Consider the following 241,347-nt stretch of genomic DNA (forward strand, 5'->3'; position numbering starts at 1 on the left):
CTGTCCCTCTCCCAGCTCTGGTTACAGAACGCTGGGCGTGACTAGGTCCAGGTGTGTACACGTAGTTGTGAAGGGTAGACAGATGCCTCCCCTACAGGACTTTGAGCGCAGGCGGAGCGTCGGGTAAGTGTCTTAACTCAAATTTGTTGCGTGAATGAATGAATCCAGAGATGTCGGTCTGCGCCTGCGCCCGGCGGGGGCGTGGCCCGGGAAGGGGCGTGGCCCTGGGCCGGAGGGGAGGAAGCGGGAGCCGATCGCGTCGCGCTCAGGCGTTACTGGTCGGTCCGGGTCACGTGAGCGCGCAGGCGCAGCGCCGCGCAGCCCGCTCCCTCACACAAAGCCCAGACGCGGAGAAAATGGCGGCAGGGGTCGAAGCGGCGGCAGAGGTGGCGGCGACGGAGCCCAAAATGGAGGAGGAGAGTGGCGCGCCCGGCGTGCCGAGCGGCAACGGGGCTCCGGGCCCGAAGGGGTAAGTATTTCCTGGGTCCTTGTCCCGGGGCGGGCTCCCTCCGGGTGGCCGGCAGCGGCTCCGTTAGGTCTGTTGGCGGCCTTTCCTCGGCGGGGCCTCGTCCCCGGTCTTCCCCTGCCGAGGGCGGGGGTGGCTTAGGCTACGGGGAGGGGAGCCGGGTGGCCCTAGGAGCACGCAAGGATCACCCCCTACCGCCAGGCGTCGCGGCTCAACTCCTGCAGTTCCCCCTGGCCGGGTCAGACGTCGCCAGCAAGGCCTCAGGCCCGGCCGCTGCGCGCGGGGGTGATGGCGCGGGCCCCGGAGCCGGAGAACCGCGGAGTCCGAGGCCCGCTGGTACGCCCGCCTGTTGGTGACCTTGGACGCGTGGTTTCTACCCCCGCCGCCCCACCCGGGGTCTCAGTTTCCCACCCGTGAAGTGGGGGAGGGGAGGGAGTGCGCGCGCTGGGCCTCGCGCGGTCATTCCCGGTAAACGGTAGCGGAGCGGGGGAGGTGTAGCCGAGGGCCGCGAGGCCCGGGCCAGGCTCCTGCCCGCCCCTGGCGGGCGGCGTCCCTCGGAACCGGCTCTGGCCCCGGCTCAAGTTTGCCACCGGACCGCGCGCCTTCTCCCCAGGTGCGCAGTAGGTTTTAGTGGAGAGACTGGACCTATTGCTCCTTATTCAGCCGTGGAAACAAACAAAATGCGGGGAGAAAAACCTCTTTATTTTAGTTTCAGGGGAAAAATATTCCAGACTGCATCTGCTTTTCGAGTCCTAGTTGGGGGTTTGTTTAGAATTCTTGATTTTTAAAGTTTCTTAAAAGTATAGCGTCAACCTGTGCCCGGATGAAACGCACTCATTCAGATTACGATCAGTTGACAAACGTGGAGGATGGGGAAGGCTAGGCACACATTGATTGGATTTCCACTTCCGCCATTTATAAGATTTGCTGTTTTCTCCAGTTTCAGGTGTGCAGTTTAGTGGAGTTGAGTACATTCGTGATGTTGTGAAACTCGCCACTGAATCCAGAACTTTCTCACCATCCCAAATATAAATGTATCCAGTAAACAATAATACAGTGTCCCCCATCTCCCCTTCCACACCTCCTCTGCCCTTGATAATGCCTAATACATTCTGTTTCTCTATAAATTTGCCTTTCCTCCACATTTTAACCTGTGAAACTTAATGAGTTTACGAGGATCTAAAGTGAATATAGGGATTGGGGTTGTGACTCAGTGGTCAAGAGCACTTGCATGACATGTGCCAGACACTTGGTTCAATTCTCAGCACTACATATAAATTAATAAAATAAAGGTCCATAGACAACTGCAATAAATTAAAAAAAAGAGAAAGTGAATGTAGCTAAGCACTTAATATACAAATCTGGGGAAAAAAAATCCATGTTCTTTCTCTTTTTGGTGAGAAAGAATGATGGGCAGAAACGAAACGAATATACTGTGGTTAACTGGTCCTATAGAAATCCAGAGAAAAACTTCCTCTATTCCCAGCACCACTTTACTTTGGAAACTGGGTAGGGATGTGTTCCTTTCTTTCAGGCCCCCCCCCCCCCCCCCCCAAATTAAACCCGGGGAACTTTACCACTGAGCCACATCCCCAGCCCTTTTTATTTTTTATTTTGAGACAGGGTTCTAAGTTGCTGAGTTTGGCCTCAAATTTATCATCCTTCTGCTTTAGCCTCCAGTCTCTGGGATTACAGGCATGCACCCACATCTGGCATGATAAAAGTTGTTGAAGTTAAACTCTTTAGAAGCCCATACCCAAGATGAGTTACATGGATTGGCATTTTTGTAGTAATTAGGCTGTTAGAAGATGGTTGGTGAGGAGCATGAAGAAGCCCTCCCCCACTTTGGGAACTGGATGTCCTCCCCCAGGAAGAGAAATGATGATTGAAGAGAGGCAGAGAAGACATTGAGCAAAGACCAGGGATTTGGCTGTGGTCTTCTCCTCCCCTCCAGGGTAGAGGATAGAACTCAGGGCCTTGAGTATGCCAGGCAAGTGCTCTGCCACTGAGCTAAATCCCCAGCCCCTATCGGCTTTATTTTTAAGAAGACTTTTTTTATGGTGTTAGGGGTTGAATTCAGAGCCTCATGCTTCCTTAGTGGGCACCTATACACTGCCAGCCCTATGCTTTATGCTCTATTTTTAAAAAACTGGAGTTACAGCAGAAGGTTGGAGCACTGAGGGCCAGCTGGTGGGCACCAAATTGCAAGCTAAGGAATTGGGATTTGTATTTTGAAAGTCTTTGAGAAATAGGAAGAAAGTAGAAGTCTGCTCTTCTGACTTACATCTCTACTGTTATAGGGATATGCTATAGACCAGAAAGGCAGCCAGCAAGCATGATGGAGGACCCTGCCTGGTTGGGTAGCATGCTTTGTAGTTATTTCTATGCTGGATGTGAGAGGAGTGGTTTCATTTTGATTAGATGTGTCCTATTTATTTTTATTTTTATTTATTTATTTATTTTGATACCAGGGATTGAACCCAGTGTGCTTAATCAGTGAGCCACATCCCCAGCCCTTTTTAATATTTTATTTAGAGACTGGATCTCATGAGTTGCTTTAGGACCTTGTGAAGTTGCTGAGGGTGGCTTTGAACTTGGGATCCTCAGACTCCAGTGCTGCTTGGATTAAAGGAGTGTTGTCACTGTACCTGACCAGATGTGTCCTATTTAAAGTTAAGATTTAGAATTAGTCTATTAGTCTATTTAGGGGGAAATACTTATTTTGGAGAAATATGATTTAGTTTTTGTTTTTTTTTTTTAAATACAGTATTTAAAGTTAGTGACTTGACGTACTCCCTGATTGGAGTAGTTTTTATTTTTTATTTGTTCTAGCTATACATGACAATAGAATGCATTTTGACACATGGTATGTAAAGGAAGTATAACTTCTCATTCTTCTGATTGTACACAATATACAGTTATACCCGTGGTGTAATCATGTATGCACATAGGATGATTTCCGATTCATTCTATTATTCCTACCCCCATACCTCCTCCCCTCCCTTTATTCCCCTTTTGTCTAATCCATAGTACCTCTTTTCTTCTCTAGTGCCCCCCTTATTGTGTGGAGTAGTTGTTTTAAAAATTTAATATTTAGCATAGATTTCTGAGGAGGTACTGTTGGTGTTAACTCTATTTTACACTGAGAAAGCTTTTGTTTTTGTGGTGCTAGGGATGAACCCAAGGCCTTGAGTTTGGAGGCAAGCACTTTGTCCCCAGTGGGAAGACTTTTTTTTTTTAATCTTTTTAGATGTTGATAGACCTTTATTTTATTCATTTATTTTTATGTGTTGCTGAGGATCAAACCTAGTGCCTCACACGTGGTAGGCGAGCTCTGTCTACCACTGAGCCACAACCCCAGCCCAAGGGAAAACTTTTTTAAACAAGAAAACAAGTTGACCAAAGACTCTAGGGGGGACATTTTGGCATCAAGGCCTTTGCTGCTTCCATAACACTAACATATTTTAATTGTTTTATTTAACCCAGATTCTCAATGCTTTGTATTGTTGACTACTTTAAAAAGTGATTGTTAGGGATGGGGTTGTAGCTCAGTGGTAGAGCACTTGCCTAGCTCGCTTGAGGCACTAGATTAGGTTCTTAGCACCACATAAAAATAAATAAAACAAAGGTATCATGTCCACCTACAACTTAAAAATAATTTTTAAAAAAGTGATTGTATGCTTGGTAAAAAGGATTTTTTGTTTTGTTTGTTGGCACTGGGGATTGAACCCAGGGGCTTTCTACTACCGAGCTTGATTCCCAATCCTTTTTAATTTTTGAGACGGGGTTTTGCTAAATTACCCAGGTAGGCCTTGAAGTTGTGATTCTCCTCACCATTCCAGAGTTACCGAGATTATGGGTGTGGCCGGGTTGGGACAAGTAATTTTCTTTTTTTTGTACTGGGAATCAAACCCAGTGACACTTAGCCACTGAGCAGCATCCCCAGCCCTTCATTATATTTTATTTAGCAACTTCATTATATTTAAGACCTCTCTAAGAATACCGAGGCAGGCTATGAACTCTTGATCCTCTGCCTCAGCTTCCGGAGCCACAATGCTTGGCTGGGACAAGGAATTTTGAAGCACATCAAAATGGTTTAGATTGGGAGTTTGGGTTATTTGAATGCATATTGCCGGAGTTTCACTTTGTCTTTTGTTTTTTTTTCATGGTTGGGGAAAGAAATACTAGCCTGCAAAGATTAGCTTGCTGTGTTTGGTTTTTTGAGGGGTTCTCAAATGGACTCTCAAATTATAATGAATTAAAAGCAGAGTTGTCCCTTTGGTAGTTTGCAGTGTGTTCAATATCTAGGTTTCATCAGCCAAGATTCTATTTGGTAGTTTTAAAATCTAATCAGTAGATACCACATTAGAATCCACTCCCTTCCTTTTTTTTTTTTTTTTTTTTTTTTTTTCCTTTTTCTTTTTGAATAACGTTTTATTACGGTATAGCATATATATGGAAATGTGCACCAATTATAAAAGAACATCTCAATGCATTTTCACAAATGGCACACACTCAGGAGCTCTATTAATCTTTTTGTTACAGTAACAAAATTTCCTAAGTCTTCTGTTCCCTTCCTTAACCCACAAGAAAATTATTGGTAGAAAACTTTGTCATTGCAACAGTTACTGTGTGCCAAGTCTCTGCTTTAAACTTGTAAAGGAGTAACCTTCATTTATGGATGAGAGAATTGAGGCCAAGTATAAGACACGGTTACATTGGGGTATAGACCTTGGTGTATGACCCTAGCTCTAGTCACCTGCAGTACTGCTCTTTAGGTATTTTAAACATTTACCAATCTGCCTTTTGTTAGGCTGTTCTTTATTGATTCTCACAGCACTTTTGTGAGCTACCATGGATACAGCTTATGCTGGTTTTCCTGATATGGAACTAGATAGGAAAAGAGTTGAGTCACATGTGTAGTTAAATGGTGGACCTGGATCTAGAAGTGCTTGGCACATCTTATATGCATTATAAGATCTCAGGGATTAAAGAATTTCTGGGAAGAATCACTTAACATAAGGAGTGGTTCTCAAGGGGGAAGGGGAGAAATCTTGCCCTTCAGAAGATGTGATTAGAATTTCAGGGTATTGAGATGGTCTTTCAAACTGTACTCTTTCCTTGATAAACTACAAGTAATGAGAGTACATATTATACATGGTAATGGCATGAAGACATAAGGGTAGGGAATCACTGTTTTAATGCAGTGAATATAGCAGTCCTTTGTGGAGTAGGCACTCAAAACTTTATTGTGACTTAATGTGTAGTACAATTTTAGTATGTTGGAGCAGTGACTAGATAAATGATCAGTTTTCAAGGAAATCAGCCAATGAAACTATTCCAAAGCCATACTATAATTAATCTTACTTTAATGGCTCTGAACTTACTTAACACACATTTTAGACCAGTATTTATCAGCGTACTATGAAATAGCAAGTTGCTAGATTTGTCAGAAAGGGATTTTATTTGACTGTGTCTATTTAGAACTTTGGGTTGACAATTGGGTGCCAGAATCTAGTTTTCATTGGCAGTTTGGAGTTGAGAGCTTCAGTTGGCAAATACAATATTGGTAAAAACTTAGCTGGTTTAGATAGATCTGCCTATTGAAAGATTACAAATGTGTTTATGTTAAAAGTGACCAAGTCAGGTTACTGGGATTAGGTTTGAAATGTAGCAAACATGAGCAGGAAGTATAAGTCTGTTTTATAATTGATGCAGTGAACTACACGTACTTAAAATTTGCAGTTTGAATCCCTCACTGAAATCTAGATCATGATTGTATCCATATTCTGCACAAGTATCCTCTTGCATGTTTGTAATCCAATCCTTCCAACAACTCTTCCCTGCCCCCTACTCCCCTAGCTCCAGGCAACCCTTTATCAACTTTCCATCAGTGTTCTCCAGGGGTGAACACCCTCCCCTGCCTCTGGGAAGTTCGGATATGTCTTAGAGACATTTTTGATCTTCACCTTCATGACTAGGGTACTGAGTAGAGGCTGTGGATGCTGTTAAACATCCTGCAATGCTCTAAACGGTGCTCCACAACAAAAGATTATCTGGTTCATAATGTTAGTAGTGCTGAGGTTAAAAAACACTCCTACAGATTAGTTTGCTAGGTATGATTTTCTTGTGTATGTGGAATCACCGTAGTGTTCTTTTCTGGGGGGTCTGGTTTCGTCGAAGATAATTACTTCAGAGATTCATCCATGTAATTGCATGTAGTTCATTACTTTTTGTTGTATAGATACACTTTATTCATTTACCTGTTAGACATTTGAGTTTCCAACTTGGGGATATTACAGATAATGCTGCTGTGAATAGTTGAGTATAAATTTTGGTGTGGCTGTATGCTTTGTCTTGGGTAAGTAGTTAATTGTGGATGGTTGGGTCCTAGTTGAGTGTGCAATTATTTTTTAAGGTAGTACCAAACTTTGCCAAAGTGGTTATGCTACTTTACATTCTTACCAGTTCCTCCATATCCTTGTTATAGTATGACTTTATTTTTTGGTGCAGGGGGCTTAACCTAGGGTCGCTTAACCATTGAGCTATTTCCCCACTCCTTTTTGATTTTTACTTTGAGATAGGTCCTTGCAAAGTTGCTGAGACTGACCTCCCAATTTGTAGTCCTCCTGCCTCAGCTTCCTGAGTTGCTGGGATTACAGGCGTGTACCACTATGCTTGACTTGGCCATTCTTTTTAATGTTAGCTTTTTTGATAGATGTGTAGTGGTATCTGGGTTTTATTTTGCTTTTCCCTAGTGATTGGTGATGTTGAATTTCTCTACATGTTTATTTGCCATCCATATATCTTTGGTGAACTGTCTTTAGATCTTTTGCCCATGTTATAAAAATTGTGTTATTACTGAGTTTTGAGGTGTCCTTTACATATTTTGGATATGACACCTTTGTCCAAATACAGACTTTGCAAGTATTTCCTTACAGTCTGGCACAACTTCTCATACTCAACTGTTTTTTGAAGATCAGAGTTTTTTAACTTAATTTTTACTTTTAGTTTTTTTTTGTAGTTGATGGATCTTTATTATTTATATGTGGTGCTGAGAATCGAACCCAGTGCCTCATATATGCTAGGCAAGCGCTTTACTACTGAGCCACAACCCTGATATTTTTAATTTTAAATGATGATTTGTCACTGTTTTAGATTTATCCATTTTGTTTTCGTATGTGGTGCTGAGGAACAGAGTGTGGGTAAAACTATTTTTTGCAGCGCTGGGGATCAAATCCAGGGCTGTAGATTCCTCACAAACCTCTTTTTTTTTTTTTTTTTTTTTTTTTTTTTTGTGGAGTTACTGGGCTTTGAACTCCACTGAGCCACATCCCCAGCCTTATTTTGTATTTTATTTAGAGACAGGGTCTCACTGATTTGCTTAGCTCTTCACTTTTGCTGAGACTGACTTTGAACTCAGTCTTTCTGCCTCAGCCTTCTGAGCTGCTGGTATTACAGGCATGTGCTACCATACCAGGCACAAACCTCTTTTTTTTTTTTTTTTTTTTTTTTTTTTTTTTTTTGCGGTGCTGGGGATTGAACTCAGGGCCTTAGTGCTTGCGAACGGAAGCACTCTACCAACTGAGCTATCTCCCCAGCCCCACAAACCTCATTTTTGTTTTTGGGTAGTACTGAGGAGTGAACCCAGGGCCTTGTGCATGCTAGGCAGCACTTAATCAGCAGAGCTATATTCCCAGCCCCCACAAACCTCATTTTTAATGTCTATGATACTCAAGATATTTTAAGGATAAAGCAGTTTGTTTTTATCAATGTTGTAAAATTATAGTCTTTCTATAAAAATGTCATTCTAAAAGGCCTTCAGAATTAAATGTTATATGTATTTTAGGGTTAGAAAGGAATATTTTTCTCCTTGTGAAGGGAGAAATAGGATTGGACATTTAAAAGTGAACTTTCCAGGATATCACTATCAACATCATGAACGTGTGTCTTGACTGAAATTTCTTGAGGGTCCTTCTCTACAGTTCTGTAAAGAATGTATTTGGTGTGGTGATCGTTAGATATTCAGTATGGTTAATTTTTTAAAAGGTGGAAGTGACGAGAAAGTTCTTATGAGAAAACTTCATGGACAGAGGAAATGGTTAGCCAGAGCAGGATTTGTTTACAATGAGCTGCTTTCTCAAGTTGAGCCATGTGATATGGATTAACCCCAAACCAAATACCCAGCTTCTATGGTGAGATTGGGCAGTTTATTCTTAGCCATTGGTGGATCAGCAGAATGTGGGCTAGGCATTTTGTTCAGTATTATGACTGTATTTATTTGTACAGGTTGTAACTAACAGGTGAGGAATCTGAAAACAGAATAAAATTATAACTTTGTCAAAATATTTTTTAAATGTAAATCTAAGTATTTAAAAGGAAAATAGTTTTATTAAAACATTTTCATCCGTAGACCCTCTGGTGAACTGTGGCATGTTGATTGGTCTATAGTTTATGAATTTTAACTTATCTGTCAGGAAAGAGGAAAAAACATTTGGGCAGATGTATTCTGTTTGGCACACTGGTGCAGGACCTTACAGAATAGACAGGTGGGCCTTTGTGACAGTTGTAGTTTCTGTTAGTGATGTTCATGTACCCTAAGCAGATCTGTTGTGAACTGGGGTAGATTGAGTGAGGAGTTCTGTGAATCTGGAGATTAGATGGTTATAACATCCCCTATCTGCTAGCCTGTGAAGGGTAGCCTGCAGTTGCTGTGCCTGGTATAGCTCAGATCACCAAGGAAGATGCTTTCCCTAGGCTGTTTTTTTTTGGGGGGGGGGGGGTGATGCTGGGGATTGAACCCATGGCCTTGTGTATGCCAGGCAGGTGCTCTACCACTGAACCACGTTCCTAACCCTGCTTTCCTTTTATCAAGTGTGGTATAAGTTCCAGTAGTAGCGTACCTTCACTACTATACCACTTGTCACCCTTGTGTTTGGATATGGAGAACCAATAAAGATGATTTGGGGGACTACAAAAAATTAACTTAGAACTTTTTAAGTACATTAAAAGAAAGTCCTTCAGCTATCATCTAGTGTTTGAACAGTGTTGTTCTCCTGCACGAGGAAGCCATATCCCAGAGTAAAGATTGGCCCTTTAATTAAATAAAGGTAGTTTTACAAATCATCAATACCATAGTCTTGGCTTTTTTGTTTTCTGTTTTTGTTATGGATTACAAACTCTGCAACAGCCTGCGGTTTGGAAGTCACTGGGCTCAGATAGCAAAAAGTGCAAGACTTAGTGCCTTGAGGAACTCTCCAAAGCTACTGCTCCCCACTTGTCGGTCCCCATATAGTCAGAGGGGGCTGCATTTGAGCAAGCAGCTGAGAGAACAGCTCACTTAGCTATGCATGGGCCTAGCCCTGACTGTATATACAATGGCTTCCAGATTGGTCCCTGCTGGGCTTTGGAAATGCATGTTTCTTTGAAACCTGTTCATGTCCCACTCTAAACCAAAATTATTATTGGTAGAGTTTAGAGGTGAAATGTTAAAGTATGAAAGATATATATGCTTTGGTTCCAGGACTGAAACAGGAAAAGAGAAGGGAAGATTAACAAAGTTAAAGAGTTTTACAGTGAAGTCTAAGCCAAAAAAGCATCCACCCTTCTTTGTGGAAGGTAGAATTGTTTGTACTCTGTCTTCTGCTTGCCAGAGTTGCTCAGCTTGAGTTACCTAACTTAAAAGTAGTAGGGTTGAGTAGAGAATGGTTTCTTTCTCCTCGCCTGCTTATTTTGGCACTGAGCTATACCTGCTTTGATTTTTGCATAAAATACACCATTTTAACCACTGTTAAGTAAATAGCTAAGTACATTGTAGTATAGCTATCAAGACTCTACTCTCAGAACTTTAATCATCCCAAATTCTACACCTTAAATGGTAGCTCCCCATTCTACCAACCACCAGTCCTTGGTAACCTGTTTTACTTTCTGTCTCTATGAATTTGCTTATTCTAGGTATCTCATATAAGTAAATCATACAGTGCTTGTCCTTTTTTGGTCTGACTTACTTCACTTAGCATCATGTCTTGAGATTCATTCATGTTGTAGCATCTTTCAGAACTTAGTTCCTTTTGATGCCTGAAAAATTTCACTGCATGAATATGCTACATTTTGTTCATTTCATTCACCTTTGGTGAACACTTTGGTTGTGTAAAGCCTCTATGTATAATGCTGCTGTGAATATTGGTGTACAAATATCTGAGTTCCTACTTTTAAATTTTGGGAGATGTGTACCTAGGAGTAGAATCACTGGGTTTTATGGCCATTCTGTTTAATTTTGAATAATCACCAAATTGGTTTTCCCTAGTGACTGCAGCATTGTATATACCCCCACCCCAATATTGAAAGACTTTTATGAAGTGAAAATTGATTGGAACTTTTTGCACCATCTTGTGTTTCCATTCCATGAAATTTTATTAATCTTCCCTTTTCTTGTTTCTGTCTTAGAATTAACGCACCTTGGGCAGGTAGTTGGCTTTACTTCCCTGTTACAGCTATAGGAGCATTCACAAGTCTAGGAAAGTACATTTTTCTTGGGAATGGTTTGTTAATAGGTGGTTTTTTTTTTTTTTTTTTTTTGGTGGTGCTAGGGATTGAACCCAGGGCACTCTACCAACTGAGCTATATCCCCAGCCCAATAGGTGGGTTTTAAGGAATATATTACTGCAACTATCCACTTCAGGTTTCAGAGTCTCAAATCAAAACCAGTATTCATTTTGTTACATGTATGTAACTTTGTGTGGAGTTGTAAGCCTGTCAGATCAAATATTGGCTCTCTTTTGTGCTAACATATGAACTGTTTTCTTTTTTTCCTCTTTTGAATTCAGTGAAGGAGAACGACCTACTCAGAATGAAAAGAGAAAGGAGAAAAACATAAAAAGAGGAGGCAATCGTTTTGAGCCATATGCCAATCCAACTAAAAGATACAGAGCCTTCATCACAAACATACCTTTTGATGTGAAATGGCAGTCACTTAAAGACCTGGTTAAAGAAAAAGGTAATGGTACTGGTGGTTGAGTAGGGTAAGAAGGTTGGTGTGTCATCTTCTCTGTGGCTAATTCCTTGGTTAATTTTTGTCAGTGGAAGCTGCTCTGGGAAGAGTGTGTGTTCTGTCCAAGCTTAGAGTTAACCCCACCCCATTTTTTATTGTGATCATGCCTGTGTGTCAAGCAGGGTGGCTTGTATGGTCCTTTGGCCCATAAATGATTTTAGTGGCTTGATAACGGTTAATAGGGCTTTGATTAGGCTCAAGGGTGGCCTTTTTGTTTTAAGGTAATTCATCCAATTCCTCACATTATTTGGGAGAGATTTTTATCTTTTTAGTTTTTTTTTTTTTTTTTTTAATCCTTTTTAAGTCTGGCAGGAAGGTGGTTTGTTTAAATTTTGTGGATGTTCCCCTGGGATAAAAATTTGGTAGCTGAAATGTATGCTGTTTAGATTCCAAACTATAAAATGCTAGCTTCTATTTAAACTGTTAGACTTCCTGCTTTGGGAAAAATAGAATAGATTGGCAATTAGAGAGCTCAAAATAAGATATTTACTTGGTAATTTGCCTCAAAAGATGTACATTATCCGAGCTCAGGTATCCAAATTTAGCCTGGGGAGGGGAAGCAATCAAGTTCTGCCACCAGGAGTTCCTAGGAGGCTGCCCCAAGGTCCTCTGTCTTACCCCCATACACACTACATGTGTCCTCCTCCTTCACTCCTGTTCTGCTATTGTCTTCCTTTCTTTCCTCATTCTTGGCCCAGCTGGTGGCACTCAGTACTAAGGAGATCGCTTTGCCCTGGTTTAGACAAAACTGTTGGTAGAGAACAATTTGTGTGCCTTGAGCTCCCATCTCCCCCAAGGGAACCCTAGAATCAAATCACCCTTAATGGAGTCTTTTTGAAGGACTGAAAGGTATCGGTTTTCTGGAGCATTCATCATGAAGAGAGATGTGAGCTTGATTTGTCAAATGATGAACATCTCAGTGACAAAGATGACACTTGGATAGGCCATTTTGGTATGTGTACTGGTGCTCCCTGCATTGGGTTTTGAAACTCTGAATGGCCACTGCCATCATTATCCCATCACTTATTTTGACCATGACATGCAAGAAGCACTAGGCACCGTGAACATCTCTGTATAGTCATGTGTGCTACTCCCATGTGGTATTTCTCCAGATAATACAGATGATGGAAAAATGTTTGGTGTGAGATTTGTTTTCCTGCCTTGATCAGCCAAATCATTCCTGCCAATACTCCTAGGGCAAGAGTGAAGTTTCTTTTGTCTGAAGGACGTGTCATGTGGCATCCCAGATGCAGTGTTCTTGGTTTTTGGGACTGCTGCTTCAATAGAATTTCTGTACAGTACAGTTGGGTCTTACTCGAATTAGTTTTTGGAACAACCCCCAAATTTGTGTTCTCGTGATTTGGTTGAACCGCTGAATTGCTATTTCCATTGATATTATAAGGTATAGTAGTTCCAAGAACCAGGAATGTGGCTTTGAAAATGCAATTGTTAGAATTTTGTAAGAGATTGCAGGCCAAATTATTTTTTCATTTTTAGGAGTGTGTGAACCAGTTTTGGGACATGATGGATAAAGTAGGTGACATTTTTACTGCTTTACCATTCAGTAATTCAGTTTTGGAAGCCTTAAAGCTGGTAGCAGCAGCAGCAGCAGCCATGACGTTTCTGGATGTAGAAGCAGTTCACCTCAATTTATTATTTTGCACTGTATTAAGTGTGGAGCCAGCCTGGTAGTTTATTTGGATACTTCCAAACTGGTTCTCATATTCTCCTGGCATACTGCTATGAATGCCTGGGCTCAGCCCTTTTCAGTGTATTTTTGGTGGTGTAATTTAGAATTACAGGTGTGCAGTAAATCTGTTATTTTTAATGAACCTTAAAATGTTCTTGTTTAGAGCTCCCCTGTATTGGTTAATTACTTAGCCATTTAATCAAATTATTAGCAGTATTGGATTGTGGGTAAAGTGATTCATAAGAGAAAGGAATCTTTATTGTAATGCTTATTTTCAGTATATGAAGTCTAAAGAAATTGTGTTTACATACATATGACTCCTTAAAAAATGTCCTTATTCTTTCCATTATGAGGTTTTAAAAATACATTTTTATTCATATCTTGGTATGCCAAAACTAAGTCTCAAGGGTTATTTTATTATTTTTTTTATTATTATTATTTTTGCAGTACAGGGGATTGAACCCAGGGCCTTGTGCTTGCAAGGCAAGCACTCTACCAACTGAGCCCTATCCCCAGCCCTCAGTGGTTATTTTAAATCTAAGATGTCTACTTGAAATCTGTTGCCAATAAGTCGTTAGACTTATCTCAGGGAAAATGGCAAATAGAGGCACTTACATCCTAAAAGTTCCAAAATAATCCCAAGTAGACAGATCAGAGATTTGGATGGATGTAATCAAACCACTCTTGATCAGTCTGTTTTAAGAGTTCATTCCTAATGAAATCTTGGTCCTGTTTTTTTGAGAAACTAGTGAAATAGGAGCTAGAATTTTCAACTTGAATTTTCTGTCAAGGCAGCAGTGTCTAATTGCAGGTCTCAGAACTAAAGTAGCTTTGGCAAGAGGGGAGCTTTTCTCAGTAATTGTGCATGAGGTTATCTCTCGTGTACCTTTCCCTGGTTCCTGATCTTCCCTTTTTTGGTTTCCTTTGTTACTTCTGCAATCCCACAGTGCTGGGGAATTGAACTCTGGCCCTGAGCATGCAAGGCAGGCACTCTACCAGATGGGCTATATGGCCTGCTGATCTTCCCCTTTTTTTTTTTTTGAAACCAGGTGTATATTCTCTGTGCTTAATTTTAGCCTTTAGATGCATTCTAGGGGTTCCTGGTAGTAATCTATTATGTGAACTGTCTCTTAAACATTTCTCTCTAAATAATCACAAAGCTCTTTTGTGGCTCTGTCATGAAAATCAGCATTGCCTATTTTTTTATTTTTATTTTTATTTTTATTTTTTTTGGGGTACCGGGGATTGAACTCAGGGGCACTTTACCACTGAACCACATCCCCCAGCCCTGTTTTGTATTTTATTTAGAGACAGGTTCTCACTGAGATGCTTGATGAGATGCTTCTCATCATTGCTGAGGCTGGCTTTGAACTCACAATCCTCCTGTCTCAGCCTCCTTATAGGAGTGCGCCACCGCGCATGGCTAGCATTGCCAATTTTAAAGAGAAAATGTCTCCGAGCTTTTTTGTTTTGAGCCAGGATGCTGTTTTGCTCAAACCCCCTTTTGTCCTACCAGTCAGGGTTTAAGTTAGACATTGTTTTTGCAGTTGCTCTTGCTCTAAGCACCTGATCCCTGCCTTCCCCTTTCTGCTCTAGGTGTCCTGATGAAACAAAGGGAAGATTTCTATTGTCTTTCCTTTAGACCATGCTTATTTTTAATGGAGGTATTATGTGGAACAAACGACTGCTGTGATCACTGGAGTTGCTGAATTGAAAAAGAAAATTGAGAACCAGTGTTATATGATACTTGAATTGGAGATTGCCAGACCATCTTTGAAAGTGACTTTAAGTCCACAGCTACTCAGTTACATCATGACAGCTCATTAATGGAATACGTGACTTAAAGCATTTAACCATAAGGACTGGGCAGAAAAAAATAAAAGATTTCTGAGAGGAAAAAATGATCTTGGGCATTTTAAACTTAGTGTTGTGTTACAATAATTTGAGACCATGGGATCCTCTGTGAATAAAGAAAGCCCAGTACCTGGCTGTTGTGTCCTAACCAGAGAACCTCTAGGTGAGGTGACTGCATCCCAAGCAGTGCTGAACTGCACTAACCCTGAGTAAATACAGAGCCCAGTTTGAGGAAGAAAGGAAGGTCAATGATGTAGTTTACTCACAGTTCAATCCCAGGTTTAGCAGCAGTCAGTTTAACTTATGTAAGCAAAGATTTCTTTAAGCACTTAATCCTTTTGTTATTACTTAATGCATCACTTTAAGTAAATTTCAGATTCTTGCTGACAATAAAACTGAGGCCCAGAGGGCAAATGTAGTCCAATAGAAAGCCTCCACTGGCTCTTAGAGGTAATCTGCTTTGTAGGTTATAGGCATTTTCAGTTTAAATAAAATCCTTACCCAGTCTGTTTGCTTCTTCATATTTTCCTTTGTTGGAAATTCAGCCTGCATTCAGAAAGGCCTATTATGCTAAAGCATTCATTTGTATGAATACTGAAGTTGATCCCCAGTAGTACAGTCTGTGTTACTTACTCTGATCTTTGGCCTAGTTAGAGATCATACTCTTCTGTTATCCATGAATTGGGAACAAGTATGGATTTTGTCATCTTCTAACTTGTTCATTAGGCAAGAGGTTATTGTGTAGAATAATTCCTTTGCTGTTTCAAGTTGTCTTTATGTTACATCAAAGAAAAGCTTTCCAAAATAAAATGTGAATTTATTCTCACTTAGTGTGACTACCTAAGAATTGTCCACTATTAAGTAAAGAAAGATTGACAAAATGACTTTGCCTTGGAGATCAGGGTGCAACTTAGTGATAGAGTGGGTGCTTAGTATGTGTGAGGCTCTGGGTTTCATCCCAGCACCAAGCAAACAAAATAAAAAGATGAAGAAGGGTTTACCACATACATGAATTCTCTTCAGTGAAGTTTTGGCATCTGTATTTCTTCTATTGTTTGTCTTTCAGATTTGAGCAGTAAATGGTAGCACAAAAACAAATGCTCATTGTGATAAAAATTTGTACAAGAGAGAATCACAGTAGCTCCAAGCTGCCTGAGTGCATTTTAGGTTGCTCATCTAATTAACAATATGTTTCATTTTGGAGGCATTACTTTTGTGATCCACTTAAATGTTGGTTAAAATGATTTCTTGGGGCATTTTTTAATGGAAGGTAGAAGTTGACATATTTGGCATTAAAATTTTTGGTCTTAGTTTTTTCATTTAGATGCTTTGATGTTTGAAGCTGCAATTGAATTTGTCTTAGCAGCGTACTTGGAATTTCATGGATTCCAACAATGTTCAGGAGGCGAGAGATGCTGCAAATTCCTCTTTTATAACTTCAAGTTCCACTTCTGTGAGATTGGTGCTGCTACCTGTGTTTGTGATCTGCTCTGGATGATTCACTCTTTTAAACTTCATTTCATGCAATGGATCAGGCTATGCCTTCAAATTCTTGTTGATTTCTGTTATACGAGTCTTTCCATGTTGCAGAACTAAAAGACAAGTGATCTTTCAAAGACTTCATAATTATCTTCCTATAGGGGGAGTATGAATTAGAAACAATTACAGATCCCAGAAGGCTGAACTGATGAAGTCTCTCAGATTAGGGATTGGAATGTTATGAATTTCAAACATGGTTACTTCTGATGATGTTCAAGGACAGTACAACTCATGCTGGAGACATAGCTATACCATTTGGAGGAAAAAAGGGGAAAGTTTTTAAAGTAAATTTTTAGTGTAAAGGATTAAAAGTTAGGTGTGTGCCATCACTACAATGTTAAGTGGGAAAAGTTGTAATTTCGTAACCTGGTATTTTGTTAAAATGGTTATGACTGCGGAAAAAAGTTTGGTTTGGAATTGTTTGTTTTCTAGGTTGCGATAACAATTTTTTGATAAAAGTGTCTTTATGGACACAGGCTAGAAACTTCAAATGCAGCAGAATTGAATTCTGATAACATGGTTACAGCTGTCTTGAATTAGATATTGTGAATTTTTTTTTTTAAGGTTATTAGATGGTAGTATTAGCTGGTAGGAAATAAACCTGGGTGTCTCTTTACTGTTTTGACATTACTTGGCATTTTCATCAAAGTGGAAGCAAGCGCTGCTGGTTCTTGAATGGCTGCTGCTGTTGAAATAGATGGCTAACATGGCCTCAGGTATGGCCACAACATTTTTGGAACTGTTTTACTTTGTAAGTTTAAAATAAAGCCAGTAATATGACTATCCTTTGATGGTGACCATTTTTTAATTACTCATTAGAGTACATACTTCAGAAGTTAACTCTACTGGTCCCATCTATTTCTTCATTTCTTTGCACTGATTCTCCTTTCTTTTCTGTGCAAAGTGCCAGTTTTATAATATTTCAGGAAAGTACAAGGAAGGTGAGGCTGTAGACTTAAACTTCGAACACTGCCGCCTGCCTTAAACCACATTGCAAATCCATAAATATATATGCCCATCAACATGTTAATTTTATTTGTGAAATAATTTTGTTTTTCAATAAAAATATTTCCTTGATATAGTAACGTGAAAATCTTCATAATTTTAATGTTCTTTGAACAAAGGAGTTGGAATAGTCAGGACCTGTCAAGGCCATTGAGTGGGTTAATTTTACCCTTGTACTGCTAAATGAACTGAAGTGAATTGGAGAATGCTTCAACATCAGAAATCCTTAGAAAAAGATTTCTGAGAACAAAAGCCCTTTCTTAACTTTGAAGAGCCTGCTTAGACATTGTTTCTCTAAATTTAAAGCTTTAGGTTTGTTTCTTTGTGCCATTTTCAAGTTCAGCAGCCATTTTGGTGGTTGTCTTGATGGATTCTAATATCTGTTATGGTGGTCATGAATTGGCAATCCAAACCTTGAGGAAAATCTGCGGAAACTTTTGAAATGCTTTGTTCTTTTACCTTTGTGTAGCTTAGAATCATGAATCTGTTTAGTTGCCAACTGAGCCCTAAATTTGAATTTGTGTCCTTTCATTGGGAGGTTTAGAAAGCAGCAAGACTAAAGCCTGACTTAATTCACTGAAGAGAATCCAGATGCTGCTCTTTTTTATGATTGCATATTCAAACATTCTACCTCTAAATTGTGGAGGCCTAGTGTTGTGTATAGAACCAGACAGAATCGGTGGGGCCTGATGCAAAATGAAAATGAGGGGCCTCTTGTTAACAAATTAAGTATTTCAAGATGGCGCTGAAAACATTAAAACAAGCGCAGTTCTCTGTCATTACACAGGTTGCACACTCATGAATCTGACCCTGGGGCTGTGTGTGTGTGTCTTTGAGCGTCTTCATATGCACATCCTTGTATTTATAGCATTTGAGCTCAGTTCAGTGGCATTGCAACCTGTGGATTGTTTATCTGCTTTCACTAGTAAAGAATGTATGTGTAAAACTTCCTCTCTCTCTCTCCAAAAAGTTAATCATGCAGACTTCTTTCCTATAGATTTGGATTGCCTCTAGTCATGAATGAGTATTCCAGGAAGGGAAATTTGGTAATTGAAATCTGTGGAAGTAGCTTGTTTGTGGTGGGAGGAAAATCAAGGACATATTGTTAATGAGTTTTCACCTACTTTTACTGCACACCTGTAATGCCTAGTTTGGTGGCTTAGAGAATATGGAGTGTTTCTGGGCTTTCTTATAAGGCAGAGGCTCCATACAAGGTTGCTGATGATTGTTCTAAATTCCCATTGTTTTCTTGGCTTTTCTCCCTTGGTTTATGTGTCGTCTGGAAACTGATTTGTAGTTGGTGAGGTAACATACGTGGAGCTCTTAATGGACGCTGAAGGAAAGTCAAGGGTAAGTGTCTGAGAGAATTTCTTCTGTGGATTTACTACATGACAAATGTAATTGTATGGTGGCGTGGACTCGAATGAAATCAGGAAGGCAGTGAGTGCTCATGTTACAGTAGCTATGTTTGATTTTGCCAACACTCCAGTGGGATGGGAGGGGGTTTGCAAATGGGAGTCCTGTCCCGCTTTTCCAAATGGCTGGCCAAAAGAGCTTTTTGGTATTCTGTTTGGATGCCCAATTTGGATAACTGGGGACCAATAGCAGCATTGTCTCTTTGTTAACAGAGGAATTGGCTGTGTGTGAATTATGCATGGAATTTTAGCGGTGGTATAATTAATGTAAAACGTGTGTTCTTGTCTAGAAAATGTTATTCTTGGTTGTTTGCTGAATTTGAAAGTTGTGTGAACCAAAGATTCCGAAAAGTTGCCTTTGTGCCAGTAAATTGTAAACCAAATATTATAAACCTGAACGTTCCAAATTGGCCTAGTTTAATGAGAACTAAACTATTTTCTGTCGTGCAATAGAATGGCTTAGAATAATCAAAAGGACGGGCTTAATTTATGGAAGGGACGGATTTAGTAGGAGTACGATAAGGAATTGATTGAGTATAGAGGGAAGCAGATCTAAAGTTTTGTGTGATTTCTTGGAGAACCTGAATTTAGGTCTGCTCATTATAACTTCAGCAACTATAGTGCAATGCTGGTAATGTGCAGGAAAAGGAAATATTAAGGAGCTTTTTTAATAAGGAAGGCATAGGCAAGGCACTTCTGTCAGTTTCCCCTTAGACAGGTTAATTTAAAAAACTAACTTTGTTACATAAATCATATTTAAATTTGTTTATAACTGTCATTGATATTTACTTTTTTTTTTTTTTTTTTTTCGCCTTTCCTTGCTCTTCTGACTGATCTGTGGCTTCATCCAAAGGGATGTGCGTAAGTATTGTCTAGTTACTTATTGGCATTAGACCCTTACAAGTTGTAGGACTGGTTTCACTTACTTCCTTTTGACTCTTTGTAGCGTTGTTGAATTCAAGATGGAAGAGAGTATGAAAAAAGCTGCTGAAGTTCTAAACAAGCATAGTCTGAGTGGAAGACCACTGAAAGTCAAAGAAGTAAGCTCTTTCTTTCTCCTTTCTTTCTTTGTGCTGGGGATGGAACCCAGGGCCTAGTGCTTGCTGGGCAAGTGCGCTACCACTTGTGCTACACCTCCAGCCAAAAGTAAGCTCTTGATAAACACTATGGATACCATGTATAATTTTTTGAGTGTCCTGTTCAGAGTGAGAAGATAAGAGTGGTCCTTGACTGCATGTTATAGTGCAGACCAACCTGTTGTTTTAATAAAGAGAGTTAATCATAGGCTTCAGTCATCACTTCTGTAAGAATTTTGAAATAGCAGCCAAGCAGATCTCAAGTGGCCTAAACTGACTGCTTTCCTTTGGTGAAGTTGTCTTGGGAACACTTAGTGAGTCTCTTTTATTGGTCTGAACGCTTTTATTCAGCATTCTTCTGCTTCTTTTCTTCTCTTCCATGTATGGCATCAGAGATGGAATCCAAGGCCTTGTGCATTCTAGACAGGTGCACCAGCACTAAGCAGTACCCCTAAACTCTTTGTTTTGTTTCTGTTTTTCTTTCTTTTTCCCTCTTGATTTTCTTTTTTCTTTGTTTCTCACTGGAGATTGAACCCAGGGGTGCTTTACTACTGAACTACATCCTAGTTTTTCCCTTTTTTTTTTTTTTTTTTTTGAGATAAGACTCACTGTGAGTTGCTGAGGCTGGCCTTCATCTTGAAATCCTCCTGCCTCAGCCTCCCTTACAGCTGAGATTACAGGTGTGTACCACCACACCTAGCCTCCCCTTTTTTTCTTCTTATTTTTCCCTTTCCCTTTTTTCCTTTTTAAAGTGAGCTCATCATTATTCAAATCATCTTTCGTGTCTTATCCTACTGAATATCTTTAATTTTTTCCTCTGGGAAGAGATATTTTATTGGTGATTAAATCACTCCTTGGTTTCTTTTTGCCTCTTCTTGGGAAGGAGGATCAGTATATTAAGAACTTAGGAAGGAAAGCACGGTTGGAATTTTAAGTTCTTTTGTGTATTGATGGTGGAACATAACAGGACAGAGAATTAAAAAATTGGTCCATACCAGTGCTTCACAAACCTGTTCAGGTGCTGCTAATGTGGTTAAAACTTTACGTACCTAAGTTTGTCATCTAAAGCATTTGAGAGATGGGGCACCTGGGGATATAGAACTGTACCTTTCAAACTTAAAAAAAAAAAATCATTGATAGGTTTTACAGAAATTACACAAACCCCAAGGAATTAATTAGTAAGAGTCAATCATACTAAGACCATGAAGATCTTCCTACAGTCCGGCAGTTCTGTATCAGGTCAGCTAATCATGTCATTTCTGTGCCTTTTGTTTTTTATTTAGTTCATTTGAAGGCAGTATTTTCAGTACCAAATTTTGTGCCTTTTCTTCCTCTCTTGTTTCCTTAGCTGGAACTCTTCCTAGGTTGGTGGTTTAGTTCATTTTAATTTCTTGCTTGTAGATTTGAGAAATGATTTCCAGCAGCTTTTTAATCTCTGAAGTTTTGGCAGCGTCAGTTACGGTGCAAGTATGGTTCTAATCGTCACTGGGTTGGCTCAGTATAACACTTTTGTGCTTGTTTCAGGATCCTGATGGTGAACATGCCAGGAGAGCAATGCAAAAGGTGATGGCTACGACTGGTGGGATGGGTATGGGACCAGGTGGCCCAGGAATGATTAATATCCCACCCAGTATCCTAAATAATCCTAACATCCCAAATGAGATTATCCATGCATTACAGGCTGGAAGACTTGGAAGCACAGTATTTGTAGCAAATGTAAGTAAATGGATACATTGTCTAAAGTAGAAAATGTGCAGAACTTTATGAACTCAGTCTTATCAGTCATATAAAAGTAACTGATATTTGAGAGGAAACAATTAAAGGTCATCTTCTTGATTTATTTAAAAACCAGTATTGGGATTGGACTTTGTCCCTTAGTGACCATTGTGTTCTTAAGTCACTGACCATGGTCCTATTGGGGCTGAACTGACAGAGGTTTGCAGGTGTTTACAAAAGTGACATCTGGGTCTGCATTCTTTTTGGGTTAACTTTGTAGAAAAAGTGATCAGAGACAGTATACTAACACCTGTCTCTTTGTGTCCTGTCCCGGGGTGAGCAGTAATACCTTCCTCATCTGTAAGAGGAAGTATTTTTAGAAGAAAGTGGGTTGTGGGTGGTGGGCTATGGTCAGCCTTTCTGGGGGGGAGGATTAATGTTCAGAAAGTGTAAGTTTGAAAAGTATGAGGAGACTTAGACTCTGTTCTTCCAAGAAAAGAGACAGTAAATAGCTAGTTAAGGCCAGACTTTGTAATTCTGTTTGAAAAATGGGCACTGCAGTGATTAGGTTTTTGTGATATTGCCTGATGCTTGTTTTCAACTAAAGCATTTCTCATTCATGTAGTTAGTGAAAATGTTGCCTTTCTTAAGATGTTTATATTGAGATTTTAACCAACCTCCCTTCTCTTAATTAGCTGGATTATAAAGTTGGCTGGAAGAAACTGAAGGAAGTTTTTAGTATGGCTGGTGTGGTGGTCCGAGCAGACATTCTGGAGGATAAAGATGGGAAAAGTCGTGGAATAGGCACTGTGACTTTTGAACAGTCCATTGAAGCTGTGCAAGCTATATGTATCCTTCTGCAGGAATTTAACTCATGGTGAACAGGGTGGCCACAGCACTGTTAGGTAGTAATTATAAGTTTGTGTAAGGAAGAGATAACTGTGTTCATATTTTCTATGTGACTGGAGGGAATGCATTACTATGGAACTTAAAAGGTTTTGGGCGAAATTGATTCCATAGTGTGTGGATAGAAGAGGTGGTTAGAACATAAACTCCTGTCTGTGAATGTTTTTTTTCTAATGTTTACTTCTTAGAGGAATCTGGGTTTTAATGGAGATGTCCAGAAAAATAACATCATTGGAGAGAAATGGGTTTGATGTTTATACATAATGTCCTTGTCTCTTCAAGTGGATCGACATCATTTTGGAAGAGAAACTTCTTCCTAACTCTGGACTTACCTTACTTAGAGTTGCATTTTTTAAAATCACAGTGGAAGGTGCCACGCATGATTGCAGTCATTAAACTCAGGCAAGACTGTCACTGAGTATCTCACCCAGAAAACATGGTACTTCAGAAAGGTAGTTCACCTGGCCTATTGAATTCATACAGAAAACCATGATGCAACTGTTTATGAGGATCTTTGGTAAAAAGTATAAGGTTTTGAATTGAAATTGCTTATAATTCACCAGTTAGAGGGGTTGGTAGCAGTGTAGTATTTTTCTTTTGTATTTGTTTTGCTGTGCATAGTTTAACATTTGTAAGAAATAGCCTTAATTGTAACATCAGCTATGTTTAACGGCCAATTGCTATTTGATAGACCAATGCACGTCAAAATGGTAAGTTAATAAAATCTTTCTTTATCATACACTCAAGTTTAGCAAAATTGTGGCATTGAGTGTACATATAATCCCTATACTAAACAACAGATTAGTCTAAATTTAATAGGGTATAGTATGTTGAACACATTTATGATATAACTTTTGCTCATGCAGCTCGTTTCTAGATTTTTCTTCTTTACAAAGTTGGCTATTATTGGCATGTTCAGGAAGTCAGTTGAGTATCCTGAATGATCAAGTGATCAATTTAAAAGAATGGTTATATATGTGGGTTCCTAGTTTTCAAAGTATAATATGTTTGATTAGCATTATATCTGTGAATGTAATTAAGACTTTGATTCAAAGACAGCTTTTAAAGGTCTTTTGGAGTATTTCAGTCCTAACAAACATTGACTCTTCTGTGGCAGTGCCAAAGATAATAGTTTGTACAGACATGACCAGAACATGCTGTGGGCAATCTAGGACTCAACAGGAAGAAGATAAGGAACTATAAAGCAAATTTTTAGTTTCCTTAAATATTTACTTTAGTTTTTTGAATAGATAATGGATTCACATGACTCAAAAGTCAAAAGGCATGAAAAGAGTATGAGAGTTTCACTGGTATTTCTTGCTCAGGAACCTGGTCATTTCGTCCCCACCTTCAATAATGCACTTGTGTTTTTTTTTTACCCTTTGCCTTGACAACAAGGTGATAAGTGTGCTCATATGTGCCTTATCACTGTTGCATAGCGTTCCGTGGCATAAATAAATGTAACATAATTTATTTAACCAGTTCCATAACAACACACGTTGTTCCTCTTTGACTGTTGTAAACAGTACTTCAGTGTATGCTGAGATATATTCATTTTTCTTTCAGGATGAGAGGGCCTTACCAAAGGGAGACTTTTTCCCTCCTGAACGTCCACAGCAACTTCCCCGTAAGTATTTCAGTTATACTAATCAGTAAACTATGCTACAGTTACACTTGAACTTGTCAGGTTATCCTGAAGCTCTCTTGACCAGTTCTTTTCAGTAGATTTTTCAGAGTGAGAAATGAGCAGAGAAATTCACAACCTAAGAAGGGTTGTTAGGAGGATTTTGTGGTAAGGCAGACTGCCAAGATGTAGAGGATGGATGTTGTTAGGCATTTTTGAAAGTGTCCTGGGGAAGGAAGAACAAGAATCTGCAAAGGGAATTAAAGCCAGGTTGTACTGAGAGTCAAAATACATTGGTGGTTACCATATGGCCCAGCAGTTACCTCCAGGTATGATCCAAGAGAATTAAAATTGTACATCATAGCAGCATTGATCATGAGAGCCAAAAAGTCATGATGTGACCTGTTAGATGATAAATAGGTAAATGAAATGTAGCAAATTCATGTGACGAACCATTTGCCATAAAAGGAAGGAAATACTAATAAATGTATAGGCAAATTTTGATTGCATCTTTAGGAAATGCCCAGAATAGCAAATTCCATGAAGGCAGGAAGTAGATTAGTGGTGCTGGTGCTGGGGAGGATTAAGTGAGGTGTAACTGCTAGTGGAATGGAGTTTCTTTTGGGATGATGAAAATGTTTTGAAATTAATTGACAGCCATAGCTGCATAGCTCTGAATATGTCCCTGAATTCTGTCGATGTAAAGAGATAACCATGTACTTCCCCCCCCCCCCCCAACCGTGGACTTTCTATGAGGAGTAAAAAAAGGAAATAACTGTTTGCAACATCTAGGTGAAAATCTGTCTTGTGACAGGGAAAGCAAGTTGGGTGTGGTTGAGTGGTGCTAATCAGCATGGCGTTCTAGCAGGTGGGAGTCTGAGAACTGACTGTAGTGGTAGTGAGGTAGAGGTAGTATAGTGGTAGAGGTAGTGAGGGCCTGTGGCAGCATGCAGTCTTGGGGAGTTGGTGGTATAGGCAGGGATAGCCTATGGCACGAAGGCTGGTGGTGAGTATGAGATCTGTGTTCTGTGTGAGGGAGGACAACAGCCTTACAGGTGGGCAGGGGACTGGCTGGTTGGAAGGAGGGCCCGTGAGTAGCAGCTTTGGTCTGCAGCAGGGCTAGCTCCAGCCAGTCCTTTATGATAGAGATTGAATAGGAGCCTAAACTAAAGCACCAAGTGTGTGAGGTTGGGGCTTACTGGGAATTTCTACCATTGAGCCCCAGCCCTTTTATTTTGAGACAGTGTCTCACTAAGTTGATACTGTAGGCGTTGAACTTGGCAGTCCTGCTGCCTCAGCCCCTGAGTTGTTGGGCCACTACACCTGGCTAGAGGTAAATCTTTTCTTTTCTCTTTTTTCGTGCATGTTGGGGATTGAACCCAGGGCCTTGTGTTTGTGAAGCAAGCACTCTAACAACTGAGCTATATCCCCAGCCTAGAATAGGAAATTAGTGGGCTGTGGTTTTAGCTCAGTGGAAGAGCACTTGCGTAGCATGCGTGAGGCATTGAATTCGATTCTCAGCACTGCATATAACTAAATACAAGTCTATGGACAACTAAAACAAAACAAAACAAAACAAAAAATACCCAGGAGATTAGAACTGGGGATGTAGCTCTCTGGCACTTGCCTAGGAGGCTCTGGATTTAATCCCCGCTACCACACACACATGCATAAGATTACCAGTAAAGAACAGGAAATTAGGGTTGGGGATGTAGCTCAGTGGTATAGAGTGCCATGCTTGTGTGAGGCCCGGGGTTTTGTCCCCAGTACCAAGAGTACCAAAAGCAAATAGGATATTGGCTTAATATGTTGAAAGGTACCATTATTTAGAGAGGGACCACATTTTCTTATCTTAACACACCCACTTCCAAGTAAATGATCACTTTCCCTGGCTCCTGTTTACTCTTGTGCCTGAAGAAGTAGGAGGAATAGGTGCATTGGGCCACGGGGAGCCCATTACTCCTGACTCTTGGTCTCTCAGCACAGTTCAGATGGTCAGCTTCAAAGTCTAATTGCTTTGGGAATAAGTCAATTTGGTTATTTCTTGCTACTGTTGCTATGCAATTAAAAACAGGGATGTTAATCAGATAAATACCTGGGAACTTGTGAAAGTTCTTTTTGTTGTTGTTGTTGTTTTTCATCTCATTTTGTTTAGGCCTCAGACCAGGGTTATGCAAAGCATTATAGGTATCAGGTCTTTTTTTGACTGTTTCCATAGACCAGTTTATCTGTATTCTTTGTGTCCCTGTTTGTGCTTGTGGGGCATGGAGCGGAGGGTAAGTTGCAATTTGAGTTAGGAAGCTTAGGAGGCAGGGAGATAGGTTTTTTGAATATTAGATTCATTTTTATTAAAGTACCCAGTTTTATAGTGGGCACAGTGTATAAATTGGTTTTCTCGAGATTTCTTTGGGCTCCCAGGAGGTCAGGAGGGTGAGTGTTGGTACCCGTGTTTGTGCTGCTTGCCACCTGATGTCTGAGTTACTTTTTTTTTTTTTTTTTTTTTTTTTTTTTTTTTTTGGTTCTGAGAATTGAACTCTGGGTCTCATGCAGGCTCTATTGATGAGCTACATTTCTAACCTTTTAATTTTATTTTGAGACAGCATCTTGCTAAGTTGCCTGGGCTGTTCTCAAACTTGTGATCCTTCTTCTTCTCTTCCCAGGTAATTGGGATTACAGGTATACCTCGCGCATCCAGCTATGAGTCACTTTTTTTTTTTTTTTTTTTTTTTGATTAAACATTTCTCAATTTATGGCGTAGGCATACAAATAGGTGCTCAAGATTCTTAGCTCAAGATTTGTTAGTTCTTCCTGGCAGCTTTGAAGTGAATTGATTTTTTTTTTTTTTTTTTTTTTTTTTTAACTGCTTTTGTTGTGTAGTACACATCATAAACTCCAACCTGTGATCACATGTAAATAGCTATACCTTAATAACGGGCAGTACTTGCCAGTTGTGGTGGTGTCGTATACCTGTAATCCCAGCAACTCATGAGGCTGAGGTAGGAGGAGCACACGTTCTAGGCCAGCCTGGACAACTTAGCAAGGCCCTATCTAAAAAAAAAAAAAAAAAAAAAAAAAACAGATAAAAAAGGCTGGGTTGGGGGATGTAGCTCAGTGGTGGAACACCCCTAGGTTCATTTTCCAGTACTGCAAAATAAAAGGGAGTGTATAAGTGTTGAAATCTGAATCAAGTATTGAGTTTGCATGGGCTCAGCAAGTGAGTGAGACAGCTATAACTCAAGACTCTTGCCGCAGGTTGAGGGTCAAGTGCTACTAAGAAGGCTGCTAAGACTCTCTTTTTTTCCTTCCAGATGGACTTGGTGGTATTGGCATGGGGTTAGGACCAGGAGGGCAGCCTATTGATGCCAATCACCTGAACAAAGGCATTGGAATGGGAAACATAGGGCCTGCAGGTGAGAATTACAGTGTACCTTTATTGGGGTTATTTTGGGAAGTTAAAATTATTGAAGTTAATTATTGGGATAAGTATTTCAAATGGAATAAAGATTTAATCAGGACAGGATTCTCTCCTTGTTTATCTCGGCCTTGTTTTGATAAATAGTATTGATAAGCAGTATTTTTTTTTTTTTTTAACTGAGTTAAATCCTTTTTTTAAAAAGCCATTTTATTTTCATACCCTTTCATTTTATCCTCATAATGACTTTCCAAGCTGAGATAGTTACACCATTTGATGAAAGGAGGCTAGCCAGAGAGTTAGTTGGTCTTGCCCAAGGTCACACTATCGATGACAGACTGCATTTTTCCTGACAATGGAACCATAGCAGTGCTGTGATACCCTGTCAAGTTTGATACCTAGACCACCTTGGGCTCTCGCCTGTTGTTGTCATGACTTCTTTTAGAAGTAGAAACATTGACAGATGCAAGAAGGTATGGAGGGCTTCACTGCATAACATAGCTATCACAAGGAAAAATGATGAACATACATCTTTACCTTTAACAGGGATTTTATGAAAAGTTCACTTCTGTTCCATAAAATAAAATTCTAAAAATTGAGTGTTTCATAATCTGTGTCTGATAATTATAGTCCATATTTAATACTATTCAATTTGGTTATTTAATAAAAATGTAGACCCTACAGAATTTTAACCCCCATAATGATTATTCAGATAAAAAACTTAGAATAATTTGCTTGGGATGTCATCTTTGGCAGCTGAAGTGGTAGGGGCCTCCCCCCCACACCTTTGACAAAATATATTCATCATCAGAAATATTTTTTTTGTTTATTGATTTGGAATTTTGTGCTTTTTAAGTTTAAACACTACTGCTTTGACATAATTTTAGTTTGCATTGACTTTTTCTTTTTAAGGAATGGGAATGGAAGGCATAGGATTTGGAATAAATAAAATGGGAGGTAAGAAATTTAAAATGAAGTACAAATATAATTACTTTTAGGTATGGTTTTCCTTTTTTCCCCCTCTTTTCTTTCCTGTCTCTTAAACCCTGCATGAAATTCTCACTTTGGTTTCTAAAAGGTTTGGTCTACAAATTACTTTTCTTACCTGCCCATTGTTCCAGTGGGTGTTGGCTTTTGGTTCTGGCTTTCTCCCTAGTTAGCTCTGTGACCTTGGGCAACTCACTCCATCTCTCTGGACCTCTTTTTGCTTGTGTATTCATTGAGGGGGTTGGATCAGATTAGCTTTTGAGGATGGTGGTTTTTAAACAAGGGAACCAGTATTTTTTGTTTTTCAAAAGCCCTTTAACTTGGTAAGTTCTTGGCAGAGAATGCCTAAGGTGAAACATGTGAAAACCTCCCCCTTACTCTAATCATTCTCTTCAGCCTCCTTGGGATGGCACTACAATGCAGATCTCTCTTGCAGGCATGGAGGGACCCTTTGGTGGTGGTATGGAAAACATGGGGCGATTTGGATCTGGGATGAACATGGGCCGAATAAATGGTAAGATTAATATTTCCTCCTCCTTAACACCTGTCCTTTGCTGACTGGGGCTCTCAGGTGACCTTTAGCCTGCAGGCCCACTGTGAATGACGTCCCCTCTTGCTTCGCTACTGAATCTTTGGATTGCCTTAAATATTTCAATAGCTAGACTTAATTGGACTTAATAGAAGGCTTACTTTTAGTCACTAAACTCTTAAGTTGCCCCATGTTCTGTGTCTTCCCAGTAATTATTTACTAAAGATTTAAAGCTCTTCATATTGCCTTCAGCACTCAAGCATGTAGACTTCTGTGGTTATGTTTTACACACCCTAAAAATGGTCTCTGAGTAGAAGGGATTCTTTGAAATTTTTTATCAAGTTTGTCTCAGGAGTGCTGGGATGGGTAGTTCTTGATAATCTGCCCTGATGATTCCATGTTGTGGAGAGAGACACATAAAAACCATAGACTCCTTTAATTTGGCATTTACATAGCACAACTTCTGTTATGCTGTTATTCAAATCTTAAAGCCCTCCCGACCTCTTAACAGAGTGTAATGACGATGATTATAATATGTTCCAATAGTTCTTGCAAGAACCACATGACATGTAGGTACTGTTTTCCCCATTCATCAAAAACTGGGGCACAGAGAGTGACTTGCCTAGGGTCATGTGGCTAGTAAATGGTAGTGCCTGGATGTCAACCCAGGCTGGCTCCAGAGCCTGGCTTTTCATCATGCCTCAATCCTGCCTTTTGGAACTGCCTCCAGCACAGCGTTATCCCTAGGGCTGAGAAACCAGAAGTCGTTCTTTTGAAATCGTCTGTATGCTGGTTGATTCTTTGACCCTCGTTTGCTGGAAAACTGATGCTTTATACATAAAACTTACTGGAAGGGAAAGTAATTGAGAATTTAGGTTTAAATGTTTGCTGGTCTGTAGTAATGTGAAAACAATATAGAGCAAGTGTCTTACCAGAGTAGATGGTCAAACTGTCCTGATGAACAGACCAGACTGCGCTTCTTCCAGAGCATAGGAAACTAAGTGGAAAGGGTTTTTGTTGCTTTCTTGGGTGCCTTGTTTTAGAAGGTAGTGGAAAGATGGTAGGAAGATGATCACCGTTGAGTAATGCAAGGACAGAGGTCCATGTTTCCTGTGTGCTTTAAGGTTTGCCTGTTGTTTGTGTGTGTGTATTTTAATAAAAAGTGAGTTTGGGAAGTCTGGTTTGATAAAATGTTGACTAAGAACAGATCAGTTATTAGAAGAAAAATTGGTTGTTGCTCTGGGGAGTGGAGTTGTACGACTTTGAAATAGATGAAAACCAGGAATGGGACAGCCCTGGGACCTCTGCCGAGTTTGTGAATTGAGTCTTCTGTAAGCTAAGGTAGCAGGTGTAATCCATCAGTTAAGAATTCTGAGCCTGGTCATAAAAGAAACAAAAATGGAGCCTGTGTTCTTAGACTTTGTTCTTAGATGTAGAAACTTGGTTTCCTCCCTCTCTGTCCTCTGCAGTAGAGAACAGGGACTTCCTTATACTGGATTTGGGTTTTGAGATTTGGGTGAAACTCTGGAGCCCTTGGGTATTGCATCAAAGGAAAATTAAAATCACACTGTGAAAAATTGATAGATGTTTTGAATTTAAATTTAGTTGATGATCATATTGCATCAATTGTGGTCCCAGGTGCTTGATGTTAGACTGGATTATAAGTGAACCTTTTTCAGGGCCAATAAATCAGTTAGTATACTTCTAATTTTGATAGGATGGCAATGAAAATTTAAATGATTGTTAGATATCGAATATAGATGTTTAATGCAATATTTGATAGTGAAATTCTCTTCTTTTTGGGGGGGGCTGGGGGAGTGAATTCAAGTTCACATAGGATTCCCTGCCCTGTTGGCAGTTGGGAAGATGGTTTCCAAGGTCTTTACCCATGCATTAAGACATGCATATTGTAAGGAAAAATGCAGCTCAGCTCGGGACCTGCGGCAGTTCCAGCTCCGACAGAACTGGCGCTCCGGATGCCTGGTCTCAGTTGCGTCTCGACAATAGCTCCCAGAAAAATCCACGGCAGACACAGGGCCTCACATAAGAGACTTTATTATGCGGACCACTAGAGTGTCCGCTCTGGGGAGAAAAGAAAGGAAAAGAGAAAGATGGCGTGGACTCTTCTCCCAGATATTGGAATCTTCCGGGCTGGAAGGAACCAGTAGCAGAGGAGAATACTTGCAAGCTAGTTGATGAACCAATAGCTAGCTAGCATGTTAGGACTTAACGTGGGAAGCAGGAAATGGCTGTAGCATAGGCTGGAAAAATCTGTAACGTGAGAGGCGGGCGGAGCACAGATTGACAAGTGGTTGGGAGGCGGGGAGAAATGGCTGCACCTGAAAGGGCGGAGTATCGGTTTTGTATTACACACGACTTTTCCTTATCCGAGGAGGGTGGTTACAGTCTTCACAGGCTGATCAGAGGGGTTAAAGGAGAGCAACAGCTCCCTGATGATTAGGCCATTTGTGATTTCTTTTTGGTTAAATCATGACCTCTACCCATCACCCTCAGACTTGTACAAGTGAGATACATTTTGAGTAGATAGCACCCCACTAACCTATGGGGTTCACTTTGGGTTTGTTTCAAACTGTGCTTAAGTCAACCATTGCCAGAGCCTTTATTTTATAATGCTAGCCTGAGCCTGCTTTCACATCTCTTTTTAAATTGCTATTCCTTGAAAGGGTAGGGATACAAGTTACATGTAAATATTTTTTTGTAGTTGTATCATAAAATGTGTCCTGCTTATGTGGTACTTGTAAGGAGTGAGATTGATAATACTGGATTATTGAAGGACCTCTGAGTATGGGAGGGAGATGTGGTGTGATATATTTGAATCTTGGATGAGAAGGCTGTACATGAAAGAAGTAGCTAACAATAGGAGTCATGAAAGGCTTACTCAAGTGGATGTCAGTTGTGGTGGGCCATTTTCCCACAGAAGGTCAGAACTTTGTTTTTAAAAGACATTTTTTAAAAAGGGCTGGAGATATAGTTCAGTTGATAGAGTGCTTGCCTCACATGCGCAAGGCCCTGGGTTCAATCCCTAGCACCACAAAAAACAAAACAAAACAAAACAAAAACAGAAGCCAGGTAGAGCTCTTGCCCAGCATGTGTGAGGCACTGGGTTCGGTCCTCAGTACCACATAAAAAAAATAAATAAAGCAAAGGTATTGTGTCCATTTACAACTAAAAATATTTAAAAACAAAAAACAGAAGCCAGGTGTGCTGGCATACATCTATAATCCCAGCAGCTCTGGTGGCTCAGGCAGGATGATTGCAAATTCAAGACTAGCCTCAGCAACTTAGGGAGATCCCGTCTGAAAACAAAAAGTACTGGAAATGTAGCTCAGTGAAAAAGCACCCTTGAGTTCAACCCCCTAAACAACCCCCGGACACACACACACACAAAGAAAAAAAAGAGGGAGGGGGAAAGAAGTTGTCCAAATCCCATTTTGTAGATGGGACCAATGCAGTAGTCAGCGGAGAAGTCTTATATGCATACATATTTCTTTGTTCTGTTTGGGTGTGCTTTTGTGTTAGAGCAACCTTCCCTTTACCCTCACTAGTCAGGTAACACAAGGGCCAAAGGTGGTGGTGAGGATTATTCAGTACAATAACAATAGTTCTATGCAGGGAATGTCTTAAGTACCCAGTAGATGTTACTTGTTAACTTTACATTGACAGGGTCTTCTGCAGCTTACTTTTGACTCTGTATGCACTGCAGGTGACGTACTAAGTACTGTGGTAGTAAGTGCATGGTATACCTGTTGTGCAGTTGTAGTAGACATTGTAGATATGTCCTTTTCAGGAATTTGTGACTTTCACTTTTTAAGAAATGAAGGTCTAATGATGGTTTTCTACAGAAGAGTTACATAGGCCGACTTGGTAGTGGCTGTTGTGTATGTAGTTCTTGTTTTGTTTTTAATGTCTGAAATATAATGCTTATTCCTGGAAAGGTCTAGGGTAATAGTTTTTGCCCACGGAGTTGGAGGATGGCTTGGGTGGAGGATTTGAAAGAGACTTTCCAGAAACAAGATGGGAATATCTTGAAGCTTTGGAGAGCTCGTGGCAGGGGAATGGGTAAGATGGCCTCATGGATCCCCATGTGGGGGTGAGCTCACCTCCTGGACTGACAGGCCACTGAGGCTCAGCCTGATGTTGGGACTTCTTTCTCAGGCAAAATCTGCTCTTTTTCCTTGGTCTTTTAAAATAGTTGTATGCTTATCAAGAGGGTTAAAGGAGAGTGAGGGCTCCGTGATGATGCCACTCTCTTGCTATTAGTAGTACCATTTTTCTTCTGGTCTTTCAAATGGCTTATTTTTTAAAATTGGCACAAGGTTTTTGTGTGTTTTGGGAATTAGAACTGCTTCGTGCACATAACCCTGTTGGTGCTCTTGCCCTGGTAGTTTTTGAAGGCCCTGCTAAGTGGGAATGGTTTTCCTCCTTTAGGGCTTTGTGGCAGATACCCCATTTTAGCAGAATGTAGTCTTGTGCTTACTGATGCCTTTGGAGGGGACCTAGATTGACCAGGGAAGCTTCCTAACATTGGAAGATCTTGAGTATTGGGGTCTGAGTTTCCTTTTGGGTTAGTTGGCAAAGCAGTTTCTTTACCTTTTCATGGATGTGTTCTTTTGCTATTTAAGCCCTGATGTTTCTTGGAATCTGTCAGCTGAATTTTCCTTCTGTTGGTGGGGAGGAAGGAGATCAGCTGTTCTCAGGTTCTGCAGTTGTTTTTCTCAAAAGCAGTTTAGAGCATGGGAACCTCCTGCCTGCTTCTGTCTCCATGGAGAACCTGCTGGTGAGGGATTAAGGTTCTGAAGTTTTCATGTCTAACTGAATGTTAGCTGTTTTCTTAGAATTTAAGAAGGCCCTAGGAAGATTATCTTCAGATTCATCCTCAGCCCAGCATCTCAACTCTTCAGGTTGTCATTAGGTCCTCCATGTTTTTTCTTAAGTTGAACTGTTGGAACTGTTTGCCACAGAGTGACCTGTTGTTTGGTGGATCCTTGGGTTTAAAGCTTCAGAATTTGGAGGGTGAGTTCATATTTGTATGTGACTAGGTTAGGTATCCTGTTGCCATTACTGCCTCATTTTCATGTCCTGAAATAGTAGGTTTTTTAAAAAAATATTTTAAGACTTAGCCTAATTTGGCTTCACCTACCAATTTGGGGATGCCTATGGCAAGAACAACAAGATGACATATGACTTTACACCTGTAGTCACTTTTTCTTATTCCTAGTCTTTAATCATTGCCAATCCGTGACTGACACACCTCTGTGATGAGGCTATTGACCTCATTCCCTTGAATGGAAATATCATCTGCAGGGTTTGCTATCCTGCTGTTTTGGCACCTTCCTTCAGTTTGGGACTATGTAGTCTGTCATGGAATTCCCTGGTGTTACTTCTTATAAGACCCAAGGGAGTAAAATAGTCTTTGTACTAAATAATTAATCATTTAAGTTGGGTCTTCAGAGTATTTGCTGGATTTTTGTTGTTGTTGTTGTTTAAATTGTTGGTGTCCTTTTTTTTGTAGCACTCCCCTGCTCCCTGTCCTTTCTCATATCACATTTGTAGATCTTTGCACTACAAACAGCTCTACTTGGTGCTTCAATGGTATGGATAGGTCTGTGGTCCTTGACCGCGAAAGGACACGTTGCAGCCGATGAGATGATACTCAACAGTGGCCCCAGACATTACCAACTGTCAATACTTGGAAGAGAGAGGCCTAGTGAGGAAGTGCATGAGGTCCTCAGGCAGTCATGTAAACAGCCTGTGAGATATATTAGAACTTAAAAGGCAGCTCTCTGAGTAGCTGCTGGACATGCTGTGTTCAGAACAGCAGCATAGGAAGATAGTGCAGGAGGTGCAGCTGATGCTGGAGAACTGAGGGTTTGGGTGAGTTTGGCGTAGGTGGTATACTGGCAAACGGCGAGGTCAGATGGTGTCAGGTGCAAAGTCTTGGAGGTGAGGGTCTAGTGGGCAAGAAGGACTTTAGAGAGAACCTCTTTGGATAGGAGTCAGTATAGGGAAACCTGTGAATACCCATGGGAAGAATTTGGCTTTTCAGATACATAATCTACCAGCTTGGTGTTCTTGCAGGGAATGGTTTGATCTAAGGGCTGTCATGAGAAAGCAAAGTGAACCTTGGCCTGGCAAGCTGACCAGGATCCTCTGGTGTCATGGAAGAATAAGCCTCGTGTTTGCTGGCAGGCAGGAAGTTCATTATTTCTTTGTGTACTTTCCTGCCTCCTTTCTCTAGTAGTTAGTTGGAGTACAAGTTGGAGGTAGTTGGGGTAGGTTTTAACTGTTTTGTGGAGTTTTTTTGGTGTGGGATTGGGTGGGAGGCTACTGGGAATTGAACCCAAGGGCACTTAACCACTGAGCCACACCCTAACCCTTTCCTTTCATTATTTCTTTCCCTCTCTCTCCTTTTTTTTTTTTTTGGTACTGGGGATTGAACTCAGGGGCACTTGACCACTGAGCCAAATCCCCAGCCCTGTTTTATATTTTATTTAGAGACAGGGTCTCACTTAGTTGTTTGGCACCTCGCCACTCGCCATTGCTGAGGCTGGCTTTTGAACTTCCCATCCTCCTGTCTCAGCCTCTTGAGCTGCTGGGATTACAGGTGTATGGCATGGCACCTAGTTTCATTTTAAAATTTTGAGACAGGGTGTAAGTTGATTGGGGCCTTGCTAAAGGTTGACCTCAAACTTGAGATCCTCCTGCCTCAGGAGGGTGTGTAAGTTGCTGGGCTTACACATGCACACCATTTCCATCCTTCTTTGTGGTTTTGATGATAATAAGAGCTGTGTTTTGAGGCTGTTGTCCAAGTTGCTGGTATAGTTTGGGACCAGAGAAGTTGGGTACATTTATTCCGACATACAGAAGACTGAAGAGACACTAATGACAATTAAAAGGTGACACTAATGACAGCATTAGGCTAAATTGAAGGGGGTTTGGATGAGTCCTTGGTCAGCAAGCAGCAGTGCTTTTGTTTGGGACAATTGGTGTGTGTGTGTGTGTGTGTGTGTGTGTGTGTGTGTGTGTGTGTTTTCCTAAAGTTTTGTCTGTTGCTGAGTCACCTTTGCATCCAACTCAAGCTCACTTGAGGTGAGGCTAGCATGGTCAGGTTGCTACAGATTTCCCAGCATGAAATATGTATATGCCTAGGACTGAATACATGTGTTTCTGGTTTTCACCTTTTAGGTTGTAAGTTTAGCTATGGCTTCTATTCGGTTTGTGATAATGAGAGGTATTGAGTGGATGAATGCAATCTATAATCTTTTGAGCAGGAGTTCCAAAGAGTCCTTAGTTTCCGGTTCAGATGAAATGGGGAAGCCTGATTGCTGAGGGTACCGACCAGCTTTAGAAAACTATTGAGCAAGGGCCAAGGGCCCTCTTCTTGCTTTGACTTTCTGAGTTCAGCTCCCATATGTATATGGTTCCTCGCTCTGCTGGACGCATGTGCAGGTTACCCTGTAAACTGGGCCTCAGACTCTGGAGCTACATGGGATCCTAGCATTGTGACCCATCAAGAATTCTTCAGTTTCCTATAAAATGATCATGTCTGTTGTGTGTATTTCTCAAACCCCTTAACCTTTTTCCTCTTTCTTTTTAAAATTTTTTACTAGTAGTATTTATTTCTACTCTGGAATCTGTTATGAGCAAGTTTCTATTACCATAGAGAAATTTGGCTAATTATTTTTTCTTCCTGATTTCCTTAGAAATCCTAAGTAATGCACTGAAGAGAGGAGAGATCATTGCAAAGCAGGGAGGAGGTAGGAAATGCTTAGTTTGATCTTTTGATTTTTAGAGCAGGTTGTTATCATGGGGGACAGCAGAACAGTGTGACAATCATGGGCTCTGACACAGACTGCCCAGGGTGGGGTCCAGCTCTGCCTCTTCCTAGCTATGTGACATGTGGCAAGTTACTGAACCTCTCTGTTTTCGTATTACCTGTAAAATGGGGATGCAGTAGTACCTACCTCAGAGGGTTATTGTGAAGAGAAAGCAAGCTACTGCATATAAAAAAGTACTTAAATGAGTGCAATGTATGTTAGCCATTGTTGTTACTACAAAACTGATATTTGGGTACTTTATCTGATTGTAAAACTAAAAGTACATCACCTAATATTACAACAAATGTGTGCATGCACTCATAAAAATCCAGAAAATGCCAAAGAAAGTAATTATTATCTGCAGGCCCACCACCTAGTGGTGAGTGCTTGTAAGCATTTTGGTATATATGCTTCCATAGAAGCATATGGGCACTTAGAACTAAATGTACTTTTTTTAACCTGATTTTTCCTCAAGGCTCTTGGGGGGGTTAGCCATTGCTTTGACATCCCCACTTGTTGGGTATTTCTGTGGGGGGCTCCACCTGGTGCCGTTTCTTCCTAGTTGGCATTGGGTGCCAGCCTCATTTCTGCTGCTTTTTGGGCAAGCACCCTTTTCTCTTACAATGTTAGGAAATTAGATAGTTGCTAACCCATTTCTGCTCTGAAAGTCTTAATATTCTTAAGAGTTGTGCTTATTTTTTTGCCATTTGGTGTGCTGCTATTCTGCTAAGGAAACGGGCACGGAGAGGTAGAGTGACTTGTGCCAGGTCACATTCTTGTCAGTTATAGAATCAGTTAAAGAAACTGCTGAATTTCCTTTTCCTTAGTTTGCATCTTGAATTGGGCTGCTTGAGTCAGTAGCTGGACTGGCTAGGGATTAGACAACCTGTGTCCTGAGGAGCTTGAGAGGAGCCTGGAGTTCTCTACAAAGTGCTGAATGGTGGCTTTGGTGCTGGAGCCAGTCTTCCCTGTCCAGAATTACAAGCACAATGGACAAGGGTTGCTGTGTACTGACTCTGGACCTCTTTTAGAGCTTACCCTGCAGTACTGTCAATGTCTTCCTTCCAAAGCCAGCAGAGTTATAGGTAAATTGGTTGGTGATTTCCCAGATGGAGTAAGGTTCCCCCAGGAAATGGCCAGTTGTGTGCATTTGTACACAGAGGATCTCTGGGTGTTTTTGTTGATTTTCTTTATCTCTGCTTGGTTACATGGCTATAAAATTGCTTTTCTGTGCCCTGGAAGTGCTAAGGGAATGCAGCCAGATTGGCCACCAGCAGGCATGTTAGAGGGACAGGTTGGGAGAGTATAGGAGTTGTGGCTTTGAATTGCTTTCACATAATTTCTGTTTGAGTGATTGAGTGTGGGGTTTCCATGCCTCCCTCTTGTCTGGTGATGGAGAAACCTCAGAGGTCTCAGAATTGACATGTGGCTCACAAAGCTTGTCACAGACACTAGCACCTCAGAAACAACTGTGTGATGTGGGTAAATTTTATTGTGGAAATTTCAAATGTCACAGAGCAGGAAGAATGATTGTAAGGACCCTACATACTCATTACTTTAGTAACTATAAACATTTGAGGGGTGTTTTAATATTAAATCACTGTGGGGCTAAATCGCTAATATGTGGTTGAGCTCATGAACTGAAGTGCCCAGGTGTGGCATGGTGTACACACAAATACCTGACATCTCCTGTGTTTTATGTCCCTGTTTAAGGTGGAGGTGGAGGCAGCGTCCCTGGGATCGAAAGGATGGGCCCTGGCATTGACCGCATTGGGGGTGCTGGCATGGAGCGCATGGGCGCAGGCCTGGGCCATGGCATGGATCGAGTGGGCTCCGAGATCGAGCGCATGGGCCTGGTCATGGACCGCATGGGCTCCGTCGAGCGCATGGGCTCCGGCATCGAGCGTATGGGCCCTCTGGGCCTCGACCACATGGCCTCCAGCATCGAGCGCATGGGCCAGACCATGGAGCGCATTGGCTCTGGTGTTGAGCGCATGGGTGCCGGCATGGGTTTCGGCCTGGAGCGCATGGCCGCGCCCATCGACCGTGTGGGCCAAACAATAGAGCGCATGGGCTCTGGTGTAGAGCGGATGGGCCCTGCCATCGAGCGCATGGGCCTGAGCATGGAGCGCATGGTGCCCGCAGGTATGGGGGCCGGCCTGGAGCGCATGGGCCCTGTGATGGATCGCATGGCCACCGGCCTGGAGCGAATGGGCGCCAACAACCTGGAGCGTATGGGCCTGGAGCGCATGGGAGCCAACAGTCTGGAGCGCATGGGCCTGGAGAGAATGGGCGCCAACAGCCTGGAGCGCATGGGCCCAGCCATGGGCCCAGCCCTGGGCGCTGGCATTGAGCGCATGGGCCTGGCCATGGGTGGTGGCGGTGGTGCCAGCTTCGACCGCGCCATTGAGATGGAACGTGGCAACTTTGGAGGAAGCTTCGCAGGTTCCTTTGGTGGAGCTGGAGGCCATGCTCCTGGGGTGGCCAGAAAGGCCTGCCAGATATTTGTGAGAAATGTAAGTGGCTCTTCAGGAATTGTTTGGTGTTCTTATACATAAGGGATTATGTTAGTGGATTGATGACTAATGGGCTGAGGGCAGAGGGTACTCCTCTGAAGGGGAGTTGGACAGCATGGAGAGCATACCTTGCTCTTGTCCCTAGAGTCTGGTGCTAGAGTAATGTGAAGGGGATTACAACAGAACAGTGGTTCTGCAATTGCCTGGGCTTCCTGACGTGTCAGTTGACCAAGCAGTCTACCAGATGAAAGCCCCTAGTTTCTGATCTTGGCTTGAGGAGCACCAATGTTTTGGCATAGTGATTCAGAGAAAGGTGGCTATATTTTGAAATATTTGTAACTACTGGACCACCTTTTAGCCACTGTTGAGTTCTGTAATCTGCTGACACTAGGCCCTGTGTGTTCTGCTCCCTGCATGATGTTCCCAGACACTAGAGATAAGGCCACAGTAGCTGGCTGTGCTACTTCAGTACTTTGTTCTAGATAGATTTGTTTGTTCCCTGCTGATCAATGTCAGTGTGGAGTTTGGCCAGCTTCTCTATGTATACGAGCCTCCTTCACCCCAGTGGTGCTGGGGATTGATCCCAGGGCTTCCACCTGCTAGGCAAGTGCTTTACCACTGAGCCACATCCTCAGTACCAGGAACCCTCATAGACCATTGTGATATTTGGGCATTAGGATTTGGTTGAGTCACACATTAGTCTACCTTTTTTTTCCCCTCAGCTCCCATTTGATTTTACATGGAAGATGCTAAAGGACAAATTCAACGAATGTGGTAAGTGTCTGAGAAAGGCTCTCTAGGTGCTTTCCTATACCATGGCTCATTGGTGATGCTTGTTGAATCAGCAGCATAGCTTCCTTTTAGTCTGCACAGCCACTGCTCATCAGCTCTAGAAGACTGATGGACCTTGCCATTGTTCTGCCTCTGCAGATACTCAAGCAGGTATTGAGTGTCCTGGTATGTGTCAGATACTTTGTCCCTCTGTTCTCCTTTTATCTTTAGCTTTTTTTTTTTTTCTTTTTTCCTAACATGTAGAGTATTTCAAAGGTAGCATTGTCTCCTTTTACAGATGAGTCAGGCAAAGCCGCCTTCTAAGGTGGCATGACTTGTGAGAGACAAATAAAATACATCTAAGACAAGGTTGCTTTCCCCCCCCAAGCATAGCTGATTTGGTGCATCAGTGAGCACTTGTGTGCCCAGCAGGTGCCATGGGCCAGGCTTGCAGGGTCTAGGCACATAGCATTTTGTGTGGCAGTGAGTCTCTAGTGGAAATTTCCTGGCATATGAGGCAATCCTTCTAGAACGCCCCCTTTGTGACTGAAAAGAAGTCGTCTTCATTCTTTGCTCTTTGGGGGTGAGCCCCAACTTCCATCCCACTACCCACCCCTGTCCTTTAAACTAGGTCAACCCTAAACCACAAGTTTGATGTCTGCTGGATCAGGGCCTATTTTGTTTTCTCATCTTTTATTTCAGCAGTGGGTTGAAACTCACCATTATTGCTGCTTCTCGCTGGTTCTGGGGTAAGCTGTTGAGTCAGAGCCTGTTTTCTTGCCTGTTTTCCCCTGTCCCTGCTCTGCATTTTCCATGTTGTATCTCGATACTCCAAGAAATCAGATTAGATCATGCCACTTGCCTCACCTCTGAAAAAGTAAATAGACTTATGACCCCCTTCAGACTTGATCCCAGCACCTACCTTCATCTCTCTGCTGTTCTGAACCTGAGCCTTACAAATACTCTGCCTCCTGAAATGCTCTGGTGTGAGCTGTTAGAGGCCAGAATCTTTGTTCTGGTAAATTTTCACTTAAAATCTTTTTTAGAACTTTACAGTGAGAAGCTCCCTGGGATGTTTTCCCTCCCCCAGGCACAATTGGTGGCTCTAGAATCGTGGGCCTCAGCACCAACTGCAGTGTCTTATCTATTCCTGACTGGAGTGGAACCTTGATCTCTGGGCTCTTAATCTGTGCCTCCATTTCCTTGGAGTTTGACACATACCTGGGCGCTTAATAGGTGTTTGAACGAATATGTGTAATCTGCTTGCTAATTATTACATGGCTTACATTTGGACAGTATAGAAGTATCTATTGATGATGGCTTTGTGACTGATAGTGGTGATACATTGAAAACAGCCTCTAAAATTCCCCTCAAGTTGGCTTCACGGGGCTCCTCCTCTTTTGAACTTCCTGCGCATAAAGGCAAACACGTTAAGCCCCGAGGAAGACTTTTCATGGTGCAGGATCAAATTGTCCTGGTAGCAGAACAATGGCAACATGGCCAAAGGACTTTTGTCACTGGCTCTGGCCATGGTGTTCTAAGTATTCATGCTCCACGCATGTGGACCTCTTTCCTTTTTGACTCTTGTCACTGAAATACAGCAGGTGATCTGGACTGAGTGGAGCCCAGATTGAGGCTGAGCTCTGGGTTTGCCTGATGTGTGTGGTCTCTTCTTCCCTCCCTGTGCCAGGCCACGTGCTGTACGCCGACATCAAGATGGAGAACGGGAAGTCCAAGGGGTGCGGTGTGGTTAAGTTTGAGTCGCCAGAGGTGGCTGAGAGAGCCTGCCGGATGATGAATGGCATGAAGCTGAGTGGCCGAGAGATTGATGTTCGAATCGATAGAAATGCTTAAGCAGTTGCCTTTTTTAAACATCAATACCAGACCTCTGAATTTGTATTTTTTCTTGTTAACCATTTTAATTTGTTGGCTGGATGTATAAAGATGTTTAAAAAATTCAGTTGCTTTTTGGGGTAATTTGAATTACTTTTTTAATGACTGGGGTTCCATTTGACTGTTTGCATTGAGATTGCAATGTGCGCAATTTTTTTTGTAGTTGTGGCATCTTGTTGACATCGAATATGACTTTGATAATAAATACCAGTTCCTGAAAGTGGCGTGCTTTTGCGTGTGTGTTGTGGGGGCAGCCGTCTGAAACATGGGGGCCTGGAGCTACTTATGCTTCCTTCTTCCCTTTGACCCATGACCACCAGGAATCTCACCTCTGCTGTGTGTCTTTTCCTTGGGTGGGACGGGCCCTGGCAACAGTTTTTTCTCACAAAAAACTCTTCTGTGGAAAGTGCATTTTGAGAGGGATCTTTTGTTCACCAGGGCTGATAATAAGTGTTTGACTGTTCAGAGCAATTCTGAAGGCTGTTCTGTCTCTTGTGAGACACAGATGGTGTCAGGCTCATTTCTAGTTTGACTTTTCTTTAATAAAACAGGAAGGAGAAATTGCCAGTGTTCAGGCATGTATGCTCCCTCCAGAGGTTTGGGCGGAAGTTCATACCTAGGTTCTTTAAGAGTCGGGGCCCCTCCAATGAAGTGCTTTCATAAACCTGCTTGGTGAGACATTTGCAGCTTGTGAGGGTCTGTAGCTGCTGCTTGTCCTGTTTGGGTGTGGAGGGGCATTGAGTGCAGTGTGCACCCTGCTCCCCGGCTCCTTCCCCACTCTGGTGGCTGAGAAGTGAGATCAGGATTTGGGGGCATGACCTCCCACAGAGAAAGGCTTCAGTGGGGAGACACACACACAGACACATACACATACGTTGCTTGAAGAGTGCCAGTCAGGATGAAAAGAAAATACAAAAAGCAGGGAATGTTTTGAAGAGGCTTTATGTGGTCACACATGCCACCTGGACAGCTCTGTCAAACTGGGATCCAAGGCTCCTGGGTTAGTGGGTAGCTGGGCTGGCAGGCTGTTCTGTGCCCCACCTGAGGGCTCTACTGTCCTCGGAGAAATGGTTGACTCTCCAAAGGGTCTGCAAGGAGGGGTGACTTGCAGTGACCCCTCTCCCCAGAGGCAAGGAACAGGTCGTCCCCTGGATGTCATTCTGGTCCCTTCCAACCATTCCAGCCCACCCCACAGCATCTACATACCCCAGAAGCTGACATCGTCATACACCTCTGTTTCCCTGGCAAGAGCACAGTGAGGTCAGCAGGGAGTACCTGGGCCATCCCCATCCCTTCCCAGACCCCATCAGGGGCAGCACTTACAGTGGCAGGAGAGCTGTTCTGGGCACATAGCCATCTGTGAAGAGAGTAGGCCTGGTGGGTCCTCAGCCTGAGGTGGCCTTCCCCCCCCAAAGTTTTGGGACCAGGTTCACTCACATTTGCCCTTGGGATCCCGGCAGAGCATCTCCTCCTTGCTGGTGAATTCAATAACCTCCAGAATTTCTCCACGCCGGATTCCCAGGTGTTTGCCACCTCCGCGACGGGTCTTGGCGTTGGGATCGATCATCATCCTTGTATGAATCACAATCTCCCCTTCAAACTGGGGGGCACGAGATATTAGAGCTCTTGCTCACGCTCTCACCCCACGCTCTGTCCACCTTCTTGAGGATGGGACTCTGGGGACCTGGTTCCAGCCCTCCCAGGACTCGTTTCACTTGGCGTCCCCACCTTGAACTTCTTCCGGAACTCCCGCTCAGCTTTCTCCGCTTTCCTGATCTGCTTCAGCAGCTTTGGATCCATAGGTGGCAACTGCTGTGGCTGGGGGACCTTCTCTTTCCTCATCCCCCCCAAGAATTGGGGTGCTCATGAGCAAGATGTGTTCCTTTCAGGGTTCCACCTTCACGCTTCTGTGAACTCAACCTCACCCTATCCCACCCCTTTGCCCTGGGGTACCTGAGCTCTGGGTCCTGTGACTGCCTCCTGGTGGCTTGTTGAGTAGACAGCACTTCATCTGTGGGCAGTCAACACCAAGTCAGGTCATGGATCCCCAGCTCAACCTACTCTAGTGACTCTATCTTGGGTGAGACTACTGTGTGTTGGTTCTCATAACCTCCCAGAATCTGCCAGGTGCTCTCTCACCCTGTCACCTTCTTCCAGGCCTTTCTCAAGGTTTCTTTGATTTGAGTGGATTGTCTTAATTCCCTCATGTTAACATGGCAGAAACTGCTTTCCCACATTGTCACCAACCCCACAGCCACCTTATTCGTGCTGTTAGGTTATACTGTCATTTCTAACTCGCTGGCGAGAAAGGCTCAGAGCAGCTAAGCAGTCTGTCTGGGTTACCAGGTAGTAAGTGGTTAAAGGAAGGATCTATCTGTAGACTTGTAGGGTGACTTTGCTTCTGCTGCCTAGAACAGGTTGGTAATTGTAATGAGATTTGGGTCAAAAAGTAAACAAAGACGGGCTGGGGAGATAGCTCAGTCGGTAGAGCGCTTACCTTACAAGCACAAAGTCCTGGGTTCGATCCCCAGCACCGCAAAAAAAAAAAAAAGGTAAACAAAGGCAAGCATTCCCTAGAGGCAAGGAAATACCACCTCTGAGAAGGGGATTCTAAGGGGAGTTTTTTGTACTGGCCTTGCTGCTGATGAGGCTGGATGGAGGGATCTCCCCAGAGGAGGTCTGACTTATGCCACTTGGCAGCAGTGGTTTACCAGGCTTTGGGGTATAACTCCTGATGGTCAAGGGTCCTTCTTATGATGGGAGCCTCCAGCTCAGGTGAGTGAAGGGCCTGAACCTGAGGCCCCAGCTTGTCCTCTATGAATGACCTGCTGTGTCATTGGGTATTTCAGGTCAGCAGTGCCTGCTGGTACCCTGCTCCACACCCCTACTTCAAGCAGCCTTCCAAGTGGCATCAGTATTGTACCCACCCACCCTGCCTGCTGCTCTGAGATTGACCTTTCCAAGACCACAGTGTCAGCCAGGGTTCAACCCAGCAGCCACAGATCCTCCCAGGAGCGGAAATAGGAGGGGCCCTGCCAGGAAGCTGTGTGCTAAAGAGGTGTCGAAAGCGGATCCTGGAGATCACCCAGGGGAAGCAGAGGAGCCCAGGAAGGAGCAGCGATCAGGGACACTGGAGGCAGCCAGTCACATTCTGTACCAGAACCTTGGGCTAGTGGGAGAGCAGTAGCACCCTAAAGACCAGACTCCCCATTTGTCTGCAGAAAGCTCCTCCCACAGATGGTGAGGTGGAACAGCCTGTTACAGGAGTGTTTGACTGAAGCTCCCACAGATCAGGACTGACTGTTGGCTTGGGCAAGTTTCAGATCCTCAAACTTCCATATCAGTGAAATGGGGGTGGGGTGTGATACGCCTTGGTGAGGGATGGGAGCGTGGGCTGTAGATTCAGCTTGAGTGCTTGCACGAAAGTCCTTACTGCTGTTGCCAGGGAAGGGCCTTGTTGGGTTTGGGGGCTGTTCTTAGATTGGGCTATGGAAAGGGAGTCTGGTCAAAGCTGCTGCCACTTCACTTTGAGCAGCCCTGCAGGCTTGCTCCACCTCTTCTCAAACTTAAACTCTTGTGGCCTGGAGGCTTAGGCCTACTAGGACTTGACCCTTCCCTTTAGGAGCCTTCAGAATCCCAGTGTAGAGTGGCTTCCCATTCCACTACTGTTATACCTGTCTCTGGCCCATGCCTGTCTCCTGAGTGTAGGCCTACAAGGGATGCTAAACATTCTTTGGTACCTCAGACACAGGTCTAATGTAGAACATAGGTAGCATCTTTTCCCCAACCCTGAGTTGGCTGCACTATGTACCTGAAGATTAGGCTTCAAAGTTGGTACCTGTCCACGCATTGCATGGTTAAGTCCTGTTTGCAGCTTTGATCTCTGGATTTTTCCATTGTTGTATGTGCCTTCTGCTACCACCCTGGACCACACTACTGCCTACAACAGACTTGTCCTTGACTGTGGGCTTCTGGGGTCCCTTGCTCATGGTTCTGCCTAGCAGGAGCCTGCATGACCTGAATTGTTGCTTGGCCTTATACCAGAGAACCTGGCAGAAAATGCCCCTGCAGCAAATGCTTTATAGGACCTTGGGCAGGTCACCAACAAACCTCTGCCTCTGGAGCTAGGGCCTGAGTCCTCTGTGGGCTCTGCGTCGTCATACGGCTCATAGATCTCATCCGGATCCCTGCAGGGGTACCTGAGATGAGGGCCTCCTTCAGCCCACAAAGTGTGCCTGACCCCCCTTTCTTCCCCACACTCACTGTGAGTTGTCTTTAGGCTGTTGGGCCAGGAAGTGAGTCCCAGCAGACCAGCAACTCCTCTGTAAAGCTGTAGGGTGGGTGGGGAGAGGATGGGAGGGAGATGGCACTGCCTAGGAGCCCCCTCCGTTCTGTTTGTGCATCCCATCCTGACTCACCTGTGGCTGCTGAGAGTCTCCGAAAGCTCTGGATATCCATGGGGCCTGGGGGATGTGGGGGTTTGGCTGGAGGTGGTCCCAGGCTGCTGGCTGGGGGCAGTGGCTTCCGCTGGGGTGGGTTGTAAGCTTTGAAGTCTTCTGACCTCCAGCGGGGTGTCCCAGCAGCTCCAAATCCAGGGCTGAGCAGGTGGGGCCTGGAGCCCAAGGTGGCAGAGGGCAGTGAGCTCTCAGAAACTGAGCCCAGGATTGGGGGCTTTCTAGAAAAATCCCTGAAGAACTTGGACTGCAGGTGCTTCTTGGGCCTATCATTGGGCTCAGGCTGGGAGAACTTGCGAGGTGGCCCTTGGTACTCAGGCTGCTGAAACTTCCTGGGCAATGAGCTGAACTCTGGTTCTGAGGAGGTCCTGGGGAGACTGCCCGGCTCTGCCTTAGGGGTCTTCTTGGAAAGTCCTTTGAGTTCAGGCTGCTTTGGCCTCTTGGGAAGCACACAGACTTCAGGTTCTGAGGAAGTCCTGGTAAGGTCACTGAACTCAGGCTTCAGGGGCTTCTTGGGGAGTTTACTTGGCTGAAGATGTGGGGGCTTCTTGGGAAATGCACTGAGGCCTGGCTGCAGGTAGTGGGGTTGGCTTTCACTGGACTCATACTCCTTCAAGGGGGTCTTTTGAGGGACCTCTCTGAACTCAGGCTGTGTCAGGGACTTATGGAGGTCACCAGCCTGTAGTTGTGGGGGCTTCTTGGGCAAGGTACCGAGGTCAGGCTTTGGGGAGTAGAGTTGGGGCTCACTGGACCCAGACTTCGAGGGGAGCAACTGAGGGACCTCAGTGAATTCAGGCTCTTGTGGTAGGGACTTCCTTGGGAGGCTACCAGCCTGAGGCTGTGGGGGCTTCCTGGGATGCGCATTGAACTTGAACTCAGGCTGTGAGGGCTTCTTGGGAAATGTACTGAACTCAGTCTGTAAAGGCCTGATGGATTCCTCATTGGACTCAGGCTGCCAGAACTTCTTGGAGAATGTGCTGAGTTTGGGTTCTGTAGGGGGCTTGGCAGGGTTGCTGTGCTCTGCTTGTGGGGGCTTCTGGACAAGCGTGCTGGGCTCAGACTGCCAGACATTCCGAGGAGCCTCACTTACCTCGGGTTGTAAGGGCTTCCTGGGAAATGGAGTGGCCTCAAGTTGTGGAAACTTCTTGGGGAGATCGGTGAACTCAGGTTTGGAGGGTTTATTGGGGAGATCAGTAAAAGCTCGTTGCTGGGGCTTCTTGGGGAGATCAGTGAACTCAGGCTGCTGGGGCTTCTTGGGGAGATCAGTGAACTTGGGCTGCTGGGACCTCTGGGGGAGATCGGTGAACTCAGGTTGCTGGGGCTTCCTGGGGAGGTTAGTGAACTCAGGCTTCAAGGGCTTCTTGGGGAGATCAGCAAACTGGGACTGTGGAGACCTTAAGGACCCTGCACTGATCTTCTGAGGGGCCTCAGTGACCTCAGGCTGCAAGATCTTCTTGGGCTGCTCGCTTAGCTCAGGATTTGGAAATTTGTTCAGCAATTTGTTGAACTCTGGCTGCGGGGATTTTTTGGGGAGTTCATTAGGCTCTGATTGAGAGGCCTGGAACTTGGCTTGGAGGCTCCGGAAGTCCTGATGGCTCCCCTAGGGGACATGGAGTGTCAGGCAGGGACTCTTACACACAGAAGCATAATGGAGAGAGAGACCTGGGTACCCATGGACATGGCTGGGAACATGGTCAGTTGCAGACAAACCCATCATCACCATCCCCTTCCCTCAAGTCTCCTGTCCTGCCTCCGTCTTTCTTGACTTCAGCCCTTGGGCCACTTCTCTTGACCAAGAACTGTCCTCCTGACCCCAGTCTCCTGAAAACTGCACCCTCCTTACTTGTCCACTTAGACATCTAATCTCAGCAGGACTGGAGCTGCTACTGATGCCTCTTCCACAGTCAGTGACCCCAACAGCCTCTCAGTTGGAGGTGCCTTCCCAGCATCCTCCACTCCCTCCACCTCCCCTCCCCATGTCCTCTCAGGTCTTTCTGTTCTCGTTTCAAAATACATCCGGAATCCAACCACTTCTCACTGCCTCTGCCACAGTAACCCTAGTGGAGGAACCTTCCCCCGCCTGCCCAGACTACTGTACAGACTCCTCGCTGGTCTGCAGCCTCCAGCCTTATTCAGCTCTCCAACAGTAGCTGGAGGAAGGTTGCTAAAAAACTGCCCATGATAACTCATCACCCCAGGAAGCACAAGTGGTCTGAAGGCCCAGAACGAACCAGCCTTGTCCCTCTCCCTTCCACCTCGGGAGCTCTGCCCTGCTCCTCATCTGGGACACATCCCTCTATCATGTTGGGGTCTCCTTTCTTTTCTCCAGGTCTCTATCCAATATCTTCTTTAAATTAGAGACGACTTCCCTTTTAATGCTCCCCATCGTCCCCAGCCCACATGGCTGTTCATATCTGCCACCACATATCAAACGATTTTACTACATAAGTTTTTAAAAACATGTCTTGGTCAGGTGCAGTGGCGCACACCTGTAATCCCAGTGGCTGGGGAGGCTAAGGCAGGAGGATCATGAGTTCAAAGCCAGCCTCAGCAAAAGTGAGGCGCCAAGCAACTCGGTAAGACCCTGTCTCTAAATAAAACACAAAATAGGGCTGGGGATGTGGCTCAGTGGTTGAGTTCCCCTGAGTTCAATCCCTGGTACCCACCCCCCCAAAAAAAAAAGCTTGACTGTTGTTTCTTGGTTTGTTGTTGTTTGGTGTTGGGGACTGAACCCAGGGTCTGGCAAGTACCCTGCCACTGAGCTCTATGCCTCAAGCACCATTGACTGAGTTTTTTTAATTAGTTTTTTGTTTTTCCAAATGCACACACACACTTAATTGCTCTCGCTCCTATAGTCTGTTCATTGCCGACCTCCCAGTGCCTGGCATATAGTAAATGTTCAGTAAATATTTGCAGACAAAGAATACACAGAGTCACAAAGACAGGCATATACTCAGTGTGACCATCACTGACAGATCACGAAGCAGATGTAGGAACTTAGCTCCCAGTCTCTGCCACCTGGACTGATGGTCAGGGAGGTTCTGAGTAGACAGCCTCCACGAGGACGAGCAGGTAGGCTACCACCCACAGGCACCTGTTAGGCACATGTACCAATGGTCCCAGGTGCCCTTGAAGCTGATCCTGAACCATGGGCCACAGACAACTTCCACAGATGGATAAGAAGGCCAAGCCTCCTCTGAGGGGACACTACCTTGGACCCCCAAACCTGTCTTCACCTGGGACCAAGGAGTTTGGGGGAGGGAAAGAGCAGAAGCATGTGACCCCTGCCTTCCTACGTGCCTCTCTTTCCTCATCTAGAGATCCAGGGAATTGGGAGTTCTCCTGGGAAAGATGGTAGTTTCTGCCTGGGCCCTGAAGTGCCTCCTTTGAAGCTCCCAGCCTGGGTGGGTTGAGGCAAAGGGTCCTGGGTAAACCCAGGGATAGCTAAGTCAGGGTTAGCAGGTCACAACTTGAGTGACTGGTAATGGCAGGGGGCACAGAGTTTGTGACCCACTTAGTCACCCCACAGGAAGCTCTGTCTTCATCCTGGCTGCATGTTCCCAGCTTGCTGCTGATGTTGATTGCGGGAGAGGGCAGTCATCCCAGGCAGTCCCACCCATTCCCTGTGCAGTTGCAACTTTAGCCTGGACCGCAGGAGCCTGAACTGTGTCCTAGAGTTGTGCCATGGCTGCTTCCTACCTCAACGCCTTGGTGTAGACGTTCCCATTTCCCAGCCCCTCTCTACCTCTCCGCTTCCCTTGGGCATGCCCTCCACAATTTCTACCTGCTGTGCCCCTTGCTTCCAGGCCATTATGGGCCTCTCCTGGGACTTGGGGACTCACCATGGTTGCAGGCTTGTGATGGGCCACAGGGCGGTGGGCTCTGAGCTGAGGTGGTTGCCTTCAGGAAGTATCTGTGGCTTCTGTTCTACAGGCCAGCACACAAAGAAGGTGGGGGCTGCTGTGAGGGTGGAGAGGACAGGAGGAAGGAAAGTGGGCGGGGACGGTCCTGGCCTCTCCCCAGATCCTTTGGGGCATTTATGTCTCCCCTTGAGTTAGTTCCTATCCTGCCTGCTGCTGTCCTTGAGATTAGTGCATTGGGCAGCAGCATATCCCCAACACAGTCAATAGTTGTCACTATTTTCTTGTTGCTCTGCTGTCCCTAGTAACTCATACCACTTTCGTGTCCTGACTTCAGGACTTGAGTGCCAGGCCCTGGTGACCTGTCTCCAAAGAAACAGGCCAAGCATATTCAACCAGGACTGGAGAGCCACAGGAGGGGGACATCTCAACATGGAGGAGTGTGTACGATTGGCTCTGGGACTTAGGAGGTCACTGGGGAAGTGGGGAGACCCAAGACATGGGAGCAATGTGGGGTGGTGAGGCCACATCTGCCTCTTCTTGTTGCCTCACCCGCCTTCCTCATTTCCACACTTTTCCTGCCACTCTCAGCAGGACTTCCCTGTTAGCATGACAGATGTACCACAGGCCAGGGCAGAGGGCTCAAGGAAGATGGAAATTTGGGAGTGGAGGGTGAGTGGTGTCAAAGATCTTGCCCCCAAAGAAGAAGGGGGTCTGAAGACACAGGTTCCCTGTGACTGAAGGTAGTGGACAGAGTAGGAACTGTAAGACTGGATACAAGGGAAACTGAAGGCAGCATGGCCCTGTGGAGTCCTGAGCAAAGGGGACAAAGGCAGGTAGTGGGTAGAGGCCTGCCCAGAACAGGGCGAGTCCCATCTGCAGGGCTTCATCCACTAAAAATCTGTGACCCTGGTCGCGTACATGAAGGGAGAAAACACCCACCAGAAGAGTGCAGAGCCCTGCACTTAGTTTGGCCACATGTTGGAACTGCCTGAGCAGTTTTCAAACAACCTCCTGGACATTCTGACGTAGCAGATCTGAGGTGAGGCCTGAGCAAGGGTTTTTATTTCAGACTCTGGCAGGTGATTCCAATGCATGGCTAAATGAAATGTGCTGGTCCTCCCAGAATCATCTGGAGTGCAGGTTCTGACCCAGGTGGTGGTGCCCAGGCTGCTGGTGCATACTTGAATGAACAGGGTGAGTTTTCCTGAGCTTATTTAAACCAGAGGGACCCTACAGAGACTAAAGGGAGACTCCTCTTGCCTCATTCTCAGCAGGAGCTTTTTGTAGGTCATAGTGGGAAAGGACTCAGATTGGTTACTTTTTAAATCTTCAAGAGCACTTGGTCAGGATTTGGAGGCCTCTGTGCCAGTACTTCCTGGATTCTGGCATCACAGTTCCCAGACAGGGGCCCTCATTTAAACAGGAGTCCCAGGAGGGCAAGGATGACCAGGTGTGGTTCCTCTCTGGGTCTCCAGGACATGATGATTGTGGGGGAAAACTGGTAAAACATACGAGTATTGGCCAAGAACATACAGTAGGTGCACAATCAAGGCAAACCAAAACACTGAATGATAGCTGGGGATTCCCTGGGCTCAGGGTTGGTCACTCAGTATGGACATCTCGAGCCAGGAACTTGCAATTTGGTGTCTGGGCAAGCCCCTTGCACTATTTACTGAGGTGCCAGTGGGTAAGGCGCACAGGCTCCCACCATGGCCACCAGAGGGCATGCCCCCAACTTCCCTTTGTGTGTTTGACTCCTGCATTGTCATTCCTGAAGTGAGTGTGGGCCAGGGTCGGCCTGGAGGAGTGGGGTTTCTTTGGGGTGCAGCTGTGGAACTGTGCAGGGAGGAAGAGGAATGGAATGGGGATGTTCAGGACCACAGACACACTCCACCTACCCCCAGGAGACCTTACCTTTTCTCTCAGCTCTAACTGAGGATAACCCACCCAATCAGCCATCTGCAGGTGGCAGAGCTGTTGCCAGACAATGTCTGGGCGGTGGAGGCATCTGGCTGGTCTCAGTGCAGTTAAGCTTCCTGGATCTGCTCAGCATGTTCAGGGTGAGCCTGTTGTCTCTGGTCAAGCTGGCACTGCTGGGCAGCTGTGCAGCCAGGTGCCTATCAGATCGGGACTAAGCTCAGAGCCAGCATTAATTCTCTCTGGAGTCATACTCCAGAGTATCAGCCAATCCCAGACTGACACTCCCAGTCACCTCCTGTTGGTAGAAGAGGACTCAAGCTTTCTGTGTCCCCAAGTTGAGCAGGCAGGCAGGGGATAACCTGTATGTCCTCAACTTGGCCAAAAGAGGTGTGAAAGCTGTGGAAACCTAGAAGGGGCTCTAGGGACTGTAAGACTTTCCAGGAGAGAAGACAATGGTTGCACTTGTATTGGGAGGGTGGCAGTAGGGGTTGCAGGTGGTGTTGGAGTGGATGAAGTGGACAGTGGACGCTCCCTAGGCCTCAGGGCAGTTTCAGTGCTCCAAAAGGAGGTGTAGGCCACGTGAAACAGTGGTACCCATGGAGAGTCTCTTCCTCTCTGTGGCTTTGGGTCTCTGCTGGCAGGGAAGTAGCATGGGATGGAGCAGAAGACTTTTTCTCTGGTACCCTGGAGACTGGTTGGGAGCCTGGGGGAGAGGAGACATGGCTCTGTCCCTGGAGATGGAGGATGACCTGGGACTAGAGCCAGATCTTGGAGGGCATCTGGGACCTTGGGAATGCAGGAACAGGAACTAAGGAGGGTGTCCTGTGGGCATACAGCCAGGGTGGTCCTGTCTGTGGTACCTACGGCCAGCCTCCAGAGCAGTGGAGAATCAGTGACTTGTCTGGAGGCGGGCTACAGCCACCTGCAACTCCTAGCCTCTCCTCATCTTGTACAATGGGTTCCTTGACCCAGGCTCACCATCCTTCCAGTTGACAGGATCCCCGGCAACGATGGAACTGGTGGCCCTAGGGATGTGGATCATTCAGCAGGCATTTCCCAAGCCTCTTCTCCACCTCAGCCCCCTTTAGTACAAGTCTTCAAAGCCTGAGCATCATGACAACCATTTTAAAGACTAGGAAAGTGAGGTCGAGTCTCCCCAGGATAATACAGTCATGGTTCCAAGGCTTCTGACTGAGAAAGGGGAAGTTCGGGGGATCTTAGAGCTCCAGTATCCCCTGGTGGCCTTTCGTGACCCACATCTGATACCATCGTGGCAGGGTCCTTGAGGTGCTGGCATGGTTGATATGCAGCCTATGCTACCTGGCAGGCAGGCAGACAAGCACCTGGATCTAGGTGGCTTGGTAATAAAAGGTACCTTGATCTCCTGCCTGCCCCTTACAGAAGCTGAAGGGCTTGTGAACCTGGACTGTCCAACTCTAATGTGACATGGCAGCAGATAACTAGGTGCAGGTGTTTGAGTAGCTGCCCCAACTCATCTACCTGGGCTTCCACTCAGCTTGAGGTGGATGCACTGGGGGTCATGGGTTCCAATGAGGGTGAGGATGGGGACTGAGGAATAAGTAGATGGTAAGGCTGTGAGGGCAGGGCAGGGCTTGGGAAACCCCACCCAGTGGGTGAATGATGTCTTGGCTGCAGATATCAGGATGAAGAGAACAATACCCATATGGATTCAGGGGATAAGTGGGAGGGAGTAAGAAAGTGGGACAAAATGGGGTGGGGTGAGGTGGGGGAGGTCCTTGGGTTCTTCCTCTTAGGATGTCTCTGTTTGCAGAAGGATGAGGAAATAACCAAGTGTGGGCCTGGTAAGGGGAGAGGTTCAAGATGGGGGCTTGTGGGCTATTGGAAGAGAAGGATCTTTGTTCAGAAGGTTATGGGGAGCTGTTGAAGGGTACTGGGCAGGGGAGGGGCATCCAGGGAAGAGACTGTTTGCAGAACAGGTCCCCAGGTAACAAGGGATTGGTCACCTATTGCCTGAGGAGTGGGAGCGTTATGGCCTGGGTTAGAGGCTGGAGAGAAGGGAGAGGAAGGGATCAAGATGCAGAAGGTAAAATCAACCTCCAGGACTTCCCTACCCAGGAGGCTTGGCTGGTCAGCTTCTGGGCTGGAGCAGCACTGTGACCCTGGTCTGGGTTTTCCTGATGGGGCAGAGAACAGAGATGGGGCAGGAGTGAAGAAGGAACGCAGGCTTCCCAGGGCTGGCCTTGACCCATCCATCTCCTCAGAGCTGGGACAGGACAGAAGCAGCAGCAGAGGGTCCTGCAGACAGCAAAGGTGACAAGGCCTGGGCCCCCATCCTGCCCCACCTTGGGAGCTCTAGCACAGCCTAACTTTAAAGCTTCTTCCCTCCTGAGTCAGTACTGGCCTCAAGATCAGGGGACTCCAGGAACTCTCAGGACTAGTATCTGAGCCTGTCTTTCCAACTCCCAGGATACCTTAATACATAAAAACCTAGAAAATTCCATCCCATCTGATTTCTGGAAGTGGTGGGACGTGAAGTGGTGGGTACAGGCTGCCCTGCCTACCTCTGGATGGGGTGGCATGGAGATGGAGACCTCGGCCCCACTGTTGAGGTAAAGGGGTAGTTGACAACTGGGATTGTGAAAAGAAGGGTCTTATATTTTGTGGAGCCACCCCCGAGGTGTCCTTCAAAAGGTCTGAGAGCCCCAGGTCTGCTAGGTGCAGCTCAGCGCATCAGAGGGGCAAGGGACCCAGACACAGCACAGGCTGGCTCATCGCGCCTCCTTTATTGTTCCCCACTTAAAATTACAAAAATCTCCATAACCCACCACCCACTCCCAAAGCAGCGGGATTCAAAGAGGTGAGAAAACCGGAAGTTCCCCCTCTGACAGCAGCGGTGACACCTTAGATGCAAGCGGGGTCGGGTCTGGTTGGGGCAGAGGAGGGGGAGCCTGAGCCTCGGCCTCGCCCCTAGCCTCTGGTTCCCCGCCCTCTCCACTCTCACATTCCTCCGCCTTACCCGCCGGGGCGTCGGGGCGTGGCAGCCCAGGCGCGGGGGCTGCGGGGCCGCTGGTGCGGTGATCCTGCAGATGCAGTGTCATGGCGGGCCGCGAGGCCGTGGAGAAGGTGCACTGCATGCACGAGTAGCGGCCGCGCGTGTGCTCCCACACGATGCGGCTCGGGGCAGCATGCCCTGCGGGCAGGCAGGCGGGACCCGATCAGTCCCGAGCCCCAACCCAGAGGACCAGTCCTGTAATGGTGGACGCGGGCGAGGGAAGGCTGCACCTGCTCCCAGCTCCCGGATGCCCAAGGTCGGGCGTGGTTGGTTCGGTTTTTCCTGGGCCTGTTTGCCCGTCTTTGAGGGCGCTAAACCTGTCTCACTCCCATCCTCAAACCCCCGCGGGGGATGAGGGGCGGGGCGGGGCGGGGCGGGGAGGACCGCTCACAGGTGAACCGGGCGCGAGTTTTACACAAAAACGCCGGCGCAGATTAAGGCGCAGGTGCCAGTAATTTTAACGGCAAAATCATATATTTTAAGGGGTGACACTTCCAGCCACCTGGGAAGGGGACGGGTACTGCTGCCTCCCAGCATCCACAGGGCCCGTCAGGGCGCAAGAAAGCCCCTCCACCCGGCCCTGGTGGTCACCTGCACGCACCTGAGGGCGCGTCGGAGCCGCCCTGCGGTCTTCGGGGGCTGCCTCCAGCACCTACAGGAAAGAGGTGGGTCAAGTTCAGAGGGTGAGTTCAGCCAAGCTTTTCAGGAGGCCCTGCCCGCTCCTACACTCACCTTGGCTCTTTTTCCAGACAGCTGTGCTGGAAGCTGGTGGCCCTGGAGCAGCAGCCAGGAAGGGGCGCAGGCGCGGAGGACTTAGGCCAAAAGGTGCAGGGTTCAAGTAGGGTAGAAAGGGTCCAGTGGAGGCAGAGGCTGGGGTCGTGAAGGGCTCTAGCAGTGGAAACTGCAAGCCCGGCGCCGACGCAGGGTCAGACTCTGGGGGACGCTCTGGCGCAGGTGGCTCTTTGTCCAGGGCAGGGGGTGGTGGCGGGGCTGGGCTTTGAGCATGCTCTGCGCAAACATGCAGATGCTTGAAGAGGGAGCGGTGGGTGCGGAAGCGCAGGAGGCAGTTCTCACACCTGGGGGCAGGCACAGGGCTGGGCTGTCTTCTGAACAATAAGGAGGAGCCTATCCATTGCTATCGAACGTGGAAAGCAGCCAGGTCCCAAACCGAGGATGGTACTCAACCTGTGGAGAGGGAGCTTGCCCCAAGCACCCTCCCCTATGGGGACTGTGACCATTCTAGACCCTTCCCAGTTTGAAGTTCCGGGAAAATGCAGAAGGAAGTCTCAATTTTAACTCAAGTTAAACTTTAACTCAAGGTTTTCCACTTGGGAAGTGAAAAGGAACCGGGCAGAGCTACATCCACTTAAGTCTGGGCACAGGGTGCTGGTCACTCTTCTGGATAGATAGGGTAGGCCTTGCTGGAGATCACGCCCATCTCCAGACACCTCCCCCAACCCCCCCACCACAGCTCCCCCAAGAGAAAAAGATCTGGACCCCACACATAGGGTGGGGTAGGGCAGGCTGGTCAGGGGCTCACTTGAAGTAGCGATTAGGCTTGTAATGCAGCTTGCCATGGGCCACCAGCTCCTGCATGCTGGGGAAGCTCTCGGTGCAGCTGAGGGCTGAGCAGAGGAAGAGCTTGCCTGGCAGGGACAAAGGGCAGAGGAGTGGGGTGGCCAAGGCTGGTCCTTGGGGGCTCTGCTTGCCTCCCATCCTAACCTGCTTCCCCACCATCTGCCTTAGTCCTACCTTCTAGGGACTGTGTGGGCGGGCAGTGGGTTCGAAGATGCTGTGCCAGGTCTCGAACACTGGGGAAACTGAGACAGCAGCCAGGGCTAGAGCAGGGTATTTGTTTCCCTGCAGGATACACAGTGAGGGTCACAGATTCCTTCCTCATGAGTGCTGCCTGCTCCCACTCCCAGTTCCCCACCCGGATTGAGTCACCAGAGGGTACTGGGCTGGATTGGTCCAGTTTCTTACTGAAGCTAAACTCTGGCATACACTTGGTGCTCAGTAAATGACGACAGAAATACCTGTAGATGGCCCCCAGTTTGGCTATACATTGCTCTCCCCATTTCCTGTTGTGGGACCTGTGACTCCCCAGTAGGCCCCATCACAGGTCACCTGGTGGTGGGCGTCGCCTGGGAGGTCGCTGGTCCTCACTGGTCCCGGAGACTGTGCTGATCGGGCCAGGGCTGGGCCCAGGGCCTGGCTGGCAGCTGTCTGGGGCTGGGGAGGCACCCTGCTGTGTCCCTCCATGCCCTCCAAGGTCCCACACTGCGGGGGTGGCTTCCCGATCAGGGCCTGGCTCCTCTTCCATGGAGGAAGTGTTTGCAGTAGCCACAACTGGGGACACCACCTCCTGATCGGTCTCACTGGAGTTGGGCTCTGCGGTTGCCAGCAAGTCTGGGCTGGGCTCGGGCGGTTCCTCCTCCTGGCGGAAGAGAACCAGTCTGGACCCCGAAAGGACTTAACATTCCTGAATCCCCGAGCCCCGCGCCCCAAACCATCCACCCTTCCCCATTCTAGGAAATCATCAGCAAGAGAGGGTAAGGAGGTAAGAGTGGCCTGAGCTGTGGCCTCTGTCAGGAGCTACGCTTGAGAGAAGCATCTCCACGTCTCCAGCTCCGACAGGTGGGAGGCGCCCTACAGGGTAGATGGGAGGATTAGAGGGAATGGGCGGAGTCAAATCTATGAAGATGTTGGAGCGGCCAGAAATGAACTGTGCGTGACGGGGATGTACTGGCCAGGCCAGAGCTGTGTAGGTGAACTTGGAGGTGCAGGTGGCTCTGCTGTGTGAGGTTCAGGGAGGGAACCCGAGCCTGATGGGCGTGTCCCATCGGAGGCCAGGCCCGGAAGTAGGGGCAGGGGCTAGCCGAACGACTGCAAGCGGGCGGGTGCCCGGATGTGGGGGCGGGGTCGGCCGGAGGGTGTGTATGCGACAGGACTGCTCCCTGCCAATCCTTGCTGCTGTACCGCGCCCGCTCCCCCAGCGCAGCGCTCACCATCCTCGCCTCTGCTCGGCGTCTGGTTCCAGCGGTTCCGGCGGCTCCAACTCGGGAGGCGGTGACTTTCTCGGGCGATGCGGGTTCGCACTCACGTCGGCGCCATTTTCCGCCTCTCAGCTCTCGCGAGAGAAGGGGCGGGGCCCGCTCTTGCGGTCCGCAAGTGGGCGGGCCTGATGCTCGAGTCCTATACCGCCGCGTGGATGCTGGTGCTCGCGGACTTGTGAACATAGGGCTGTGGCGAGGTATAGAGATTCCGCGTGAAGCATCTCTCCGATCATTTGCAAAGTGAGCAACTTCATGCTCTTTTGACCCGTCCCATCGTCAGCCCTCCGAAGGCGATAAACAGCAGGTTTTCTTCTTTTAATTGGTCCTTTTTGAACAAAATTGGCAACAGTCAGTCGTCAAGTTTTTCAGTGCTTTTAGTTCTATAATTGAAATGAATCTTTTGTAATAGCACGGGTAGGAAACAAGATAATTTTAGGTCTTTCGGCTTAAACAGGCCACCTCCGGGTGGCCAAATGTGGTTCCTGGAGTATGGATGCAGAGCCCTGTGTGTACTGGTGTGGAATGGGTCTTCTGTCCATCTTACTTTGTGCTAAGTACTCATCTAGGCTTTAGGGACCCAGGTGTGAATGGGACAGACAGGAATCTCTGCTCCGAAACTTAACTGCTCACATCTTAAAATGAGGAAATAGTCAAAAATGGAGAAACTGATCTTGGATTCTATCCAGTGCAATGAAGAAAACAAACAAAACAGAAGGTTGTCATAGTGATGGGTCAAGGAAGCATCTCTGAGGAGGTAACTTCTGAGTTGTCACCTTGCTCATCAAGGAGTGAATGGAAGATCAAGGAAGTACCATGCCCTGGGAACCTGGTACAAATGTCCTGTGGTGGGGATGGACAAACTTGTCTATCAAGAAATGGGAACCCTTTGCACTGCTGGAGCAGAAAGAGGGTAGCATGTGGAGGTCAGAAAGTGAACATGGTGCAGGATGGGTCTTGCGGGGGCTTCAATAACAGTTTCTAGTAAAATCACTGATGAATTTTTAGCAGAAGGAGATACAGCATCTGATCTCTGGTGGTCATTTGGAGGATGAATTTTTGGGCCAGATGGTAAAATAGATCCTTAATTGCAGATCTCTAGAAGACATTATTTGATCATTCAAGAAGTGTTGAGTTTTAGGCAGGTGTGGATTTTACATGCAGTGTATTTCTATTTATGTAAAACAAGATGTGCCTATTGCTTATATGCAGGGAGAATAGAAGGAGGCATTTGAAAATGGGAGGAGACAGGTGTGACACAGGTCCATATCTCAACCACTTGGGAGAGGACCAGAGATATTCAAAGAATTGTTAAATGCTTTTGTAACCAAGTTCAAGGCCAGCCTGAGCCTTATTTTTAAAATAAAAAATAAGGAGGACTGGGAATGTAGTTCAGTGGCAGAGCACCCCTGGGTTCAATCCATAGTACCTGACACCGAACCAACCAAATAAAGAAGAAAAAAAGGGGAGGGGCGTGTGCTTAGTGTGCTCCAGGCACTGGCTCAATCCATCAAAAGTAGCAAACGGGGCTGGGGCTGGGGGTGTTGCTCAGTGACAGAGTACTTGTTTAGCATGCTCAAGGCCTTGGGTTTGATCCTCAGCCCTGAAAACAACAACAAAACCCAAAACAATATCAGAGGCGGGGAGTAGGAATTTTTAAGAGACTGACTTTTCATACTTTGGTGCTGTGTGAATTAAAATTTTTATTTTAATTACCATTCAGTTAAAAATTCATTAAGTTTTTTAAAAAGTCATTTTGATGCAAAGTGGAGAGGGGTGAGTGAGTGTGCACGTGCCCGCGCAAGTGTGCTGGGGAGGCTAGTATAATCTGAGGAAGAATGGGGGAGGCCTCAGAAAGGACGGGGCCGGATTTAAGAAATTTTGTGAGTCTACAGGATGTGGCATTGAGCAGCAGGTGCAGCCAAGGTGATTGAGGTTTGCAGCCTGAAGATGCCTGTAACCTACATATGAGATGCTGTCTGTTAAAATATACCACACTCATGCCCTTCTCCATCGCTACTGTCCTGCTCAGCTCTCATCCATCCATTCTGCCCAGAAGGCCTTACTTCCTGCAAGTGGGTACCCTCTATAGCAGTGAGTCCACAGGGCTGCACCTCAAAGTTTGATGGCAGAGAAGGGAGCTGAACCCCTTATTCTTCTGCACGCAGGAAATGCCCAGCCCATGACATTGACACAGTTCCCCTCCAGCCTTCCTCACACCCAGGTCTTGCAGACAGACAAGCACACTGTGGTGGTTGTGCTGGAGTAAAGGATCTCAGAGAGGGAGAGGACCAGAGACATTCAAGGGATTATTAAGTGCTTTTACAGAATGACTGGCCAATAATAGGGCTGTTGAGACCCATTTACAACCTTGTGATCTTTTTTCCAGCCCAGCGTGGCTTCCCAAGGTAAATGCAGAGGGGAGAAGGTGGGAATCTTCTTGTTGGATGTTCTTTCTTATGCCTCTTCCTTTATTCTCCAGTGGGACAGGTGTCCACTGCCTGGAATGTCCCCATCATAGTTGCTTGTCATCAAGATCTGAGACCAACCCTCTTCAGCCTTCCTGGCTCCTCCAGCAATGCCATCTGTATCTTCTCTGTCCTGACTCCATTAGTCTGACCCTGTTCCTCCCAGACTGGCTGCTCTTTTAGGGGCTGAAGACAGAGGGGGTGTCCAGAACAGAAAGCTTGGATCTTTAGGCTCACACCTTAGCGGGTCTCCCTGCTGGTTCCAGCTGCCCCAACAGGGAGCCCTGGAATGCTCAGAGTCTGGCAGCAATTCAGCACCCTCAAATGTCAGAACTGGTCTTGACCCCAGGTAGGTAAAGACTAAGAGGGAACATATATAGGATGGTGGGGCAGGGGCCAGGGGTGACCCAGGGTGGCTTGCAGGGAACCATGTGGAACCTGCTTCCTAAGTGTCTACTGAGGTCCCAGATGAGTTTGAGGGCTGCAGATTTAGAGGCTGACAACATCTGCTGGATCGTTTGGGATGCAGTTTCTGGAAAGGAAAGTGGGACAAATTGAAGCTTCAGTGAGGGGGGCGCTGTGGAGTCTTGGATAAGTGGCTGAACATCTCTGAATCTGCCCACCTATAAAGTGTGGGCATTCACTGCTCCCCCCTCATAGGGTTGTGAGAACCCAGTCCTTATTGTGGACATTCAAAAATTTTAATTCACTTTTTCACCTGGCACATATTTATTGCCTCTGATGAGGGAAGAGGACATCCCACTTGTCAAGGCCCCTTCACCCTGGACTACGCCCAGCACTTTGCCAACAGCCTAGGACATGCGTTTCATACACACAAGGCAGCTGGGAGGTAGGTTCTGCTGTTAGCCCTGTTTGATACAAGAAGGAATAGACTTGGGCAGCAGGTGTGACAGGAGGGTGGCCAGGGTCTGGGAGGGTTGTTGCAGCAGTGATCTCCCCAGACCCACAGTCTGGGTTGGGCTGGAGGCTATGGGATTGGACTTTCTGGCCAATGCAGCCAAAGTAATCAAGATTCCCGCTGGCCCAGCCTGGCTCCCTGACAGGCAGGTGAGCAAGTGGGAGGACACAATCCCAGACTCCCAGCTCAGATCTTCTCCACGTAGTTTCCTGGGAAGAGACCCTCCTGGCCATGAAGGCGGCCCTTCCACCAGCCTGAGGAATCTGTGGGAGAGAAAAGAGCTTGAGGTGATGGCCAGCTGCACTGGAGAAAGCCCCCAAGCCCGTTCTGTGCCTGTCTTACTCCTCTCTGCATCCTTGATTTGGCACAAGAGAGAGTTGTTGACAATGGAGAGAAAGGAGGGAGGGAGGAATGATCTTTCCTAATCACTGCCTCACATAGTCGTTTTTGCTTTCTTTCTTCCCTTTTTCTTTTGTTGTGGTGATAGGGATGGAACCCAGGGCCTTGCTAATGGTAGTCAGTGCCCTACCACCGAGCCACACCCCAGCCTTGTCATTTTTTAGACCGTTTCTTGTGCTCATCTCCTTCTACAGACTCCCCCCCACAACCCCCAGAGTGAATCCAGGAATGAACAGGTCTCTGAGACTCCCAGGAGGCCCCCACATCTGTCTGTGGAGTGTGTCCCAGGCCCCACCGGAGGTAGCCCAAGGAGTTAAGGTAGCAAGTGGCCTGGGCCTTCCAGATGCAGCTTCTTTCCTACTTGCAAGGGACCTGCAAAGTAGGTTCTGCTACTAGAAATGTGTGACAAGTGAGAAAAATGAGGCTCAGGGATCAGGTGTGATGCACTGAGGCCAGAGCCCCTAGGTGGCTTAGGAAGTGACCTTCAGACCCAGGGCTGTCCAGCCTGTGCAGCCATGCCACTGGCAGGGAAGGTGCTTCTCAGAGCTGTGAGCTAGTGTCTTCTGCTCCCTTATGGATGGGAAGCATGTGCGACATTGGGGGGCTGCCTGGAGGTGTCAGGGGTCTGATCATGCCATACCCCAACCTCTGCCCTGGTGCACACACCTTCCATGAGAATCTCGATGACTTCATTCACATTGAAGCTCAGCTCATCCACATCTTGGCCTATGTATTGGTACAGGGCCCGGCACCTCGGGCCATGTATCCGTGGTTGGGGCTTGGGTCGGCCCACACCAGGCACAGGTCTTTGTCCCACACTGCGCTTCCTCTGCATGCTGTGGAGACAGGGGGTGCTCATCACAGCACCAGACACTCCCTTATCCCTGCCCACCTCTTGGGGCTGCTCTCCCACCCCACCTACCCTGCCACACCCTGGTCAGGCACATTGAGGAATTCTGTGTTGTGCTCTGAGGGTGGCCGTGCCCGGGGACGTCTGCTGGACCCGAGGGTCGAGGATGGAGGACCCCGGGGAGGCCGCTGGGATACCCCTCCAGATGTAATTTCCAGGGGCAGGGAGCCCCCTCTGGTAGAGGGGGGCACCCCGTTGCGGTCCAGGCCTGTGGTGGAAGCAAGGATTAGGATATCTGTCAGGGAGGAACTGGCAGTGTCGTAATAGCCACTCAACCCAGTATGGGAGGAATCCGGGGGACAAGAAGGTCTAGAGGGAGGCGTTGCAGAGGAACATCTGACCCCCACAGGAGGGCTTTTGTGGGTGGGTCTTGGGGATAAATAAGAACTCGTCAAGCATGGGGATTTGGAAGACAAGGCAGAGTAAATAAGCCAAGTGAAGGCCTAGAGGTAAGGATAAATTTGGTGAGTTGGCAAAATAAAATGTAGTCTGTGTTAAAAAAAAAATGTATTTTGCACAGCAGGGGTGTGGGAGGGGCGAAGAGGTCATTGACTAGCTGGGATGGAATCTTGAATGGCTTTGCATACCAAACTAAATTTAGCCTGTATTCTGTGGGAGATGGGGAGCTATGGAAAGTTCTGGACCAAAGAGAATGAGCTACAGTGCTTGTTAGATTCCATTGACTGTAGGCCTGGGTTAGGCCCTGGGGTCCACAAGAGGCAAAAGAAGACACGAAGTGAGAGGTATGTCCTCACCTCTTGGGGGGCCAGGGGCCGCCCGGGTAGGGGCCGGGGCTGACCTTCGGGGTCTTCCCTGGGCTTTTCCCTTCCGGGTAGGCTCTGAAAGAAGAAAGGATGCAGGCATTTGTGTGGTGGCTCGCCTGGTCCTGATTCTAGGCCCCGCCCATAAGTTCCTTCCACTCTGGCTCCGCCTTCAGGCACCGCCCATCGACCCTTTGCTTTCTGCTCAGCACTGGCATACTAGCTCCACCAGTAATTGGCCACGCCCCTGGGCTCCACCCCTCATTGGCCCTTTTCCTGGGGCCCGCCTGCTCCAGGACACGCCCCCACCTGCCAGTTGTAGGGTTGCCCCTCTGGCCACGCCCTCCCACGTTTCTCTCCCTCTTATTGGTCTCTAAAGTAGGGTCCTCCGGGGTCTGTAGGCCAGCCCTCCGTGGCTCTCGCTATTCCCGACCAGCCCCCTAGCCTTGATGGGCTGCCCCCGTTGGCTCCGCCTTCCACAGGGCCCGCCTCTCGCGTCACCCCCTCTTTGGCTCCGCCCCTGGTTCCGTGCAGACTCACTGGAGCTCTTGGGCAGCCCATCACCCACGCTGACCGTGAGGGTTCGGCCGCTAGCCTTGAGTACTGCCGTGTCTCCGGAGCCGCGGGAGAAGGTGACGCTGCGGGTGCTGCCTCCGCCCCAGCCCTCCTTCTTCACCCGGAACTGTAGTCTGTGGGAAGAGGAGGAAACTTGGGAGCTAGCTGGGGTCCTTTTCCCTGTCCCCACCTCGCCCGGCCGCGGAGGGTCGGTGCAAGGTGCCAGGCGATCGGGTCCCTGGGGCGGAAGAGTGGGTCGCTGCGCCAAGCCAGCCCGAGAATGATGCTGGGGTGGGGGCGTACGTGTCGCTGAAGGTGAGGGTCAGGGGCCTGTGTGCCGCCTCCTCGAAGCGCTTGCACAGAAGACTAACGAACTCGGTCTTGAAAATGCTCTCCAGGAAGCTATCGGCGGCATCCTCTTGGAGGATGAAGAAGTCGTCTTGTCGCGTGCTGGGGAAAGGTGGGAGGAAGGGCAGGCGGAGCGACAGGTGAGAATGACAGAAGAACTCACTTGCGAGATGCAACAAGGGACGGTCAGGTAAGGGTCAAGTGAGGGGGTGACACAGGTGAGGGAAAGGGGTCGCTGGGAAAAGTGGTAATAGAGAAGGGCCAGGTGAGGTCTACCAAGGGCACCGTGCGGTGCAAGGACAGAAGCTATGGACGCACACGGATCATGAATGTAGGAGCAAGTGAATAAGGCAGGTAGGGCCGGAGAGGGGGCTACGGTACAGCAGCAGGTAGGACGCTCAGGGTAACAGGTGGGGCAACATGTATGAGAGCAGGGGCAGCTGGCCTCACCTGAGGGAGACTCCCCGGAGGGCCTGAATCTCTAGCTTCTTCTTCAAGACCTCATGCACTTGGCCCTTCTCTGGTCCTTTCTTCACCTTCTCTCGTCCAATCACATACACACACTTGGGGGTCAGGATCAAGTCCCGCTTGATGGGCTGTGGGAATGCAGAACCAGAGTCTGGTGGCTGGAGCCTGGGGCATGAGCAGCGTGGGCCCTGGCATGGGGGTGGTGCTACAGGGGTCAGGTGAGGGAGGTCCCTCCAGGTAAAGGTGTATCAGTTAAAAGTTATGTAAGAAATACGAAAAAGCTGATTGAGGGTGTCTTAGTTCAAAAGGGGTGACTTGGCCAGCAAACAGGTACAGGGTAGGTGAAACACCTGCTGGATCTTGGCGCCCTGGCTGGATGACAGCTCTTAGACCAGGTGACAGTGATTGGGCCTTGTGACTATAGCAGCTTTTTTTTAAGTGCTGAGGATGAAACCCAGAATCTTGCGCATGCTACGCATGTGCTCCACCACTGAGCTAGCCCCAGTTCATGTAAAGTCATGGTAAAGATGTCACAAGTGTGAGGTTGTGAAGGTCAGGTAAGGATGTGTCTGCCACAAAACCTGTCCAAGGCAGGTGAGGTGTCCAGGCCGGCCCTGTGAGAATGTTCATTCAGGTAAATGTAGACAGGTTATCTCAGGGTGCACCTACCACCTGTGGCTCTGGGCAAGTTTCTGGGCTAGGTGGCAGCATATAGGACGTGGGATGTGTCCCTGGTAGATAGGAATGCCCAGCCCAAGTGGGGGTCTGCAGGTGAGGTCTGGGTGCAGCTGTGGGCAGGGGTATCCAGCCTAGGCAGTTAAACACCTGTGTTTAAGGCTGGACCAGGAGAGTATGCCTCTGTGATAGAGGTGAGAGGGTACAGATCAGGTAGGACATATCTGAGGAAGAAGCATCTGGACCAACTTCTGAGTACACATACAGTCAGTGCTCTGTGGTGTATGACTGCGCTGGGCTGCCTGGGCCTGGGCACAGTGTACCTGTGGATGGGTGTATCTGGGCCAAGTGAAGGTACACGCAGTTGACAGCTGTATCTAGCCTGGGTAAAGGTGTACCTGATGAGTAGGTGTGTCCAGGATAGGCGAGCATGGTCCTGTGGTGTGGGTTTTTCCCCCAACACAAGGGACGGAACCTAGGACAAGTTCTCTGCCACCTCCCCAACCCTGGAGTGGGCCTCTGGGTGAGATGTGTCTGGCCAGGTAAGGGCATATCTGATGGTCAGGTGTGCCTGGGCTACATGAGAGCATACTTGATGGACACCTACATCTACGACAGTGGAGTTAGTCCCCGTGGGCAGCTGTGTCTGGGCCAGATTAAGGTGTATCTGTGATAGGCACATGTACACAGGCACAGCCTAGGTGAATATATACCTGTGACCAGGTGTGTCCAGGACAGGTGGGGGTGCCTCTGGTTCATGTGCCAGGCAGGGATAGGGTCTTGGATGTGTTCACCTGCTGGTGCCTCACCTTGAAGCGCCGGTCATACTTGGTGACCGAGTCGGCGAAGTCCACACGCTCCCTCTTGCCCAGGAACTGACGCAGCTCGGGCCGTTCCTCCAGCCCCAGGTAGTCCCCAACGAAGTTCCGGTTGATGCTGTTCCGCCTCCGTTCCTTCTTATTGAGCAGGATGTTGGAAGCTGTCAGCACGGGTCAGGGCAGAGATCAGGCTCTGGCTCTTCCACATCCATCTGTGCCCACCGAGTCTCCTGCCCCAAGCCACTCACCTTCCTCCCGCATCTCCTCGTACTTCCGTACCGCCACGTGGCGCCTCCAGGCCTTCTGAATGGTGCGGGCAAAGCCATCGAACTTGCGCTCTCGCATCTCCTCCAGGAGGAAAAGCTGGGCAAGAGGGAGCCTAAGTGGGTGGGTCCTGCCCTCTCCCCAGGGGCTGCGGCCTCTGTTTTCCCTGGGTCCACCCCACATGGGTCCAAGTGCACACACACATGCCCATGCCCTGTGGTCACAAATGTTTCCTTCCTCCAGATGACCTGACCTGGTGGTCCCTCCCAGGATTTTTTTCTGCATTAAACTACAGGTGTGGGTGTGTCTCTCTGGCTTCAGATCCCTGCCACCTGCTGCGAGGTCTTGTCCATACCGTGTGACATCACAGTTCCTAACACTGCTCATTAAGAGAGGGCACACCAAGGGCGCCACGGTTTCAGGGATGGTAGAAATAGAAGCCAGTGTGCATCTTAGAAACCATTGTACGCCAGGCATGGTGGCGCATGCCTGTAATCCCAGCTGCTTGGGAGGCTGAGGCAGGAGGATCACAAGTTCTAGGCCAACCTCAGCAACTTAGTGAGACCCTGACTCACAATAAAAAAATACACAAAAGGGTTTGGGATGTAACTCAGTAATAAATCCCCAGTTTAAAAAAAATACGATAAAAGAAATATGAAAATCTGATGTGCAGGATTCTGATATGATGGCAACTGTGTCATTGTGCAGTGCATAACCTGAACAACTATACTTGGCAGCCCTGGAAAGAAAATTTTTGCAGAAAGCAGTGAAAAGACTTTTGAGTTGTAAGAGTCTAGACCCAGAGAGAACTTAAGAAATAAACTGTAATGCAGTAAGTCAGAGTAGAAATACTGTGAGAATTGACCGTTCGTTTGGAATGATGATAGGGGCTCATAGCAAGGAGGAGAACTGGCTGGATATTAAAATATTACAACTGGGTGTGGTGGCATGGGCCTGTAGTTCTAGCTACTTGGGAGGCTGAGGCAAGAGGAGTGTGAGTTTGAGGCTATTCAGGGCAACATAGACCCCATCTCAAAAAAAAAAAAAAAGAAAAAAAGTACTGATTGTAGAAAAATAAATTTGAGTAAGACAGATGCCTGAGGAACATCCAAGTTCAGATCCAACTTTAGTGATAAAAGGGATAGCATTGTCAGTAGGTGAAGATGGGAAACATTATTGAAAATGAAATGGGGTTTTATGTTAAAAAACAATTAGCACTTCACCCAGAGGGAATTCTGAAACACACACATGCCATTTCACTGTTCAGAACCCTGCTGCCAAGAGCTGCGTCTGATTTTGCTGTGTGGGTCTGTGGGCAAGGCCGGGTGAGTGCGTCTGAGGTTTGTTGAGGGAGACCGGCCATGCAGATCTGGTGGCGGGCAGCAGCCAGGAGCCCCCTCCATGGCCTTTAGCTGTCCTGGGCAGGTATGACAAGCACCTCTAGACCTTTTGATCTCTGCTCAGTGAAGACGATTCATTTTCAATTTGGGAAATGAATATTCCTGTCTAAAGCACTGGAAATGTTAAGAGGCAAGAGACCTGAATCTGAGTTCATCCAGGTGCAGTGGGTTGGACCGTGTTCCCCCCAGTCCATGCCCCGTCAGAGCCCACATATGTGACCTTATTTGGAAACAGGGTCTTTGCAGATGTGATGAAGTTTCGATGAGGTCATCCTGGAGTAGCATGGGGCCTGCCTCCAACTGGACTGGTGCCCTTATAAGAGGACGGGGATGTGGACACAGACATCAGGGAAAGAGGCCATGTGAAGATGGAGGCTGAGGAGTACCAAAGATTGCTGGCCTCCGCCCAAGAGGGAGAGGCCAAGAAAGTCTTCCTGAGAGCCAGCTTGTTCTCAGACTTCTGGCTTCCAAGCCAGAATTTGGTGATCAAATGTTATAGAAACAGAAAAAAAATAAATAAATAAATAAAAAGACTTTATATGGGGGGGGGGGGAATCCAAGCCGAGTGAGTGGTGCACACGCCTGTAATCCCACTGACTCGGGAGGCTGAGGCAGGAGGACCACAAGTTGGAGGCCAGCCTTGACAACATAGCGAGGTCCTGTCTCAAAATCAAAAATAAAAACGACTGGGAAGTGGCTCAGTGGTAAGAGTGCTTCTGGGTTTAATCCCCAGTACCAAAAATAAAAAATCAATCACCTAACGTCTTCCATTGTCTCATTATTTCTACCCAGTTCAACTTGCCCAAATCAAAGTCTGCAGACTGAAATTTTTGTCAGTGTTATCTCAAATAGTCTTTGCTAGTGGTGGTTTTATCTTACCTCTTTTTTTTTTTTTTTTTCCTGTTCTGTATCAGTTTTTTGTCTGTTTCTTCCAGACAGATTTAGCAATCTCCAGGTAACTAATCAGCAGGGATTTTCTTTCTCTTCTCTTCCCCTCCTGGTCTCTCCTTTTCCCTTCTCTCCCTCTCTCCTCTTTTTCTTGCCTGTTGCTAAGCAGACCATCCCACATGCAGCTTTGGCCTGCGACATGGGTTTCCACTGTAGTAACAGCGGCTGTAGTAACAGTGTCACACCCCCAGCCTGAGAAGAGCTGCTTTTAAGTCACAGAAACCAAAGGGACCATCTCAGCAATCTGTGGGCCTCACGAAGTCCCCGTGATGTGCCTGGAGCGGGGGCCCTGGTCACGCATGCGACAGGCACTGGGTTGGCCCTGACCCTGGCCCCAGTGCCACGCTCTTTTCCTGCTGTGTTAGCTCGTCCCCAGCTGGGAGTCCAGTGTGGTAGCACCAGGCAGCCAGGTAGGCCCTCAGGCAGCCCTGTCCTCGGGTTTTATTCTTGTCACTGTCACTTTGTGGATGGCATGGCTCCGCCCTTGGGGAAGAGGCTAGGAGGCAACCAAAGCGCTGCCGAGGGATCGTCTCCGTGCCTGCTGAGGACGTGAACTAGGGCCTTTGATGCACCCGGGCTCAAGGAAGGTCTTGGAATAAGAAAGTCCCCACGTGGACCTACGGTTCAGGCCCAGGAACTTCACGTGCTCATGGATGAAGGAATGAAGGAGCGGGTGGTGGTGGGCACCTGTGGAGGCTGAGGTGGGAGGATGGAGGCCAGCCTGGGGGACGTAGTGAGACAGTGGCTCAAAAGGAATCAGTGTAGGTGCTGACCATATAGCCCATCTTGTAGCTGCTTGACTAGTATGCACAAGGGCCGGGGTTCGATCCCCAGCACCTCCAAGGGGGAAAAAAAAAACAGGAAAGGAGAAGGAAACGGAGGGAGAGAAAGGGGGAGAGGAGAAGGAAACGGAGGGAGAGAAAAGGAAGAAAGAAGGAAAGAGAAGCTGTATGTAGAGAATCATGAACATGAAAGAAAAACAGTCGGGTCAGCTCAGGGGAGGAGCACAGGCCAGACCCTGGGCTCCATCTCCAGCACCCCCACCAACAAATAAAACTTGCAATTAAAAATTTTAGACTGCGGGTGTAGCTGGGTGGTGGAGCACATGCCTAGTGTGGATGAGGGGCTGGGTTCACCCTCAGTAACAAAACAACAGAAAAAGAGAAATTAAAGAAAAAAAAGACTGAAAGGAGAAAAGCAATGGAGGAAGGATGAGGGGACAGAGACCTTTGTGGATAGGCGGTGACCTCCCCTGCTTTCCTGGCCACGGAGAACCGTGCAGCAAATGCTTTTTCTGAGCTCCTATGTGCCAGGCACTGTGCAGTGTTTGTTTGCTTTGCATCCTAGGGACTGAATCCAGGGTGCTCTGCCACTGAGCTACATCCCCAGCCCTTAATTGTTTTATTTTGAGACAGGGTTGAGATTGGCTGAGGCTGGCCTCCAACTTGAGATCCTCCTGCCTCAGCCTCCTGAGTCACTGGGATTATAGGTGTGCGCCACCAAGCCCAGCACACCTTCCTGTTTTGTCTAATCCCAGTTCTGCGGAGGTGGGGGGGACTGTTACTCTCTCCACTTTCCAAATGGGGAAACCGAGGATTGGAGAGGCAAGGAAGCCTGCCCCAGGTCGCAGTGGCCTGAAGGCCCCGAGGCCCCGCCACAGGCTGGTCTCTTTCCTTTCTCCCCGTCCTCCCTCTTGCTCACACGCACCGACTCTGGGTTCTTGACAAAGACCTTGGTGCTCCCCATCTGGTACTGGTCCGACTCCATGTTGACTGCCTGAAGCAGGTGCTGGACCCCCTGACGTTCGTCCCCACGCCACCGTGGCCAGGTCTCGGGGGTCAGAATGGCGTACCTGGAAACAGAGGGGATGTGGGGCACCTGGGGCAGGGCTGGCTGGTCCTTGTGCTGGAGGGCAGTCGGCCTGGGTGCTCACCTCTGCAGGAACTTGGAGAACTGGCGGCGGTAGGCGAAGCCGGCCCTGCGCACGCGGATGTTCTCCCGCAGGCCCAGGTACTCTACCTGGTGCTTGACCCTGTGGGGAGGGCGGCTGAGACCCTGGGGCTGGGCTGCTGGGGTGGGGATGGCAGACCGGATTTGTGTTGGGGGCTGTTTGGGGTGAGCGCTGAGGAGTGGGGCCTGTGGACAGGGCTCTGTGCTCATCCTGGTGGTTAGTTCTGGGGTCACTTTTGGACTTCGACCCTGGGAAGCTGGGGTGGCAGGTCGTGCTTGTCCCTGGGCCAGCCTATAGTCAGTCCGGGGTCACCCCAGGGGCCGGGGAGTGTCAGTCAGTTCCAGGTGCAACCCAGGAGCCCCGAGTGGTTTCGTGCTGGTTCCACGGGCTGGTCAGGGTTAGTTCTGGGATGGGTCTTGGAGCTGGGGGTCAGTCTGTGGCTCAAGTGGCATGCAAGGGTCCAACCAGAGACCAGGTCTGGTCGGGGGATGTCACCTGCTCTCCTCCCAGTCTCGGGGCCTCTTGGTCTCGTTGGGTTTGATGCAGCGGATGTAGTGGGGGGTGCACCTCTTCAGTGTGGCCACCAGGTCGTTGGCTTGTTTCTGAGACGGAGGAGAAGGCCGGGATGAGGGGCAGCACAGATGGCCCCCTTTCTTCTCCCCACCCAAGAAACAGACACACCCATGACGGTGGGCTCTGCACCTGGTGAGCCGCAGGGGTGCCTACCAAGAGGGGTTGGTATTGTGTGTCTGCCCTGCCCTCCGTGGGGGGCTCTTGCACCTGCCAGGCCCCCATGTTTAGCTCGGCACATAGTAAGTGCACAGGAAATGATTGCAGACTGGGCAGCTGACCATTCAGGGAAAGATGTTGCCCAGAACTTTCTACCTGTCCTTCAGGGAGACAGGGGTTTTGGAAATGAAGAATCACGTGTACGTGTTTGAGAGGCCGGCCTTGGCTGGTGTATTTTAGTCACCCCAGGGAGAGAGGGTGGACAGAAAGCAGTTTTGTTCCAGGTGGGAGGGAATGACCCAGGTCCTGCTATGCGGCCTTGGCAAGTGACCGACCCTCTCTGAACCTTGGGGGTGGGACTGAGCTAATGTCTCCTGCGTATTAGTGTCCTGGGCTAGCTGCCAGTACTCAGGAAGCACTCAGAGGAAAGGCTGTTCTCAGCACGGGACCCGGTGTCCACGGCACCGTTGTTCACAATAGACCAAAGACGGGAGCAGCCCAAGTGTCCAACAGATGGCTAGGTGCAGCGCGGTCTGCCCAGACGCTGGGTGCCATCCAGCCATCAGAAGGAAGGGCATGCTGACGCATGCTGTAACACGCGTGCAGGATCTGGACACCGTGCGCAATGAGATCAGCCAGCCGGCAAAGGACACGCGGGCACGACCCCACCCGCAGGAGGTCCCTGGACTCATCAGATCACAGAGGCGGGGAACAGGAGGGGGGTGCCCAAGGCTGGCGGGGCACCTGACGGGTCAGTGTTTAACAGGAACAGAACTTCAGTGTGGGAAGATGAGAACGTTCTGGAGACTGATGGTGGGATGGCTGCGCATGACCTGAACGTACTTCACTCCTCGGAACTGCCCACTTAAAAATGGGTAGGATGGTCAATTCCCTGATAGGTGTTTTCCACGCTTCCTAAAAGGAGGGCTGGGAGTTTAGCCCAGTGGTAGAGTCCATGCTTAGCCTGTGCTAAGCCCCACTCTCCCGGGTCTGCCCCAGGCGCACCTTGATCTTAGAGCCGGCAGTGCTGGGACGGCCCTTCTTATCTACGTCTAGCTTCTCAGGAAAGAGCATCCGCAGGAAGGCCCTGGGCAGGGAGAGGAAAGGTAGGAGGTGCAGCTGGCCCCGGGCCAGATGGGGCTGCCCCCGAACCACCACGCAAAACCGGGAGGGGGAGCTGTGGTGCACGAGGCGGAGAGTTGGCGCTGTCCTTGGCGTTCCTTGATTTATCTGCACCGGTTTCACTCTAGGATCATGCATGACTTGGGGGGCAAGTAAAATAGATCAAAGTTAAGTAGAAAAATATAATGATTGGTGAGGCATCTCGGGAATCTCCAGAGGGCTTGTTAACTCACACTTCCAGGGCCCACCTGTTTCTCACTGACAGGTCTGGGCTGGAACCCAATCTTTCTTCCTTCCCTCCTGTCTTCCCTCCTTCCCTCCCTCCTTCCCTCTTCTTCTCTCATTCTCTTTTTCTTTTTTTGGTCCTGGGGATTGAACCCAGGGGCGCTTTGTCACTGAGCTATATCGACAGACCTTATTTTTTACTTTGAGACACAGTCTCACTAAGTCGCTGAGGCTGGCTTTGAGCTTCTGTTCTTCCTGCCTCGGCCTCTCAAGTCACAGGATTACAGGTGTGTGCCACCACACCAGGCTGACCAATAATTTCTAATGAGCTCACAGGTGATGCAGGTGCTGTGAGTCCAGGGACCCCACCTGGAGAATCATGGTTCTAGTTCCGTGATTTCCAATATGGTGGCCACTGGTCACATCTGACTATTGAGGTCCTTGAAAATGTGGCCTATTCATAATTGAGACATGCTGCAAATAGTAAAGTACATACTGTAACCCAAAGAACAAGAAATTTAAAGAACAAGAAAATGTGAACTATTTTTTTTACATTGGTTGTATGTTATTGGTTATATGTTAAAAGAATGATATTTTGTAGTGGTGCATGACTGAGTAGCTGGACTCAGGAGCCTGAGGCAGGAAGATTACAATTCAAGGCCAGGCTGGGCCACTTGGTGAGACTCTGTCTCAAAAAAGGGCTCGAGGTGTAGCTCAGTGGCAAAGCACTTGCTAGTGTGTGTGAGGTCCTGATTCCAATATAGATATATAGATTTTTTGGGGGGGGGATATTGAGTTAATAGAACGTATTTAATTTTACGTTTCATGTGTCCACCTTTTCATTTTTTAAGTGTGCTTACTAGAAAATTTAGAACTCTACCAGTAGTGGAAGTGGGAATTAACTGCAGATTGGCATGAGGAATCTTTTGGGGGTGAAACAAACATTCCAAAGTTGAATTGTGGTGAAGGCTGCACTGTTCTGTCAATTTACTACAAATCATCAAACTCTACATTTCATAAATGGGCAAACTTAATGGTATGGAAATCACACCTCAGTAAGGCTGTTAAAAATAATGACTTGCATGATGTTGGATATGATTATATTGGACAACCCTGATCTAAACTAATGGCTCTCATACTCTAATGTGCTGGTGGATCCCCTGGAGGCATGGGAGGGTCTTGTTAAAAAGCAGACTCTGATTCAGTTGGTCTAGGGTGGAGTCTGAGATTCTGTAGATATTCATGCTACTGGTCCAGGACCTGCATTTCCAACCCTTTAAAGATCGATTTCTTCCTTCCTCCCTCCCTCCCTCCCTCCCTCTCTCCCTCCCTTCTCTCTCTTTCTCTCTCTGTACTGGGGTTTGAACACAGGGGCACTCTGCCTCTACCACTGAGCTATATCCCAGTCCTTCTTGATTTTATTTTGAGACAGTGACTTGCTGAATGGCAGAGGCTGGCCTTGCACCTGCAATCCTCCAACCTCAGTCTCCCGAGTCACTGGGATTACAGGTGTGCACCACCACACTGGACCAGTGTCCTCTTATTTATGCAGATGCATTATGAAAGTTGATGCTACCAAGATGAAGTCTATCCTGTCAGACCCTGACAAAATCGAAGGTGGGAAGTTATGAAGGGAGAGAGCGCGTGCCTGCTGTCGGGACAAGTACTTCCCAGGCTCGGGAGGGATTTTCCTTGTTCTACACCCTGTGCTATATGCATGCCTCCTACGTGTGCATAGGTCTGTGTAGCAAAGTTGATCTTCACGTTGAGATTGCAGTAATTCAGACAAGATGGCCTGGAAGGAACATTGGTGCAGTAACAGCATCTCCTGCCCTGAACTGATGCCAATTTCTGCCCGGAGCTTCCAGGTCCAGTGAACGCCATGTCCAGGGAGCTTATGTGTGCTTCTCCCTTCTTGTCTTGGAAAGCTTCCCCTCGCCCCGCTTCTTTGAGCATGCTCATAGTTTACTATGGCACATGTATTCCCACCGTGATGCACGGCTCTTCCCAGATAATTCCACCTTTGAGCATCTCTGTTATTTAGGTTGACATTATGTTTTCTTTGTTTTCTAGTTCAAGTTCAGACTCCCCACTGGGCTGGCCCTCTGGTGAGAGCAGCTGTGTTTCCTGACTCCTCCCTGCAGAGTGTAAATGGTACCCAGGCTTGCATAACTTCTTGAGGTATAAAAAGTTAAATGAAGGTGGCACATGCCTATAATCCCAGCTTCTTAGGAGGCTGAGGCAGGAGGATCACAAATTGGAGGCCAGTTTGGGCAATTTAGCAAGACCCTATCTCAAAATAAAAAAACAAAAAGAACAGTGGTAGGACTGGGGTTGTGGCTCAGTGGCAGAGCGCTTGCCTAGCATGTGTGAGGCACTGTTTGATTCTTGGCACCACATAAAATGAATGAATAAAATAAAGGCCTGTGAACATCTAAAAAATATTTTTTAAAAGTGCAGTGGTAAAGCACCCTGGGTTCAATCCCTTGCTAAGTTAATAAATACACAGTTTCCGATGACAGAAGCTCATAGGCAGCTGCGGCTAGGAGGGCGGAGTCGTACATGTTCACGCAGAGACAGCGTTCGTTGTGTCTGAAGGGCAGCAGTCCACAGTGGACGCTGGGGCTCCAGAGGGAGATGTGAGGAACCCATCTCAGGTGTCCCTGCTGGGGACCCTGAGTACCTGGAGCTACTCCCCCGACCCCGTGCTGTGGATGGAACCCAGAGCCACAAGCATGCCAGACGAACGCTCCTCCGCTGAGCTACGTGGAGGTACCCGGGCCACACAGCCACCCCCACACAGTCAGCGCCACAACGGGCACTCTCGGGGGATGGAGTGGTCCCCAGTCCTCCCTCCGTCCCCACAGGGGTTCTGCCTGCAGGCCCCAACACCCGGGGCCACTCACTGCTCACTGGTCTGCATCAGCTCTATGAGGTCAGAGAAGAGAACATCCCGGTTCCTCTCGCAGAAGCCGCTGACGTCGTAGGAGACCTGGAGGGAGGGGTGTTGGGGGGAGTGAGGGCCAGAGGCTGGGTGCGCAGGGGTGGGGTGATTACAGCCAGGTGGTCAGGGGTCCCCTGGGGCCCGCTCTGTGGTGAGAAGATGGGGGTTAGCTACAGCTCTAGTTTGGGGGGATCTATTGTTCATAATAGAGGGTTGGGGGCTACCACTGGTGCCAGGCCTCCCTGGTGGTCTGAAGTTCAAGTTCAAGTTGGAGTGTGTGACTGCAAGTCACAGGTGAAGGGAGGGGGTATTGAAATTCATATTAGTGGGGAAGGGGCTGCCCTTTGGATCAGAGGCGGGGGGGGGGGGTGGGAGTTGTGGTTCAGATTGGAAGGCGGGGAGCTGCAGCCCAGGCAGGGGTCCCCAGGGGTCTGCTGCTTAATATTAACTCAGAAGGTTGGATTACCTCATCCTGGTCACTTGGGGGCTGGAGGTGCTGTGTTTAGGGGGGTTTCCAGTTCTGGCTGTAGATGGGGAGCAGTGTGGGGGTGGCCAGGTTGTGAGCTGGGTTTGCTTTCTAAACTGGGGGCTCTCTACAGACCTGCTTTTGCAGCCCTGGCTGAGGACAGGGGATGTGGGAGGCAGTATGAGCAGGGGCCTCAGGGAATGTCAGGAGCATGAGGAGACAGGGGCAGAGGCCAGGGACCCTTCCAGTAGCCTTGGGTAGGGGTCTGTGGGGAGCTTGCAGCACGGGCTTGGGGGCCTGGGAGATTTGCTTTCCAACCTGGGATCAGAAGGCAGGGGTCCAGAGTCAGGGGGTGCCGTTCTATTGAGGTTTGGGGGTTCTCTGGGCATAGGGGAGGGCACAGTGGTCTGCTGCCCAAGTTGTTCTGCCTTGTCTACTGCGGGAGCTGTCCTTTTGGTTGAGCAGGCTGCGGCCATGATCGGGGACCAGTGAATTTCCACGGCCCTGGCTAGGGGAACATGGCAATTTTGGGGAAGGGTTGCCGGGTTCGGTCGTGGGTGCGGTCCATGGCTCATCATTCTGGTCAGTAGGGAGAGGGCTGGAGGAGGATGTCAGTGGAACCCTGCAGCGCTGGCTGGGGGTCCTGCAGGATCCTTCCTGTCTGGGTGCAATCTGGAGCCCTTGGGGTCCATGAGGAGCCCCCCGGGGACCTCCGCGGCTTGGGCAGGGGTAGGGGCGGGGCACGCACTTTGCCGGCGTAGTGGTGGATGACGAAGCCTGCGCTCCAGCTGTTGAAGTGCTCGTGGGTGCCCACGGCCAGCCTGCAGCTTCTTGCAGCAGCGTCTGGTCGGCGCCTCCGCCTGTGGCGTGCATGGTGGCGCACACGTCGTCCAGCACGCTCATGATGCCGGGGGGGGCTCTGCCAGGGCGAGCAGAGGGCAGCTTAGCCTGCCCCACCGGCTTGCCAGCCCCGAGAGGGAGCCAAGAGGTGAACAAGGGCAGAGGGCTGGGGCGGGCGGGGAGCGGGTGTCCCACAGGAGCGCCAAAGGCGGCAAAGCACCTGCGTAACAGGAGACCCTGGGCTCCTTTCCAAGGGTTGAGAGAAGGGCTGGTGGGTGGCAGGGGACCTAGGTGTGTGTGTGTCGGGGGTGGGGTGGGGGGGCCTGCTGTGGGAGCTCTGTGGGGAGCTGGAGGGACTGGGACCCACAAGGAATTCATGACTGACCCCCCTGAGCCCAGGGGAATGTCCAGTGAGGAAATGACAGCTGAGCAGAGGGGAGGAGGCAAGGCATCGGTGGCTGAGGGGATAGTTCAGTTGTGCTCTATCTTCTGGAGACGTGGCCCAGGCTAGAGGGGCCCTGGGGGACCATAATCCTCCCAGGCCCAGCTCCAGGGCCCAGTGAGACCTCTGGGAGTCGGTCAGTCCTCACCAGCTTGTTTTCAATGAGGTCACACACGACTTTGTTGTTGAAGTACTCGATGGGAGTCCAGCGGATGCCCTCCTGTACGTACTCCTCCTGGGGGGAAGGGGGCCGGGAGGGGAGTGCACGCAAGAGTTGTGCCCATGCGCTACCTCTGCACCCAGGCCTGTCTCTGGCCCTGTGTGGGGCAGGCAGGAAGTGCCAGGGAACCATGTCCCTGCCTCTGTCCTCGCTGACTGACACCCAGCAGGAGCTGGTGGATAAACGACCCAGCTTCCCAGACAGAGGGAGATACAGTGGGGTCCCTGCAGGGGCTACAGTTTGGATGTTGAATGTCCCCAAAAGGCCCGTGTGTGGATGGCTTGGTCCACAGAGTGGTGCTCTTGGAAGGAGGTGGCACCATTGGGAGGCGGGGCCCAGTGTGAGTCTTTGAGGGGGTGCCCTTGAGGGGGATTATGGGACCCCACCCCCTTCCTTTCTCTCTTGCTTCCTGGCCACAAGGTGAGCAGTTCTGAGCAGTTTGTTCTGACGTGTGCTTTGCCATCTGGCACCCCCACCAGAGGCCCAAAGCTAGGAGTCCATCAGTCTCAGACTGGAATCTCCAAAGCTGTGAGGCAAAACACACCTCTCTCTCTCTAAGTTGATGATGTTGGTATTCCGTGGCCATGATGGAAAGCTGACTGGCAAAGGGCCAGCAGAGAGGTGGGAACCAGGGGCTGGGTGTCCCCTGGTGGCTCAGTGACTCTCGAGGTCCTACCCCACCTCAGTACCCATCCCTGGCCACTTGGCTGCCTTGCCCACCTGCTCAGCCTTCAGGGTGAGCTCGATAAAGATTTGTTGCAGCTTTTCATTGACGAAGTTGATGCAGAACTGCTCGAAACCGTTTTTCTGCAAGGGAGGAGTAGGGTTCCTCCATCAGTGAGCTGACGCTAGGTGGCCACGGGCTACCCCGAGGTCGCAGGGAGAACAGAGGTGGGCTGGGGTTGGCGGTACAATGGCCAAACCTGGAAAATCTCGAAGCCGTAGATGTCAAGGACACCGATGCTGTACTCCTCCTGGGGCTTCTGCATGGCGCGGTTGATGGCCTGCAACATGGGCAGGGACAGCCGTCAGTGGGCCTCGGGCCAGCACTCTCCTGATGTGCTCTTGGCGTGCTCTTGGCCCGCTTGTGGCCCGTGTCCCCTCTCTCCAGTTTCTCTCTAGCACCATGTCCAGTCCTCCCACCTTGTGATCAGTCACCCTTATGAGAGATCAAGTGCTTGAGTATCGGGGTTCCCGACCTGGGAGCCACCTCTGCCACTAAACCTCTCCGTGTCTGTTCCTCATCTCTAGAGTGAATTAATAAGCCAGGCATGATGTCACACCTGTAGCACCAGAACTCAGGAAGCTGTGGCAGGAGGATCCCTTGAGACCAGGAGTTGGAGACCAGCCTGGGCAGCATAGTGAGACCCGTCTCAAAAAATAAACTAATTAAAAGAATGGATTACTGGGCTGGAGTTGTGGCTCAGTGGTACAGTGCTTGCCTGGCATGTGTGAGGCCCTGGGTTTGATACTCAGCACCACATATAAATAAATAAAATAAAAGATCCATTGATGACTAAAAAAATATAAAAAAAAATGGATTACATATAGTGACTAGTGGGTTGGGGGTACAGCTCTGTGGTGGACCACTTGCCTAGCGTATGTGAGGCCTTGGGTTCCGCAAAAACTAATTAAAAGCAACTATAGCTGGGCACAGTGGTACACGCCTGTCATCCCAGCAGCTCGAGAGGCTGATGCAGGGGGATCACAGGTTGGAGGCCAGCCTCAGCAACTCAGTGAGACCCTGTCTCAACATGAAGAGAAAAGGACTGGAGATATAGCTCAGTAATAAAGTGCCCCTGAGGTCAATCCCCAGCACTAAAACCAACCAAAAAAAACACCAGGTATAGGTTGGTAGGAATGCTTGGGACCAGAAGTGTTTCCAAGTTTTGATTTTGGAATATTTGCAGGTATATAGTGAGATGTTTGGGGGATGGGACCCAAGCCCAAACACAAAACTCATTTCTTCTATATGCACTTTCTACACATAGCCTGAAGGTCATTTATACAATATCTTTAGTGTAACTGCATTTTTTTTTTTTTTTTTTTTTTTGGTACTGGGGATTGAACCCAGGGGCAATTCACCACTGAACTATATCTCCAGCCATTTTTATTTTTTATTTTGAGACAGGGACTTCCCAAGTTGCTTAGGGACTCACTATGTTGCTGAGGCTGGCTTCCAACTTGTGATCCTCCTGCCTCAGCCTCCTGAGTCACTGGGATTAAAGGTTTGTACTGCCGTGCCTGGCCATACCTGCATTTTGACAGTCTGTGAGGTCAAGGGCAGTTTTCCACTTGTGGTATGTTTCGGTGCTTTGGATTTTGAAGCATTTTGGATTTGGGATTTTCGGATTAGGGATGCACAATCTGTGCCTTATGGGTCTTTTTCTGAAGATTAATGAAGGTGATGCACAGCTCAGGACCACGCCCACGATGTGCGGCATGGGATGTTTGTTACTCTCATGATTGTTATTGGCCCTAACACGTCCTGTTCCATTCTGCCCCCGTCTGTCCATCACTTGTCCCCTTGACATCCCTCCTCCTGGCTCTCACATGCACCCACCCCTCTCCATCCCCATTGCCTGGCCCCAGTTCAGCCCCTTCCTTCTGGGGCTCCATGCCACAGCCAGCGGGAGCTTTCATCCATCCTCTGCTGCCCGTGCTGAAGGTCGCCTCCTTTCCCAGCCAGGAATCGGTGAGATGACGACAGTCAAGTCCACCTCTTCCACTTGGTGGGCATGGGGTACCCACCTGACCCACAGCCCAGGTCCTGGAGCCCAGGTTCCACTCACCTCCACCAGGAAGTCAAAGAGGCGGGCATAGAGTCCCTTGGCCAGGGCATCGCGGGTGTAGGCTGCCTGCTCCACGTTGAGGGTCACGTTGATGGACTCACTGCGCCCGCCCCAGCGGCTGTCCATCTTGCGGCTGGTCAGCTTCTCCTGCAGCCGCCCGCTGTCAATGCCCAGCAGGTAGGCAGGAAAGGCCAGAACTGCCAGGCCAGGGCAAAAGGGGACAGCGGTCAGCCCAGTGACAATGACATTGTCCTTGTGGGTTCTGAACCAGGAGGAAGCATCCGCACACGCAGTCCTGCCTCCCTCCCTCCCCAGTACCCGCACTCACGGTCTGTACTCTCCACCCGGGCATAATTCCCCTCTTCACAGAAGCTGATGTTCCCCAGGTGCAAGATCCCTGCCACCAGCTGCAAAACCAGCTGCTGGACGCTGGGTGGGATCCCAATGACTTGCATGGCACTCTGTGGGTACAACAGGGAAAACCAACCTTGGTCTCCACCCTGCCCCTGGGGTCAGCCACCTGGGGCCACAGCCTAGATTCAAGGAATCAGGACATTCGTCACTTTGCTGTGTGACCTTGGACAAGTCTCTGTACCTCTCTGGGCTTCAGTTACATTATTTATAATGTGAGAGGGTATTCCTGGGCTTAGGGGGACTGGCTGAGGCTGCAGTGGTGTCTGGTGCTCACCAGGGTCTCGCTGAAGTCGCTCCTGTCATCGGTGCCATCCACCTTGTAGGTGTCTGACCTGTTGAGGTAGTAATAGTAGTCAGGCGTCATGAGCCCAGGTTCTGCCGCTGCTCCTGCGAGGCCCATCCAGCAGCTGGAGGGTGGTGCAGTACTCATGTTTCTGGAGCTGGCCCAGCGAGCCCTTGAACTCCCCAGTCCTCCTCTCATGGGCTTCCTGGAAATCCGACCTTCCCATCATCTCCCTCCCCGACCCCTGCCGTCCCAGTAGGGTTCCCTTCAGCCCAGCCCCACGGGCCCCCTTCCCCGCACCTGGTAGTAGATGTGAAAGTTCCTCTCATTTTCATTCTGCATGACCACGCGGGACTTCTCCAGCAGGAAGTTGGAGATCCTGCCCCCATCGGGCTCCCCACCACGGCTAAACTGGATCTCAAAGTACTTGCCCTGCGGACATCAAGGATCCCAATGATAGATGCTGGCCGGGTTGGGGGCCGACAGGAACATTTATACCCTGGTGGTGGGGTTGTGAACCGGTGCGACCGCTATGGAAGTCAGTGTGGACCTTCCTCAGGACTAGAGTGGAACCCCACGTGACCCGCTCTTCCACTCTGCCCGACGGATCCAGAAGAAACTAGAGCGTTCTCCTAGGGTGAGCTGTGCACGCCCACGTTATGGCAGCGCAGTTCACAATAGCCAAACCGCGGAACCAGCCCAGCTGCCCTCCGACGGGCGAGTGGAGGGAGGAAACGTGACCTGTGTACACGACCACAGGCGCTTTCCTTCCTACCACCTCCCATCCGATGACAACACAAATTCCATGAAGAAGAACGAAACTATGTCATTTGCAGGAAAAATGAATAGAACTCGAGAGCATTGTGCTCAGCAAAATAAGCCAGACTCAGGAAATCAAGGGTCATTTGGTACAGGTGGAATTGAGAGGAAAAAAGGAGAAAAAAAATGTGGGGTGGATCTCATGAAAACAGACGGGAGAACAGCCAGGCAGAGTAAGGGCGTGGAGGGGTGGGAAGGGGGGTCCCGGGGAAGGAAGCTGACCCAAACGATGTGACGTGCATGGCACAAATGCCTAACGGCGAACCACTTTTGGTCTAATTATAACGCACCCATAAATGATAACGTCCTGAATCCCAAAGAACCACATTAGTCCCCAGGGTCAGGAGGGCAGGTGGGGCAGACTAGGGAGGGGTTCATGGACCTGGCTTCTCTTGCCCTCTTCCTCATTGGCCTTTCTTCCTACACCCATTGTAAACTGCTTGTTCTTTCCACCAGCTGCTTCCCTGGGCCTTTGCTCAGATGCTCCAGGCCCGTGATCATCAAGTCCCTCCACCATAAACCCAGAGGCCTCCAGATCTCTGCGGGATGCTGTGGATCTCCTGTTTGCTCTCCCTGAACTCAGAACCAGGTCCCCCAAAATCCCTTTTTTGGTCACCATCTGGGTTCTGCCCCCAGCCAGAGGTTAGAGGACTGAAAGTCCTCTTCTTTCTATCACCTCCATCCAGTATACAAATGAACATCATCATCTTACACAACACCTGTAGCACGTAACAACTATTTTATTCTACTGTACTCTAGAATTGTAAGGTAAATGCACATATGTTTGGATGATCATCCGGTTTTTTTGCGTATTAGTTTGAAAACAACATATGGATTCCATTAAGAGGACACTTTCTAGGGCAGGTGGAACTAATATATGGCAAACAATAAATCAGAAGAGTGGTTGCTTTTAGGGGGGTTTGCAGTAGAGGTTGACAAAGGGGCCAAGAGGGAACTGTGTCGGAGTCATGGCGATGGTCTGTATGCTGAGAAGCGCTGTACAGGCGTATGTATTTGTCCAGACTCTTTGGAGAGTGGTCCACTTTGGATATATGTATTTTGCAGTGAAGCAAAGATTAAAGACAGGCAGTCAGGGGCTGGGATTGTAGCTCAGTGGTAGATCACTTTCCTAGCATGTGTGAGGCACTGGGTTCGAGCACCACATAAAAGTAACAAATAAAATAAAGGTATTGTGTCCATCTACAACTAAAAAAATATTTTAAAAAAGACAGGCAGTTCGTGTAGATAGGTAATTGGGTCTGATCGTGAAGATGGAGGCTGGTTTGGGTCTGGGAAGCTGAAGGCCGCCTCTGGGGGATTGAAATGTTAATGCCTCCAGAGCCCTTCCTCCACCCCTTACCAAGAAGACCTGCCCCTGCTCCAATCTGTTGGTAATGTAAACCTGTCCTAGAAGGAAGTTGTAAACGTTAGTTAAAGCCCTCTGGGCTGCTGCCCTGCCTGGATCACTCCATTTGGCCCTTCCCCCTGCCCATCTGCTTCTCACATTTTGACCATCCCACCAGCATCTCCTGGGCCTAGTCCAGGAAGGAGAGAGAGGGGGGAAGAGAGCAGGAGAACAAATAAAACCTAACGTATAAAGGGGCAGGACCCCTCCCACTTCTGGGGGTACCAGGGACACCAGCTATGGCCCACTTCTCCCTCCCAGCCTCTTCACTAATGTTCAGACTTCAACATGGGAGGAAGAAGAACTCGTCACTGATATCAGGTGGTATCAGCAGTATGCAGTTAAAAGTAATAAAAGCTGTAAATTTATACTCAACAGTGACCGCGATCTCCATGCTGAAGTGTTTGGGTAGGGAGAGGTGTGGGCTCTGCTTACTTCGCAGTGCCAACATCATTCCATTTTATGGATGAGCAGGCAGAAGCCTCAGGATATTACATCTTTTTTTTTTTTTTTTTCAATTGGGCCACATGGTTAAACAGTGACAGAATGAGACCATAAATCCAGATCTGTTTACCCAGCCAGTGACACACATACAAAGAAGCTCAAGGACTCTTTATTCAAAGAAGAAATGGGGAATCAATTGGACCAGATTTCATGGCTGCAACCAGGGGAGTGTTTAAGCCTGTTACACCGAGGTGTCATGGCCTCCATGGTCCCTGTCAGTGGGGGACTCTTTTTCAATGGACCATAAGTAGGAAGTGAGTCTCCCATCCAGAAGTAGACATTTCCTGCTAAAGTTTCACAGGGCTGTAGTCTTGGCTGTGTGTGTGTGTGTGTGTGTGTGTGTGAGATAGAGAGAGGAGAGAGGAGGAGAGAGAAGGTTGGCACAGAGGGAGGCAGCTGCTCCAGGTGGGGTTGAGAGACTTACAAAACGGCTGGAATTGTTGTTGCGCACGGTTTTTTGGCATTGCCAAAGGCCTCCAGCAGGGGGTTGGACTGCAGGATGATGTCTTTGACATGCTGGGGACAGAGGCAGGTGGAAAGAGGTCACTCTGGGTCAGGTGGGGGTGGAGATGCAGCTGGGGGAGACCCAGCCCGTCCTGTTGCGCCTCACCTGGACCTTCTCTCCCCCCACCAGACACCTTGGAGATGTAGCCCATGATGTATTTTGCAGCCACCGTCTTCCCAGCTCCGCTCTCTCCACTGGGGTAGAGGAGGAAAAGCCGTCAGGGGGTGGGGGTGGTGAAAAGTTCCTGACCTGTCACTCATTCATTGATTGAGCACCTGTGGTGTGCCAGGCACTATTCCAGGTACTGGGAAGACAGTAGTGAATGAGACAGATGAAAATCCCTGTGCTCACGGACTTGACATTTAGAAGGAACAGATGGCCAGTGGCAGAATGAATAAATAAAATGTATCGGGAGTGAGATGGTGAAGGGAAGCAAACCTGGGTGGAGGGGAGGGCAGAGAGGGACGGCATGGCTATTTGGATTGGGAGCTCCAGGCAAGCTATGCTGGGGGTAGTGATGTCTGGCGGGTGCCTGGGCGGGAGGGTGCAGAACCCCACCCCGTACCTGATGATGACACACTGGTTCTCGCAGTCGATGAGCATGTTGCGGTACATGTTGTCCGTCAGGGCATAGATGTGCGGGGGGTTCTCGTACTGGGCCTGGTGGGGCAGGTCAGGGCTCAGCCCAGGGCCAGGGGCTGGGGGCCTTGGGGTCGCTCCTCCCGCCCGGCCCCAGCCTCACCGCGCCCTGGTAGAGATCAATCTCACGGTCGGTGAAGTAGGGCATCTGCTTGAAGGGATTTACGGAGATGAGCACTGAGCCGATGTAGGTCTGGGAGATGGTTAAGGGCCACGCAGTGTCCTGGTGGGCTTTGTCCCTTGAGGACCCCTAGGCCTCATTCTGCTCCCCTGAGGATTCCCAGAGCCCCATTACTCAGAGGGGGACACAGGATGTCTCTTAGGAAAAAATGGCTGTGTCCAGAAAAGTGGGGCTGTGCTGAGCTGCCACGGGGCAGGGAGAGCGACAGGTACAGCCACCCACAGTACAGCCCCACTGTCCCTATCTGTTCACTGTGTCCAGCTCAGGGCCACAACACCCATCCCAGTCATGGCCCAGGCCCTCCGTGTCCTTCCTGAGCTGCATTGTCCCTGAATGTCACTACCGGCCAGGACATCCCTCTCTATGCCCATTCGTCCCCCTGTCCCCCGCATCCCATCCCTGCCGGCCCCCTGCCCACAGCCCAGGGTACGAAGATGTAGTCGTCCATGAAGCGCTTGCGCAGGTTGCCCACGATGGCGTCCTCGGTGATCTGGGGCAGCAGCACCATGTCGTCCACGCCGCTTTGCTTCACGTTGTGGCTTTGCCAGTGGAAGCGCTCCTTGCTGCCCTGGGTGTGGACAGTGGGGCAGCTTCTGAGTGGGCTTCACCTTAGCCACCGCGGTTCCTCCCCCACCTCAGGGGCTGCAGGGTCCTACCCAGGCTTCCCACCGAACCAGAAGGACGGCTCAGGTCCACCCCTCAGACCTCTTTTTTGGTCCTTCTATCCATCCATCCCTCCGTTAGGACCTCCTGGCCATGGAGGAGACAGACACCAGCCCCAGTGGGGCCCTGACAGGCTGCGGAGAGGAGGAGGGAGGCGGAGGCTTGCTGGGGCCCCCCACCCCGGTTCTCACTTCCTTCCCCCTCCTTCCCGCCTGGCCCGGCTGCTCTCTGACATTTGACCTGCAGTGCCACCCTTCCCCCTTGAGGAGGCCTCCTCCCTCCCTCCCTCCGCCCACGCGATCATGCCATCCTGCCTCCCAGCCTGTGACTGCGACCTCTGTCCTGTGGCCTGCTGTCACACTCTTCCTCGTCTCTGCCCATGGCACCTGGCCCAGCCTCCCTGCCGCCTCTGCCATTCTTCTCTTCTCTTTCTTCCAAATGCTTTCGCCTTGTTCCTCACCAGCTCCAGCACCTTCCTACGCCCCCATTTTCCCTTTCCCCCCTTCTTTGGCCTTTCCAGCTTCTTGTGGCCCCGTGGAGGACACTCAGGTGCTGCCAAAACCTCTCCCCTGGGAAGCCTGCCTGGGATGCTTGCTCCTCTTAGCCCAGGGGAATTCGTCCAGTGCTCAGGCTCAGGGGCTGTCTCAGCCACGTCCACATTCGGGACACCCCTGCCGGGCAGGGGTTGGCATCCTGAAGTCCCCTGTCTGGTAACTCAGGCGCTGAGGTGTCCCTCCTTCAGGAGGTTCCCCATCCCAGGCCAGGGGCTTCTGGAGGCTGGGGTGGGGCGGAGTCCTTTCCTAGCCCCAACGGGAGGATGTGCTGAATGAACCAGGTCAGAGGAAAACCCCAGCACAAAGGAAGCTGGGAACCAAGGTCAAATCTCCAAGAGGACCCATGTTTTCAGCAGATGTCAGGGTGTGGAGGCGGCGTTTGGGCAAAGAGGATACAGGCGGGATCAAGCAGGAGGGTGGTGTGTGTAACTCAGGACAGAGGGCGACACGTCAGGCCCGGAGTGGGGAGGGTCCTGCTGAAGAAGCCCATTTCTCCGGGGGCCCCAGGGATGCTCGAGTGGAGGAGGGGCACAGTCAGATTCCGGGCAGGACAGGCCATAGCCCAGGAGGCGGGCGGTTGAGGATGCCCTGGGCGTGGAGTAAGCCCAGCCCTTTGTGTGGGCTGGGCCTGGGCCCGAATCCTGGCAAGGCGGCCGACCGTGCTGTGGGCCCCCCATTTGTAAAGTGGGGAGGGCGGCCCTGCTCCCCAAGGCTGAGGATGGAATGCTCTGGGCAACCAGGTGGGAGCGGGTACTCCTGCCCAGCTCGGGGGGTGTGAAGATTGAAGGGCTGATGGGCGTCTGACAGAATGAACGCTCACCAAGCAACCGTGATGTGCTGAGTCTGGGGGACCAACACTACAGCCGTCCTCACAGGGTCCTGGTGTGACACAGGCTAGGAGGGACACTGAGGCTCCAGGCGCGGCTTGGCTGAGGACATTCGCCTAAGGACATGGCGAGGTGTCTGGGGTGGAGGACTCGAGGCCCAGTCTCTCTGACAGTGAAGAGCAGACTTCTGCTAGGAAGGGTGTGGCCCCACAGGGCAGGGGCCTGCGGGGCAGCCAACCACCTGGGACTGGCGGGGGCAGGAGTCAGCGCCTGGACGCCTCCACGTGTGGGCGAGTTGTCGGTGTGCATCTTCACATGGTGACCCTGATCCAGCCTGCCCGTGGCTGGGAGCTGTTCTGGCTCCCGGCCGCCCTCCCACTCATTCAGTCCACGGGAGCTGGGGTGGCTGCCAGATCTGCCAACTAGAATCGCTCCTGCGAGGACTCTTCCGGCCGCGCGCTGTGACCTCCCAGGCTGGGCAGAGGTCCATCCTTTGTGACATGGCTCAGGGGACATCCCCACTGCCTCCTGAGTGTCCCTCAGCATCCCCCTGCTGGACCGGGGCACCCCAGCTCATCTGAGTCCCTAAGGGCAGGGGGCTGCGGCTGAAGGAGGTGTCAGGCTGAGTCTCGAGGAAGGAAAAGTGGGAGCGGGTGAGTGGGTGGGGGTGATGTCCTCCAGGGCCAGCTCCCGAGGCGCCTCGGTGTCAGGCCTGAGCTTGGAGCTGGCAGCCTGGCTGGCGCTTTGGACAGCTCCCTGGGGAGGCCTCGGAGAGAAGGAGGGGCAGTTATGGACTGGGGAGCCCAGAAGGGGTGCCACCTCAGTCCTTCATTTGGATGAGGGTGGAGAGGGAAGGGTGGGTGGGAGGGGGACTGAAATGAGGACATGTTTGGGCTTAAAGGTGAAGGACAAAGGGACAGTCAGATGGTGACCTAGCAAGAGAGGCTGGTGACCAACTCAGGGAGGGATGCTTTGAGTCTGGGGTCCTGGGGGACGGTCAGGGGTTGCTCAGGAGACCAGAAAGCTGCACTTGAGCAGGTGAGTGGGGTCGTACTGGGAGAGTTCCCAGGCGTGTTTGGAACCCTGGGAGCATTTTTGGTTGTCCCAGAGACGAGGATATGACTGTCATTTAGTGGGTGGGGGCTCCGAGTGAGTGCTAAATCTGCACACAATTAGTGGTCCTGCCTGCAGCCCCTTCCCCACCCAGGCAGGTGCTCATATAAGTGACAAGCCTGTTCTGAATCACTGGAGCTCAGAACCAAGCTGCGTTATGCATAAACTGGAAACCTGTACTGGCTAATGATCCTAATCAAAATGCTTGGGACCAGAAGCGTTTCAGAGTCTTTTTAAAAAAAAAAAATTGGGCGTCTTTGCTTATTCATAAAGGGATGTCTTGGGGATGGACCCAAGTCTCAGTGTGACCCTCATTCCTTTCCCGTGTGTCCACACCTGCTCGACACTATTTTTAGTGCATCTGTGTCTTGACTGCCACCTGTTGCGTGAGGTCAGGGCTGAGATTTTCCACTCGTGGCATCTCATCAGCACTCAAACCTTGCAGATTTTGGAGCATTTTGGACTTGCGAGTTCTGGATCGGGTCAGCTCAGCCTGCACATGTTCAGCCTGATTGACACCGGCTGCCTTTTCCAGCCACACGGCCACCAAGTGCAAAGGGGGATTTTAGTTTTTCCAGATTTGACTGAGTTCAACGTCTGGGAAGCTGACGTCTCCCAAGGTCACACTGCTAGTGCTGTCGAAGTGGCCACTGTACCATGCACTCAGTACTGGCCTGCAGGTGGGCCCAAGTGCTCACTGACACACCTGTTTACAGGTGGCCCACCTGGAGGCAGTCTTGCTGCACTGGCCTCAGGGTGTCTCCTCTGCAGTACTGGGGGCCACGTGAGTTCTTCTGGGGAGTCTGCTTGTTCCCTGGTCTGGACTGCAACACCTGGTGGGGCAGGGGCCGAGCTGGGGCTGCCAGGGTTGGAGCCACGACCAAGGGAGAGGGGTGGGGAGGGAGGGGGACTCCCCAACCCCAGCTGGACGCTCCAGGGCCCTGGGGAAGGTGCCAGGGACCCAGGGTCAGAAATCAGCTTGGGAGAGGAGGAGGTGAGAGGTGTGAGCAGGTGTCAGACTCTGGTTGGGAAGAGGAAGAGGCTGGGAGCCCAGGAGAGGTGGGGTCAGTGTGTTTCCTGTTTTCGAGACGGCAGAGCAGAGCGTGTTGGTGAGGAGAGGAGGGAGATCAGGAAGTGGTGTCCCTCATCATTAGTGGGCTCGGGGTCTGCTCCTTGTCTGAGCCGATGGCTGGGGGACAGGATGTGGATTCTGTCTCTGAGGGGCTGGAGTGGCAAGGTTGGAAGACAGTAAGGCAGTCGTAAGTCCCCGCAGGCCTTTTCTGAGCCAGGCTCGGTCTCAGCTTTATTTTTCCTTGTGCTGGGGTTCGAACCAGGGACCCCATGCATGCTAGGCAAGTACTCTGCCACCAAGCCATCCCTGGCCTAAGCTTTTTTTGTTTTTTAAATATATTTTTTAAGATTTGATAGACCTTTATTTTATTCACTTATTTATATATGGTACTGAGAATCAAACCCAGGGCCTCACACATGCTAGGCAAGTGCTCTAACACTGAGCCACAACCCCAGCCCCTGTCCAAAACTTTTTAAAGCAAATTATTCCATTCTTTCAACATACACTGAGTTTGGTACTATTATGAAGTCCATTTTGCAGAAGAGGAAACTACAGAGAGCACAGAGAGGTTAGGTAACCTCCTGGAGATCACACAGCAGGGCATGGCAGTGTAGGAAGAGAACACACCACGCTGTCTGACTCAGCGCAGTCTGGGTCAGAGCTGGCTGGGGTTGGTGCTTCAAGTCAGATGAGGACAGATGGGGTGAGAACAAGACTGGCCAATCCAGGACTTCTCCTTTCTGGCTGGTCCTGTCTTCATGCCGCTAGGCCCCTCGGGCTGAGCTGAGACCCAAGGCCACTTCCTCTTGTTGGAATCGGAGGCCTGCGGCCAGGTGCGGCTGGCTGGGTGCACTGGATGTCTGGCTTTTGTGGCCTTTGGCGCTTGGTTCCTCTTCCTGTCCCTCCTTTCTTCCCTCAAGTAGCCTCTGTGTCCTGCGGCCCCAGACACTCTTAGCTGCAGCCAATCATAAAGGCACAGACTGGGTGCCCAGAAGGGAGAGGAGGCTTTGTCTGTGGGAATTTAGGGGGCAGTCAAGAATTTTGGCACATGATGGGTTGTCTTCAAGGCCTAGATTGACAGTTGCCCACCTCTGTGACTCTGGGAAGACCACTTTTCTCCCGAAGCCTGTTTCCCCATCTGTCAAATGGATTCCATTGTGACCTTCTAGAGAGCTAGGATATAGGAGCTGGTCAATGCAAACTTGCTGAATGAGTGAATGAAGCACCATGAAATGACTTCTCCCTGCCCTGTTTACCAAGTATCCCTTCTCTGTGCTCTCCAAGTCACCATGGGTCAAGATGAAACTGTTGACTCACCAGTCCCTTACTTGGGGTGGGGTGTAATGAAGATGTGGTCGCAGTTGACCACAAGCTGAGTATGACTCAACCTGCTGGGGCTCTTGTGAAAGACAGGGGCTGGAGGTGGCTAGGGCGGGAAGGGGGAGGTAGCTTCTTCCTTGGCTCTTCAGGGAGTCTTCCCACCCCAAGGTGAGGGGCAGTCGGGGGCAGCCTTTCCCGGTGTGAAGGGGAGGAGTTGTTTGTGGTCAAGATGGTGGCTGCTGGGAGGCTGAGCACACTTCCTGAGCCTTTCTGTGCACAGAGGGAGGCTGAGACCAGGCAGTAGATGACCCCCTCCTTGGAGGAGGTGGAGAGAGTGGCCTAAGCGGGGCTGGGTAGGGGAGGGAAGCAGGAGCCCAACTTCCTGTAGGAGGCAGGTCTTGGGGAGTATGGGCGGACGCCAGGATTCTAGCTTCTTAGGAACAGGGCGTCCAGTTCAATGTGGGCAGAGATCCTGAGGGAGAATGGGCAGCCCAGGGCATGTGGGGTCAGTGCCCAACCCCAGCCTGGCTGCCCGCCTCCTGGCAGGAAGGGGAGGCTGTGCCAACATGGCTATCCACAGTCATGGTGGTCTCGGGAGTGACTGAGGCGAAGTCCGCCCTTCCTTTGGGTTGTACGGCAGCTCTTCTGACCACCAGCTGCCTCCATTTCCTTATCTGAAAACGGGAGTGTGGAGGGCACAGATCTCCCGGGGCTGCCGCGGAGATTCGGCAAGGCGCACATCCATGCCCACTGGCCATGGCCATCTGCGGCAGCCTCAAGGCCCAAGGCTGGGAGGAAGGGCGCTTTTGCAACGCACCCCAAATGTTCCAGGCTTTCTGCTCTTGCATGGGGATGAGTAAGAACCCGCCTGGAGAGAGCAGCAAATCAGCCACTTCCTTCCTCACGGCTACCACGGGCGGCGGCTGCTGGGACCAGCACCCGTGGTCCCCAGGGGTTGCCCCCAGAGCCTGAGGCCTCCCTCCCCAGCTCAGCGGGCTCTGGGGCCACACTCTGCACCCCCACACTGTGCAAATGACACGCTCACCCCCAAGGGCTCCCAGGTTTCCCTCCCGATTGGGGACGTGGTGGGCGTGTTTCCCTTTTGGTCCAGCTGGGGGCCATTATCCAACAGGTGGGGTCCCTATCTTCTGGAGCTGGGCTGTCTGTCTAGTTGCTGGAGACAGTCCAGGGTCAGTGATTACCTCCTTGACACCCCACACACAGGCTGGAGCGGGGTGCCCTGGTTTTATCCTCCTGCTCACTGGAGAGGAGCCTTTGGGAATGGGGCCCCAGGTGGACAGCTGCCTGTCCCTGGCTCATGCCACCCGCCCCTCTCTAGCTGGGCTCAGGTCTTTGTGGGTCTTTCCTCTGCATCCCTCTCAACTCCAGCCTTTTCTGTCCATCAGCACAGCCAATGGCCCCAGACCTAGCTGCCACATTGCTGGTCTCTGCGCCTTGTGTCTGTGCCTTGAAAACAACCACTATTATCTTCCTGTCACCCATCGTCACCAGCCAGTTCTGACTGTTGACTGTCACCCCACAGTCAAAGAGAAACTGCTTATCAGGCCAGTGCCAGCACCAGCCAAGGTCAAGCAGAAACAGCGACCCACCCCGTCCTCCTCCTCCACAGCTGTCCCACCCTCAGCTCCCCACCACCCCAACAACCAACCAGCACCACCAACACTGACCGGTGACGGCCATGCACAACCGACCACCCTCAGCAATGCCAAGAAGCAGCACTGACCAACTAGGTCCCATTCAAAACCGACCACCGTTAAGAGCACTGTCGCAGAAGCCAGCAGCAGCGGGCTGGGGACGTCACTCCATGGGACAGCGCTCACCTCGCTGTGCAAGGTGCTGGGTTCAAACCCCCGCACTGACGAAAACAAAATACCCCCAAACCCAGCAACGAACTACAAACGGCAAAGGAACACTCCCGGGGTCACCCGCCTCCCAGGCAGCCTTTCCTGGAGACTGCCATTGTTCCACCGGTCACCAGGGATCGCCAAGCTTTCCACGGGGAAACAACCAGCCTTAAACACCCATGTCATCACATGGAAGGCAGGAGCCACCCTGAACAGCAGCAGCAACAGCCGCCACCGCCCCGAGGGCAACGCCACGCCCACAACGCTCCTCCACAGTAACCGAGGGCCACCAGTGGCCACCATGTCTGGGGCGTGCGGTGCGCTCCCTAACGCGCTTTACGAACAGGGCTTGTTGCACCTTCCGCAGGTCCTGGTGCCCCGCAGCCCTCCCGGAAGCTCAGCACCCAGAGGTGGCGTTCCTACGGGTGGCCTCCTCCTCCTCCTTCCTCCGGTGCCTTCCTCCCCTCCCACGCCCTGTCTGCCAAGGAGACTCTTGACTAAGCATTTCAGGTGGCCGCGTCCTTTCTCTCAAGTGGAGCACGCTTCCTGTGATCCTCTGTCAAGGCGCCGTCAGAGCTTCTTGCTCCTGGCTCTGCCGTCTTGGGAGTTTCCATTCCAAGGCCTGGTTGTGAATTGTGGACGGGTCCTTGGCCAGCGATGCCTGATGCGCCACTGGCTTTCCAAAGAGGGCCTCAGGCTAACACCATGTCTGCCTCTCGCTCCACCTCCTTGACTCACCCTGGTCAGCTGCTTTCTACAGCCACCAAGAACCCGGCAACTGTCCCTGTCCCAGCCACACACCCTCAAGCTCATTGACAGAATGACAAAAACTGAAAGCTGAAGTGGCCTGCAGAAGCCTGGAGCTGGGGGATAGGGGGTCCCTCCTGCTGCGGTCGCGATGCTGCTGGGGCTGGGTAGGGAGCTGCCCCTTCACCAGGTCTCAGCCGCAACACACAGCCACCGTCTGTGGGGTCTCCGCAGCCATCCTCCTGCAGTGGCCCCGAACGGTGGCTCCGACACTACAGCCACCTCCCCACCTCTTCCTCCAGACACTGTCCCCAACCACCCATCACCCACACAGCCACACTGTCACCCCATGGCCCGAGAGACACAGCTGCTCCTCCCATTGGTGGACTCAGGACAGCCAAACCCACAGACCCTCTGAGCATCACAACTGAAATGCTCCTCAAGAACCACTTTCATGTCCAGACCGACTTCCAAGGATGACATCTGTGTGAACCCAGGTCAGGAGAGAGGAAGTGACTTGTCCAAGGCCACACAGGGAATCCAAGGTGAGAACTGGTCCATCCCCGCACCTGTGATTCCCTTGGGCCACCTTCTCTCCCAGTTGCCATCCATTGGTCCCCAGAGCCAATCTGGCATTCTTGCATGGTAGCCTGTGCCTGGCAAGGGACATAGGCCACTTGACCTGCACCGAGGGAGCCCAAAGGGCCTGCCATTGTCTTACTCATTCCTCCACCTCCACCTGGCCGTTGTTCTACTTCCAGAGCCCACCCTCGAAGGACTTACCATGTTGGGGTTGGCGTCAGGCTCCCGGGGGACACCAGAGGGGCCGTGGCAGGGGGTGCAGGCTCAGGGGGCTCCTGGGGGCGGCTTGGGCATGGCCCTGCTCCCACTCCTACCGACTCCTGGCCCTTAGTTCCTCTTACAACAGCCCCTCTCACTTCCTTTGACGGGAGGGGCCGTGGCCATGGGGGAGGGAAGCTGGCCCCGAGGGCGGGGAGAACTCAGCTCTAGCTGGGGCTGGGAGCGGCTGCTGAGCCTCTGCACCTCCAAGCTTGCTGGCAGCCACTGCCAGACCCCAGAGAGCCCCCTCTCCATCTCAAGGACAGGGGCCACATTCAGGTCAGCTGGCTGTGGGACTGACCACTCTTTGCAGGGTGATCCTGGGAAGCATTTGGATCATTCATCTCTTTTCAAAACTAGGGAAAGGGCCACCTTAGATGTGTCTGCTTGGATAAGCTCTCTTCCACAGCGGCCTCTGCTGGTCTTCTCCGTGTACAGCCCTGGGGGCCCGAGCCGGCTAGTCAGGGAGGGGTAGAGGGAGTGGACAGTGAGCGGCCAGGTGCTGACTTTGGGTGTGCTCTCTGGATCTACAGCCCCCAGCGGCGCCACTTCCTGGACTTGGTCTCCCATCTTCGTGTCGTAAAAAGGGGCATCTTCTCACGGCACACGCGGACTCAGGCTTTTATCTCTGGAAAACCAGCAGCCCACACCCTTTTCTCTTGTTACTAGAGAAAATAATAATTCCAAGGGGTTATCCCCACGTCATCCAGCGAGGTGACCGAGGGGGCAGCGACCCGTGTTCAGACCCACCTCTGGTCCAGGATGCCTTTGAGCATCCTTGGTAGGTGTCCAGAGGTGGCGCCCCCTAGTGTCCGCATTTTGGAAGGACGCCGTCTCCCTGAATCTCCTGAGCAAGTCGTGGAATTGGGTCAACTTGAGCAATGTGAATCCACAGGCAGGAGGACCCCGCTTTATTGGGGGTGTCAGGGAGTGTGACTTTTTGAACCTCCACAAGAAGCTGTACTTCTGTTCTAAACTCTCTGGGCTTTTGTTCGTGTTGGTAAAAGTCCCCTAAGTTCACTGGGGATGACCCTGAAGGGCTGGGATCTGTTCTGGTGCTGGGCAGGGGCTGGACGGGACTCAGGCACAGCGACACACATCTACCTACGCGTGGAAATGTACACAAGACAGAACTTTATTATGTGGGGCTTCCTGGCGAGTGTGTGGGCCCCAGGGCAGGGCTTGTAGCACCATGATGGGGATGGCCTGGATGTTAGGGTCCCCATGGGGCAGGCAGAGCAGAAGCTGGGGTGGATCTTCCCCCTGGCCCATTCAGGGGGAGGGTATCAGGGAGATGGTGCTAAACTCCTCCCCCATAGTAGACACAGATTCCCCCCAGCTCAGAATGGACAGGAAGGCCAGTGCGGGGTGGGGCAGGGCACACACAGACCCCCTCCCCACCTCCACTCTTCACAGTACATATTCCGATCAAAGGGTGGGAGAGTGTTGGGAACGCCATGAGGGTGGGTGCAAAGGGACTGGGGTGAACTGTTTATCCCCTTCCCAGACCCACCCTGGAGGGGGGTCTCAGTATGAACTAGGTGAGGGGCTGAAGAGGAAGCCTGGGAGTAGCCAGCCCCTCTCCATCTCCCAGCCAGGGGCCCCGCAGGGGTTCCCAATAAATAACTTCCAGCGCCATCTCACCCTTCACACCCAGCCTCCATCCCCTGCGGCCCTCTCTGGCCCAGACCCCCTCAGCCTGCACTCAGGTGTAGCTTCAGGTGCCGCACACCCCCTAGCGGCCCTGGCAGGTTTTGCAGCACATCTGGCGGAAGTAGGCTCGGCTGCAGAACTGAAATTTGAGCACCAGGGGGCAGTAGGCGACCTTGTTCACATCCTTGCACTCTGCGGGCGGGTTGAGGGGAGAGAAAAGGGGGAATCAGGTCTTGTGCCCCTCCCAGCAGGGTGCACCCACTGCCTGGGTTGTGCATTCTAGCCACTGACTTTGCCTCTCTGTCTCAGTTTCTGCAGTTGTCAAAAGGGGCTTACAATGGTACCTATGTCATTAGGCTGTTTGGACGATTTACAGTGTGCAGGGATTGGGGCTGACTTGGATACACTGTTAACCAGAAGAGTATTTCCTAGTCACTTGATTCTTTCGATGCTACCCACAAGAGAATATCTGTATGCAATGCTCACTCCTTTCCCTGGTTAATAAACTGAGCCTTGGGACACAGCTCCAGGCATTTGTGTATTTTATGTTCACGGTATTTAACAGTCTCCCTTCATGGCGTGGCAGTGGACAGCAGCCAGTGAAGTACAGCAAGGTTCTGTCCTAACAAAGGGCTTCACAGGGATCATTTTGTTCCATCTCCCTAATGAGGCACCCCGCCCAAGTGAAGAGTTATTCACTGCCCTTGATTGATAGGGCAGTGGAGGCACAGTGTGTGAGATGAACCTAAGCAGTTTGACTTCAGTGCCTGGAATGAGGACTCTACTGCTCTCTATCAAAAGTAAGTTTGTAAACTGGTATGGTGACATACTCCTGTAATCCCAGCAGGTTGGGAGGCTGAGGCAGGAGGGTCACAAGTTCGAGGCCAGCTTAGGCAACTTACTGAGACGCTGTCTCAAAATTTAAAAAGGGCTGGGAGTATGGCTCAGTATACCTAGCATGCTCAAGGCCCCGGGTTCAACTTCTAGTACTGCAAAGCCAAACAAGCAAACAAAAACGAAACAAATACAATTTACATCTCGATGCAGTGGCACCTGCCTGTAGTTCCAGCTACTCAGGAGGCTGAGGCAGGACACTTGAGCCCAGGAGTTCAAGACCAACCTGGGTAACATAGTGGAGACCCCTGACACGTCAGCAGTGCCTGAGATCAAGACTCCGATTAAAAAAAAAAAAAAAAAAAGAGGGAGGTGAATGAAGCCAAGGTGGAAATGGAACAGGGTGAAGATCATGCGCTGTTGGGATTCGCCAGGTCCTGAGCACTCAGTAGGGTCAGTGCCCCAAATGCTCAGCTAGTGACACCTAATAAGTGTTTTGCAGGGTGTGTGTGGTGATGGGTGGCCTGGCAGAGACAGAGGAAAGCATTCAGTGGTTCCTGATTAGGACCCCTTGCCCTCTCCAGGTGTCCCTCTGGCTGGGGCCTCAGGTGTGCTCTGGTCTGTCACCCACATACCTTCTGGGCCATCCCCAGCCGGTGTACTGTCACACTTGGTCTCACACTGCTGTGTGGCCGGGGGCCGCAAGGCCTCGGTGCACTCGCGGGAGGGCTGGCCAGTGTGGCTGGTACAGTGCACAGCGCGCTGCTGCTGGCCAAGGCCACACTGTGCGGAACACTGGGGAGAGGTGCTGTGAGCCGCTGCCCGCGCTGCCCCCGCTGCCTCCCGAGTCCCCAGGGCAATGCCCACCTACCTCGCTTCCACTCACTCGCCACCCATCGGGCTGGGGGACAGCGGCGCAGGTTGCAGCGCATGGTGGCCGGTGGCTTAGCTGCGGGCGGGGCAGTGTGTGGGGGGCAGCGTGGCACGGTGGTCAGCGCTCTTGCATAGGACCACACGGTGACGAAGTCCGGGCCCACAGCTGGGGTGCACTGTAGTTGGAGAAGTTTCATGCTCAGAGGATGCGCAGGGTGCTGGCCCAGTGGGAGGTGTGGAGTGGACAGGGAACTGGACTGGTCGCAGGTGGCCCCAAGGGTACCGGGCCTGCGGAGCAGCGCCCTCAACAAGCACCTCAACATGGGCATCCCAGGACCCTTCCACTCTGCCTGGGAATAGACTGGGTGGGTGCGGGCAGGAAGGGGCAGCTGACCTCTGACCAGTCCAGGGCTGCCCACTCAGGGGGGCAGGCCGGGCCGTGGCAGGCCTCCAGCACGGGTGGGCGGGGCTGCGGGCATGCGCTGTCGTCCAGCGCCTTCTCCTCTGCAGCTGACACGCGGCGCTGGCACACGACTGAGCGGCTGCGCACTCCCGCGTCACAGCTGCGGCTGCAGCGCGACCAGTTTCCTACAACCCAGCTGTGGGGATGGAGGAGGGTTCTGAGCAGCTATGCAGGGCAGGGAGCCCCAACCCTGGAGCTGGTGCACCGGCGATGCGAATCCTGCCAGCGAGCGTCTTACGGAATTGGGCGGGGCAGGGGCATCCTCCGGCCAAAGCGCCAGCTGCACTCGGAGCATCACTACCCCGCACCCCGACGGCAGGGAAGCACATCATTCTGGTTCCCTGGACTAGGAACCTGACTACCCAGCGTGACCATCCTGACCCCGGAACAATCCGGCTTTAGCCCTCCCCGCCCCTCCCCCCCCAGAGCGTCATGACCATGACCTTGACCTTGCGAGTCCTGTAGCAGGTCACCTCACTGCTGCACGGAGCTGCTCCCCCGTCTTGGGAGCACTCTCACCCCACCCCACCACCGCCTCCCGGTGGCCACTCACTCTGGTGGGCAAGGCTCTGTGTTGCAGGCACGCTGCCTCTTGGGCAGTTTGCTGTGGGCGCTGCAGTGGTGAGGGGCTACGGCCGAGCTGTCCAGCTGGTTGCGGCACTCCACCACCTGCACCTGGCTGCCTGGGGGCGGGGAGAATCCCGCTCAGCCCCGTGGGAGGACGGCAGGCTGGGTACCCAGCTCAACCTGGCCCGCCCTGGCCTCACCGCCTGCACACTGGGCTGAGCATTTGGTCCAGGGTGTGTAGTGCCAGGAGTAGGGGGGCAGTGCGTCCCGGGTGATGGGTGCGTTGAAGCGGTAGCGGAGGGCAGGCAGGTCTGTTCGGGCCAGCACCTGGGGGCACAGGGAGCAGCGATGAGGGATTCCACGGAGCCTCCATCCCCCCAAAGACACTAATGTCCTCCTGCACCTCGCCCCCAGCCCCAATGTTACCATGACAATGAGAGATGCATTAATGGGTCCCAGGGCTTCTAGACTCTGGGCCTGGTCTGGCCCCTGTCGCAGGTGAAAGGTGGTCCCAGCCAGGGGCAGGCGGTGAGGCTGGGGGGTTCCAGGCAGGCCCTCTAGCAGCAGGGACTCCTGGTCCCCCTTCAGGGCTGGGGGACAGCACAGGGCTCAGAACTCTGGTCTGGGCACCCACTGTGGACCCGCAATCCCTGTCCCCCACCCCCACATACCCAGATGACTGAGGGACAGGTTCAGGTCCTGGATGAAAATGTGGACAGAGCCTTTGGGGATCCAGACGACATCCTCGTACCCTGGACAGCAGAGGTCAGATGTCACCCACCTACCTCCCCATCCTTGGCCCTGATGCCAATCACTAACCATCGCCATGCCGAGGGCTTGCGTGGCCTCCTGTGAGGTACACACATCACACTTATTTTACAGGTGACAAAACTGAAGCTCAGAGAAACGAAGCAACCTGCCTGTTTTTTTTTTTTTTTTTTTGATATATATATATATTTTAGTTATGGGTGACATAACTTTATTTTTTAAGTGTGGTGCTGAGGACTGAACCCAGTGCTCAACCCTGAGCCACAAACTCAGCCCTGTCTTGCTTGAGTTTTACAGCTAGGCAGTAACTATGCTGGGAATTTTTTTTTTCCCCCCAAAATTAGGGATGGACAGGAAAGGAACCCAGTACATGCTAGGTACTCTACCACTGTGCCACACCCTCCTTGGGGTGGATTTGAACCCAAATCTTCCTGCCCTTCTAACCACCAAAGTGCTCTGATCCAACCCTCTGGGTCCCTTCTAAACAGCAAGGCGGGGCTGGGCCAGGGGTACCACTGAGGCCCTGCCAATCAGGGTGACCTGCTGGAATCTTAGCACTCAGAACTGGGTTTGCAGCAGGTTTCACCATGGACTACCTGGACCCCTATGAGCCCTCTACCTTTGCCCACCTGTACCCCTTTGAAGTCCTGGCTCCTCTGGCTAGACCCCCACACTGTCCGCTGCGTGTTGGGCCCTGTAAGCTCTACCTCCCCTTTCTTCCAGGTTTTAACATCCCTGACTCAACCTCCTCCCCAGGATAGGAGTTAGATGGCTCTGTGGAGCCCCGGGAGTTGGGACCAGGTCTTCGGGCCCTAAGGACCCTCAGTCTCCATGTCTTCAACTTGTCCCACAGATGTCACTTACAATGTCCCTCGGGCTTCTCAATCTCTCTGTGTCCCAACTTAATACCTTTCCTGTTCCCCTTGAAGGTTCCCATCTTGGGGACAGGCTATTGCCTACTAGGGGTCACTTGAATGTCCCCTTGGACATCAAAAATCCTCCCCTGACGCACATCCTGAATCCGTGATCGGCCATGTCCTATCGCCCTGACTTCCAGATTTATCTTACTCTGTCTCTTCTTCCCATCTCCCCTGCCCTTCCTGGCTGGTCCACCACATAATCTCATTCTTGACGCTAAGCTGCCATAAAAATCCCCACTGGAAACCTGCCCAGGGGAAGACACTCACATTGGGCAACGTGTTCCGCTGGTATGTTATGACACCAGCCCCATCATCCACCACACTCCCCGCGGCTGCCCCCAGCTTCCCGACTTCCTCACGCTCCTGACTCCCCCTCCCTAGGAGCAGGGAAGGGTGGTCTCGTCCCCCTCCCCCAGGAAGGCCTTCCCGCCAGCACAGAGAGCTCCCCAGCTCCTCTGGCGCCCGGGATGGAGAATGAGCCCTCCTCCCACCAGACCTGGCCTGACAGCCCCAGGATGGCACAGGGAAGACTCCTTGCCAGGTCTAGGCGCCAGAGCCCGAGGCAGTAGCTAGGGCCCTTCCTCATCCTGATCTGGGGCATTCTGTGCCCTCAGGACTACTTGGGGCTCCTGGAGTCTAAGAAGTCACGGATCTTGGCTACTGTGGTGAGGTCAGCCCGTTCCTGGCCACTGAGCCCAAGTGGGGAGTCCGAGAGCCTCACCTGCCCCGGGCAAGGCTGGGCTGAAGACCCCCTCGATGGTCTCACAGGCACTGCCATCACCCCCACACACGCGGCACTTGTCCTCCCGCAGGTCGGAGCCCAGCACCCGGTCACAGCCCACGTGCTGCACGGAGAGGGCAGCCAGGGTGGGCGTCGTAGAGATGCCCTCCCCGCCCACCCACACCCGACCCGCGCCTTCTCCCCAGGAGACCCCTGCACCTTGCACTCGCCACTGACGCAGATGTCCACTGTGTCTGGGCGGCAGGGCGTCCCATCCACCACAGCCGCCGCCCTCTCGGTGTAGAAGTTGAAGCCTTCGGCTAGGCATGTGAGAGAGCAGGCCTTCACGCCCCCTGGGGGGCACGGCCCCGTCAGACCCATACCCGACTCATGGGCAGGGGTGAAGAAGGAGTGGGAGGCCAGCCTCTACCCAATCACCTGCCAGGCACTCTGGTTCCATGGGCAGCGGGAGGGATCCAGGCAGACCCCACGATGCCTTCAACATCCATTATCCACCCGCTGCTGGATGCTCCACTGCCCCATGGTCCCTGGGGCTCCCCACTCACCTCCTCGGTACGTCTTCCACGTGTAGAATTTCCCACGGAAGGGGACACTGTCAAATTCAGAGCACTGCATTTCCCTGAAGTCCTGGGAGCCAGGGGGACAATCCTGAAGGGAGGAAATTAGGGTAGAGAGGCATTTGTTGAAAGATTGAGGCTGGAGGCAGAGAGGCCAGGGAGGAGGCCGTGAAGGTCCAGATGAGGCCTGCACTAAACATCTAAGTACATCTAAATGAGACATCAGAGGGTAGGGGCAAGCTGGGGATGATGCTTGGGTTCTGATTTCTGACCAGGGGCCTTCTTCAGAGAGGAAGCATAGAATGGAGCAGGGTTTGGAGCATGGGCCAAGTTCCTCATGAACGTGAGGGGTGTGTGGAATCTGTGGACATGAGAGTCCCCAGGTGGGTGTCTGGGAAGGTCACTGCTCACCAGAAGTGCTTCCTGCCCTCTGAGCATCACCTTCGGTAGTAAGCCTCTGGCTTGCTGGGTGTGTACCCCTAAAACTCATCCACACACAGGACCCCAGGCATGGGCAACCCCGCCATTTAAGGAATAAGCTGCAGAGAAACTCTGGAGAAAAGCTCCTCAAGGATGCAGTCATGGTAGGGGCACAGGTCTCTGGTCAGACCAAGGCAAAGCAGGAGACAAGATGGCCCTCGATTTGGTGAGAGGAAGACAGAGGGCAGGGGAAGCTGGGCTGAGAAAGAGGGGGCACACTGAACTGTACCCAAGGAGATGGCAGGCACTGGGCAGAGGCACTTGGACAACTTCCCTGTTCCCCCATGGTCGAGGGCTTGGAGTCCCAGGGCACTCACCTCGGTGTTGCAGGAGCGGTGCCGCCGCCTCTCGCCCAGACAGTACTTGCCCCCGATGGTTGGCCTGGAAGGGGCAGGGGAGACAGGAGAGGGATGGGGCAGGGGGCGACTGGGGGCAGGGGTCCCCCCTTTTCCTGGGGCAAAGCCTGAGGGCTGACCTGGGGCTGTCGCAGTGGCGGCTGGAAGAGGACACACCACCGCCGCACGTCCTGCTGCAGTCACCCCACGGGGTCCACGGGCCCCAGGCCCCGTCCACGCCCTCTGGCCGCGACCCGAAGGGGACACACACCCGCTTGTAGCACCACTGGGCAGGGGTTTTATTGGTGGTGGTTGAGGGGAGATGGAAAGCGCAGACGCTCTGGGCTCAGGACCCAGTCCCCCCATGACCCAGGCGCAGGTCTCGGTCCCTCCAGGAGGGGGCGGAAGGGGAATGGACAGCAGCGGGTCCGGAGAAGCGGCCAGGCAGGTAGCACGGGGTTACGGAAGAGGCCAGAGGCGTGGCCAGGGAGCCGGACAGTGCTCAAGCAAGAGGCGTGGCCTAAGCACAGGACCCGCTAGGGCGAAGCTAATACTAAGACGAAAGCGCGAGGGGGCGTGGACTGGGCCGGGCGGTTGCACAGGGGCGTGACCGGGGGGGGGCCAGGAAGAAGGCGGGGCGGGGCCTACGCAGGAAATGGCTCGAGGGGCGGGGCTCCAGCCTGTCCCGCGCTCACCCCCTTGTCGATGGTGTGCGTCTGGCACACCGTGCCCTCGGCGGCAGGGATGCTGTTGGTGATGCACCGGTTGCTCTTGCTCAGACACCACAGCTCACTGCAGACCTCCTGCGGGCCGAGGCGCCGGCTCAGGCTCGACACCTTCCCTCCCGCAGCCCGCCTGACCCGGGAGGACCCAGGCGTCCTGCTCACTGCAGGCCGGGAGCCGGGCCCCAGAGCTTTCCCGAGTCTCAACTGAGTCCCTTTTTGGGGCATGGCTTGGGACTTCTGTCAGTAAACTGTGCTTATGGAACACCTGTGAATGCCATACACTCCTCTGGGCATTATTATCCCCATTTTAGCGCAAGAAAATCAGGGTTCAGACAGGCAAGGTCCCTGCACTGCTAAGAGGCAGCCTGGAAACTAACCCAGAACTTTGAGGCTGGATGTTCTTCACTCACTCTGCAGTTCAGCCCTTGGCACCTTCTGAGTTTCCAGAAGGAGACTTGGGACCTGCTGGGGAAGGGATAGGAGGGATTCTCTCTTCTTTTATGGGAAGTGCAGAGCAGCTCAGGGGAGAGTTGTGAGAAACCGGGCCTGGGTGCTGGCTCTGGGCAAGAGTTTCATCTTTAGTTTTTTCCAATTGGTGGTTCTCTTGTCCCCTCCGTCTGGACTGGAGAAGCCCCTGGTGCTTTTAAACTGTGGAGGGTGAAGGTTCGAGGGGATGGCACAGGGATGTTTTTCTGTTTCCCGGGTGAAAAATCAGTACCACCTTCTTCCATCTGAATCCTGCTTGGGCTGGCCCAGGCACTGACAGCAGGTCCTGACCATGGCAGGAAGCTGGACGGGTCCCAGGGAGACACTTTAACCCTTTCAGTCTAGGCTATTATTCCCGGAGAAGCCCCACTGGGCCCAGGTGTTGCCAAATCTCACACCCTCCAGCATACTTTGTAGTCCTTTACTTGAACTAAATCCTTCCGAGCTGTGAAGATTTGGGATCGGACTGGATGATGTATGATGGTGCCCTTTTAGGGCCAGTTCTTGAGAGATGAGTTGTTCTCAGGCCCCCTCAAACCTTCTCCAGAGTCCCTGCCTCCTGCCCCCACAAAGAGGACACTCCTCCGCTAAAATCTCAGCCTGTTTTTTCTGGGGCTTCACTTACTTGGCTTATGTCCTCCTGGCCATTGCTAAAAATACTGCACCAGTTCAGCCCCAATCCCACTTCTGACACCCCTTAGAGAGAACGCTCCATCCCAGCCTTGCTTTTGGTCTTCTCTCCACAAGGTGCTGTGGTATATATAAGTGAGTTCCAGGCCACTCAGGGGAACAATTCTGCCACTGACTTGTAATGCAGTTTCCCTCTCTGGGCCTCAGTTTCCTCATCTACAAGATGGATAGCTTTGCATAAATGCCTTGCTATTGGGTAATAATGAACATACTATCCCTGGACCAGGCATTAGGCTGAGCTCGTTATATATCTTAGCCATTTAACGTTCAGTAAGTAAATCCTGTCTTTGACAGGAGGGCCAGAAAGATTTCTTTGGGAAAAAGGAGAGGAAGGTTCAATTCAACATATATCCAGTGCCAGCCCAAGCTTGATATTCTGACAGTTCTTCTCCCTTCCCTCTTCCCTTTGTAAAATTTGGAGTTAGACCTTGGTTCAAATCCCAGCTCTGCTGAATTATGGCCTAGTATAAGTCGCTCTCCTTAGGCCCACCCAGACTCTTTACCTGTAACTTGGAGATAATAGGATTGTGAGGGGTTTAAAATGAGATGATATATAATCATGTGCTTAGCTTATATAGTTGCCCAGGAAATATCAACTATTATCATTGTTAGGATTTTAGGACACAGCAGATATTCAGGCATAGCCTCAGAATTTCTTAGGAATTCATTAGAGGCTGTTACCAGTCAAGTGAGGATTGGGGAGCAAGAGTAGAATGTCAAGTAAATGTGCATTGTTCCTGGATCTGTCTCTGTCTTGCAATGAGAGGAAGTGAGGACATTTGACAGCTGCTGGCCCCCTGCTTTGCCCTAGCATGGCATTACTTTGGATATGGCCATGCAAACTCAGATCCTTCATCTTGAGCATCAGGCGGGTTGGGGCTGGGCCTGGGATCACTAGGGCTGAGCCTGAGGGGATGGATCCAGGGAGTGTGCTCAAGGGATTGAGGAAGGTGAGCAGCAGAGGAGCTGACCCTGGCTGAGCTCTGGTGGCCAAAGAAGGAAGCCAGCAAGTCTCTGGCTTTCTGGGGGAGCTGGGCGTGGGATCCCCTCAACCATTCCTTGGTCCCAGTTCCTTTTTTCCAATTTTTTCTTTTGGTACTGGGGATGGAACCCAGGGTGTTTTACCACTGAGCTAAATTCCCAGACCTTTTAATTCTGAGACAGGGTTTCACTAAATTGCTAAGGCTGGCCTTGAACTTGTGAGTGGCTGGGATTATAGGCGTGCACCCCTGAGCCCCGCCCTCGCGTACTTCCTGATGCGTGGGGCTTTGAGAGGCTGAGCCTCAGCAGAGAGTGGGGCGGGTCAGGAAGCTCGGAGCCTGGCTAGCCAAGGAGGGAGCCTTATGTGTGGAACAGAAGGTGGTCCCTCCAGCCCAGCCCTCCAGTCGGATCCAGGGAAGCTGGCATCGCGTTCTCATCCCCACTGCTGGCTGCCTGGGACATCGTCCACCCCACGCACCTCCGTCCTCCCGGCTCCCGGGTCTCCCCCGCCCCTCCCTGGTTCCCCGCCCAGTTCCCCGGGTGGGTGCCGGGTGGTGGAAGGAAAGCAGGAAGGCTCTCTCTACCCCGTATTTACACTGACGCGATTTGACTCCGTGCTGGAAGCGGCACTGCTCGTCTGCATCATAGGCCTGGCCAGGTGCCACCGTTGGGTACACGAAGTCCTGTCTGGGGGGCCGGTTGTTCAGGCAGAGCCCCAGGCCGGAGCTGCCGGAAGAAAAACAGCTGTCATGCCAGGGGGGCCGCAGGCCAAGGGCCCAGGGAGCACCTGGCTGGGATGGGGCCCGTGGGGCAGCCCTGACTTCCAGAGCTGCCCTGATGTGACGGTGACCCGCTGGGTCCTCACTCCAGAAAGCTGGTGATGTAGTCTCGGCTGCAGGAGGACCACACGAACGGGTTAGTCTTCATGGTGATGTGCGCGGCCATGAGCTTCGCGGGGTCCTGGCCGCGGGCCCCACAGCTGTTCCCCACGCCATCGTGGTTCATGCCGAATCTGGGGAGGGGGTGTTGGCTCTGCAGAGTGCCAAAGACCCGCCCGGCTCCTCCCGTCCTCCCACTCCTGTGTGCCCGGCCTCACGTGTGCCCGATCTCGTGGGCGATGGTGAAGGCCGTGGCCAGCCCGATGTCCTCGTTGATGCTGCAGCTTCGCTCTCGCTCACACATGCCGCCCACCGGGGCCAGGCCTGGGAAACAGGCACGTGGGCTAGGGCTGGCCCGGGACAGTGCTGGCTGCCCCAGTCACCCTGCCAGTCCCACCCAGGGTCAGGGCCACCCTCACAGGTGCCTGGGACCTACAGGACTCCAGTACCTAGTGTGCCGCAGGGTTTGTTCTTGTAGATGCAGATGTCATAGCTGTGGAAGGACAGCGAGCAGTGAGGGGACCAGGCTGCCTCCCTGAGCTGCCAGTGCCACCGTGTCCAGCTCTGGGGGCTGAGTCGTGCCTGGGAGGCTCTGTCTGCCTCTCACCCAGTGCTTCATGCTGGGCACAGCTGAAGCGATCAGCTGGCCTTGGGGGTGCTGGGTACCCTGAGGGGACTCGCGACTGACAGGGTGCAAGAGTGCATGCGTGTGTCGGGGCCCCAGTGGCCCAACAGCCCCCTCCCCGCATTCTCAGGCTCCGGGCAGCCGCTCCATCCCCTCCATCCCACGGAAGATGTGACCCTGAGGGTCCCTCGGTCCACTTGTTCCCTCGGCCCAAGTCCTGGAGTCCTCCCCGCCCCTCACCGCGTGATGAGCACCGCTGTGTCATGGTTGGCCACACCGTTCTCCGGAATGGCGTTGCCATGGCCGCTGCGGCTCACGATGGATTTCTGCCACTTACAGAAGCTGTCCAGGGACTTCCCGGCGTGGTGGGTGATCTCCAGGGTGGGCTGGGGACAGAGAGAGCGAGGGGCGTGGGTGCCTGCCACCTTGAGCTGCCTTGGAGGGAAGGGGTCACCTCCCGCCCCCACACCTGGTCCTCCGTGAGCAGGATGAGGCGAGTTACCAGGATATTAACGATGTTTCCCAGACTTGAGTCCTGGAAAAGTTTGGCAACCTGACCTCCAAGAAACAAGAGAGACGGAGTCTTAAGAGGAGCCCAGGACAGAAAACGCCCTGCAGGAGCAGTGCCAGCGGCCTGCTTTCATGCAGCTCCTGCTGTGGCCGGGCCCTGGGTCAGCCTGATGCATGTGGCCTTTCCTGACGGGGAGTGACTTCCATCCTGACTTTAAGATGAGGAAACCAGGCCACAGAGGGTGCACGACACCCAGCGGGCAGTACCTTCAGTGGAATTCCTGTCTGGGTTGCTTACTGTCTTTGTGACTGCCCTGTCTGAGCTCATCTGTCTGCTTGTCCTTCAAACCCTGCTCACCCCCTGGCTGCCTTAAGTGTTTTGGCCCAGAGGGAGCCCACAGAATATGCACATCTGGCCGCCTTCCATAGCACTCTGAGGGTACCAATTTAAGCATCAACACAGGAAGATGGAACTGTGGGGGCAGGAGACTCTGGAGACAGTGGTCAGGGGAGGAGGAAGTGGCCCAGGGGCAAATGGGCAAATGGGCAAAGATGGAAGACAGGCTGCACAGGGATTGTGGAGCTGTGGCCTATCACTGTCCCATCTGGAAACCCCCAGGAATCCAGGCAGGTTTTGGGAAACTCAGAAAGCCCGAGGGAGGGAGGGGAGGCCAGCGGGGGACAGGACACAGTGGTATCAGAGAGGATGTTATATCAACATTTTGGGCCATTCATCTATCTGTCTGCTAAACTTTGTCTTATCTTTTGCTTTAGTGTGAAACAAGAACCACATTCATCAAGCCCTACTACATACCAAGCACTCTAGACAGTTTCCCTCCCGTTAACCCTTCCCTGCGGCAGCGGATGCCATGATATCCCCATTTTACACCCGCAGAGACTGAGGCTCAGAGAGGTCAAGAGCCTACTGAGATCTAGCACAGGACTGAGAGCAGCGTGGGCCCTCTGGGAGTGTGTTCTGCATCCATGCATCCAACTAACCATGGGTAGAAAATATTAGATAAAAAAACTACATCTGTACTGAACACATACCAACTATTCTCCTTGGGACGATTACCTAAACAGAGTAGGGCAACAACTCTTTACCTTCACTCTTTACACTTTGTATAGAGGACTGTAAGTCATCTAGAGATGACTTATAATCTCTGGGAGGATGTGCATAGGTTCTATGCAAACCTGACATTTACATAAGGCACCTGAACACCAGGATTTTGGTATCTGTGGGGTGTGGGGTGCCTCGGAATCAATTACCTATGGATACCCAGGGATGACTGTATCTGAGCGTGGGTCAGGGAAGTCATCCCGTATGAACTGATGGGTAGGTGTTTGTGCAAGAACTCTACATGTATACAGATGAGTGCCTGCAGGTGTCCTGCCAACCTTCCCAAGGACCTGAAAGCTGCACGCTTATAATTATACAAAGCACACACTTATCTAGTGCCTGCCATGTGCCCTGCTCTGTTTTAAGTGCACTATCAATTCTCCGAATCCACCTTGGCCTTATGCAGTGGGCGCACTGTTAACCCATTTTACAGATGGGGAACTAAGGCAGAGAGGTGCAGTAACTTACTCAAGGGCACACAGCTGAGGAGGGTTGAATCCAGGATGCAGAAGCCACACACTCAGAGGGCCTACTGCCCTCAGTTCCCGTGTGAGCGCTCCATCAGAGCTCCTGACCTCTCTGAGCCTTAGTCTCCACTGCTGTAAGTCCCATGGAGCTGGGATTCAGGTCCATACAGCTGCCTCTGCTCCAGGGCGTCTGCTCCTACCCTGTCCCCATCATGGCAGCCCTGGCTTTGCACCCTGTCCCTCTCCATCCTATTGCTCTGGTCGCACAGCAGGGATTAGGCGGGGGATAGGAGAGCCACTTTCCTGACACCTGGAGCAGCCCCAGGTCCCCAGGGCCCATGTCAGGAAGGGGAAGGCACTTACAATGTTCATGATGGCCAGCACGTACTGCTCCACGTCTCGGCGCCCGTGGTAGGCCACCATCATCTTGTCAGCCACCACCAGGGTCTCCACGTAGCGCTCTCGGCTGACCGAGCGCTTCAGGCCTGGCTGGCCTCGCTCTGTTTCGTTCCCCAGGGGCCTGGCAGGTGGTGGCTTCAGGGTGCGCAGCCACCACGGCCGACCTTTCCATGGTTTCTCATCTGGGGGACGCAGTGGAGTAATCAGTCCCCATTACTGATGGGGCACTCGGCTGCTGACCACTGTCTTGCAAAGACCCACCGGGTTATGCCTCCACCCAACAGTCAGGGTGGACAATTCCTGGTCATTTTGCTCCCTGTTCCCTGTGTGATGGTCCATCTGCTCGACAGGCTGCTAAACACCCCGGTTCTATCTGGTTCTGAAGTACCCCGCTCCTTGGATGTCTGGGTCAACACTGCTGTTGTCTGTTCCTCTGTCAAACCGCTGTGCTGAGTAACAGCTTGGCTGCTCCACGATCTGGTGGTACAGCAGCCCAGCTGCCCTACTGCCCGATCGCCCCGCTCTTCAGCAACCAGACCGTCCAATGCCCAAGCTTCTGCCTGAACACTTGGACAGCTGTGCCACTACCAAGCTGGCTGGCTGAGTAACTGTCCAGTGTCCCGTAACAACCAGCATGACCGTACAGCTCCCCGACATTCCCACTGCTTGAGTGCCTTGGCAGGGAGCAGGCTGCCGGGCTGTCTGAACTGTGCTTGCCTAACTACCCGGCCTTCCGACGGAGCCGCTTTCCAACCGCTGCCCCGGCCAGCAGGAGGCTAGGCTGGCTCTTGGACAGCCTGACTATGCTATAGCTAGACTGTCTCATTGACCAAATTGTGACACCACCCAACCTTCTGCTGTACCTCTGACTGTGGTTTCATGTCTGCCACAGTACCATGCAGACCACTGGATCATGCAGCTCATTCAGCATGTCACTCCTGGGCCTCTCCACTGAGCATGGATCTGTTTTCTAACTGTATGATTCGCCGTGCTGGCCAATACTCAGGTACTATACAGTCTTCCTACTCTCCCATTCTCTAACTGCCTGGTGGCATAATTGTTCTTCTGCTCGTCTGGTTGTAAATCTTTCTTTTTCATTATTGGGGATGGAACCCAGGGCCTCGCCCATGCTAGGCAAGTGCTCTACCCCTGAGTCACATCTCTAGTTCTCTTTGAGTCGGGGCCCTGCTAAGTTGCCCAGGCTGGCTTCAAACTTGGTATCCTCCCCAGGTGGCTGGGATGACCATGCCTGGCAAATCTGACCTTCTGAGCAGTGCACGAGGCCTCCTGCTGGCATTGTGACTGAACTCCTCTGGGTCTGATACAGCCACGCTACTTCCCGACCATCTGCTCAGACACTAATCCTAGAGATGGGGCTTTACGCCCTACCTGTGGCTGGCTGCCTCACTGCTGGGCCCGCAGAGGACGGCAGTGGTGGATGCCCGTCTGTGGCCCACTACCTGGCTGGCCCATGCTTCCGTCCCACTCCCTGTCCGGATGCAGCTCTGGAATTCTCTCCCCATCTCTCCTTCTCAGCACTTTCACCTTTCCCCTCGCGTCGCTGCTTGCTGACCTTCTGGTGGGAATGCACTGCTGCTGACCTCTGCCTCAAGGGAAGGATGTCGTGCAGAACGTCGCCCATTCTCAGGGAGACAGGTGTACCTCTCACTCCACAGGCTGTGTCCAGGTGGGGGTGACGCAGAGAGGATCGCTTGTACACCACATGAGGGCCACTTTCCTCTGGGCCCCGGGCACCCTTGGGCCCGCCTTGCAGGGGTTCGATCAGGTACTCTTCCTCATCTGCCACAATGAGGCCGTGCTGGGGTCGGGGAGGGGGAGAGAGAGCTTGGATCAGGTTCTGGTCCCTCAGGTCCCTGGGGCCCATCTCTGTCTTTATCGTTTCATCCCATCTAGCTTCTTGGGTTTATTTTACTACTACTTTTCTAATTTCTTGAGACGGATGTTGAAATCATTTATCTTCAACCTTACCCCAAGCTACTTATTTTCCTCTAAGTACTGCCTTAGCTACAGCCCCAAAGTACTGATTACCAGTAGCTCTACTTTAAAGAAAGGTCCCACTAGGATTCCTTGGCTGGTCAACATTTAGAAGGGTTTTTTTTGTAACTTCCAAAAAAGCGTGGGCATTTCCCTCTGCTTCCCAGAATCCTCAGCTCACCAGGCCCCCACAGGTGCTGATGGCCACATGAGAGCTGCCGGCCTGGCCCTGCAGGTGGCCGGCGTAGAGGCAGTGAGGCCGGGCGGCCCTCTGCCAGGCCAGGCCCTCTCGTGTCCAGTACTCCACGGAGACGTGCCCTGCCAGTAGCCGGGGGCTGCGGGTCAGGTTCAGCAGGAAGTGGGTGCTGGGTGCGGCCACCTTGTAGAAGAGGCGGGACTCGGCTGTGGCCCCTGTGCCCCGGCGCTGCCTCCGGAGGGCAGGTGGTGAGAAGGCCAGCAGTGCCCCGTTGTGGTCCACGCGGGTAGGGAAGGCGATCTCATAGCTCTCCAGACTGGACAGGAACTCATCTGCGGGTGAGGGTCAGAGGCTCTGGTTGACCCGTGATCCAGCTCCTAAAGCAGGTGACACCGGCCTCGCCAACTCCCAAATCCAGATCCCTGATTGCAAAGCTAAGCCTAAATGACCCCCGGTCCTTCCACCCAGGACCCCCTACCTGCCCACCGACCCCTCTTTTCCTGAGATCCAGCCGGCCACCTTAACTTCCTGCTCCCGCCCCATGGCCACCTTTGGATCACTCCTACCTTGAGATCGGAAGGCATGTGTGACCTTGAACGTGAGGCCCAGCCCCAGGGCGAGGGCCCAGCGGAGGATCTGGCAGGCGGAAGCCATAGGAGCTACGTGTCCACATGTCTCTCCCAGCCCCGGCTGCTGGCAGCCCCCAGCGTGCTGCCTCCCCTGTTCACAGCCTGGGCAGCATCACTGGGCTCCTGGAAAGGGCAGCGGGGTCAGGAGCAGGACCTGGCCTCATTGCCCAGCACAGCCAATGCCAAGGCCCCTTGGCAGTGACAGGGGCACCTGCAGCCACACACTCCCGCACCTGAGGATGGCAAGGCACTTCCCCTTCTGAAGGTCCCAACGGTCCTTTCTCACCGAGTGGCCGCCCCACTCCCCACCCTCCCTACACTCGGAGCACACACCGTGCCAGCGTGGCTCAAGGACTTTCACACCACTGCATTTCATTCCCAGAATAACTAAGACGTCCCTGTTCCTCACGCTCCTTTTGTAAATGAGGGGTGACAGAGATTGCCCAGGGTCACATGGCCATTCCTTTATTGGGTAATGACACTGCTGGGCTGGGGAAGGGGGGCTGGGGACAGAGCTGCACATCATATGGACACTGTGCTCACCCCTCCTGGGGCTCCATCTCCTGGAAATGACAGACAAGTCAATGGAGAGACACAAGTTCAGATTGTGACATGCTTTCTAAAGAAATCAAAGGGACACAGAAGCAGAGGTCTAAAGGATGCAAAGAAACCAACTGTGGGAAGAGACAAGACAGGGTGCACCAGGCAGGGGAAGGGCAAGGGCAGAGGCCCTGGAGGGAGCAGGGAGGAAGCTGGACCTAGGACCTAGGAGGGCGCCAGAGCAGAACAACAGGGGAGGCTGGCAGGGGTCATTCTCCAAGGCTGGGGTGCTGGTCAGTGTGAATTTCCAATGCAGATTAAAGCCAAGGCGAACACTGAGGTCCTCCGGCTCCAGGCTCCCCCCACCTCCCCTTGCCACCCTCTGCCACCGGTAGCATGTCACCTCAGCAGCAGGGCTGGAACCCTAACATTGGTCCGAGGCCTCTCCTCCACCCGCATTTCCAGCCTGGCTCCTTGTCCTGCTTCTGGTTTCACACTCAGGCCTGCCCGGCAGGTCTCAGCGTCTCAGGCCTCTGCCCCAGGCCAGCCCGCTGCAGACACCACTCTGGGCCACCACCCTGTGCCAAGCCCTCCTCCCCCGCGCCTGGCGTCTCCGCCCTCCTCCTCCGTGCAAAATCCCCCCAATCACACACTGTCTTGTTTTCTTTGCAGTCCGGCCAAGTCTGAGAGTCGATCCCCAAACAGGGCAGTTTGGCCGCCAGGGAGCGGAGCCGGGCTTCCTCCGAGATGCCGAAGGGGAAGCCCACGTTCCCCCCTTCTGCTTGGACCCCTCCAGGGATGGGGTGCTCACTCAGACTCTCTGCTGTGCTCTGTGCTTGTTTCTGTCTATTCGCGTTACCTTTCAGGGCTCCGTTAGAGGCGCGGGCGGAACCCTGTGTGTGGATCCTTCCCTCAGCTGCTCACTCTACATGGGCCTCTCTGGGTTCCAGCTGCTTTTTTCTGCAAAGCCCAGACAGGGAGGGGGACAAAGAAGAGGAACCAGGCTGGCCTTCGGCGCTGTGCTGGGAGGAAGGTTCAGGATGGCTGAGGGTTCTCTGAGCCCTCCTCGGCCCTAGTGAGCCTCCCCTTGGACCTTGTCGGGATGCACCAACTCCAAAGGTCCTTCTTCCTGTATCTTCTCCCCTGTGCCTTCCTTGGAGGACTCAATCAAGATCCTGCCTGCTGGGCTCCTCTGACCTCCCCTCCTGCCTTAACCCCCCCGCCCACCCAAGGTGGGGGCACTGCAAGTGAGGCTGGACCTCCCCATCCTCCCACCTGCCCTGCCTCTCCCTTCCTGTACCACACGGGCCTGGCACCACAGCTCCTTCCTCAGCACCTCTCGCGGGTCCTCTCCCCCTGCTCAGGTCACCCCTCAGTCCTCGCCACTGTCTTCTGAAGCTGGCACCACCTCCCCACCTCCCAGCCTGTCCCCACTTGGGTGGGGAGTGAGAGATGGTGGAAGGACTCAGCATGGGCAGGGGGAGGAGTGGGGTCTGGAGAGGGCATGACAGGGGCAGGGGCAGCTGGAAGGTGTGACAGTTCAGGGCATTGTGGGTCTGGGGGAGAAGGTGAGGCTCCAAGGGTGGTGGTAGGAGGTTCCAGTCAGGAGGGGTCTCGAGCCTGGTGGGTACCAGGGTATCAGCAAGGGCTCTACAGTGGGTGTGCATGATTGTGTATGTGCGCTACTGTATGCAAGTGACCCTGTAAGTGCATGGTGTGACCTTGTGTCTGTGTGTGTGTGTGTACACCCAGGCTTGGCCATTTTCCCCTGAGCCCTTTACTCCAAAAGGCAGGAGGGAGACTGTCAGCCAGGGGGCCAGCACTGGAGGAGGAAATGCCTTGTAGATAGAGCCCAGAAACTGAGGCTCCATCCCCTCCCAGGGATCCTGGAGGGACCTGAAGCTCCACACTTAGATCTCCCATGCCAGGCTGGGGGAAATGCACCACTGGGCCTCCACGTGGAGGCTGTGGAGGCAGAGGTCATGTCTGGCCAGGCAGAGGCCCCCGTGGGCCTGGGGCCGGCAAGCCTCCTTTGAGCCCTGCACATCTGGCAGGGCAGACTGGAGGCAGCCCCTGCACCGAAGGCAGACAAAGGCCTACTGCGGCCTGCGGAGGAGGGGGTGGTGCTGGGACCCCACAACCAGCCGCTAATTAAAGGCCCTCAGTCTTGAGCCGACCCCTGGAGACACCCTGAGACAGACTTGGTGACCAACTCAGGGGAAGTGGGCGGCACCACTCCCACACCCAGACACAAACACACACTGGCAGCGACACACACATACCCTAAGGCAACCACACCTGCACAGCCAGCACAGCTCGGCACACCACAGACCCACAATGGTCCCCCTCAGTCCCACACATACACACACATGCGCTGACACTCAGTACACACACAAAAACAGACACACAACAACACACTTCCAGACCTATGTATACAGACACCTACACACTCATTTACACACAGACACACATGTATAAACACCCGGGGCCTACACATGCAGACACACTCTCATTTACATACATACACACAGATGACTCAGAGACACACTGGCCCACAAACAGACACGTACACACATTCACACACACACACCAACTGGAGGCAAACTCGCTCGTCCCACCAACCTAGACTCCCCAACCACACACACGCACACAGGCTTTTTTATACATCACACTCAAGGAAACACCGATGTTGGAGGCACTGCGTACACTCACCTCGACACACACACACACACACACGGGGTAGACACTTAACCCTGTGTGTACACACTGGCTGACACACTCGGGCAAACACAGGCGCCCAGATAACCACACAAAGACACCGTCGCCCCGCGCACACACGCGGACGCACAACCACTCGCACCTACGTGGATGCGGACACCGCGCCCCACGCCGCCGGCCCGGACGGCGCTCCGCGAGCCCCGCTCCACGCGTCCCGTGGCGCACACCGGGGGCATCGCGCTCCGCCGCGACCGGCGCGGGGGACCGGGCGGCCAGCCGCGGCCCCCGGCCGCACCGCCGGCCCGACACGCTCCGCGCGGAGCCCCGCCGCCCGCCGCCCGCCGCCCCGAGGGCGCGATCGCCGCTACCTGCGCCGCGGGGCCTCCGCTCCGCCGTGGCCGCCGCCGTCTCGCCGCCCCGCGCGCAGGAAGGGAGGGAGCGAGCGCGCGCGGCGGCGTGGCCGGGGGAGGGGGCGCGGGGACGGCACTTCCTGAGCCGCCCGCCAGGGTTATAAAAAACCCCCGGCCGCGCGGCCAGCGGCCCCGCCCGCCCACGCCCGGCCTGGCCCGCGGGCTGGAGCCCCGCCAGGGACCCGGGGGCTCGGGCCGCGCCGCCGGGACCCGCGCGCCGCCGAGTGGGGGTGCCGGGGAGGCGCCGGCGTGAGGATGCGGCGGGCGGGGGACCGCGACGGACGGTGGGGGAGGGGAGGCGGGCTCCAGCCGGGGGAAGGAGGCCGAGCTGGGTGGGCGGGCTGAGGGCGGGGGTGGGGGGACTTCAAATGGGACGCGGCAAACTCGGGTGGGGAGCCCGGGAAGCGGCCGTGGAGGGGGGACGGGGGGAGGGGCGCGCCCACTCCCTCGCCAGCACCAGCAGCATCAACAACAGCTGTTATTTATTGAGGGCTGTTCCTTGCTCAAACAAGCATTTATTGGGCGCCTCCCGTGTGCCAGGCTGTGTGCCTGGGGCTGGTGAGTAAATGCCAGTTGGCCCCGCCCTCCTGGAGCTCGCTCTGAGGGCTTGACCTGCCCCGGGCCTGCCCTTGGGCTTAGTGTTTTTAACTCCTTCACATGAAGGGGACCTGGTGGGTCCCATTTCACAGATGGGAAAACCGAGGCCAGAGGGGGCGGCTTTGGGTTTTGATTATTCCTCTGTCCCCAGACCATGAGGCGTTGGTGTATGAATGAGGGTGACCTGGACGGAGGGGCGGGACTGGGATTCCATCCCAAGGTGGCCAGTTTTCTCCTGAGCCTCTTGGTGCCTGGCTTAGGAGGGAGGGGACAAGCAGAGGTACTCCCCCGCACCCCTGCACCTCATAATTCCAGGTACTTCCCAGGCAGACCCCCAGAGAGCCTTGTAGAGAGCCCTGTAGGGCCGGGTGGGGAGGAGGGGTTTCCCTTTGCAGCACATTCCTTAGGTGCCAGGACCCGGGAAGCCCTCTCTCTGCCTTAACTTCCTCTTGAACTTGAAATAACAGCCAGAGCTCATGCATACAGCAGGTACTCTATATAAATACCAGACTCCTGGAGCTCCCACCCACCCTGTCCTGACTCCAGCCCCAGACCGGAGAGGCCCTTGCGCCCACTGTGTCGTGCGGAGGCCTCTTGAGCTCCGTCTGAGGATCCAGTCTGCTGTCTCTGGCCTCTGCTGGCCGTACTTCCGTTACCTGTGAGCCTCCTGGGATCAGCCCTGGGCTACCTTCCAGACCCCTATTCCTCCATCAAAAGGTGGCTGCCTTCGCCTTCTGGGTTGCCCTTAATGCTAAAGGCCTTCACTGTTAGCCCAGTGGCTGGTCCAGCCACCTGTCCCTCCTGTGGTGATGGGTGGCCTCCAGACCACAGTGGGAATTTCAGGGCTGCTGTGAACAGGACCACTTTGAGCCAGGCGCTCCCAGGCTGTGCCACTTCCCAGCTATGAAACCCCTTATGATCCACCTGCAGAACTTTGATTTGGGGCACAGTGGCACAAGCCTGTAATCCCAGCGACCCTGGAGGCAGAGTCAAGAGAATCGAAAGTTCAAAGCCAGCCTGGGCGACTTGGCAAGACCCTGTCTCACAATAAAAAAGAAGAAGGGCTGAGGGTGCAGCTCAGTGGTAGAGTGCTCTGGGTTCAATTCTCAGTACTGCAAAAAAAAAAAAAAAAGTGTATGTGTGTGTATTAAGACAGGGCTTGTCATGGTAGGTGCTCAGTGTAGGTTGCCATTGTCAAGAGAAGGGTAAGGAGAACAACTGTGTGTCCCCGTTTCACCCCCACTCTGGTTTCTAAATTACCTCCTTGAGTAACTTCATGCCCAGCCCCACGCAGACTCCCAGGTGGCACGATCATCTTTCCCGTCTGAGTTCTAATCAGCGTAAGGAAGCAAGGAGATCTGGGCTGTTCAGGATGGTCTGGCTGTAGACAGCAAGGTCATTCCTGACACCGGAATAGAGACATCTCTGCTTATCCGTGGCTAAGGAGAAGTTCTGCAAGTACCTATGTGGGTACTTGGTGCTCACTGAGGAAGGCCCCCAAGCCGGCACCCCAGAGTGCAGGCATGGAGATAGAAATGAGTATTTCCCCCCTTTCTTTCTTCTTTTCCCTTGTGTGTGTGTGTGTGTGTGTGTGTGTATGTTTGTACCGGGGCTCCTTCCCGGGGCCTCACAGCATGCTAGGCGGGCATTCTGCCACCCAGGTACATCTGCAGCCCTTTTACGTTTCTATTTTGAGACAGGGTCTCACTAAGTTGCTGAAGCCAGCCTGGAGCTTGCAGTCCTTCTGCCTCAGCCTCTGAGATACCTGGGACTGCAGAGGTGCTGCACCATGCCCAGCAGAACTGGATGTTTTAAAATACACCCTGGCTTCTCTTCTGAGCCTCCCCTTTCAGCCACAGAATCTGAAACCCAGCCTGGGAGCTCCTTGCCAAGGCACCTGCCAAGGAACCCAGGCAGCAGAGGCTGGAGGAGGACCTTGCTCAGGTAATGAGCTCTGGCTCCTTCAGGGACATGGCCCGGCACTCTGGGCCTGGGCAGAAAGGCTAATCAATGCCCTGATGTGTGGCCCAGCCCAGGATCTGTGTGTGTGTGTGTGTGTGTGTGTGTGTGTGTGTGTGCGCACGCGCGTGGGCATGGAGACTTCACCCCGGGGATCAGCTCAGAGCTGTCCTCCCAACACTCCATGCTGGCAAGAGGGTCAGTGAGACCTGGTTCAAATCTTACAAGCTCTTCAACCCTGAGTGCCAATCAACCTCTCTGAACTTTGTTTTCTTTAGCTGAGGAATGGGAATAACTGTTCACATTTGCCTTAGACTGTTTTTGTGATGTTTTTTAATCTGTAAAGAGTACATATTTATTCCTCGAGATTCTGCAGGTTGGACTGTTGCCGGTCAAGGCCTGGGCACCAGTGGGCTTGGTTTCTGCTTTCAGATTGGGCCTTGTCTGGCGCATCCTCACCTGGGGAGTGGGGAGGGGAGGAGCACACACCTGCCCCTCCAGACCTTTCTGTGGTCACAGTAATCCACTGGCAGGGGCTCTGTCCTCATGAATTAAACACCCCTGGTAGGCTGGCCCTCCCAACACAGTTGCACTGGGGACTAAGTTTCTAACCAGTGAATTTTGGGGAGCATGCAAACCAAATCACCATTTAGTGGTATTTTGAGGGTAACTCAGATAAAAGGGGTAACTCATAAAAGGTTTAGCCTGGCACTGAGCACAGAAGCCATTGCTACAGTTATTCTTGTCCATTTGACAGCCGTCCTGCGAGGAAGCAGGGATCACAGCAGGAAACCAGGCAGCTCTATGGCCCTGCCCCAAGAGCTCAGCTTGGTGGGAGACAGGGTCCGTGGTCCCTGCACTCATATGCCTGTTGGGACCCTGGGAACCCAGGGAAGACCCTTGGTCCCAGGGAAGGCTTCCTAGGGGAGGGGAAGGGTGATCTGTGGCTTCAGACTAGGGGCCAGAAGAGAGGGTGCTGTCGTGCAAAACTCACCAGGCGATGCCTCGGGCCTCCCTGGAGCCCCTCAGCATTAGGAAACCTCTAGGTGCACAAGGCACAGGTTCTCGGGGGGCCCAGAGGCAACCTGACCCATCCCAGTGGGCTTCGATACCTTCCCAGGCACTCAGCGGGGCTTCTACAAACCAGCCCAGGACCTGCCCTGATCCTCGGTGGCCACCAGCCCAGCCACCACGGACTATATTATTTTATATGGATTTTCTTATTACTTCATGGATTGATTAAAACATTTATTGGAGCTGGGTACAGTGAGTGATGCATGCCTGTAATCCCAGGGACTTGGAAGGCCGAGGCAGGAAGGTCGTAAGTTAGAAGTCAGACACAAGACACAGCATCCTAGGAGACCTCAGCCAAGTAGTGAGAATTTGTCTCAGAACAAAACACACACACACACACACAAAATATATATATATATATATATATATATATATATATAAAACAGGACATAGCTTAGCGGTAAGATGCCCCTGGGTTCAATCCTCAATACCAAAAAGCAAAACAAAACATTTACTGAGCACTTACTGTATGCCTGGCTTGGGTAGGAAGCAGAATAGAACAACATCCTCACACTCATAGCAAGAGAAGAAGACAAGAGATCATGAGCTAATCCACATACCGTCAGTTCTCATCATTCACGGCAGTTCTGTCCTAAAGCCACAGCAAACAGTGAATCAGTGAATACTGAACCCTGCTCCTAGGGGAAACATAGGGTTAGGTTCCTTCAGGTCGCTGCCCACAACAGTTTTCTCAGCCCATCAACTAGCACTGTGTTTCATGTTTCTGTTGTAAGACAACTTAGTTAACGTATAGTTGGCTCCCTGTATTTGTGGGTTCTGAACCCGTGGGTTCAACCAGCATTGCATCAAAAATACTCAGAAAAAACATTGTAGTCTGTATGGAAAACATAAAACCTTTTTTTTCCCTTCTTGCCATTATTCTCCCAGTAATACAGTGTAGCAGCTATTTATGTAGCATCTGTGCAGTACTGGGTATCATGTCCCTTAGGGAGAGCCCAAGAGCACCGAGGATGTTGCTAGGCCTGGGGCACACTCCAGAACCCTCCAGAAGGACACTTGTTTACAGGAGGAGGTGAAGCCAGGCCAGAGCATCTCCTCGGTTGACCTCAGCTGGGAGCTGCGCGCTGGGCCACTCCAATGTTTTGCTGCTCTCTGCACATCCACAGAGGAGCGGAAACGCCCCGTCAGTATTGATTTGGGGTTGCAAATGAATTTCAGTGAGTAGGCAAATTTGCCATGATGGAGTCCACAAATAACAAGGATCAACCGTATCATATTTTGGTGGCAATGTGTGTTATGGAGAAAAAAATAAATAAAAGCTGGGTGGGGATGGAGAAGGGAAAGGATGTGTATTAGTTTCCTGGGGCTGCTGTAACAAAATACCACAAGCCAGTGCCTTAAAAACAGAAATTTAAGCTGGGTGCGGTGGTGCAGGCCTGTAATCCCAGTGACCCAGAAGGCTGAGGCAGGAGGATGATGAGTTCCAGGCCAGTCTGGGCCATTAAGTGAGACCCTGTGTCAAAGTAAATAAAAATAAAAAGGGCCAGGGCATAGCTTGTGCAAAGGGAGGAGCAAGTCCTGGGACTCCACCGGAGCATGGAAAACAAAAACAAAGCTAATAAGACACAACGGACAAAGGAAGCCCCCAGAAATCTGTTGTCTCAGTTCAGAAGGTCAGAAGTTCAAAATCGAGGTGCTGGCAGGAGACGTGCCCTCTGAGGCCCGCAGAACCCTTCCTGCGCCTCCTGGCTCCCGGTGGCGGCCGTCAGTCCTTGGCTTGTAGTTGTGTTGCTCCTGTCTCTGCCCCCCGGTCACAGAATGTTTCCCTGTGGGTTTTCGCCTCTGTGTCAAACTTCCCTTTTCTTCTCAAGACACCAGTCGTGTCAGATTAGGGTCTGCCGTAATCCAGAACTAGCTCCTTTTAATTTGATTACCTCTGCAAAGATTGTATTTCCAAATAAGGTCCCATTCATAGATTCCAGGTGGGCCTGAAGTTTGGGGAAGGGACACTTCAGCCAGTCCAGAAGATCTCTTTGAGAAGATTTCTTGAAGGGTGACATTTGACCTGATTCAAGCTGAGTTAAAAGCATTCAGGGGGATGGTGTGTGCAAAGGCCCTGAGCCACTCTCTGTTCCAGTATCAAAAGAGATACTGGAGGAGATGGAGGAGACTGGGCTTGAGGGTGAGGCAGGGAGGGGATGGGGCAGGTCTCCACAGGTTGCAGGGAGATCTTGGGCTTTGAACTCAGAGGAAGTAAAAGCCATAGGGGCTGTGGACAGAGGAGGGACATGAGATCCCAGAGACAGATGAGATAGCATATGGTTGGCTAGGCCTTGGGTTCAGTGTCTCAGGGAATCCCACAAGTCCCACAGAATCCCATACCTTTGCTAGCCTGTTTCTGTAGATGAGGTCTGGCAAATTTAACTCACTCCCATCAGGCCTCTTGGTGTGAAGAATAATATATAAGAGGGTATCCATAATGTCTTTGGAGCAAAGTGTTCATTACATGCAGACTTCTATTGTATTAGTCTGTTTTGTGTTGCTGTCACAAAATATCTGAGGCTAGATAACTTTATAAAGAAAAAAATCATCCACAGTGGGTTCACAGTTCTGATTCATGGCTGAGGAGCCGTATCTGGTGATGATTTTTTGCTGTCAGAGTCCGAAGCAGCACAGGGCACCCCATGGTGAGACACAGTGCATGTATGTATTGTCCCTGCCCCTCCCTTTTTTTTGGGGGGAGCAGGATACTGGTGATCCAGCCCCGGGCCTCACACATGCTAGGCAAGCACTCCACCACTGGGCTACCTTGCCAGCTTTTTTTACTTAATTTTGAACTGGTGACACTAAGCTGTTCAGGCTGGACTCAGACTTGTGTCCTCCTGCCTCAGCCCCCCGAGCAGCTGGGACCACAGGTGTGTGCCACCAGGTTCCCCCTCCCTCTCCTTATGCTGTGGTCACGGTGGCTCCACTCCGATGACCTCACCTGACCCTGATGGCCTCCCTGAGGTCCCACCGACATACCGTGCACACACTAACTTCCTGCGCTCTCCGTGGCTGCAGCGGGGCTCCCGTTCCAGCCCCTGAGCCCCTGGGCTGTGCTGGACCGTGCCCAGACCACCCCACCTGTCCATCTTTACCGCGAACCAAGGTGACGTTTTGCTGCCAGGCAACACCTTTGAAGCCTCTTTTATAGCTTTGTCGGTGGGCATGGGGCCCCTGCTGTATGGGGGGCTTGGCAGCTGGAAGCATGGCTCTCGGGAGTCCTAAGACTGGGGGGTCCAGTCAGAGGCCCAGGAGGTGGAGCAGGGCCGGCGGTGGCAGGGAGGGGAGGCGGCCCTGTCTGGTGCTCCGGCTGGCTGTTTCTGGTTTCTGACTACAGGTGGCACGCAGGCCTGGCTTGAGTCCCTCGCACCCCGTCCAAGTCCAGTCGGGTCGACTCGTTCCCTCTGCAGCTTGACTGCCCATCGCCCCTCTGGACCCACATGATGTGCGTTTAATTGGGGCCTTGGACGCTCAGGGTATGTTCCACAGAACTGTGGCCAAGTGAGGGATTAAGCAAAGCTATTAAACAGGGTCATTCTGTGCAGGTCTTGTCAGAGCCTTGAACATTCTCCTGTGCTTTGCAGTTTTTCCAAACTTTTTTGTCCCTTGACATTTTTCCCCCCATCTGAAGCGAGTTTTGGGGAACCAAGCCTTTCTGGAAGAGCTAGAGAAAATCCTGCCTTAACCTACAGTGCAGGCTTGAAGATTGGGGTTGTCAGGCAGAGCTTTCTGGCCAAGCATCAAAGATTTCTTCCTCCTCCTCCTCTTCCCAGGACCTGGGCACCGAGAACAAGGCCAGTGTCCCACAGCTCTCTGGGGCGGCCCAGCGGGTTGCAAACTTCGGGCAGGCCAAATTAGGAACTCGAGAGAGGCTACGAGGTCAGCCAGGGCAGGCCTGGGGGCCGAGCTGGGGGCAAAGGGACTGCGGGCTTGGGTGGGGGGACAGAGAAGCAGGATTCCTGAGCCGGAGTTTCACCTCTGCCCTTGGATAAAGTCCCTTGATCGCTGGGGGGTCTCTGGCAGCCGGGTCTTCTGGGAAGGCTGTGTAGTCCCCTGGGACAAAGTCCAAGAGTTAGCTCAGCAGAGAAACATCCAATTCCGCCCCCCTCCCCAGTCGGGGTCACAGCGGGAGGCGGCAGATTTTCCCTGCTCTTCCCTCAGTAAACAGGGGCGGGCCAGCCTCCCTCCCTGCAGCCTCCAGGCTGGGCCTCCCCCAGCCCCCTCTGCACAGCACCAGCCTCTTAGCCTCCTCCCCTCCACCCCCTCTGACCTCTCACAGCCCCTCTGGCTGTGGGGACCCTGGGGACTCGGTCAGTCCAGGCCTCACCTTGGGTTTGACTGCTGGGGCCACTCGGAGAGACGCAGGCTTCCCAAGGGGGAGGCGGGGCTGGCGGCGCATGTGCCAGCCCGCAGGTGGCTCTCACCCCTGTGGTGGCCGTCCCTGGGGCACCTTGACCCGGCCTCCAGAGGCCAGACCCCACCACCCTCTGCCCTCACCCTCCTCTGGCCACTGAGGAGGGAGCCCGCTGCCGGGGTGGATGGGCCTCTCGGCTTCCAGCCCGGAGGCCAGTTTAGCTGCTCGGGCCCCAGATCTCTATCTTGGGACGGGTCCCACCCTGCCAGTCAGGGCGCAGGGTCTCGGTGGGGCTGGGGTCAGACTCGAAGCTGAATAGGTGGTGAAGTGGGTTGGAAGTTTAGAGACCTTTCTTTCCTAGTTGATTTGTCTGACGTGATAACGCCGTGTCTGGCATATACTACACATGCATCAGGTGTTCGGTTGTTACTGTGTGTGGCAGATGTCATCATCATTTTGTCTATTTTTATTTTACTTATTTTTTCAGTGGTCGGTGGACCTTTATTTATTCGTATGTGGTGCTGAGACTCGAACCCAGTGCCTCACATACGCCAGGCAAGCGCTCTTCCACTGAGCCCCAGCCCCAGCCCCTCTTTTTATTTTTAGTTGACATAATCACTGTGCAGCATTTTGGGGGTACGGGGTGATACGTTAATACATGCCTACAGTGTGGGAGGATCAGATCAGAATAACCAGCGTTCCAGCTCAGACATTCACTTTCTTTGTCTGGCGTTCAGCAGTTACCTTTACCGCAGGTATGGTTTTAAGTCCTGGGTCCTTTCCTTTTTTCCTTTCATAGAAAAAATTAATGTGGGGTTGTGGCTCTGTGGTAGAGCGCCCGCCTAGCATGTGTGAGGCACTGGGTTCGAGGCTTAGCACCACATAGAAATAAATGAAGAAAATAAAGGTCCATCCACAACTAAAAAAATATTTAAAAAAAAGTTACCGTGTACCGACAGCAAAACCCACACACTCTAGTATACAGTTTTGTGATGTGTGACAGACTGCACAGCCATAACCATCCCTCAACTAGAATTCAGAGCCTGCCCAACTCCTGCACATACGGTGGCCCTCGGCCCTGGCCCTGCCTCCAGCCCCTGGCGACCGCCGATCCCTTCTCTGTGGCTAGACTTGTGCCTCTTCCAGAATACAGTCAGCTTCTGAGGACTGAGGACTGAGGATGCAATCTGAGGACTGAAAATATTTAGAAAAAGAAGTGTGGGTTTTTCGTCTGGTCACGAGCCCCTCCTCAATACAGCATCACCACTGTTTACACAGCACCATCGTATGTGGTGTCTAAGCCTTATAGAGATGATTCTCAAAGAATTTAGAAAGGTGGGGGTAGGTTCTATGACATTTTGTACAAGGAACTTGAGTGCCTGCAGATCTGGGTGTTCTTTGGATCCTCAGCATCCGTGGACATGGAGTGGGAACTGTGTACAGCAGGTCAGATGGTGCTAGTCTGACCTGCTGTATACAGGGCGGGGAGTACCCTTTTAGCTTGGGGGTTCTCCTGGGAAGGTGGCACTGGGAGGGGAGGAGATGGAGCTGTGCAGCCCCTGAGGGGAGGAGAGTGCATTCCAAGCAGAAGGAAAAGCAAGTGCAAAGGTCCTGAGGCAGAATTTAGTTGGCTGCCCAAGGAACATCCATGAGGCCCATGTGGCTGGAGCAGAGTGATTGAGGTGGAACACTCAGGGCCTGAAGGGCTCAGGGGATGTTGAAGCAGCCCCCTTTGGCTGCTACATGGAAAATGATGACACCTACTCTAAGGATTGTCATGGGGATTATATAAATTGATTTGTCTGATGTGATAATGCCGTGTCTGGCATATACTACACGTGCATCAAGTGTTAGGTTATTACTGTGTGTGGTAGATTCTGCATTTTGGGGTGTGTCTGAGTTCCAGCTGAGTCAGGGGCCATTAGTGAGTTTGCTGCTGTTAAAGAATCTCTCTAATGCTATTTTAAAAACTCCACTGAAGCTGGGTGCGGTGGCACATGCCCGTGATCCTAGTCACTCGGGAGGCTGAGGCAGGAAGATTTTAAGTTTGAGGCCCATCTGGGCAATTTAGTGAGACCCTGTTTCAAAATAAAAAATGCAAAGGGCTGGGGATGTGCTCAGTGGTAAAGAGCTATTGGGATCAATCCCGAGACCTGGGAAAACAAAACAAACAACAACAACAAGAGCCCCCACCGGGTGTTTGAAAGCCCTGCTGAGGTTGCTTTGGGCAGGCTGGCCAGGGACCAGCTCTCTTGTATAACAGATGTTACCCAGATGTCAGCCAGGGTCAATCAGGCCTCAGAGATTTGGTGCCTGCCTCTCTCCCACGACCTGTGGGAAGCCCAGCACCCTCCCTGAGATGTCTGCGAATTCCTGGGGCCTCCGTTCTCATGGTTGCTTCTTGGCCTGAATTCCTGCCCGTGTGCCCTTGGGCCCACCCACCTTCCAGGGCCACCCCTTTGGGGGAACCAGTCCTGTTTTCTTGCATGTCCCCCTCCCCCAATACACAGTCTCCTCTCCAAGATTCTGCCCGTCCTAGGGTTTTGACATTGTTTAGCTTCCACGTAAGATGTTGCTTGACAAAGAATTCCAATGCTGGCAGGGAAGATGTGCACGCTTCTTGCATAACACAGCAGAGTGTTATGACTGGCTGACAGTGAACCGTGCTGTCCCGAGAAGGGGAATCTTGCTGAGGACACCCACGGTCAGTATCCGTGAGCTCCCGAGGGGCTTTGGATGACAAACCGGCTGGGAGACAGCTGCTGGAGGTCGAGGCTGCAGGGGTAGAGGCTGGCACAGCACCGACATTGAGGCTGGGGGTGAGCTCGAGGTAGCCACCCGAGGAAGGACAGCACAGCAACAAGGGACCAGGAACAGCCACGGCGAGCCAGACTTCTGGAAAATGAAGCAAGCCCTGGCAGCAGAATGTGCTGTGGGTTCCTCCCCAGTTCCTGTAATCAGTGACTGCTTTCTCAGGGCGTGGACGTCAGGGGCCAGAGGCCGGAGTCAGAGCAACAGAACCTTCCGTGGGGCAGGGGTGAGGAGAACCTCCGGGGCTGGTCGGGTGTGGACAAGCCCAGAACTTGGCGTGTTTCTGGAACGAGCATGCAGGGTGTGTTAGAAAGATGCATTCCGCTCAAGCCTGGAAGAGCAGGGTTCCGGCGGGCATGACCGCAGCTGGGCGACGGGCCTGAGACGCCTGAGCCTGCTCTCCCTGTGGGCTTGCTTGGCCTCTTGCATTTGCTGTCAAATTGAATAGATTCTTTTATATATATGTAAATATAAAATAATATATGTATATTAATATGTACATTTTTATTTTATTTTATTTTTTAGCTGTAGGTGGACACAGTACCTTTATCTTACTTTTGTACGTCGTGCTGGGGATCGAACCCAGGGCCTCACGCATGCTAGGCGTGCGCTCTACCGCTGAGCCACAACCCCAGCCCCTTGAATGGATCTTGCCGCTGGAATGGTCCTTGGAGAGCATGTTGCCCAGTATTATTTCTAAAAAGAATTCTCTTTGTTTGCTCTTGGCGCAGTTAGGATACGCAGTAGTGGGAGTCGCGATGCCATATTCATGGGGCGTATGAGGTGATTTGATCAATCTCGTTCCAGTGTTGCCCTAAGCTTCTCAGGATCACTTGATCACTTTTTTGCATGGAAATCCAACCCAGTCTGAAAACCACCCCCCGAAGGACTCTGCAGACAGTTACCTGGTATCGCGGCTGCTCCTGAGCCCCCTCCGTGGAGCCTACTCCGAGTTAGGAATGTCTGGTTCTCTCATTTGACACACGAGGGAACAGAAACGCAAGTGCACAAAGCCTTGCCCAAGGTCACACAGATGACCAGTGACGAAGCTGGTGTCAGTCCAACGTGGCAGGGAACTCCAGAGCCAAACTGGAGGCCAGCCCTGAAGCCCGCCTCTTGCCTGCTGTGCCATTTGGCCAGAAACATCTGCACCTCAGTTTCTGCATCTGCAAAATGGGAAGAATAAAAATGCCTACTGGGGGCTTGCTGTGAAGATTAGGTGACATGTTGATGTAACATTTAGAATCGATGCTTTAATCAAGAACATCACTCTCTTCTGTCTTGTTCAAGCTTTTTTTTTTTTTTTTTTCTTTTTTCTTTTAATGGAGTCTCACTTGTTGCGAAGGCTGGCCTCAAACTCTTGGGCTGAAGCAACTTTCCTGTCTCAGCGTCCAGAATAGCCGAGAGGGCAGGCAGGTGCCGCCTTACCTGGCTTTTTGTTTTTGTTTTCCCCCTTTGAAACAAAGCAGAGAACAAGTTAATGCTTAGCTCCTGGCACAAGTGGAAGTTTGAATTAAACAACTCTCGCCACCTAGTGCTCTCATGGTGCATAGCGTAGAATCTGCGGCATGGAAACATGCAGACTGAGCCCACTTACCATGTTTCTTCAGCTTACTTTTTTTGGCGGATGCATGCTGGGGATTGAACTCAGGGGCACTCGACCACTGAGCCACATCCCAAGCCCTATTTTGTATTTTATTTTGAGACAGGGGTCTCACTGAATTGCTTACTGCCTTGTTTTTGAACTTGTGATCCTCCTGCCTCAGCCTCCCAAGCCACTGGGATTACAGGCATGTGCCACTGTGCCTGGCTCAATTTATTATTTTTTGATGGTGCAAAATTCATAGGTATTCAGTAGAAACCATAATTTGAATTTTGAATTTCGATCTTTTCCTGGGCTAGTGGCACATGGTATGATACTCTCACTTAATGCAGGTTCATCTGAGTGTTGTGAGCACACTTAGGCTAAGATATGTTCAGTACATTTGGTGTATTAAATGCATTCTTTTATAGTGCTGGGATTTTCTTTGCAGTACCAGGGCCTTGTGCATGTTAATTAACCCTCCAGTCCTACATGTGTGTTTAACTTAGTGATATTTTTTCAATGAATGGGGTCTAACCCGTGGTCAGTCAAGGAGCTGCTGTGTGGAGATGGTTGGGCCATTGGCCGCTGCTCTTTGAGATTGCCTGGCTCTTCCTGAAGAGAATTTGTTTGAACATTGTATCAATTAGCCTTTGCCCCGCAACAAACTATCCTAAGATATAGCACTTGGAAGAAGTCACTTACTAACTCTCTCTGCCTCTGCTACCTGGCCATGCTGGGAATCAAACCCAAGGACTTGCACCTGCTAGGCACCCCCATTCCACTGAACTGCACCCCCAGCCCACTTAGTAATGCTTAATTCTGTGGGTTGGTGATTTGGGTTAGGTTCAGCCACTCATGGGGCTGCAGTTAGCTGGTGGTAGTTTGGGGCTGAATGATGCTGGGTGGCTTCACTCACCTGCTGGCAGTTGGCTGGGGTGCCTCAGTTGTCTTCCAGGTGGCCTCTCCAGCAGGCTAGCTAAAGTTTGTTCCTAAGCTGGTGCATTCCCAAGGTGGTTGTAGAGTTGCTAGGAAAAGCAGACAGGGAGACCCCAAAGTTCCAACATTTCTATTTGTGTTGAATTTGTTCACTGTCTCACTGACCAAAACAAGTCACACGTCAAACCCAGAAGGGTTTCCCAAGCCAGGGAGAGAGTCCTCACCAGAAACTAACCTTGCTAGCACCTTGATCTAGGGCTTCCCAGCTCTGGAACTGTCAGTAAATGCAGTTTTGTTGTTTAGGCCACTTAGTCCATGGTATTTTATTATGGCAGCTGGAGAAGACTTATAAAGATTTATACTTAGAGACAATAACTCCCAGGCTAGCCCAAGAGTCTCATTATGGCAAGTGACTTTCTCCATACAAGACATTTATATTTCTTAGTTGTGAAGTTCTCCTCTTCATTCCTCTGCACTCCTCTGTCCTCCTTCCCCACGCCCTACCTCTCCATGCCTCACCCTCTTGTGGGTTAAATAGATTACTTTGGGCTAGCCTGGGACCAAGTTCTCTTCTTCCACATTGTTCTCAGTGTAACATCCTGCCCAGGAAGGGATGGGCTGGTCACAGTCCTCTCATTTCCCACCCAAGTCCTGCCATAGTAATTTAGGGACAGTTCCTGTTCTTTGGCTTAAGAATGAACCCACGGGCAAGGTAGAGTAGATATCTGTCTTTTCCACCACTTGCCTTGGAATAGCATCTGGCACGTGGCTGACAATCTTTGTCCAGGGATTGAATGTCACTGGGCAGGACTCAAGACCTGTCTAAAGGTTGACACCTCTGAAGCTCTGTGCTTATGTTATGGTAATGGCTACTTCCACTGCCCACTATCAGCCAGCCTTCTGACTCTGAGTGTATCTCCTTAATGATTATTGATCAGTTGTCCCCTATATCCACAGGGTCCCCAGGATGAGCTGTTCCTCTTTTTCCCTTGGAAATCTGCACTTCATCCCAGGCTCAACCACGATACCAAAGTCTCCAAATAGAACTGTTCTGTTGGAGACATGAACTGTTTTGCTGTGGGCTGTGCAGGTAGGGGTGTTCCATCTAAGTTGGTCCTTGTGTTTCCTTGGGGCTGGTTGTGTAGGTGGACATGTTGGTGTGAGTGGGCATGTGTGTGCGCATGCTGGGTTACTCTGGGTCGGTGCCCATGGGTGCGTGGATTTTCTCCGGGCTACAGTGCCATCTTCGAGGGACTGCACATCAGAGATCAGGTCAGCATGTATGTGCATTTTGGCTGATTTCCAGCAGAGGGCACTCGAGGGTCTCATTCTATCCAAATCAAGAACGATGACTTCACTCCACCTGGGATGACCTTCTAATTCGTACAAAGGTTCGTGGCGTGCTCTCTACCGACCTGTGTTCACCTGTGTGTGCCAGACAGAATAATGTTCAACGCCACCAAGAGATGTTCACATCCTAACCCCTGCAACCTGTGAACATGGCTCCTGGCACAGCAAAAGGGATTCTGCATTGCCGAGGAGATGTCCCCCAGCTACATGCCAGAGCTGCTCACCAGGCATCCTCGGGGAGAAGGTCTTGCTGCACCACAACCTGCTGGCCCACAGTGCCGCCAGCGCCCCATGGGGGTGACCAACTTCCCTCTCCAAGGTGCCGGGTGCTGACGTCGGTGACTACACCTGACCCCATCCCTGCAGCACACCCCCTCCCCAGAGTCATGGGGAGGTGGCTTCTCCATCACTGTACACCCTAGTGCACCAACTGCATCCTGGTCTCATCTCAGTGACATTTGGAGTTATGGGGTTGCCAGACAGGGAGCTTCCTCCTACAGCCAGAAGGCCTGCAGGCCTGCGGGCTGGGTGGGAAGGATGGGCGAGGTTCTTCCCCGAGTGTACAGCCCCCAGCATGGCTGTCCCCATTCACTCCCACCCACAGGCGCCCAGCTGGTTGGTGACCTTTCGATGCTCGGCCTTGCTCTCTCACATCTACCCTCAGCTCTCCAAGACGTGGGCCCTTGAGTGCTGCACCCTCTCGGTGGGCACCCCAATACCCCTGTGTCCCAGCATCCCAGCCCCTAGGGTCCCAACCTCCCGCCAGCCAGCGCCCAGCGCGCTGACTCCGGCACTCGGTCGAGGGCCCCTGCTTGTGCACACCCCTGCCAGCCCTCCTCTCTACCGAGCCAAAGCAGCAGGGGACCCTGACCAGCAGCAGCTGCTCGATCTTGGACTTCCCAGACCCTAGAACCGGGCACCAGAATAAACATCCTTCCTTTACAATTACCCTGTCTCAGGTATTCTGTTAAAGCAACAGAAAATACACTAAGATCCCCGACAGGCCCAAAGGGAAGGACCCCAGCACTCAGTACTTAGACCCCTCATGTCTGCTGACTGGCACCCTACACGTTCATGAGCACCCAGCTCCCAGCACCGTCAAAGCCCCAATTCCCATTAGTTAGCGGGATCCATCGCACCCAAAGGGTCATGCTGTCCCTAATCACGCGGCGGGTGGACCTTCCAACCTGTGATCTATTTCCTCTCCCCTTCACTAGCCAACATTCTTCTGAGACATTGACACCCAAACACCAGACCGGTCCCACTAACAGTCGCCCTAATGTGCGGGGGTTTCAGCCACATCCAGTGTGGTTGAGGGAAGGGTTAACTGCAGGAGGGCGATGCTGGCTATAAATCCATTACTAATACATTTTTTCTGGTCAATAAACACAAGAGCTAATAATCTTTTCAAATGGGAGGGGTTGTGACAGATCCGGCCATACCAGATCTGGCCTCCAACAAGATGGAGAAGCCCACCTCCCCTTTATTTATAGTTGCATAGGTAAAGGGACCAAGACCAGGAGGGGCTGCTTCTGTGAGGCACAGGGTGGATGGAGTTAGGGAAGCCATTTGCTTAGGGAGTTAGCACTCCTCAGACGGTGGACCAGTCCACACAGGGCCAGCTGCTGCCCGATGGTCTGGAACAGTGTTCCATGACCGCCAGTTCCTGGGGGTCAGCCCTTGCATCCCATGGCTCAGCCATGCCTGACTCTGCGGGTCGTGGATGGCTGCCCACACCAGTGACTAGCACAGTGCTCCCTCATCTGTCAATCCAGTTCCACCAGAAAGTGCCTGGTGCCTCAACAGGCCCACCCTGACAGTCTGCCTCTGGGAATCCACATAGTCCTGTGGATTTGGCTGGGTTCTGAGACTGTCGCCTGTCACCTGATGCCTGGACCTACCCAGCTCCACCCTCCATGGATGCGAGCCTCACCCAGGTTTCTCGACTGTGGATCACAGCAGCTTGGCCAGGGAGATAGAGGGGCCTGGGTGGGGCTGAGGATGCTTGTGCCTGAGATCCCACTTGCCTGGGTGGGCGGACCAGTCACTCCCCTCCCCCCCTTTTTCTGGTGCTGGGATGAAACACAAGACGTTGCACGTGCCAGCCAAGCGCGTCACCTCTGAGTTACGCCGAGTCTTTCGAAGGTGTTGTCGGTGTTTGTGGGGTTCCCTGAGACATTCCGATCCATGCAACCATCAGATTAGGGAAACTGGCTTACCCAGCATCTCAGACTTGCATCATGTTGGGGACAGTCAACATCCGCTCTACTGGCGACTCTGAAATACACAATGACTGCAGGACATGGGAAGTTTTTCCTCCTGTCCAACTGCACCCAGGCAATTGGAACCTTAGAATGCTACGGACATGCCCATCCTCAGCCACAGGCCTTACTGGATTCCATCAGCTACTGCTGAGTTTTAATAATCTGTGTGCAAGCTCCAAATTAACTTTAAAGTAGCATTTGATTTCCATTGAACTTCCCGTTCTGCACTGCAATTGATTCAGAGAACTCCCAATTATCCTGGCAGCACAGAGGACTCAAGTACCCACTTGCATTTGAAAACCAAACCAGAGCATGATGCTTTCCAGGGTGCTAAGCCTTGGCATCCTACATTTTCTTTCTCTACTTAAAAAAAATTTCCACATTTTATGGGTGCATTATAGCTGTACATAACAGTGGGATTTGTTACATATTTGTGTAGCCGAAACCTCAGTCCTTGTCCCTAATGCCAATCCAATAACCAGAACACGGTTTTAAGAAAAAGTAAAAAGGTTTATTACTTTGCTAGCAAAGGAGAAACACAGGGGACTCCTGTCCCAGAGGCTGGGATTCTGCCCATCGGCAGGAATGGGGGCTGTTACAGAGGTGACTACAATCCACGGGTTCTACCTGGAGTTGTAATTGACCGGTTAATTTGGGAGATGGTCATTTCTGAGATCTTCTGGTGCCATCTCCAAAGTTTGGATTGCTTTATTCCTGTGGTGGGTGTGTACTCAGGGACAGATCACGCTTCCTGGGATGGGGAAGAAAGGTCAACCTGTTTCTCCTGAGATTATAGAGGGAGAGAAATTAGGGAGGAGAAGGGAGAGAGGGAGCGAAATGTGTCCAGTTGAAAAATAAGTTGCAATGGCAGAGCAGCAGGGGTTGTAGTCAAAGCATAAAGTGGACCCTGTTACAGGTTCAATCCCGAAAACACCACGAAAACAAAACCCACTAGTTAATGATTTACATAAAATGCTCTTACATCTGACATTACGCGTTCAGCGTCTTCACCATCTGCAAATACCTCTGGGCGGGTAATAACGGGCTCTTGCGTGAAGAGGGGTGCGGTTCCACACAGTGACCACCAGGGGCTGCTGTTGCCGAGTCAGAGCCGGCTCCCCTCGGTTCCACCCCAGAGAGACTCCACACCGCGGCCTGGGGGCTGCTCCTCAGGAACCGCCCTCCAGCCCGCAGCCTGACTCAGGCTCCTTGGGCATCTTCAGGCCCCCACTCGGGCCTGCCCCCCGCTCAGCTCTGACCGCGTCCCTCCACCTACTCGCAGGTCTCCCGGGACATAGCCCTGGTGACTCTTACACCTGGGGTTCCCTCTATCCCTGTTTATTACTGTCCGCCTGGAAAACAAATATTATACTTCAAAACTTAGCCCCAGATTCCCACAGGGCATGCAGTGTCTTGATCTGTGTCCAGTTTCCTCTGTTGGGTAGGCTGGACAGAGAGGATGTGTCCAGGGCAAGTCCAGGGTAAGGGATTAGAAAATCTGAGAGGCAGCGGGGAGCCACAGAAGGTGTTGGAGCAGGAGAATGTCCTCCGATATCAGGAGAGAAAGGTTCCTTTCTTTCTGCCTCTGAGTTGTTCTAGAAGGGTCTTGGGTGGCTGGATTGACAGGCTCTAGCTTCTGCCAGCCCAGACACCTTGTTGGGCCCCCTGTGGTAGACCAGCAGGTGTGCCCTCCTGGGAGGGCTCTTGGCCTCTCAGGACCTCCCTCAGACACCAGGTAGGGGACAGCCCTGGCAGGAAAGCCATGAGCTGCAGGCTGGGGACCCGGGTGTCACCTTTACGGAAGTGTGGGTGACCCCCTCCACCACTGAGGAGTCTGGAGGTTCCACGCGGCTGCGGCGGGCCTCAGAGGAAGCAGCAGCCGGAGGTGAGCCCTGCTCGGGTGGAGGCCCAGCTGGCGTGGGCAGCCTCCCGGGGCCGGGGTCCTTGGGACCCACCAGTGCCCGCCTCCCCTGCCCAGCCCCCTCCCTGCCTCTGCCTCCCAGCCCCTCAGCCCTCAGCCCTTCCCCTGCCCTTGCTGCCTCTGTCTGTCCCGTCCATCCTTCTTGCTCTTACAGGTCCCTCCGTGGCTGTCTCTGTCACAGAGGGTGGAAGCCGGTTCCCCCTCCCTGGTTGGAGGGGTCTCCAGGAGCCACAGAGACAGTGGCAGACCGAGAGACAGAGGAGGGGACAGGGAGAGAAGCAGAGACATGCAGTTATGGAGAAACCCGCAGAGAGCCAGAGGTGGAGAAAACCAGAGGCAGAGGGAGGGGGCGAGAGCCAGAGCCGGAGGCGGGCGGGATGCCTCCTCCCGCAGCCCCCTCCTCCCTTCTCTCCAGGCCTGTCCTGCCCCTGGTAGCCGTGGCTCCGGTCCAGCCCTGTGGCCCAGGCCTGGCCCAGCCCTGGCCCAGCGGCTGCCCGGGGGGCCCCAAGTGACCGGGAGTGCAGGCTCCTGCAGCTCTGAAGAGCACCCAGCGTCCTTGGTCCTTGCAGGTGGTGACGCACACTTGCGTGCACGGGGCTCGGGGGCGCTGAGTGGGGTGCTGGCATCCGGGACCAGGCAGGGTTGGCCGTGGGGAACCCGGGGCGGTCAGTGAGCTGTGGGGGCTGCTCGGGGGAGTGCCGGGGTCCAGCCTTGTTCTGGGATCTGCTGGTGAGGTGGGTCCAGCTGCCCCGGAGGGAGCCCTTTGTGTTAGTCCTCAGGGACGTTCGGGGACGTGCAGGTTCTGCAGAGATTTGGGGTATTGGGTGCTTGGAACCAGAAGTGCTTCCTCTTTGGATTTGTTTTCCGGTTTGAATATTTGCGCTTAGATAGATGAGCTGTCTCGGGGAAGTCGAGTGCGAGACCCGTCAATGTTTCGCACGTCCCTCATGCATGGAGCTGGAGAGCATTTTATAGGACATTTAGATGATTTTGTGCATTAAACAGACTTCAGGGTGCGGGGCTTCCACCGGTGGCATTATTTCCGTGCTCAAGGGGCTTCAGATTCGGGGTTTGGATGAGGGTTGGCCTGGGGGCTCAGCGGCCCTTGACTGCGGCTTCTGCACCTCTCTGGTGGTTTCCGGGGGTCTGTCGAGGAGGTCAGCAGTGGCTCTCGCTTGCCGGTGGTGCTGGGGCCCTGGGCTGCTGCAGGGCCCCCTGGTGCTCGAGGGTGGACAGTTGGGGTCTGGGTGACTGCTGCGAGGTTCCAGTTGTCCCCAGGACGGGAGTGAGTCTGACACTGGTGGCCATCGACACCCTGTCTGCACTTCCTGCTTTCTCTGTTTATTTCCGTCTGTCTCTTTCTCTCTCTTGGCTTCTCTGTTTCTCCTTCCATACTTTACTTTCATTGAAACATTTATTAAGCACTAACTGTGTACCTAGCACCTGGCTGCAGCAGGCACCTGGGGTCTCCGGGTCCTCCTCAGATGGGAAGAAGTGGGTGCCCCTTCGCCACCACCCAGCAGCAGGGATGGGAATCCATGGTTCCCCTGGAGCAGAAGGGCTGGGTATTAGTGATGTCCTTCCCCCAGCTTCAAGTCTGAAGTGGAGGGATTTGGCAGGCATGGTGGACCTGCAGGTCTGGTGTGGGTGCAGGGATTCTCCCTCGGTGGAACACAGAAGAGTCCAGGTGTTGGGAGAGGGAACCAGCCATGAGGATATTGAAGGGGAGGACCCTCCCGGCAGAGGGAACAGCCAGTGCAAAGGCCCTGAGGCAGGATTGTGCTTGGAATGTTGGAGGAATAGCTAGGGGCCCGCGGGGCTGGAAGGGAGTGGGTGAGGGGAGAGCAGGGATCGGTGCACACTCACCACCGCTGATCAGGCAGCCCCGGGGCCCAGACCTGCTTGGGGTGCACGTCTTCGTAACTCAGATTCAGATACGGGCCCTTCCCCTAGAGCAGAACTTCTCTTCCACACACTTTTGATGTTAGGGGCTGGAGAGTCCTGGTCCTGGGCTCTTGCTGTGCATTATCTGATGTTTAGTAGCAGCCGGGCTTCTAACACTAGGTGCCCATTGCACTCCTGAGACGTTGCCAGATGTCGCCTGGGTTAGAACGGCTGCCTTAGAGGAGGGCCCCCGCAGGGTGTGTGGGGAGGAGGCTGGAGCCCTGTGTCCCCTCAGGCCAGAGCGCCCCAGTGTCCTCACTGGTGGAGCAGAGCCCGGGGAATGCCCGCCTGCCTGTACTCAGGCATCCACTAATGGGTGTTTGCCAAGCTCCTGGGGAGAGAGCTGTCAGTCAAACGGTTGCACAAAGGCATGTGAAATACCCTGACACCAAGACCAAGAGCAGGAGCCCTTGATGTTTAGTAAGTGCCTAACAGTGGGAGGTCAGGGAGGGTTCCCCAGAGAAGTTCTGACCAAAGGGAGAGAAGGAGCAGGCTAGGGGAGGGGGCAGAGCCCTCCAGGCTGCGAGGCTGCATGTGCAAAGGTCCTGTGGCCAGCCAGGATGGTGGGAAGGCCAGTGTGGGTGAAATGAGGCCAGAAGGAGCTCCGTTTGGTCTGTGGGGGCCCCGTGGGTGGGGTGGGGGCGTGTAGTCTTGATGTGTAGAGGGTTTTAAGCAGGAAAGTGGCATAATCAGATTCGTGGTGAGAAGATGCCTGGGGCAGATAATGTCTGTAAAACGCTTAGCGCAGGCAGTATCAGATGACGCCCGTGGGTGTCGGGGGCTCGGGGAGGGCGGGGGTCCAGCCCTGCTCTTCGAGATCCCTAGGGATACCGCCTGGCTCGTCTGTGGAGCTCTGCTGTTCTCCAGGCTCGGGGCGTGGCGGCACACGGGAACTGTGCTACCTTGAGGATGGTTTCGGAGATGAGGGGCGGGCACCCTGGGTGGGGTGGGGGCTGCAGCTCCACGGGCCGGAAGCCGCTCTTCTCGGCTCTCCTGGGCCCCAGGGCTTTCTGGGCGTCGAGCCCTGAGTCGTGCCGCCGGCCACCTGCCCCTCGCCCTGGCTTTGTGGCCTGCTCACGTGGCCTTATCTCAGGCTTGAGCTGGGGCGCTGGGCTCTGAACCCACCCGCCGTGCCAGCTGAGAAGATCACCGCGTCTCCCTGCATCTCGAGGGGCGTTGTGCCTCCCAGGCGGGTTGAGAACCAAGCGCACTGCTCACACCCGTTCATCAGAACGCAGTGCAGGCCTAGTGTGCGTCGGGCACACGTGGGCAGGGCCGGGCCCCCAGGGCCTGCTGTGCTAGGGGCAGAGGCAGACACCAGGACAGCCCGTGCGTGGTTGGAAGGTAAGCAGTTGACCTTCACCGTCCCTCATGCTGGGGTTTCCCGTCTCCCCACCTTTCCTTGTATGCGGTGCTGGGACGGAGCCCAGGGCCTGGCACACACTGGGCAAGCTCAAACCCCAGCCTTTTTTTTTTAATTTTCGAGTCAGGGTCTCACTAAATTGCCAAGGTTGACCTTGAACTTGCCATCCTCCAGTCTCAGCCTCTGGAGTTGCTGGGATCACAGGCGAGGGTCACCACATGGGCTCTACTCCGACTTTTCAAGGCTGGAGCATGTAGATCGTGTTTTCTTGATTCATTGTCCTGCACTGGCCATTGAGGTGGCTTCCGTGTCTTGGTTATTGTCATGAGGCTGCAGGGAGCGTGGGAGCAAGGTGGCTGCTGATTTCGTGGAGCATGTGAGGTGATGTATTTGCAAATTAGCCTGGTTTAGTCAAAACACCCACGACAGGCACAAGGGTGCATGCCTGAAATCCCAGATCCCCAGGAGGCTGAGGCAGGAGGATGGCAAATTCGAGGCCAGCCTCAGCAATTTAGCAAAATAAACTTGTCTCAAAATAAACTAAAAAGGGTGGGGGTGTGGCTCAGTGGTGAGTGCTTGCCTAGCATGTTCTGCAACAAACAACTGGCCCCAGCCCCGTCTCTGGCACATGATAAATAGATACAATTATTACTTGTCAATTAAAAATGAAATAAAAAATGAAAGAATTCAGGGTGATAGTGCCCTGAATACCCACAGAGTAGGATGCAGACAGATGAGTGTGTGTGGCTATTTAGCCTGGGGGTCAAGTCAGGCCTTGGTTGGGGAGGTGACACTGGAGGTGATGGAGGGGCCCAGTGATCGTCAGGGGATCAGCATTCCAGGCAGATGGAACCCCCTGTGCAAAGGCCCTGAGGCAGAGCTGCGACGGGTGTTTTGGAGCAACCAGGAGGCCCTGAGTGAGAGGCCTGGGAGCTGGGAGGCCAGGAGGGAGGACAGGGCTGCAGCCCAGGACCAGCTGAGAGTGGAGAGAGTGTGGGTTGAGTTTGCAGGCGACCCTGCAGCTTCCTGGTGTGGGCTCACACATACCCGGGACGGAGCTGCTCCCAGCTGCGTGGAAGAGGCCCGGGAGCATCACGTGCTGGGATTGGGTGGCCGAGGCCCTGATGCTCAGGAGACCCTGCGTGGGGGCGTGGGGAAGACGGACGTGACCCCGGAGCACCTTCCAGGGAGAGGCCACAGTCATGACCTCCAGGGCCCCGTGTGGGGTTAAGGAGACGTGCCTGGGAGGGTGGGCGCTGGGCGGGGTCCAGCCTCTTGACCCGGGGGTGTGGGGGCTCAGGTGCCGGGATGGAGACCCTCCCCCAGCTGGGGCTGAGTGGGGCAGGGGCTGGCGGGTCCTGGCCTTGCCTGCAGTGGGGCTGTGTGGTGACCAGGGCCAGGTGTCCTCATCCCTTCCTGGCCACACCGCTCGGGCCTGGGAAGGGCTAAGGTCAGGGTGAGGGCCCTGGAGCTTCTGCCAGGCCGCTGGCCTCGGGCTGGGTGGAGCTCAGGGCCAGTCCTGAGGGTCCCGGGTCGGGGTGTGCAGCCCAGGGAAGAGGAGGGGTCTGAGGCTCCCTCTCTAGGATCCAGGCCGGATGGAAGGCAGAGCTGGAGGCACGATTTCGGTCCGCGTGGAGTCTAGGCGAATGCCGTGGACCCCCGGCCCGCTGTTGCTCCCACCCGGTGGGATCCCGGGGGCCTTCTGGGACTCTCGGGTTCAAACACTGGATACCTATTACTTCTGGGGACCAGGCACGCCCCCCGTTCAGTTGTGCGCCCATCTCGTGCCCACTTAACAGTCGAAGCAGGCTCAGAGGAGAGAAGGCACCTGGCCGGGGCGGCTCGGTGGTCAGGGACTGGAGCCCGGGCCTCGCCCCGGCTTCCTGCCTACCAACCTGCTCCTGGCGCCCGGCTCCTGCTGGGCCGTGGGCTGGGCACAGGAGGTACCCACGGCTTCCTGCCTCTCCCCGGAGCCGGGAGGGGGCCTGATGCGGTGGGGCAGCCGCGGGCCCCATGGTGCCTTGCATTTTCCCCTTGAAATCTGAGTTCCCACTGAGGCTCTCGGTTTCAGAGGTCGGTTTCGCTGGGGGCTTTTATGAGGCAGGGGCTCGCTCATTGCGAGAGTGCAGGGCCCTGAGGTTCCACGCAGCTCCCTGAACCCCGTGAGAGTGTGGCCTCTTGGGGCCCAGAGGCCCTTCCAAGGAACGGGCTGGGCTGCCCGGGGCGTGGGAACAGCCCCTGCGTCCCTTCCTCCCTGGGCAGCTCTGAATCAGAGGAGAGTCACATGGAGCAGTGGCAAGGAGGCCCCTCTTGGGCTCACCGTTTCCAACTCTCTGCTGGCATCCCTCCTGAGACAGGCAGCTCATTGCCTGTCAACTCAACCTCGGCTGGGTTCGTGAGCCGGAATTCTTAGAAAAGTCTTTCGGATGCTGGTCCAGACCTGCAGCTCCAGCCCCTCCTCGAGACCCCACAGATCACACTCCCTTCTCCAAATAGTTCCCACCTCCCGTATGCAGTCGAGCGACTGTCTGGAGATCTGTGCACCCGGGCTGATTGCTACAGTGAGGAGGGAATCCTGCTGGGCCCTGGGAACCCAGAAGAGCTTCCTGGTCTACCTGGCTGGAGTCACTCCGGTGAACTTCCTGTAGGAGGTGGCATCTGGAGATGCTAGGAAGGGTGAATGTCATTAGCTTGTGAAAGAGGTGGGAGTAAAGTGTTTTAGGCAGAAAGATCAATATGGAATTGGAGGGGCATCCTGAGGCCAGAATGGGATAGAGAGATGCCTGGCGCACCCAGGTGGAAGGGCAGAAATGCCTGCCTTCACCAGCCAGGGTCTGAGTCCCACTTTGTTTTATTTCAAATTGCTTTGCCAGGAAGCAGTTTACATCTCTACCTTCTAAGTATCCAAGTGCCCATCTCACCGCATCCTTGCCAGCAGTGGGTTTTATCACTTTTTAAAATCTTTGATAATTTCAGTGGGAAAATTGTTATCTCATTCTATCAACGAACAAATGAGTATTTCTTTTGTAAGCAAAAAGGTAAGCAATGTCTCCAGATGTACCGTGGCCTCGAAAATGTCACCTTTTGCTGGTGAACGTTGAGTCCGACACCCACTGGAGAGTTTGTGGTTGCATCTATTTTCCCGCGTAGCTCGGAGCAGATGGGAAGCCTGCAGGTGCCCTTTGGCCACGTGGGTGGGGAGTTTGTGAGGCAGCCTCTCCCCACCTCTTGATTGATCTTTTTTCTCACCTTTTTTTTTGTTGTTGTTGTCGTGCTTTCAAAGTTTTGACTCTCTCCTCCACTGGCCAGTCGTCCAGGAGCAACTGAATCCCCGCTCCTTATGAAGGAGCTGCGGGGTCCCGCCGGGCTCCAGCCTTACAATGCGGGAAAGAAAGCACAGCGGGAGAGAGGGAGGGAGACCACAGACAAGCCAGGAAAGCCCCGAGAGGAGCACAGTGGCCTGAAGGCTCAGCTCCAGAGTTAGACTGCTCAGCCCTGGGCTACCTGTTGTGCTTTCCTCTTTGCCACTAAAATCCCCTGTGATCTGGACCCCAATTTCCCTTTCCTCTAGTTGTCCCATCTCTTGAGTTTTCTAGCAACTACATTTTGTATACCTGAGCTCCGGCTTGTCCTTGCTGTTCATCTGTTTTTAGTTCATAAGCTTCTGTTCTTGTTTAATGACTGAGATTCTCTTCTTCATCTTTCTGAGTCACTTAATAGACTCATTTAAAATCGCACAAGTATTCTCTGTCCCCTCAGATGTAAGTTCTAGTTGAGGAGTTTATGGGAAGTCCATGAGGGGACCATGAATTCAATGTCTGCTTTTTTTGGTGGCACTTGGAATGGAACCCAGGGCCATATGCATGCCAGGAAATATTGTACCACTGAGCTGTATCCCCAGCCCTTTGTATTTTGAGATGGAGTCTCACTCAGTTGCCAGGGCTGGCCTTGAACTTCTTACCCTCTTGCCTCAGTCTCCCAGGTAGCGATGATGACCGTGCACTGTCCTACCTGGCTGGTCTGACTGCTGCAGAGCAGTGGGAGCTGACCTTCCCGCTGCACCTGCGCCTGCTGACCACCCTCTCTCCAGCCTGCCTCCCCTTGGCCTCTTGTACCCATCAGTCTATTCTCTACGTCTATGAGATCTGCTTCTTTGGCTTCCCTGTAAGTGGGAACTTGAGGCAGGTGCTCTTTGTTAAAAGCTTATTTAATTTTATTGGCACATTACAGTTTATACATACTATTAGGATTCATTTTGACATCATGATACAAACACGGAATATAATTTGCTCAATTCAGTCTCCAGTACTTCCCCTTTCCTTTCTTTCCTCCCTTTCCTCCCTCTCCCTGTTCCTTTTCTTCTATTCTACTGGCCTTTCTTTGATTTATTTATAGTTTTTCTTTAATGTAGCACATTCAGGACATACATAAAGGTGGCGTTCACTGTGGTCTCTTCACATGTGTACACAGGAGACTTTGGTCGGAATCATTCCACATCCTTCTGTTTTCCTGCCCCTCCTTCTCTACGATCTCTCTTCAGTCTTCATGGAATTCTCCAGTCCCTTTCCCTTCTTATTTTGGCCTAGCTTCTGCATATGAGAGAAAACACTTGACCCTTGACTTCCTGGGTCTGGCTTGTTTCACTTAGCATGATGTTCTCCAGTTCCATCCATTGACCAGCAAATGCCATGATTTATTCTTCCTATGGCTGGGTAAAACTCCATCATGTATATATCACAGTTTTTAATCCATTCATCTATCGACAGGCACCTGGGCTGGTTCCGTAGGTTGGCTATTGTGAATTGTGCTGCTATAAACATTTATATGTGTGTACGACTATAGATTGCTGATTCTAGATCTTTTGGATAAATGCTGAGGAGGGGGTAAGCTGGGTCTTATGGTGGTTTCATTCCTAGTCTCTTGAGGAATCTCCATACTGCTTTCCAGAGTGGTCACACTAATTAGCAGTCCCACCATCAATTATGAGTGCACCTTTTCCTCCCTAGCCTCGTCAGCATTTAATGTTGTTTGTATTCTTCGTAATTGCCATTTTGACTGGGCGAGATGAAATCTCAGTGCAGTTTTGATTTGCATTTCCCTGGTTGCCAGAAATGTTGACTATGTTTTTCAGATGCTTCTTGGCTATTCGGATTTCTTCTTTTGAGAAGTGGCTGTTCAGTTCCTTTGCCTGTTTATCAATTGGGTTATTTGGGCTTTTTTGGCATTAAGTTTTTCATACGTTCCGGACATTAATCCCCCGAGGACCAGTTGGCTGAGTTCTCCCATCCCTCTGGCCCTCTCTTCACGCTCCTGATTGTTCCCTTTGCTGTGCAGAAGCTCTTTAATTCGATGTCATCCCACTTAGTGATCCTTGGTCTTACTTCTTGAACTCTAGGAGTCTGGCTCAGAGAGTCAATGCCTGTGCCCCTGTGTGGCGTCTTGGGCCCACATTTTCTTCTAGCCGACGTAGAGTGTCTGGTCTAACTCTTGGGTCTACCATCCACTCTGAATTGGCTTTTGTACGGGGTGAGGGATGGGTCAACTTTCGACTCCTGTCTATATGGCTATCCAGTCTGCCCAGCACCATTTTTTACAAAGGCCGTCTGCCCTCCGGTGTGTGTTTTCGGCACCGATGCCTGGTGTCCGGGGACTGGCTCTCTGGCTCTGGGTCCGTCTGCTGCTCTCTTCCGTTGGCCTTCACCCTGCTGATACCCACTACGAGCTGTGTCACTGTATTTCTGTAGTAGAACCTGAGCTGGGGTATTGTGACGCCTCCAGCTTAGCACTGCTTGCTCAGAAGTGCTTTGGCCCTGCTGGGTCTTTTGCTCTTTCTCGTGAATTTTAGAGCTGCATTTCCCCCCCTCGTTCTGTGGAGAATGCCATTGGTGTTTTGATAGGGATGGTGTTGGATCTGTGTAAGGCCTTTGGTCCTGGGGACATTTTGAGATATTAATTCTGCCTATCCAAGAACATGAGAGCTCTTTCTATCTTCTTGTGTCCTCTTCGATTTTGTTCTTCAGCGTTCTATAGTTTTCTTTGTAGAGGTCTTTCACCCCCTTGGTTAGATTTATTCCCAAGTATTTATTATTTTTTTTTAAAGGTTATTGTGAATGAGATAGCTTCCCTAAATTTTTTTTTAAGCAATCCATTATTGGAGGGTAGGAAAGCGATGGAATTGGGTATGTTGATCTCGTACCCAAAGCAAATGCTCGTCCCTGCCCCCTCCACTGCCTCGGTCAGCCTGGCTGCCGATCTCAGCCCTGCCCCATCGTTAGCTCTGTGGTCTCTGGACTCTTCTCCTCTGTGGACTCTGACCTCTACCCTTTAGAGGTGCGTCTTCAGTGGAAGAGGTACCACCGGGCACGTCAGGGGAGACGCGGGCGCTGGAGCCTGCTGACCCTGCCTCAGAGCCCGGCTCCTCATCTGTCGCACCAGGATAAGAACCGCACTATGCTTTCCTCCTGGGTGGTAATGAGTGACGAGGGAGGCCTTGCCGGTGCCTGGCTCAATACGTGTGGCTTCTTTTTGGAGGCAGGCGGGCTGGAGCAGGGCGGAGAACAGGGGCGGGGACAGCCAGTGCTCGGGAGTCCTCCGCTGGGTGCTCATCCGAGGGAAAATCGCAGCGGAAGAGACATCTGCGCTCCTGTCTCTCTGGGGGCCGAGCAGAGCTCCGGACGCCACTGGTCAGGGCGGCTGCGGAGGACTAGGTGGAGCTGACCAGGCCATCTGGGCGGGGGCCACTTTCCTGTTTCTGCGCCCGCTCTGGCCGCTTCACAAGGGGTGGCTCTGCCTCACACCCTCCCTAGTGCTTCCTCCGTGACCACAGGAAGGCCCAGCCCTGCGGCGTCTTCTCTAAATACACCCAGGCAGCGAAGCTATCTGCTGCCCCATCTGGGTTCCTGCGGAGGCGCGGGGGACAGCGGTCGGGGGTCTCAGACTGAGCCACAGTGAGGACGGACTCAGGCAGGGAGCACCCCAGTGAGACCGAGCAGTCCTCCACCTCACGGGCTTTGCGTGAGAGCCGGCTGCCCCAGAGCCACTCAGCCTGTCCTGCCTTTTATCTGACCACCTGTCTATGCTGGGCCTTCTTCCCTGGGCATTTGCTGGCTCTGGTTTGATTTTTAGAAACTGTATTTTTTTTTTTTTTTTCTTTCTAAATGGCTAATAATAATTGTAAGTGGGTATGGGGTAAAGTGTGGCAATCAAACCGTGTATAAAATAGGGGATAAACAAATCGGGGTAATGAGCCTTCCCATCTCCTTACCACTGTGTGTGTGTGTGTGTGTGTGTGTGTGTGTGTGTGTGTGTGTGTGTGTAGTTCTCCAGGAGCTTCACAGTGGGCTCTCGCCAGCCCACTGAGCATCTTCCTCCTGCGGGGTGGTACCTGTCACCCACCCAGCCCGCTTTGAGCTCCAGTGACCACTTCTTCAACTTTTTTAGCTGTGAGTGGGAATGGGCAGTTCTTGCCTTTCTGTGCCTGGCTTGCTTCACACAACATAATGTCCCCAGGGTCATCCGTGTTTCCCCAAGTGACAAGATTTCATTCCTTTTTTAATGACTGAATAATTCTCCTCATGCATTTAAACCATGTTTTCTTTATCCACTTGTCCGTCAGCGGACACTTGGTCGGCTCTGTCCCTTGGCCACTGTGAACCGCGCTGCAGTGGTTTCTTGGGGTCCGTGTACAGGAGAGCAGGACAGCAGGATCACATGGTAGCTCTAGTTGGTGTGGCTTTGAGGACCCTGCTGGTGTCCCCACCCTGCTTCCAACCCAGTCCTGTTCAAGCCACCTCAGGATGGCATCTTTCAGAGACTGGCTCCAGAACACCGGGGTGGCCTTGGTCCCCACCCTGGGTGCCCATCAGTTCTTGGGCTGTGGTCAGCATCCCCTGAAGTTGGAATGATTGTTGGGATCACCTCTGAGGTCCCCCAGGACAGGCCAGGCTGGTGGCAGAGGATGCTGTATCTGGGACTTGTCCAGCTGGGACTCAGATGAGCTGCTGGGAAGTGGATGTCCCAGGCCCAGCTACTCGGGGAGAGAGGAATGGCGCCTGTCCCTTTAGTATTGCCTCCTCTCATCCACTCTTCCTCTGCTTCTAATTCCTTATTCAAATATTCTTGCATTTATTGGTTTATTAAAAAATATTTGTACATTTAATGTTTCCTTCCAAATATGTTAATGTAGTTAAAGGTTCATTCCAAAAATATAGTGCCTAATGATTCATTAAAAAAAAAATCTGTGGTTGGGCACAGTGGCTCATGCCTGTAATCCCAGCAGCTTGGGAGGCTGCGGCAGGAGGATCGAGAGTTCAAAGCCAGCCTCAGCAACTCAGCGAGACCCTGTCTCTAGATCAAATACAAATAGGGTCGGGGATGTGGCTCAGTGGTTGAGTGCCCCTGAGTTCAATCCCTAATACCAAAAAAAAATCCCCCAAACCCTGCATATTTATTGGTTCATTGTAAAATATTCATGTACCCAAAGTGTTTAGTGAAGCATAAACATTTCACGTGCAAGTAGGTTTGAGAACCTCTAAGTCAAACAAAACTGAAACTTATTTTTGCAGGACCTCTCTGAGCCTTTAGTGTATTTTGTGATTCTCCTTTAAGGAAGGAGGTAATAGGGTTTTTCAGAATGTCTTTGCTTATTTATTTATTCATAGTTTGGAGCAGAGGCCCGTTAGGATGTCCTTTGGGAAACGTGGACTTCGGATCATGGTCAAAGTTCCCTGGAATGTCGTTATTTGACTGTGTATGCCTTTATCCTCCTGCAAACACCACCTGAATTATCTTATGCAGCCACAGACACTAAGGTCAAGAGCTGGTGGCCCAGAGGAAAAAACTAAATTTAAGAAAGAACATTGGAGAAGGAAAATATGTACTCCCAATCCAAGAAAGCTGCTACCATTTTTTAATTTTAACTTATTTTTATTGTAGACAAATGGGATACATGTTGTTTCTGTTTGTACATGGAGTAACAGCATACCATTTGTGTAATCATACATTCACATAAGGTAATGAGGTTTGATTCATTCTGTTATTTTTTTCCTCCCCCCCATCCCTCCCACCTCTCTTTTCCCTCTATACAGTCCCTCCTTCCTCCATTCTTGCCCCCCCCCCCCCTCCCATTATGTGTCATCATCCACTTATCAGTGAGATCATTCGCCTTTTGGATTTTTGAGATTGGCTTATCTCACTTAGCATGATATTCTCCAATTTCATCCATTTGCCTGCAAATGCCATAATTTTATTATTCTTTATGGCTGAGTAATATTCCATTGTATATATATATATACCACAGTTTCTTTATCCATTCATCAATTGAAGGGCATCTAGGTTGGTTCCACAGTCTGGCTATGGTAAATTGAGCAGCTATGAACATTGATGTGGCTGTATCTCTGTAGTATGCTGATTTTAAGTCCTTTGGGTATAGGCCGAGGAGTGGGATAGCTGGGTCAAATGGTGGTTCCATTCCAAGTTTTCTAAGGAATCTCCACACTGCTTTCCAAAGTGGCTGCACTAATTTGCAGCCCCACCAGCAATGTATGAGTGTACCTTTCTCCCCACATCCTCTCCAACACCTATTGTTGCTTGTATTCTTGATAATCGACATTCAAATTGGGGTGAGATGGAATCTTAGTGTAGTTTTGATTTACATTTCTCTTATTACTAAAGATGGTGAACATTTTTTCATATGTTTGTTGATTGCTTGTAGATCTTCTTCTGTGAAGCATCTGTTCATATCCTTAGCCCATTTGTTGATTGGGTTATTTGTATTCTTCGTGTAGTTTTTTGAGTTCTTTATAGATTCTGAAAATTAGTGCTCTATCTGAAGTATGAGTGGCAAAGGTATTCTCCCACCCTGTAGACTCTCTCTTCACATTGCTGATAGTTTCCTTTGCTGAGAGAAAGCTATTTAGTTTGAATCTATCCCAGTTGTTGATTCTTGCTTTTATTTCTTGTGCTATGGGAGTCCTGTTAAGGAAGCCTGATCCTAAGCCAACAAGTTGAAGATTTGGACCTACTTTTTCTTCTATAAGATGCAGGGTCTCTGGTCTGATTTCAAGGTCCTTGATCCATTGTGAGTTGAGTTTTGTGCAGGGTGAGAGATAGGGATTTAGTTTCATTCTGTTGCATATGGATTTCCAGTTTTCCCAGCACCATTTGTTGAAGAGGCTATCTTTTCTCCATTGCATATTTTTGGCACCTTTGTCTAGTATGAGAAAATTGTATTTATTTGGGTTTGTGTCTGTGTCCTCTATTCTGTACCATTGATCTACCTGTCTATTTTGGTGCCAATACCATGCTGTTTTTGTTACTATTGCTTTGTAGTATAGTTGAAGTTCTGGTATTGCGATACCCCCTGCTTCATTCTTCCTGCTAAGGATTGCGTTAGCTATTCTGGGTTTCTTATTCTTCCAGATGAATTTCATGATTGTTGCTCTATTTCTGTAAGGTACATCATTGGGATTTTAATTGGAATTGCATTGAATCTGTACAGCACTTTTGGTAGTATGGCCATTTTGACAATATTAATTCTGCCTTTACAATACTAATTCTGCCTGCTGCTACCACTTTTTAATTTTGTGGGTACTGGGAATTGAAGCCCAGGGGCACTCTACCACTGAACTACATTCTCAGCCCTTTTATTTTTAATTTTTGAGACAGGGCCTGTGAAGTTGCTGAGGCTGCTTCAAACTTCTTGTCCTCCTGCCTCAGTCTCCTGAATTGCTTGGATTACAGGTGTGCACCACCACATCTGGCTAAAAGCTACCACCATTTATCTCAAAACTAAGTGCTGAGTTTCTTGGTGGCCAAAGCAAACAGGGAAATGTGGGTTTCATGGTTTTTGGCTGGCAGTTCAGTAGGAAGGCCAAACACTCTCCATCTGAACAGGTCGTTTTCATCCATTTGTTCATTCATCCACTCAACAATTAATGAATTTACCACCACTTACTATTTACAAACACAATGTTAGGTACCAAGGATAAAATGGTGGACAAAAAAGGCATCTGACCATCCATTCATTCATCTCCATCCAACCACCCATCCATTCACTCATCCACCCATACTTCTAGCCTTCCATCTCATCTATCTATCCATGTTCATCCATCCATCCATGTTCATCCACCCATCCATCTCCATTCATTCATCTTCCACCCACCCATCTCCATCTATCCATCCATCTCCATCCATTTCCAATCCATCCATCCATCTTCATCTACCCACCCACCCGTCCTTCCTTCCATCCACCCATCTATCCATTCATCTATCCATCCATCCATCCATCCATCCATCCATCCATCCACTCATCTCCATCCATCAATCCATCCGTCTACAACCCGTCCATCTATCCATCCATTTTCAACCCATCCATCCACCCATCCATCCATCCAACTCCAATCCATCCACCCATCTCCATTCACCCATTCATCTCTATCTGTCTATCCATCCATCTCCAACTGATCCATCCATTCATTCATCCATATCCATCTACCCATCCACCTATCTCCACTCACCCATTTCCATCCACCCATCCATAAGCCCCAGGTCATCCACCACCCATCCTTCCCTCTGCGCCCTCACCCACTCACCATCTGTCCTTCCATCTTGTGCATTCATCAGTTCACTCTCACCCACCCTCCACTGCCCTAGCCCAGTGCACATTCACTCACTGCATCTGACACTTGCTCACCCATCCATCAATCTGCTATGCTATTTCATGTGCTCGGAACGTACTCCCCAGATTCATGTTAACAGTATTTAACAGGCCTTTGGAAAGTGACTGAGTCACGAGGACCCCTCCTCTGTGAGTAGCCGAATCATTCATGGATTAGCAGATCAATGGGCTATGGCGGGAGAGGCTGTGCTGTGAGTCCCTCTGGCGTCCTTGCTCCGTCTTGCCATGTGATGCCTTCTGCCATGTTATGGTGTAGCAGGGAGGCCCTTAGCAGATGTTGTCTCCTGCACAATGAGCTAAGTAAACTTGTATTCTTTATGAATTATCCTCTCGTCTCAGGTATTTGATTCAGCAACAGAAAGTGGACTAAGACGCCTTCCAAGAGTCCCTTCATTCACAGAGACTAATTAAAAGGTACCCTTTCATTACTAGGTGTCTTTCCATCTGTCCACTTATTCATTCCTTGGTTCCATCTGTCCCTCGAAAATCCAGGCACAGACGGAGGATTTTGTCGTGTAATCTGGGCACATTCAGATGAACGGCCGCTTATCTTTTGACGCCCACTTGGCCAGCTGAACTCCATGGTCACGCATTCTCTCTTTCTAGGTTCAGCCTCCTTCTGTCTTCCTTGGGTCTCCGAGAATTTTACCCTGGACCTCAGATTAAGCTGAGCCCTTGGCTTGTTTCCTGACCTTCTCAGTGGTAAGGGGAATGCTGGGGAAGCAGCCCACGTCCTCCGGACTGGCTCTCCATGGTGGCTGTGGGATGCTCTGGAGCCTCCTCTGGCCAAGCAGCCTCCCTGGAGGCCTTGCTAAGTCCTTCCTCCCGCAGGTGTCGGGCCGCCCACCAGCTGCCCCTCCAACGGTGATGCCGGAGACACAGGATAGACCAGAGGGCAAGGTCATCTGGGTCGACCCCCTGCGTTCAGTCCAAGACCTCTTTCCTCTTCCCTAGGTCCCTCAGGTAGCCATGGACGTGGATGTACTGGGCCCGCCCGACGTAACTCGAGGTCCCAGCAGGACTCTGTGGGTGGCTCGGGGCAGGGGCCCAGCTGTGCGACGGCAGAGGGAATTCATACCGGAGGAGAAGAAGGATACTGTTTACTGGGAGAAGCGGAGGAGGAATAACGAGGCGGCCAAGAGATCCCGGGAGAAGCGACGTCTCAACGACGTGGCCGTGGAGAGCAGGCTGGCCGCGCTGCTGGAGGAGAATGCCCTGCTCAGGGCCGAGTTGCGGGCCCTCAAGCTGCGCTTGGGCCTCCTGCCTCCGGTTGGTGGCCCCCGGGTCTCGCCGCTGCAGGCCCTGCTGTGGGAGTCTCCCTGGACTGGGGACTCCCTTCCTGTGGCGGAGCCGCTCTCGTGTCTGCTTGGCTCCCGCGGTGGCCTCAAAGGGCCCTGTTCCCTGGATGCTGGGATTCCAGGATGTCGGGGCTGCCTGGTGGCTCAGGGGTGGGCTGGCCTGGCTTCTTCCTCCCGGTTCTCCCCGGAGTCTGCTGCCCTGGCCCCCGAGAAAATTGACATGGCCTTGCGGGCTGCCCTCCCGTCTGCCCTCTTCAGGTGTCACCTCTTGGATGGGCACGTGGGGTCCAGACCAGAGCTCAAGCCTTGCTGGGGACTGTGGCCACCCGTGCCCCCTGGATGCCGGGCCTCAGGGCCCTCAGATGTGCTGCTGGCACCCTCTGCAGACCCCACGGGGCTTCCTGCCACCGTGACCTGCCTAGGCCCAGGGAGCAGTCCTCAGGGTCTGGCTCAGCCCTCCCTGCCCCACAAATTGCGCATCAAATCCCAAGCCTTGGGCAGGGTGTCTGGAGGCTGGGTGGGTGGCCAGGCCCCTCTCTGAGGGCTTCCCCGGTGAGTTCAGCCTATGATGGGCTGAGTGGGATCGGGCATGGTTTGTCCAGGGGGGAGTGGCTTGGCCTTGGCCAGCTCCCAGAGCCAGGCCTGTGGGAAGGAGGCGGCTCCTGGCTGGGACAGGTCCCTCTTGTGTCCAGACAGGCTCTAAGTGCAGGGCCTGAGGTCCCATCCTGGGTTCCATCGTGGTGGCTGCCCCGCCCTAACCCGTTCAGCCACCCACCCAGCCCTGCAGTCATCCCCTGCCCACTGTGGTCCCTGGGCCCACCACCCACTCACCCACCATCTTTCCACCTGTCCGTCATCCTGCCCTGCAGCTGTTCATCCAGTCACTCATCCCTGTGCTTCATCTTTCACCCATTTATTTAGGACCCCCTGGTCCCCTCTTCCACCCACTCGAGACCTTTGGATCCTCCCTCTGTGCCCCGCTTAGTGATAAGGGTGGCCGTGATTTCTCTTCTGGGGAGAGAGTGACCGAGGGCCCCAGGACAGAGCGGTAACAACGCCTCAGGGTGTTTAAGTCCTCACTTCTCGGGCCTCGGTTTGGAATTCAGCTGCCTCCCGTCTGCAGGGCTTCCTCCGTGTCTTGGAATGGGGTCCTGAGCTGCTGGAACAGGTCAGCAGCCACCAGGTGGACACACCCTGCTGGATGGAGGAAAGAGCCATTCTGCAGGGAGGAGCCCCAGGCCCCAGGCCCCCGGAGCTCCCTGGAGCCCCTGCCCTTCTCCATTTCTCACTCAGGATCCATACATATATTTTTCTTTTTTTTCAGAGATTTTGTTACATTCTGAGTAAAAAGATCCCAGCTCCAATGGCTGAGAGGGCTGGTGGCAGGAGGCTCCTGGGCCCCGGAGCCGTGCAGAGCACTGGGGTCCCCGGCCAGGGGGGGCCAAGCCTCAGTAGCAAACCCAGCTGGGGGGCCCCGCCCGTCCTCAGCCCCTGGGTTCATGGCGGCCACGAAGGTGTTCAGGGTGCCTCCCTCTCGCCAGCATGGCCGGGGGCAGCATCACTGCGTGGGTCGCACACCGTGAGCCCTCAATAATGAATGTTAACTCCTGTGTCTTTGTTTTGTACCACGCCCTCATGTTCCCTGAGTAGTGCTCTTAGAAGACATGCCTTCTCATTCTTCAAAATTCCTTCCTTTCACCCGAAGCGTGCTTTTTTGTCAATGCTATTTATATATGATGGCTGTTGAAACTAGATATGAATCAGTTATTCATTTATCATATACACATTTTCAACAAATATCTTTTTGAGATGTCAAATAGAAACTGAATGGGGGAAATAGTGACTTGGATTGAGAGTTCATGAAAAGAGGAAACTCATACAAATGTCTAGAACATTCATTCAAGACGCATTGATTGTTCTGTGCTGGGTCCAGGGACCACAGGTGTGACCTCTACCTTTCCAGAACGACTGGACAGCTGGTAACTTTCCATGTGGTTTCCTGGAAGCTGTCTTGTAAGAACCCTGGAGCACTTCCCACCCTGAGGTTATGTCTGTCAGACTCATAATTGACTTGGGGACCTCATTTTAGGATGCTATGCAACCAGGTGTTACCTTTCCTCTTCCACTCATCCTTTCGGATCTCTTTGGATATGAATGCATACAGTTACCTTTCTGCTTCGGATGTATCTGGCTCATGTAGAATGTGCAATAAATGTTGAGTGATAGTTTCTGACTGCTCTCATTTGTGATTTCTGGGGGCAGAGATAATTGAGTTGAATATGTTCACGTGACCACATTTCTTTCTGGTCTGGAGGGATTCTCAGACACATCCTGGCGGGACCCTGTGTTACCTGGATTCTTCATATTCAAATGGAGTCCCAGGGCCAGTGATATCAGCATGGCCCAAGAGGTCATTAGAAATGCAGAATCTCATGCCCCTCACAGAACAGCTCAACCCGAATGTGCCTTTAATTAAGATCTGCGGGTGATCCACATGCCCATTAAAGTTTGAGGAGCATTAATCCAGAGTACAGATTTTCAAGCACTTCCTGGTGGGGCCACAGGGTACATGCTTTTGGCTTTGCTGGGAGATGGCCTCTGTTGCAGCTACTCCGTTCCACCACTGTAGCATGAAAACAGCCACAGACAATATATAAGCAGATGACCATGACTGTGTTCCAATAAAACTTTATCGATGAAAGATGTGACCAGGTTTAGCCCGTGTGACATGGTTTGCTGATTCCTGCTCTGAGTTGTGCATTCAGACGTGGGATCCTGGATCCTGGGGGTGCTTGTCGTTAACACTGATAATTCCAAGATGTTCCCCAGAGTAGCATTACCAATTTACACTCCTCTGCATGCAAGGGAATTTTCCTGCTCTGAAATTTGTGTTCTCCACTCATGGCCAACACTTTTGATTTGGTGCTGGGGATTGAACTCGGGGCACTTTACTGAACTGTACCCAAAACCTTGTTTTTTTATTTGTTCTTATTAGTTATAAGACAGTAGAATGTATTATGACTTATTGTGCATATATGGCGTATAACTTCTCATTCTTCTGGTTGGTTGTACACCATGTGTAGTTACATTGGTTGTATGGCCATGTATGCACAGGACAGTCATGTCTGATTCATTCTACTGTCTTTCCTGTTCCTATCTCCCTCCCTTCCCTTTATCCCCCTTTTTATACTCCAAAGTACTTATATTCTTCCCTGACACCCTCTCCTACTTATTGTGAGTTAGCATCCACATATGAGACAGAACATTTGGCCTTTGGTTTTTATTTTTATCTTGAGACAGGGTATTGCTAAGTTACTGAGGTTGGCCTCAAACTTGGAAATCTCCTACCTCAATCTCCAAAGTCACTGGGTTTACAGGCATGAGCCATCAGGCCTGACTCAACACTTGGTTTTGATGGACTTTTTGACTTTTTACATTGAGTGGGTGTAAAATAATTTAATCTACATTCCTCTGTTGAATGTCTTTGCTAAGATCCATTGGCCACTGGATTATCTTCTCTAAAAAATTACCTCTTCTGTACCTTTTCCTTATTGATTTCTCAGAGCTCTTTATATATTCTAGATACACATTCTTCATCAAGAACATCACATGCTTTTCACCCAACTCATCTTTAATTTATTCACAGCATATTCTATTGTACAAAAGTTTGAAAACTGGATGTAACCAAATTTTTCAATCTTTTCTTTTATGGTTTGTACTTTTTTTTTTTTTTTTTTTTTTTTTGTGGTACTGAGGATTGAACCCAAGGGTACTTTACCACTGAGCTACATCCCAACCCCTTTTTATTTTTTGAGACAAGTTCTTGTTAAGTTGCTTGGGCTGGCCTTGAACTTGTGATCCTCCTGCTTCAACCTCCCAAGTCACTTGGATTTCAGTGCCTAGTTTGATTTTTTCTATGTATGAAGGTCATAAAGATAGTCTAATGTGGGATAGATGGTCTTCTATCATCATGTTTCAGGCCCTGGTGAAAAAGTAATAAACAAAACAGATGTATTTTCTGCCTCTGTGGTCTGACAGTCTAGTGAGGGAGGCAGATTTAAAAAAATAACAAAACAAACAAGTGAGAAAAATGTATCGTAGGACCAATCATGGTAAGAATTTCATGGAGAAAAGAGAGGTCTAGGGCTTGGGAAAGCTAGCAGTGGGTGGGTTGCAGATGGAACAGAAAGATCAGGAAGGGTTTGCTGAGAAAGAGATGTTTGCACAGGGTCGAAGCAGATGAGGGAGTGAGTCATACATGAACCCAGGGAAAACCATCCCTTAGCAGAGAGCACAGTCCATGCAAAGGCCCTGAGGCAGGACCATGCCTGGTGTCTGGAGGGCCATTGAGGTGGCCCATGTAGCTGGAGCAGAGTGAGCATGGGGGAGAGAGGGAGGTGACCGGGAAGATCGTGTGGGTCTTTGTGGGTCAAGACAAGGACTTGGGCTTCCTCTCTGAGTGAGTGAGTGGCGGGGGTTTCTGAGCACATTTCTGCTGTAACTGTCCTGTAACCCCCATCCTGTGGTGTATGAGGCTGAGTGAAAATAAATAAGCCCAACACACAGGTGCAGGAGGTGCTCTTGCTCGGCGGGTGGGGGTGCTGGCCACAGTGCCGCCTGTGACTCATCTCCCTGCCCTCAGAGCCAGGGTGCTCCTCCTGCCACCCGGGTAGAGCTGCCCCAGGGTGGAATCATGGAGGGGAAGCAGCCACGTTCCCCCTTCTGTTTCATGAAGCTGCCTGGCGCTAAGTCATCTTCTTTGACAAGCATGGGGGGCAGGTGTCAGGTATGGTCACCCGATGTGGGAAGGTGAGGGGCAGGAGGTCAGTGGGTCAGCAAGAGAGTGGCCGGGAAGGGCCCTGGGGCATCATGGTGGGCTGGAGGCCAGCAGGAGGTAAGGTGGCTCCAGCCGGTGACCTGGGTGGGGAGAGGAGGGCCCGCTCCCCGGGGGCTGGAAGGAGGTGATGGTGAATCCCACAGTCCGTCATCCACGAAGGGCAGCCCCGTCCTGGCCACCAGGCCCGATCTCTGGCCACCTGGCCTGGTCCAGTGTTTTTTTTCCCCCTGCATTTTGTTGAATGCTCAGGAAAAAGCTTCTCTGCTGCTCCCCACGGACGGTTGGGGAAACCGAGGCTCAGAGTGGCTATGACCTTGCTCCCCCCGCGCGGCTGGGGCGGGCCTGGGGTGCTCTCCCTGCCTCCAACGATGCTCCCCTCCCGCCTTCTGGCCTTCCCCAGCGCCGCCTCCCCGAACGTCGGCTCTGAGGTTGCCCCGTGCAGGGTGGTGTAGCAGGGGCCCTGAATAGGGGTTGAAAGAATCCACGGTCAGGGGGGAACACAGGACTCTCGGCGGTCACTCCCATTGGGTCCGATCCCCCCTGCTTTAGAATCCGCCTCCTGGAGGCTGGAGGCCCACGGGAGCCTCCCGCGCTGGACATGTTGGAAGGCCCGCTCTCCCGCTTGGCTGTGCGGATGAATATTACTGAATTGAATCTGAGGGTTTTTCTCTTTTCTTTTCTTTTCTTTTCTTCTGTACCAGGGATTGAACCCAGGGACACTTACCCACTGAGCCACATGCCCAGCCCTTTTTATTTAGAGACAAGGCCTCGCTAAGTTGCTGAGGCTGGCTTTGAACTCGCCATCCTCCTGCCTCAGCCTCCTGAGCGGCTGGGATTACAGAAGAAGGCCACCGGCACTCTGCAGAATTTGAGTTTTGATAAAGAAGCAGGGGCGGAGGGAGACAAGCAAAAGCAGATGTTATGATTCCCTTATTATTATTTTCTCTTTAAAAGGGTTTGACTTTATTTCTTATAGAATTCTCTCTACATTAATGAATTTAATGGTATCACTAATTAATTGTAGAGACCCAATTAATGAAAAGTTGGTCAGTCATGGCAATAGCCTCTTCAATACTTGTTGATTTTATTTTGTTTTAAAATTTGTTCTAATTTGTTGTACTTGATGGTAGAATGCATTCATTTATTCCTCATTTATTCACTCACAACTTCCCAGAGACAGAATGAAACCTATTCCTTGCTTTGGCAAAGGAGATGGATAACCCCGTGAACAAAATAAATGATCAGATAATGCCAAATGTGGAGGCTAGGCATTCAGACGCTGGGCAGATCAGGGAAGGTCTATCTGAGGAGGTGACATTTGAACTGGGACCTAGAAAACTGAGTCAGTGAAGAAAGCCAGTCACAACAGGTCATTGCTAAGTCCACTTATATGGAATATTCTGGTCAGGCAGATCCGGGTAGACAGAGGGCAGGTGGGTGGTTGCCGAGGGGCTGCGGGAAGGAGAGGAACCGGTGGGAGTGACTGTTACTGGATGGACTTTGTTTTGGGGTGATGAAAATATTTTAAAGACCAGGTGGTGGTTGCAGAACCTCGTGAATGTGGCAGAGGCCATACTGGCTTGTGCACCTTGGAGGGGTTGATGTTACGTGAATTTCACCCCCGTTAAAAAGGAGTGTGCCCTGCCCAGGAGGCGGGTGGGCGTCCGGGAGACTGGGAGGAACAGGGGTCGGGAGGTGGGCGCAGAATGCAAGGGTGCGGGGACGGAGGTGGGCCTTTCCTGGGTCTCCGCCTGGACTCGGCCCCCCTCGGGATGAGGGGCTCCTCCCAGCCTTGGCTTTGCAGGTGGGTGTGCGTGGACGCCCGGGTCCCGAGGGCCTGGCCCCGAGGGTGCGTGACGTCAGCGTGCACCTGCAGGTCTGTGTGCGGGGGGCCGCGCAGGGACCCCCTCGAGTCTCTCCCTGTGCCCCCCGTGACCGTTGCAAGGGCTGAATCCTTGTGGAGGCGGCGGGTGGGTCCCTCCCCTGAGGTCACTGCCGTGGCCCGTGGCCCCATCTCTGCGCCCTGCGAAGGTCCTGGGGCAGCCGCGCCGTACTGTAAGTTCTGGGAAACCCCGCCCTGTGGTTTGCGGGCCCCTGCCCACCTCCCCTGCCCCCCGCGGGGCCTGGGCCACTGTCTTCCGGTCTGGGGGGCGGGGTGGGGGAGAAGCGCTAGGAAACCCGTCCCGGCCGGTGGAGAGGAGAGGCTGCTTGCGACGCCTTGGGTCTGCCTCTCTGGGCCTCAGTTTCCCCCCTGCGGAGGGGCAATGGCCATTTCTGCCTGGCAGGGCTGTGGGTGAGCGTCGCGGAGCACACGGGCGCAGGCGGTGAGAGTGTGGCGGGTCACCACGAGCCACTTCCCGAGGGGCTTCCCGGCCTCCAGCCTCCAGCCTCCATCCTCGCCTGCACCCAGAGTGCCCGCACCCCTCTCCCCGGCTTCAGCCCAGCCACGGTTCAGGCAGAAGCGCATCTCCTCAGGGAACGGGGGACAAAATGGCTCTGGGGGGGGGGCAGGAGATCGGGGGTTTAAATGCCGGCTCAGCTGCGGGAACTGGGCCGCCTTCCGCAGGCCATGGGGCACTTCTGCCTCGGCCTCCCCGGGTGGGCTCTGCCCATCCATGTTTCTAAGTCTCTCTGGTGAAGGACCTTCTGAGAGGGGGACCCTTACCCTGATGCCCTCCACCCCAAGCTCCTTCTTCCGATGCTATGCCGCCGTCCTTCGCTGGGTCTGTAGCTGTTCTTACCACAAATCAGAGGTTTGTGCTGGAGGCTGAGTCTTGTGCTTCCGCTCACCCCTCCAGAGCGCAGCTTGGAATCTGCTCACTTCCTGGCACCACCGCCCTCCCTCACTTCTTGTGGTTTCTCAGAATGCACTCTGGTTGCCCCAGACCGTGCCATGTCCCTGCTCTTAATCCTTCCATGGCTCCCCATTGCTCTCAGGAAAAGTTCCAAAGACCTCCCTGTGGCTGTCAAATACAAACCAAATCCGGAACTAGGAAAGTGAAACTATTCCCAAGGGCCACTGCTGGGAACAGAGGAGGAACTGTCCACTGGCCTGGGGTCTGTGAGGGTGTCCAGAGTTAAGCAATGGGGTTTTCCTTTTCTGGAGGAGCACAGAGGGCCAGGAAGGAGCAGGTGTGTCAGCGGAGGGTTTGTGCTGGCCCTGCAGAGCAGAGGGTTTCCACTGAGGCCACCTGTCCTCAGGAGGGGCTGTAGGCTGGCTTCTGGTGAGCATGTCCAAATTGCAGGGGCCCATTGATCTGTGGGAGAGCAGCTCCGCTGTTAATTTATGAGGCAAAGACTAGGAATTTGGAGGGTTTGATCTTATCATAGAAAAACAAGGACCTCTGTATGAACCACGCTGGCTCATGTGTGGTCATGGGGTGGACGAGTCTTAAAGTCTGTAGTGGGCAGCTGGAAGCCCAGGGAGCTGATGATGTATGTAGTTCAAGTTCAAAGGCCGCAGCCTTAAGACCCAGAAGAGCTGCTGTTCCAGTGTCAAGGTAGGAAAAGGCCAGCATTCCAGGAGAAAGGCAGTCAGGCAGGGGGAATCCCTGCGCCCTTACTCTCTGACGGCCAACCTCTGTTCTGCTCAGGGCTTCCACTGATTGGACAAGGCCCACCTGCGTCAGGGAGGGGCATCTGCATTATTCACACTATTGATTTCAAGGTTAAACTCCTAAAATGCCTTCACAGAAACACCCTGGAAAATGTTTGACTAAGTGTCTGGACACTCCATGGCTTAGGCAAGGTGACACATATAATGAACCAGCCGGGCCGGCCTCTGTGATGCTCAGAGTGCACAGGGAGGGGACTTCACTGTTCTCCAGGTGGTGTGGTCATGGCCCACAAGGGCCTGCTTGGCCTTGCAGGTCACCTCCCTGATGTGACTCACCATCCCGGGCCACACGGACCCCTTTCCTGTTTCTCTCCCCCCAGGTTGTGGGGCCTCCGGGCCTGTGTCCTGGCAGACCCTCTGCCTGCAGTGCTCTGGCCCTGCGCTCGAGGCTGATCGCCTGTCCCGCTGCCTCCGTTCACTTCTCTTGGGGCACCGCTGCTGTCTGAAGTCCCTCTTTCTCTCCCTGTTCATCGGCTGTTCCTTTCTCTGGTCAGAAGGCTCTGAGCTGGCCGGCACGTGCTGGTTCCCGGGTACAGTGGCACCCTGGCCCCTGACCTCCTGGAAGTCACCTGCAGGGGACATCCAGGCAGGTACGTGGTACCAGCCTGGTAAATGTGAGGTTGGGTTCAAGTCCGGTGCCTGCTGGGTCTCGCAGGCCTGGCCAGTCACACGTGGGAGGTGGGCACAGGGCCCTGAGGTGGGCAGAGGGTGACTGGGGCTGAAGCGCCGAGTGGGCAGTCAGCAGGGCGCTGGGCTGCCATGGCGGGGTTCCTGATTACCCTCAGGGTCAGGGGAGCCGGTGAAGGTGACTGTGCAGGACAGCAGCACGGGCATCTTTTTCCTTAGATTTGTTTCTTGCAGAAGAGGTTTTCGGGGCTCTGGTGTGTGCCTGCAGTAGCCTGGAAGGGGCAGGGAGGGGTGCTGTGCCCGAGAGCGAGGAGCGTCCAACCTGGGCCAGGGACAGAGGGAGGTGCCACAGGAAGATGGGGTGACAGCCAGCCGGGTGGGCGTGGTCCAGCTTCTCCTGGCTGCCAACCTGGGTCAGCACCAGGGGGTTGTAGGAAGATGGATGTTTGAGGCTGGGCACTCAGCCCTTCCTTCCTCCCTTGTCGTCCTCACATTTGGCAGCTGCATCTGTCCAGTGGTTCTTGGAGACCTCGGGCGCACAGCTGGGGGTGAGGCACGGGTGCCTGCGTAAGTCCATGGGGACTCCCGCCTTTCCTCCTGGTGCTGGACGGTCCAGTTCCGCTGTGCGGGATGAGGCGGCGCGGTCCCTCCTCCGGTTCCTGCGCAGTGGAGGGACCTGGGCGGGGAGGGCCTGGGAGCTGCCGGAGCCCCAGCTGTGGTGGGTGGTGATTTCCTGCCTTGTGGCCTTTTCGGGAGTGGCCGGGCCTCTCCCGAAGGGAGAGCCTCTCCTTCCGGGTCAGGCGCTCGCGAACTCCCGACCCGCAGAACTTTCTCCGCATCTCTTTTTCAGGGCGGCGATTTGGGGCGTGGCTAATGAAATGCTCCCCGACCCAGCAAGTGAGTTTCCTCCAAATTTCAGTAATAAAAGTAAATAATGTGTCAGTGCAGTATCCTTTTTTCACATTTCATCTCTCTCTCTCTCTTTCTCCTCCTCCCCCGCCTCGTCCATAATGGGTTTTCTTTTCTTTTGTTGCCTTGTGTTATATGAGGTTGTTTTGGGGTCATGCATAAAGCCAGCTTTTCCAATGCAATATGTACTTTTTTGGGGGGGGGGTGCTGGGGATCGAACCCAGGGCCTTTGTGCTTACAAGGCGAGCACTCTACCGACTGAGCTATCTCCCCAGACCCTGTACTTTTTCTTTTTCCTGCGTGGTGTGGCGGAAGCAAGCCTGGGCCTCCCGCAGGAGCTCTACCACGGAGCGCCAGCCCCAAGGTCATATTTCTAATTGAGGTTATTTCCCATATATGAAACTCACCCCTTTAAAAAAACACTTTGCGATCTCACTCATTGGTGGGATCTGGAAAAGCAGATCTTGAAGAAGCTGAGGCTAGAGGGGCAGAGGCTGGGAGTGGGCATGCCGGGCTAGAGGGAAGCTGGTCCCAGTACTGCCTTACGGGGGTTTGGGAGGAATAAGTTCTGGGGCTCCGTCGCTGGGCAGGGGGATAGTTCTAACAACAAGGCATTGTGTATTTCAAACATAACTAAAAGCAGCCAGGCCTGGTGATGTGCAGCTGTAGCCCCAGCTATTTGGTGGCTGAGGAAGGGGCGTCCTTGAGCCCAGAGTTCCAGGCCAACCTGGACAGCACAGAGAGACCCTGCCTCTGAGAAGCTACAAGAGGATGGGAATGTACTCAGCTTAATGATACAAGTGGAAGGTAGTGAATCACCCTGATTTAATCATCCTACAATATAAACAGCACATGGTATTCTATGAGGATGTGTAGTTAGGATGTGTCCAGCAAAACCAGGATAATTCACTTTTCCACAGCGTGTAATTTGGTGACATTTTACATGCTCACCAGTGTGCAATTATCACCTCTGTTTAATTCCGGAACAGTCGCCCCCACCCCAAGGAGACCCCTGCTCATGAGCCTCTTGTGCCTCCTCTCCAGCCCAGCATCCATGCAGTATCAAAAAATTAGAACTAATAAAAAAGTTCCACAAGGAGCTAGAGGCGAGACACAGTTTCTGCACCATGGAGCCTGCCCAGCCACTGGCCTGCAGGTCAGTAGGCCACCTGGTGGGATGGTGTCACCTCTGCATGGTTGTCCAGGGGCCTCAAAGGTCAGGGGCCTCTCTCTGCTCAGACCCTCTGGGATGGGTCTCCAGGCCCTTAGTGGCCAGTGGGTCTGAGGACAAATTCCTGGCTGGACTCAGGTTGGTCTTTGGCTTGTAGTTGTACCAGCAGCCTCATCACCATTTATTGAGCACCTGTTGTGTACTGAGCAGCAGAGCCCAGTTCATGTGCTACACAGGAGGAGTTTAACAAGAGATTCATATGGAGACATTTGTTCTTTAAAACCTGCCCAGGATGCATTTACGTACAGAGTAAATTTGAAAGGTCCGGCTTTCTTCCTCAGAGGTGACTCAAATTTGAGCTGAGTCCTTCCTTCTACACTTCCAGCAGCACAGGTGTGTGATCTCACCTCATCCATATACAGGCCTCCTTTAGTGGGGTGCAGGGGCACACGCCTGTCATCCCAGCAACTCAGGAGGCTGAGGCAGGAGGATGGCAAATTTGAGGACAGCCTCAGCAACTTAGCAAGACTCTCAAATAAAATAAAAAGGGCAGGGGATGTGGGTTGGTGGCAGAGTGCCCCTGGGCTCAATCTCCTGTAACAGAACATACAGCACACACACATCCCTGGAAGGGAGCTCCATTTTATTGGTTTCAAGAGGTCAAGTCACTTGTCCAGGGTCACAGGGTGTGTGAAGAGGCGGACTCGAACTCATCTAGTCTGATGCAGCAGGAAGAAGGGACCCCAAAGGGCAGGGTTCCTCTGGGCTTCTTCAGGGTCACTCCATGCTCTTTGAGACTTGGGAGCCATTTATTCAGTGATTCAACGAATGCCTCTCGGGTGCCCCTGTGTGGTGAGGGCTCTGCTGGGAGCTGGGAGTGCAGCAGAGGGGCCTTGCCCTTCCTCAGCTGAGGTGCGGGCGGGTGACCTTACCCAGGAAGAAGGAGCCGAAAGGAAATGAGAGGACCACGCCTGAAGAAAGAAGAGAAGACAGCGGCCTGGGGGGCTGCCGGAGGAGCCCACCTAAACACCTAGCTTTAAAGCTGGACTCACTGACCCAAACCTGAGCTCGGCTACTCTGGAGGCTGAGGCAGGAGGACCACTTGAGCCCGGGAGTCCGGGCCAGCTTGGGCAACATGTGAGACCCCATCTCAAAAAATCACATACGCGCCTTCGGGCGGTCTAAAATTGCAGCCATTCAGAAGAAGCCTTGAATGAGAAGCCTGCTTTCCAGCTTCATGCCTGGGCCCCCGTTCACCTGTCCGGGAGCGTGAATCCTCATGGGTGGTCACATTTCTCCAAGGGGGTAAAAGTGGTTCTGGGGGAAGATGGGCAAAAAATGCTTTGATGTATAAGGTACGGATAAGTAAAGGATATAACAGGTGTATCCATCCTGTTGACCTTTGGGTGATTTGGGGAGAAGGTCTGCAGGTGCTTGCTGGGGGTCGTGATGAAGGGAACAGCATACTGTCCCCAAGCAGCTGCTGACGGGCCTGATAGTCTATGCTTTGTTTTTTTTTTTTGGTACCAGTGATTGAACCCAGGGCTGTTTAACCACTGAATCACATCCCCAGTCCTTCAAAAAGTGTTTTATTTCAAGATAGGGTCTTGCTAAGTGCTTAGGGCCTCGCTGAGTTGCTGAGGCTGGCTTTGAACTTTCAATGCTCTTGCCTCGGCCTCCTGAGTCACGGCCTGGCCCAGCTTAAGCGGATATCTGCATATCCATTCATTCTTTTCATACAAGTGGTAAGATACGGTTCTGGACTGCCTTTCTCCCACTCTTCATTTCAAATCTCTCTCTCTCTCTGTCGGTGCTGGGGATGGAACCCAGTGCCTTGAATAGGCTAGGCAAGCGCTGCTCCTGAGCTACACGCTGAGCCCTACTTAAAATATAATCTGTGTTCCACATCATCGGCCATTGTCTGCTGATTTCTTTATACAGTTGTGTAATATTTCTCTTGTGCTTTCTTTTCAAACAGTCTTACTTCATGTATTTATTTGTGCAGTGCTGGGAATTGAATCTGGGGCCTTGTGCCTGCTGAGCCAGCGCTTGCCACTGAGCCACATCCCCAACTCTTTGATTTTTATTTTTTATCATGGTGCTGGGGATGGAACCTAGGGCCTCCCCACTTGCTGGGCAAGCGCTTACCATTGAGCCACACCCCAGCCGTCCCTTGCATGAACACAGTTTATTTATCCCATTGGTGTGGATGGTCGCACAGTTTGTTTTGACGTTTTTCTGCAGTAAAATGCTACCGCGTGCTGCGGATAACTGTTTGCATCATTACCCATGCAAACCAATGGAATCTCAAGGAGAAATTCCTGGAAGCATCACAGCCGGCCAGAAGATGTGTGCATTTGTTTGTTATTTAAATTGACATGCAACATGCCTCTCACGGGGTTGTACAGATTTCCTCCCTCACTGCCAAGTTCAACAGTGCCAGCCTTCACACAGCCTCATCAACAGTGGGTATTATCAAACCTTTTGATCTCTGCCAACCCAATGGGTTGAAAATGATACTTCAGTATAGTTGTAATGTTCATTTCCCTTATGAAATTGAACATCTTACACTGTGTCTAAGAACTCTTTCTCTGAGAATTCAGTATTCATGCCCTTAGTTGATATGTTTCCAGGGACTGTTGTAATCTTTTTAAATTGATTTTTTTCCAAGAGCTCTTTATATATGACAGGTATTATCTCTTTGTATTAGGTGTTGCAAATAGTTTTTTTTTCTCCACTTGTCATTAAAATTATTTTATTGTCATTTGTCCTTTGACATTAGGGTGATTTTTACATCACTGTTTTGTTTTTGATGTTTACATGAAATCAACTATCTTAATGATTAAAAAATGACATCTGAGTTTTTGTCATATTAAGAAGTGGGGCTACCTTGGGTAAGATGGGAGGTAGGAAGGAACATCTTGAGCAGAGAAAATAGCACAGGCGAAGGCCCTGAGGTAGGAAGGGGATTGGCATGTACGTTAGCCAGGGTCTTCCAGAGAAGTACAATCAATAGGTTATGGAGCTTGGGGGAGACACTCATTTTAAGGAATTGGTCTATGTGGGAGGTTGGAGACCCAGGGAGGAACTGCAGCTTGAGTTTGAAGGCAGCTATTACCAGAATGCTTCCTTCCTTGGGGGAGGCAGTCTTTCTCTGTGAAGGCCGTCATCTGATTAGATGACGCTCACCCCCATGATGGAGGGTAATCTACTTGGCTCAGTCCACAGATCTGAGCGTCGATCACCCTTAAATACCTTCACAGAAACACCTAGAATGACGTTCGGCCAAATATCTGGGAACCACTACCCAGCCAAGTGGACACATGAGATTCATCAGCATACCTTCACTCCCTGTCAACTCGAAACCTGTGCGTGTCTCCTTAAACCAGGCTTAATCTCCAGATCAAGACAACGCTGAGTTCACGCTTCCACCTAATACGGGGGGACTATCCTGTGTAAATCAGAAACTCACCGACCCTTTCTGCGGAAGAGCATGTGACGGCGGCCCGGGGATGTCTGTGCTTGTCCGCCAGAGTTCATGATTCAAATAGGACGAGGCAGAGTCAGCGACACTGCAGTGCCACCAAGCGGAACCCCAACACCCTGTGTTTCCCAAGGGGACAGAAGAGGAGAGCAGACAAGGACGCATCACACATCCAGGGAGGTCTTCCTGATGTCAGCCCCATTCTGTGACGGGCCACGTGGCTGTGGCTGGCACTCGTACCCAAAGCTGGAGTAGTTTTCTTAGACTGCTGAGCAGCTTCAATGACAGGAGTTGATTTCCTCAGAGTTCTGGAGGCTGGAAGTCCAAGGTCGAGGTGTGGCAGGGCTGGTTCCTCCTGAGGCCTCCCTCTTTGGCCTGTCCACCTGTCCGTGGCCATGTCTCCCTCCATGTGTGTCTGTGTCCTAATCTCCTCTTCTTGGAAGAACACCGGTCAGATTGGATCAGGGCCACCCGAAAGCTTGTTTAACCTTAAGGACCTCTGTGAAGCTTGCTCCAAACAGAGGCACGTTTCAAGGCACTGGGGTTAGTGCTTCAACCCAGGAACTCTGGGGGCACCCCACAGCCCATTACTGGAAGAGAAAGGCCATCAGTGTGTCCGTCCAGGGTGAAGGAGATGGAAAGAAAGCAGAGGAGAGGCGTAGAAAGATGCGCGGAGGATTCGGAGCCAGAGTGAGGACTTGGTTTGTGTGGAATGAAAATCAGCCCAATGTCCTGAGCAGGGAGTAATATGTCATGACCTGGGTTTTGCAAAAGTCCTCTGCATGGGTTTCTGGAGGGTGGTGGAGACACTGAGGAGGAGGTTCCTGCAATCATTCGCGTGATCAACAACGGGGTCTGGGGAGGGAGGGTGGAGAAGTGGGCGGTTTTGGGGATATGTGGAGGGAAAGGGCTTGTGGATTAATGTAAGAAATAGGTTCCGGCCCCCTGGAAGGTGATGCAGGGATTGTGTCTGAGAAGGGCCAACCTGGTGGGCAGAGGCTCCGCTCTCACAGGCTGTTTTCCTTAGATCTCAGCAAGTCATCAGTGAATGCTTGTGGAATAGATGAGTGAATGACTTCAGCCAGAACCTGGGGACATTGGGGCTGCTGGACTTGGGTGGGGGCGTGGGCAGGGGCGGGGTGTTCTCCAGACCTGGGTTGGGGTGGGTGCTGGGCAGAGGGTCTATCCGCGACCCCTGGGAGGAGGCGAGCTTCCTAATAGCTACCACCGTGCGTGTGTAAAGCAGGGTGCACATGGGGAGGTTGCAGAGGTGATTTCTGGCCCCTGGAGACTTTTAGCTTGGTTTAAACGAGGGTCCTCTGGGGTACCTGGTACACTCTGCATCTCCCTCACTTCCTGCGGCATCTGAGACTGGGTCTGTTCCGAAGCCCTCCTCTGCGGGGTCTTGCCTTTGGGGTGCGTTTCTCTTGAGGTCTGGCCTCAGACCTTGTGGAACTAAATTCAGTGCAGCCCTTTGGCCTGTTGAGCTTGGAGGTGCTGCCCCCTGGTGGGAAGAAGAAAAAGTGCCTTCTGACGACCTCGGGGTGGGCGGTGCCCTGAGCTGGTGTGGCTCATTTCATAGGTAGAGGCTGTCTTGAGGGAAAGGAGCCAGACCAGCCTGTGTGTGTGTGCGTGTGTGTGTGTGTGTGTGTGTGTGTGTGTGTGTGTGTGTGTGTGTGTGTGTGTGTGTGTGTGAGATTTCCATCTGAGGATCTTGGTCTTTCTGCCGCCTCACCTCTGAAGCTGAGGACCTCAAATTAGCCCAGTCCCCAGGATACGGGGGACAGAGTGAGTTGGGTAGGCAGGACCCTCAACCACCTGTACTAGAAGAAGCCCCCATAGAAGACCATGCATACTTGTGCTTGTGAGAGGGAGGGAGCTGGGGGAGGGCGTTAGCACAAAAAGACGGGACAGGACACAAACCTCTCGAGTCCTCTCAGCTGTTTATTTGGGAACGGGGGTGCAGGGATGGAATGGTGCCCGTGATCCCACTTCCCTGGTGGAAAATGAGCCATTGAACAAAGAAAGGGACTGGGTTTATAGAAGTTATTTTGAAGGGAGGGGTCTAGTGAGCATATCCGTTTGGGCACTCAGGAAACAGGTTTGTGAGAATTTAAAAATTTGTTCTTGGTGGAGCAGGGCCAGGCTCTGTTCAACGGGGACATGAAGTTGGAGGCTGGCGTTGCAGCCTCTTGGGCTGCGGATCCGGCCATCCCTGAGGAGGGTGGGGTTGATGAAATCAAGACCATAACTGACCTGAACATAAGCACCTTAATGACAGGATCTAAGTTGCCCAAGCTGTCCTTGAACTTTTGATCCTCCTGCCTCAGTCTCCCGAGATACTGGGATTACAAGAAAGAAAGAAAATTTGAAGAAGAGTGGCATCTACCTGGCCAGGAAAGAATCCACTTAAGGTGCACCTATCAACACACACTTCTTGATCTTTCAATCTCTAAGCAAACGGGCAGGAATGCATAGTGCTCATCACTGTGGGTTTCCCTGATGTTCCTGCAGAAGCGCCCAGGTTTGCATTACCAGCTGGCCTTGCATGATGCCTGTCAGATGCATTATCAGATGGCCTTGTCAGGGAATCACATCTAGAGCACTATGATCTGTCCAAACCAAGCCATTAAAAAACTGACTCTTTTCTCCTTCTACCTTTCAATATCACCTGAAGTGCAAACTACTTTATTTTGTCAAAAAAAATTCCCGATAAAGGCTTCTGAAGTGCCAATAGAAACCTTACAAGCTATGAAAAAGTCCAATGACTTTAAATTATCATCTAGCTACCGTTTGTTACGATTTTCACTCCAAGTCACTTTAACCCCCTAAATCACCTTCCACAAATGCAGAAACAGGTGGCAACCTGAGTCAGTCTCCATCTCCTCTACCTCTCAGAGGACACCCCCTGCCATCCTATTTTAGCAGCTCTTATTTTGCTCAGGAGTATTTGAGAACTTCCTGTTCCTATTGCCTGCAGGCAGGAGAGCCAGGGGGGGAAGAATTAACCTTTGCCACAGCAAAGGAGAATGTATTTCTGCTCCTGTAGTAACCTGATGTGTGGTAATCTGCTCGGCCACAGGTGAGCTCAATCAGCTTTTGAAGATGAAATGAGTCACCAAGGACAGCAAAGCAGCACGCTGCAGATGGACTTGACAAGGAAAGTGACTTTCCCCTCACCTGTTTTCTTTTGGTGTGGTGCTGGGGATTGGCCCAGGGCCTTGCACGTGATAAGCACATGCTCGGCCACTGAACTCCACTCCCAGATCCTCACCTCTGATCGTTAGATGATTGTGTCATTGTAGGTGGAGGCACCTTTTAATAAACTCTGAATACTGAATTACTAGATATCTATAGTGAGAAGCACAGATCTTCACATAAACAGAACACACAACCCTCCACTGGCTTCTTCGCCTGTGAGATCCATCTAAGGTGGTGTTCCATTTTCTCACATGTATGTATTGCAACTTATTTGATGATATAATATTATCTTCTGCCAATTAAAAAAAATAAAAATTTGTTCTTACTGGGCAACATTTTTACCTGGAGAAGAATGGAGGGTCTGGGGTCGGCGTTCAGTGTTGATCTCTTTCCCTTCAGGGTCCCATTGTGCTGTCACTGGGAAAGGAGGTATCTGGGGAAGGATCCATGCTTTGGCTTCCTGCTGGGGACTGTCACTGGCAGTGTGCACTGGGAACGCTCTCAATGTGTGGCTTTCTTTCTCACTCCCTTTCCTCAAGCCTCACTGTTTTGGGTTTGTTTTTGTTTTTGTTTTCATTTTCTATATCTAATAGGGAGGAGGGAAAGAGAGACTATGAAACAGTGAGGAAACTGAAAAATTAGGAGCTGGTCGTGCACCTGTGGTCCCAGCCACTCTGGGGGATGAGGCAGGAGGCTCACTGGAGCCTGGGAGTCTGGGCCAGTCTGGGTGTCATAGTGAGACCCCATCTCAGAGCAAAAGGAAACCAAAGCCAACCAAGAAAAAAAAGGTAAGGATGCAGAGAAAGACAAAAATCTGTGTGAGATGCCAAATGGGGACCGGTGAAGGTGGGGTAGGCAGAGTGAGTGGGGTAGGCCGGATGAATGGTGAATGATCTCTTGAGCTGAGGGTGCCGAGGAGCTGGCCGGGGAATGCCCCAGGGGCTCCTGTTTATGCATGGAGAAACTGGGCAGATTGTCGCCATTGCTGGCTGAAGGACCTGATGCTCCTAAGCCTGGGCTGGATGGCGTGCAGCAGAGGGTCCTGTTCCCAGAGACCACCCAGACACACAGTGGGGAGCATGTCCAGTCTCCCTGTCCTGAGGGCTGGATCCCCACTCCAGGCCCAGGGAGAGGGAGAGGGCAGGGGAGTGGGAGGGGTTTCCAGAGCACCCCCAGGGCAGGGCCCAGAGGAGGGTCTGGGTAGGCTGAGCTCTCTGGGGAGATGGAGGGGGGGAGTGAACCTGGGGCTGAGTGGAAGGAATGAGGCTGGAGGGCCTGGAGCATTTGCCCCAGGGACCTGTGCAGGAGCAGGTGGGGGTCTCACCTGGAGTACCTGCCCGGGGGTCACAGTAGGCTGGCTAGCCCTTGGGAACACCACCACCTTTTGGGGTCCTAGTCTGATCTGATGGAATGGGGTCCAGGGAAAAAATGGGGAAGTCTGGGAAAGCTTCTGAGTGGAGTGTCCTGGGGCTCCAGCCTGGGCTGACTCCGAAGGGTGTCTGGAAGGAGCCAAGGGGGAGGAGCTGGAGGCCATAACACAGAGGGCAGCCTGGGGTCTTGATGGGATGGGCTGAGGTCCACAGTACAGCCCGAATTTGGGGTTGAGGAATGGAGTCAGAAGGGGCCCTGTGAGCTAGAAATGTGGGACTATTCTGGGTGGGGGACACAGAGCAAGGGGTGAACACAGAGCAAGAGGGGTCATTCTGGGGGCTTGGCGTCCTGTTCTTTGGGGGCATGGATGGAGGGTGGGTTGTGGGAACACAGGGGTAGTCTGGGAAGAAACCCCAGAGGGAGCGCAGAGTCTTGGGGCAGGATGAGACTCAGGAATGAGCTCTGGATGCCAGGGGTCCTTAGTGGGTCATTGTAGGGGAGACCTTTGAGGGTCAGAACATGGTCTGGAGGTAACTGTGGAAACTCAGGACTTGTTGGGGGAATTTTAGGGGAAACCAGGAAGTCATGCATTTGGGGAACTGAGAACCAGGGATGCATTGACCAGTGGAATTTTGCAGTGTGTTTGGGGAATTAGAAATGGGGGGTAGGTTGTGGTGGAGCCCCTAGGGGTTGGTGCACTGGTCCAGAACCGGTAACACGGTGGGATTTCAACACCCTGGTGCAAGTTCCTTGGAGCGGAGGATTTTGAGGAGCATATTAAGGGTGGTGAGCTGGGGACCTTAGAGGCAGGGGAACCTTGAGGGGGACTTTATTGGGGGTTAGAGTATGAGGTCAGACTCTGAGGAGGTCTTGGGGCCGGGCAGGTGTGTGTGTGCGCGCGCGCTGGGCACCTGCGTGGGCCTGGGGGACACAGACCACTAGAGAATGGCTTGAAAGGATTAGAGGACAGTATTGTACTGGGGTTTGGTTATGGGGAAGTGATTTAGGGGATCCGTATTGGGATGTCTCAGGAGATGGATCATGGGACTTGCTTTAGGGCAAGTCCAGCCAGGGATGTTTTGGGAGGTAGATCCAGGTAGTGGGGGTCTGGGGACAGGTCAATACCTACGGGGCATCTGCGTGACCTCAAGAGTGGAAGGGGCCGCCAGGGGAGGATGACAGGATAGAGCTGGCTCCGCAAAGGCTTTACTGCCCACGCTCCGCCTTCAAGGGCCCCGCGTCAGTAGCATTTGCGGTACACAATGTGGGGACCCTGCTCCTCATACTGCTCCCGCAGGACCCAGCAGGACTGGAAGGCGCGCAGCGAGGCCAGGATGGAGCCCCCGATCCACACCGAGAAGTTCCTGTTGGGCTGGGCGGTCACCACCACGCGCTCCTCCGGGGGCAGAAAGCGCAGCAGATCCGCCCTAAACCGACCCTCCAAGCCGGTGAAGAGCGAGGAGCCGCCGCACAGCAGCACGTTCCGGGCCACGTCCGCGCGCACCTCCGGGGGCACCTTGCAGAGGCTCTGTTTGGCCATGGTGGGGAGGCCCACGGGCGACAGCCCCGGGATCTCGGGCGGGTGGAAGAGCAGCTCCGGGCACTGGAATAGCTCCTTGCCGAGTGTGACAGTCCGCCCGTCGGGCAGCTTGAGAGACTGCCGGCACTCCTGCTCCGGCCGCGCCTGCTCCTTCTGGAAATCCGAGGCCACGAAGCAGTAGCGGTGCTTGATGTTCTCCACCGTGTCCAGGTCTTGGTGCCGAAGCGGAAAGCCAGAGCCCAGCAGTATCTCTGCCAGGAAGGCGGTCAGGTGGTTGCCCGCCAGGTCCAGGCGCTCGGTGGCGTGGGGCAGGTTGTAGCCCTGGAAAACTGGCACCACGTAGGAAACCCCGTGGCCAGTGTCCACCACCAGCCCGCTGACGCGCCCGTGGGCGTAGACGGACAGCACCGACTGCGAGGCCACGTACATGGCGGGCGATCGCAGCGACTCGAAGGTCACCTCCACCAGTTTCTCGCGGTTGGTAGCGGGGCTGAAGGGCGGATCGGAGAACAGCAGTGGGTGTTCCTGCGTGTCCACTCGGAGGTCATGCTCCAGCATATGGCGCCAGATGAGCTCGGCCGCTTCCCAGTCCACCACGATGCCATTACGGATGGGCTGCACCAGCGTCAGCTCCGGGCGCACGCGGGCCGCCTCGCCGATGAACGTTTCCACCTCCGGCTGCCCGGAGGTGGCCTGTTTCTTCGGTTGGCAGCCCATGATGGTGGCCACGGTGTAGGAGGGGCGGGCCTGCCCAGCGAAGCCCACCTTACAGGTTCCCGTGCCCATGTCAATGACCACAGCCCCGGTCTTCTGTGGCAGCTTGTCGCTTGCCATGGGGGAGTCCTGCTTCAGATTCTTGTTTACCAGGATTGAACTGGGGTTCAGGTCAAGCGTGGGGACCTCTTGGGCGGGCTGGAGCTTCGGGGGCTTGGGATTCTTTGTGTTCATGGCTGCAGGTGGCCCTGTGAGGCTGCTTGGCAAGGCTGACCACTTTCTTCTGGGGTTCTGGTTGAGGGGAGAAGAGGTTGAGGCCAGGCTGGTTCAAGGGCAGGCAGCGAGAGGGAGACAGCCGGCCAGTGGTCTATGACATCACCCTGCACCCTTCAGCCTCCCTTAGACTTCACAATGCAGGGGGGCGGGCCGCAGGGGCGCCTCCCAACCCTCCTGCCCCAGCGACCTGCACTATTTAGGCCGAGTGCCAAATTTGAAGGAGGCGGGGCTTCTGATTATCTCCCAGATTCCAGAGCATCCACCCTGGCCCAACACACAGAACGTGGGGCAGATAAGGCATCTACCTCCTGGCCCAGACAAGGAGGGCCCAGGAATTCTCTTGCAACCTTGTGATAAAATTCCTTACAGTGTGGAGGTGGAGAGCAGATCACAGCTCTCCTGAGAATACTAATCCCAAATTGACAGGCCAGCCTGGGAACTTTCTGGTTTCCCTGAGGAATCAGAGGACAGCCTGACCTGGGATAGGAGACCATGCTAGGTTGACTCTGAGCAGCCTGCTTTTCCTTGGGCCTGAGTCACTCTCCTGATCCCCTTCTTGCCAAGCACAGGTTTGCCCCTTCAGACCTCAGCCCCATACCTCCTCCTCCTGGAAGCCTTCCTGATTTCCACTCTGTAGCCCCACTGTGGGGGTTTGTCTGTAGAAGGAGGGCCCCTGGGACCCAGGAAGGGGCTTCCAGTGTAGATAAAGGAGTGGCAACAGGTGGGTTTTGGAGCAAAGAATTGTTTAGACAAGGGAGAGCAGCTTCAAGACCATGACACTTTCTGATGGTATTAGACCTTGCTATTGACAAAAAATGTTTGTGTTTATGCACATGTGCATATGATCTTAGAAACTGCCAGAAATAGTGCAGCCGAATGTTGTATGAGAGATACCTAAGTGAGAGGCGTCTGATTTCCTAGTTATGTCAGTAAGCCCCAGAGAGTGGGGCTAATTGAATGTTTTAATTCATTCATTCATTTTTGGTATGCGTGGTCTAATGTACGTGTGGTTTAATGTAAGCTTTTGGAATTACTCATTCACTTAGCTAGTTACTGAGGGTTCAGGTAGCTTTAAAAAATTTTTGAGCATCCACAACAACCAGGAATATACCAAATAACAACACTTTATCCATTGTTTGCAAACATGGTTTTTCCATTATGCCTTTTAATTCTGTAAAGGCTGAAAGACAACATGAGAAGGGAGAGTCACTCATCATCTTACTATTGAAAACTTATCTAAAGAAAGGAGGAAAGGGTTTTGGCTGTGCTCTTTGGTGTGCTTGTCTGGAGGTCACCTGATCAACACTGCTGCTGTCTCTGAATAGTAGTTTTTGCTAATGCTAGAATAAGATGCTAATGCTGAGAATGAGAATTTTGACTGGAAGCATTTCCCCTTCTCTTTCATGGAAGAAAGTGGTCAAGTGATCAAGGTTTTGTTTTTTAAACCTCTTCATCCTCTCAAGGGTTTATTGAAATTGCACTTTTTCACGGATTAAAAAAAGCTTAATTCTGGTAAAATACACATAACAAAATCACTATCTTAATCATCCCTAAGCGTACATTCGGTAGTGTTAAGTACATTCACTCTTTTCATCTTGCAAAAATAAAATTCTGTCCCCACCAAAACACCAACTTCCCATTCCTTCCGCCCACCCCAGCCCCCCCGCACCCACCATTTGACTTCTGTCTTTATGAATTTTACAACTGTAGGAATCCTGAGAGCTGGAATCTTTGCAAGCACAGCGAGTGTCCTTTTTTTTTTTTTTTTTGCAGTTTTTAAAAGGAAGATTTATTTGACAAGTTTCACTTAGCGCAATACACCTAAAAGGAAATCACAATACAATGAAGATTTAAATCAAGGCCTCAGAATTTCATACAAACACCAAGACCAAAATCCTAAAGTATTGGTATTGCGTCTCAAATTTTCCCCATTAACTTTAAAAAAAAAAAAAAAAAACAAAAACTTAAACTTACGTGCCTTACAGGTTATTAAATGAAACTAGAATTAACAAACATGCCAAATGTTTTACTTTTAATTGTAGACACAGCTCCTATATTGAGTTTTACAAAAAAGCATGTCTTTCAACATGCATCCAAACAGTGTTCAATGTAATGTGGTATAAGAGCAACGTTTAACATAATTCAACTGCTTTAACCTAAATACGCTTACTGCTTAAGTACATCCTACAATATAACTAACTTGAGAAAAGCTGAAAATTGTTTTAACAGTTATGGTTTACTCAACTTTGCTGTTACATCCTGGACGATTGCTGTGTTCAAAAACACTGAACTTTAAGTCTTTCAAATAATCCTGATTCCCACTTATATAGTAAGCATAAGTCACAAGCTTGGATTGCAAGAACTGTTAAACTGAAGTTTTTTCTTTAAAAAAAAGTTGACCAAGAGTCAGTGATCAGGATCAATTACATTCCCCATCCACCACTCATACTGGACATGCTAGACATCCCTCCCATTCCGTTCACGCCCATAGATGCACGGCTTCCACTACTGTAGTAGCTGCTGTTCATTGCTCCTTGGCTACCTATGCAATGTTTGATTGAAAATCACTGGAGTTTTCCTGTAAAACTTGGTCATATCCACTCATGCTGCTCTGGCCGCCATAGCCTCCTCCATAACCACCACTCAGCTGCTGGCTAGCTGGGCCACCATAACTGGACTGGTTTGACAAGCCCATGCCTCCCATCATTTGGCTACCATAAGCACCACCGCTTGCTCCTGCTGTAGAATTCAAGAAGAGTTCTACATACCTGTGTTGCATATTTGCTTTGTCTTTTGACATAGCTGCCACAGCATCTTCATGAGTAGCAAACTCAACATCTGCTTCACCAGTTACTCTGCCATCAGGACCAATCTCAATGTGTACTCTCACAGGGTTGAATGGTGAAAAAAAATTATAAATGTCATTCTCAGTAGCTCTGTAAGGTGACCCCCGCATGTGTACACAGTGCCCTGTTTGCTCTGGAAGGTAGAACCACCATCCCCATATCTGTGATCAGACATTCCTGAAAAACAGTAATTGAGGTCTCTTCCAAATCTGTCTGACCCAAATCCATAGCCATCATTATAGCCATTATAATCATCGTAGCCTCCATAGCCTCCACCATAAGCACCACGCCTCATCCTCTCAAAGCCAGCTCCTCTGCCAATGCTGTTATACCCTCTGCCAGCCCCAGGTCTGTCATAGGGACCTGGCCGCTGCATAGCCATAAGCTTTCGTGGTGGATCATAGTGAGTTCTAACTTCAGCTCGACTGCTCTTAGATATTTCAATATACCTGTGCCCTATTCTTTCCTTGTGTTTCTTTAGAGCCTTTTCAGCTATTTCCTGTGAAGCAAACTGCACGAAGGCCTCCCCCGTACTCCTCCCCTGGAAGTCCACCGGCAATGTTATCCCATTTGGCACGATTTCCAACCCTGAGAAGAACTGAACAATTTCTTCCTTGCTACATCCAAAGGGGAGTCCTCTACGCCGTACAAAGCCATCATTGGCCGTGTCAGGACTATTTGGACCAGTATGCTTCAACACCCAATCCATTTCAACGTTGTTTGACTTGAATACTTCAACATATCTGTGTCCCATAGTTTCTCTGTCTTTTTTCAGGGCCAATTTGACTTCATCTTCTGATTCAAGTTCAACAAAAGCCTCGCCACTCGGTCTGCCTTCTCTGGTGTAGATGAAACGAATACCTTGAGCCCCATTTTGAATTTTGCAGTCAGAAAAAAAACGTTGCACTTCATCCGCCGAGCAAGACCAGGGCAAGCCCCGGACCTTCACCACGAATCCTTCTCCTCCTTCGGTGCCCAACATCATCGTCTCTTCGAGGATCCTGGCGTCGAAACAGACTACACACAAGGCTTCGGCGTGGCTAAGAAGAAATGGCCCGCGGGTGTCCTTTTGAGTGGGGTGTATCACCCAGCACGCTGTCTTCAGGGTTCATCCACGTCGTAGTCTGTGTCAGGATCTCCTTCCTTCTCTAAGCAAACTATTCCTGTGCATTCACGTTTTGTGTATCCATTCATCCATCAATCGTAACTTGGGTTTCCCCCCACCTTTTGGCTATCTTGAATCATGTTGCATGAACATAAGTGTACAAATATCTCTTTTAAGTCCTTATTTTCTAACCAGCATTTGAACCAGTTATTCCACTCCTCAATATATACCCAAAGGACCTAAAAAGAGCATACTACAGTGACACAGCCACATGAATGTTTATAGCAGCTCAGTTCACAATAGCTAGATTGTGGAACCAACCTAGGTGTCCTTCAACAGATGAATGGATAAAAAAATGTGATATAGATACACAATGGAATGTGACTCAGCTATAAAGAAGAGTGAAATTATGGTATTTGATGGTAAATGGATGGAACTGGAGACTACCATTCTAAGCGAAATAAGCCAATCCCAAAAAACCAAAGGCTGAATGCTCTCTCTGATATGCGGATGCTAACCCACAATAAGGGGGTGGTGGCAGAGGGAAGAATAGAAGTCCATTGGATTGGACAAAGGGGAATAAAGGGAAGAGAGGGGGATGGGGATAGGAACCAGAAGGAATCAGACCTAACTTTCCTATGTTCATATATGATTACATGAGGTCACTGGGAGACCAGACGTACAGCCTTGCGCCAGCAGGGGACGCCCAACACCACAGATTTCTTTCCCTTCAGCTAACTCTGCAGCCTTGGTTCCAAGTTCTCACCTTGTCTGCAAATTAGAATCACCAGTGGGAATTAAAAAAATCTGCACCCAAGACCAGTTGAATCTGAATCCCCATGAATGGAGACCAGGCATCTGTGCTTTTTAAAGTTCTTGGAGATTTCTGTGTGCAGCAAGTGTAGCTTATTGAGCTGGGTCTTCAAAATGCTTACTAACTCCATCCCTCTGATTATTAGGAAAGGAAGGTAGTTCTCTCAAACCAGCGGGTTCTCGGCTTCATTGTGCATTAGGTACACCAGGAGGGTTTGTTAACGTAGATTTCTGGTGCCTCCAGAGCTCCCCGCTCTGGGGTAAGACCCTGAGATTCTCACAAGCTCCAAAGGATTCCGTTGCAGCTGTCTGGAGGACTCTGCTTGGAACAGCATTATCTCTAATTTTGCTGACTTTCCGAAGATGAAAGGAAAACTCACAACAGCGTTGAAACTACAGAGTTGAAGTATTTTAATTCTAAATTATTTTAAAATCAGTTACCATTTCAATAGTAACACCCCCCCATCTATCCAAATTAGCCTTGCTCTATCCAAATAATAACAAAACTTACATCTGAATTAAAGCCACCATACTATAGCATTTGTGCATACCTATGTTTATAGCAGCACAATTCACAATAACCAAACTATGGACCCGGCCCAGGTACCAACCAGTGGATGAATGGATGAAGAAAATGTGCTACATACACACAACGGAGGTTTACTCAGCCATAAGGGAAGGATGAAATTGGCATCTGCAGGAAAATGGTTGGAACTTGAAACCAGCTTGTTAAGCAAAATACACCAAACTTAGAAGGTCAAGGATCATATGTTGTCTCTCACATGTGGAAGCCAGAGAGGAAAAAGGATAGGTGTGTGTGTGGAAATCTCATGGAAATCTAAGAGAAATCAGTAGAGGAAAGGGACTGGGGAGAGAGAGAGAGAAGGGAGGGAGGGGGGAAGTACTGGGAATGATTTTGAACAAATTATATTATTATATTGCATCCAGATATAAATATGTAGCAATGAATCCCACCAGCATCTATGATTATAATGCACTGATACAAATATGGAAAAAAAGAGAAAGCTTCACTGATTCTTTGCCTTGAGAACTGTCGGTGGTGTTGGATTGTCCAGGCCTTTTCGTCCAGGCCCCCGTCCCTCCCTCTGTTCCCGTTACCAACTAAGAACTGAGAACACTGGTGGTCCCTGATTTTCTCATGCCCGACTGGGGCCGATTTTAGAGACGGGACACCTGGCTCCCACTGCAGTTCATTCTTCCTTCAGCTGGAAGAGGAGGCTGGGGACGCCTCCCCCGCTCCACAGTGAGCTCCTGGGATTGCGGGAAGCAGGTGCTGCGGGTTACGCGGACCCGGCACTCCGCAGACCGGCCACTCCAGAGTGGCGTTACCAGGAGGGCCCGGAGAGGGCGCGCGTCTGGCTGGTTCGGCAAGGCTTCTGAGCAAGGTCCCTCACCCACCCCACGCACCCAGGAGGCAGGCGGCTTTTACCTCCGTTTCCTGCAAGTGGTGCTTAAACTAGGCGAAGCTAAGCCTGCAGACCAGTTTCTGGGGACTTCACAGCCTCTGTGCTTTCTGTCCTCAGCGGTATGAGTTTTGGCTTGGGCTAGGCAGGATCTCCAGACCTGATGGAACCAGTTCCCGTCGGGGTGTGTCCTCCACAGCCTGCTTGGGTCTCAGCAGGGAGTTTTGGTTAGGAGTGTCGGTGAGGGAATGGCTCTTTTTCTCGGAAAGGTGGGTGGGGGCCCATACTCGGCTCGTCGCCTTCAGGGAAAAATTACTCACTTGCCTTGACAATTAGCTATTTTTGAATTGTTTGGGGGAAAGTGTTTAGGTTTGGATGTTATTGGGTCATTTGAAGCCCAGGTTGGAATTTCCAGATCCCAGACGGGTGTTTGCATCCAAGGCAGTGGTTGGGTCATCTGTATGTGGAGACCTTAACCAGACACAGCAATGGAGGGATAGGACCCTGGCGTCTGCCTCTTGAATGGAGCATATCTTGGAGCTACTCACCTCTTCTGCATCATGGCTTCTCTCTAACCTCTCAGGTTGGATGCCCATTCTTTTTTTTTTTTTTTTTTTTTTTTTTTTTGTACTGGGGATTGAACTTAGGGGCACTCAACCACTGAGCCACATCCCCAGGCATTTAAAAAATATTTTATTTAGAGACGGGGTCTTGATGAGTTGCTTAGGGCCTTGCTAAATGGCTGAGACTGGCTTTGAAGTTCCAATCCTCCTGCCTTGGCCTCCCAAGCTGTGCCCAGCTACATGCCCGTTCTTTATACTTCACCTGAGGATGGATTTTGCTCTTGGTTCATGATCTGCACTTCCTCGTGTGGATGGCGCTGTGGACAGCTTCGGAGAGCAGTGGGTAATAGTCTCTCTGACCCTGGGACCAACTCCAGGAAAGGGGCTAGGAGATGCAGCAGAAATGAAACATCTTCCCCAAAAGATAAGCCAGAATCAAAACCACAATAAGAGACCACCTCATCCTCATTAGAAAGGCTGTTGTAAAAAACACCAGCCTATAACAAGTGTTGGCAAGAATGGGGAGAAATTGGAGCCCGTGTTCATAATTGGTGTGAATGTAAAATGGTGCAGCTACTATGGAGAATATGATGGAAGTGCCTCAAAAATTAAAAAAAAATAGAATTGCCACATGACCAGCAGTTCCCCTTCTGGGGTATATACCTAAAAGAATTGAAATAAGTGTCCCAGAGAGGCATTTGTATGGTAGTCCTTTGTCATCGGGTGGATACATTCCAAGACCCCCAGTGCATACCTGGAACCTCAAGTGTCACCAAACCAAACCTACATATGTTATGTTTTTGCCTATATGTACTTACCTATGAAGAAGCTTAATTTATAAATTAACACAAAAGTCTAATAATAACTAATAATAAAATAGGACAGTTATAGCAATATATGATTAAAGTGTAAATTTGATTATTCTCAAAACATCTTATTGTACTGTCCTCTCCTTTCTTGTTACAATGATGTGAGGTGACACTTGAAGCACTTTGCATCTTCTCTTTGGCATATCTGAATTACCAATATCATTGCTTTGGTGTTTGGCTCTCTTACATGAAATAAGTGTTACTTGAACAGGTGTTCAACAGTTGGTCTGATAACCAAAATGGCTACTAAGTGATTAGTGGGCAGGTAGTATATAGAGCATGGAAACATTGGACTGAAGGATGATTCAGGTGCCAAGTAGCACAGCGTAAGATTTCAGCATGCTATTCAAAATGGTGTACAAGTTCAAGCTTATGTGGTTGGTGCCACTCTTGACCGTGGTACAGGGTCCTCTCAACTTGTTTCTGGATTTCTCACAAAGGTCGATGTATTATTGTTGAATTGGTGTACCCATGGGTGTAAGGAGGTTCCCGGGCTTCCTATTCCACCATCTTGCTGACATCACCCCAAAGTTCTTATGAGAACCCCGCCATATTGGACTGGAGTTTGCTGACTTTATTTTAACCTGATTTTCTCTTCACAGAACCTATCTCTAAATATAGTCAAATTATGAAGTACTGGGGGACACCAACAAATGATTTTTTGGGAGAAGGACATGTTTCATCTCATGACAATACTACAACATGAATAAATCTCTAAAACACTGTGCTAAGCAAGAGAAGTCAGACACAGAAGCTCACATATTACATAATTCCACTTGTAGGAAATACCTAGAATAGGTAAATCTATTGAGACAGAAATCAGATTTGTGATTGCCCGAGGTTGGGAGAGGGGCAATGGGAGTGATTGCTTAATGGATGCATCCCTTGGGTGATGAAGATGTTTTGGAACCACACTGATGATTATACCACACTGTGGATGTAATAGGTGACACTGAATTGTGCACCTTAAAGTTATCAACTTTTATGCTATGTGAATTTCAACTTGATTAAAAAGTGTGTTTATGTACATATAAAGAAATAAAGCCATGTGGCAAAAGAATAACAATTGATGGAGGGTATGTGGGTATACCTTTAACTTTTTTTAGTTAAAAAATTCAATTAAAAGGAAAATAAGAAAATGCTTGATGCTTCAAAAAATTTTTTAACTACTTCTGTAATTTTAGGCTTATGAATTGCACAATGGCAACATGAAAGATGAAATCAAGCCAGTTTTTTTTAAAACAACTGAAAATGGGTTATTAAAGAAAGGTGCAGGTGTGTTTCATAGACTATCTCCTGGTTAACTTTCCCCCACAAGAATGCAAAATTTCTTGGTGTCAATGTCCCTAATTAATAAAATGTGTGTTTTTCTCAATACAATGTTTTCTGGCCCGTGCTTGTGCAGGAAAGGGTTCATACTGTCCGTGGACCAGTTGTGCTATGGGAGTGGACAGGGTGCAAGAGACCAAAGAGAACCCAGAGATAGTGTGCAAGACAGATGGGGTACTGCAAATTGCCCACAGGGAAGGTCCGGGGTGACGGCCTGGACAGACAGCACCTCCATCCCTCATGGTGCTTCCCCAGAAAATAGTGTCTCCAGCCCTCAATTCAGAACAGGGAGTGGATTATGAAGGTACATCACTACATGAAGCAGTGACATCACTAGCTAGCTTGCTTTGTCTCAGTAGGACCAGCACTCAAGGAACTTGGTGTGCTTGCAAAAACCCAGGTATCACCAACTTGCTATAATTCCAGCAGACGTGTGTGAAATCTAGCATCTTTTTTTTTTATATTTTTTTATTGTAAACAAATGGGATACATGTTGTTTCTCTGTTTGTACATGGCGTAAAGGCATACCATTTGTGTAATCATAAATTTACATAGAGTAATGTTGTTTGATTCATTCTGTTATTTTTTCCCTTCCCCCCACCCCTCCCACCCCTCTTCACCCTCTATACAGTACTTCCTTCCTCCATACTTGCCCCCCTCCCTAACCCTAACTCTAACCCTAACACTAACCCTTCCCTCCCCCCCATTATGTGTCATCCTCCACTTATTAACGATATCATTCGTCCTTTGGCTTTTTGAGATTGGTTTATCTCACTTAGCATGATATTCTCCAATTTCATCCATTTGCCTGCAAATGCCATAATTTTATCATTCTTTATGGCTGAGTAATATTCCATTGTGTATATATACCACAGTTTCTTTATCCACTCATCAATTGAAGGGCATCTAGGTTGGTTCCACAGTCTGGCTATTGTGAATTGAGCAGCTATGAACATTGATGTGGCTGTATCTCTGTAGTATGCTGATTTTAGATCCTTTGGGTATAGGCCAAGGAGTGGGATAGCTGGGTCAAATGGAGGGTCCATTCCAAGTTTTCTAAGGAATCTCCACACTGCTTTCCAGAGTGGCTGCACTAATTTGCAGTCCCACCAGCAATGTATGAGTGTACCTTTCTCCCCACATCCTCGCCAACACCTGTTGTTGCTCGTATTCTTGATAATCGCCATTCTAATTGGGGTGAGATGGAATCTTAGGGTGGTTTTGATTTGCATTTCTCTTATTACTAGAGATGTTGAGCATTTTTTCCATATGTTTGTTGATTGCTTGTAGATCTTCTTCTGTGAAGTGTCTATTCATTTCCTTAGCCCATTTGTCGACTGGATTATTTGAATTCTTGGAGTAGAGTTTTTTGAGTTCTTTATAGATTCTGGAGATTAGTGCTCTATCTGAAGTATGATTGGCAAAGATATTCTCCCACTCTGTAGGCTCTTTCTTCGCATTGCTGATAGTTTCCTTTGCTGAGAGAAAGCTTTTTAGTTTGAATCTATCCCAGTGGTTGATTCTAGCTTTTATTTCTTGTGCTATGGGAGTCCTGTTAAGGAAGTCTGATCCTAGACCAACAAGGTGAAGATTTGGACCTACTTTTTCCTCTATAATCTGCAGGGTCTCTGGTCTGATTCCGAGGTCCTTAATCCATTTTGAGTTTAGTTTCGTGCATGGTGAGAGATATGGGTTTAGTTTCATTCTGTTGCATATGGATTTCCAATTCTCCCAGCACCATTTGTTGAAGAGGCTATCTTTTCTCCATTGCATATTTTTGGCCCCTTTGTCTAGTATGAGAAAATTGTATTTATTTGGGTTTGTGTCCGTGTCCTCTATTCTGTACCATTGATCTACCTTTCTATTTTGATACCAATACCATGCCGTTTTTGTTGCTATTGCTTTGTAGTAGAGTTGAAGTTCGGGTATTGCGATACCCCCTGTTTCACTCTTCCTGCTAAGGATTGCTTTAGCTACTCTGGGTTTCTTATTCTTCCAGATGAATTTCATAATTGCTTGCTCTATTTCTGTAAGGTACGTCATTGGGATTTTAATTGGAATTGCATTGAATTTGTATAGCACTTTAGGTAGTATGGCCATTTTGACAATATTAATTCTGCCTATCCAAGAACATGGGAGATCTTTCCATCTTCTAAGGTGTTCTTTAATTTCTTTCTTTAGTGTTGTATAGTTCTCATTGTAGAGGTCTTTCACCTCTTTTGTGAGATTGATTCCCAAGTATTTTATTTTTTTCGAGGCTATTGTGAATGGGGTAGTTTTCCTAATTTCTCTTTCTGAAGATTCATCACTTATGTATAAAAATGCGTTGGATTTATGAACATTGATCTTGTAACCTGCTACTTTACTGAATTCACTTATGAGTTCTAAGAGTTTTCTGGTGGAATTTCCAGGTTCCTCTAAATATATAATCATGTCATCAGCGAACAGGGATAGTTTGAGTTCTTCTTTTCCAATTCGTATCCCTTTAATTTCTTTGGTTTGTCTAATTGCTCTGGCCAGAGTCTCAAGAACGATATTGAATAGAAGTGGTGAAAGAGGGCATCCCTGCCTTGTTCCCGTTTTTAGGGGGAATGCTTTCAGTTTTTCTCCATTTAGAATGATATTAGCCATGGGCTTAGCATAAATGGCCTTTACAATGTTAAGGAATGTTCCCACTATCCCTATTTTTTCTAGTGTTTTGAGCATGAAGGGGTGCTGTATTTTATCAAATGCTTTTTCTGCATCTATTGAAATAATCATGTGATTCTTGACTTTAAGTCTATTAATATGGTGAATTATGTTTATTGATTTCCTGATGTTGAACCAACCTTGCATCCCTGGGATGAAACCCAGTTGATCATGGTGCACTATCTTTTTAATATGTTTTTGTATGCGATTTGCTAAAATTTTGTTGAGAATTTTTGCGTCGATGTTCATTAAGGATATTGGTCTGAAATTTTCTTTCCTTGATGAGTCTCTGTCTGGTTTAGGTATCAGTGTGATATTGGCTTCATAGAATGAGTTTGGGAGGGTTCCCTCCTCTTCTATTTTATGGAATACTTTGAGAAGTATTGGAATGAGCTCTTCTTTAAAGGTTTTGTAGAACTAGGCTGAGAACCCATCTGGTCCCGGACTGTTCTTTGTTGGTAGGTTTTTGATGACTTCTTCTATTTCAGTACTTGAAATTGGTCTATTTAAATTGTTTATGTCCTCCTCGTTCAGTTTAGGCAATTCATATGTCTCTAGAAACCTGTTGATGTCTTCGAGGTTTTCTGTTTTGTTGGAGTATAGATTTTCAAAATAGCTTCTAATTATGTTTTGTATTTCAATCCTGTCTGTTGTGATATTTCCTTGTTCATTCCGAATTTTAGTGATTTGGGTTTTCTCTCGTCTTCTCTTTGTTAGTGTGGCTAAAGGTTTATCAATTTTGTTTATTTTTTCGAAGAACCAACTATTTATTTTGTCAATTTTTTGTATTGTTTCTTTTGTTTCAATTTCATTGATTTCAGCTCTGAGTTTAACTATTTCCTGTCTTCTACTACTTTTGGTGCTGTTCTGTTCTTCTTTTTCTAGGGCTTTGAGCTGTAGTGTTAGGTCGTTTATTTGTTGAGTTTTACTTCTTTTATTAAATGCGCTCCATAAAATAAATTTCCCTCTAAGTACTGCTTTCATAGTGTCCTAGAGATTTTGATATGATGTTTCTTTGTTCTCATTTACCTCGAAGAATTTTTAAATTTCCTTCCTAATATCTTCTGTTATCCATTCATCATATAATAGCATATTGTTTAATCTCCAGATGTTGGAATAGTTTCTGTGTTTTACTCTTTCATTTATTTCTAACTTCAATCCATTATGATCCGATAGAATACATGGTAGTGTCTCTATCTTCTTGTATTTGCTAACATTAGCTTTGTGGCATAATATATGGTCTATTTTAGAGAAGGATCCATGTGCTGCTGAGAAGAAAGTGTATTCGCTCTTGGTTGGATGGTATATTCTATAAATGTCCGTTAAGTCTAAATTATTGATTGTGTTATTGAGATCCATGGTTTCTTTGTTCAATTTTTGTCTGGAAGATCTGTCCAGTGGTGAGAGAGGCGTGTTAAAATCACCTAGTATTATTGTGTTATGGACTATTTGGTTTCTGAAATTGAGAAGGATTTGTTTGACATACATGGATGAGCCACTGTTTGGGGCATAGATGTTTATGATTGTTATATCTTGCTGATTTATGCTTCCCTTAAGAAGTATGAAATGTCCTTCTTTATCCCTTCTGACTAACTTTGGCTTGAAGTCCACATTATCGGAAATGAGGATGGATACTCCAACTTTTTTGCTGAGTCCATGTGCATGGTATGTTTTTCCCCATCCTTTCACCTTTAGTCTATGGGTATCTTTTTCTATGAGGTGAGTCTCTTGCAGGCAACATATTGTTGGATCTTTCTTTTTAATCCAGTCTGCCAGTCTATGTCTTTTGATTGATGAATTCAGGCCATTAACATTCAGGGTTATTATAGAGAAATGATTTGGTTTCCCGGTCATTTGGTTCATTTTTTAAATTTTGTTTATTTATTTGTTTGACACAACTTGTTTCCTCCTTTATTTGACAATTCCTTTAGGATAATTCCTCCCTTTGCTGATTTGCTTCTTTCTTTTTCATCTCTTCCTCATGGAATATTTTGTGGAGCATGTTCTGTAATGCTGGCTTTCTTTTTGTAAATTCTTTTAGCTTTTGTTTATCATGGAAGGATTTTATTTCATCGTCAAATTTGAAGGTAAGTTTTGCTGGGTATAAGATTCTTGGTTGGCATCCATTTTCTTTCAGGGCTTGAAAAATGTTGTTCCAGGCCCTTCTAGCTTTTAGGGTCTGGATTGAAAAATCTGCTGATATCCGTATTGGTTTCCCCCTGAATGTAATTTGGTTCTTTTCTCTCACAGCCTTTAAAATTCTGTCTTTATTTTGTATGTTAGGTATTTTCATTATAATGTGCCTTGGTGTGGGTCTGTTGTAATTTTGTGTATTTGGAGTCCTATAAGCCTCTTGAACTTGATTTTCCATTTCATTCTTCAGATTTGGGAAATTTTCTGATATTATTTCGTTGAATAAATTGTTCATTCCTTTGGCTTGTTTCTCTAGACCTTCCTCAATCCCGATAATTCTTAAATTTGGCCTTTTCATGATATCCCATAGTTCTTGTAGATTCTGTTCATGATTTCTTACCATCTTCTCTGTTTGTTCAACTTTGTTTTCAAGGTTACATATTTTGTCTTCAATGTCTGAGGTTCTGTCTTCCAGGTGTTCTATCCTATTGGATATGCTTTCTATGGAGTTCTTAATTTGGTTTATTGTTTCCTTCATGTCAAGGATTTCTGTTTGGTTTTTTTTCAATATCTCTAACTCTTTATTGAAATGATCTTTTGCTTCCTGTATTTGCTCTTTTAACTGTCGATTGGTGCGATCAATCAATGCTTGCATTTGCTCTTTCATCTCATCGTTTGCTTCTCTGATCATTTTAATTATGTACATTCTGAACTCCTTTTCTGTCATTTCTTCTGCCATGCTGTCACTGGGTTTTATTGATGTAACATCTAGATTTGTTTGCAGCATTTTCTTTCCTTGTTTTCTCATATTGTTCAGGTATCAGAGGACCGCTGAGATATTGCAGATTTCCTCTATTGACTTACAATGTCCCTGAAGATTTCTATATATATCCCCCCTTAGCCTTCAGTAGGCTGAAGTCTTGGAGGAAGTTGATAATGCGGTGCTCCACAAGGAAGCTGCCTCTCTAGGAGTGGTGGCCTTCAGGTGGGGTATAATCCCTGCTAGTGGGCAGAGGTGCCTCCACTTGTTGACCAATGGTCATCCAAAGGGGACCTAGGCTGCGGGTGGAGGCAAGGCCTGTTTGGGCCTGAGTCTCTGGTTTTACCGTCCTTGTGGGGAAACCTCACCCAGCAGGGAAGACTCACCCGGTGGGGAGGTCTCGCTGGTCAGTTCCCTCCTAGAGGTTCCCCTCAATTTACAGCTACCGCCTGGGCTGGGCTGCCTTCCTCTGCAAAGTTCCCAGGGGCCTGGCCCTGCCTCCTGGGCCTGGGAGCCTCACCCTTCGCAGATGAATCTCCTTAGGCTGCCCCTCCTCAGAGAATCTGCCCGCAGGCCTGGAACCTTCGCTCCACCCTAAGCCTGTCTCTGTGCGGCTCTTCCACCCAGAAGCCTCCTAGATCCTGGGACCCTGCTCTGCACCTAATCGCCTGGCTATGCGGCCCCTCCTCTGAGCAGCCACCTGGGGCCCCGAACAATCGCTCTGAGTCCCAGAGACCCGCCACAGGCCTCTTCCTCCAGACAGCCGCCCAGTATTCTGGTGTGGTCACTAGGAGTCCAAGAAACTCACTGCGTGCCTCCTCCTCCCACCAACCACCCGTAGCCCTGGGCAATCACTCACTCCAAGTCGAAGTGACCCTCCCCGTTCCTCCTCCTTCTCCAGATAACCCCCCGGGTGTTCAGGAGCGGTCACTCTGAGTGGCTCTGAATCCACGTGACCCGCTGCACGGGTCCTCTGGGCAACTGCCCGGAGCTCTGGTGCGGCCACTCAAGACCAAGCGACCCACCACGCTTCTCCTCCAGGTAGCCCCCCTGTGTTCAGGCGCTGTCACTTTAAGTCCAAACAACTCACCACTCGCCTTCTCCTCTGAGCAGCCGCCTGGAGCGCTAATGCAGTCACTGCGAGTCCAAATGACCCGCCGCGCTCCTCCTCCTCCTCCTCCTCCTCCTCCGGGCAGGCCCCGGGTTCAGAAGTGGTCTGAGTTCAAACAGCTCGCCACGCAGCCCCTTCTCTGGCAACCGCCTGTAGCTCTGGTGTAGTCACCCCGAATCCAAGCGGCCCCACTCCTTCTCCTCCTCGTCCTCAGGGCAGGCCCCGGTGTTCAGAAGCGGTCGCTTAGAGTCCAAACAGCTCGCCGCGCAGCTTCTCCTCTGGCAACCGCCTGTAGCTCTGGTGCAGTCACTCCGAATCCAAGTGGCCACGTTCCTCCTCCTCAGGGCAGGCCCCGGTGTTCTGAGTCCACACCTCCCCTGGGCTCTCCTCGCCACTCCTCCCCTGGGCAGCCGCTGGAGCCCCAGTGGTTGCTCCGAGTCCCAGCGCTGTGCCAAGCGGCCTCCTTTACAGCGCTCCCAGTTGTCCGCGTTCACTGCTCCAGCGGGGGGAGGGGTGTCTCGCCGGCAGCTCTACTTCACAAAGTTCCCTGTGTTCCGGGACCACCGTCCCATCCGGGATGCCTTCCCAATGGGTGAGAGTCACCCGGCTGCTTTGAGTTGGTCCCAAGTGTCTCAATACCTCCTCTTTTGAATCCTGAGTCCTGGAGCAACATGAAATGCAGCCACCCTCTAGGCCGCCATCTTGAAACCTCCGAAATCTAGCATCTTTGAGATAATATTTGCCTGGACATTCCAACTTAGGCTCACACTCGTTATTTCCTAGACTTGACTAGGTTCTTGGGAATGGAGAGGAGCACTTCTGTGACACGGTATTTTTTGTCTTCCATTTCTCCAAGGATGACACAGATTTTATTTACATCAAACTAAACATAATGTTTTAACTTTTTGTGGTACTGAGGAATGAACCCAGGGCCTGGCATGTGCTAGGCAAGTGCCCTACCACTGAGCTGTATCTTCATCCCTAAAGGTAATTTTTAAATAAGATGATGTGTAGGAAAGGGGTCCCAAGTAATAGCAAAGGAGAGTGTCCCTAGATTTTGCTGATGCTAAGAGAGGTCATGATGTCCCTCAGTGTGAGCCTTTCTCTGCTGTTTTTGCTTGTGTTGAATTTGTTCCCCAGAGACTTTCATATTTTGGCAAAAGCAAACCTCTGATAAGTTCCCTAAAAGTTGAGAGAGTGAAGAAAATCTTGGAAAAGGAATCCATGGAAGAAAAACATGACTTTATACCAAAAAAAACTGTCAACAAGTACATTTATTATTTGGTCAACATGAAACAATGTTTTAAGTATTTCTCATCCTAACAGGATAGTTTTTTTATGGATACTTATATGTTTTTACTGATTTCAGGTACATTTAAAAAAATTGAGTTTTAGTTGATGTGCAACTCAGTCTTTTCCTATTTGCAACAATGGAATAGAGTCCCAGTTGAAAGTTTTGTGAACATCTACTTTTCAGAAATGGATAACCAACATTAATCAGGAGCCACCTATGTGAAGAAAATGGTAGTGAAAAGCACATGGAAATGGCAAAAATATGAAGCTGGTATGCAGAGAGTGAACATTGCATGCGAAGTACAAACACTTCCTTTGCTATGTTTCTCTTCTCTTTTTCTTTAGAACAACATGAATCAGTTACAAGTAATTTTGATCATGGTTTGTCCCAGTCATTCCTACACCCTTCCTTCCACCCTCCCACCCACCCTCCCATCCATCCATTCATCTATCCATTTATCCATCCATCCATCCATCCATCCATCCATCCATCCATCCACCCATCCACCCATTCACCCATTCATCCATCCATCTATCCACCCACACATGCTCTCTTCCACCCACCTACCCATCTACCCATCCACTCATTCATCCATGCATTTATCCATCCACCCACATGCTCTCTTCCATCCATCCATCCACCCATCCAACATTGATGCCAGCCAACACGCAAGATGTTGAGGATCCAAGACCCATTGCCTCTTTTCCTTATCTTGACTTCCTTTTTTAAACTCCAGTCTTCCCCATCCCTGTCCATTCAGTAAGGCATCAACATATCATGTGCCTCAGATAGCAGTTATACAGAGATATATAATTGTAGGCTTTTCATCATTGAGGGCCAGATGGTCTCTGGCAGTGTAATTCCAAGTGTGGTCTGTGAACCACTGTTGTACTTTGAGGAGAAAGGGACCTTGGAACCAGCTGTCAATTAACTATATCCCCAAGCCTTAGTTCAGCTGATGTTGCTCCTGTACTAAGACCTTGCTCATGAAGGAAGCGATGAGTTAAATTGCTTTCTACACAAGCTCCATGTAGACTGTCACAGCTTTGAGCACTGTTCTATGGTCTGCATGGAGAACAGATTTCCTGATGAATGTTGAATTCAATTCGGAAGACCCGGCTGTAAGGAGTGTTGAGCTAAGAAGCTCCATCCAGGCTCAGAGGTAGAATGCAAATGAGATCAAGTGCTAATGTCTGCCTTGGGGTTGGAAGTAGAAAGTGGTGGCATGGTGCCAGGAATTTGCCAATAGCTGTTTACTATGTGTCAGGGGCTTGCCATTGGTCACCTTGCTGCCACCTGTCTGACTCGGCTTTGCTTTGAACTGCACTCCCACTATGCCTTGGCTTTCAGAAGCTCTCCTGTTGTCTTCAGCATGCTCAGGGTAGCCTGACTCTCTAGTCCCTGCCCTTTCCCCTGACTCTGGCCAAAGACACGCCATAACCATGGGCACTAGATCTACATCACTGCTTCTCCTACTCTTAGGGGCTCCTCAAAAAGAGTCTAGAAGAAGGCATGTCCTGACTCCTCACTCTTCCACCTCCATCTCGGCCTTATTACTTAACACAGCAGAAATCTCCTGGACATCAGATCTTCTTAAGCATAGGAGTCCATTTACACTAATGGATCCTTTCATTCCTTTCTCCAGATCCAAACAAAAGGACTTGACTGTCATATTCAATTATCCACCTCAGTGCTGCCCATCTTTCCTGCGGCTGAGAGATGAGTAGATGTTTTTCCATGCTCCTCCAGGGATAATCCAAATATCAGGGGCTCTAGGCTTCCATGCAATTAATTTTCTCCCTAGCAGAAAGGCAGACCCAGAGGATTTCTGATGTAACAGTTGCCCCTGGAGCCCTATCCATGGATGTTATCTTTGCACAGACTAACGTGGCCCTGGTTAGACAAAGGGACCGAGTGGAGTTGAATGCTCATGGGCAACCTCCTCATTCTGTTTGCACACAGATTCTGGTGAGTGAAGGTTAGTGCTTGGAACCCAGGCTTCGGGCTCTGGTGTACAGGCACGATTTAGAGACGAGATATTAGCAGCAGGCAGGACCTAGAGAACTGACGATGTTGTTTTCCATGAGCACGTTGGGTTTTTGAATGGAATGATGGATTCTTGTCTGTTTTTGACATCTGCCATCCCACAGGCAGATGTGTGGTTGTTAGAGTGATTTCCTGTTTGTCACCTCTGCTGTGAACACATGCAGGCCAGATCTATGCACATCAAGAGGTCACCTGTGTTGATGTCCAGCACTAAGAGGTGTTAGAAACAGTAAGGAATGGACACCAGACCTGGGCAATGGACTTAGGTCCAGAGAAATGTGTCTGGTATTGGTTGGGGTCACCTTTAGCTTCCCTTGTGGGGACTCAGACATCCATAGTAGTCATCACCTGGAGATGTTGCCAGCTCAGAATTTCAGGGCAGACAAGTCAAACATTAACTCCGAGAAAGAGGCAGCATTCAGAGCAGAGGGATACTGGATTTCGGATGTGGCTCAAATCTTATCCCACCCTGTTAGCAGCTGTGTGACTTAGGTAAGTCACTTACCTCCTCTTAGCCCATTAGTCTGTAACATTAATTCCAACAAAAATATTTGTCTCGCAGAATGTATTCACTCCACAGCTGCTTACTGAGTAAGCTCCACCTTGGATCCTTGAGTAGTGGTAACTGAATGTGAGAATTACATAAATAATATGTGACAGTGCCCACAGTCAATGGCATTAGGTCCATTCAGAGGGATGCACATCCACAACCTCCATCCATCTCCAGAATCTGAGGCTTCAAGTCCTTGAGCAGATAACACCTCGCCAGGTGCCCACTGCAAAGTCAGCACTCAACTGGTGTGGACCCCTTTCAGAGTGGAGAGACGTGAGGGCTGAGGAAATCAGAGTCACCTGGGCACATAACAGCCCTTGACAGGGATCTGCTGTACATGCTGTTTTACCAGTTGGGATATTGAGAGACTGGAGGGGAACACTGGACTCTTAAGTTGGCAGCAAATTGGAAGGATTGTTATTTTTTTTCTGTAAAAAATCATGGAAATAGATGTTCCGAGGATTTATGCTCAGTTAGAACTTCATATAATTAAAAAGTAAACTTCTAGAAGAGGAATTGAGGAGTGAATCAATCTCTGTAAATCAATTACAGTAAACCCATCTCTGCTGAAGCTCTAAGCCAGAGATTCTCAAGGTGGTACAGGGGGATGTTTGGCACCATCTGGAGTCACTTCGCTTGTCATGACTTAGGCGTGAGAGTGCCTCCGGCATCTAGTGGACGATGAGGTCAGGGATGCTGTTCCACGCTCTGCCACACACGGACAGGTCTCCACGACCCAGAAGCCAATAGTGCCAAGGCAGAAAAACCCTGCTGGAAGCCGTAGGAGCTGGGGACTTTAAAGACTGCCAACAGATTGTAGAAGGGCAGGTAGATGCTACTCAGTAAAGACAAGGACACCACAGAATGGCACTGAAGAGTATGACAGAACGGGGTCAGGCTGGACCATGGTGGGGGCACCACGCAGAACAATGGCAACAAGAACCAGCAGGGACCAAGAACGTCCTGTGTACCCGGCACCGTGCTCAGCATGGCACTTACCCAGCACCGTGCTCAGCACGGCACGTCCAGCCAGCAATCTATTTCTGAAAATGTTTTAAACTGACACATAGTAATGGTATGCTGCAGCCGGCGCGACCAAACTCTCGGGTCCCGTGAGGGTCGAAGGGGGATAGGAAAATAAAGATTCACAAACAAGATTTCGAAGATTAAGCTGGGATCAGGTGGGACCCTGCCCTCTGATGGAGATGCAGATCTAAAGAATTACGCCAATCTTCAACTGCCTGTAGCTATGGTATAGTCACTCCGAATCCAAGCGGCCACGCTCCTCCTCCTCCTCCTCAGGGCAGGCCCCAGTGTCCTGAGTCCACACAGCTCTCCTCGCCGCTCCTCCCCTGGGCCACCACCGGAGCCCCAGTGATTGCTCCAAGTCTCAGTGCTGTGCTGAGCGGCCTCCTTTACGTCGCTCCCAGTTGTCCGAGTTCACTGCTCCAGCGGGGGGAGGGGCGTCTCGCTGGCAGCTCTACTTCACAATTTCCCTGCATTCTGGGACCACCGTCCCATCCGGGACACCTCCCCAATGGCAGAGACTCACCCGGCTGCTTTGAATTGGTCCCAAGTCTCTCAATTTCTCCTCTTTTGAATCCTGAGTCCTGGAGCAACATGAAATGCAGCCATCCTCTAGGCCACCATCTTGAAACTCCAAAGTTGACATCTTAACTATGTTAAGTCTAGTAAATCCATCAACATAGATATTGCTACAATTTCAAGGTTTTCTTTTAATCAGCATTTTGTAATTTTTATTGCATAAATCTAACAATATGTACAGAATTTAAGCTTTCATTATCTTAAAAAAAAAAAAAAGAATTACGCCAATCTTTATTTATATATGTCTCATTATCAGGTTAAAGACTAGGCAACCATTCTTTGTATTCACAGGAAAGTTACAGAAACTATGTGACTTTTCCGCAGTTGCAAAGTGCAGTGTAGCTCTCAAGAAAGTCCATTGTTTAAAGTTACTGTGAAGCAGGCAGGCTCAGGAGAAGCAGAGCTGGTGAAAGACTGTGGTTGTTTAGCATAAGAATTCCTCTATTCCTGGGAGCTGTGTGCCTGAGACCAAGGTCAGAACTGAAAAGACTCTTGCACAGAGCCTCCTCATGCAGGGCATTGCCACAGCAGCTGAGCATCCTATGCCCTTGCACAGGAACATTCCCAGGACCAGGCATCCCACAGCCATGAGGTCATCAGAGACCCCCAGTCTCAGCCACTGCTCTCCACAACTGTATATTTTATGGTGTGATGTTTCAACGTACGTATGTAATATGTCATGATCAGGTCAGGAAAACTGGAGTACCCATCACCTCAAACATTTATAATTTCTTCTGTGTTGGGACATTCAAAGTTCTTTTACTCATTATTATGAAATATTTAATTAATTGTTGCCAACTGTTGTTATCCTGTGCTACCAAGCATTAGGAGTTATTTCTCCTACCCATTGACATTCCTGTGCCCATTAACCATTCTCTCCTTATCCCCACTCCCTGCTCCCTTCCCTTCCCGGGCTCCGGTATCCAGATTCCATTCTCTATTTCTTTGGGATCAATGTTCTAACTCCAACAGCATTAGTCAGAATGTGTGGTATTTGTCTTTCTGTGCCTGATTTATTTCTCTTTATGTAGTGTCCTTCATTTCCATGCATGTTGCTGCAAATGACAGACTCTCATTCTTTTTAACTAGTTGAATAAGATTCCATTATGTATATGTAGACATTTTCTGTCTCCATTCCTCTGCTGAAGGATCCCCAGGCTGTTTCCACTTCTTGGCCATCACAACAATAAACCTGGGAGTGCAGGTGTCTTCTTGACAGGCACATTTCAATTCCCTTGGCTACGTACCAACAGTGGGATTGCTCAGCCAATGATCTTTAATGTCTTTCTCCTCCAGAGAATTAGTGATGTTTACAGTTTATTGAGCACTTGCCATGTGCCATGCATTGGACTCAGCATCCTCCTTTGCTTTGACCTTTACAGCCTGTGATGTGGATTCCTGCCACCCACTTTCTGGGTGAAGAGATGGCTATCGAGCGAGACCCCAAGGTGGTGCACTAATCCAGGCTGTCTAGCTTTCCTGCTGGCGCTCTTCCTTAACCACCAGCTGTGCAGCCATGTGCTTTGTTCCTTTTTCTCCTCCAACTGCCTGGAAGACGACTTGACCTCCTGCACTGTGCCTCCGATGTTGGAATGGTGGGAGGGGCATGGGATTCCTGGACAATGTGAGTGTGCCTGGGAGCTTGTTGAGGGAAGGGTGCATTCCTGGTTTAAGTGTGCAGCTCTTGCTGGTCCGTGGTGATCTTTCTTGTGCACTTCATTCACCCACATGATTATTATTAGACACATACCGGTGTCTCAAAGTGTCCTTGAAGTTGGTTCAGACCTGCTGTGGGCCACTACTTTACCATCCAATGCAGTGAAGCCATCAAAAATAGCCAAGCTCATTGGCCACTGTCCTTCCCACCACCTGCAGCTGTTAACCCCCCATGAGCTGCTGTCATGGTGCCTCTCTGGTTTGCACTCCTTAGAGTCATCCTGTCAGCGTGGCTACAGTGACAGCTCCTGACAGATTTTTCCTTGCTCCATGTTCTCACCCAGGCATTTGGACTCTTCTCTTCGTTTTCTTGCTACTTGCTTCAGCCTGACTTTGTCTCCTGACTCTTTTGGAATCTCACCTTTCCTTTGGCCCCAGGACTCCTGGAATGAAGGGTATTGGAGCATGCCACCAAGGTTGTGCTACAGCAAGCTGGGAAGAGCATGAGGGATGTGAATCAGTCGGCAGCCTCCAGCTTCATTCTGGTGAGCCTCTTCAGTCACTCAGGACCACACAATGTCCTCTTCTCTCTGGTGGCCGCCATGTTCATCATGGGCCTTCTGGGGAACACCATTCTGCTGTTCCTGATTCGCCTGGATGCCCGACTCCACACACCCATGTACTTTCTGCTCAGCCAGCTCTCCCTCTTCGATGTTGGTTTCCCCCTGGTCACCATCCCCAAGATGGCCTCAGACTTCCTGCAGGGAGACGGTTCCATCTCCTTTGAAGGGTGTGCAGCTCAAATATTCTTCCTGACCCTGATGGGTGTGGCGGAGGGCGTCCTGCTGGCCCTCATGTCATACGACCGGTACGTTGCTGTGTGCCACCCTCTGCAGTATCCTGTGCTCATGAGACGCCAGGTGTGCCTGCTCATGGTGGGCTCCTCCTGGCTGGCAGGTGTGCTCAACGCTTGCACACAGACCTCCATCACCCTGCACTTCCCCTACTGTGCCTCCCGCACCGTGGACCACTTCTTCTGCGAGGTGCCAGCCCTGCTGAGGCTGTCCTGTGCGGATACCTCCGCCTACGAGCGGGCGCTGTCCACCTCGGGAGTGCTGATCCTCGTGCTTCCGCTTTCCCTCATTGCCGCCTCCTATGGCCACGTGTTGCGGGCTGTTCTGTGCATGCGCTCGGAGGGGGCCCGGAACAAGGCCTTGACCACGTGCTCCTCGCACCTCACGGTCGTGGGACTCTTCTACGGAGCTGCGGTGTTCATGTACATGGTGCCTGGTGCTTACCACAGCCCACAGCAGGACAACGTGGTCTCCCTTTTCTACAGTCTTGTCACCCCGACTCTCAACCCCCTTATCTACAGTCTGAGGAACCGGGAGGTGCGGATGGCTTTGGTCAAAGTACTCTGCAGAGCTGGGCTCAGGCCAACGTGGTGACCACACCCGGATCTGCTTGCACGATCGCAGTGTCCCTCGATTCCACCTGTCTTCTCAAAGCACCCTTAGTGGTGCAGCTGCCTGGGCCTCATGTCCACAGCAAAGCGTTTGTCCTGCTCCCCCAGGCTTCATGACTATCTGCGCGCCTTCCCCACCGGGGACTTGTGGAAAGCAATGCTAACGGCCCCAATCACTTTTAGTACCTCCGTTAACACGGTACTCCTGGGAATGGAAGGCCTACGCTGTGAAGCTGAGCTCTTTCTGTTATGGAATCGATAATCATACCAACAACAATTAATTTTTGACAACTTGGTCTACCATGCATCTATTATTTCATGCTCAAGACAGCATTAAAATATTTAAGAGAAAAAGAGACCTGAAAGAGAAAAACAACTCACCAATGGTCACACTAAAAGAAAGTGGCCAATAGGGGACTTGAACCCTTATCTTCTTATGCCACAGGCCACCCTCCCACCGCTGTGATGTTTGCTTGCCAAGTGGAGACCCATGACTGCAAGGTGTTAGTGTGTGTGTTAGTGTGTGTGCGTGTGTGTGTGCATGTGTGTGCATGTTGGTGGGTTGTCTAGGCAACATTTGGAAGACCACCTGCTTCTTGAAGATGTGAATTCCTGCTTCCAATGGGGAAGGGTCAACTTAATAGTATTTGCAAAATATTCATTAAAATTTGGGGTCGATTGAGGTGTGCATTGTTGATCAGGGTCTGGTTACTTCGTCAACCAGTTAGTATTTTTGGGGGGGGGGGGGTGTCAGTGCTGAATTTAGCTTCTTGTCAACAAATATCCAGCTATTGAACCAGTTTCAACTTTGAAAAAATAACAGTCTTATCAAGGTAAGGTGAATGTAAAATAAATTGTGTACATTTAGAGTGTGAAATTTGACAATCGTGACCTGTATGCACACACCTGTGAATGAATCAAGACAGTGATACGTACGGCTCACCTGAAAGTTTGCTTGTGCTCCTTTGTCACTTCTTCTTTGACCTTCTCCAAGCAGCCGTTGATATGTCCAAGAGCCACTGATGTCTGTACAGATTAGTTTCCATTCTCTAGAGTTCTACATGGCACATGCATGGTTTTTGTGTGGCTTCTTTCCCTCTGCAAAGTGTTTTGAGTGTCGTTCATCCTTGGAGCCATAACTTGTTCCCTTTTATTGTTGAGAAATATTCCACTGTACACAAAGACCACGTCAGATCTCACACCTACTTTCTCTGTTATGAGCATGGCGACCTAGGCTTTCTTTGAACTGGGTTAGCATGGCATGCCTTGTTCCATCATGGAACTCATTTATGTCTTCTTATTCAAAGTGCCTTTATTGTTGACAGTGTCTAATTGGGTCTTGCTGTTTCATTCAATCTGACCTTCTCTGCCCTTGTCACTGAGTTAAAGTGCACAAAACAGAGTGAATTCTTCTGAAGTGCACAGCTCATGGCTGAGAACTTTCACCATGTCGTGAAAGTTCCAAAGTGCTTCTATTATTTCAAAATGAGCCCGTCTGTCCCCCTGAAATTCATTCCTGTCTGCCACTCGTGTTAGACCTAGAAACCACAAATTTCTTGTCTCCATGCATGTGCATGTGACAAACGTTTCAAATGAATAGAATCACACGTGACTTTTTGCATCTGACTTTTTTCATTTAGTGTAATGTTTTTGATATTCATCTGAGCATGAATGTCTCAGTGCTTCATACCTTTTTTATTGGAGCGCTATTGTTATATATAGTAGTTGGGTACATTCCGACGAGATCATACATGCAAGGAATTTGATTTCAATCCCCGTCCCGCTTCTCCTCTCCCTCCCCTCCCCTTCCATACCCTCCTCTTTTCCTCCCTTCCTCCTCCCCTCTATTCTCCTCTATTCTGATTCTGTCTTTGCTTATTTGCTTATTTCTTTTTAATTGGTGTTTGTCCATATACACAAAGGAGGTATTCCCTTGGGTACCTTTACACATGTTTGTAACACGATTCATGCCATTTTTCCTCCCCTTTCCTGTCCTCCCTCCCTCCCTCCCTCCCTCTTGTTCCCCTTCTATTCCTTTGGTGATCTCTGTATCTCTTCGACACCCTATCCACCCCTGTCTGTGCACCATCTTCTTTGCCTTAGCTTGCTCTAGCTTCCACATACGAGAGAACACATTTGAACCTTGACTTTCTGAGTCTGACTAATTTCACTTAACGTGATGCTCTCCATTCCCATCCATTTACCAGAAAATGTCATTCTTTCTTTCCTTTGTTTTGGTGGTGCTAGGGATTGAACACAGGGCCTTGTGCATGCTAGGCAAGCACTCTACCAACTGAGCTATATCCCCAGTCCCTATTTCATTCTTCTTTATGGCTCAGTAAAACTTTGTTTTGTGTGTGTGTGTGTGTGTGTGTGTGTGTGTGTATCACATTTTATTGGTCCATTCATCTATTTACAAGCATCTGGGCTGATTTCATAATTTGACTGCAAGCTCTTTATTACTTTTTATGGTTGCACAATATTCCATTGCAAAGATACACCACATTTTGTTAATCCATTCATCTGTTGATGAACACTGAGTTGTTTCCATGTTTCGGCTAGTGTGAATAGTGCTGCTATGAATGTTAATGCACATGCTTTTGTTTAAATACCTACATTCAGTTTTTTTTCATATATACCTAGGAGTGAAATTGTGGGGCCATATGGTAATTTTATGTTTGTTTTATGAACCATCAAAATTTTTTTTCACAGTGACTGCACCATTTTATTTTTTTATTTTTTATTTTTGGTACTGAGGATTGACCTCAGGGGCACTCAACCACTGAGCCACATCCCCAGCACCCCGCCCTTTTTGGTATTTTATTTAGAGACAGGGTCTCACTGAGTTATCCAGTGATAACTTGCTCTTGCTGAGGCTGGCTTTGAACTCATGATCCTCCTGCACCATTTTAAATTCCCACTATTACTATATGTAGGTTCCAATTTACCATACCCTTTCCCAAACCAAATTTCCATCTTTTAAATTATGGCCATCCTAGTGGGCATGAAGTTGCATCTCAGTGTTGTTCTGGTTTGCAAATGACTGATGGTTTAATGACAGGTGACACTGGGCATATTTCAATATGCTTATTGACCATCTGTACCTCTTCTTTGGAGAAGTGTGTAGTCAAGTCTTCTGCCTGTTCAGAACAGTTTTCTGTTGTTTGCTTTTAAGTGTTCCCTATGTGCTCCGGACACCAGACCTTGACCACATAGAAACCAGCCCTTCTAGGCTCTTCTTTCACACTCTGTACAACCTGTTTTGGTGCATGACAGTTTTGACTTTGGTGAAATCTAGTTTATTTTTCTCTCATTGCTTGTTTATTTGGTGTCATATCTAAGACTGTTGAATCCAATCTAAGACTGTTGTCTAAAACTCTTTTAAGAGTTTTAGAGTTTTAGCTCTTACATCTAGGTCTTTGGCCCCCATGTTACTTTTGTATATGGTGTTGTTATGGGGTGCAACTTAAGAACAGACCGATCACCACTGAGAAGTCCAAACTTGAGAGTTTTTATTAGGCCGGCCAGCTGACTGTCTCACACAATGCCCCAAAAAATGGCTATTGGGAGAACAGCCCCGACCACAGGGTTGTAGGGGTTCTTATACCAAAAATCATATCAATCATAAGTGTCTGTTGCTATGATTCAAAATTATAAACTAACATCATGAGATCATCGACAGAGGGGGCAGTGGGTCAAAATGACTCTTACCTAGGTATAAACTAAAGAATGGTTACTAACATCCACACAATCACTGTTCATATGGTACATTGTTTAGGAGCAATAGGAATCAAAAGAGAGCAATTTTTCTTTACATAGGAATTGTCATTCTGTATTGTTAAACATGTCACACTAAGTAACTGAGGATGGGTCCAGAGGCGGGGTGTTCCTATGGGAGAAACTTGTTTCCTACATAACATGGAGTCTGTTAAGTCATTTCCCTTATAGTCTGGCCTGTAACATTCTCATGGAGTCAGCTCTGTCAGCCCATCACAGTGTGAAGTGTGACTACCCAGCTGTACCAACACTCCTTGTTGAAGACACAGAAAAGGGTCTTGGCACCCTTGTTAAAAACCACTTGCAGGGGCTGGGGTTGTGGCTCAGTGGTAAAGCACTCACCTAGCATGTGTGAGGCAATAGGTTTGATTCTCAGCATCATATATAAATAAATGAATAAAAAATTAAAGGTCTATCAACATCTAAAAAAAATATTAAAAAGAAACCACTTGGCAGAGATGCAGGAAATTACTTGCAGAGCCTTATGCCTGTTCCGCTCCCGTCTGTGAACAGCCTTCTGCAGCAGAGGTTGATCGTCATGCTTTACAGTTAGTTTTGAAACTGGAATGTGTGAGTCCTTCAGGTTTTTCCTTCTCAATCTTGTTTTGGGTATGCAGGATCCCTTGTGATTTCACAGGAATTTTGTGATCAGCTTCTACATATCTGCAAAGTCATCACTGAATTTTAATAGAGGATCTGTGGATTTCTTTGGTTGGTATTGCCATCTTGACAATATTGAGTCTTCCTACCTCTGAACATGGAATGCCTTTCACTTTTACTTATTTATTTATTCACTAACATGTTGTAGTAAAATTTTGTCAGTGGACATCCAGTTTTTTCAACACCATTTATAAAAGAATCCATTCTTCCCCACTGGGCATTTTTGGTGTCTTTTCAAATATTAGTTGATTGTATATTTGTGGGTTTATTTCTGGTCTCTCTTTTCTGTTTTATTGGTCTATGTCAGAATCATAATGTTTTTAAAATTTTTTTCCATTACTTTTTACTGGTTCATAATAGTTATACATAACTTTAGGATTCATTTTTGACATAATTATAAATGCACTGGAGGTCTTTCTATCTTCTAAGGTCTTCTTCCATTTCTTTCTTCAATGTTCTATAGTTTTCATTGTAGCGGTTCTTCACATTCTTCACGAGATTAATTCTCAGATATTCTTTGCGGTTATTGTGAATGGGGTAGTTTTCCTATTTTTTTCCCAGCAGATTCATCATTGGAGTATAGGAAAGCGATTGGTTTATGTATGTTGATCTCAAATCCTGCTACTTTGTCTCAAAAAATAAAAAGAACGGATGACATGATTCTATATTTAGAGGATCCAAAAACCTCCTCCAGAAAACTTCTAGACCTCATCAATGAATTCAGCAAAATAGCAGGCTATAAAATCAACACGCATAAATCTAAAGCATTTTTATATGCGAGCGATGAAATAGCTGAAAGGGAAATGAGGAAAACAACTCCATTTGCAATAGCCTAAAAAAAAAAAAAATAAAATACTTGGGTATCAATCTAACCAAAGAGGTAAAAGATCTCTACAATGAAAACTACAAAACATTGAAGAAAGAAATTGAGGAAGACCTTAGAAGATGGAAAGATCTGCCATATTCTTGGATAGGCAGAATTAATATTGTCAAAATGGCCATAATACCAAAAGTGCTATACAGATTCAATGCAATTCCAATTAAAATCCCAATGATGTACCTTACAGAAATAGAGCAAGCAATCATGAAATTCATCTGGAAGAATAAGAAACCCAGAATAGCTAACGCAATCCTTAGCAGGAAGAATGAAGCAGGGGGTATCGCAATACCAGAACTTCAACTATACTACAAAGCAATAGTAACAAAAACAGCATGGTATTGGCATCAAAATAGACAGGTAGATCAATGGTATGGAATAGAGGACACAGACACAAACCCAAATAAATACAATTTTCTCATACTAGACAAAGGTGCCAAAAATATGCAATGGAGAAAAGATAGCCTCTTCAACAAATGGTGCTGGGAAAACTGGAAATCCATATGCAACAGAATGAAACTAAACCCCTATCTCTCACCCTGCACAAAACTCAACTCACAATGGATCAAGGACCTTGAAATCAGACCAGAGACCCCTGCATCTTATAGAAAGAAAAAGTAGGTCCAAATCTTCAACTTGTTGGCTTAGGATCAGACTTCCTTAACAGGACTCCCATAGCACAAGAAATAAAAGCAAGATTCAATAACTGGGATAGATTCAAACTAAATAGCTTTCTCTCAGCAAAGGAAACTATCAGCAATGCGAAGAGAGAGCCTACAGAGTGGGAAAATATCTTTGCCACTCATACTTCATTGAGCACTAATTTTCAGAATCTATGAAGAACTCAAAAAACTACACGAAGAATACAAATAACCCAATCAACAAATGGGCTAAGGATATGAAGAGATGCTTCTCAGAAGATCTACAAGCAATCAACAAACATATGAAAAAATGTTCACTATCTTTAGTAATAAGAGAAATGCAAATCAAAATTACACTAAGATTCCATCTCACCCTAATTTGAATGTCGATTATCAAGAATACAAGCAACAATAGGTGTTGGAGAGGATGTGGGGGAAAAGGTATACTCATACATTGCTGGTGGGGCTGCAAATTAGTGCAGCCATTCTGGAAAGCAGTGTGGAGATTCCTTAGAAAGCCTGAATGGAACCACCATTTGACCCAGCTATCCCACTCCTTGGCCTATACCCAAAGGACTTAAAATCAGCACACTACAGAGATACAGCCACATCATTGTTCATAGCTGTTCAATTCACAATAGCCAGACTGTGGAACCAACCTAGATGCCCTTCAATTGATGAATGGATAAAGAAACTGTGATATATATATATACACACACACACACACACACACAATGGAATATTACTCAGCAGGCAAATGGATAAAATTGGAGAATATCATGCTAAGTGAGATAAGCCAATCTCAAAAATCCAAAAGACGAATGCTCTCACTGATAAGCGGATGATGACACGTAATGGGGGGTAGGAGGTGGGCAAGAATGGAGGAAGGGGGGACTGTATAGAGGGAAAAGAGGGGTGGGAGAGGTGGAAGGGGTGGGGCGGAGGAAAAAATAACAGAATGAATCAAACCTCATTACCCTATGTGAATGTATGATTACGCAAATGGTATGCTGTTACTCCTTGTACAAACAGAAACATTTATTTACAATAAAAATAAAAATAAATTAAAAAAAAATAAAAAAGAACGGAATGTAGCCTAGTGGTAAAGCACCCTTGGGTTCAATCCCCAGTACTAACACACAAATCCAAACAAAATCAACACCAGTACCACCAAAAATACCACACATGTAAAAAAAAAAAAAAAAAAAAAAAACTGAAAAAACAAGAAGACAATTTCTCCGGGGATTGACTGGACTAACTGGGTGCAACCGCGAGTGAGTGTGGATATAGAGGTGCCAGGGAACTGGTCGGTCGGATGGATTCCGATGGCTTTATCCTGCAGTGGCGGAGGTGGCCTGGGTGCGGCCGGCAACCAATCACAGCAGCCTGGGGCCAAATCGGCAGCGTCTGGCCAGTCCCCCGGCTGAGGTCTCTCCCTCTGGGAAAGCAGAGGATCGGCGGTGGGTGCTTTCCGCGTGTGGACACCGACTGCAGCCTGCGGACGCAGAGAAGCCCCCAGAATCTGTCAAAGAACCCCGGACGGTCTTGCAGGGCGGCGCAGGCGTCGGGGCTGCGGGTCGGGAGTGGCTGGAGGTGCGGGTTGGTGGCTGCAGGAGGAGTCAGGCTGCCCTGAGCCGAGGCCACCGGGAAAGCGCGGGTGCAGGTGACCGTGCCCTGTTGGAAGTTTTCTCCCACCTCAGATCCGTTTGCCAGGCTGCAGTGGAAGGGCGCTGGGCCGGAGGCAGGGGCTGCGGGGGAGCATCTCAGCACAGCATCGTGTTGTCTGAGGAAGGGGCAAATCCGCCCTTCTCTTGTGTTTTCTTCTACTCCAAACACGGCAGTCTTAGACGACCTGCGCACATACAAGTGCCAAATTGCTGGCACCACAGTCTCTACCATAGCCCTTAGACCCAAGGGAAAGTCCCTCCATTGCAGCGGCTGAGCCTGGGGAGCAGAAAACTGCTTCCGGTGGGCCGTACCTCTCACTGCCATGCAGTTCCCGTGGCTGGGGTTAGGACAGGGACAGGCGTGGGGTAGGTGGGAGGGGAGCAGCTCTCCTGTGAAGCTGATTACTAGTTGGCCTTGTGATGTCCCGATCCTGGGTTCCTGCGTGGGAGAGCTGAGTGGGGCACGGGCCTGTCCCACAGCTGGACCGGAACACCATCACATGCCCCAAAAGGTGGAAGTGAAGCAGGGTCCAGGGGAGGTGAGGGGGTTTCTCTGCTTCTTCCCGAGGATCTCCTGCTAGGAAACCAGTGTCTCATCACATCGTGAAGGCAGCAGGTGTTTTCTCTGGGTCGTCTGGAGCCGTATCCTCCCGAGCTGTGGGCGGGGTCCTGCAGTTGGCCTGTGCTGGGCTTAGACTCTCCCGGGGAATCCCGCATGTGGAGTCTCCACACTCTGCTTCCTGCAGGGGAAGAACTGCAGCTGTCCTGAGCTTCGGGATGTGATGCGTGGCTGTCTCTTGGACCACGCCAGGCAGGTTCTCTGGTCTTGTAGGCTGATGGCTGGGGCGTGGCTGCTCCATTTCCAGGCACCAAGGAAAATCCAGGACATGAGCTTCCCAGTGGGTAACGGCATCAGTGAAACCTCTTGTTGGCTATGTATAGTTCCACGGGGCTCCTGGGAAGTTGCTGGCAGCTTCCTCCCTCACCTTGTCCCCTTTAGGAACCTCCCTGGTAAGATGATGACTTTGGCTTTTCTCCCTGAGGGCCAGCAGATTTCTAGTGCCTGGATGACCACTAGAAATGGTCTTGGACTCAGAAACTCCAGGTGTGCCTGGGAGCTGAGGTCTTCATTCTGGTCCCACAAAGAGCCCTGCCGATCACACTCAGTGATGGGGTCCTTGTGGTCATTCCTGACCATGTCCCGAGGTCATCAGAGGATCTCTGGTCCCCTGCTCAGGCCCAGTGGCTCCGACTCACAGGTATCAATACCACCTGGAGACTGATAATGAAGATGGATCTGTTAGTGCCTAGAGAGCTGGGAATGTGTGTGCATGACCAACAAGAGGCTGAGGGTCTTCAAGGCCCCCAGCTGTCAGTGGGATTTCTAGGAAACCGTGTGTCTGGGATCCGCCCTTCCTCCTGAGCATCCTTTTCCTCAAAACTGTGACCCAATTGCTGCCTCTCTTGGCTCCTCTCAGCTGCCCGAGTCTGCTTCTTTGAATTCTCATTGGATCTCCAAGCCTGAGGCCTTTGCCCAGAATATGCTGTCGGGCACCTGGCAGGCCAACCAGCATGGCCCAAGACATCTCTTCCAATGGCAACGAACTCTGAGCCCCCAAGTCCTAGCCAAGAGTCAGAGAGGCTGCATTCACAATCATGGACACCTGCTAGTTTAAAACATTTTAACTTGTTCTAATTGGTTATATGTGGCAGTAGAATGCACTTTGACACCACACCTGCTAGTTTTGGGGTGTCTCCTTTGAGCAGAGCTCACTGTACTTCGGGGATGACTTAGTTGTGCGAATCACCTTCTGTGCCAGTTCCCAGAGCAATCTGTAGTGCTAGCTTCCGCCTCCAGGCAATGAGTGGGATCAAGCTACATGTCGCCAGCTGAACAGACTCAGCAAGACTTCAGCTAATGGTTACAGAAGAGGACAGCTTGGAAGGACCAACCGTTCTGCAGCCCTTCATTCACATTAAATATCGGTGGGTCAGAGACATGACCCCAGTCTCCTGGACCCATTTCTCCTGAAACACTGGACTGTATTTAGTGACCCTAGAGCTCTTCTCTGTCCATGGAGACACCTCCCTCTGGTTCGCCGAGGTCAGCCACTCCACTTGGGGGCCCTTCCCCAGCGGCGCGCTGGCAGCTCGCCAGCATGGAAGAACCCCTATCAAGCTCTTTCTCCCCGCAGGCTCTGCCCAAGTCCTTGTGTGTGTTCACGGGTCTTCTTCACATGCGCCAAGTTCAGTCCTGTGTCCTCGGTGGGATTCTCGTTTGGACGTATTTATCCAGGGAGTCGCTGGGGCCAGCTGCCTGCACTTAGATCCTCACAGGGATTTCCTGTGGTCACACCTCTGCTGGCTGTTGGGACCATCTGAGAGAGATGTCCTTCACCTAGAAGCTTCCTGTGAGAGTCAGCTGCCAGGGTTTTGCACACTTGTCACACCGATGTAGTCCCAATGTTGCTAGAAGTCTCTTTTAAACATTAATCTAAAAAAACCAACATGTTCCCAGATGAATGTTCAGGCTTGCCTAGTGCATAAGAGCTTGGAACATCCATGGGATCCACCAAAGGCCAGAGTATTGAATGCCGTGTGCCTGTTCCTCGTGCCGTGATGGCAAAAGCTCTCTTCGCACAGGCGTACCTGATTTACCGAGCACCGGTGGCTCGAGTTTGCAGTGCGCCTCAGGACGTGAAAACGTTACAAGTCACCATTAATGTTCCTCATTGAACTCACTCCGCTGTTTCATGAACAAATGACCTCAAGCCTCCCTTACTGTCAGGACACGCTCTGAGAAGCGTGTCCTAGTGATTTTGTCATGATGCGAGCATTGTAGAGCGGCTCACTCAAGCTGAGATGGACATGACGTCACTAGGTGATGTCATCTTTGGAGTCACAGGGTGTATGCAGTCTTTCCTTGACCTAGAGATCATCACTGGTGTGTGACTGTGTTTGTCGACTCATGAATGCATAAATAAAATGTGGAGTGCTGTCTGTCCATGCTTTGCAGTATTATTCAGCTGTAATAAAGAAAAATTCAGCAAAGTTGTAGGAGACAAAATCAATACTCAAAAACCAGTTGCTTTTGGTTGGGGTTGTGGCTTAGTGGTAAAGCGCTTGCCTAGCATGTGTGAGGCACTGGGTTCAATCCTTAGCACCACATAAAAAAATAAAGAAAAAAGCCCCAGTTGTATTTATATGCAAGAACAACAAGCAATCTGAGACGGAAATTAAGGAAACAATTTAAAATAGCAACAAAAAGAACAAAACACTTCCTGATCAGCATAGAGGCAGACACACCGAAAATGACAAAACCTACTGCAATGAATTATAGATGACACAAATAAATGGAAATGTTATACAGATTTCATGCCCTAGATACCTCTAACTATGTTGGCAGATGAGAAGACTAATATCACTAATTGTCAATGTGACTTAACGCCATCTAGAGATGGCACCATCTCTATCAAAATCCCTGCAGCAAATTTTGCAGAAATAGAAAAAAATCATTGTAAAATAATACGAAATGCAAGGAAATCTAGAAAAGGAAGAGCAAAGCGAGAGGGAAAACAGCCCTTGGTTCCCAACATCTCACAAAGCGGAGGTGATGGGAGCAGCCTTGTGCTGGCGTGAACAGCACACGTGCCCATGGAGCGGAAGAGACACCCAGATCGGCCCTGGCCAGCTGGCTCAGTGGGTGGCAGGGTGCCGAGACTTCCTGCTGGGAATTAGTCTCTCAACCAAAGCTTTGGGAAAAGAGAATAGCGACTTACAAATTAGTGACCTTGAACCTTCGTCTTATAGACCTCAAGTAACTCAAAACGGACTAAAGGACTAGACACAAGACCCAGGTAAGTAAGGGCCAACTATACATCTGACAGCGGGTTAATCTCCAGGATGTGTAAGGAACTTAAAAACTTCATAGCAGAAAGCCAAAAACCAAAACAAAAGCCAAATTAGAGCATTGGCAATAGACCCAAACACACTTTACTCTCTTGACACACACACACACACACACACACACACACACTCACGATCAATGGGCATATGAAGTAAGCCCTCCACATCATCAGGACCGTCAGGAAAATGCAAATCAAAACCACGAGGTGGCACCCCAGTGAAATGAGAATGACTTTTCCAGAAAGAAGAGTGCTGGCCAGGAGGCGGAGAACAGGGAGCCCTTGTACCCCATTGGTCAGAGTGCACGTTAGTGCAGCCATGGCGGAGAACAGTCTGGAGGGTCCTCGAAAAGCAAAAATAGGACTAAGTCCAGCAACCCCACGGTGGGCACGTATCCAAAGGAAATGAAATCAGCACGACCAAGAGACATCTGGCCTCCCATGTTCATAGCAGTATGAGTCTCAACCGTGGAAACAACCTAAGTGACCGTCGTTCACTAGTGAATGGGTGAAGACAGTGTGCATAGACACCGTGGAATACTATGAAGCTGTGAAAAGGACGAAGTGCCATAATTTGTGACAACAGGGATAGAACTGGAGGTCACCATGTGAAGTGAAATTTTGCAGGGAAGAGAAGGAAAAGTACGTCATGATCTCATCCACATGAGGAATTTAGAACAGTCGATCCCACAGGAGTTGAGTGTAGGGTGGTGGTTACCAGAGGCTGGTGCGAGAAGAGGGTGGGGGCAGGGAGAAGGGCAGATCAGTGGGTGCCAGTTACGGTAGACAGAGTCAGGAGCCTTGGTGTGCTGTTACACAGAAGTGACCCCAGATAACTGTAAGGCACTGTATATTTCAAAAAATTAGAGGAAAAGATTTTAAATGTTTTCTACATAAAGGCAAGATACATTTTGGAGGAGATATGCTTTTTAGTTTCTATTAGTGCATTACAGTTATCCCTAATATCAGAGTTCATTCTGACACAACCAGGCAAGCATGGAATGTAATTCGCCACTCTGTGCCTTTGGGGGGACCAGGAGCCACAGGGTTTGTCTGACCATCTGCTCTGGCCAAACCCGCTGGCATTTTTAGGGGGGAAGTCACCCCAGCTGCTCCCTGCCGGTCAGGGGGGTGGGTGAGGCTGGGCCTGCTGGGCATCAGGGGAGCTGGTCAGCGATGCTGCAGGCGGATGTGGGCATGAAAGTGGGAGAGGTGCGCTGCCCCCCATCTGAGTTTACGGCTCTGCTCGAGGCTGTCAAGCCAGGCGCTGGTCAGGTGTGCCGGGCGTGCTGGGGACGGGGGCTTGCTTTGGGTGGATGAGCCTCCCTGGAGAAACTGCCTCTCCTCCTCCTCCTTCTTCTCTCCCCTCCTTCCTCTCCCTGTCCCCTTCCCTCTGCTGGTCTGCCTTCTACTTATTTGCAGTTTTTAAAAATCAGAGCTTTGTAGATATACCTAAGGGTGAAATTCACTGTGGCGTGCTGACTTTAGTTCAGACTCAGCAAGTCAAGGGGTGGGAGTCTCCTCTCACACCTGGAGGCTAGACCAAACTAAGGGGACAGGGTGCTGGTGGGGAATCCGGCGTGAATAGCAGGGAGACCAGTGATGCTGAGGAAGGGGATTGGGGGAGCCTGCACTTTCCCGTGGGCCTGTATGAACGCGCTACAGTGAATCCACCTAGGCACATCCAAACCGCACGGATGGAGGAAGCGAGACGTGAACAAAGGAAGATCAGTAGAGCAGAGGGGAGTGGGTGAGGGGAGAAGGGGACGGGCTGGGACTGAATTCGAGCAAATGGTATTCCATGCTTGTGTACTTATGCACAATGAATCCTAATATTATGTATATCTAAAATGAACTAAGAAAAAAATTTTAAAAAACCCTGAGATTTGGCCATTCCACTATATTTACTATCCTGAAACATCTTGCTGCAGACCACCAACATATATGTTCCGCAGCTCTTAAAAACCAGACATAATCACCACCCTGTGTGCGTGGCCGATAACAGGACCTGTGTGATTCTACAGCGTGAAGAACCCGAAGCATGAGAAGTTAGACTCCATTTATGTTTGATGTGTCAAAGTGCATTCTACTGTCATGTGCAACTAGAAAAACAAATTTTAAAAAATCACCAAAGTAAAAAGAAAATTACAGGACAACTCTATAGCGAATGCTTCCTATGAAGAGTGGTAGGAAAAAGGCATGTGGAGAGTAGACCCACACTGGGTAGGGAACAGGGCGTTTGGGTTGTGCCCTCTAAGCATGCGAGACGAGAGCCCGGGCCAGGCCTCTCCGCGGGCAGAGCACAGACGTCAGCCTCCGGGGTGGGAGCTTTGACTCCGGCAGGGTGCGCAGAGCCCCAGAGCCTCCCCAACGTAGCCCACTCCTTCGCAGACACACTGTGGACCTGGGGGCGGGGTTGGGCACGGGACCAAGGTGGCCTCCTGAGTCGCTCGGGGGTCCTGGATGCCAGCCCTTCCCTTCCCTGCTGCTGGGTGTCTTGCTGAGTCCAGCACCGGCCCTTCCTCGCTCTGCCAGATCCCTCGGGCCCTGAGTTCACAGGAGGAGGGAGAGCATGGTCTCAGGATGCTGTGGTCCCTTGCTGGACCATGATGAAATCCGAGGGACCAGAGGAGGAGAGTCCAAAACATGTTTTTCCAAAGTGTTTTTCAGCAGGATGGAGCAGGGCAGGTGCAAGCCCCGGGGCCGTGGATCCCCAGAGTCACCGTCAGGGGCTGAGGTGGAGCATGAAGACAGGGAGTCGGGGCTGCAGCCTCAGGTCCCGACACCCCACCGATGCCTGCCTTGTGCGTTTAGCTGTGTCCTGCTTCCATGAGCCCCTCCGGCACCCTGCGTTCACAGGCCGAGGGCACGGAGCCGTAGTGGGACTCCCGGGCGCCCTGCACGGGACCCGCTGGCCTTGCAAGGACAGAGCCCCGTGGATCCGACCCCGCTTGTCCTCCCCCTCAGCTCAGCCTCTGTGCCAGGCAGACGTGACATGCCGTGGTCTCTGCTGCTGCTCTTCCTCCTCCTGCAGCCTCTGCACACTTCAGGGCCCCGGAATTTGCGTGGGTGTTTCCGATACCTGAAGCCAAGTGTCTGCAGAGATGGGGACCTGACCCTGGGGGCCTTTTTCCCCCTTTACTACGTGAATCAGAAGGCGCCCCTAGCCCGGCTCTATTTTTTATTCAGGCCGCATGGTTACGCAGTACCTCACAGGCAAGTTCTGCACTGCATGCGTGTTCAGCGTGGTTGTGAGTGTGTGTGTTCGGGGGTGTTTAAATCCCCTTGGACAACATGGTGGAGTTCTGGGGCTCTTGGAATGAGCAGCTGTGTTGGGACCTCAATTCCTCCTAGTGCCAGGACTCTGGGTGGGACCCCAGGTGTCCTAGATCCTGAGCCCTGGTGCGAGGTCAGTATTACATTCAGAGGTTCAGGGGGCTCATGCTGGGTGCCCACTGTTGCGAAGGGCATTGTTGAAATGTGCCTGGCAGAGACCCCCTCACCCTGAGCACCCTCCAAAGCTCCTTAACCAACTGCATCCACTTGGGTATGAGGCCTTTGGCTGCCTGAGGCTAAAAGCCAAGAGAGGAAAGCAGCTCATCTTTCTAAGGGGTCGGTGACCTTCCTAGGGATCGTGGCTACTTCTGCAGGAAAACTACAGAAACTGCTGAACTTCTGGGCTTTCTGCCACCGTGTGGCGTGTCTCTAGCAGCTGAGCGGCTGTGCACGTGCTTGAAGGGGCTCCGGGGCAGACAGCCCGTGCTGGGGCTGGCGCGGTCGAGTCTGTTTAACCCTCAACACCTCCGCGTGCTGGGTCCTCAGATGATGGGTAGGCAAAGCGCAGTTTCTGCGGTTGGGGTGTCTCTACCCTCGGCAGTCCCCTTCCACGTTACTTATCCCTCGTCGTTTCAGCTGGTGGCCTTGCACTGGAGGGAGGGGAGAGTGGAGCTGCTGATCTCTGGGTGGGATTCAGCCTTGCGGTTTCTCACCTGGATGAAGACCTTTGTCTGTCCCTTCTAGCTGTTTCAAATTTCCTCCTTTCTCTGTCTCCTTCTCTATTATTAAACCAAATGTGGACTGGGGTGTCTGATGGCCGTGACCTCGTGCAGGTGGCTTCCCGGGTTGGGGGTGGCTGCTGGTTGGTTGTTCTTGTTCTCTCGGGGTTGGAGAGGCAGGAAGTGATGAAGAGGGTGGGTCCTTCATCTGGGTGCTCTGTGAGAACCTGCCTTGTCCCTGAGGTTCGTGTGGGGAGAGGGCCAGGGTCTCCAGTCCAGGCCACAGAGCTGGGGGCTTCCATAGCACCCTGCCTTCTGTCCAGAGAAATTTCCGGTGCCCCATTCTGTCCCGAGAGGCCAGGCCACATGCAGGTGGTTGTCCAGCCCTGGCATGCTCTGTCTGTCCCGAGATGGGCACAGACTCTGTGCTTCACTCACAGATTTGGCGTCTCATACCCAGCAGTGGTGTGTGAGCAGTTTTCCTGTGGCTCATTGACTTTTCCTTATTATTTCCATGCCTGCCAAGTGTCATTGTTCATAGATATGCCTGTGCTTGTTGATGGCAAATACTGGTCCTTCGGGTGCGGCCCAATTTGTATGACTTTGAGTAACACCTTGTTCATCCGTCTTTTAAAACAAGCTTTTCTTAATCCTCTGATTAAGATTCTTGGGACAATGTTGTTGCACTGAGATGTGCTTATTCATAAGCCTTTGATGGTTGTTTCTAAATATTTCTGGGAAAATAGCATCTTTTCATTCTCCCAAGTAGAAACCCTATGTTCTTCTCTCCCTCTCCTCAACCCCAGCCAGCATAAATCTAATTTGTGTTTCTTTGGATTTGCTGATTCTGGACATTTGGTATAAATTGATTTATATAATTTGTGATCTTTTGTGAGTGGTGAGTGGCTTCATTCAAATTGTTAGGGTTTTTTTTTTTTTTTTTTTTTGGTACCAGGGATTGAACTCAGGGTCACTTGACCACTGAGCCACATCCCAGCCCTATTTTGTATTTTATTTAGAGACAGGGTCTCACTGAGTTGGCTTAGCACCTTGCTGTTGCTGAGGGTGGCTTTGAACTCATGATCCTCCTGCCTTAGCCTCCAGAGCTGCTGGAATTACAGGTGTGCATCACCATGCCCAGCTCCCCAGCCTGGCTCTCAAGCCCTTTTTATTTTTTATTTTGAGACAGGGTCTCACCAGGTTGCTTACAGCCTTGCTAACTTGCTGAGGTTGACTTCAAACCTGTGATCCTCCTGCCTCAGCCTCTAGAGTCACTGGGATTACAGGTGTGCTCCACCATACCTGACCTTTGTGCCAGGTTTTTAAGATTCATTTATGGTGTAGTGTGAATCAGTTGTAATGTGCTTTTCTTTTAATATCTTACTATCTTGGTCTCTTTGGAGTTCAAGGTACTGCTGGTTGCAGAGAAAAAGAGAGGAAATATTACATGTTCTTCAATTTGCTCGACATAATTTGTAGGATTGTTACTATCTCTAACTTAACGGTTTGACAAAATGTACCAGTGGAGCCAGCATAGATTGTTGTTGAGGCTTTGGATTTTGGGATAAATCTTCCTTTATCCTAATGTTTCCTCTTTTTTGACATGGTGTTGGGTTCTATTAGATACTGTCTCATGTAGAATGGTCACAGCCAGATTTGTGAGTGGAATGAAGGAAAAAAATCTTTTAATTTTTTTTTTTTTTTGGCACTGCTGGGGATTGAACCCAGGGCCTTGTGCTTGACAAGCAAGCACTCTACCAACTGAGCTATCTCTCCAGCCCCCTTTTCTTTTAATTTTGTGTTGAGATTATTTGAGGCTCATTAATACTGGCTGAGAGTTCTCCCTTGTGTTCTGTGCTTCAGATTTTACTATTCACACATTGTACCTTGGAGAGTAGCAAAGGATGCTGGGAAAGCAATGGATATTCAGGACATTGAGAGGTATGTGGACGGTGAGCTCACAAATCTGACTTGGACACTTACGATACCTTCAGGCTTCTGTAGGTCTGTGCAGTGTTGAGGATGCAGCCTCTGGTGGCAGGTCTGAAGTTGGAAAAAAGGGAATTAAACTAGCCAACTTTCAACCAATGTCAAGTGTTAATAGCACTAAACGTGAATGAACTAGTCCCTCTATCAAGGATGATCACAGGAAATAAAACAAAGTATTTAAAAGTAAAGAAAATTTTAATTCACTGGTCTTATAATAATTGAAATACATAAAATTAAGCCTCAGGCAGGTCTCAATGGCAGAATCAGTGTTAGGGACTTGTTTGGCATGTAACAACGTGGTTCTCTACATGAGCCCTAAACGTCTTTCAAGTATTTATGGCAAAGAAACAAAATTGGACCATTTGTTGAGACAACAGAAGAAAATGTCACATTCCACAAGTAAAGCGGATGAGCACAGAACTACTGGACACAGCAGGAAACACCCCTCCACACACGATTCTTTACTGGAAAAATTCCTCTTTGTTGACTGTGCTAGACTTGCTGTCTCAGGCACCTTCCACTTATAGGACTTCTAAAAATTTATAAAAATCCAAGTCTGTCCAGTCAACAGCTGTGTCATATGGCTAATGTCACCTCAACCCACTCAGGGCCCCAGAAACCTCCCAGAGTCCTGGGAACCTCGTTCCTGTCGGTTCCACGTGCCAGAGCAGGACCTCGCATGGGAAGCCTGGGATGAGAGTTCCTGTCCCTGGACTGAGCTGGGAGTCGACTTGACCTTTCTCTCTAATGCCTCTCCCTCCGTTAGGTGGCTTTGGAAGAACTACCAGTATGTGCTGGCTTTCTACTTCGCCATCCAGGAGGTCAACAAGGACTCCCGCCTGCTCCCCAACCTGACCTTGGGTTTCCACTTCTACAATGCCTTTCACAGTGACCAAAGGACCTTAGAGACGGCCCTGCTGTGGCTGTCTGGAGGCACCAAGATGCTCCCCAACTACCAATGTCAGACTCGGAGCAAGCCTGTCGCCATCATTGCAGGAACAGAGTCGGCGTTCTCAGCCCAGATGGGCACGCTTCTGGAGCTCTACAAGACGCCGCAGGTACGGCAGCTGTAAATTCTGGAAAGAGACGTTTGAGTCTCCCCAGTGTCTTCCACTCATCTATGATCAGAGGAAATATGGAAGTTGAGCGCATATCGTACCCAAGGGGCTTAGGTGGGAAGGTCCTAGTGGATTCTCCAAGTTCTGAGATTACCCACGGTGGAAGGAGAAAGATGAAGGAGAAGGAGCTGGGGATACCTAGAGTCTCAACCAGGGTAACTTTCCAGGGACACTGTGTCCGTCCCCCAGCCACTGGGAACAGTGGCTGCTGGCAGCTCATGGCTGCGGCCTCCTAGGGCATTTCTTCAGCCAGGAACCTGCCCCTCCTCTCAGGGACCTCCAGAGGCCAATGCTGTCACGTGGGGATGGTAACAGCTGGGTATTTGGGTTCTATTTGGAGCAGCACTAAGGGCCACCGTAGTGGATCCTAAGGAAATGACTGAGGCCGTTACACACATTGTATTCACCCACTTCCTCTGCCCAGCCTGCTTTGCTCACCTGCACCTGTGCAGATCTCTCAGGAATGCTCCCAGTGAGCTGTCACTTACAAGTCTCCACACCCCGGGCCTTTCCAGGGGACCCATCCGACTCAATCAGCAATCAGGAGGCACTACTGCCAATCACAGACTCCGGCTTAGGAGAATCCTGTTCTTGAAGAATTAAATAGTATAAAATCAAAGAGGATAGCTAGTCATTGTATTCTTTAAGACAACTTAAATTCTTGTGTTCATAAATTAGGTCCAAAGTACCAAGAGATTCATGTGGTAAAGATTTCTTTCTTTCTCCCAGTTCACATCCCTTATTGATAGCCGGGGGGTAAAGGATGTGGTGAACACACTGTCTTGGTGATGCTTCATTCAGAGTTCTTTATTTCCTGCTGCAGGAGATGAAAGCACAGGTGGATTCACATGTCCCTCCCTAAAGGTAACAGCACTGAAAAACATGGTCCTCTGTGCACCCCGAATGAGAGAAGAGGGTAGTCTCTGCAGCAGCTTTCCCTCTACTGAACAGTATTTTATTCAACAGGCCTCTCTTATACAGACCTTTCTTACACCCTCCCCTGGAGAGACAACCCCAAATTCCCACAAACTCAGAATCATATCTTTCTTTGCTCATTAGGTCACATATGGACCTTTTGATCCCATGCTAAGTGATGAAGACCAGTTTCCATCACTCTATCAGATGGCCCCCAAGGACAGCTCTCTGGCCCTTGGAATGGTCTCCCTACTGCTGCACTTTGGCTGGACCTGGGTGGCACTCTTCACATCTGATGATTTGAAGGGAGAGCAGTTCCTGAGGGATCTGAAAGCAGAGCTGGTAAAGAACGGTATCTGTGTGGCCTTAACAGAAAAGCTCCCTGACACTAAGACAATGTATGGACCCAGCGACATCACCTTCATGAGTAGGATCAGAGTCTCCTCTGCAAATGTGCACATACTCCACGGTGAAGCAGGGACCCTCATCACCGTGGACCTCGCAGCAGAATTCTTCTTAACCACAGGGAAGGTGTGGATCATGGCAGCAAAGTGGGATATCGTCACGTCGGAGATGGACCACATGCTGCACTCTTTCCATGGAAGCTTCTCGTTCTCACCTCACAAGGGGGCGATCCCTGGCTTCCAACACTTTCTCAAGACAGTTGACCCTTCCCACTACCCAGAAGACTTTTATTTCAGTAAATTGTGGGCTTATTCTTTTGATTGCTCACCTGCTGGGTCAATCTGTAAAAAATATGGCGTCTGCCAACCAAACACTTCCTTAGAGTTTATGCCAGGAAATATGGATATCATGACCCTGTCTGACTCCAGCTACTTTGTCTATAATGCTGTGCATGCAGTGGCCCACGTCCTTCATGACATGCTTTTGGAGAAAATTGAAAAGGGGTCTCTAGAAAATGCAGACCAGCCTGGGCTGCATCCCTGGCAGGTAAAACTCCTCCTGAAGCAGAGCAAGCCCTGAGTGCCTGATGCCACCTGCAGGTGCTTTACTCAGGTGCATCAGGATCAGCAGGATCAGGCGAAGTGGAATGTGGGCTCTTTCACACGTGTTATGGGTACATCTGTGAGTGTTATCTTTATGGGGAAAATTCTGCTCCTGGGATTTTCTGTTTCAAGCTATTAAAAAGTTGAATCAGAAAAGCATTTTCTATTTTAGGATGAAATGCTGTCAAATATCCAAACACAGCTTATGACAAAATATAGATAAAAAATCGTTCAGGTCTACACTTTTCCTTGTAGATCAAATGTCAGAAAATGCGGACACCATGATCCTATCTGATTCTAGGTATCTCTCCCACGATCCTGTACATGTATTGCCCCAAACCCTCCAGGAGATACTTTTTTTGAAAATAAAAATAGGTTATACCCGTTTCAGATGTAATATCTAAAATGACTATCAGAAATAAATTGTTTTTAGATGTTTTTCTGAAACCTGCAATAATCATGGGAATGGGGACTATGGTCCCATTTTAAAATATGAGACCCCTGATAATGTACATAAGCTCAGGCCATCTCCTGGGGTTTGATACAGATTTTTCTGGATTTTAGCTGTGGCTCATCTGAATCCATGACCCATGTATGGAATACATTTATAAACTTCCATTCTCATGTGCAATAGGCAAACTTATTTATCAGATTTGTAGAAAATGTCAAATACATTTAGTATGTAGGCAAAGACAAATAAGTGTATGTAAAGTTTAGTTCACCATCTACTTTCTATTTTTTACTAACAATGATAATATCTGGTATGCCATTTTGTGCTTATTTTGAGTGGATGTTTGGAAAAGTAGATGACTTTGTCAAGATGGGTTCCAAACATGTGATGATGAATTATTTATAATGCTTCAACTTGAAGTAACCATTAAACAATAGTTTCTTAAGCAACGAGAGGTTAATTATTTCCCATAGCACGACCTCATTAGAATCAGGAGTTTTGGTTTTTTAATTTTGGGGCATAGATAGCTCCCTGCAATGTCACAAGACAATTTCATTCTCATCTAAAAATGTCAGAAAGCACAGACAGGAAACAACTCATGTCATGCCCTTTAAAGTTCTATTGAGGTGTAGTGGATATGCAAAGTCGCACCTGTTTCATCTTGGCAATTACGAGCTGTGACATGCACACACCAGGCTGCCCTAACCACAGCCAAGGTACTAAGCGTTTCCTTCCCTGCTGTGCCCTTTTCAAAGTACAAGAATTGGGCTGGGGATATAGCTCAGTTGGTAGAGTGCCTGCCTTGCAAGCACAAGACCCTGGGTTCAATCCCCAGCACCGCAAAAAAAAAAAAAAAAAAAAAAAAAAAAAATCAAGAAAACCAAAGTACAAGAATTGGCTTCTGAGAAGCTCCAGATGACTCCCCTGGACAGGATTCCACAGAGCCACGCCAGGCAGCTGTGGGCAGCCTCCTGGGACAGTTCTGATGGGATTTCGGCACTCCCTCATCGTTTCCATGGGGAGGAGGAGAGTTTCCACTTCCCCCTCAGGATGGTGGTCACCTAAACGGCACTGGGAGGAAAACCTGGGAGCAGGGGGGTGGGGAAACAGGAGCGAGTATACTGTAGGCACCCTCTTCCTCTAATACCGGCACACGCCTCACGTCCAAATTCTGCCTCTCCCGCAGCTGCATCGGTTCCTGAAGAAAACCCAGTTTATAAACAGTGCTGGGGACCACATCTCCCTAGACGAGAAGAGCAACCAGATGGCCCAGTATGACATCCACAATGCTGTGAATTTCCCTGCTGGGCTTGGGCTGCTGGTTAAAGTAGGAGAGTTTGTCTCCAAGCGTCCACTTGGTCAAGGCTTGGTCATCAATGAAGAGATGGTAGAATGGCCCATTGGGTTCACAGAGGTATGATCCTCTTCAGTACTGGGTATGTGGGAGGGATCAGAATGGAGTCCTGAGGTGAGACTAGCTGTGACCCTTTAACCTGGTACTAAAGTCCCCCTTCCCATCTCATTTCTACTATGTGGTCTTGCTTTTGCATATTCTGAACTAACACCTACAGGAAGAGAGTTTCGTGGAAGCAATTAAAGTTTGGGTATATTTATTCATGTAGCAGTGATAAAGTTGAGCAAATTAATGAGCAGAGATAAAGATAAAAATACAGATACCTTAGGTCTAGGGGTGTGAAGGGAAGGGAAGGAGTATGGGGGTAGGAAGGATAGTAAAGTGTGCCTCATGTACATGTATGACGGCATGACCGATGTGATCCTGCAATACGTACAATCAGAAAAATGAGAAATTACACTCCTTTTATGTATGCTCTATCAAAATGCATAAATGCATTCTACTGTCATGTACAACTAATTAGAACAAATTAGTTCTAATCAAATAAAAAATCAAATAATACAGCTACATAAATACCAAATATATCCCTCCATATACCCTGAAGCCCTTAATCAGAGGTGGTCAGAATCCTCATTTGTTTTGATGCATTATAAACACAAGTTGATTGTGGATTACTACGCCATTCACCTTGTGGGAGGTATCATTTCCATTTTTCCTAGTATTTTGGGTACTATTCAGTCATCAACCTTTGTTCTCCTCAGCATTGTTTAAAGCACTGATACGAATTCATGTTGTCTTTTCACAATTGGACACTTCCAGGCAATTTTGTAAGTGATTTACATAACAATCATGTTTTGCACCCATAATGTGTTTTTTGTTTTGTTTTTTTTTTGGTGGTGGTATTGGGGATTGAATTCAGGGGCGTTCTACCACCGAGCTACATCCTCAGCCCTTTTTATTTTTGTTTGTTCATTTTGAAACAGGGTCTCACTAAGTTGCTCAGGGGGCCTTGAACTTGTGATCCTCCTGCTTCAGCCTCAGCCTCACCGAGTAGCTGAAGTAGCTGGAATTATGTGCGCCACCATGTGGCGGAACATATGTTCTTTATTTCTGGAAATCAACGCCCCAGCTGACCTCAGACGCCCAGGAGTGTGTTAGCCGCAGTCTGTGGTGTGTAACGCAGGCAACTCCTGCTAGGCTCTGCATTCTAATGGCTCCAATACCTCCCAACAGCGCCCCCCCCCCCCCCCCCCCGGGGACACGGCCCTTAACTTCAGGTCCTTTTTGGGATGCTGCTCATATTCAAATCAAAGCACCGACTGAGAGAGTGAAGGCACAGGAAAATATTTCCAGGTACACAAGTCCATAGGACCTCATAGAAAACTGCATCGGAATGATTTTGGACGATGAGGTTGAATAAGAAGAGAGGAAACCCCAGGGAGTGTGGCCGGAGATGTAGGACATTAAAGTGATCGGGTACTGTGGTGATAGTTCATACTCGGTTGAGAAGGAAGGATGCTAGCCAACCATGGTAACCCAGGACTAGATGTCGGGGCGTCAGGACGCTGGTGGTGGGCAGGTGCAGTGACAACCCTCTGTTGAAAGTCAAAGTTCTTTCTTAGGAGGAGAGAGATGGTGACATCCTCTTAAAGCTGCTGACAATGTGCAGAATCTTGACCGGTGCTTCTCTTTCCCCTCAGACTCCTCGATCTGTGTGCAGCCAGAGCTGTGGTCCAGGATTCAGGAAAGTCCCCCAGGAAGGAAGGCCCGTCTGCTGCTTTGCTTGCGTGTCTTGCCCAGAGGGACACATTTCCAACCAGACAGGTAGAAGATACAGAACTGTCCTAGGGTAACTCATGTCGCTGACTATTTCTCAGGAAACAGAAGCCAAGGACATGGGCGTCCTCTTGGGATCCTAGTGCCCACCATTCTGCATTCCCCCCTTTGCTCATGCTGTCAATATATCCATTCATTTATCTTGATTATTGGTGCATGATAAGCATACAGAACAGTGGGGTTCGTTTTTCCGTGTTTGCACATGCACAAAATCAGTGTGTCCATTTTACGCGTTGGCCCTTGCCAGGCAGTGCTCATCCTATTAGACTCAACTGGAAAACTGATGCCAGTGGTCAGCTTTGTTGACTGTCCAGTGCTGCCCCAGACAGTCTCCAACTGAGACCTCCTGACATGTAGGTGTGGCAACCTTAGGGTATGGGTGTGAAGGGATGAAACTGGATGCACGGCAAGTAAGCATGTGTCATCATGGAAGCATCTGATTACAGTTTGGACCATGTCCTAAACACCATGCAAGGCATTAAGTACACATACTTAGTACAGGACCCTAACCTTTGGAATATTATAATACGACAAGGAAAAGAACGTGTTAACATTATGAAGACATAATATTTTAATGAAAGGCATAATCCAGTGTCCCTCAAAGTATGAAATATAAATTTAAGGATTTATATATCCAAACACAAGTGGTGTTGTCGAACACAACGTGTGTAAGGGATAGTCAAAACAGGCTCCATTTTTCAAAATATGAAGAATAAATTTAAGGTCTGCCATTTCTGAATTGTACTGTGTAATGCCCGTCAATTGGTTTGAATCACTTGGCAGAAGAGCTCTCTTCAGGTATGTTTAAGTGAACAAAATAACAATTTGCAAAATATTTGAAACACCGCACGAGTGCGTAGATGGGAGCCTCGGGGTCTGGTCCCCAATGTGACACACCCACCCTGCTGTGGGCCAAGCGCGTTCGAGACAGAAAGCAGGAGCCCCGTCTCTCTCTGAAGAGGCATGAGGATGTCAGGAAAAAGATGTGCCAGGGAGTGGCTCTAAATCACTTGGGAATCTCATTGTGTCTCATGAGCCCTACCTCTGAAGGCCAAATAAACCTTAAGGCGAGAATAGGCAAACTACTGCCTGTCTCCACAAACAAAATGTAATTGTGACATGGACATGCCCACTGACATCTTGTGGCCCGCAGCTGCTTCTGTGGGTAGGGGTCCATCTGAGCGGTTGCACTGGGCCGCTCGGCATGCAGAACTCTCAATATGTATGGTCTGCTGCTTTTCAAGAGAGGGCTAACCAAGCAGGCTTTTGGTGGTATGAATAAAAAATTCAAAAACTACCATATAGTCTTAAAAATTGATTGAAATATCTATTCCTCAAAAGTTGATTAAATTCCATTCAAATGTTTTCAATTTGATCTGTTTTCAATATTTGTATGGGAACACGGGCAAGAAAAATGAAAATCTGGGATGAGGAAAGACTCGTTCTACCAGATATCAAGTTATGTATGAAAAGAAACCAGCAGACATCAGGATAGAGATAGTTAGGAGGTCCCGGGAGGTTTCGGCAGTGTGTCAGGAAAGCGGTCACGTTGAGGGCAGTACAGGGCTTACCCTGAGGAGGTACAGGGCGGTAGAGAGGAGGTGCGGGAAGAAGTCACAGCCTTGCTGACCCCACTGAGCTGCATGAGAAGCCCAGGGACACCCACCCCATGCTGAAGGTCCTGTCGGAGTGGGTTTGGTCTCGCCGGCAGCTGGAAGCGTTCTCCCTGCTCAGGAATGTAGCAGCTACGCTGGTGTGTCTCCATGTGACATCACAGGCTGTCTGTGCTCACGATGACAGTACACAGGTTACAGTTCCTTCAACCTGGCAGATATGAAGAAGTCATGGAAAATAAACATTAAATCTTTTTTTGCTTTTTCCCCAGATGCAGAACAGTGTATTCAGTGTCCCGCACACGAGTATCCTAACAGTGAGAGGACTCGCTGCCTCACCAAGGTGGTGACCTTCCTGGCCTTTGAGGATGCCCTGGGCATGGCGCTGGCCTGCACGGCTCTCTGCCTCTCTGCACTCACGGCTGCTGTTCTTGGGGTCTTCGTGAGGCACCAACACACTCCCATAGTCAAGGCCAACAACCGGGCTCTTAGCTACATCCTGCTCATCTCCCTCCTCCCATGCTTCCTCTGCTCCCTGCTCTTCATAGGCCATCCCAATACTGCCACCTGCATCCTGCAGGAGACCATATTTGGACTGGTGTTCACTGTGGCTGTTTCCACTGTCTTGGCCAAAACTCTCACTGTGATCCTGGCCTTCAAGGTCACTGCCCCAGGGAGAAGGATGAGGTGGTTGCTGGTGTCAGGGGCACCTAACTACATCATTCCCGGCTGCTCCCTGATCCAGCTGATTCTCTGTGGAGTCTGGCTGGGCACCTCTCCTCCCTTTGTGGACTCAGACACACACTCTGAACATGGCCACATCATCATCACCTGCAACAAGGGCTCGGTCACTGCCTTCTACTGTGGCCTGGGATACCTGGGCTCCTTGGCCCTGGGGACTTTCATGGTGGCCTTCCTGGCCAGGAACCTGCCTGACACCTTCAATGAAGCCAAGTTCCTGACCTTCAGCATGCTGGTGTTCTGCAGTGTCTGGCTGACCTTCCTCCCTGTGCACCACAGCACCAAGGGCAAGGTCATGGTGGTCGTGGAGGTCTTCTCCATCCTGGCCTCCAGCGCTGGACTCCTGGGCTGCATCTTCGCCCCCAAGTGCTACATTATTCTCATAAGACCTGATGAGAACTCTTTCAAAGGTTTAAAAGATAAAAGAGGTTCTAAGGGAAGTAGACATCCTAAGGGTTTATCTCATAAGCCTCTATCACATTTTTAGGATTTCGAAACACAGACCACCCTGAGTTTACAGCCCAGCATCATAAAATAAGTGAAACTGGCTTATTATTTTAGATCCACTTCCTTTTTAAAAGTCATTGTGTAAAGCTAACCTTACCCACTTCTTGAGTTATTTATAAACACAAATAATATATCAAATTAGGATGATCTCTGAAAATGTGCATATCACATTAACTTCTCTTTTATTTGTCAGTTGATGGAGTCTGAATATTCATATTTTGATAAGGTATCTAAATTATACCTGCTTTATGTTCTGTTTTCCTCTGACTCAGATTTTGTTACTGTGAGCATCAGTATGTACTTGGAAATTTTTCCTGAATACAGAACTAATTAGTCAAGTTCAATGTTTATACCTGGGTGTACTCTATTTCTCCCAAGCCCTTATTAAATAATCATTGTCCACCTGTTTTGAAACGCTGCCTTTATCACATGCATGTATCGTGTTACTCTATACATGGAACTGGTTCTATCATGTGTTAGCAATTCACTGCATTTTCTTTATGCCTTTGCTGAATTTTCTCTTTCCAGATCCTCCCTTGGAGACAATGAGTTTTTTGAGGTGAAATTCATGTGGTGAACCATTTTATTGTGATCGCCTTGCTGGCGCCTACCACATCTACATTCATTGAACGTAGCGCCTTCACAAGGCTGTGCTAGCGTGAGCTCAGTGTAGCTCCAAGATATTTCCACTGCCTCATAATCAAACTCCTTGCACATTAAGTCATTGCTTGCAAATCCCCGACCTTGGTCCGTAACCATAATCTCCTGGTGGGGTCAGGTGTGGAGGTACCTGTTCTTGATATTCCTGTGGGTGGGGTGGCACACTTCGTGCCTGCCATCTTTCACTTAACGTTTGGTTTTAGGTTCATGCACAACGTGGCAGGTGTCTGTCTCATGCAAAGCCCGGTTGTGCCAGGCCAGCGGGGTAGGTTGCTGAAAGGCCGAGATGTCTCGGGAGCGGTGGGGCCAAGCTCACAGGAGATCAGAGACTGTTCCCAGAAGGCTGCAGTGGCAGTGGCTGAGCAGAGCGCACCTCCATCCCCCACGGCGCTTTGCCAAGCCGTGCCCAGCGGCCCTCGGTTCTGCTCCAGCCGCTGCTGCGAGCGGGCTTCTCTGTTAGACGGGCATCGTCGGCGTCAGCTCAGTCTGCTTGTGTGAGTGGCATCCCAGGGAGCACCAGCCCTGGCCCACGTGCAGAAAGCAACTTCCTGCAGATGACATTTGCCTGTCCCGGTTCCCTGAGTGCTTGAGAGCAAGCCAGGGCCCTTCAGGGTGATACCTACCTGCACAGTCCAGCGGGGCTGCTCGCCTCTTCCCTCAGCTCTGCTAAGGTTTTGCGGGACAGAAAGGGACATGGTGTTCTACGGTTCCCTTCTTTAAAGATGACACAGTATCTTCCATCCCTTTTTTATGACTGAACAACATTCCATTCTACAGGCATATCACATTCTATTGTCCCCATTCATCTATGGGTGGAAATCGGGGTTGTTTCCACCTCTTGACTTTTATGATTAGGAGTTCTGAACATTTGTGCACAGGATTGGTTTGGGTGTGTGTTTCCAGTTCTTTTGGGTTGGCACCAAAGGGTGGGGTGGGGTGACTGGACTACCTGGTAAATTCCATGCCAGCTTTTAGGAAACACCCTAGTGTTTTCCCCATTGGCTGTGGTCACTAGCTAGCCAGCCAGCAGTGTGTGACGATGTCAGCTTCTCCACATTCCATCTGAGGTGACAGTTGGAGTTGCCCCACATGGGGTAGCAGGGATGTTCTCCTAAGGGACCACGCCAACCATCCTGAGATGAGAACATTTGAAGTTCCTAAAGGTGCTTCCAGGGTGACCAGTGAGATGCATTTACAAGGGGCATATATATATATATATATATGCATATATAGATATGTCACAGTGAACCCCACTATTATGTATAGAGATAGTGCACTAATAAAAACATCATAAAATCTTACTCTGTTATTCTTTTGTGCTACAAAGCTTGAGGAACCTTAGAATGATAGAAAATTTCTCATTCCTGATTTATGTTAGAAGAAACCTGGAGTTTTGTAATACCAGTGACTCAGGAGGCTGAGGCAGGAGGATCACAAATTGAAGGCCAGCTTCAGCTGCTTAGGGAAAAAAAGAAAAGGAAAAAAGAAAAAGTCCTGGGGATGTGGCTCAGTGGTCAAATGCAGCTGGGTTCCATCCCTAGTACAAAAAAAAAAAAGAGAAACAAACAAACAAAAAGAAAACCCGTAAAGAAATTCTGCTATGGGGGCTGGGGATATAGCGCAATTGGTAGAGTGCTTGCCTTGCAAGCACAAGGCCCTGGGTTCAAATCCCCAGCACTGCAAAAAAAGAAAAAAAAAAAAAAAAAAAAAAAAGAAATTCTGCTATGGTAGCCCCTCCCTCAGTCACTCCGAAGCACTTTGGCATATGCCCGGGTGGGGGGGGGGGGACTCTCCGGGTGTCCTTCATGGCAGTCAAGGTCCAAGACCACAGCCTCCACTCCAGCTGGAGGAGGGATTTGTCACCAGCTCTGCTTGTAGACATGCTGATCACTTGGGACATGTTTGGTCCAAAATTATAATACACGCTAACTTGGCTAGACTGGCCTAGTCCCTACCAGCTGCTGCCACTGAAAACACAGGCCAGGGAAGGGGTCTGGGTGGCACCGAGTGCCTGCCCGCGTCTGCCAGCCCGCAGACCCTGGAGTAGAGAAGTTGCTTGGGATCATGTGTTTCCACGTCTCCACTCTGAAGCTCCAGAATGAAACTGTTCTTTCCTCCCAGCACTTGTCTCTTGGATGTTGCTTTTTCCACTGGGTAAACTTCTGGACTGGGATTTGGTAACACAAGCTGTACCTGACCAGGGTTTCTGGGGGTGGGTAGCTTTGAAACTCTCTCTGGGTGATTCTGATCAGGTGGAGAGCCATTGACGTCACCTGGTAGAGAACACGTAAACCCAGCTTAAGTTAAATGGTGTCAGGTGATGAATCTAGATTCCCGGGTTTCACCTGAATCTGCTGGAGGATGAGGAGATCCACACGCAGGCATCCGGCGGTTCCTGGAGGGGAGCGGAGCTGGGAACAGGCTTAGAGCCCGGGCAGCCCCTATGTGGAGGCGGGTGCCGGAGACCTTCTTGCCCGTGAATAGCCGAGCTCGTCCTGAGTAAACGCCCTGGGTAAGTGGACTTGTGGGGATGTCGCCACCTGTCCCTGGCTGGCCTCCGAACCTTGCTGACACATTGCAAGTCCCTGGGTCATCGGAAGCGGGTCAGGCATTGCTCCATCCTTCCCTGTCTCAGCATCCTGTTGGGGTCTCTGTGGGGCAGCCTCCCACCGGGCCTCCCCTTCAGCAGCCAGGCCCGCGAAGAGGGCTTCTCTTGCCCCTCGTCCTCCCTGGTTTTAGGCACAGCCTCCTCCCCTCTGCCCTGGGGTTGCCTCATGACGCTTTCTAACCCTTGGCTGTGTGCTGTGTAAATGCTAACCGGGCTCATGCAGGTAAGGGACAAAAGTTCCATGTTCCCCCCTTGGCTCTGAAGCATTAGCCGGCAGACGTGAGGTCGAGAAGGGACTAGCCCTAGCTTCAGCACTGGTGTCGATATCTTTAAGGAAATGCTTTTGCCTGGCGGAGGGTGGTGAGGATGGCTGGCGGTGGAGAGCTGTTGGCAGGCGTTGGAGAAAGGTGTGCTCGAGGTGGATGTGATGCGCAGGGAGGTTTCGGTTGGTTTGGATGCTGCCACAGTCCTAGCATGGAGCTCACGGTTGCCTGCACGGGTAAAGCGACAGCGCCTAGGCCCCATGGATAACCAAGTCCACCATGCTCAGCCCCGCGTTCGAGATGGTGTAGTATTGTCACGTAACTCACGCATCTCCCACAGGGATGACTTATCATACCCGATACACTGTAAACCCCGGGGACCTGGTTGTTGTCCTTATTCCCTAAATGACTCAGTTGAAGAAAAAAGTTCTAGGCATCTTCAGTACAGATGCGTTTTTTTTTTTTTTCCCTGAACATTTTCCATCCAAGATTGATGGAATCCACGGATTCCAGATAGGAAGGGCTCAGCACATTTATAGATTTCTATGTGTATTTCAAATCTCAATTCAATGACATCAAACTATCAAAATGTGTGCAAACTTAAAACGTCACTGAGAAAATATAAGGGAGCCTATGGAAGTGAAAAAAATTAAACCCAGGCTATCTTTTAGTTGTGATTTTTATTTGAATTAGTTCTACACGATAGCAGAATGCGTTTTGACACATTGTACACAAATAGAGCACAACTTCTCATTCCTCTGGCTGTTCATGGTGCTGGGTCACAGCAGTAGTGTAAACGTACATGTATACAGGGTAGTAGTGTCTGCCTCATTCTACCATCCTTCCCATCCCCCTGCTCCACGCCTCCCCTTACTTCTCTCTGCACAATACAAAGCTCCTTCATTTTCCCCCATTCCCCTGCTCCCTCAACAATGGATCAGCATCCACTTATCAGAGAAAACATTTGGCCTTTGGTTTTTTGGGATTGGCTTATTTCACTTAGTGTGATATTCTCTAGTTCCATCTATTTACCTGTAAATGCCATAATTTCATTCTTCTTTAAGGCTGAGTAATATTCCACTATAAACACAGGCTTTCTTAAAAGGAAAATTCATGGTTGGGTGTGGTGGCACACACCTGTAATCCCAACTACTCGGGAGGCTGAGGAACGAGGATCCCAAGTTGTAGGCCAGTCTGGGCAACAGTGAGATCCTACCTCAAAAATTAAAAAACAAACAAACAAAACATAAAACAAAAAACGACTGGGGATGTAGCTCAGTGGTAGAGTGTTTGCCTAGTGATTCAATCCCCAGTACCTCCCCCAACAAAAATCTCTTAGACCAGTTAAATCTAGAAGAGATTATTTAAGCAAAGCCAAACAAGACAGATTGGAGCCTGGGGCAGCTTCCAGAAAGAGCGGGTTCTGGAGCTCCAACCAACAGTGCGGTCTAACCGCATGTCTGTAGAAGAAGTGAGGTGTGAAAAATGCTGAGGGGCTGCAGGCAGTCAGTCCGCTGCGGCCACAGCTCAGCAGGCTCTTCAGGTCTTCACTGGTGGGCGGCCAGGACTTCTGGACAGCCACAGCTCAGGTACCATGGCTACACTTCGTGTCCCTTTGGTACCCAGTCTAAATCTATGGCCTCCTACAAAATATTATTTAGCAGCTTTAAAAAATGCTCTGGGCACTGGCTGGCTGTAGCTCAGGGGTAGAGCCCTTGCCCAGCATGCACTGAGGTCCTGGGTTCCCCCACCAGTCGGGAAAAGCTCTACTGAGCCATGCGCAGAGTAGAATCACTGGAGATGTGAGTGTGTGAGTCAATGCCTGTGATTTTTGTTACATTTGTCCTCTAATTTCATGTGTATGAGTGTTCCATAAGAGCCCAGAAAGACAAGTATGTGTAATCAAATGTAAATTTCCTTTTCACTGACTCTTCCCACTTCTGAAAATGAAATTTCTGTATATGTAGAAATCTAAAACCTTTCTGTCCTCATTCCGCTTTAAAGTGCTTGTATGGCGTGTCTTAACCAAGGCCGTGTCCCGCCCCCACCCGGTCTGTTCCCTAACAGCAGTGATTGCCGAATGATGTCATCAGATTATGGATTTCTACCTGTCTTTTCCCCCAAATCATTACTGAAATATAACTTGTAGAGAAGTGAAAAAGAACATCGGACATGTAGCCCTCCATAAACTTCCACAGACTGCACGCTCTCCTGTGTCCTAGCCCAAGTTCATGAACAGAACGTCGGGTTGACCACGGAGGTATTTTCCCAGAACCCGACCTTGTAGTACCCGGCCGGTTAGCCTGGCCATTCTGTGAGCGCCACGTGGAGGGACCCCAGGGTGAGAACGGCCACCAGGGTTCTGAGGTTCCTCCTAGTGTGGCCCCAGGTGCTCTTCGTACGTTCTCCCTGCTGTGTGGCTTCTTTCTGTTGCAGAGGCCACAGTGTTTATCCATTCTCTTTCTGATCAGCATGATCTCACTTACACCCCAGAGTTGCTCTGACTTCAGATGCTGTGTCTGAGCTAGAGCCAGCACACAGTGCTGGGGTGATTCTGGGCAGGGGAGCTTGGAGGATGTGTGTACAACTTTAACAGACACCGTCAAATGGTTTTCAAGGTGGTTACAAGACTTTAAACTCCGCTAGCTTTAAAGGAATGATCTGATTATTCTAGATCCTTCTCAGCATTTGGGATTGCTGATTTTTTTTTTTTATTTCAGCAAAACTGGTATTATGATTTCGCTGTGAGGGGTCCCCCAAAAGCTCCCGTGTGAGACGGTGCAAGAAGGTTTCAGAGGAGAAAAGATTGGGTTGTGAGAGTCTTCATCCAATCAGTGATTTAATACCCCAATAGGGATCAACTGAGTGTTATCTGAAGTGGTAGGTGTGGCTGGAGCAGGTGGGAATTGGGATGAGGCTTTGGGGTATATATTTGTATCTGGAGAGTGGAGTCTCTTTGCTTCCTGATGATGTGAGCTGCTTCCCTCTGCCACACTCTTCTGCCATGGTGTTCAGCCTCACCTCGAGCCCTGAGGAATGGAGCCAGCCTTCTATGGACTAGGACCTCTGAAACCAGGAGTCCTCAAATAAACTTCCTCTTCTGTAATTGTGCTGGTCAGATCCTTATGGTCCCAGCAGCAAAATAGCTGACTAAAATGATCAATGTGTGTATAATAGCATCTCACTGAATTTTTGAAAGGTTGAACCCAGCATGAGGCCGGAGTACTAAATTGGAAGGCAGGGTAAAAATAAATATGCTAAAGTGAATGACCCTGGAGAAATTCAGGACAGAGTGACTGGTAACTCTGTGGGGTGTGATTAAAAGGGAGTAGAGAGAACTTGAGGGGGAGAATGGATGTCGGAAGTGAAAGTACACTCGCATGCTGCAAATGGAAGAAAGACATCAACCCACAGAGTCAATTATTCCATGTTCCTTAAGCAAGTAAACACAGAGGAAGCAATAATGGATTCCATTGTGGTCTATGAACCAGAGAATGAGAGAGATTTTAGAGAATGTGTAGGCCAAATTAGCAAGGGAAAGACTGAGCTGGCATCTTGACATAAATAAAATAGAAAACAACAGTGGAGCACCGTGTGTATGTGTGTGTGTGTGTGTGTGTGTGTGTGTGTGTGTGTGTGCACGAGCGCGCGCGCGGGCAGTCCTGGGGATTTAAGCCAGGATGCTGCACCTCCCGGCCCTTTGTATTTTGAGATGAGGTCTTGCTAAATTGTTGAGATTCTCCTGCCCCAGCCTCCCAAATTGCTGGGATTATAGGCATGTGCCATGACTGACTGCAGAATCATTTTTAAAGTGCTAAAAGAAATCTCTTGTCAGACCATAAATCTATACTGAGCAGGACTATTGCCCCCAAATACAGACACCTTAAGAAAACGTTAACCAGAATAATTTTTTTGTGAGTAGGCTTGATTAGAAAAAAGACTGAGACTGCTGTGGCATGTTAGAAATAAATCACTGGGTCAGTCTTGAAGCAAGTCATGGAACTTTTATTCACTGGAGGGTCAAGGGGCAGCCACCAAGTTGCCTCTGCACACCTCGACCCCTTGCAGAAGGTAGGGTGCATTCTTTATAGCCCCAAAGTGCAAGCCACCGGTAAGTCAAAACCATAGCAATGTAGGAAGTGGGTCAGAATGACCCAGGACATGCAGGGTACATTGCCCAAGAAAAGTGGAAACTCTAAAGAGATGAATTTTAATAATAAATTGAGTAAGAAGAATAGAAACACTTTCCAAGTCTGAGTGTTTCTAAGCAGAGTCTGCTAGGAAGGAGCAGGATGGTAGAGGTGGGGTCTTCTTGTGGGGGAAGCACTTCCCACATGAAAGGGAGCCTGGGGTAAATGGGGTTTGTCTGGTCAAGGCACTGACAGCCCGGCCCATGGGACTGGGGAGCAGCTCATGGTGGAGGTCTTTCCCAGCATGCATGAGGCTCTGGGTTCAGTTCAAACAAAGCACACCCAAATCCAGAGAGGATGGGGGAGGGACGGGAAGTGAAACTGACCAACCAGGTTGTGTGCCTGAGTGAGTCACAACGGATCCCACCAATAAAAATCTAGAGTGAGTTCTTCAGTTCAAAGAGAAATATTTTCAGTTAAAAACTGGAAAGAATGAAGAGGAACAGAAAGGAGAATATATAGATAATTACAAATGAACACTGTTCCCTGAGAAAAATCTCAGGGAAATTAAAATATAGAGTAGAGTTAAAATGTCCCACAGCAGTAATACAAAAGCCAAGGATAAGCATAGAATGAAGTGTCCCACGGTAGGAGTATTGGGGAGGGGAGGTGGTGAGAGCTTTTGCATTAGGAGTATGTAAAGCCGGGCGGGGTGGCCACGCCTCTGATCCCAGCAGCTGCGGAGGCCTAGGCAGGAGGATCCCGAGTTTAAAGTCAGTCTTAGCAATTTGGCGAGACCCTATCTCAAAATGAAAACTAAAAAGGGCTGGGGAGGTGGCTCAGTGGTTAAGCGCCCCAGGGTTTCCCCCACAAAGAGCATATAAGGCATTTGCAATGTGATCAGGAGTGAACATACGCAGGTTTGTATGTGACTGCAGCGAGTTTATAGAGAGAACAATGGAATCCAAATATTTAGTTCTGTCAGTCAAGTAAAGAGCCTAAGGGAACATTAGTTGCTTAGATCAAAGGATAGAGAAAGAACGGGATGTTTGAAATAATCTCCAGGTTACCAGCAATGACAGGAAATGCTAATGTGTGAAGTAGTATTGTGATAACTGTGAAGCATGTTCTATAGAGTTGTTAATGAGTATTTTGGATCTTTTATTGATGGTGAATATTTAAATGGCATTTTATTATATGAACTAGTGTTGTATGGAAATTTATGTATATAAAAACTCTTTTTCTTTTTTTGGGTACTGGGGATTGAACCCAGGGTCACTCGACCACTGAGCCACATCCCCAGCCCTATTTTGTATTTTTTTAGAGACAGGGTCTCACTGAGTTGCTTAGTGCCTTACTGTTGCTGGTGCTGGCTTTGAACTTGTGATCCTCCTGCCTCAGCCTCCTGAGCTGCTGGGATTACAGGTGTGTGCCACTGTGCCCGGCCGAAACTTTCTATTTTTATAAAATGTATTAAAAATGTTGACATAGTAGAAAACGAAAACATACTTAAAATGCTGATATTACCGATAAGTTGGTGAGGTAATAGACATGCCAGTTAGCTCAGTTGAATATGTATATATAAAGCAAAACATCACACTATACCTCACGAATACAATTTGTTTTCAATTAAAAACATAACAATTCCAATAACATAAAATGCTGACATTAACTGCACACTACTTTCTCACTGCATAAATATGTTTTTAAAATTTTCATTTACCAACAGTATCTGACAGTGTCAGTAACTCCACATTTTTGGTTTCTGATAAGAATTTAAGAATAGCTCCAATCCCAAGGAACCAGAAAGGATGCCGCTGGGACCTCACTGACTGGGTAATCCCGCCCTTCCTCCCCGTCGATGGGATTATGACTGCCTCACTGATCCACTCTTCCTCTATAAAGGGGACTCACATGAGGAAGTCACTTCATTTCCCAGCAAGCCACAGCCTGTCTGGGTCTCGGGAGTGGAGCCAACAGGATGAACTCTGCAGCCATTGGGGAGCCTGCGGCAACCTCAGTTCCCAGCCGGCCTTTGGTGGTGAGTACAGAGTCCAGACGGCAAGGGCGTCCGTCTGTCTAAAGTTCCTTAAGTTCGCGGACAGTTGTTCTTAGGACGATACCTTATGGAAAGTTATTTCTTAGGTGCTAATATTCGCCGAGTAAAACTCAAGGTACAGTCACGCACGACTTAACCAAGGGGCACCGAGCTAAGAAGAGCATTGCTGGGTGATTTTATCATTGTGCGTGAGTGTCATGGAGTACACGGGCACAGGCTTAGACGGTCTCTCCACGTGGCCTCTTGATTCAATCAAGTCTTGGCAAAGCCGGGCACGGCGGTGCTCCCTATGATCATAATGCCTAGCTTCACATCAACATCAGTGGCCCCTGTCAAGAGTCAGGCCCATTGATCCTGTGACCCTGACCACTGCCATGTGACCTTGCCGTGCGTTTCGCTGCTCGATGCTAGCTATTCCCTACCTTATCAAGCACTGCACACAAGGGTGTGTTCTGTAGTTCTGTCTGTACAGCTGGCAGCAGTGGGAGGGTGTGTACCAGCATCACCACAAACACGGGGAGTGTGTTGCCCTGATACAATGACTAGGACACCACAGGAGAGAAGAATTCTCCTATTATAATCTCATGGGAACAGGCATGTATCTGTCTGTCACTGCCTAAAACATTACTATGTGGTGCATGACCATATTCTGCTTTTTGGTGCATGTGGCACTGGGGAAGGAACCCAGGGCCTCGGCATGCTAGGTAAGCCCCGAGCCACATCCCCAGACCTGGGTCGTCATCGTCATTGTCTTCTTTTTTTTTTTTAATAGATGAAACTTTCTTGGGATACTAGGCCAGATTTTTAAGATTTTTTTAGACAACATCTCTAGGAAGGGTAGTAGTATTTGACCCAGCACTGTTTGAATGGTCTATTGGAAAATTCCTTAACCCAGAAAGTACTTTTTTTTTTTAATAGAAAAAGATTGTTTTCTGCTGAAACATTAAGTGCCAGTTAGATCTTCTAATCTCATCGCCATTACTTGTAGTTAATTTCTTTCTCGTTCTCCCTCACATTCTATCCAGGAGAGACTGAGTTGGGGTGTGGTCTCTTGTTGGGTGGTACGACGATAGTACTAATGCGTTTGGGAGTGCTGAGGGAGGAGGGGGCTGTTTGTGAAGTGCTTAGCTCACCTGGGGACCTGGTGGGTCGCTGTGCGTGGAGTCTTGACTGTTCTCGCTCAGTGGTTCCTCAGTGGTAAGAGCACTGAGCCTCAGAAGTGAGGTCAGAGCCGAGCTGACTGCCATGGGAATTTCCAGCTCATTAATGGTAGCAGAATCCAGGAGATGTTGAAGGAGAGCAGATGAGAGATGGGATTAACTTCTGAGAAGCACTAAATGTCTTGGTAGGTCATCAGGAGATGAGATGAGTAGGGAGGAGCAAGAGAGTCAGGGGAGAAGTAAAAAGTTGTTGAGGGCTGGGGTTGTGGCTCAGTGGTAGAGCACTTGCCTAGCATGCGTGAGGCCCTGGGTGCGATCCTCAGCCCCACGTAAAGATAAGATAAAATAAAGGTATTGTGTCCACCTACAACTAAAACAAGATATTAAAAAATTGTCAGGATTCTTTGCATAAAGAATGTTTTTTATGAAGGTCTTTGTGTAAAATAAATCATAAATGTGTAATGGGATTAGAAGGTAATGGTATGGCCTAAAACAGAAAAAGATAATGAAAAATCAGAGGTCTTGGCATTCCAAGAAACTTGTGATACCTCTCCATCAATAATGGTTCATCAGGGGCATCTGATGAGGGAAAAGAAACAGAAGAGTGACATCCTTAAAGGACATCCTTAAAGGACGAATGGAGGGCAATGGTCTGTAATTGGCATGAAGTAACGACCTTAGGCTTGCTGTCTTTGACCCACATCAGCTGGACCACGTTCCAGGACCTGGTTCTCAGCCTGTACCAGCAGCTGCTCATAAAGATGCAATTTCTGGGACCCCCACCCCGGCCCGCCCCAGACTTAATTGGATTCCAGAGACCTGAGTATTAAGAAACTTTTCAGATCATGATGCAATGTAATTTGAGATGCATTTCTCTGGGGAAACGGGAGGTGGATGATCCAAAAGAACAGAGAAAATTCTCCATAGCTTGTGGTAGGTCTTCATCTTGTATTGTGCTCAAATTTCACATTTTGTTTTTAAAGGGAAAACTTAAAAGAAATATGATACCCCAGAATTTACAGAGGAGACAGGAAGTCCACGTAACCAAGGCCAAGAGGAGAGCTGGTGTAGATTCTGCACTTCCTATGAGACTGACCAGCTGCATCTTCCAGAGGCCAGTGACTCGAGTATCTCCCCACCCTGGCAGCGAGGTCAGGTGCAGTCAGAGCGAGCAGAGCCTGCAGAGACCCCAGCAACTCTATGCGTGCAGGAGGCTGCAGGGACTCCAGGCCCATGACAGTGCAGGAGAACTTTTAAGTTCATTTGATTTTATACATCCCTTAAAAATAATTGCAGTGGGAAATCTGGGTGCCTCTGTGGGAAGAGCTGCTGCTGGGGGTCCACACCTTTTCTTGGAACCTGCCGGCCAGCCTCCATGTTGGAAAAGAGCCATCCCAGGCGGTGGTCTTTGTCATTCGCCGTCTCTCTACAGCCAACCAGTAACTTGTGCAGACGTCCGGAGACAGATGTGGAAGGTGAAAAAACTGAGGAAGAAACTGGCTGAGGCCTTGATGGCAGACAGGCTCTCCAGGGAGGCGGAGAGGACTCGGAGCCAAGACAGCCGGTCCAGCCACGAGATGGGAACAGAAGGTGCTGCTGAGGGAAAGAACTTGCAGGTTGACTTGCCTTTTAATGTCAATCCGTGAGAGTTTGTTTGATTAAATTCTTTTTTGAGAGGAGAAGTGTGGAGTAGATGGTTTTGTGAAACTAGCTTTCCTATGAGAAGGGAGATGTGTAATTACAATTGCTCCGTTTCAATTCATAATGATTTTTATCCACTTCACATTGTCTGCAGGGGTGATCTAGCCTAGGGGATCACTTAGTGTTTTAGACTTTTTTCTTATAACACATTCAAGGAAGAGCTCATAGCCTACTCCAGATTCCTTTAATCGGATGGTCACTTGATTCCAAAAAGATATTATTAAGGTCGTGATCACATCTAATTTTAACATAAATTTCATTTTTATTTTTTTGTTACATGCCAATTTAGAGAGAGGACATCTTCATACAAAAATTATATCACATGTATGATACCTAGGATCATCTCAGTATCTGTTACCTGAAAATTACCTAGTTGAAGTTTTTGTTCATTTGACCTGAGATTTTTTTCTTTCTTTGGTACCGGGAATTGAGCCCAGGGGTGCTTAACTGCCGCTTGCCGCCGACCAGCGGGACATATGACACGCACTCTTCAGAAGTTCATGAAGCAGCTTCCGCTTTATTCGGATAGCACCCTCAATATATAAGCAGTCTCATGTATATGCAATTGTAATCAGATATGTCCATCCAATCCTATTAAAGGCCAAGCGATCATGAGCTCAAGCGTACCTGTAAGATCTCTGTCCACACGCGCTAGGCGGCTGAACTAATCATCATACTGCCAATGGTAAACACTTCCTGTTTTTCTCAAGGCGCATTCAGAGCCCTTTGGCTCTCTGCTAGTTGCCATCTTGGATGCATGTGGCGTGACCCTGGGCCCCGGGTCTCGCCTGCCACACTTAACCACGGAGCCACATCCCCAGCCCATTTTTATATTTTATTTAGAGGCAGGGTCTCACTGAGTTGCTTAGGGTCTAAGTTGCTGAGGATGGGTTTAAACTCTTGATCCTCCTGCCTCAGCTTCCTGAGTTGCTGGGATTACGGGCAAGTACCACTACACCCAGCCTGACCTGAGACTCTTAATGCTCTCAGGGGACATTTTCTCGAGACAACTTTGCCAGCAGGACCATTTTCTTCATCCCCACGTTAACTTCTGAGTTGAAGACCTTTGACCATCTGCTCCTATACATAATTATTCAATAAACATTCAATGAGCCAGTATTTGGTGGCATAAAAGTATTATATTTCAGAAGTCAGAGGGCTTCACCACACCAGGAAGGAAAAGGTCTCATGTAGGTTTGGAAGGTTCCAGCATCTTCTGGACTTTCTCAAAGAACTTGGGACAGAGCAGTGGTATTGGTGGTGGAGAAGGGCACCTGACTGCAGAGGTTCAAAGGACAACTGGGAGAGGGCCAGAGGTGAGAGCCATGCCTGTGTCTCCTAAAAACAGTGTTTGGATTTGACTTCTGGATGACTCGCCTCATCCCCCTGGGTTTGGTGTGGGGCTCACTCCCCTCCAGTGTGAGGGAATCTGCATGTTCTGCATCCTATGCATCCCACTACCTGGGCCAGGCCTTCCTCAGGATTTCCTTCCTGCCAGGAGTGTAGTTGGGGCCAGTGTGGGAGTGGCTGCAGGTATGTGGCCACCTGAGATGAAAGCACTGTACGAGTGGGCGTGGGAGGGTCAGAACCTGGCTTGCCCTGGCCCTGCATCTGCAAAGGGCAAGTATCTGTTCCCAGGCGTCAACTCAGTTCAAGTAGGTGAGCTGAACACCTTCCTCCATTAATCTTTCCTTCGCTTTTTTTCTTGTATTAAAATGCTTAACTGAGTTTTTCTCTCTCACGTGTTTTAATTCTGGCTGATACCCAGAGAGGCAATGATCTTGGTGAGTTACACTGAAAAATGAAGGTGGTAGAGCTTATAATTGGGGAGCAGGGAAATTTAAATGATGGGAGTAGGTGTGGCTAATGATCTTCAGGGCATCCATAGGATAAGCCAAGGGATCATTAGCATTTTAAAGACAGTGTTCTAAGTTTTTATGTTTTGAGTGAAAACAAATAAGGGTTCTATAACTGATGGACTTTTTCTTCAGCAGAGAATCCTGTGCTTCTTTCAGTTCTTGGAGCCCTTGGCTTGTGGCAGTGCTGCCCCAAACTCTGCCTCCCTTTCACCCAGCGTTGTCCTCTGGGTTTTTGTCCTTTCTTCTTGTAAGGGCACCAGTCACTGAATGTTGGGACACCTTTAATTCAGGATGTTTTCAACTTTAGATCTTTATATTCAATAAGATCACGTCTTGAAATATATCAGTCAACCCACCATGCACTCCCACTCGAGGTTGAGGAAAATCCATCATGGAAGTGACAGTCTTTAGTCTGTCTGGTGAGACCCGAAGGGACTCTGTCCGCATGAGCTTCCTGTCAGATCTGAACGGTAACAGTATCGGAGGGGTGTTTAACTCCAAAGTAGATTCCCTGTAAGGTTAAAGTCCTCATCTGTGGATACTTATACTGATTTAGCTCCCCATGTTATGCTGTGGGAACGCCACTTGCCCCACATCCTGGCCAATACATGACCTTATTAAACTAAACATGCCAATCACATGAACAAAAAAAGGAATGTTGGTGTTTTACTTGTTTCCTTTTTAGAGTGAGGTGTGTAATCGCTCTTGAGAGCCATTTGTAATTCTCAGAATTAACTCATTCTTCTTAGGATTCTTGGTCTTTTTCTTTGGGAAGAATTCTTTAACTGGTGCATGTTAATTGTACAGAATGGTGGGCGGGTGTCACTGTGGCCTCTGTGCATACAGAATAATTTGACCAGTTTTGCTCCCTGATGTCTCCACTGCCCTTTTCTCCTCCCTCCTCTTCCCCTGGCTCTGGAGAAATTCTTAATAAGTTAGTGTAAGTGATAAGTTGCCAACATTTTTATCTATTTGGTTTTTGTCTCCACTGGTGCTGTTTTTTTGCCATGATTTAAGAGTCCTGCCCTTCTCAGCTACTGGTCCCTCACTACCTTTGGTGCTTTCCCTGAACTGTGTCCACAACTGAGTAGCTCCTTTATGAAAGCTCAGCTCCCATGTCCTCCTTGGACCATACCCACTGATTCTTGCTGGGACTGACTGATGCCAGCTCCTGGACAGTGTAAGGAAGAGTCCCAACAGTGACCCATACGCCCAAAGAGATCAGCATCCACCACGTCCGCCCCCAGCCTCTCAACTGTTACCTCGACACCACGCGCCTGCTGGCCTCTCATGGGCCTCATCTGGGCCTGTGCATGCCACGAGTGCTCCTGCCACAAATTCACATCTCACCGTGCCACCTCATCAAGGTCCCTGCTCAAAAGTCCCTTAAATGAGGGCTCTACTTTCCTATCCTACATAGAAGTGTCAAGTCTCCAACTCTCCTCAAATCTTAGTGTTTTCGTTTTCTGCATAACAAATACAATACCCTATTTCCTTATCTATGATCTATCCCTTTCCCATTAGGATGAAGTGCTTTAATAGAATGTACTCAATAGGTAGGTTAGTGGTCAAGATTGGGCTGCCTGGGTTCAAATCTGAGTTCTCTACCAGTCAGTTTTCTCATTGATGAGGTAGGATAATAACCAACACACTTAAGGAGCACTCAATAGTTAATATCTGTAAGGCTTTCTTAAGGTGCTGTTAAGTGTTTGACCATTTATTTTCAATGCACTTTGCTATGTGAAAAGATGACCCCTACATGAAAATTCCTAATCCTGTAAGCCCTTAGTCATAGCATGTCAAAATAAATAATGACAGAATTACAAGAATGTTAATCCATAATCATAATGGAAGACTTTACTATGCCTCTATCACTAAGTAGGGTTAAAAGAATCAGTACGTACTATAACAATTAGATTGTATTAATATGCATATACCCTACATCTACATATTTAAGAATACAGTTTTCAAAGAAACATGAAACGTGAGTAAAATCTGACAAACTAATAGGCTCACCAGTTAGATACTACATTGAGCTGGAAGTTAACATTGTCTCAAAAACAAGTAACAAATCACTTTGGCTTCAAACAGTTAGGGGTTACTTTTAATCAGGAAGAGCAAT

The 241,347-nt window shown here is 49.8% G+C and overlaps 9 protein-coding genes, 1 long non-coding RNA gene and 1 pseudogene across 25 annotated transcripts; 4 read left to right on the plus strand and 7 right to left on the minus strand.

Moving 5' to 3' along the window:
* Positions 1 to 5,939: 5,939 nt before the first annotated feature.
* On the minus strand, positions 5,940 to 11,283 carry LOC306646823. Its single transcript, XR_013759974.1, has 2 exons — positions 8,078 to 11,283; positions 5,940 to 7,954 (listed from the first exon to the last, which is right to left on the minus strand). It is a non-coding gene; the product is annotated as an uncharacterized lncRNA (long non-coding RNA).
* A 2,971-nt stretch (positions 11,284 to 14,254) lies between these two features.
* On the plus strand, positions 14,255 to 42,511 carry HNRNPM (heterogeneous nuclear ribonucleoprotein M). Of its 6 annotated transcripts, none has more exons than XM_079115549.1 (13): positions 14,256 to 20,059; positions 21,620 to 21,658; positions 21,776 to 21,811; positions 22,507 to 22,660; positions 23,378 to 23,427; positions 24,284 to 24,344; positions 27,650 to 27,751; positions 28,666 to 28,710; positions 29,177 to 29,254; positions 36,994 to 37,047; positions 38,821 to 39,623; positions 40,346 to 40,397; positions 42,085 to 42,511. In XM_079115549.1, the coding sequence occupies exons 1-13, from the start codon at positions 19,982 to 19,984 to the stop codon at positions 42,246 to 42,248; spliced, it is 1,716 nt and encodes a 571-aa protein (XP_078971675.1). In that variant the 5' UTR covers positions 14,256 to 19,981; the 3' UTR covers positions 42,249 to 42,511. The 6 variants fall into 6 exon arrangements, with proteins under 6 accessions (XP_078971673.1, XP_078971675.1, XP_078971670.1 ...); XM_079115545.1 differs by having other exon boundaries at positions 19,863 to 19,880; positions 19,966 to 20,059; positions 21,620 to 21,811; XM_079115544.1 differs by having other exon boundaries at positions 14,257 to 20,059; positions 21,620 to 21,811.
* Positions 42,512 to 43,179: 668 nt separating this feature from the next.
* On the minus strand, positions 43,180 to 50,698 carry PRAM1 (PML-RARA regulated adaptor molecule 1). 2 transcript variants are annotated; one of them, XM_079115542.1, is made up of 10 exons: positions 50,584 to 50,698; positions 46,706 to 48,341; positions 46,551 to 46,617; positions 46,398 to 46,474; positions 44,241 to 44,298; positions 44,016 to 44,124; positions 43,725 to 43,887; positions 43,611 to 43,644; positions 43,494 to 43,528; positions 43,180 to 43,375 (listed from the first exon to the last, which is right to left on the minus strand). In XM_079115542.1, the coding sequence occupies exons 1-10, from the start codon at positions 50,584 to 50,586 to the stop codon at positions 43,338 to 43,340; spliced, it is 2,220 nt and encodes a 739-aa protein (XP_078971668.1). In that variant the 5' UTR covers positions 50,587 to 50,698; the 3' UTR covers positions 43,180 to 43,337. The 2 variants fall into 2 exon arrangements, with proteins under 2 accessions (XP_078971668.1, XP_078971669.1); XM_079115543.1 differs by lacking the exons at positions 46,398 to 46,474; positions 46,551 to 46,617.
* Positions 48,333 to 61,318, minus strand: ZNF414 (zinc finger protein 414). Of its 4 annotated transcripts, XM_079115551.1 has the most exons (9): positions 58,567 to 61,318; positions 57,686 to 57,995; positions 57,311 to 57,418; positions 57,099 to 57,204; positions 56,291 to 56,634; positions 56,160 to 56,210; positions 55,523 to 55,696; positions 54,618 to 54,680; positions 48,333 to 50,701 (listed from the first exon to the last, which is right to left on the minus strand). In XM_079115551.1, exons 1-9 carry the CDS (start codon positions 58,795 to 58,797, stop codon positions 50,580 to 50,582), a joined length of 1,509 nt encoding a protein of 502 aa, XP_078971677.1. In that variant the 5' UTR covers positions 58,798 to 61,318; the 3' UTR covers positions 48,333 to 50,579. The 4 variants fall into 4 exon arrangements, with proteins under 4 accessions (XP_078971677.1, XP_078971676.1, XP_078971679.1 ...); XM_079115550.1 differs by lacking the exon at positions 48,333 to 50,701 and having other exon boundaries at positions 50,714 to 54,680; XM_079115553.1 differs by lacking the exon at positions 48,333 to 50,701 and having other exon boundaries at positions 54,671 to 54,801.
* Positions 61,319 to 61,340: 22 nt separating this feature from the next.
* MYO1F (myosin IF) lies at positions 61,341 to 95,125 on the minus strand. Its single transcript, XM_079115562.1, is given in 34 exon segments — positions 61,341 to 62,261; positions 63,064 to 63,233; positions 63,320 to 63,515; positions 64,063 to 64,146; positions 64,609 to 64,757; positions 64,927 to 65,073; positions 65,422 to 65,567; positions 66,924 to 67,093; positions 67,181 to 67,295; positions 71,252 to 71,396; positions 71,478 to 71,576; positions 71,991 to 72,097; positions 73,230 to 73,311; positions 76,478 to 76,563; positions 77,730 to 77,807; positions 77,810 to 77,896; positions 77,898 to 77,900; positions 78,412 to 78,498; positions 79,204 to 79,290; positions 79,407 to 79,487; positions 81,276 to 81,472; positions 81,604 to 81,736; positions 81,964 to 82,061; positions 82,064 to 82,084; positions 82,087 to 82,096; positions 82,273 to 82,404; positions 85,125 to 85,157; positions 85,160 to 85,216; positions 85,311 to 85,328; positions 85,330 to 85,399; positions 85,771 to 85,865; positions 85,948 to 86,037; positions 86,456 to 86,593; positions 94,970 to 95,125. Coding segments are annotated over 34 exon segments (3,291 nt in total). The 5' UTR covers positions 94,973 to 95,125; the 3' UTR covers positions 61,341 to 62,184.
* Positions 92,496 to 152,481, plus strand: NFILZ (NFIL3 like basic leucine zipper). Of its 6 annotated transcripts, none has more exons than XM_079115557.1 (5): positions 92,496 to 94,741; positions 130,876 to 130,999; positions 131,301 to 131,578; positions 141,248 to 141,384; positions 151,383 to 152,481. In XM_079115557.1, exons 3-5 carry the CDS (start codon positions 131,452 to 131,454, stop codon positions 152,265 to 152,267), a joined length of 1,149 nt encoding a protein of 382 aa, XP_078971683.1. In that variant the 5' UTR covers positions 92,496 to 94,741; positions 130,876 to 130,999; positions 131,301 to 131,451; the 3' UTR covers positions 152,268 to 152,481. The 6 variants fall into 6 exon arrangements, with proteins under 6 accessions (XP_078971683.1, XP_078971681.1, XP_078971682.1 ...); XM_079115555.1 differs by having other exon boundaries at positions 131,348 to 131,578; XM_079115556.1 differs by having other exon boundaries at positions 131,352 to 131,578.
* Positions 96,144 to 116,408, minus strand: ADAMTS10 (ADAM metallopeptidase with thrombospondin type 1 motif 10). The gene is given in 28 exon segments (XM_079115561.1): positions 96,144 to 96,871; positions 98,149 to 98,308; positions 98,385 to 98,390; positions 98,392 to 98,472; positions 98,474 to 98,553; positions 98,556 to 98,562; positions 98,781 to 98,985; positions 99,403 to 99,532; positions 99,617 to 99,743; positions 99,843 to 100,006; positions 100,088 to 100,168; positions 101,826 to 101,949; positions 102,045 to 102,178; positions 102,392 to 102,494; positions 103,201 to 103,264; positions 103,359 to 103,504; positions 103,914 to 104,021; positions 106,685 to 106,826; positions 106,966 to 107,112; positions 107,197 to 107,302; positions 107,428 to 107,471; positions 107,844 to 107,989; positions 108,073 to 108,156; positions 110,064 to 110,281; positions 111,762 to 111,918; positions 112,276 to 112,622; positions 112,857 to 113,042; positions 114,319 to 116,408. Coding segments are annotated over 27 exon segments (3,309 nt in total). The 5' UTR covers positions 112,945 to 113,042; positions 114,319 to 116,408; the 3' UTR covers positions 96,144 to 96,761.
* Positions 152,482 to 172,182: 19,701 nt separating the features above from the next.
* ACTL9 (actin like 9) lies at positions 172,183 to 173,430 on the minus strand (the record flags this gene model as incomplete). The annotated part of the gene is made up of 1 exon (XM_079115091.1): positions 172,183 to 173,430. One exon carries the CDS (start codon positions 173,428 to 173,430, stop codon positions 172,183 to 172,185), a length of 1,248 nt encoding a protein of 415 aa, XP_078971217.1.
* Positions 173,431 to 175,863: 2,433 nt separating this feature from the next.
* On the minus strand, positions 175,864 to 177,374 carry LOC306646318 (heterogeneous nuclear ribonucleoprotein H-like; annotated as a pseudogene). Its single transcript has one exon. The product of its transcript is annotated as a heterogeneous nuclear ribonucleoprotein H-like (transcript).
* A 19,396-nt stretch (positions 177,375 to 196,770) lies between these two features.
* Positions 196,771 to 197,715, plus strand: OR2Z1 (olfactory receptor family 2 subfamily Z member 1; the record flags this gene model as incomplete). Its single annotated transcript, XM_079115092.1, has 1 exon — positions 196,771 to 197,715. The coding sequence occupies one exon, from the start codon at positions 196,771 to 196,773 to the stop codon at positions 197,713 to 197,715; it is 945 nt and encodes a 314-aa protein (XP_078971218.1).
* Positions 197,716 to 215,172: 17,457 nt separating this feature from the next.
* LOC306646497 (vomeronasal type-2 receptor 116-like) lies at positions 215,173 to 225,943 on the plus strand (the record flags this gene model as incomplete). Its single annotated transcript, XM_079115093.1, has 7 exons — positions 215,173 to 215,195; positions 216,010 to 216,301; positions 217,421 to 217,618; positions 219,921 to 220,148; positions 221,789 to 221,912; positions 223,810 to 224,706; positions 225,564 to 225,943. 7 exons carry the CDS (start codon positions 215,173 to 215,175, stop codon positions 225,941 to 225,943), a joined length of 2,142 nt encoding a protein of 713 aa, XP_078971219.1.
* Between the last annotated feature and the right edge of the window lie 15,404 nt (positions 225,944 to 241,347).

Source organism: Sciurus vulgaris (assembly GCF_902686455.1).
Source record: "Sciurus vulgaris genome assembly, chromosome: 16".
NCBI classification, from domain to species: domain Eukaryota; kingdom Metazoa; phylum Chordata; class Mammalia; order Rodentia; family Sciuridae; genus Sciurus; species Sciurus vulgaris.

Excerpts from the sequence above, each read along its gene's own strand:
- ZNF414 (XM_079115550.1), bottom strand. The coding sequence starts at position 58,797 with ATGTTCACAAGTCCGCGAGCACCAGCATCCACGCGGCGGTATAGGACT. Across the intron at positions 57,419-57,685 it reads CAGGCGACGCCCACCACCAG|GGAAACAAATACCCTGCTCT; the intron begins GTGACCTGTGAT and ends TGTATCCTGCAG. Across the intron at positions 56,211-56,290 it reads TGTCTGGAAAAAGAGCCAAG|GTGCTGGAGGCAGCCCCCGA; the intron begins GTGAGTGTAGGA and ends TCTTTCCTGTAG.
- PRAM1 (XM_079115542.1), bottom strand. Across the intron at positions 46,618-46,705 it reads GAGACTCTCAGCAGCCACAG|CTTTACAGAGGAGTTGCTGG; the intron begins GTGAGTCAGGAT and ends CCCACCCTACAG. Across the intron at positions 46,475-46,550 it reads CAGCCTAAAGACAACTCACA|GGATCCGGATGAGATCTATG; the intron begins GTGAGTGTGGGG and ends GTACCCCTGCAG.
- NFILZ (XM_079115557.1), top strand. The coding sequence starts at position 131,452 with ATGTCCCCCAGCTACATGCCAGAGCTGCTCACCAGGCATCCTCGGGGA. Across the intron at positions 131,579-141,247 it reads GACCAACTTCCCTCTCCAAG|TTCCCACCTCCCGTATGCAG; the intron begins GTGCCGGGTGCT and ends TTCTCCAAATAG. Across the intron at positions 141,385-151,382 it reads ACCTGGCTGGAGTCACTCCG|GTCCCTCAGGTAGCCATGGA; the intron begins GTGAACTTCCTG and ends CCTCTTCCCTAG.
- HNRNPM (XM_079115544.1), top strand. The coding sequence starts at position 19,982 with ATGGAAGAGAGTATGAAAAAAGCTGCTGAAGTTCTAAACAAGCATAGT. Across the intron at positions 21,812-22,506 it reads GCACAGTATTTGTAGCAAAT|CTGGATTATAAAGTTGGCTG; the intron begins GTAAGTAAATGG and ends TCTCTTAATTAG. Across the intron at positions 23,428-24,283 it reads GACCAATGCACGTCAAAATG|GATGAGAGGGCCTTACCAAA; the intron begins GTAAGTTAATAA and ends TTTTTCTTTCAG.